The sequence below is a fragment of the Cupressus sempervirens genome, chromosome 6 (assembly GCF_028749045.1).
Source record: "Cupressus sempervirens isolate cs-2001-9-10 chromosome 6, ASM2874904v1, whole genome shotgun sequence".
Taxonomy (NCBI): domain Eukaryota; kingdom Viridiplantae; phylum Streptophyta; class Pinopsida; order Cupressales; family Cupressaceae; genus Cupressus; species Cupressus sempervirens.
In genome coordinates, this window is record NC_143123.1 from 264,492,323 (window position 1) to 264,780,680 (window position 288,358).

At 34.7% G+C, this 288,358-nt stretch overlaps 1 protein-coding gene and 1 long non-coding RNA gene across 7 annotated transcripts; both read left to right on the top strand.

The window, feature by feature from the left end:
• The first annotated feature begins 31,566 nt into the window (after positions 1-31,566).
• Positions 31,567-177,613, top strand: LOC149552249 (uncharacterized). Of its 5 annotated transcripts, none has more exons than XR_016352884.1 (5): positions 31,567-32,062; positions 34,909-35,785; positions 35,894-35,956; positions 36,066-36,210; positions 176,935-177,613. XR_016352884.1 is itself a non-coding variant. In XM_089787772.1 (4 exons), the coding sequence occupies exons 2-4, from the start codon at positions 35,024-35,026 to the stop codon at positions 36,126-36,128; spliced, it is 888 nt and encodes a 295-aa protein (XP_089643898.1). In that variant the 5' UTR covers positions 31,567-32,062; positions 34,909-35,023; the 3' UTR covers positions 36,129-36,854. The 5 variants fall into 5 exon arrangements, 2 of the variants coding, with proteins under 2 accessions (XP_089643898.1, XP_089643899.1); XR_016352883.1 differs by lacking the exon at positions 176,935-177,613 and adding an exon at positions 102,379-102,677; XR_016352882.1 differs by lacking the exon at positions 176,935-177,613 and adding an exon at positions 42,925-43,395.
• Positions 127,646-143,791, top strand: LOC149552250 (uncharacterized). Of its 2 annotated transcripts, XR_016352885.1 has the most exons (7): positions 127,646-127,749; positions 142,614-142,691; positions 142,773-142,828; positions 142,925-143,007; positions 143,108-143,190; positions 143,291-143,368; positions 143,508-143,791. It is a non-coding gene; the product is annotated as an uncharacterized LOC149552250 (long non-coding RNA). The 2 variants fall into 2 exon arrangements; XR_016352886.1 differs by lacking the exon at positions 127,646-127,749 and having other exon boundaries at positions 134,020-142,691; positions 142,773-143,007.
• Positions 177,614-288,358: the final 110,745 nt, after the last annotated feature.

Below are 288,358 nucleotides of genomic sequence, written 5' to 3' on the forward strand. Positions count from 1 at the left end.
CTTTTGGAATTGAAGCAATTCCCCAAGAACTGAATGATAGGGCAGACTCTTTGGTAGTATCAGCTTCTTTGTTAATTCCCCATTCTGATTTCATGAACAAAAAATATTCAGTGGAAATCATTCACAGATCAAGTGTCCCTGATAATAATAACTCTTGGCAAGTATTTAAATATGATTCTTATATTAATGCTTTCTTGCAGAATGTTGAGAAGTTCTTTATGAACTATTTTGAAGGTTCATATGTGGAATGCAAAGAATTTTTTCCTGATCCACCTGATGAAAGTGATGTGTTATAATTAAAAGGGAATGTTATACCTAAAGGTTTAGTCGAACTTGAAAAGCTTTTTGATAGGAAAGATACCTTCGTAGCTCAAGATTTAACATCTAGAGAAGATCCAAATGCTGATTATGAGAAGGTGAATCTAGGTGATAAGCATAATCCCAAAATCATTAATCTGGGAACCTGTTGTGATGAAATGAGAAAGCTAGATTTATAAATCTCCTATCAGAATATATAGATATCTTTGCTTGGTCTTATGATGATTTGAAGACTTTTAGAAATGGTAAATACAAGCACCATATTACTCTAAAACTAGGAACTTCTCCTTTTAGGCAAAAATTCATAACGTATAACCCAAAGGTTTCTGATGCAATATTCAGAGAAATAGACAAGATGCATAAAGATCACATTATTTTCCCAATCCATCATTCCACATGGGTGGCAAACATAGTGCCAGTCAGAAACAAAAATAGAGAAATAAGGAATTGTGTTGATTTCTGAAACCTTAATCAAGCAAGTTTGAAAGATAACTTCGATTTACCAATAATGGATCAAATCCTTCAAACAGTTGCTGGTTCAGAAATGATGTCCTTCCTAGATGTCTTCTCAGGTTACAATCAGATAGAAGTTGCTAAAGAAGATCAACACAAAACAACGTTTACAACACCATGGGGAACCTTTGCTTACAAAAGAATGTCTTTTGGATTAATAAATGCTGGTGCCACTTTCCAACGAGCTATGAGTTCAACCTTTGGTAATTTATTGGACATATGTATCACAATATACCTTGATGATATGACAGTGTTCTCTAGGAGATGGAAGAAACACCTGAAAGACTTGAGGAAAGTGCTCTAGAAATGCAGAGATCATGGAATCTCATTAAACCCCAAGAAATCAATTTTTGTTGTGATTGAAGGAAAGTTACTTGGACACATGGTCTCAAAAGAGGGAATCAGAATTGACCCAGAGAGAGTGAAAGCTATTAAAAAATTATGTCTCCCTTTCAATAGAAATGGTATCAAATCCTTTTTTGGGCATATCAATTTCCTGAGAAAATTCGTGCCGAATTTTGCAGATGTTGTTCAACCTATGGCTAAGTTACTTAGTGAGAAGCAAAGTTTCAAATGGGATGAACCAGCATCAAAAGCATTCAAAGAGGTAAAAGAAGCTATTGCTAAAGCTCCATCCTTATTTCATCCTAATTTCAAAAAGGACTTTATAATGTATTGTTATGCATCTGAGCATACCATGTTTGGCATTTTGCTTCAAAAGAATGACCAAGGGGAAGAGATGCCTATCTCTTTTATGAGTGTACCTCTGAAGAAACATGAGCTCAACTATTCTCTATCTAAAAAACAAGCTTTCGCTGTTGTAAAAGCAGTAAAGTACTTCAGGTACTATATTTTGCACTCTCATTCTATAGTATATGTACCATCCACTGCTCTCAAGAGTATTCTCACACAGCAAGATGTGGTAGTCAACAATCAAGCAACGTGGGTAGCAAAAGTCCAAAAATTTGACTTAGATATCCGATTGACTAAATTGATCTGAGGGTAGGGTTTGTGTAAGCTCATTGTAGAAAGTGAGAAAGAAGAATCGTATCCCACTTGCTTGTTTATAGGTCTTAAAGATGAATGGTATTTGGATATTGCTTATTTCCTAACATACGAAAGATGTCCTGATCATCTGAAAGGGAAAGATTGGCATACCTTGCAACTTAGAGCAACTAAGTTTGTTATAATCGATGATATCTTATACAAAAGAGGCCTAGATGGTATGTTTTTGAGATGTGTTGATACCGATCAGTAGGATAAGTTATTGAGAACCTTCCATGATGGAGCCTGCGGGGGTCATTTTTCATCAACAGTGACAGCATTTAAAATCCTGAGAAGTGGTTACTATTGGCCAGGTATGTTTAAGGCTGCTTACCATTGGGTTAGAAATTGTGAAAAGTGTTAATTGTTTACTGGGAAACCACAGTTAGCTGCCCTACTTTTGAACCAAGTAATCATAGAAGAACCATTTCAACAGTGGGGGTTGGATTTTATAGGACCCATTAATCCAGTTTCAAGTGCGGGACATACACACATACTCACTGCTACAAATTATTTTACTAAGTGGGTAGAAGCAGTTCCTGTTAAAGTAACAACCTCACAAGAAGTGTGCAGATTCTTGACAGAAAACATTTTGCCCCATTTTGGTACTCCAAGTAAGATAGTGACAGATAATGCACATAATTTTTCATCTAGGGAAATTCAATTGTATTGCTACGATCATGGTGTCTAGTTCTCTCACTCTTCAAATTACTTCCCTTAAGGCAATGGGTAGGCAGAATCCACGAATAAAAACTTAGTTAATATTATGAAAAAATTGGTGGATGAAAAAGGAAGGGATTGGCACAAAAGATTGTATGAAGTTGTGTGGGCTGACAGAACTTCTCCCAAAAGAGCCATAGGTATGACACCTTTTGAGTTGGTATATAGAGTTGAAGCACAATTATCTTTGCCTTTAGAATTGGCTACATTGAATTTGCAAAAAGCAATTGAAGATGAAGTGTTTCAATCTTCCATCAAAAAGAGAAGATTGTACCTCCAAAGAATTGAGGAAGAAAGAAGGGAGTTAGTGGATCACATCACCCACCATCATTCAAGAGTTAAAAGGATCTTCGATCAAAAGGCAAGGCCTCAAAAATTCATGAAAGGAGATCAAGTACTGTTATAGGATAAGAGGGGCGAACCAAAAGGAGCTCATTCTAAATTTGAAAGTTTATGGAAAGGCCCATTTGTAATATATGAAGAACTAGGTTCCAATGCCTTCAAGCTGCACTATCTTAATGGAGATAAAGTTCCCTTGTCCTTCAACAGACAGGATCTCAAGCTGTACCATTTTTGACTTTGTTTCTCGCCTCATTGTAAATACCACCCTTTTGGCTTTTCTTTCCTTTCTTGTTTCGTTATGTGTGTTGTGTCATCGTCTTTTGAGTCGGTCTGTGGTCCTAAGTCCATGGGTTCATCCATGATCCTTTTAGTCTCATGCCCCAACAGGAGCTGATTGTTAGAGCTTATAATTTTTGTTGCATCCTAGTATGTTTCGGTCCCAAGTCTTCCCGTTGAAGTTGAACTTGAAGTTATAGTTTACTTCAAATTCAGGTTCAAGGTCTCATTAGCCTGCCATGTGATAAGGCACTTTGTTTTCTCGAGTCGACCTTTGTAAACTTGGAGTCAAAGTTGAAGTTGAAGCCCGATCACGCAAAACTTCAACTTCAAGTTCAGTGTTGGCTTTGCCCGCTAACAATTTTTGTATGCAAATCGAGCCATTCAAAGGTGGGTCCCAACATAATATTTTCCCAAAGTATCTGAAGTCATAAGCGGAGAAATTTAAGGTAGTACGTGTTCGGGTCTGGCAAGATTTGATGGAGCATTAACAATGTCATTTCATGATTACTTGTTATGGGAAAATACGTGTGGATTTAAAAGGGTATTTAAAACAGAACATTCGTGGTGCCTTTTCTAATGAATGTCACACGAACGAGTAATGATGGCATTTACTTGCTAAATCTTTCTTGCGAGCCTCTGTGCAAATCATTCCTTAAATGCATGAATTTTACCCTTTTCCACTCATCTCATCTTCTCCAGAGAAATCTCGGTGCTTTTGGGTAACAAAGGCGAATTTTGGGCTGTGTCTTTGCCAAACTGTCCACTTGAAGTTGAACTTGAAGCAGTTTTGGAAACACTTCAATTTCAAGTTCAAGAAGAAACTCTAAAAGGAAGGAGAGTAACCTGCTCAAGCACGAAGAAGGCATTAGCCGTCAAAAGAAAGAACACCATAACTGTGGACTTGGAGACAGCATAAGACCTATCTATGGTGGATAATGTACCTGAATCCCATAATGTTCCAATGACTACCGAGAATTAGGAAATTAACCTCCCTTTAGTTAAATTTTCCCATGCTACCATAAAGGATTAAACTACTCCTAAATGGCTGGAGACATCAATGGAGAAGAAGAGAAGTGTAGTCCCAATATCTATGCTTATTGACGATCTGGTCAGTAAGTACCTTGCTAAGGCACCCAAAGTAAAAAAAGAAAGGACCGAAGCAAGAATCAATTTTGACAAAAGTTCAGGTCGATGGGCAACAGAGATAACTACACCACTTGATGGAAGCTCTCGTGATTCTGTAGTGCCTCAAGTTTTCCAAATAACAAAAGTTGATTTGGGAAAAGGAAACCGTGAAGTAGATATGAAATTCTTTGAAGTTTCTAACAAAAAGATTGCGCACAAAGTATGGAAAGATGGGCAAGATAAGCAAGAAATGAAGGAAACAATAAATAATATGGCACAATACATTAACGTTATCTTGCATCCTGAAGCAAAGCCAATTCGTGAGATGTTAGCCATTATTGATGTATCCTCCGCGACCAATCAACAATCATTGGAGAATCTGCATAAGTGCAAAGCAGTAGCCAAGGTAGCAGGTGAATCGGTCCAAGATGTTATGCTTAACACTGTAAAACACATTGGACATTTAGATCATGCTTCAAAGAAGATATCAAACATTGTCAAAAAAGTGGAGGTAAGTAATGAAGGATATGAAAAGGAGAGGAATAATTGGGCAAAAGTGGTAATATCGCTAGACGATGTGCAAGAATTCGGTTTGCAAAAATTTCAAGCCGAATGCCTTGTAGCTGGTCTTGATGAAAAAGCCTTGCATGTCATCAAAGATTGCATTGAATGGCAGAATGAAGCACTGACACAAAGGGTATCTGAAATCAAAGAAGCATTACAAGAACTTAAGGTTATACATCAGATTATTCAAAATGACCTTAGGTGGTTTGTAAGACAGTTCATGGAAAGAGAAGATAACTCTGTTGCCCAATCAGACGAGATAATCAAAGAAGTCCAAAAGAAGTTTCAAGAATGGAAGGACAAGAAGACACCATCTAAGCAAGATTTCTCCCACGTGGCGCACAATTAAGCTATGTTGATTATCAATCTGAAGCACTTGGAAATGCACGAGGAAAAGGCTACTAAACTAAAGAAGATGAAAGAAATTTGGAAGCAACGACTCGCCTACATTGGTCTTCCACATCAATCTGTTATTTCTGCCTTTTCAAGTACCTACAAAACATGGAAGATGGCGAAAGGTGTGGTTGGTGGAGACAACGCAACCTAATCAAGAATTGCTTAGCTACAGTTTCTTTGCCATTTTGTTTTCTTGCAATTTTAGTTATCAGATATTTCAAAAAGACAATTAACTCCTGGCAGGGTAATTTTGGCTTGAGTCCAGCCCCATGCCTATAAATTTAATAGTTAGTATTGTTTAAAGGGTTAGAATTTCTCTAGCAGACCAATAGAGAGAACTACTTTTGTTTATGATTTTATTTCTAGTTTAGAAGTAACATTTCAGAATTTCAGCAGATACATGAAACTCTACAGTTTGATTTTGGGTTGAAAGCTTTGTAAGTGGATACTATTATTTGCTTTTTTTTTGGTATTTCTATAGATACTATTTAATCTTTTAGTTACGCATGTTATTGATTTTTTGAAATTGTCAACTCTGAATTTGGAAATTCTATGAGAAATTGGTTTATGAAATTTTCCTGCTCGATGATTTAATTTTCAGTTATGTGGATCATTTTGATAATTAAAATCGAGTGGTTCTTTTGCATTAACGTTTGTTTCATATTGATGAGATGAAATAAGTTGTTTCAATACCTCCAGCAGATTACATTCTTGGAAAGTTATTCTGTTGAATTTATTTGATTAAAACTTTCACTACAATAAAGGTAGTTGCGCTTGTTTCTATTGAAGAATTTTTAAGTAGAGAATTCCTAAGTTCCTCGGATATGAATTCATTTGTTAGTTTAGATTCTTTTCTCTATTTTGATATATGAACATTTATGGGAAAAAATTGTTCACTAACAACAGTGCATCTCAACTAGTTGCTATGATGATGTAATCAGCCATCTATCTCCAGATTATGCAAGTACTTGTTGATTTACAAAATCTAGATAGATACTAAGAGTTCCAAAGCCATAAACCTGAAGATCATCATGTGTACATCTCACTATAGGGAAAAATTGGATGTCATATTCTTGTGCATATATTACAATCACTTCCTTCAAACTCAACTGAGGTTAGGTGAATCCCACTACCCATGGAAGCTGAGGCTTAAATTGTTGAGCATATGTTGTTGCCACTTGTTGTTATTGAAGTGCCTCAAATTTTCATTGCTCCATCACCCTAAGATAGCTTACATTCACTCTAGCCCCATAGTGTTCCACAGTTGTACCCTCTACAACTTGATTTATCATTTCAAGGGCTACATTTAGCTGACTTCTTATCCTCTCATTAGCAAGAAGCTTAGGGAAAAATAGTCCTTTCCACCCTAAAAACCATTTTGTCACTTCATTAAAATAAGGCTAGTGATATAAAACCTACCACCACTTTTGAAAAAATATATCCTCCAACATTGCAACCATATGATAAATGAGAATAGCACATGCTCGAGCCATAACCTAGTTAAATTGGTCTACTTGCTGATTAGCTAGGTATTGAAGTTAATTTGGGCATCACTATAGAGATCTAGTGGATTGTGGATTATGGATTATAAAAAAAAAGAAAAAGAAAACATGACATTGATCATTCCCCATTTGTATGTTAATAAACACAGAGATCTTGGCATAACAAAAAAGAATAAAACTCACTCACCAGGTTGTCGTGCCCTTGTAAACTCTGCATCTCGTTGTTGCGCCCTTGTGATCTTTGTATAATGTATGTATGTGTATATATATATATGTGTGTATGTATGTATGTATGTATGTATATATATATATATATATATATATATATATATATATATATATATATATATATATATATATATATATATATATATATATATATATATATATATATATGTATGTATGTATGTATGTATGTATGTATGTATGTATGTATGTATGTATGTATGTATGTATGTATGTATGTATGTATGTATGTATGTGTGTATATATATATATATGTATGTATGTATGTATATATATATATACATACATATAAATATATATACATATATATATATATATATACATATGTATATGTATATATGTGTATATGTATGCATGTATGTATGTATATAAACAGAGAGATCTCAGCACAACATAAAAACAATAAAAACTCACTCAATAGGTAGCATGGCCACATATGTGATGACAACACCTATTAATAAGTAGATTCCTCTTTCTCTTTCTTATTTTTTATGTATTTATTTCACTTGAACTATTATTTCTTAGGAAGCATTTTCTAATGTTGGATTCATTTTATGTAGGAGGTGATGAGGACATTCCTAGATGTACCTGTGTGATGAATTGCTCATGAGCAATAAAGATGGACTTTCCCTAAGAGTAGCAGGAGGCAATGAGGACATTCCAGGTACTTTAAAGATTGATCCTTTCTTAAAGATTTTAGATGTTAATAGGGAATTGATATGTTAAAGGGGGGGAAAATGAGCTTCCATCTTCACGTGGTCATCCTTGATTAGTAAAGAATATTAAACCATTCTCGAAACCAAGTGAAGCTCAACAATAACCTATGATTTATGAAAACTAATTATGTTAATTTCTTGGTTTGAGGCAATGCAAAAAGACACCAGAGTTGAATATGAAATGTCAATTCATATGCATACAACATTAGGTGGAGTTAAAAAATGCAACAGGTTTTCATTTTCATTAGAGATGTTTAATTAGTTATTTTAAGTTATAAACCATCACAAAAATTGTTCATGATGATGGTCTATAATTTTAAAAACTTAATAGACCTATTAAATAAATGTAATCATGCTGCATTTTTTCAGCTCTGCCTATTGTCCATGCATAAAGAACACAGTTGCATGTGCATTCTCAATTTAAAGTTCCAGAATCTTATTTTGGATGCAATGGAAAACTAACATGCACCAGAAGATGAGAAAGTGATGTCACTTTTGTAGGTTTGGAACATTTTTTTCTACTTTAAACATTAATCATTTCTTAAAGATTTTAGATGTTAGCGGGGAATTTAAATGTTGTTGGGGGGGGGGGGGGGGGGGGGGGGGGGGCGCAAATGAGCTTCCACCTTTACGTGGTTGGCCCTCATTAGTAGACAATATTAAACTATTCTTGAAACCAAGCAAAACTTAATATTAACCTATGATTGCATCATAGCTATTAAATGTTTGTTGCAAACTTTTTTTTTAATTAATATAGCATGACATTGCAATTGTGATGGTTGGCCATTGATCCCACAACAGTCCACCTACATGCCCTTCCCCATTGTGGTGAAAGTTTCCAATGGCTTGTCATTAGACCCATAGCATTTATGTCGCACGAACATCACAATTTTGATAGTGTCTTCGACAGATTTTCATCGCAATGCTTATGGTAAAAATGAACGGTTTACCAAAACAATAGCCCAATTTATGACACCTCTATCTGTCATAATTATGATGGCAACCCTTGTCATCACAACTTGTGATAGAAAAATTCTAACACCTACCCAATGTGAGCCAATTTCGACTAATGTTGGTTGGGTAATGGTTGACTATTGTAATTGCAATGGCTCGCTATTACAATTTGGGCCTAAATGTAGTAGTTCCCATACTTGCATGTGTATGGTGTAAATATATTTTTTACTTTATGTTTAATGTTTCTGATGTGGTTGAGGGAGGGAGACCTAGTCACATGCTAGTTAGGATCTACATGATGCACCACTCTATGCCATTTCCTATTTAGTTTATATTTTTATGTATATGTGTGTGCTCGAATTTTATGCAGATTACAGGTACCGAGCATTGACTTCCTTGAATTGTTAGGATAAGTGTGTTGTATTGTAGTTTCTCAATGATAAAGAGGGGAGATAGATCTTAACTCCAAATCCTAACCCTAAGCCAATTCTCCTAGAAAATAGGACAAGTATCTAAGTTATTCATCCTTCCGAATTTGTCAAAGTGACGTAAATTCGAGATTTTGACCCTTGAGTTTGAATCTGTACTTTGTCTTTAAAATGGTTTTCTTATTATGTTTTGTGGGTCTGTTGTATTTTCAAGTATAATTAAATCAAAATAAGAGAATATTAAATGATTTGATTTAACAAAAAAATTATAAAGAAAAATCAAATTTTAATTATATTTAATTAATTGAGAAATTAATCAAATATAAGAACTAAATTTAAATGATTTAATTAAAGTTCTAATTTTGGCATAATTATATTTATTTAATTTAATAATAATTTATTTAGGAGTTTGATTGTAATAATAAACTCTAATCATTATTATTAGTTAAAATTAATAAATATATTATTAAAAACGTCTTGTGATTTAGTATAAGAGAGAGAGAGAGAGAGAGAGAGAGAGAGAGAGAGAGAGAGAGTAAATTAAATAAAGTTTATTTTAATTAAAATGCAAAAAGTTTGCACATGAAATTAAAATAAATTAAAAATAATAAAGGAAAGGATTTGGGTGTTTATAAAACCAAAACCCTAAAGGAGAAAACTCTTTATTAAGAAATTGGAGCTCATTTCTCCACACATAGGTTTGGAGGAGCAAATTTTGAGAAAGAGGGTTTTTGAGAAGATGGGAATTCTTGAAACTTTTGAGCATTTGTCTAGTTAGCATCAAATTGAGGTAGGATCTTGTTGAGATTTTCATAGTAATTTCCCTTTGAATTTCCTTTGTCTTCTCCATGGTTGTTATGGATTTGTTTTTAGAAATAATTCCGGTTGAAACCCTTTTTAAATTTACTGTTCTTCGTTATTGAAAACATCTATAAATGAAATCAATTTGAAACCCTTGTTTGAGAAAATCTTATTGGAAAAATAATATTAGATTGATTTAGAAAATTATGAATCAAGGTAGGGTTTGGAAAAGAAAATCAGATTTTAGATTAAAAATTTTGATTGGTTGCAATTATTCTCCCTATCAGATCTATATTGAAAATTTTATCTTTATTTTTTTTGTAATAATATATTTACCATAGTAATTAATAATTACCGTAGTAATTACATTATAAAAATGCAATTTTTATGCGTTTGTTTGGGGCAGGGATTTGAATTTAGTATTTTATAAAATAAAAAAATTAATATATAAAAATCAGGAGGCAATCCACCACCCCCCACCTCCCCCTCCTTGTTTCTTTTAATTCTAATTGCTCTATATAGAGTCTATGCACGACAGACCTATTTTGTCAACAGGGTTGTCACGAAAACATGTTTATTCCACAAGCTTTAAAAAATAAAAAGGTAAGGGTGTTAATTTTTTAATTAGTCTTTGTTATACATTTTTAAAAATATATTTATTATTAAAATGGTAATTAATAGTTATTAATAAGGCAAAAGCATACAACACAACAACAAATTGTGAGCCTCTTATTGAAGAGGTCTTGGGTTCGAATCTACTCGCACTTAATAAATAATAATAATCAATCACAACACATAATAAATCTATTTTTTTTTAATTAAGAGAATTTTAATGATATTTGGATTTTGTATAAATGATAGTTCATTTTATTTGAGATAAAAGGTTTTATATTAAGGTGAGTTGAATGAATTATTGAGTTATTTGAGTACTTGTGAAACCAAAAACTCTATCAAATGGGACACTTTGAAAACAAAAACTAGAACCCTTTTTTCTAAATCAAACCAAATAAACTAGGAAACTACATTTTTTGGAAATACTTTATGTGATGTATGGGTTATTTTTACTGGAGTTGGGTTTGACTTAGTAGGTTGGCCAATTTTGGATGTTTACCAGAGGCCAAGGAGTTTTTGTTCTAGGATGTTGTATGAGATGTCATGGTTATGTGATTTGATCTTTGAATTATGGATTAGTGGTTAAATTATGATTTCCAGCTTCTTGTATAGAGCCGATGTGGTCATTGTGACCTTATGTAATTTTTTTGCTATTTTGAGCTTACGGTAGATTATCTTTATGCATGTTGAGAAGTGGCTTGCAATGGAGGTTGAAAACCTAAAGAGGTTGCCTGGGTAACCCATTGTAGGTTGTTTTAATAAGTGATAACATTTTATTTAATGGGTTTAAAATGAATTAATAAGAGTTATTGATTTACCTCACCCATGCCTCAAGTGCTAGTAAAAGCCAGGATGGGAGTAGAGATGATGCTTGATTGTGACCTTGCCTCATTAATGCCTTGTTTGTACAAAAGGATATTGATGCTACATAGAGTCACTAGGTGGCCAAAGTCTAGAGATGCTGCCAAGATAACCTTAGAGTTGACTAATGTGATGACACTTGCCCGCTTACATAGTAGATTTCTTATGTGTCTTTGTTGCCTCTAGGATTAGATGTTATTTGTGTCTTGGTACCCTTTGAGATAGATTTTTATCAGGATTTCCTTGACCTAGATTATGGTTATGAATTTTGGGATTGATATCTATATTTGACTTGAGATTATCTCCTCAGCACAATGGGAGTGGGCCATTTAGGTTCCACAAGGTTGGCTAGTAGTGTTTCTTATACCATTAAGATCCAACAACTGGATGCCATTTCTAGATGCACTTGTGTAGTTGTTCCTTTCACTTTGATCTTGTGTTTATGTTTGATAGTTATATTCTTTTGTAGTTTACTTGATTATCGAAGATCTTATGAGATGTTGTATTTATTCATGATGTATATTATTTGGGATTTTCATTCCCCGTGACTTGTACAATGGTTGATTATGCATTCTAGTTATGTCATGTTGCATCTAATGTAATTATATTTTATTTTATTATATTTGTACTTGTGGTTATTCTATGGTGTGGATTTTGTTATGCATCAGATTTAGTATTGACAAAACTTATGTGTGTGACTCAACATCATGGAACCCTTAGGAGATGTAATTTATTTATGGATTGTTTATATGTATGTGAGTTATTGCTTCTGCTATGTTATCTCTTGATGTTTTAATCTTTAAAAAAATATGTTTAGCAAACTTAGTGACTTATTAGGTTAATTTCTTTTGGGTTCCCTGGCGACACATTAAACAACCTCCTCAATCTAGGCATTCATTCCAATCCATTAGGGAAAAAGATTATAGATATTGAAGTGATGACATAATCCCTTTATATATATTTATTGTTTACATTAACTATTATTTTTTCTTTAGAGAGTGTTGGATATAGGTTTGGTTGAGATGAATTTGTAGGACCCTTTCTGGGTAGAGTTGTAGCTTGGTTATGTTGCCTCATGTAGCTTTAAAAAACCCTAGGGTCAGTTGAAGACTACATTTGATGGGAATCTTGAAAATAATTCCTCCTAGGGTTTGAAAAGGTGGTAATTTTATTGGCATTAGAGGCAAGTTTTAGAGAGCCCTCCACTATTTTTTATACATAATGAAATTGATTGCTGCCAAAAGGGGGTGATTCCAATTTAGGGTTTCCAAGTTGATGGTTTTGCCTACTAAATGCAATTCAGTTAGCTTGAGACACAAAATTAGGAATATTAAATCTTAAAGAAATTTCCCATGATTTGGATGCCTCATTCCTAAATCTTCTTCCTCTAGAAACCATTTTTAAAAATCTTTTTGGTTTTCCTTAACTTCACAAATTCCTATTCCACTTTGGCCTTGTTTGGTGGAGGGTGAGCATAGCCTTTATGATCGTAAGAAAACTAATTTGTATAATAGAATAAATTTGTCATATTTGATTTTGTTGAGCATTATCAGATCCATGTTTTTTCCAATTCTACAAGATTTCTTGATTTTGTAAATAAAACATATATATTTAATTATATTTATGTCTATTTGATAATTATATTTATAAAATATTAATTAAAAATGAAATCTACATGCTAATAGATATGAACCTTGATTTTATACCAATTCAATATAAACCCTAAACTATATTAGTATAAAATTAGGGCTTAGCTTAAATTGGTATAATATTGTAGAATCCTAAACAAAAATGGAACCTAAACTAGACCTTATTTTTATATTATTTTTTGTTACAATCATGGTTTATCTTGAGTTAGCATAATCATATGTTTTATTAAATATCTTATTATAAAGTTTTCTAGAATTGTCTCACCATTTCCTTTCTTTTTTGTTCCATCTCACAACTCATAATGGCATAGAAGGTCACGTGGATGTCTTGTATGAAGTGATTCTACTATACCACTCAAATTTAGGATTAGGATTAGAATGTGATATTTATGATTAGGATTACGATTTAACATTTAAGATTAGGGTTTAGTATTAACTATTATAGTTTATCATTTAGGATTTTGGTTTGAGTAGGATTCATAGTTAGGATTGGCTTTTTAAGGTAGTCAGGTTTAGTATCATGGTTAGCTTTGGTGGATTTTGTGAGATATATTAATTGTTACAATTCTCATGATTAATAAATAAAAAATTAATTCCCAAAAAAAAAAAAATCTCAAATCTAATAAAATCCTAAATATTATATTCTAATCATAAAATAATTACCAAACGTTAATCATAAATGTTAAGTTACCCTAAATCACACACCCCGATACAAACTGTAATCCTTAATGATAAACCATAATCTTGAGTGGTAAAACAAAAATAGCATTTAATGCATTAAATTTTAATTCTTTAAAAAAAAATACAATATCATACCTAATAAACCCTAAATGTTGAACTAAACCTAAATGGAATTAATAATTATAAATGCTAAACTCTAATTTTACAAGCTAAAATATAAGTCTTAATGCCAAACCCAATTCTTGAAGGTGAAATGGTAAATGGTAAAATTAAATCCTAACCCTAATCTTAAATATTCAATGTTTATCCTAAAATATAAATCCTAAATCCTAAATTCTACTCAAAATCATTATTGTAAACTATTAATCTTAATACTAAATGCTAAACCCTAAAACATTACCTTGATACAAGCCCATAATGCTATTTGTAACAATAATTAGGATTATTTTTAGATTATAAAAAAGTTAAAGTGTATGCTTAGGATTAAGTTTTAACATTTATGATCAAGCTTTATTATTTAGTACTAGGGTTTTCTATTTAAGATTATAATTTATTATTTATCATTTACGATTATGGCTTATTATTTATAATTCAAGCATCTATGATTAAGATTACAATTAGGTTTCAACATTTATGATTAGCATTTATAATTTATAATTAAGTTTTACCATTTATGATTATGGTTTAGTATTTACAATTTGGGTTGCTATTAGGGTTTGGTACTTAGGATTTAACCCAATTTAGAGCAAGAATTATGATAACCCATAACTTTTAGCAACTTACAATGCAAATTGCTGGTGTAAATAAGTATTTTCGGCCCTGTCCATAATGATTTCGGCTCCTGTCTACGATCTCTAACGATGTTTCTAAGATCTTCGGCACTGTTCAAAACTCTATGAATGAAAAATTTTCTCTAGCCCCATGCGTTGAACTCTCTGACACATTTTCTGGCCAACTGACAATTCCAACAGATCACGGACACGTGTCGTTGATCTATTTGTGCAGTTATCTTGCTACGCAAATTACTTCAGCACCTTACACATGGACACACATTAGATTGTGTATAGTGCCACATGTTCCAACACCAAACAGAACCTGCCTCGACACATGGACTACTGCCCAGACAACATGTGACATAGCAGACCTGACATGTCAGCACCTGTACTTTTGCCACATCAGCAAATCTGACTTGAATTGCCACATCAACAAACCCATACAACTCGTTTCCCATGTGTATAGTCCATACTGTATAGATGGTCTACTCATCCTAACATGTCAGTAGGGGCCCCAAATTTTTTTGCTGACACCAGGTTTTCACTAGGTTAAAATTTAAGGTCATCTGACCATCAAAACTAGGTCATTTATAACTATTGTGATGGTCATTTAATTGTCAAATTTAAGCATACAATTTTTTTGCTAGACCCCTCTCCAAATTGCTTTTCAATTTGGCAGCCTGACTTTGCAAGCCCATAACTTGGTCATTCAAACTCTAATTCAAGTGCAATTTTTTAAAAATTGGGTAGAATTTCCTAAACTTTCTAGTGGTGGTGGTCTTTTCTAGTTTTGGTGTAAGGGTTTTTTAGAAATTGCATTTTTTGGCGATTGTACCTATATAATCCTACATTTTGCAACTTCAAATGCTTCGTATGGGCACATCTGGTCACTTTTTTAGGTTCCTTTTTTTTGAAAGTGTGTTATTTTTTGTCTACTTTCTAGATCTACAATCATATTCTAGGGTTGTGTGGACAAAATTATCACTTTTAGAACTAGGCCTATTTCTGCATTATAAAGCTTTGATTACTTTTCAAAATTGTTGTACTTCTAAGCTATAGTGCTTAGTAATAGATTTAGGCCTCAAAAAGTAGTTGTAAAAAGCAAAATTAGAATTCCACTTTGTTCATTTTGACAAGTGGCCCATTGTACACACACTACTTATAAAGTGCCAAAGCATCTTTTTAAGGGGGGGTGGTGTTCTTTGATTCTTTGGAGCTTAGATTGGTTAGTCCATCATGGAAGAGGTAGATTTGATTTATTTGTACCCAAAAAACTATCAAGAATGGAGTCAAATTGCTATCAAATTTCTCAATCAGCGCAATGCACTACCATATGTGAGAGGACTTGAATACAATCCTGAAACTTCTTCCCTCATTGGTACTGTTCTCTTTCTATATATGGATTATGAGGTTTCGGATTCACTTATTGACCTTAAGGAATCTGATCATTATGATAATTGGATTTATCTTTGGGAGACATATGGAGATCCACACATTCCTCCATTCCCAAAAGATCTCATACCTCCAGTTGTAGCTGCATCCTCTCCAGATGAGATCACACCTCTAGATAATCCTTTTGCTCCTATTAATCCTATTCCAGCCATAGATGCTTCAAATTTAGTGTAGTAGGAACCTTTATGTCTTCCTACTTTACCTTCATGCGACAACTTCCTTTTTGCCCTTGCAGGCTTGTTTATGGAGTCTCATATTGAAGATGTGGGAAACATCCTAGATGATATTCATCTTCTCTTTGAGGTGAATTCTTCATTCTTTGCCATAGTGATAGATTCATGTACTTCAACACAATAGGGTACACTTTGTCTTCTAGGTGATGACTTCTTGTCCAATATTTCAGCTCTATTCTTGGAGTCACACACAACAAATTTGGAAGACTTCTTTGATGATCTGTCACTTCTCTTTGCTGAGGATGATCCTTCTATAGTTGTTGTGAGGGCCCAATCTGACCCTCATGTCCATTCTCTACATGATCACTCTTTCTGGGCTAATGTGATTGTGGATACTAATGTACAACATCTGCAGGAGGTCTCTTTGTCATTTGAGAAGACTGTTGGTTTTTTGCAACAGGTTCTACATCATTCCTTGTTCGATCTACACTTCTTCTCAATAGTTTTGGGGGAAGCCATCATCAGCATCGACACAGGGACATTTGAACAGGTTTCAGCGATATCATTCATCATAGAGATTCCTTCTCCATACAGGGGATGCATCTCCTTTGTACCCTTACATTTGTTTCTTCCAAAGGGGAGGAACATCATTTAATGGTCATGGATCAGCTTCTATGTCGAAGCATTTCTTGCTAATCAACACACTACTTTTGGGGGGGTGAACTACCTTGTCTCCTTCTTTTCCTTTTTGTGGGGGACTTTTTCCTCTTGGGGGGTTTTGTCCTTCTCCATTTTTCTCTTGAATATACTGGATGTATGTTACGGGGGTCTTGATTACTCCATCCATCCATGCATCCTATTTTCATCTCTCTTTTTAGGGGAGGGTTTTTCCCATGAGGTTTTCTCTCTTTCTCCACTTTATGAGAGATTTCCTTTCATTATGTACATGGGTACCTAACATGGCCTAGTAGCTGGGACCCATTATGCATCTTCATCCTAGTTTTCATAAGCTTAAGGGCATTCCCCCAAGTTGCACTTAAGCGGGGGTGTTGGTGTAACTAAGTATTTACTATTTACACTTACTTAAGTTTATTTAGGTCAATGCATATTTTTATTATTTATTTATTAGCCACCTAGCAGTATGTGTACTCTTGTGAGTTGTCATGTTGACAACACAAGAATCCACACCTCTTTTATGCACATGGTTTCTACAACATAGGAGTTAGCACACTAATTAAGCACATAGTGTCTACAACCTTGTCATTCTTATCCACTCATCTAGAATGATGGATAAGGAATGTGCTTAGTTGTAATGATGCTTATCTTATCTCCTAGTTCCTTCTAGAGACATTCTAGGTGCTTCCTGAGAGGCCTTTATATATAGGCACTCCTAGTGTGTTTGCATATACTAAATAGAGAAATGTATTAAGACATACTTTGATTAATTCATCATATCCATTTTTGGTCTACAGTTGTGCTTGTGTTTGAGTTCTTAGTTCATGGGTGAATTTTTCCCTCAGGCAAATTCTTACACAATTAAATTTTTATCAAGATATTCTATAAGGCTAAACTTCAGATTACAAATATGATACATGGGAATTATATAAACTTAGGCTCGTAAAATAAAGCTCATGCTTCAATTTTGGGTGCTATTTAGTTTATAGTTAACAAAATAAAGTACATGGGGTTCAATTAGGTTGCAAAGAGGGCAAAGTCCTAGTTTTTGTTAAAACTAGGCTTTAGATTGAGTTAGTATAGATAAAAAATTGTTAGATAGTTTTAAATTTAAATAGATGAAATATATAAAAACATTTAAGTAAAGAACACAAAAATAGAAAGCATCTTTATTTCTAAAATCACATTAATTTATTTTAAACTACTAAATAATTAATTTAGTAATATGAAGAACATTGCATCATTAAAAAAACAAAAAAGAAATGATCTTATATTAATATTCATAATATATTGTTATGAACAAAATCCTAAACACAATGAAAACCATAATCCTCAATGGTAAACCCTAGTTTTGAATGACAAACATTAAATGGTACATGCTAACCCTAACCCTAATCTTAGATATTAAACACATAATTCTCATTGAAATCCTAGATAACAATGTAGACTACTATCCTAAATGGTAAGCCCTAATTTTTAATGGTAAATATCAAACATTACATTCTAATCCTAACTCTAAATATTAAACCCTAATTACAATCCTAACACTAACTATAACCATAATGCAAAGTTCTATAATTCTAAATGGTAAACCTTGCATGCTAAATCATAATCCAAATCCTATTCGTAAATATTAAACCCTAATAGTAATCCTATCACTAATTATAACCTTAATGGTAAATGCTAAACCCTAATCCTAAATGTTACTTAAGTAATTGCAAATGCTAAACCTTGATCTTATAAGCTATAATCTAATCCTAAATGCTAAAGCCCAATCTTGAATGTGATACTCTAAATGGTAGAATCAAAACATAAACCCTAATGCTAATTATAAGTATAAAACCCTAATTAAAAATGGTAAACACAATTGTTAACCCTAATCCTAAATGGTAAACTTGACTCCTAATGATAACCCTAAATATAATGTTCCTTTATGAGATTATTATATTTTAGATTGAATAAGAATGGCTATCACAAAAAATGAAGAAGATTGAATGAATTTTTATTGTTCGATCCTCTAAGAGAATGATTTTAATATCCCTTGTATACTTATCATGCTTGAAAGGGTGTGACCTTAGTTTAATTATATTATATTATATTATAATTCAATAATAGTTAAATCCGTTATTAATTTATGTTATATCATTTCCATTATAAAATTATTTATCATTCAATTATATTTTAATATTATTATAACAATTATGTCATTATATATATATATATATATATATATATATATATATATATATATATATATATATATATATATATATATATATATATATATATATATATATATATATATATATATATATATAAACACAAAATACTATTGTTGTATAATATAGTGACATATATATTTCATTATATTAAATTGATATATAGTATCATGTTTAATTATATATTCATTAACTATTATATCAGTAGTCAATAGTAATGTATATTATGTTGTAATTTACAAAGATTTACTTCTAAGAGGGGGGGTGAATCAAAAGTACCAAACTTTAACCTCTAAAATTAAAATCAATCACATGCATCTATTATCTATAATAAACATGAAAGTAAAGACATGCATGAAAATAGATAACACAAGATTTGATCACCCAAAGCCCTCCAAAATGAGAAGGTAAAACTGGGGTGGGGATGACACCCACAACTTATCACTATAGTAATATGTAACTGGTTAAGGTTACAAAGTTTGACCATCATCAATGATCTACCCTATGAAAGGCCTGCCCTATTAAAGGCTCTACAACCTGTAAAAAGTGACCTATTTAAAGGATTTAAAAACACTCACTTAGAATGTCACCCTATTGAAGGATTTAACACCTTGTTTAAGGTTCTACAAAATGACTATTAAACCAACCTATCATAATAGGATTTTCATTCTCCTAATACAATGGCTAGAAAGTATAGTAGAATGTGTTGATTTGATGACTTACAATTTTCAATTGTTGATTCCAGATCCTTGTTCTGTCCAATTTGATCTGATCCTTCTTGATCTGATATAACTATGTTTTTAGTGTTGATACTCTGTTCTGATAACATGATTATGCAATATTGCTCTTCTTCTAAGTCTTCTCACACCTTTTACTTCCTTCAAAACTCCACTAGCATTCTCTCATGTATTCCATACAATCCACACAACATTGAACTATGGGGTTTCATCCTCCTTAAAAAAGTTTTGAGACTTGGCGTTAGGTATGAACCTACGATTGTGAGTCATCCATATTTCTCGCTTAATTCTTTCCATTTTTCTTGATTGGTTGCATGCTCTTTCCATTTTTTTGATTGGTTACATGTTGATTACATAGGGAATGTGATAGATTCGATCTTATCTTTTAGATCCTTTGAGATTCATCTTGAGTCAACTCAAAAATGGTTTACATCTGAGTTTGTGAAGGCATAAACACTTATGTTGATTCTATGTTACTCGACACTTATTGATTGCTGATACTCGACACATATAAGAATTTTGTCTTGCTCAGCTCCTATAGCAACTCTGTCTTGCTTGGCACCTATATTTTTCTTGGCACATATACTTTACTCGGTACATATACTTTTCTTAGCATCAATTATCACTTGGCACTTGAATAACTCGATACCTCTTGAATTTTTGGCTCAGCATATACTGTAGCTCGACATCTATATTATACTTGGCATCAACTTAAATATTTTCTTAAGTGTGTTGACACTCAATTTTCGAAACCAATCTGAGACCAACATATTGAGATAATTTATTATCTTTACTATTTATATAAGATATAGTGTACTATGTTATATGAATATAGTTATATCATTGTTTATATATAATTTATTTATAATTTATTAATTATTAATTATTATGTAATTTTTAATTTTGATGGGGATATTAAACTCCTCCCCTCTTGAGTTTTGTTTGTCCTCAAGAAAAAATTATCTATACACAACTTTTTTTCCAACAAATAAAACATCTAACTGGATGAGGGAAGACATAGGATATGCATGAAAACATGAAGTTTAGACTAAATAAACACATGATTGCATGAAGACACAAAGTAGATACATGAATGCATGAAGACATGAAATAAAAAATGGTAAACTTGACTCATAATGATAATCTTAAATCATAACCCCAACTCTAATCCTAATGATAACCCTGAACCCTATCCTTAACTGTAACCATACAAATTATTGTCTAATACTAACCCTAACTGTGATCATAAAATTTATTTTAAAATCTTCACCATATTAACTTTTTTTTTATCGGTAAACAACCTAAGCCTTATATTATATTAGATAAACAAATGAGATTACAAAATTCTCCATTCTAACGGGCACTGGTAGGAAAGAACAAATTAAGAAAACCTCTAGTCTTGCCCAAGACTAAAGTCCTATATTATAAAAGTAATAAAAGGGGCATTCCCTAGTGAGAATATAAGTTCAAAATAATAATGTGATGCTCAGATGAAAAGTAGAGCAAAGTGAAGCATCCAAGATGAAGGAACCGGTGAGCACCAGAAAAATAGACAGTCAACTAGGAGGAACAAGAAACCTGCCAAAGAAATAATAGAATTGCAACAAAAATTTCTAACAACCAAAGGGGTTAAGTGGCACAAGTTATAGTGAAAAACATAGTTGCCAATACCTAATTTGGAAAAACTTGTCAATAGATAATGTCTCATTCAAGTCCTAAATGTAAAATAAGAAGAAATGCCAAATTATGCCAATGGGTTAATTAAAATGTTCTTCACAAAACGAATGTATAAATAATGGCTCATAACTAATTTTAAGGATTATCTTGCTATGGATTTACTTTGATATAATGGAGCCTGTTAATATTCTTTGCTAATTTTGTAATTAACTTGATTTATTGATTTGCAGTTAATATCTATTTTTAGATAATATGTGTAAGAGTATTAGTAGTGTTTGAGAGACTCATACAAGCCTCAACAACCCTTGTAATTTTAAATGTTATAGATTGAGAAAATAGGGTGAAAGATGAGAATGTTGAAATAGAATCAAACCTTCTAGTGTGTAGTAATATGGTCAAAAATAAAATAAATACAAACAAGTGTTGGTAAAGTAAATATTTTGTAGATTTAATAAAATTTGAGGAAATTTTTTTGAACTGATCTGAGAACCAAATCTAGTATCCATGTACAAACATTAAGGACAATGCCAAACAAAGGGGCTGAGCCCAAAGCCCAAATCGGTTGAAAAATAAACACACATTAGATCAAGGGCATAATATTAACATAAACAATATATTTACATAAGAGAAAGCCATAATCCACCAAGTACTAAGGATTCTCTATTCTTAATATAATCTACTTACTACTTAGGGAAAATGCAACAAGCCTAAACCTAATATTAACTGAAAATTATCATCTAGAGTCACTCGCAAAGCTTCATAGAGAGAGGGAGTAAGGGCCACCATGTAGAGAAAAAAAAAAGAGACCATCATTACCATGCCTAAGATCCCAATTATTCTTTGGGGGACTGCTTACCAAAAACCATGATGATTTCTGTGGCTTTCCTAATGTTTTTTTTCCCTAGAACTAGGGGGAACTTGTAGGCATTTCTCATTCTATTGGATTTGTCAAAGTTAGGGAGGCAGAACTCAATGAGGTCTAGGTTAGAGAAGTCCACATCCAAGTGAATATAAGCATCAAAGGCCTACAAATGAGTCGTGAGCCACTCCATCTAGAATCCTCTTTGATGCATCTCCATTACAACAAAAATTGCATACTAGCTTTCATTCTGGGCCATTCTCGAAAGAAGAAAATATTATCTCTGACAACCAAATAAGGGTGCCTAGGGACAACTACGAATTCAAAATTTCCTAGTTGGTAAGCCATGTAGGCTTGTAGCAATTGGATTTTAAGTTTCTTGTTGATACTAAAGACCATTGGTTCTAAACCTACTAACCAGCCTAGGTCAAATAGGTTATAACTGAGTCTGATTATATACCATTTCTCCACTTTAGCCCTAGCTAGGCATCTAATCCATGTCCCCAGGATGTCACTATTGGTATGCCATGAATAGTCATAGTTAAAGACACCTTCACCCATAACCCTACTGACAACAACCCTACTCATTGTGTCTATGGACCTGAGAAACCGGTTCCATCTCTCAGGTTTAACAATACCACGAAAGGCCATGGTTTGAATTTCAGAGGCATGATGCAAACAAATATTAGTATCCATGAAGGGGACAACTTAAAACCTATACCAAATGTGATGGGAGGAATGTGAAGAGAAATTAACCTAGCTTGTATTTATAGAATTACAGAAGGGAAGCATTTAGAGAATCAAGTGGTGACACCATTTCCATGCAACTGGATGATTATTCATTCACTCGAATTCATAATTAAAATGATGCCTATGATCTTGATATCTCTAGGTAGTAGATTCATATGTGCAAAAATACGTGAACTGATATTTACACCAATAGGGGTAATCATGTATCCAAGTGTCAAGGGAGATTGCAATAGAGGACTAGAGCTTATGATAATTATCCCTTACTAACTATTTTTAAACATTAGTATGTTTTCTTGATCTGTACCTCTATTTGCTAAAATGTCAGCTTCAGTATTGCCTTCTCTAAATATATGTGCAAATCTTACTTCTTCAAAAATTTCCAATAGTATAATGGTTTTTTCTAGTCTAGAGTTTAATATCCAATTAGGAGTTCTTCCATTCCTAAGCGAATTAAACACGATTTGTGAATCTCCTTCAATTATAATTTTCTTGATTTTCAAGCTAATACAAAGTTTGAGTCCTTCATCTACTGCTTCTAGTTCTACCATATTATTAGAGACTATTCCTAGAGGCTTAGCTCTTTTTATGAGCCAATTTCCAGATTCCTCCCTAATTATACACCCTATTCTTGCTTTTCTAGGATTACCTCTAGAAGCTTCATTGAAATTGAGTTTCTTCCAACCTTTCGGTGGAGGTTCCCATTTGCATTCTTTTATGGTTGCACTGTTGCTTCTTTTATAAATGAGGGGTGGATTGATTATATGTTTCCAATTCTTTTTAATTTTGGCATCCCACTTTGACAAGGAGCCTTCTTCATTTGATGTTTCTTGAGATTGCAATTTATGACCTCTACAATGCTAGCCTCAATTTTATTGGAAAGAGATGGTAGATTGAGTTCTTTATTCTTAAATATTCATATATTTCTTTCTTCTATATCTCCCAAACTAGGATTGCTAGAGTGATATTCTAGAGTTTTCCATAAACTTTATTGTTTGCTTTTTTTGGCCACCCTATCAAATGGTCTCGCCATTTTGTCGGCAGAGGAGCTATCTAATTTAGTTTGGATTTGAGCCATAACCAACATTCCTTCGCAAATTTGCATTGGTAAGGAAAATGCTCTTTAGTTTCTGATTCTTCTTTATAGAGAGTACATCTTGATGGACCTTCAAATCCCATTTTCCTAATTTTATCTATTGTTAGGATTCTCTTTTGGGAGGCTGCCCATAGAAAGATACCTACCTTTGGAAGACCTATTGTATCCCAATAGAAGTTTACTGGGATGTTTGTTGCTTCCCATCTTTGTGAATTTATAATTTGGTTGTATCCCTCATTTACTTTATAGATTCCATCTTTAGCAATTGCCCAGATAAGTTTGTCCTCCCTATTTTTGAAGTTAATTGGGTGCTCTCTAAGAATATTTTGTAGGATCTCCTGATCTACATGATTGAGACCACAATTTTCTAAGGAGTTCCATTTCCAAGTCATTTCTTCATTAGACTGGTCTTGTTGAATATAATATTCTATCTTAGTACCCCAAATCGTTTGTAAGTGAATTTTTGCATTGTGGGTTAAATCAGAATGGTCGAGGGGGGATACCCATTCCAAAAATCTTCCCAGGATAGAACTTTATCTCCTTTCCCTATATCACATGTCGTATATTTAGTGATTAGGGGGTGACATTTTAATAAAAAAATTCCATGCTCCAAAACCTTTGGGAGGGTTCCTAGTTCTAAATAGTGATGTACTATCTGATGCATTCAGATATTTGTTATACATAATTCTAGCCCATTTGTTGTCTCTTTCTTGATACATTCTCCATACTTGTTTTGCACCTAATGCTTCATTCTGCCAATCTAGTAGTCCCTCTGCTTCTTTTGGCCTACATATTTTTCCCCATCTTATTAATGTTGCCTTCTTCATATCTTCTATGCATTTCTAGAAAAAGTTTCTTAATTTCTTTTCAATTTTTTGATTGATATTCTTAGGTAGTTGTGAACTTGATAGTTGATAAGTAGGTATGACTGATAGAACAACTTTGATTTTGTTGCTTTCCCAGTTTTGGTTAGCCATTTTCCTTTCCAAGCTTTTTTCTGATTATCCATTTTATCCAATGCATGCTCACAACCTTGATTCTTTTTATTTCCTTTATCTAGATATATTTCCTAGATATTTACAAGGAGAGGTGCCTTTCTTATATCCTATTTCATCACATATATATTCTTCTCTATCTCTTGTTGTATTTAAGAAAATAAATTCAGATTTTTCAGCATTGATTTTTTGAGCTGAAGCTTTTGTATAATTGTTTAGGATTGTTTAAGTATAGTTTGTCTCTTTTTTGGTGCTTGCTCTAGCTAGTATTATATCATCAACGAATTGTTGATGTGTGGTATTAGCCATGTTTTTAGTGACCTTTATACCTTTAAATTTTTTTTTTTGAAGTTTTGTTGTCTTGATTGATCTCCCAAAGGGTTCTGCCATGATGATGAATAGAAAGGGAGAGATAGGATCACCTTGTCAGAGCCCCCTAGGTATAATGAAAAATCCTTTTGGAATTTCATTAATAAGAAGTGAGATTTTAGGGGTAGAGATGCATTCAAAAATGATATTGATCCATTGTTTTGAGAACTTGAAAGCTTAGAGTGTTTTACATAGGAATCTCTAGTCTACTTTATCATATGCTTTTTGTATATGAAGTTTTAATAACATGCATGCTTCTTTATTCTTTGATGCTGAGTGTATTGTTTCTTGAATGATTGATATGCCATATAGAATAGATCTCCCAAGTATAAATCGTGGTTGTTCTTTTGATATTAATTTGGGGAGATGCTTTATAAGTCAATTTGCTAAAGTTTTTAAGAAGATTTTATAGATAGTATTGCAAAGAGTGATAGGTCTAAGGTTACATGGTTCTTCAACCTTATTTTTCTTTGGGATTAGAGTTAGGAATGTGTGATTGATTTTTGCTAAAAGTATTCCCCATTTCTTGATGCTTCAATTGCTTTCCACAAGTCTACTCTTATCATTTCCTAGCATTTTTGGAAGAAGAAAGCTTGGAGTCCATCTAGTCCTAGTGATTTATGTGAGTTAATATTAAAGAGACAAGTTTTGGTTTCTTGTTTCTTGAAATGTGAATGGTTTATTGAGGGATTTATTATCATTTGTTGTAATAACCGTAGGTATTGCTTTCAACATTTCCTCTTGTTCTATTTTGTTAGAAGTTTCATAATTATTAAGGATATATTTGAAATAATCTACAAAAGTTTCTGCTATTTTATATGGATTATCTATTAATCCACCTTGTGAGTTTTTTAATTTTTGTTATATTATTATAGGCTCTATGTTGCAGGGTGCTAGTATGAAAGTATTTGGTATTGCGGTCTCCTTCTGCCAGCCATTTCTCCCTGGATTTTTGTTTCCAATACACCTCTTCTTTAGCTAAAATTTCTTCTTGCTTTAGTAGGTATTCTTTTACTTGTAGATAAGTTTCATTATTCATTCCTTTTTTATAACTTCTTTGTTTAATTTTTCCAATTTTTCTTTTATATCTAACTTCTTTTTAAATATATTTTTGAATTGTACTTCATTCCATTTAAAAATATTTTCTTTTATCGTTTTTAGTTTGGATACAAAATAGAACATTTTTGAACCCTGAGTTTGCTCTTCTTGCCACCAAATTTTTATATTATTCATGAAGTTTTTGTCAATAAACCACATCTTTTCACATTTAAATGGGTTTCTGCTAGGTTTCGAAAGTTCCTTGATTTCAATTTTTACTAAAAAGTTATCCAAGCCTGTCATTGGTAGAATTTCAGCATTGATTTCTCTTTCTAGACTACTTAGCTCTTCTTTAAAAAAGAATCTGTCCAATCTTTCTACTATGTAGCTAAAGTCTTTCCTTCTATTATTCTATGTGTATACTCCAATTTTTATTAGAATATCTATAAGAGAATTTCATTCTGTCCATTTTCTGAAATCTTTTGTCGCTCTTGATATTGTTTGAATCCCTCCATATTTTTCATCTCTTTTTAATATTGCATTAAAATCTCCTCCAATGATAATGTTCTCATTCTGTAGTCTGCTAAAAAATGTGTTGATCTCATTCCATACTACTAATTTTTCTACTATTAGTGTAGGTCCATAGACATTTATTACTATAATTTGGAGATTATTTTTTGTACTTGAGACTCTGCTTCCCATCCAATTAGAATTTGAGGTTATAATTTCTAGGTTGATTTTTCGATGATTTCATATTATTCCCAATCCTCTTGAAGCACCATGGGATGTATTGAATTCAGATTTCCAAATTCCTAGTTTCTGTCCTAACTGAATACCTTCTTCTTTGTTTAATTTTGTTTCTTGAATTAATACAATTTCTTTATCAGATAGTGTTAGATTACACTTCAATAAGTGTTTCTTGCTAGGGGCATTTAGACCCCCTAGCATTCCATGTCATAATTCTCATTAGTCCTTGGGAAGGTTCTTCCCCTTCCTGCCTTGTAGAATTTCTTTAATCTTAGTTTTTTCCTTTGCTTGTCCTCATGCCTCCCTAAGCTCCTTGAGTGATTTTCATCCTTGTTTCTATTTTGTTTTCCACAATTAGATGTCTTCGGCCCTTCTCGATTAATGGATATACCTAATTTTCCAAATTTAGTTGATTTCTTACCCTTTCTACAATTTATGATTCTTTTGTTTCCTAATCATCCTCTGTTAAAAGTTCTTTAACTAGTTGGTTGTTTATTGGATATTCTTCTACTTCTATATTTTTTCCTTCACTCTTCATTCTATCTTTTTTTGGTCCTTCTTCCCAATTGGATTTTTCCACCATGGTTCCAAGTTCTTTCCATGTTGAATTGCCTTCTTTTTGATATTGCTGCTCTTCTCCTTGCTTACTTATTTGTTTATTGTTCTATTCTATTTCTATTCTATTTTTTCTATCTCTATTGGTATCAATAACTTTTTCTCTCCTCTGTCTTCTATCCTCCTTGTCTCTTCCTTGTACAGATCAAACATATCCTTCCCATTGCTCGATGTCTGCTAGAATTTGTAACTTTTCTTCTTTGATTTTTTCCTGATGGTGACATTACTCCATTAGAATGATTCTATTGGCAGGATATTAGGGCTTTGATAAATTTTCTCCAATTATTCTTCTCCTTTCCTTATTTGATTTTGTTCTTGATTCATCTCTTCCTCTAATTCCATTGCTATGTAGGTCTCTATTTCTAACTGTTTATTGCAATTTTCTTCATTTTGTTCCATGTTTGTCTCTTCTTCTAATGGTTTTAACTTTATATTGCCTCCTTTTTCTATTTCCTTTTTTGCATCTGACCTCAAGGTTGCCTTACCTTTATGTTCTGTATGCTTGCCATCTACTATGATAAATTGGTCTTTTAGATCATTCTTTAGGAGTAGTACCTCATGGGAAAACATATTTAATTTTTTAACATTGATCTCTATCTCTTCTAGTGTTTCCTTTTCTATTCTACAATCTTTACAGTTTCTATATTTTTCTATTAAGTGTTGGTAATCTATATTTGTCTTCCATCTGCATTCTGTCTTTTCTTCTCTTCCTGAATTTTCCTTTTGATCCTCTTGAACTACCTCTGTTTCCTTCAGGTCTTGGTTTCTTTTGTTCTTTGATTTTCTTTTCTCCCTGTTTTCTTCTACCTTTTCCTGCCTTATCCTGCTTGTCCTTAATATTTTCTTTAAGTTACTCTTGATGTTTATGCTGTTAAAGTCTGTTCCCATAATTTTATTTTTTTCTCTTGTATATTCAGTAAAGGTTAATTTATATATAGATCTATTTGTTATGATTTTTCTATTTATGGATTCACTTTGTTCTATTTTTACTAAGAATCTTATCTTACTCGTTTTAAATTTATTAACTTTGAATCCTATTAAAGTTCCTAGAGATTGTCTTACTCTTCTTAATGTTGATATCATTTAATTCTGATGGAATGTTTGCACATTCTAGCCATTTAATTGCTTGTTTCTATTTATTATAGTCATCATTAAAATTGGGTTGCCACGCTAAAAGTTTTATATGATGCCCTTTGTAAAAACAATTGGATATTTCTCATAGTTCATTCCTAAATTTATTATCCTAGACATTGTAGATACTAATATTGATTTACATGAGGAGTTATGTTACTTACCTTTGCTCCACAGATTTTTGCTAGAATCCATTCCAGATTGGTTCTGTATTTCGCTAGACTATTCCATATTGCATAGATGCCTAGATCTGAGCATTCTTGCCATTTTGCGTCACTATATTTGTTGCTAATGATAATTGTTTCGATGTTTTCAACATTATTTTTCTTTGATTAGGGTTTGTAACTTCACTTTTTTGTTTAAATTAGATTTCTTTTTTTGATGTGGGGGAATATACATAGGTGATGGGGATGTCTTTGTTACCTTCTTAGTTGATCTATCAATAGGTTTTTTCAGTATAAATACAAATATTTTATGCTTTTCTATTGGGACTTGTGATAGAAATGGACATGGCTTTAAAGATCCTAGAGGTATATTATTAGGTTTTGAGATCTGGATGGGTTGAGATATTTGAATGCTTTGCTCTCTGTGATTCAACGAAGACTTATTATGTTTACCTTCTCCATTGGTATATTTGATTTTTTTGAAAAAAACTTCTTGATTCTTTAATCCTTGATCTAGGCCTTCATTCCTGGTGTAGGGTTTTGAGATCTGTTTTTTTGTCACCATGCTTGTTATTCTTTCTATTTTGAACTATCTTCCACCCATAATCATCATTGCTATTCTAGTTGTTGTGAATGATTGCATTTTTCTCTGCATGAGGCCTGATTAGGGTTTCAAAACCATTCAACTTTTTTGGTATTTTGTAATCTTGTTATTTTTCTTGGATCGTAGAAAGTGCCTCAAATTGATTTTTGACATGCATGGCACTTCCTCCTATTGTCTGATGTTAATTCTCTATATAGTTTAAAGGAGGGTTGTGTTTAGGACTAATCACATTTCCTACTTTCTTCGAGATTTTTGTCATTTTCGCTAAGTAGAGAGTGATTTAGCTTTAGAGATTTCACCATATTAACTTTTTAAATATTATATAAGATGGAGTTTTTAATTGTGATAATGTTGAATTTAATTTAAAATAGTAATATTTAAGAGAGGATTTTAGCTTTTAAGATTAAGGTTTACCAAAGTAATGTTTAATCAATTTATATTTAAAATAACTATATAGAATAATATCTTAATTTATCTAAGAATCAAGATCGATACATTTGATAATAGACTATATTATTATTAATTCCTATATTTTGTAGGTAATTATTGGAATCATTAGATGCATTTTAATTGTAAATGGATCAATCAAATTTATAAATTTTCAAGGTGATTTATGTTTTCTAATGTTTTATAATTTGAATCTATTTTAAAATTTGAATAATACTAAATTTATTAAAAATTCCATTGGTCTTGAATGAAAAAAAAAAAAAAAATTCTTCACAAAAATTAAATAAATTAGACATTAAAAGTACAGAGGCTAGCATAATGCACATTCAATATTTATGAAAGAATTAAATTTAGTGAGTGGACTTTTGAATTTATAGAGTTCTTACTCAAATAGTTAGAGGATGACATTGTATGTTGCAAAAAATTGAAATGGGGCATTGATTTCTACTTAGTTATTCCTTTACTTGTCTCACCTCTTTGTTCTTGCAAAGAAATATGTATACATTATCTTGGAAACCCCTTAAACATGCAGATGTTGTATCACCATCCGGTTCAAATGATATTCTTCTAGATATATAAGTTGTTTGTCTCTTTATAGTATTTGAAATCCTCATAATTTTGGGCTTCATATTCTCTTCTAGAATAATCGAAAAGAGTTTCCCTTATTCTTTGTATAATGCACCTGATATTATGTTTTCAAGATGATGATAGCTAGATGCTCATGTTACTAATGATATAGGATGATGATAATATTTAATGATTAATGATTCATTTTATCAAATACATGTATGAATTATTAGTTATTATTTTTCTTTTATTATGATGATGATGATTTCAAACACTGAATTGGTGACATGTTTTCAAGTGTGTCTGAGTAAATGCTAGGCAGGTTAGATCGTGGTGGCAATTTTGTTATATTATCTATGTATATTCTTGTTGATATCACAACAATTCACATTTTGTTTCTACTAAAACTCGTAGTTATATAAATGTGAAATGATAAAGAACAAAATATTTGTTTTGCTTATGATTATTTCTAATATTATGATACATGTTTGTTTGATAAGAAAAAAGTCAAATAATTAATATAATTGAATTATTATTAAATTTATATAGAAAATATCAATATCTAAAATTTAATTTATTTATTCTTTGAACAAATTTTTATTAATATGTGACACTATATTCTTTATCTTAAACTTCTATATTTTCTAAAAAGCTTATTAATAAATATTTAAAAATAAAAATAATAAAATTTCAATGTTTATTATAACTTCATTTAAGATTCTAATTTCTTCTTTCGCACATTGATTCAAATGATTACTGATCTTGTTTTGAAGAGCGAATTCATCTTATTCTAAAAGATTCAACAGAGAATTGTTCGTAGAAATCATCTTTTTCTGTCTCTCTCTGAAACTCGTTGCTACATTGATTCAAATGAGAACTCATCCTGTTTTGAATAGAGAATTCGTCTTGTTCTAAAAGATTCAACAGAGAATTGTTCGTAGAAATCATCTTTTTCTGTCTCATTCTGGAACTCGTTGTTGCCTGGGTGCCTATCAACCGACCAGCAGACCCGATCTTCATGCAATACTCTTCCTAAGGCTGGTGGCGTGTGAATTCATCTTGTTCTAAAAGATTCAACGGAGAATTGTTCGTAGAAATCATCCTTTTCTGTCTCTCTGAAACTCGTTGTTGCTTGGGTGCCTATCAACCGATCAGCAGACCCGATCTTCATGCAATACTCTTCCTAAGGCTGGTGGCGTGCGTCTGGGGATTTTCTTGACTTATCGGTATGCTCTTTACTTCCTTGTGCGGATCTTGGCTCATCGAATTGTGTCATCCACAATTGTGCTCCGTCCCAACAGTTTCCCTAATTTACGTAACGATTATATCTGAATTTTAGTCATGCAAATGAATAATAGGACTAGACGCTGTTGACACTTTGACTAATCAGGCCACCTTTAGGGCATCTTAAGCTTAAGAACTCTGTCTCATAAACATACAAATGGAGTAACAGCAACACACTCTAAGAGAACCTAAAAAGAAAAAGAAAAACACTCTAAGAGAATTTTGGATACCCAATAATTTAAGTAACGCTTTGGCCCAAATTTTGAAGTGGTCAGTTCTATATATTCATTTACCGTTTCCCATAAATTAGTCCCGATCAGCTGAAAATATTTACCAATTAGAACTTGCCAAAAGCATAAAAAACAACCCTCGTATTAGTTTATCCCTATTCGCTTTACAGGGCATCTTAGTTGCACTATTGCACTATTCTCTTTTGTATGTGATGAAGAGAAAGTCCTAGGTTGCTGGTTTATTTGGTGTCTTAGACAGAGCATTGGCAAACCAACCTTTTCAGAAGCTGCAAACACTCAAGAAAATGTGTTCGATACACAAATTTTAAGATTTAATCACTTGTGAAAACTGAGGACAGTGATAGGAATTTTACTTTAGCCTGTTGCTTCCCGAATTTCTGGTCCTTCAAAGCATAAAACGACTTGTCCTATTAATCTTATATGTTGTAATCACAGTAACAGATAAAATTAGTTGGCATAATATTTATCCTCTTGGTTACAACAACAAAAAAGAGTGACAATTGACTGTGAAAGTAAATAAAGAACTGTTTTCTATATTTTGTTTTAGTAAAGCTGTTCAGGCTTGAAACTGTTTGACTTTGAGCCAATTTCCGGGTACATCAATATGATAATTGCCTGAACATCGATATCTTGGACCACAAGCTGCTTGGTGCACTACATGATCAAAACAAAAATTTGAAAAATGGAATAATGATACTTCTACTATACTTGGAGAGTCTCTGAACATAGCTTAAGTAAGCTCGTAGCATGTATTGATTTGGTAAGATCTCCAGGGTACAAAATCTTCATCTTATATGCCATGCCAAATTCACCTTGGGTCTTCTAGTTAGCCTAGTCTAGTTAATTAGCTATCACTTACAAACCACTATTATTTCTCTCCCCTGTTTTCTATCTCAGTAATTTAAGTTTGTTAGTTTGGTTGATGAAATGAAAATAGAATAAAATAAAATCAGGCTCCGTCCACTTCCAAATGGGTCGTTCCTTAATGAGCAGCCAAACATGATATCAATTATGGATACAACTTTGTGGAACTTATAATGTAAATTCATTTCAAGAACAATACTGATACCCTCCTGTCATAAGATGAAGCTCAACAATATGTAAAGTGAAATGAAGCAACAAATTGTCAGTCACTGTCGCCAAAAGGAAGGGTGCAAAGGGGCCAACTAATGACATCACTAAAGTAGCAAAATATTGTAACCACCTCATAAAAGAAAATTCTGTTATATGCTTCTGGAAATATAACAATATTAAATGAAGAGATTGAAAATAGAGTCTTGAGCTGAACTCTAGCGTATGTTGTGTTGCATCAAATAATTTTTCATAATTTTACAGTTTGCAAGTCCAACAACATAATTGTTGTCACATTCTTATAGAGCTCTCAGTAATTCATAATCTTGACAAATCCACAAGGGTTCTATTTTCTTTCCATTTGATAGACACCATTTTATTCTGTGACAGTTCAAATTTCAAATTACCATTTGTTTATCAAGTAGACTCAGTTGCCTATATTTACGGCCAGGAACTCCAAATAATGGGCTATTTTTCTTTTATACTAGTCTAAAGTGACATTCTGCTGGTTCATCAGATGAACCATGAACAATGGCAAGTATCGATTGTTTGCATCTATGCACAAGCTGGAAAGGAACTACTTCAACAGTGGACATTCCTTGGCCTTTGTTACATTTATAAGATTGTAAGGCGTAGGCGGAGTATTAAAAAAGTATAACTATTAAATAATTTAATTTAAATAATATGTATTTTAAATCCAAGCTAGGACATTGTAAAAATATAATTTGAAACCTGTCTTTGCTTTAGACAATAGAATAACTGATGGATCATAAACATAATTTTCTGATTGTTATTGTGATCAGAAATAATTACAAAATAACGAAGAATTTTCAGAAATAAGCAGCCAGATACTTTCTTTATGTATTCAAGGCCAAGCTTATGCAAAAGTCTTTCAGTTACTTTGCATCTTCCACTTTGCTTGTGAGCAGATGAATGCACTATGTTTTTCTCTAGGTTGAGAGGTCTACTCTGTTCACCATGAAAACATGTTTATAGTAATACTAGTTCACATTTACTTCTGCAGCCATTTGGTTATATTTAAAAAAAAGTTTATTTCCATATATTTGTATTTCATTTTAAAATATTATTTAACTTCTCATCTTTTCTTGTACATTACATTTTATGCATGAGCCGCTTCTCTTCCAACTACCCTTCCTACACAGATTGGAGAGATAGTTCGGTCTGCCATTTAACTTCATCAGTGTGATTCATTTCAAATTGTGAACTACTCTGAGTAAAACTTGTGACACAGGAACACATAAATAGCTATGAAGTCTGCTGCTTTACAATTTTTTAATCTGTTAAATAAACATGAAGAACTTCTCACAATACTCTGTGCTGAAGAATGTGAAGCTTCTTGAAAAGTTGTCTCTTATTTTCGGTAGCTAACCCATCTTTGTTATGTTTCTAGCTAGAATTCTGTACTGTAGCAGTGATTAATTCCAAATTGTCATCCACATTTGCAGTATTCTTATCAATTTCAGACTGTGATCCAGATTCTACTGTTACCCTCGCTGTCGTGGGCTAAAGAGCACTAGATCAGACTTCTAAAAATCAGTAGTTTTGATAATTGGGGCTGTGATGTCTTTTTCTTCTTGGAAGAACGAGAGCAGGGGAGTTTTTAGTTCTGTTCAAGAAAATTCTATTGAAGCAGCTCCAACTGAAATGGAGTATTCTGAATTTCATGAAGCACATGAAAGATCTTTGAAAACGAGCGTGATTAGAGTAGGCATCGTTTGGCTTTTCAGTTCTCTTGTGATCTTTGCAGTCGTATCCCTTGGAATTCCTCTGTATTTTGTCTCTCAAGCTGATCTGAAGTTGCGTGTTCAAATCCTGGGAATTATATGCACAAGCTTGAAGGACCTGAGAATGCAGCTTCAAATTCTGGGAATTGTGTGCACTGTGTGGCAAAGTGTAAACAAAGTCCATTGGGCACTGGGGTCTGCAATAGTTTTTATAAGGGCTATGATGAATTATTCTTCTAAAGAGAAACAAAGCAGGGGAGTTCTTAGTTCTGTTAAGGAAAATTCCATTGGAGAAGCTCCAACTGAAGTGAAGAAAGAAAATAATGTTGTGGTAAACCCATCATTTTTTACACCATTGAACTCCCCCGAGGCTTCTCTGCAATTTTGGAAGCCTATTTCTTTATTGAATGTTAAGCTCGAGCCAGAGTATTCTGTAGGAAAGATGAGCTCTTCGCAATCCACCAGAATTCGCAATAAGGTTATATCAGAAAAAGTAATTTCTGAAGTAAAAGTTAAGCTGGAGATGGTGTTTTCTGTAGAAGAGAGGAGGTTTTCTGAGAAAATGGCACCTGTGGAATCTTTCTCATCTTCAACAGAGGTAAATTATATTTGTTATTTTAGAATTTAAAATCTGATTCATTATTGGTTTTTCAATCACAGATTCTCATATTGACTAGGTATGTATTATATTCTTTGCTACGTTTAGTGTAAAGCAAAAGTGCCTTTGCGAAGATCCATGAGAATTCACAATAAAGTTGTATTAGAAGAGGTAATTCTCTTTCTTTATTAAATTTATTTTTAAATACAAAATCTATTTTTCATTGGTTTCTTCAATTACCTGTTTACATATTATGATAAATATTCTTTATTGTGTTTAGTATAAAGAAAAAGTAGCTATGCGAAGATCAAGGAGAAACACGAAGTCACAACCCAAACACTAAAGGGAAATCTACATGAAGAGGAGTGATGATTAGGCCATACTGTTTTGCAAAGCCTGCAGATGCATCAAAAGCCACTAAATAGGTACTATGTAGTTTGTTCTGATTTTGGGTTTCTTAGGTTTTTCTATACCCAGCTACCTGAATTCATGTTTTACAATTTTAGAAAAGGCAAGACCTTGTATTAGGTTTACTTCTTAAGTATGTAAGCCATAGGAACCCAAAATATCATGTAGAACAATATGTGGTAGGTTGGGATTAAGATGTTTGCATAGCTTTCTGCTTAAGAAAAGTGCCAGCCTGCCAAAAGCAACATAAAAAGAGTCATTAGGACTGAAAGCAATTTTCTCAAACACAAACATAATGCTGTAGCATATATCAAGTACCTAAAATAAGGAACCATCTTCCAGGGACAAGCGTTCAGCAGCCTAACTCTCATTATCTATAGAATTGTGGACCACACTACCACTCTCTAGATGCTCGCCAGCTACAAGTTTACCACTTGAATTATTTTTTGGAAGTTGAGTTGTATGATGAGTAGTAACAATGCGTGTCAAATCATTCTTAGAATATTTGACATTCTCATGACTGTTACCATTAAAATTTAATCAGGTCCATAATTTCTACTAATACAGTTCCCACTAGCATTGCTCACTTCATGGTTCTGAGAATGTATAACAACCAGAAATGTCATTAAAATTATCCATATAATCAGCTTTGTTTATTTCAGATTCCCATTTCTTAATATTTTTACTAGATCCATTATATGTGATTACTTATGTATGACTTGAGAAAATATCATTTGTTTGAATACCATTGATCTGTTAAATTGTAGCTTCAGTTGGATTAATTCGATTTGAGATACATTGTTGTTATTGATAAATCATCATTTCTTATATATACTTATACATTACACACACATGTATGCATGTATATTATAATAATAATTATTTTTAATAGATAAATTAAATGAAGACTAAACCTTTGAGATATGTCTCCTTTCATATTTATATAAAATTCAAATATGCATTTGGAAGACATCAATATGATGGCAATGTTAGTACATTTGTAGAATATGATCTTTAAAAAAAACTTTAACATGGTATTAGAGCACCAGGGTGCAAATGTAGAAAATAGAAAGAGAAAGCACCAGGGTGCAAATGTAGAAAATAGAAAGAGAAAAGATGTTGAACAATTAGACTAATATATTTGAAGGCAATCAAATACCTTCACATCGAATATATATTCACATTGAATGGAGCGGATCCACTACAAACCAGCAGGAAAGAGAAAAATTAAACTGCTCATGTGTAGGAATCAACATCCAACACATATACTCGATACATATACCAAAGGGTATTTGCGACCATCGATTATTACAAAGACACCTTCAACCAATATTCAATTCAGTTCCAAGCAAACATGTGGAGAAACAGAACAAGAAAGATATCGTCAAACAGGCAAAACTGAGAAGAAGTTGCTCACTCAGAACACCGGTCTGTAACCAACCAATAAAAGAAAGGGGTGTTTCAAGATAAGCAAGTTGTAAGGGACTTATATGAAAGAAAAGGTTTTACTTTCACGATAATCGTGCAAAAGATAGGAGAGGTAATGCTCTATTCCTAGCAAGTGGTAGACCTGATAAGGATAAGTAGTCTTGTCTTCAAGAAAAGAAAGTATGCATACAGAAAAAACAAATAGATCTGGGAACAAGTGAACTTTAAAGTGAGACACACAGGTGGCTTGACTCACTCTAGCATCAATGACACAACACCTATCAAGTGCTAGGAAGGATTGACATGGAAAACAGAGACAAAACATCCATGCGACAATTATTAATCTACATGTGCGATGATGGCATGGATATCATACATCGTAGTGGACGATGATCTTGCATGGTTTATTTGTGATCAAACCATAACACATCGAATGAAAAATAGAGAAGGAAATTAATAAGGGGCTAGAGACATTCACATAGCACGAACATAGTGAGACCCACAGTCCAAAACGAAGGTAAAATAGGTAATGAAGTTGCCAACATAGCAGGTATACAGACCATAAACTTGGCCATCAATTTAGATTGGGTTTAAATGGTGACGGGAATCATATTACCGGAAGGAAAACATTAAAACAAAACCATTTCTTAAAGGATGATGCGTGTCCCAAGCCACGTGGTTGGATGCGTGACATCAAACTCAGGGAATAAGAGACTTTAATGTTTGTATACCATAATAAAGAGGAAACTATATGAGGTAAGTACTTTTTGTTATCTTCATAATTATTTTTATTTATTTTTGCGGTCACTTTAGATTATTATGTAGCATTAATAAGGAAATAATATGTTAAACATATTTTTAAAAGTATATATTTCAATTAGATCTTTATCACTTTGAAATGATCTTATATCATTATGCGGAATTATCCTTGAGTATAAGAGTTATGTACTTTGATCTTTTCCTCCGAGAATGTTATTGCAGGAAGAAAGAGGTTGACATTTTAGACAACCTTGAAAAAGAGGGAGAAGATAAAGGATCGGATTCAGTTATCCTTTGGTGATCTCGGTTATATTGATTCAAAGGGAGTAAACCATGTCGAGATGGATTCTCCAGTAATCAATAAATTGTAGCAGTCAAGAGGACTATAATTCATGAGTATGTCTTGTGATTATGTGATGGGCCTACCTCTTGTGTAAATCATGAGGAAATGACAACTTCTAAATGATCATCACTTGAAATTGCAGAAGTTATTGAAAGAGTACTTGGTGAATATCACGACGGAAGGATGGGTTGCATGTAGACATTGGAACAAATAATCTATAGATGGGCCTACAATTATCAGCAAAGATTTCTATGTTCATCATTTTTGTACTTGGCGGGTGTGATTCATTGGAAAGCGCTGAACAGTCATTGTTTCTGTTTTGACATTGAAAGATATATCCTATGTGCATAAAGAGCAAGGTTGGGTCCAACTTGTAGCCATAGTAAAATCTAAGTACACTCTGTGCAACCTTTAGAAACTATTTGCTATTTAGCTGTCGACATTAAAGGATTCTATATAGATTGTATCCTGAGATCTATCATAATCTGGTGCAATCTATTCGTACAGTTTAAGGTCATTCTACATTGTTTACCTCTGCATTAATGCTTGCCATCTGTATTCTTTATTTAAGTAAATAATTATTGCCAAAACTATTTATAACTGCATTAAGAAAACATGTATCCCTCAAACAAAATAGCAACAGCATTGGGGACTTATATTGGTAAAGAAATGGATGGGTCTGCAAAACCAAATACGTCAGCACTAATATAAATATCAAATAAAGGAGGAGTTGAGTAAACAAAATTCAGTTTGGATTATACTTTGGAAACAATTACTCCTTGGCTTCAAATTAAGGACATACAACTCAGAATTGTGGCAAGAGAAATACATACGTTGTATCATTATTATGTCCAGGTCAGACATACAAACACCACCTCTCTAATAAGTAATATTGGAGGTAAATTCTAGATATAAGAAGAAACAATAGGATACAATCATCAACAGTAGTAAATAGGGATCCAGTCAACATATTAGTGTTTTGATGAAGTCTAGAGGTCACAATCTATTTTGGATTCCTATTGGGATGAAGCCTTGTTATGGATTGATCAAGAAACTCCATTCTAGTGCCATGATTGAGAAGTTGGAGCTGGTTTGTTGTATACACCTTGGAGAATAAACAATCAATAATCATCAAGAAAAGCACTTATGTAGATCCATAATATCGCATGGGCTGTTGTTGATCAAACTCCACAAGAAAATCTGGATAGATATTATTACAAGATTTGTTCAGCATATAACATTAAAGAAAACATTCTTATAGCCACTTGGAAATCTAGAGTGGGAACTTCACATTGTGGGGAGGGAAAATGATAGACAACGTTCCATTCCCACTTTCCATCTTTAAAGGTGAGATGTTTCATCCATGTGCACATAAGTATTTCATATCTTTCAGTATTATATTTATCTATTTGTGTTTCAATACATACTATTAAAAGCTATTTGCCTTGATCTATTCCTTTATGTTTGAGGATGTTCTTGTAGGAAAAGAAGGCTGGTACCAAAATATTGTGCAAACTCAATCATATGACAGTAGCTCGAAAGAAGTTGTGATCTAGAATTCATTACTCATCTGATGACTGGACTGGATAAAGTGAGACTCTTCAAGTGAATATTCTTGATGATTGAGATTATGAGTAGTTTTCTACGTTAAGAGAGAGTATGACACTTCTTCAAAGGCAACACAGGAGCTTAGAAAATTGATAGCTAGAGGGGGTTTGCCTAGAAATACATGTGTGTGACTGCTTGAGATTATGAGCCTTATCACCAAACAGTTAGGAAGATCGATATCAGATTCAGAGGGAATTCGACATGCATCCTTAGGCGAAGAGAGCTCCAAGGGAGTAACTAGAGGACTTGACTTCCCAGGATTGTTGTTTAGAGGGAGAAATTTGAAGTGTGATCTCTTCTCTATAAGGGAAAAGTTCAAAGTGAAATTTCTTGTAATGCATTTTTCTCTTTGAGAGAGAATTGAGGTGAAAGCCTTTGTAACACTCTCTGACTTGGTTCATGGGGGTTACTATTTCACAAATGATATGTAATGAAAGGTGGTGATCTTTCATTGACATATATAAGCAGGAGGTAACCATTGAAAGGTGACAATCTTATAAATGGTGGACCTGTTATCATGACATATTTCATTAAGTTGTTGTCCTAGAGTGCTCGAAGTCATCATAACGAACGTATCATGATCATTTTTCATTAAGTTGTTGTCCTGGAGTGCCGGATATCATGATACTTGTCATGATAGAGTTCATGACATAGTGATTTCTAGTTATCTGATCTACTTCATTAAGCTGTTGTCCCAAAGTGTCGGAAATCAAATAACTCATATCCTACTAGGCTATAACATATTCTTTTGGTAGGCATCAAGGATTTGGTGCCAGTGCACATCCCAAAAGAATATAAGTATGACAAACATCACAGAATTGACATTTCTTGTAGAATCATACTTTGAATTATTTTGAAAGATAACATGTAAGTTGATGGATAGATGTTGATAGATCATTCCAAAAACATTATATTGAGATGATATCTCTCCATATGCTTGAGAGGATAATATGTTGTGTAAATCCTCCCTAGCTAAGAGGGAGTGTTAAAGTTGTAGCTTCAGTCGGATTAATTCGATCTGAGATACATTGTTGTTATTGGTAAATCATCATTTCTTATATATACTTATTCATGTTATATAAATATATATTATAGTATATAATATATATATTATATTAAATATAATACATATATATATATATATATATATATATATATATATATATATATATATATATATATATATATCTACACACACACACATGCATATATATTAAACAAATTATTATTTTTAATATATTAATTAAATGATGATTAAACCTTAGAGACATGTCTCTTGTCTCCTCTCATATTTATATGAGATTCAAATCTGCATTTGGTAGACATCAATATGATGACAATGTTAGTACTTTTGCAGAATATGATCTTTAAAAAAAACTTTTACATGAGCCAGGCACCAACTGTAATGTAACATCATGATACACTGCTGCTGACCCAAATTTAATGCATCACTGGCCAGAACTTGTGTTCTTTTCTAGATTTTCTGAAATGAAGTTGACATTTGAAATTTCTACCTGTTGGGATATGTTACTTTTCTTGTTTACACCTACAAAATTAAAAGAGATTGTTGTTGTGTGGATAGAAGGGATGTTTTCTATCTTGGGATCTTTGGAGTTTGGATTTTCTGTAAGTAATTTGGTTCCTCCTCGGTATGAAATAAATAATTCATGAAGGATTGTTTCAGAATCAACTAAGTATATTTTTGTGTTGATATTTCATGCCACACTCAGCTATCTATGATACAGATGTTTTTGTATTGATTTTTGGATCAATCATCACATTGACTGACACACCATGTATTTAGATCATACTCAGTGGTAACTCTGCTCTTCTTCAAAATAGATTTCGGAGTGCGTTTCAACTTATCAATATAAAAATATATACAAAATATAATCTTTTGAAAATACTACATAAACTGTGAAAACTCATGCCAATTAAATATGTTGAACAACCTTGATGAAATGTTCGGAATTACATGAGTTCCATAGTTCTTATCTTTATTTAATAAATGAAATGTCTGTTGTTAAAGACCAGAGCAATTTTCTTTTTAATCATTTACCTAAAGTTTCTTCAACAGCATAGGGTATCCTTACTCCACCTTGAATTCAAACTAGTCTCTCCTCCATTTTAACATGAAGCCCACCATTTGTTATAACTTGGGCAATTTATATGATGGACATGTGTCTACAATGGGATTTGGGGTCCACATGTTATCACCAGAACTAGCAGAATATACTTGACAACCATGTATGATGTAATAGAGAGAATTTTATATAGTTGAATCACAATTTCAAATGAATCCACACGTGGGACTCAAATACTATAAAACCTGACTGAATGTCATGTCCCCTTTTCAAATAATTAAAAATAATAAACTTTGCTAAGGCAGGCAGGCTCCAAAAAGGTGAAGTTTCGGCAAAAGGGGCTAATCTTTGGAAACCAATGGACTAATAAATAAAAATTATTATTAAATTATATTTTATTAACCCCTCTTGGACGTGAGTTAGGGTTATGCCCTCTTTTAAGGGGTTTGGAGGCATTTTGGGCTCATTCCAGAACTTGATTTTTGCTCATTTTCTTTGTTGTTCTTCAGAGGCTGCCAAACCCGTGGAGAAGGAGACCCAAGAACGGGAGTTTGCAGGTTTCCAGGAAGGCTAAGGATGGGAGTTTGAAGCCATTCCATGTGCATGCTCATACAGAGTTTGCCTTTGTGCTGAACAGTGCAGATTTGTGGGTTTTCGGGTGTGTTTTTTGTAAGAGTTTGGTGTTTTCAGTTGAGTATTTCATATCAGTTTGGGGTGCTGCTGTATTTTAGACTTTTAGATGTTAAAATAGAGCTGAATATATGTATTTGGTCGTGATTATACTTCTGTGATAGATTATTAGTGTTTTTGTGGTGTTTTCGGGCTATTCTATGTTGTTTTCGGGAGCCCGATGAGCATTGTTTTTATCCTCCGTTTGGGAGCTGTTGTGTAAACGTTATACAGATCTGAAAATGTCATTTTGTAGGCTGTTATACTACTGAAATTTCTATAAAAATGTCCACTTTCAGATTTACTAATAATATGTGAAGCTGTGAAGTTTTTGGCACTATTTCGGGCATACCTGATTTGGGGTTTATTGAGAAATTGGTGGATCTTTGAAATATTGGTTGTTTGATTTTAAAGATCTGATTAGAGGCTTGAAATATCATACAAAATCAGTAAAGGGACATTTCACTGAATACTCACATATCATTTGCTTATCCTAGTTTACATATAAAAAATTTTAGTACTTAGGAGATATGTAAATGTTACGATAAGTTTAAAGATTGCCCATAATGCCTATAAACAGACCCATTGTCTCTGGATGAAAAGATGATTTTGGATAGAGGCAATTTTGAAACACCATGCATTATATAATGCATTACATGATTACACAGATGTGTAGAGATATAAATTCTTTAGTCTATCATGTTACCCTTATTATCATAGTGTATATGAGCATTTTCAGAGATTTGGATATATATGGATGTCACAATTTATTTAGAGCTTCAAAAATCCATAGGTTCGAAATGAGAGAAGAGCTCTGGTTGGAAGCAATATTGAAACATCATATTCTATGTAATGCATTCTAGCGTTAAATAACTTCACACAGAACTAAATTCAAAGATTAGATTTGTAGTGTTAATTAACTCTTCCAACTAGGTTGGGAAAGGAAGCTAGTGATTGTTGACACTGACATATTGGGTTCACTTAATGGATTTTCATTGTGCATTGATGAAGAAGTGTATCAAATCAGCTCCCGAGTCCCTACATTTTTGTTTTTACGGTGAATACTTTATATTATATGTTGGCAGATTCATTCTTTGATTATACTCCCAAACCAAGAGAATAAATTTATGACATACAAAATGAACCCACAATAAACTTTTGCGAATTAGAGAAAAAGCACTTGTATGGAGATATTACACAGTTTACCATTTTTTTTTGAAGACATTAAAATAAATCTCAACTGTAATTCCCATTTCGAGACTTCATTCTTTAAAATATCAAATGATCTTGTTATTTTCTTTGGTACATATTTGACAATTTTAATTATTTTTCTGAACTTAATAGTTTCTTCACAAAACTCAACATACAGTTTGGATCTTCTTTAATGTAATTGACCATTGGTTGTAGCCTGTAGGTTTCAAGCAAGATTTAACCTAAATGATATATTTCTCTCTAATTCTTGGAAAAAACTTTGCACTAGGTGTGTTTGAATGTAATCTTATTTTTATATTTTAAAGGAGACAATAAATATACACATACAAATTTCTTCATACTGTTTGAAAGTTAAATAACAATAAGGTACATACATGTAACTCCCAAGCAAACTATATAATATATACATACATAAATCAGTTTATAGGATATTGATAAATACATATATTACATTTGGCATAGCATGGAAACCTAAATGACCTCCACCATAGAGAGCTGATGCAAAAAGGATAACCATCATTTTTACAGTTCTAATTGCTTAGACAATCAGAGTGTCGTCAGATGTTAGTGTCTTATCGATTTTTTTATACCCTATCTAAAAGATTTGAAATTCAAAATAGCACCTGCTAAGTGAAATGAAAATATTCTGTCACAAAAATTCCTTTTGCTTGTTGTTGGAACTATACATTACACTATTTCCGAAATTTGTTACTGGCTAGCACGCCTCTAGTTTATATTAATATGTACATTCACAATATACCATCTCCTAGCCTGCACATACTGTTTTGTTGTCTGGACATCATAAAATCCAAATCACTACCTAGTCTGATCCAATAAAGCAAAAACTTTGCCATGGGTATAGAATTTAAATTCATGGATTGATGTATAGACTTGGAGTTTGAAAGAGCTAAGATAACTGCACTTAAGCTTCAAATTTTGTGATAATCTTATCTTCTAAGGCATGCACATTGACTGATAAAGCTGACATTTTCAAATTTCCTTAGCTTCCTTGGCCATCAAACACCAGTTTGGCTGTCATATCAGTGCATATCTGTTGAGCCAATTTCTTCAAGGTAACAACATCATAAGGTTTAAATGTTGCAACTTGCACTTTATAATTAAATGCCTGTGATGGATTTGAAATGTTGAAGTAGAGGACATGGAAGAATTCAAATTGATAGAAGGAATCAAAAGGCTATTATCACAAGAAGCATTTGTACAAATAAAAATGAATGCCATATTTTATTTGAGAAAGGAATCAATTAGTGAAAATGATCTTGGATCCGTAATATAACAAACCACACAGAAAAACAAGATGAACCCTATTGAGAAATATATCACTAAGGAAAATTAACCTAAATCAACAAAACATAAAAACAAGACAGATCACATAATAAGTACAATCCCTTGAAATGATGACTATCTACCAGTACTATTGTAATAAGTTTCTTACTAGATGAGAATTTGAATGATAACTCATTACCAGTTGTATGTGATGTTTAACAGGAATCCAAAAATGAATCCTGGCAGTTCGAGAATCTTCATTGTTGCCATTTTTTTTTGATCTGCCCCCTCCTGACTTGTTTTGAGGTAAATTTCCATACAGATCAGCAAAACATAGTAAAGTAAGGAACTGTACAAGAACAAAGTCTAGAATGTTAGACATTCCACATTTAGTCACTACATTCCATGTGATGACATCTTCTTGAAGAATTCTGTGAAACAATTCAGGTTCTTTGTCTATGAATCTACATTTTTCATACATGTATGATTCTATATATTCCATCCATGCGTACTAGAACATTTCTAAATATAATATCTGAAAAAAATTGGCTTACAGCTATGCTTTGATGGATGTGAACTCCGAGTTCCAAGCCTTCATTTGGGCACAGGAAGGAAGGAAATTGGCAAATCATTTGACTTGAGACTTGCCAATTGCATTTGCTTGAAATTTTTCAAAACCTTTTCAACAAATTCATTCTTTGCATATTCTACATCATCGCATTCCATGGAATGACATCTCTGAGGCATTATGTCAAACAGTCCACATTGTTATGGTAAATTGATTTTGTTGCAGTTGTATATCAGAAAGGAGATGAAAGCTTCTTATATAGAATTACGAAGATAATGTTTATAAAAGAAACAACTATGAACTAAAGAGTGAAATAGAAACTACCTAATAAACTAAAGACTAGCTAAGATGACCATCTAAGAACATTATAATATTCTAACACCCTCCCTTAATGGTCATCGTCTAACTGCTATCTTTTGGTCACAAATTCTTTTGAATATTTTGTTGCTGTTGAGACCCTCCCTGGATCTCCAAAATGTGAATGAACAAAAAGGTGAAATCCATCCAGAAAGGAACATAAAGGGTGCCCACTTCTTCATAAAGCTTTGCAAAAAGAGACAAGAGCATGCCACAGACTCTTCCACTGAGATGAGTATGCCAGCAAAAAATATGACTAGAAGTCATCACAAAACATCCAACCTGATATTGGATAACGGAGTTGTGTAATGGGCACCTACGGTTATAACTTCGTGAAACACTTTGCAAGAAAGCTTTGATACCACTGGAATGGGCACCCACCAGTTATAACTTTGCGAAAGACTTTGCAAGAAAGCTCTGATACCATTGTAATGGGCACCCTAAGAACGGCTCTGATACCACTGTAATGGGCACCCTGACTGTAATGGACACCTACCAGTTATAACTTTGTGAAACACTTTACAAGCAAGCTCTGATACTACTGTAATGGGCACCCTGGAAATGCCCAAGAGCTAAACCAAGTGCTGAAAGCGATTTAAATGTCTGCATGGGTTTCAATCCACACAACATGAGCAAGAAGGAATTTATGCAAATTGAAGACTGAACCGCTGCTGAAATAATATTAGTTCTCACAATGATAAAATCAAATGCATAGCAATGTATTCCAAAGGCCAAACCCCAAGAGAATGATGTCTAGAATGTTACAAGAGAGGATGACCGTCCTCTAGTGCCAAGACCAAATCTCTAACTCATGCCTCCAAGCTTTAATCAAATGCAATTCACAATCATCCCATGCTCAACAATGACTCTCCCACCTCTATTTATACTTTTCCTACACCCTTCTAGAAGGAAATCAAATATTAATTAATTGCAAGTACTAGAAGCTTCCCCCTTCCAATAATTAATGCACTCTCTAGAAACTCCTCCCTTGCAATACAATAATTAATTGTGCTTCTAGAAAATTAAATTACTAGAGGCTTCCCCCTTTCCAATAATTAATACGCACTCTAGAAGCTTCTCCCTTGTAATATAGTAATTAATTCAATTAATTAAATAAAAGATGGGGACATTATAGTCCGCTCTCCTTGAAATTGCTTGTCCTCAAGCAATATCAGTCCTGTTTGTTGTAGCACTTGCTCACTTTTCCAAGTAGTATCGTCCTCTGGCAGATATCTCCATTTGACTAAATATTCTTTAATCACCTTGTTTCGCAGAGTCCTTTCCCTAGTATCCAGAATGGCCTCAGGAATCAATACGAGCTTTCCCTCTTCATCTAATGGTGGCAATTTTGCTGAAGGCACAACTCTTTGATCGATGGCTTTCTTAAGCCTTGACACATGAAACACATTATGTACCCGACTGCCCTCTAGAAGCTCAATCTCATAAGCAACCTCGCCCACCCTGCGAATCACTTTGTAGGGGCCATGAAACCTAGGCTTCAACTTCTCCGCTTTTCTTTTCTTGAGTAATGACTGTCTGTATGGTTGTAGCCTTAGGTAAACCATATCCCCAACCTCGAAACTGCGCTCTATCCGATGCTGGTCAGCATACAATTTTTGCTGATTTTGGGCTTGCTATATATTTTCCTTGAGCACCCTCAAAATATCTTGACTATCCTGGAAGAAGTGTTTTACTTTGGGCACTCTACTATCCCCCAAAACCAAATTCATGAAACTAGGTGCTTCATAATTGTACAGTGTCATGAATGGAGTCATTTTGATGGACATATGATAAGTGGTGTTATAACAGTACTCTCCCATATGTAGCCATTTGACCCAAGCCCCTCTGTTGTGTAGTCACATAGTTCCTCAGATATCCTTCCACCCATTTACACAATCTCTATCTGCCCATCTGTCTGTGGATGATAACTACTGCTAGTTGTAAGATCTGTACCACACAACCTAAACAATTCCTGCCAAAAAGTACTCATAAATTTACTATCTCGATCACTGACAATAAAACTAGGTAGCCCATGTAACCTGAATATCTCTCTGAAGAAAAGATCGGCCACCTGTGTTGCTGTGTAAGTGGATGAAATAGCAAAGAAGTGAGCATACTTCGTCAGCTGGTCAACAATCACATAGATGCAATCTTTCCCCTGTACTTGTGGTAACCTGGTGATGAAGTCCATAGAAATACTTTCCCATTTCCTATCTGGAATGGGCAAAGGTTGTAACAACCCTATAGGATATGTGTGTTCTCCCTTATTCTGCTGAGAAACTACACACTCTCTGACATGCTTTTGAACATCATCCTTAAGCCCTTTCCATGTGAACCGCTCACGAATCTTCCTGTAGGTCTTAAAGATCCCTGGATGTCCAGCTGTAGGTGCATCGTGGAATGCCTTCAGTATTAATTCCCTAAACTGTGATGAAGAAATCAAATATATCCTACCTTGGAACTTAATCAATCCGTCCATCACCACGTAACGATCATCATGTAAGGTGCCTGTAATTACTCTAGAAGCTCAAGTGTCCCTTGCATACTCTTCTATGATCTTATTTCTCCAATCTCTTGTAATCTTAGCTAAAGCACAAATATGAGGTCTCTTGGATAAAGCATTTGCCACCACATTCTTCTTACCTTTGACAAACTCAATGTCAAAGTCATAGGCCTGTAACTTCGTAATCCACTTCTATTGTCTATCATTCAAATCTCGTTGGCTCATGAAGTATTTGATGCTATTGTGATCGATTTTGGTAACAAACTTCCCCCCAACTAGGTAGGACTGAAACTTAGCCAATGCATGCATTATAGCCAACATCTCTCGATCATAGATGGAATAGCTCCTCTCCACTCCACGGAGCTTCCTGGTCTCAAAAACAATGGGATGCTTCTCCTGCATCAAGACCACCTGTTGATGCGAGTTTTGTGTCACTACATAACATATTAGTAATTGGATGCTTGATACAGAATATCAAATACACAATACCTCTCTTGAAAAGTTATCTCTCATGGGACATGAGTATAACTCCAATTTTCCTTACACCGTTGGATACTTGCTCAGTTTTATCAATGTGATTTGCTGGTAATCACGTAGGCGGCCTTACGTTTTCTTGTTTGAGAAAAATTTGGATCTTGGTGAGAAAATGGAGATGGTGGTTCGGTGTGAATGCTAGATGATGTTGATGGCGCGATGATGGCAATGTAGGGTGAATGGCGATGGAAGGTGAGAATGCCGATGTTTTGGTTTACTTCTCTAACTAACCTCTTCTAAGCATGAAATTTGGCTGCTCAACTACTCCTACTCCTAAGAATGGAAGGTTAGCAGATGGACGGGGATCGAATCTAATGAAGGCTAACCAGCGGCCCTACCTCCATAGATGCAACGCTTCAAAGGAAAGTAAACTAGATCACCACACAAAGCCTCCCAACCAGCCGCTAGGATGCTAGTGGCCTAGTGTTGACCCCTATCAAACATCTACCAAAGCTACCATGCAACTATCCATTTTATTTTACTCTTACTCTAACAACTTGAAATGAAATTGCTTCAACTTGAAAAGAAAATTTAACTATGTGGAAGTAGAAAACATGCAATAACACCCAATGTTCTTAGTCAACATGCAATGAAAAAGAGAGCACTTTGGTATTATTCTCGCAACAATTTCTCCAACCCCCCCCCTTTTACAAATGAGAGCCAATGGCCTTATATAGAGGTCCAAAATACAATGGACGGTAGAGATCAAAACAAGATCGACGATCCAGATTGGATCTAAAAACCCTAATTAGGGTTGCCACCCCATCGGCCAATGAGAAGATGCCACCTCATCAATGGACCAATGAAAAAAGTGCAAAAGTGGCAACCAATGAGAAGGCACCAAAATGGTGGCCAATCAGAAACAAACACTTGTCCTATTTTAGAAGAAAGAGAAAGTTGCCACTTGGGCTTACATAAGATGATCTTCTAATATAATTCTTCCTTTCTCTTTTGTTCTTTTAGCTAAGGCAATGAACTTAGCTAGCCTTTCGTTAACTTCTTCCATAGGAGGACAAGGTGTGTGCTTCGCTCGGAGTTCTGCTGACTTTGCCACGCTGTTTGCTGCTTGTAGTATCCTTTCGTGATCCTTCTCATATTCCTTTGCAAACCCAATAAAAGCATTGAGTGAGGAAAGGGTGTTCAGATGTTTCCTTTTGACGGCAGCCTTTCCTAACTCATCCAATCTCGATCCAAATCCTGTCTCACTGACATCCTCCTCTCTAATACCCTCAAAATCAAGCGTCACCCCAACGTCGCTCATCATGGTCGAAATGGAAGTGTCGACGCTTGGGCCGTGTTGTGCAATCTCATCATGAATTTCTTCAAGTGTTCTGAATCTGGTAGTCAATGCGACATACCAAGATTCAACTATGCTCTGTAGCCACTTGATTCCGAATCAGAGCTCACCTCCACTGCGGCCCCTTTATCACTCGAATTGACCTCTTGGCTTCTAGCCTTAGTTATACTCTCCCTTGATGGCGCTGCCCGCTGTCTCTTGGCTGGAGGTTCCGAACGTTCTTGGCTTTTCTCTACCTCCAAAGCCCTCTTCTTGCTATTTCTAACTGTCTCCGATTGCCGGCCACTTCCTTCACCCTTCTGTCCGATTGACTCTACTAGACCTTCCTTTGGTTTCATCATCTCATAAGTAAGGAGAACCTTTTGTCTTTGTAGCTTTCTCAACTTGGCATTATACCACGACTCGGTATGCAAATCTACTGTCCTTGTGACTGCCTCCAAGGAAGGATCCTGATGATCGTCCCAATCCACTGGATTCAACTCTGTTCCAACTACTGTCTCATAGTCTTCTCTCAACACACTACGATCATCCTCCAATTGATCGGGAATATCAAGGCCTCTCCATCTGATATCTCTCATCATGTTCACCGACAATCTCGAGAAAGCTAGCTTTCTCACGTGAAAATCATCCTTTGCATTGGCCCAAAAGTCCTCTATAGTGGGAACATGCTTAAATTCGCTTTCATGAGATGCCTTGATAAGACCAACAGGGTCGAATCCTTGCCTTGCTCTGTACCATCCTAGATGATACCACTCCAATTCCTTTTCCGTAGCCTCAAAGGCGGCCCGATTTGGGCAACTATCATTGCCAATTATAATTGAGAAGGAAACGCCTGTTTTCCCCTCATTCCTCATTACTCTATCATAGTGCTCAAGCTGCCTAGCCAATTCCATCAAAACTACCTTGTCGGGCGGGTATCTTGGAAGCCTCTTGGGACAAACTGTACTTCCTGCCACTCTAATGTATGTGAATTGCGGGAATTGGATGAACCAACTCCCAAACTTCTTAATCCTTGCTTCTACTTCCGATGAAAGTCTCTTAGCAGGCGCCCCTTGTAATACCCTTACTGTCTTCATGGCGAATGCATCGCAAAACATCTTGTAATCCTTGTTATTGTGCAAATGAAGCTGCGGATAGCATTCATGCACCAAATATTGCCCCGGCCCATTACCAATCTCTCCTAAGGCCCTAAGTCCCGGACTCTCATACAATCTAGCAATTAAGTAAAACAGATAGGATCCCATGTAGAATTGCCTTTGGTTTTGAACTGTTCTAAGTTGCAACTCTAAATTTTCACTTATGATCCTAGCCCAATCAAATTTTCCTTTTCCCTTTTCAATTTCATCAATGAAGAAGTACATCCAGTTTTCGAATTGCATAGCTTGAGCTAGGCCCATGATCCGGCTGAGAAGAACAATGAGATCGCCATATTCCGGCTTGAAATCTGCCACTGTAAGCCTCGTTGATTTGTTAACTCCTTTCCTTCCTTCGTGTATCCAATTCCGCTTTAGATGTGAGAAGTAGGCCTCTTGGTTACCTTGAAATGATTTGGCCGCTTGATCCACCATTACAACTGTCATGCCCTTGCTCTGGGGAATATTAAATGTCTCTTCAATTGCTTGTTCGCCAATGTTGGCCAACACTCTCTTCCCTTCGCCAAAAATGATGGATTTACTGTCTAGATCAAATCTGGATGCACACTCCATAATCAATTCCGGACAAGGCAAAGTAGGAGGAAAAGCTGCTGCATGTACAATTCCGATCTTGTATATCCTCTTTGCCAAGGGGGATTGTCCTTCCTTTAGTCTGTCCCTCATCTGTATCATGTCCACTGTAGCGATATTAGTATCGGTTATTTTTTTCATTTTCGAGAAGAAGGAACCTCTATAGAGTCTAACCCAAATTTAGTACAAGTCCTACCATAGACCAACGACTAAACACATCCTTTAATCTCTGAACCTTGTTAAATGCATTCGAGAAATGAACAAGACAGACTCCGTTTTGTCCCAATATAATATAAAATCTACACACCTCGCCCATGAGTGATAACATGGAACCCTCCTTTGCACTTGCAAAGGTCCAAAACCAAAACTACTCTCCGACTGAGGGAAGCAAAAAGATCTCAAGTCAAATGACTTGATGCAAATCAAATTCAAGCTCCCTCAAAACACCTAAACTAAGCAACTAAAAGAAAACTACTCTAAACAATTGAAAGGGAAACTACTCTAACCCTTGGGCCAAATGGTCCAAGATAAACTCTATTCTAAAGAACTGAAAGCAAACCTAAACTAACAACTGAAAGCAAACCTAAACTAACTATGTACAAAGGGCTCCAGACAGAGTCCTAGGCTTGGAAATAATGCTTGAGGAATTGCCCATTGACGGGCAATGGGACATCTCCTCCAGTGAGTGTCTTGAGTCTAAATGCATTATCTCCGATGATCTCAGCAATCTGGAAAGGACCTTTCCAAAGTTTGTCGAATTTATTATGTTGTCCTTTCTTTTCATGGGCTTTGTCCCAATATAAGACCAAGTCAGAAATCCTGAAGGCCTTGTTTTGTGCTTTTCTGTCAAACCAACGTTTTACTACCCCTTGATGTTTTGCAAATTTTTCCAGGGCTTCGTCTCTTTTCTCATCTAACTGCATCAGTTGAGTCAACCTGACTTGGACTCTGTCTTCGTTCTCATCATAGTATTCCTGTATGAACCTTAAAGTTGGAATTTTCAATTGAATTGGGAATACAGGGTCTTGTCCATAAACCATATGAAAAGGAGTGATCCCTATGGACTCTTTAACTCTTGTTCTATCTGCCCACAAAGCGTATCTCAGTTGTGTGTGCCAATCTTTTGGGTTCCTGTCTAAAAGTTTTCCAATCACAGTCAAAAGGTTCTTGTTTGTGGATTCTGCTAGGCCATTTCCCTGGGGATAGTAACCTGATGAAAATTTTAAAATAATCCCGTGATCAAATGCCCATGTATGAAATTTCAAAGAAGTGAAAGCAGAACCATTATCACAAACAAAAGCAGAAGGACACCCAAACCTGGTAGTGATTCTTTCCTCTAAAAATTTGATAACAATCTCAGCAGTGCAATTCTTGAAAGCTTGGGCTTCTGACCACCGAGTACAGTAGTCAGTTGCGGTTAGAATATACCTGTGTTGTGCTGAGGAAGGTGGATTGATAGGACCGATGAAGTCAAGTCCCCACATCGCAAAAGGTCTCACCTCGATGATTGGCCGCAGAGGCATTGCCGGATTCCTTTGTCGTTTTGCCGAAGTTTGGCAAACATGACAAATCTTTACGTGCTCGTGAGTATCCTTGAACAAAGTTGGCCAATAATATCCTGCTCTTAGTATCCAATGTGCTGTGGCCAAGTCTGATCCGTGTCCTGTTCCCCATTTATCATGAAAATGTTCCAAAATATTTCTGGCTTCTTCCTTTCCGACACATCTCAAATATATCCCTTCATGATTTTGCTTGTATAATACTGCTCCTTGTAACATATATCTTCTGCTCTTGAATCTCAATGCTCGCTTCTGTATTGGATTCAAATGTGAAGGGCACCGATGATTTAACAAATAGTTGGTTATGTCCTGGTACCATTCATCGGGATGTACATCCTCCAATTCATAAACTTGTTGCACAAGTCCAGGCCCCTCTGATGCCATGGTCTGTGCCAATTGTTGTCCTCTAACCAATTTCATTGGTAGGATTTCTATGTCATATTCTTGGATAGTGGCGACCCACTTGCCTCTTCTTTCTCCAAGCTCACTCTGCATCAGTAGCGTCTTCACTGCTATATCAGGTACAATTGCACGTACTTTACTTCTCAAGATGTAGTGCCTGAATTTCTTCATTGCCTTTACCAAGGCATAAGCTTGCTTCTCCACATTTGGATAATTCAATTCAGCTTCTCTGAAAGGTGCACTCATAAAGGCTATCGGGTGCTCTTCATCTTCTTCATTCTTCTGTGTTAAAATAGCCGCGCATGCATGATCAGAGGCGAAAGAATATATATTGAATGGCCTCTCATAATCTGGACTCACTAGAACTGGTGCATTGATGATAGCATGTTTTATCTCTTCAAATGCCTTCTTAGCTACTGGAGTCCAATCCACTTTTGCATCCTTTTTCAACATGTCATTCATTGGCTTCACGATCTCAGCAAATGCAGATATGAACTTTCTCACAAAGTTGATCTTTCCAAAGAACGATTTGAGCTCCTTCTTACTTCCTGGCATGCCAAGTTTGGAAATTGCTTCCACCCTCTCTGGATCTATCACGATACCTCTTTCTGAAATTATATGTCCTAGCAATTTACCCTCGGTGACTCCAAACATACATTTCTTCGGGTTCAGAGAAATTCCATACCTACTACATTTCCTGAAAACTTTCCTCAAATCCAGAATGTGATCTTCTCTGTTCTTTGAAAATACGGTTATGTCATCCATGTAGATTATAATGCACTTGTCTTTTAAGTCCTTGAAAGCATAATCCATGGCTCTTTGAAATGTTGCGCCTGCATTGATCAAGCCAAAAGGCATCCTTCTGTATGCAAATGTTCCCCACTTCGTGGTGAAAGCCGTTTTTAACCTATCTTCTTCTTCGACTATCACTTGATTGTATCCCGAGTATCCATCCATAAATGACATCATTTGGGCTCCATTTACAATTTGCAAAACCTCGTCTAGTGATGGCAATGGATAATTGTCTTTTTCTGAGGCTCTGTTCAAATTTCTGAAATCTACACATAGTCTTATCTCTCCGTTCTTCTTCCTTACTGGGACAAGATTGGCGACCCACGTTGAATGTCTCACTGGGAAAATGATCCGCGCATCTAGCAACTTCTTTACTTCTTGATATATCAATGGTTCTAACAAAGGATTGACTGGCCTCTGCCGCTGCCTGAATGAAGAAAATAACCGATACTAATATCGCTACAGTGGACATGATACGGATGAGGGACAGACTAAAGGAAGGACAATCCCCCTTGGCAAAGAGGATATAAAAGAGCGGAATTGTACATGCAACAGCTTTTCCTCCTACTTTGCCTTGTCCGGAATTGATTATGGAGTGTGCATCCAGATTTGATCTAGACAGTAAATCCATCATTTTTGGCGAAGGGAAGAGAGTGTTGGCCAACATTGGCGAACAAGCAATTGAAGAGACATTTAATATTCCCCAGAGCAAGGGCATGACAGTTGTAATGGTGGATCAGGCGGCCAAATCATTTCAAGGTAACCAAGAGGCCTACTTCTCACATCTAAAGCGGAATTGGATACACGAAGGAAGGAAAGGAGTTAACAAATCAACGAGGCTTACAGTGGCAGATTTCAAGCCGGAATATGGCGATCTCATTGTTCTTCTCAGCCAGATCATGGGCCTAGCTCAAGCTATGCAATTCGAAAACTGGATGTACTTCTTCATTGATGAAATTGAAAAGGGAAAAGGAAAATTTGATTGGGCTAGGATCATAAGTGAAAATTTAGAGTTGCAACTTAGAACAGTTCAAAACCAAAGGCAATTCTACATGGGATCCTATCTGTTTTACTTAATTGCTAGATTGTATGAGAGTCCGGGACTTAGGGCCTTAGGAGAGATTGGTAATGGGCCGGGGCAATATTTGGTGCATGAATGCTATCCGCAGCTTCATTTGCACAATAACAAGGATTACAAGATGTTTTGCGATGCATTCGCCATGAAGACAGTAAGGGTATTACAAGGGGCGCCTGCTAAGAGACTTTCATCGGAAGCAGAAGCAAGGATTAAGAAGTTTGGGAGTTGGTTCATCCAATTCTCGCAATTCACATACATTAGAGTGGCAGGAAGTACAGTTTGTCCCAAGAGGCTTCCAAGATACCCGCCCGACAAGGTAGTTTTGATGGAATTGGCTAGGCAGCTTGAGCACTATGATAGAGTAATGAGGAATGAGGGGAAAACAGGCGTTTCCTTCTCAATTATAATTGGCAATGATAGTTGCCCAAATCGGGCCGCCTTTGAGGCTGCGGAAAAGGAATTGGAGTGGTATCATCTAGGATGGTACAGAGCAAGGCAAGGATTCGACCCTGTTGGTCTTATCAAGGCATCTCATGAAAGCGAATTTAAGCATGTTCCCACTATAGAGGACTTTTGGGCCAATGCAAAGGATGATTTTCACGTGAGAAAGCTAGCTTTCTCGAGATTGTCGGTGAACATGATGAGAGATATCAGATGGAGAGGCCTTGATATTCCTGATCAATTGGAGGATGATCGTAGTGTGTTGAGAGAAGACTATGAGACAATAGTTGGAACAGAGTTGAATCCAGTGGATTGGGACGATCATCAGGATCCTTCCTTGGAGGCAGTCACAAGGATAGTAGATTTGCATACCGAGTCGTGGTATAATGCCAAGTTGAGAAAGCTACAAAGACAAAAGGTTCTCCTTACTTATGAGATGATGAAACCAAAGGAAGGTCTAGTAGAATCAATCGAACAGAAGGGTGAAGGAAGTGGCCGGCAATCGGAGACAGTTAGAAATAGCAAGAAGAGGGCTTTGGAGGTAGAGAAAAGCCAAGAACGTTCGGAACCTCCAGCCAAGAGACAGCGGGCAGCGCCGTCAAGGGAGAGTATAACTAAGGCTAGAAGCCAAGAGGTCAATTCGAGTGATAAAGGGGCCGCAGTGGAGGTGAGCTCTGATTCGGAATCAAGTGGCTACAGTGAAAGTACGGAGTACTCCCCTCTCTCGGAGAACCAGCAAGGAAATATGGCAGAAACTAGTAGAGAAGAAGATGGGCCGATTGATATTGAAGAGATAAGTCAGGCGTCTAAGGCCGTTGGTGATGCTTTGTTGGTCGAACCGAATCCGGATTTGGGGAGATGCACTGCACCACTATGGTTAAGGCAAATGCTTATGCCGAGAGGCGAGGTGGTAATGGCTCACGCAGTTGATGATATCCAAGGACTAATAGAAAAGGATGATAGCGAGAACCAAAAACAGATGGCAAATACGGTGGCAAGATTAATCAGAAGCGACAGTGATGGTCACCGAAGGGTTCAGATTGCTATACCAACAGTCAATAAGGCAGCGGATGAGATTGCAACCCAGGAGTACGAAATAGTAGAACATAATTTGGGAAGAAATACAGATGATATGGAATGTGAGGAGGTTCAGGAAGGCATAACATCAATCAGAGAAAGATTGAGGAAGGCAAACGAAAGGATAGTAAAGTTGGAGGCCGAAAACAAATATTGGAGAGATTGCCAGCCAATCCAACAGCTGCATCAGGCAGCCCTTCCTCAAGACAGCGGGAGCAATTCAGAAGAGGTATCAGCTCAGTTACATGAAGTAAGGGGTTGGATCTATGATACAATCCAAGATGGGCAAAATTTCTTGCCCTCCTTCATCTCAACATTCCAGTCATTGGTGACTGTTAGAAACAAATTCAGATTATTTGAAGAGGAATGGAAGAATTTTCTTCCCATCAAGGATTTGGTTATTCCTAGGCTGCAGGCGTTCATTAGGCTATCGGAGGCATATTTGGAAAGAGCCCGGTTGGTTGATGAGAGAGGATTGAGCATAGTTGAATCTTGGTATGTCGCATTGACTACCAGATTCAGAACACTTGAAGAAATTCATGATGAGATTGCACAACACGGCCCAAGCGTCGACACTTCCATTTCGACCATGATGAGCGACGTTGGGGTGGCGCTTGATTTTGAGGGTATTAGAGAGGAGGATGTCAGTGAGACAGGATTTGGATCGAGATTGGATGAGTTAGGAAAGGCTGCCGTCAAAAGGAAACATCTGAACACCCTTTCCTCACTCAATGCTTTTATTGGGTTTGCAAAGGAATATGAGAAGGATCACGAAAGGATACTACAAGCAGCAAACAACGTGGCAAAGTCAGCAGAACTCCGAGCGAAGCACACACCTTGTCCTCCTATGGAAGAAGTTAACGAAAGGCTAGCTAAGTTCATTGCCTTAGCTAAAAGAACAAAAGAAAAAGGAAGAATTATATTAGAAGATCATCTTATGTAAGCCCAAGTGGCAACTTTCTCTTTCTTCTAGAATAGGACAAGTGTTTGTTTCTGATTGGCCACCATTTTGGTGCCTTCTCATTGGTTGCCACTTTTGCACTTTTTTCATTGGTCCATTGATGAGGTGGCATCTTCTCATTGGCCGATGGGGTGGCAACCCTAATTAGGGTTTTTGGATCCAATCTGGATCGTCGATCTTGTTTTGATCTCTACCGTCCATTGTATTTTGGACCTCTATATAAGGCCATTGGCTCTCATTTGTAAAGGGGGGGGAGTTGGAGAAATTGTTGCGAAAATAATACCAAAGTGCTCTCTTTTTCATTGCATGTTGACTAAGAACATTGGGTGTTATTGCATGTTTTCTACTTCCACATAGTTAAATTTTCTTTTCAAGTTGAAGCAATTTCATTTCAAGTTGTTAGAGTAAGAGTAAAATAAAATGAATAGTTGCATGGTAGCTTTGGTAGATGTTTGATAGGGGTCAACACTAGGCCACTAGCATCCTAGCGGCTGGTTGGGAGGCTTTGTGTGGTGATCTAGTTTACTTTCCTTTGAAGCGTTGCATCTATGGAGGTAGGGCCGCTGGTTAGCCTTCATTAGATTTGATCCCCGTCCATCTACTAACCTTCCATTCTTAGGAGTAGGAGTAGTTGAGCAGCCAAATTTCATGCTTAGAAGAGGTTAGTTAGAGAAGTAAACCAAAACATCAGCATTCTCACCTTCCATCGCCATTCACCCTACATTGCCATCATCGCGCCATCAACATCATCTAGCATTCACACCGAACCACCATCTCCATTTTCTCACCAAGATCCAAATTTTTCTCAAACAAGAAAACGTAAGGCCGCCTACGTGATTACCAGCAAATCACATTGATAAAACTGAGCGAGTATCCAACGGTGTAAGGAACATTGGAGTTATACTCATGTCCCATGAGAGATAACTTTTCAAGAGAGGAATTGTGTATTTGATATTCTGTATCAAGCATCCAATTACCAATATGTTATGTAGTGACACAAAACTCGCATCAACACCACCCCAATCCCATCTCTTGATGCATCACAATGAAGCTCAAATGGCTTTGTGAAATTTGGGAGAGCTAGTACTGGACATGATGACATCACCTTCTTGAAATGATTGAAGCTTCTCTGAGTTGCTTCTGTCCATGTGAAGGCCCCTTTCCTGGTAAGTTTCGTCAAGGGTGCAATGATTTGTGAAAATCCCTTAACAAATCTCCTGTAAAATCAACAGAGACCAAGGAATCCCTTAATCTATGTATGATTCGTAGGAGTAGGCCAATCAACAACAGCCCTAATCTTTTCAGGATCTACCCGAACTCCATCTGCGCTGATGATATGCCCAAGGTATAGTAGCTCAGTCATCCCAAACTTGCACTTAGATTCCTTGGCATACAGTGACTCTTTCTCCAAAGTGGATAGCACCATCTCAAGATGTTGTAAATGCTCCTCCCAAGTCTTACTAAAGACTAAAATGTTATCAAACAAAATCAAGACTAAAATGTTTCCAAACAAAATCAAGACAAATATCTTAAGTTGCTCCTTGAATACTTGATTCATGCAACTCTGGAACGTAGCAGGGGCATTGGTTAGCCCAAATGGCATAACCAAAAACTCGAAGTGGCCATAGTGACACTGAAAAGCTGTCTTCTCAATGTCCTCCTCCCTCATCTTGATCTGATGATACCCTGACCGTAGATCAATCTTTGTAAAAAAGCATGCACCATGTAACTCATCAATCAACTCATCTATTTGTGGGATGGGATATCTGTTCTTAATAGTCTTCTTATTTAATGCCCTGTTATCAATGCACATGCACATCGTCCCATCTATTCTTCTTTACCAACACTACTGCTGAAGCAAAGGGGCTCTTACTAGGCCTAATATGCCCTATTTCTAACAACTCCTTAATTGCCTTCTCTATCTCATTCTTATGTTTCTTAGGATGACAATAGGGAGTAATCATGACTGGTTTGGCTCCCTCCTCGAGCTCAATAACATGCTCTATCCCCCTGTCAGGAGGAACACCATGCAAAATCTCGCCAAATACCTTAGTGTGCCTGTCAAGCATCTCCTGGATATCTGGTGGATGACTCTTCACCTGTGGCTCTTGTGAAGTTGGCATAGTGAAACATTCTGCTGCCCACTCTATGTTATTATGCTGAAAAAGTCTCTGGATTCTCCTCAGGGAAACTACTATGCAATTCCCATCTGAAAGTCCTATAAGTACAATAGTTCTTCCCTCATGCTGAAACCTCATCTCCAATTTTGCTAGGTTAAGTGTGAAATCTACTAGCGAGGCCATCCATATCATGCCGAGGATGACATCATAGTCTCCCATGTCTACCACATAGAACTCATCTTCCAAGTCATAGCCATCTCCAAACTTGATGTGAAGATTAGATATCTTCCAAGTGCATAATAGTTTGTCACCATTAGCTACCATGACTCTAAATCCGGTGTGCTCCTCGGTCTGTAGACATCTCTTGGCTACCAATTGTGCATCTATAAAATTATGTATAGCCCCAGTGTCAATGAGTGAGATCACTTTCTGCCTTTGGATAGTACCCCTGACCTTAAATGTGATTGCCTTCTGAGCCCCCGTTAATCGTGCTAATGACTTCTCATCCTCAGGCATGTTGCTCTCCTCTGTAGTGCTATCCTCATCTGAATCAGAGTACCGATCCTCCCTCTTTGACTGTGACTCTTCTGCCGAGAAATACTCCATTTGATTTGCCTTAGCCTTTAGAGGACACTTATGAGATAAATACCAAGGCTCTCTGCAATGAAAACATAACTTCTTTCTTAAATCATTCAAGGTGTCATTATCCAACTTATCTCTTTTTGGTTGAGCATCCTTGTGAAAAGTTTTTTTGTCCTTCTCCTTGTCCTTTTTCATATAAGAATCCCTGTGCTGAAATCTGCTCCTTAATGAAGAAGGTGCTAAGTCACGAGCCTTTTTAGTGGCCTCCTGCAACATAGCTGGGTTATGCCCCTTGACCCAACCTTGCAAGGGTTTTGAGAGTCCATCCATAAACAACACAATCAACCTCCTCTCTGAAATATCTGTGACCAACACAGCTAACCTCTGAAACTCACTGATATACGTCTCTACTGATCCCCACTGCTTGAGTTGTGCCAACTCCTTAAATTGTAATTCGCAATCCCTGGTATCAAATCTCTCTATGAGCTTCTCAGTGAACTCCTCGTAAGAAGTGATCTGATTATGTCCCAAGGTTACCATGCCATGGTGCCACCACTCATGTGCCGGTCACCCAAGTGAATAGCTACATACTTTATAGCCTCCTCTTTAGGCATAGGATTTAGCTGCAAGTATGTATCCATCTTTTGCATCCAAGCTCGTGCGGTCATCTTCCTTGAAGCATCATAATAAGGTAAAGAAAGTTTCCCAACTTTCTTTCTTAGCTCAAGGTTTTGACTTCTTCCTCTTGATCTGGGCATGTGTCTCATCCTCAAGTCCAAGTAATCTCCGAGAGAAATGTCCACTTGAAACTCCGGTCCACTAGCCTCCCAATCTCTCCTGAATTGATTTTGTAACTCCGCAATTTGCAGTTCACTAATCGGCTGAATTGGATCTTTGGGTGGGAAGGTGGGTAGAAGAGGTCTCAAGCTAGCTATTCGAGTTGGGCGTGCAACATGTCTAAAGTTATCAGCCTCATTCCCATTGTTGTCATGTCCATTATTACCATTAATGTTGCCTCGGTCTCCATTATCATTATTATTGTTGTTTCCATTGTTGGCATCACCTAGATTAATATTGATGCCCATCTGTCTAGCCATTAGCTGCAACATCATATCCATTCGCCTATTCTGCTCCTGTTGCATCATATCCATTCGCTTATTCTGCTCCTCTAATGTTTCCAGTAACTTGAACATTACATTTTCTTGATCTAGACCGGTATTCCTATCATCTCGGTCACCCATACTGCTGTCTTGTTCAAAGAATATCTCCTCTGTATTTGTATGACTGGATTGTATGTCCCTTTGCACGGATGAACTACCCTGTTTGTTTTGCAAGTTTGAACTCCTAATTTGTCATGCTCTGGTATTGTGGAAATTATAAAGCCTTTGTTGCATGCTCAAACATAGATGCTGAAGATCTCCACAAGACGGTAGGACTTATAGCTTTGATACCACTGTAATGGGCACCTACGGTTATAACTTCGTGAAACACTTTGCAAGAAAGCTTTGATACCACTGGAATGGGCATCCACCGGTATAACTTTGTGAAAAACTTTGCAAGAACTTATAGCTCTGATACCACTGTAATGGGCACCCTGGAAATGCCCAAGAACTAAACCAATTACTGAAAGTGATTTAAATGTCTCTGCATAGGTTTCAATCCACACAACATGAGCAAGAAGGAATTTATACAAATTGAAGACTGAACCACTGCTGAAATAATATTAGTTCTCACAATGATAAAATCAAGTGCATAGCAATGTATTCCAAAGGCCAAACCCCAAGAGAATGATGTCTAGAATGTTACAAGAGAGGATGAACATCCTCTAGTGCCAAGACCAAATCTCTAACACACACCTCCAAGCTTTAATCAAATGCAATTCACAATCATCCCATGCTCAACAATGACTCTTCCGCCTCTATTTATACTTTTCCTACACCCTTCTAGAAGGAAGTCAAATATTAATTAATTGCAAGTACTAGAAGCTTCCCCCTTCCAATAATTAATGCACTCTCTAGAAACTCCTCCCTTGCAATACAATAATTAATTGTGCTTCTAGAAAATTAAATTACTAGAGGCTTCCCCCTTTCTAATAATTAATACACACTCTAGAAGCTTCTCCGTTGTAATATAGTAATTAATTAAATAAAAGACAGAGAAATTACAAGCTTCCCTTCTCTTGAGACAAAGACATACATTGAGAACAACTAGCACAATTTTGAGAAAAAAATTGCAAACCCTCCAAACTTTGTAGATGAGCATGATGTTTCAAATAGATTGCAAAAAGAACAATTTTTAGGAGAGACTTTGACAAAAATCCAACACGATTTTGAAGTGAAAAATTGATCAAAACCTAACATGATTTTTGAGGTGAAAAATCAATCAAAACAAAACAAATCCAAGACATAGATAAAAGTGTTAATTTTAGGATCACTGCAAATGTAATAGCATTGCCTGTGTTTTTCAAATGCAGTGATCTCTTGTGCATTTATATTAAGGATGAGGCAAGGAGAGATATGTTCCTTCATGAGACATGTCTATTCATTATTTTGTGATTAATATAATGACAATTGATTATGGGACATGTCTATTCATTATTTTGTAATCTCTTCTATCTTTTTAAAGGACTTATGATTTAGTGTCTGCAGTTCTTCTCTAGTTTGTGGGAACAGAAAACAATAATTCATATCTCTAGTGGTCATCATTTGCGTTGAAAGATTAAACATTGTGATATTGCTATCAGGATTCAACTTTGTAGTTTTTGAGTCAAACTCATTGACGCATGTTTCATGAGTAATGATTCACATGAGTCCATCTCTCATGAGAATAAATGGAACACTTAAAACTCATTGGATTTAGGTGATGCTCATAGAGATGAAGCATCGGGACTTCCCAGACTTCTTAGGTCACCCATCCCAACACTACTCTAATTTGAGTGTGCTTAACTACAAAGTTTCCTCCATGGTTAAACCCACTCTTGTTGCAACCTTATTTGCAAAACCTTCACCAAGTGTTGTGCCTAATGAATTATTCATTAGAAAGCCCCTTAAGCCTTATCTCCTACTTGTTAGATTAAACATTGCAAGCTCATGGTGTTGACATGACTTCAACCCATGACTCCTTGGCACTGTTGAGAAAAGATGATATGGTACTATGGGTGAGATGAGTAGTCATCGTGGCCATGCTTCATATTAAATATTGACATGTCATAAGAGATTATCACCGTCTATACATTGATTTACTTCGATTATGACTGTAAGCAGAGACTTTTCATTTTTCTTTGTGAAGACTATTTGTCTCTCATAGAAATCTATGTTTTGATATGAGCTCATGGGAGAAAAGCATATGTCTTTTTGACGACATAAGTGGTACAGGTGTGATTATCAAAAGCTGCTTGTGTGGGTGGGTGTCAAGTGTAGAGCTGCTTGAGTGTGTGTGTATTAAGTGTGGTGTTTGTTAGCAAAAGTTGTTCATACAATTACGTTACAATAGGGTGATTATTGAATAAATATATATTTTGCTTTATATTTTTGATCTGTGTAATATCAATATTTACAAATTTTGAGTCTTCCGAGTGTCTAGAATATACTCATGCTTAATGATTTATTCTAAAGTAATTATTTATGTTCAAAGAGAAATAAAGTTTACCGATTGACACTTAGTGTCTTCAATCATAAGCGAGAAAACATCGTTTTGATTTGAGAACTAAATAATGGAATCATCATTTTTGTGGGCTAGGTTTTTCACCCTCTAGTAGAGGGTTTTCCTAGGATAAGTCTTTTGTGTTCTTTGTCATTTGTGTTTTGTATTCTTGCATTTTGGTTCAAAACTTAACATGGTCTCAGAGCTAGGTTGAAGTAAAGATTCGGAACCAAAATAGGACAAATGTTTATCTGAGAAGTCTTTCTAAGTTTAGTGTGGATAAGTCTTGTTGGTAATTGCTTCTGAATTAGATTGTGTTGAATTTCTTACCATCAATTTTTTTAATCACACTACGTGATTCATCTTTAGGATGAGAGAGCAAGAGCTGCAAAACAAAGTGAGCTGCAGATTGGGACTAACTCCAAAGATATAGGGGACTATAGAGAGAGAGAATGCACACAAACCAAGTGTGGAAACCCTAAAAACTAAAAACTAAGATAAAATAAAGATATAAATAAGACAATGGAGTAAACCACACAAAAAACACAACAAGAAGCCCATGAAGTGACAAAAACTATATATATAAATACATGTGTATGTAATTTTATATATATATAAAAATACATGTGTATGTAATATATATATATATATATATATATATATATATATATATATATATATATATATATATATATATATATATATATATATATATATATATATATATTGGGGAATAAGAAACTAGGGGTATTTTTGAGCTAAATACCCAAGAAATAACCAGCGAATGAAAACTAAACCAAAGAAAATAAGTCTTGTTGAAATTTCTTGTCCGGGTAAAAGGAGATAGTAGGAACCAGAACTATTTAGAAGCTCTTAAGAAAAATTCAATTTTAGAGAAACGATGAAAGAATTTGGATAAAGATTCCTCTCTCAGTGACAATTTTATAGAAGCTGAAGATGTTATTGGTCTCTCAGAATTGGAAGAGAGTGAGACTAAAAGGCGACAGATTCATGCTAAGTTTGGATTTCTTGAGGGGATTCTTTAGAGGGTAAATGAAAAAGAATGTCTATAACTAGCTTTTGTTGTTCCTAATATACATTGATCAAAATTGTACTAGTAGCTCTAATTGGGACAATGATTGAGTCTCTTCAGGCTGTGAATCACATGTTCTAAATGTTGACGCCCCTTCTCAAGAAAGTCTTTCTCCAACAAATTCATTATCAAGTGAGAAGATAAGATAAGATAATAATATTAATGTCCAACAAAAAACCAGGAAGTTTAATGGGACTGATCATACAACAAAATAGCCGACCCCACTAGAAACACCAAAACGGTGTCAGAAAAGAAACAAAACAAGACAAAAGACCAAGAAACACAAGGTAAGGACTATGAATCCTTCCTTGGTACAAAGTAATCAGAAATAGAAGGATATAAGTGAGGCCGATCCAAAGTCCTAGATCTACACTAAGGTCCGCTGGAGGAGTGTCGTTGCTTGAAAAGACTGGTACAATGCCTGATTGATCTAGGAGTAGTGCTGATAATGTTGTTGTATTCATAATATTGTTGTAGTCATAAAAAAGGATTTTGATGGATTTCCACCACTAGAAGAAAAATATTTTTTTTGCAGTGTAATATAAGACAGCTAATGACAAGAAACAAGAGGAGGTTTCCAACATTGGAAACAAGTACATTTCAGACCAACATGTGCATTTGTTCGAGAATGTACAAGTACCGAAATAAATTTGTATTTGATAGTAGTTTTGAGTCACAAGGGGCTAAACAACATCAAGGGAAGGAAAATCCTGTCCACTAGTCAATGGAAGCAGGGAAAAATAAACAGAATGTATTGAGTAATGAATATGCAAGCAATGGGATGAGAGTAGGATAGAGATTGCAGTAACCTAAACCAGAATATGATGAATATGAAGATATAGGTGCTAAGTAGACTGCTGGGAAGACAGTTCATAAACCAAAATAGAGTTTGAAGAGTAGGATGAAGATCTTAGGACATCAAAGACTGCAGGAAACATAATGAGGAAACCTACCAAACGATGCTTTTAATATCTATCAGAAATATAGCCTACTGCTGTGAAAGGTTCGAGTCACGATCCCTCACTATTGATGTCAGGTGTCAAGCCTCCATAATGAAATGGTATAAGGGGAATGCAATTGGTTACTAGGATAATTATAAGAAGAAATATAGGTTTGAAGTAATTGGGTTTGAGATTGTTCCTTGTAGTGTAAAGTGATTTTAAGAGATACAACAAACGAAATGCAGATTTGAAGATAGATGATATCGTCTTAGAAATTGTTGCTGCTAATACAGTTGTTAGAATGTGGACTATTCTAGGGGATTATACCATCACAACATTGGAACCATCCCGATTTACCTAAATGGGTGTTGACGTGGAATCACAAGTCATTTGTTGTTACTGTTCTAAGCATTTGGGAAGACTGAAATCTGGGAGAGCATTGCTAAAATTATCAACAATAAAAAGATAAGTATTTCTGAGTTGTACCTCTAAATATTATTAATGAACTTAATATAGTTAATTCATGCAATTAAATTTTGAAAAGTGAATCATGTATGCTTCTAGCATTGGTTTGTATATTTCTCTTTATGATAAGTTGGTTTTATGAAGTTATGAACTATTACTAATCTCAATTGGATAGCTATAGGATGTATCAGAGGGAAATGAGGGATGCTTGGTGGTGTAATGAACTTGTAAGTACTTGTTAGAGGCCTATAGAGAAGTATGTTCAGGCCAGTGCAAATGTTATGAAGTACAGAAGGGACTACTTGGGTTTAAGAACATTGGGCAACATGTAGCAGGGGAATTCTCACTGGCTGTTGCCCACACTCATAATCTTGTGGAGGATCAGTAAGAGGTGGAGTAAACATGTCCACCCTTGTTTGGCATATTTGTTGGTGGCTATGATGGTCATGGAGGCTCAAAGGTAGCTCTCTTTATCAATGATACTCAATATCATCAATTCCAGAAATTTGTGTTGGAGCAACATGGAATATCAGATGGTCTTGCATCTCATCTCATCACTAGGGATTTTGTTGAATGCGCAAGCCCACCCGTCAACATGGACACCAGTTAGCTTTTCTGCCTTTGGATATGCACTTACATTTTCTATGAGCAAGATGTTTTCTGGCAGTGATGATAATGCTCCTGCCATGTCCTTTTCATCCACCTTCAACGAAAGAATCTTGTATGTTGGATGTTCAACTTTCTTTGAGTTAACCAACTCCACCTTGTTGATTTCTTCAACCATCTTAAATTTAGACTAGTAGATGGTAAGCTAAAGCTTGATCAAGGACAGCTGCTTTTTATTGCTAAAACTGCCCTTTTTGCTCACTCATAATATTGTACGATGCATAGATGATTACACACAAAAAGCTAGGTTTTGCAAATGGAAAACCCAAGAGTTCGGATTCACAAAGTGGTAAATAACTCTTTGATAGCCTATTTATAGCTTGGTAATAGTAACATTTGGGTAACCCTAGCATTGCATTGGTAAACAAAATATTTACCTACCACTTAACATGTAATTAATGTTCATGACTTGTGAACCAATGATCACATTCTTACCATACTCCTGTCTTTATATAGGTGTAATGCATATGCCAATTTAACTTTTACTTTGTCAATCTTGACATCACAAAGCATGAATTACTAGTTTAAACTAGGGGAGCAGTGTAAGATTTGCATTTCGCACATAACCCCTTAAGCTAATTTATCTTAGTTCGTCTTAGAAGTCTCATTGTTGACTGGTGAGCTCACAACCTCAATAGGCTTAGCATCTACAGCCTCATTTCTTTTCTTTGTTCAAGTCTTGTACAAGTCTTTTTTGGCTTACTTTGTGTTCACTATCTTGCTCTTCCCTTTCCTGTTAGGGTGACAGTCATTGGATTGGTTTCTCACCTTGCAATCTTTGGCAAGATGCCTAGTCTTGTTGTAGTTATAACAGGTCAAGCCTATACCTGTCCAAGGTCTTGTATTGTTTCTTTGACCTATTCTTAACTTGTAGAATGTTGCAAGGTGTCTATTATTTACACAGGTTGAGCACACATGTGTAGTCAACCTGTCCCTCCAAGTGGGACTTGCTGACTTAGGGGATGACTGATTTGATCGTGCCCTTGATTTACAGTCTTCATCCTCTTGTCCACACTTGTTACAATAGTGACAATATCCATCAATCCTTTTCTCATTCAAGTGAGATCGACATTCTTGTGCAGTATGGCCATACCGGTGGTAGTTGTGGTAGTATCCATTAAAGGTACATTGGATACTCGAAGATACTTGTTTGTGCCAGCATAAATTTGAAGTATGTTCTACCCTACGACAACAATAGTAGGTAGGTTTCTTGGGTTTCATACCTTTAGGTGACGTCCACCCTTGGTTCTTGTAGCCTAGGGTATTCCTTCTAGATGGCTCAACCTTTTCAGCCTTTCTGTTACCTCCATATCCCAAATTGGTGCTACTCTTGGTCCTTCTGTTACATCCCAAATTTTGTCCTAAGGTTTAAATTGATCATAGCCATTGGTTTAATGAATTATTTCTTTCCTGATCATGTGAAACAAGTTAGTTAATTATAGACATTGTATCAAATTATTTCCTTCTTGATCATGTGAAACAAGTAGGTTAATGATAGACGTATCAATTTATTTCTTTCCTGATCATGTGAAGTGAGTTAGTTAATTATATACGTTGTATCAATTGATAATGAGTTATTTCATTCATGATCATGTGAAATGAGCTAGTTATTATAGACGTTGATGAAATCTATAACTGTCATTGGATGATCGACAATTGTTTTGAATTAACAATTAATATATCTTTGAATTAGTGTCTTGGCAAGAATGTTTTGTTTAGGTGATTGCAGGAAGAAGACTAAAGAGAGGGGAAGCGTTGCTAAACGGGATCATCAGAAGGGGATGGTCGATTGGTCCAGTCATTAGGATCGATAGGTATGACCTAAGACTACTTTGGAAAGGATACGAAAACTTGACAACGTATTACATTATGGGACTGCATGAGCTATTAGGGAAAAAAAAAAAAAAAAAAAACTCAAATAATCTAAATTAAGAATATAAATTCATACCTTTAAAGATTTATGATTGGAATCTCTTATTTAATCATTACTATACATCCTTAGGAATACAAACATATATATAAAAAAATGAAGTGACACCAATAAATTATAACTTTATAACCTAATGATGTCATTTCACCAATCTATATACATGAACATATATAAGAACACATAATAATAATTAAATAAGAATTAAAAACTCTTCAACTTTGTCTTTTTCTTTTTCCCTCTTTATTTTCTTTCTCTTATATTTCGACTTTGGAGGCATTCGAATGGCCTTCTTGATAATTGAAAGAAGTTGAAGAGCCAAGGCTGGCCAATTAATATCATATCATGGATTGTTTTTGGGACAACCTTTCTATATATTGTGTGATCTCTTCCTTACTTTGGCAAAAGCTAAGCAAGGTGAATTAGACTCAGCTCAACCCCATATTCACGACATACCATTCCTTATTGGATCCTTTATTCCTCCTCATCATCCGCCAACTAGATCAGAGCAAGGAAGTTGTGGTAGTTCATCTATTCCAGCTGCGGGAGAAAGGACTACTTTGCTACAGGTTATGCTAAGTTCATCTTGTTATTGATTGTTCTATTTCTTTCCTCTTTATTCGATGAATACCCAAGTCTGATTTGTGTTATTGATCTTCTATTCTTGTTAATGCTATATCTGCTATCGGACCAGAATACTTGGCTGAATGTATTAGAATATAAATTCCTTAGTCAGAGCCTTACAAGAAGCCGATATCATGTCATTTGTTTAGTATCATAAATCATGAGACTGTTTTAGTTATATGGAGGATGGAAAACCATAATGAAACCTATGAGATAAGGATCCTGTCAGTAATATTATTTTCTTTTCTTTTCATATAATTAGTAGAAGTATGAATAATGACATTATGTTCAAGCACTGAGGAATTCACTAGCAAGAAACACCATTAATGTTGAAGAGGTGTAAATCAAGATAGAGTGGATATAATCTCTCATGCACCTAGGAATTACCGGCATGGAAGACATAGATGGTGAAGAGGTGAAGATAACCTGCAAAAATCAAGATTTTGATCAGATAATTAACAAACATATTTAATAGCTCATGCATGTCCTAATAATGAAATGTTGTCAAGTTGGGAGGTGGAGATCGGGTTTACGACCCCAACTTTGAAATCCTTGGCTAGGGTAGAGTTAGGCAGATGTGTTGATCATGTGATCTTTTTTCATTTGTCCAGATGCTTCAGTTATTTAGGAATAACTGATGGGACACTCAAACCACCAGGTTTCTTTGATTGCTGGACTTCAGAACATCCCAGCCCGATCTTGAGGTAGGAAGGGCTGTTCTATTAAGTTAGATTGTGTGGGGATAAGTATGGTTCGTGGTTGGGAGGTTAAGCCTATGTCAATGCTTCTCCTCTCACCAATGCTGAGGCTTGAACAACAAGACAAAGGGAATTCTCCATTATATTTGTATGTTCTTTTGCACTTCTACCTTTGGATTCATGGAAGTATAATTAGATAGTGTAGAATATATGCATGAATATATTAGATGCTTTAAATGGTAGTTACTACTTTATTTTTTTCAGTTGAACATGTTAGATTGATTTCAATGATATCAAAGTAATCATTTATTTATTTCCTTTTACATACGATGAATTTAAAATGCAGTTAGATTAGGTTGTAGTTCTTTCTAGTTATAATTAGTTAATGGAAATCATTTTTATGTGAATGGGATTAGTTGATAGTTAAATAATGTTTTAAATCGGTTAGGAAAAATTTGTATTTTCATATGGTATCAGAGTGCTGGGTTCGACACTGAACCTAGGGCACCCTACCTTCTTTAAACCTGAAAGATTCTAGACTGACTACAAGATACAAGTACGTAAAACACTTCGTAAGAAGACACGACACCCCATCTTTCCCTATCTCATTAAAAATATGACTAAATATGACCACCTGCTGTTCTATTCCCTGAGACAACGAAACTCTGAAATAGGTAGTTTTGTGGATGAAGAAAGAAAGAGTCTAGTGGACTTTTGCTAACAAGGCAACATATAGAAACAAGCTGATTCAAAGCTGGAACGCTCGGCAGAGCAATCCCTTTTTACAGTTTCATAGATCCTAGATGGTGTGGGATATGTACCAAATTGAACCAAAATTTAGAGCTGCAAGGCAAGATTAAATGCTATGTTGATGTAAAAATCCTCAATAGAGGAAATTTTGTAAATAAGGTTGCTCTAATTGAAGCAACGAAATAATAAATTAAATTAAGTTATTTATCATGTGATTGTAAGACTTTTCTTTTGTAAAGATCTCTTTTTTTTTCCACATAATTGACACAATTGTAAATTAACAGGTGGGAACCATAAACATAAAAATGAACAACAATGAGAACATTGTAAATCAAGACATAATACATGAGAACCCTCAATCTTCAAATGAATTGCTACTCCAGATCTTACAGGAAACACAACTAAAGTTAGAAACAATGGAGAAAAGAATGAGTGAAATGGCAGCCCAGATAGGGTAGAATTGTGAGGAAACTCAAACCTCACCACCACCTAGAGCTGAGACAGAAGTTTCAGAGCATAACAAAACTCCCTCTCCCAAGCAATTGGAGAAACAAACGAAGAAAGAGATAGCGACTGATTTATCAGCAGACATTAAGAAAATAAAACCACCTAAGTTTTCCAGTTTTGAGTCCGAGGAGGAGGCAAAAGCATGGTTAACTGAGATGGAACAATATTTTGAGATTAAGAATTTCTCTGAAACCTCAAAAGTAGTTTGGGGAATATATCATTTTATCGGAGAACCTGCAACTTGGTGGGGAAACACCAAGGTTGAACAAAACATTAGAACCATTGAGATCACCTGGGAAAAATTTGTGAACATATTTCAAAAACGTTGGCTACCACAAACCTTTTATGATCAAAAGTTCTTAGACTTCCAAAACTTAAAACAAGGAGACATGTCAGTACATAAGTACTTGGAGAGGTTTACTCGATTGCTAAAATATGTGCCACCTTATCAACAAGACACCAATTTAAAGGTGAGGAAGTTCATTATGGGATTGAGCAATAGGATAGGAGGAGCTATTGATATTCTTGCTCCTCGAACCATGGAAGAGGCCTTCGAGAAAGCTGTTCGGCAAGAGCACAAGATTAGAAAGGATGACTCCATTTGAGAGAACAAAAGGAAGACAACTTGGAATTCAGATGGTGCTGATTTCGGGCCTCAGAAAAAGCAATTTAAGGACTACAAAAACAACAAACCAGAATTAAAGGGCAACGGGGCTAAGGATGCCATTATTATACGAATAAAAACAACAGGAATAATGAAAAGAAAGGACCACCAAGAGGATGTTTTAACTGTGGAGATCATTATGTAAGACAGTGTCCTAGTAAACCCAATGTCAGCCAGCCACAATGACCACCTTTACTGCAACAACAACAAGTCTTTCAGCAGAAGATTCACACAGCTCTGGATAATAGGTAGGTAGAACAATAAATAGGCCCCATTGAAGCTCCGGGTAAGATCTATGGAAACCTTGTGTCTATATTAATTGATACTGGAGCATCTGAATGTTTTATATCACCTAGACTGTTAAGTAGGTTTCCAAAAAGATCTTGTTTTATGGCAAAACCATGGACAGTCGAGCATGCAAACTAGTCAAGGGCTAAGGTAGAGCAATGCCTGTTTGAAGCTTAGTTTGACTTTTCAAATTTTTCAACGGAACTAAACTTATATGTAGCACCCCTTGGGTCATACGACATTATCATAGGAATCAATTGGCTTAGTCAGTATAAGGCCAAAGTAGATTGTCTTGCCAAAACTGTAAACTGTGTGAATGATCAAGGTAGACCAACAAGCATATCAGGGATCAAGCATGAAATTAGATCTAAACAGATTTCTACTATGCAATTTAAAAGATATGGGAGAAAGGGCTGTGAGATTTTTGCAGTTAGGATTGAGGATACAAGGGAACCAAAAACCACCACTTATGGAGATGACTACATTTATGAAGATGGAGAAATTAGACAAAAGTTAAAAGAGTCCTTCAAAGAAAAATACCCTTATTTGAAGAATTATCAAGATGTGTTTCATGAAGAACTTCCTGGACTACCACCTTCCCGAGCATTTGATTTCTCCATAGAATTGATACCAGGAGCAGAACCCATATCCCAGGCACTATATAAAATATCAACTACAGAATTAATGAAATTACAGATCCAACTTTAGGATATGTTAGATAAGAAGTTGATCCGGCCAAGTGTCTCACCATGGGGAGCCTCGGTGCTATTTGTAAGAAAGAAGGATGGAACCATGAGATTATGCATAGATTACAGGATGCTTAATAAAGTCACCATCAAAAACCGGTACCCATTGCCAAGGATAGATGATCTTTTTGATCAAATGAAGGAAGGGTGTGAGAGTATTTTCAAAAATTGACTTAAGGTTAGGTTACCATCAGCTTTGAATAAAGGATGAGGATATACATAAAACCGCATTCAGAACTAGGTATGGACATTACGAGTGACAGTGTTGCCTTTCGGGTTAACCAATGCCCCAACAGCTTTCATGAATTTAATGAACAAAATATTTTAGGATTGTTTGGACAAGTTTGTATTGGTCTTTATAGATGACATCTTAATATATTCTAAGAATGAAGAAGAACATCGGAGGCATTTGGAAATAGTTCTACAGAGATCAAGAGAACACAAACTATATGGGAAAATATCCAAGTGTGCTTTTTACCAAAAGGAAATTTAGTATCTAGGGCATATTATATTAGCTCCGGGTATAGCAGTGGATCCGTCAAAGATAAAAGCAATTAAGGAATTGCCCATACCTAGGAATGTATCTGAAGTTAGGAGTTTTATGGGGTTAGCAGGGTTCTATAGAAAGTTTGTCAAAAATTTCTCAAAGATAGCCTATTCGATCCCTTCACTTCAGAGGAAGGGAAAGAAATTTATCTTGATAGAGAAGTGTCAATCAACCTTCGAGTTTTCGAAAGAAAAACTGACTACTACACCTATTCTAAGGGTACATGATCCACAAAAGCAGTTCGTAGTTATAACAGATGCATTTAGAGCAGGATAAGGGGGTGTGTTAATGCAGGATGAACAGGTTATTGCTTATGAATCTAAGAAACTAAAAAACTATGAACAAAATTACGCACCCCATGATCTTGAATTAGCAGCAATTATGCATGCGTTGCAAATGTGGAGACATTATTTAATCGGAAAACTTTTTGAGCTTAGATCTGATCATCATAGTTTGAAGTATATTTTCACCTAGCCAAATCTTAATGCTAGACAAAGGAGGTAGTTGGAATTCTTAGTAGATTATGAGTTCGACATAAGTTATATTAAAGGTAAGGAAAACAAGCTGGCAGATGCCCTAAGCCAGAGAAGACACATCTCGGCAATACCTACTGTAAACTTTAGGTTAAAGGACTAAATTTTACGACACTTGGAGCTTGATGAGTTTTATACAAAAATCAGCTTAGTTCTTATTAGATTCCCGCAAGATCCCAAGTATTCAAAGTTTAGCTTAGAAGAGGACAAATTATTAAGGTATCACTACAGAATCTATGTACCCAATGACCCTGAACTCCGAAGACTAATTTTAGGAGAATTACATTCAGCCCCATATCCAAGACATCTAGGAGTAACAAAAATGTTATCTGATATAAAAGCTCTATATTTCTGGAAGGGGATGAAAAGGGAGATAATTGAGTTTGTCGTAAGATGTTTGGAATGCCAGAGAGTAAAAGTAGAATATCGGTACCCATAGGCCTGTTGCACCCAAATGAAGTACCTGAGTGGAAATGGTAGGTAATATCCATAGATTTCGTACAAAAGTTACCGATGACATGGAATCGACACAACACTATTTTGTTCGTGGTTGACAGATTGACAAAGGTTGCTCATTTTATACCAGGGAATTTAACTGATGGAGTGCTTGAAATTGCCCATAAGTTCATAAAAGAGATTTTCAGGTTGCATGGAATTCCAGAGAAAATTATTTCAGATAGGGATGCTAGGATAACTTCCAGATTCTGGCAAACATTATTTATAGTCTTGGGTACCAAGTTAAACATTAGTTCAGCCTATAATCATGAGACAGATGGTCAGAAAGAATGGGTAAATCAAATATTAGAAGATCTCCTAAGAGTATATTGTATGGACCAACAGTACCAATGGGAAACATACTTAGCCTTGGTAGAATTTTCCTACAATAACTCCTATCAGCCCAACATTAGGATGACTCCCTTTGAGGCCTTGTATGGTCATAAATGCAGAACTCCAGTGAGTTGGAATCGGTTGGAAGATAGAATCATTGTTGGGCTGGAAATGCTTTAGGAGATGGAAGAATTGGTAATCCAGATTTGTCAAAGTTTAAAGGAAGAAAACGACAGATTGAAGAGTTATGTTGATGCCAAAATAACACCTAGAGAATTCTCAGTAGGGGACAAGGTGTTATTAAGGGTTAAGCCTCAGAAAAATACTATCAAGTTTGGCAAAAATGCTAAGCTAGCCCTGAGATATGTGGGACCCTTTGAAAAACTGGAAGTTGTGAACCCAGTAGCTTACAGGATTGCTTTACCACTAGCTCTTGCCAGGATGCATGATGTCTTCCATGTGTCATATCTTAAAAAGTATATTACCCATCATGAACATATGATTGATTGGGAATTATTGTAGGTGCAAGAACCAGGGGTGGTAGAGGTAAGACCACTTAATTTACTCGAAGCACGTAAGCTACGCTTACGAAATCGGGAAGTGACTTAGTGCAAGGTTCAATTGGACCAATATGCTGAGGATAATGCCACCTGGGAGGATTATCATGACATTTTTCAAAGATGCCCCTATCTTTTCTTTGAAAACTAAAAACTGAATATTTTCTATTCTTCCAGTATAAACTAAGTATTGCTTAAACTTTGTTGTTATATTCATCGATGAGGATGAATATAATAATAATAATAAGAATTCTGCTGGTTGCTGTTCATGTTCGTATTCTTGGTCTGTGTGCGTTTCTTAAATTAACTTATGCGGTAAACATTTGGTGCCGTTGCCCGATGGACCTGGTACATAGGCAGGCGGATATGAATTAAATGCCGAATCAGTTGAACAAAAATAAGAGTAAGCTGAAGGAAAAAGATGACATACGCGTTGCACAGGAAAATTTAATTCTGGCTCAGCAGACAGAGTGCCGAAGGAGATTCCAAAAGATTGCCAACGGAAACAGGAGTGCGGAAGGATTGTTGAAGGAGACTCGACAACGACTTGATTTGGTGGAAGAAGCGAGGGAAGAGTTTTTGAACCTGCATATGCCACGGGAAGAGAATCCTGACGGAAGGAGATCGACTCGCACGGCTCGAAGTGCCGAAGGAGCACGAGCGTGGAGTGACCTCTTCGTCCGAGATATACTTCCAGAACGGACAGCTTCGGTTGACGAACCCTCTTCACCAAACAGCGTAGGAGTCGAAAACAACGCGGAAGCACAGAACAGCGCGGGTGTTGAAAACAGTGCGGAAGCAGAAAACAGCGTGGGGGTTGGAAACAACGCGAGTGTGCAGAACAACAGGGGTGTTCAAAATAGCGCGGGAGCTCTAAACAACGCGGGTGCTCAAAACAGTGCGGGAGTGCAAAACGGTGCAGGTACACAACAAAACCCTCAACATATAGTGATAATGGCAGGTCCAAGAGAAAAGTTGCCTAAATTTGATGGTGATGAAGCAGCTGATCCCATTCGACATTGTAAAACATGTGAAACAATCTGGAGGGCAAATGGCATAATAGATACAAACGAATGGATCTGACAATTTCCTGCTACCCTATGGGGTGTTGCGATTGATTGGTTTACTGATGTTGATCCATAAAAATTAAATAGTTGGGATAACATTAAGGAGGAGTTCATCGCAAAATTTCAACTTTTGCGTGACGATAATGAAATTGTAGCGGAGATATTCAATACCAAGAAAAAGAAGAATGAAACAATATGGGTTTTCGCCAGGAGGTTAAAGGACTTAATCAGTAAAATGGAGAACAAACCGGTAGATGGGCTCCAAAAAAGATGGTTCATTGAAAGCCTTCACCCGAAGCTGTGGAAAAAGATGAAGATCGTGCCACCATCGACATACATTGAAGCGTACAATCGGGCAATGAACCTCGAAAGTGACTAGAAGACAAAGAAGAAGAAGAAGACCAGCTCATCGGATTCAGATGACGATGACCCTTCAGGAGAAGATAGCAGCGACGATGATGAGGGAAGCAACAAGAAGGTCCGTGCTCTCCAGAAGGACATGATTCGGATGATGAAAGAATTCAAAAACATGAACAAGAAGACTAAGGGCAATGACCTATGGTGCACGAAGTGCAAGAAAGAAGGCCATACGAAGGGATCCTGCCCGGAAGATCAATTTTGTCAGATTTGCCAGATTCTGGGACACTCGGTAAAGGAATGCCCTTTCAATTTGAAAACAAGAACACCGCAGCAAGTGTTCCTCACACAGGAGGCATCCTCGTCAGGAGTGAACGAGAACACCAGTACGGAAGGTGCCACATCGGGCGGATACAGAAACAACCGGCTCGGTCAAAATAACAACAATAGTAGCAACAACAATACAGGCGGAAGGAGTCGAATTCAGTATGATGCGAATGGTCGACCAATTGTTCAATGCCGCGCATGCAATTTGTGGGGTCACTTCGCCCGAGAGTGTACAACGGCGAACACACCAAAGTTGTTATGCAGATGGTGTGGACTTGGTGATCATGAAGATGCTAGGTGTCCGAAGTCGGGAGTAAACTTGATCACCGTCGGGACAGACGAAGAAGAGGTTTTGGCCATGACACAGCAGCAAGCGAAAGTGTACCCCGACCCGACGAAAGAAAAGAAGAGACTGGAGGAAGCACGGGTAGAGATCTAGAAAGCAACACAGGCAGAAACTACACACCTGAAGGACACGCTGAGTACTTTCGTACGGAACTACGCAAAACAGAACATTGTACGGCAAATTTTGCAAGCTGAGATACCCGTCAGGATAAGTGATTTGTTGCTCACTATGCCTCAGCTCCGATCGGCACTCAAAAACATCGTTCCCGTTGCCCAACTACCAGGAGAACATGGAAGGAAGCAGGAAAGTGGAGCAAGTGCAGCAGACAAAAAGGAGAAGGAAAGTGGCGCAAGTGCAGAAGATCCGATGCTGTTAGCTCTTTCATCCGGATGCTATCCTGCGGTTGTTGAAATGGGCATTCTCGGGATTGTATTGACGGAAACAATTGTAGATAGAGGGTCCGGTGTCAATGTGTTGCCTGAAGACACTTGGAAAAAGTTAGGACAGTCAACATTATGGCCGCCTACATTCCAGCTGCTAACGGCCGATCAACATGGAATCAAGCCCTTGGGAGTCCTGACAGCACAACCAGTGATGATTGGAACACAGCCATTCCTGTTGGACTTTGTCGTGATCCCACTGAAGCGGAGAGGATATGATGCCATTCTGGGCTGGGGGTGGCTGATACAAGCCAAGGCAAAGCACGATTGGAAGAAAAATACTTTATCACTTGAAAGCAAAGGCCGAAAGTATGTCATCGATCTACACACTCAGAGGGTTGGAGAAGAAGCTTTATCATCGGATTCCGAAGGAGAAGATGATGAGAGGAGGCAGAGTATGGAAACGATTGAGGAGGGAGTCCTACGATTGGAAGGGGATGACGATCTGGATTCAGTAAATGGTCTTTACCACTGGCAGATAGAGGATTACGAGCTCTTTCCAAGTTGTAATATGCTAAGGATCGACAAAGGTAAGAAGGAAGAAGGAAATGAATGTCCGAAGGAACACAGAGAAGCCAAAGGAGGAAATGAATGTCCGAAGGAACACAGAGAAGCCGACGGAGGAAATGAATGTCTGAAGGAACACAGAGAAGCCGAAGGAGGAAATGAATGTCCGAAGGAACACAGAGAAGCAGATGAATGTCCGAAGGAACACAGAGAAGCCGAAGGAGGAAATGAATGTCCGAAGGAACATAGAGAAGCCGAAGGAGGAAATGAATGTCCGAAGGAACATAGAGAAGCCGACGGAGGAAATGAATGTCTGAAGAAACACAGAGGAGCCGAAGGAGGAAATGAATGTTCGAAGCAACACAGAAAAGCCGAAGAAGGAAACGCGGGTATGACTGAACCTGAAGGACAGAACATACAGTACGAATCCAAAAGAAGGAAAGATTCTATTGTACGCTGTGCCGGAAGAAAGTATTACGTCGAACCACAAATATAGCAGAAAGGTACCAGCAGCAAGGAAGACACACAATACGATCTGCACAGGAAACAAAGAGGAAGGGTTCAATAAAAGTTGTAGCAGTACAAAGTGTACATGTTATTGACGGACAAAAGGGGCAGCTGACAGAGTCCATGGTAGCGAGCTTCGAGAACAAACTAGGCGATATGGAGATGACACAGAACAGGCGTAGCAGGTTTCAACTCGGACAGTGGGTGTTGAAGTATGATGACCGGAATGAGATCAAACCAGGGAAGTTCAAAGTTAAGTGGGTCGGGCCGTATCAAATCTGGGAAGTAGGGGACAATGGAGCAATAAAATTATGGACTTTGGATGGACAGGAAGTGCCTCAAGCGGTGAATGGCTCGAAGCTGAAGGTATACCACGGCCGGAAGACTTCTGCGTCAGAGAATGGCCTTCGGGGGACCCCTTCGTTGTTGAAGACCAACGATGCTCGTTGTTGAAGACCAACGATGCGGACGGTCGAAGGGAAAACTGACTTTGCTATTGAAAAATAATAATAATAATTAAAAAAAAAAAAAAATTATAAGAAAAAAAAAATGAAAAAAAAGTACCGTACGGATTTTGTTTGCTCACCATACAGTTTTCACTTGGTCTTTGAGTTGTACGGTTTTTAAGTTGGGAGCTACTGTACGGATTTTGGAAACAAAGCACTGTACGGATTCTTAACTGTTCACCGTACGGTTTTGGAGGAAGTATGGCTTTTGCATATTATAAAGTATGAAATGTACGGCTTTTTATTGTACGGATTTCCAGCAAGTGTACGGTTTTCTTTGTGGTGTACAAGTTTCAATATTTGAAGAAAATAGTACCGTACGGATTTCATAGTTGAAGGGAAGAATACCGTACGATTTTCATATTTGAAAAAAAGTACCGTACAGATTTCATAGTTGAAAGGAAGAATACTGTACGGATTTCATATTTGAAGGGAATAGGTACCGTACGGTTTCCATATTTGAAGGTTGGTGTATGGTTTTTAAGACAATGTACGGTTTTCATACTTGAAGGTTGGTGTACGGTTTTGTTGTAGTACGATTTTTAATACAATTTTTAACTGAAGGCTGGTGTACAGTTTTTTAAAGAGCTACATATTGTAACATTGGGACCACTGTACGGATTTTAATAGAGAAGGTTAGCGTACGGAATTTGGAAGTAAAGATAGCGTACGAAAATTACAATTTGGAATGCGAGGTAATTGTACGGGTTTTTCAAGCATATCATGTGGACGGATTTGGATTGCAAGATTACAAATTCTGAAGAGTGGGGTTTTTGCGTACGGCTTCTACTTGCTATTTGGTAGCACAAAGGGTGATAGGAGGTTTTCTTAAAAAAAAAAAAACGTCGACAAATCAAGAATGCTCAGAATGAGTATTAGATGATGCCACAGGGTAGAGGAAGAACCAACGATTGTCAGAAAGAGTGTAGAATCGGCAGAAAATGACAGAAATGGTGTGTTCTGTGCAGTTTTGTGTGGGTTTCAGAGTGCTAATTTGGTCTTGGCGGTGAGGGGCCCCTCGACCTCACCCTGTACCCAGGACCCCCCCGGTCGTTGCGGATATCAGTCATGGGAGTTTGACCATTTGAGAAGACTTGGAGTTGCTGCAGGCATGGAGTGTCTGTGTACCAGAGGCACTGAGAGTAGGTGTTGGTCGTGAGGCTGTCTTGGTGGATGCGTAGAGAGCTCGGGAGGAGCTAATCATCCAGTTGGAGGCAGTGCAGCGACACTTGGTTCAGTGTACTCGGAATTGGAAGGCAGAAAGTGACACAGGTGGCTATCAGGGTCAAATGTCAGATTGGCTAAGGTGACAGTGTTGAAGACCAGTTAGTCAGTCAATGTATTTTGTAATAGTTGTCAGGAGACGACTTTTCTTTTTGGGGGGGATGATGTCATCGGTAGAAATTGTGTATCAGCCGATGGGTCCGTTCGGAAAGGAAATTGTGTATCAGCCGACGGGTCCCTTTGGAAAGGAAATTGTGTATCAGCCGATGGGTCCCTTCGGAAAGGTTCTTGTTATGTAGCCGATGGGTCCTTTCGGAAAGGTTTTTGTTATGTAGGGACATGTTGTATGTGGCCGACGGACTCCTTCGGGAAACTTCTTCGGAAAGTATTTATAACCCCTTCGGGAAGCATTGTATGGAGGAGAGGATATCATTCAAGCATAATGTAATGTTCTAGCATATGCAAATAATAATAAGAAGATTTCTGCTGTTCGTATGCGTGTTCATTATTTGTGTGCAATTCTTAATTAACCTATGCGGTAAACACAGCCGTTGGTTTAACGAATTATTTCTTTCCTGATCATGTGAAACAAGTTAGTTAATGATAGATGTATCAAATTGTTTCCTTCTTGATCATGTGAAACAAGTTAGTTAATGATAGACGTTGTATCAATTTATTTCTTTCCTGATCATGTGAAGTGAGTTAGTTAATTATATAAGTTGTATCAACTGATAATGAGTTATTTCATTCATGATCATGTGAAATGAGTTAGTTATTATAGACATTGATGAAATTTATAACTGTCATTAGATGATCGAAAATTGTTTTGAATTAACAATTAATATATCTTTGAATTAATGTCTTGGCGAGAATGTTTTGTTTGGGTGATTGTCGGAAGAAGACTGAAGAGAGGGGAAGCATTGCTAAACAGGATCATCAGAAGGGGATGGTCGATTGGTCCAGTCATCAGGTTCGACAAGTATGACCTAAGATTACCTTGGAAAGGATACAAAAACTTGACAACATATTACATTATGGGACTGTATGAGCTATTAGGAAAATAATATAATAATAATAAAAAAAAACTTAAAAGTCAAAATTAAGAATATAAATTCATACCTTTAAAGATTTATGATTGGAATCTCTGACTTAATCATTACTATACATCCTTAAGAATACGTACATATATAAAAAAATGAAATGACACCAATAAATTATAACTTTATAATCTAATGATGTCATTTCATCAATCTATATACATGAACATATGTAAGAACACATAATAATAATTAAATAAGAATTAAAAACTCTTCAACTCTTTCTTTTTCTTTTTCCTTCTTTATTTTGTTTCTCCTATATTTCGAATTTGGAGGCATTCGAATGGCCTTCTTGATAACTGAAAGAAGTCAAAGAGCCAAGGCCGGCCAATTAATATCATATCATGTACTGTTTTTGGGACAACCTTTCTATATACTGTGTGATCTCTTCCTTACATCGGCAAAAGCTAAGCAAGCTGAATTAGACTCAGCTCAACCCGATATTCACAGCATACCATTCCATATTGAATCCTTTATTCCTCCTCATCATCCATCAACCAGATCAGAGCAAGGAAACCATGGTAGTTCATCTATTCCAGCCGCGGGAGAAAGGACTACTTTGCTACAGGTTATGCTAAGTTCATCTTGTTATTTCTTGTTCCTTCTCTTTCTTCTTTATTCGATGGATACCCAAGTCTGAGTTCTATTATTGATCTTCTATTCTTGTTAATGCTATATCTGCTGTCGGACCAGAATACTTCGCTGAATGTATTAGAATATAAATTCCTTAGTCAGAGCCTTACAAGAAGCCAATATCATGTCATTTGTTTAGTATCATAAATCATGAGACTGTTTTAGTTATATGGAGGATGAAAAAATCATAATGAAACCCATGAGATAATGATCCCGTCAGTAATATTATTTTCTTTTCTTTTCATATAATTAGTAGAAGTATGAATGATGACATGTTCAAGCACCGAGGAATTCACTAGCAAGAAACACTATCAATGGTGAAGAGGTGTAAATCAAGATAGAGTGTATATAATCTCTCATGCACCTACGAATCACCGGCATGCAAGCCATAGATGGTGAAGAGGTGAAGATAACCTGCAAAAATCAAGATTTTGATTAGATAATTAAGTAACAAACATATTTAATAGCTCATGCATGTCCTAATAATGAAATGTTGTCAAGTCGAGAGGTGGAGATTGGGTTTACGAACCCAACTTTGAAATCCTTGGCTAGGGTAGAGTTAGGCAGATGTGTCGATCATGTGATCTTTTTTTGTTTGCCCATATGCTTTAGTTATTTAGGAATAACTGATGGGATACTCAAACCACTGGATTTCTCTAATGGCTGGACTTCAAAACATCCCAGCCCGATCCCAAGGTAGCGAGGGCCGTTCTATTAAGTTAGATTGTGTGGGGATAAGTATGGTCTATGGTTGGGAGGTTAAGCCTATGTCAATGCTTCTCCTCTCACCAATGCCGAGGCTTGAACAACAAGACAAAGAGAATTCTCCATTATATCTATATGTTCTTTTGCACTTTTACCTTTGGATTCATGGAAGTATAATTAGATAGTGTAGAATATATGCATTAAAATATTAGATGCTTTAAATGGTAGTTGCTACATTATTTTTTTCAGTTGAATATGTTAGATTGATTTTAATGATATCAAAGTAATCATTTATTTATTTCCTTTTACATATGATGAATTTAAAATGCTATTAGATTAGGTTGTAGTTACTTCTTTCTATTTATAATTAGTTAATGGAAATCATTGTCATGTGAATGGGATTAGTTGATAGCTGAATAATGTTTTAAATTGGTTAGGAAAAATTCGTATGTTTCACTTTCTCTGAGCTTTGAGTTGCTCATTAATCTTCTCTTAGCTCTCATTAAACTTTCTCAATTTTTCATTCCTTTCATTTGTACTCATCTCCTCAGTTAGCTTGAGTACCTGTTTAGTTAGTTGTGTGAACTGCTTCACGTGAGGATGGTAGTTTAGCTTCATCAGCACAATGGTTTGTTTAGCTTCTCATTGTCATCCATGCGATCAGTGGTGGCTTCTTTAGATTCATTGAATCACTTTGATCCTGAAGTTGTTCAATGAGTTTGTGACTCTCATTGAGTTTCTTTCTCTTTTGTAGGGAAACCCTTAACTAGTATGTCAAATCTTCAACGGTGGTGAGAGAATCTTCAGCTACTTCTAAAGTCCATTGGATCTTCCCTCAAGTTAAGTTCATCAATGATACCATTTGTTGTCCCAAACGGGTATTGAGAGGGGAGTGAATCAATACAAACTTTCCAATCTGTTTGCTGAGCTATCACACTAAATATACTAAATACCGGTTGCTTTAAGAACAACACATTGAGAAAGGCAGTTTTATAAAAGCATACAAACTCAAACAAAAATGCATACATCAATGACATGGATTTTTGTATGTGGAAACCGTCAATGAGAGGATGAAAACAATAGTAGAGTAATATACACACTAGGCTTTTACTGCAGATAAAAGGTTGCCTTGTTAGAGGCTACAACTGTTCTTTCTAGGAGCACATCTGGTTATGAATGGTGGTAACCTTCGAGGATTGCAAAAGCTTTTCAAAGCTACCTTGTGAAAGGATTCACAACTCTCGTAGGAGGCAACCGGTTAGAGGATTTACAAAATGCTTGCTAATGAAGCACGCCCGGTCGAGATCTTACAAAATGGTTGCAATGGTAAGAAAGAAATCAAAATGGTTGACCTAAAAGTGGCATACCTTGCCTCGTAGGTCTACTGAATATACCTTGAAGATCTCTTGATCTTCCCTCTTTGTCTTGGCTTGCTTTGTGATCTGTTGTGTATCGCCTTTCTCTCTTCTTGCTTAACTCTATGTGCAAGACTTTGGCTCTTTGCTCTGCAACTGTATTCTTCTTCTCTCTCTTTCGCTCTTAGATCTTGAGCAACAACTTTTGTAATGAAGTCTTTCATGTTATATGTGATCACCAATGTCTGGGCGCCAAAAACTAAAAAAAAATCCTTCTCAAAGTCCATACATTCAAATTTTGAATCGCATACCCAAGTTGTTCATGGGATACTTGTGACACTTACGAGTAGGTGTAGATTGGTAGGCCTATTAGTCACCCTATAAACCTATAATTAGCTTATGTCCTTGCATCCTACAAGCGCTTCAACTTGTATAACTGTCACATCACGATGTAGTATATACACATTTCTCTGTTATGTCACATCAATGGTGACTCACCATGCTAGGTTGTTGCTTATAACTGTTCACGTTACCTATTTGTGTGTTTTGCCTTGTCGTCAACTCTTTCTTGATTTGACCAGTGTAGAAGTTTGCTGGTGGTCGTTTGAGCATTGTATCCTCAAGTTCCTCTATTCATTGCTTGCCAATCAATGACAACACCTTGGTATGCTAAGTGTTAGCATCACCAGTCTACAATCATCATGCCACTGAGACTTGTAAGTCCAACAATTTATAGTTAATTTAATATGTACAAACATATTATATCATCTCCTAGCCTGCACATACTATTTTGGTGTTTGTACATCATAAGATCCAAATCACTACCCAATGGGTTCCAATAAAGAAAACTATTTTCCACGAGTGTAGAATTTCAATTCATGAATTGATGCATAGATTTGGAGTTTGAAAGAGCTAAGATAACTATACTTAAAGCTTCAACTATTGTGATGATCTTACCTCTTAAGATATGCCCATTGACTAATAAATTTGACCTTTTCAAGTTTGGTTAGCTTCCTTGGCCATTAAACACTAGTTTGGCTATCCCACTGTAATGACCCTTACTATAAAGGCCACTGAAACCCTCAATATATGATGCCAATAATGTATGAACAACAATTCCAGATTATAACACTACCAATCTAAGAGATAGATGACAATATGAAACTCAAATATGAAGTCTAATGCAATTCTGATTTTATGACAGCAAATACAACTGATTACAATGAGAGACTGTCACAACTATGCACTTCTAATACATCAAGCTCTTGACAATGCAATGTTATGACATGAACAATAACCCAGTTCAGATTTGGAATGCAAATGACGAAACTTTTACAACAGTTATTAATGACTGGAAATAACTATTTATGCAATGACAGTGCTGACTGTTCTAATCCATAACATGCAATATTTTGGCAATCAAAACTTCAGTTTGTGAACCTGAAATAGCTCCAATTTTGCCGGATATGAATGCTGAATTAATGCCACACGAAGACCTCACAATCTGCCCCAAACCGACTCACAAAATTGCTGCTGCTGCCCAACTGACAGGGCCGTACAGGTACGGCCTGGTACGGCTGCTAGATAAAAATATTGCAGCGTTTTTTGTCACTCCAAAAGCAATAAATCTGGGCGCCTAGGGTTGCTGAATAACCCCCTAAAATATGAAATTCATCCGTCAAGCCAATTAGGAGTTATGAGCAAAAACGTGGGTCCAAACCCTGGACTGGCAATCTGAAAATAATGCACAACTGTGTCTTCAAACCCTGTTAATCAATCCACAAATGCTAGGGCACAACTGAAACCCTTATTCCAACCAAAGTAAACCCTTATAATTGAATCTTAATGAAGTCCAAATGAGATGGCTGAATTACCAACTCCTCAAATGCAACAATTCAGGTGATATTTCACACCCTCAAAGTCGCCAATCCAAGGGAGTGATTCGTTCCCAAAGATCAAATAATAATTTGCAGACCCAAGAGACTACAAATTTGCTCCACAATGGAAGAAGTAGAAGAAATCTCAAATCCAAGCCTATCCCAAAATGAGAGGCCCAGCCCTCTATTTATTCACTTTTCTAAGAAGTTGCTAGAACTTCTAGAACCATCCTTTATAAAATCTCATTATAATGCACTTTTTCTAGAACTTCTAGAAACATCCTTTATAAAATCTCATTATAATGCACTTTTTATAATAAAGTAATTTTATAAAATAAAAAGTGCAACTCAACTTAAAATTATAACATGTAGGCCCCAATAACACATAATAATAAAATATAACCTCTTAACACTTCTTCAAGAGCAAGATATGACCATCTGATCCGCAAAATTGACTCTCTCTCCACACCATTTGCCTACGAGAGTCTGGAATAGGCAAAATCCATGATCAATGTCATGTCGAACTAAAGAGGGGACATTACACCCACCAATGCATATTTGTTGGGTCAATTTCTTCAATGTAACAACATCATAGGTCTTCTAATGTTGCAACTTGCACTTGTAACATAAATACCTTTGATGGATTTGAAATGTTGATGGAGGAGATGGAAGAGTTCAAATTGATAGAAAGGAATCAAAAGACTATTAATACAAGAAGCATTTGTACAAATAAAAATGAATGCCACATGTTATTTGAGAAAGTAATCAATTGATGAAAATGATCTTGAATCCATAATATAACAAACCGAGCTTACTCCTTATGCTCTATTTCATGTTCATCATGACGATGGATCACAGAGTGTGATCCGAAATGTTGATGCAAAAGCTTTTACACAATTGAATCAAGAAACAAGCTAAAATATCTCATGGATTGTGGAAATCTGCTTGTTTTTAGGAGAGACACAATTGAGACAAATAATCAATGAGGAAAATGATCCTAAATCAACCAATAAGAAAAACAAGATAGGTCACATAATAAGTACAATCCTTTTCTTAAAACATAGCTTTTGTAGAAGTGAAATATACATTAACATTATATATAATGATGAATATTATATATATATCCACATATATATACTCAAATGTACTTTCACTATTTTATAAGAGTTACTTCATATATATATATAATGTTCATATTCTATATTTGGCTCTTGTTGTTTATATTGGTAATCTGCCGAAAGCTAATCAAGGATAAATGTTAGTTATAACTAATGAGTAGTCATGATCCTACATGGCCGTCATGTCCCAATGGGGACATGATCTCAAATATTAATACCTAGTCGTGCGGCTGCAGATCGATATTAATCACGAGCCAATATATGATCTCAGCAGCATTCGATATCTTTAGCACTCAAACATATTAATATAGTCAGGTCTATTGTTGGGATAGTATTGTTATTTCTGATCTTTGTTATAAATTTGGAGATTATACACAGCAGTTGCAGACATATAGATATTTCAGTCTGATCCATATTCAAGCATATCAAAGCTGCAATATTATTATATCAGATCTCTATCAGAGATCCTGTTCTTTTACATTATATTAGAGCCATCCTGATAGAGAGAACTCGATCTGAGAATTATTAATCTCAGAATTTTTAATATCATATTTTAATATCTTCAATTCAAAATGGTGAATCACGTAAGGTTAGAGGATAGACTTGAAGGAGGTTCAAATTTTTCATTGTGGAAAATTCGAGTTATGATTATACTACGAGAGATGGAATTAGAAGAATATATATAGTCAAATAAACCAATACTGGAAAATGATCCAAATAAAACATGGAAGAGGCACAACAACAAAGCTATGAAGATTATTAGAGATTCTGTGAAGGATCACATTCTCCCTTCTATATCCAGTCTTAAAACAGCTTTTGAGATGTTCACTACAATTAAGAATACTTTCGGAATTAACAACACCAAAAGATTGCTAAGATTGAAGCAAGATCTATATATCAAAATGAATAGTGGAGACTCAATTATGCCTTATTTCTTAAGAATTCCTGAGTTCAAAGATCAACTTGCAGCTATTGGAAGTCAAGTAGATGACAAAGAACTTATAGCCTTAAAAGGACTACCACTATCTTGGGAAACTTTATTCGTGGTCTAAGCTCTAGACCTGATCTTCCTAAATTTGAACTACTAAAAAATGAATGCACTCAAGAAGAGTCAAGATTAGTTTCCAGAGGAATCAGCTTAAATCAATAGGGAGACATTCAAGCTCTTCAAGCTAATACCAACAATAAAGAAAAGAAAGGTAAATTCAAACGAAATAGAAAGGAATTCAACAAATCATACAGGAAATGAGATTGTTCAGAAGTACAATGTTTCAAATGTGACAAATTTGGTAACACTCATAACTTCTGTCCAGAACAAAAGAAAATTCAAGCAGCTCTAGCAGAAATCAAAGAAGACAAAGAATAAAACTTTGCATTTTATGTAGCACTCTCAAGTGAATTAAACTCCAACAAAAATGCTTGGATTATAGATAGTGGAGCATCACGTCATATCACAAGCTTTAGAGATAAATTTGAAAGCTTCAAAGGATACTCCTCTGAAGAAGTAACCATTTGAGACAACTCTACTCACCCAATTAAAGGTATTAGATCATGTTCAATTCAACTAAATTCAGGTATTACTCTTCAACTTAAGAATGTTTTATTTGTACCTGGTATAAAAAAAAATTTGGTATCTATCTCTGGACTTACTGATTAGGGGTATCGAATTACCTTCCAAGAAGATAAAGTTCTATCTTGGCTAAAGAATTTGAATATCAAGAAAGCTATATCCATTGGATTTAGAGATGGAAGCTTATATAAACTTTGTAACCAACAAAATTTAGCTCTAAATCATGAAACATCAAACACAAATGAAATGTGATATAGAAGACTAGGTCACCTTCATTTTTGTGCTTTATCATTGATAGGAAAAATTGTAAAAGGGTTACCTAGCCTTAAACTTGACCATTTAGGCATTTGCAAAGGATGTGCCCTAGGTAAAAACACAAAAAAATCTTTTTCCAAAAGTGTACACAAATCAAATTTTGTACTTGAACTTATTCATACTGATCTATATGGTCCTATGTCTATACCTTCCTTAAGTGGATGTGTTTATTATGCGATCTTTATAGATGACTATTCTAGGAGAACTTGGATCTACCTCCTTAAACAAAAGGAGTCTATTTAAGTGTTATCTAAATTCAAAGAATTCAAAGCCCTATTTGAAAATTAGTTTGGACAAAAAATCAAAATCCTAAGATCAGATAATGGAGGTAAATACATCTCAGAAATCTTTAAAGATTTTTGCATTACTATTGGGATTAAGAGGGAGTTTTCGGTACCATATAATCCTCAATAGAATGGAGTTGCAGAACAAAAAAAATGGATCCATTATTGAATCAGCCGGAGCTATGATGCATGACCAAAATCTTCATACCACTTTTTGGGCTGAAGCTTCTAATATTGTAGTTTATATTCAAAATAGATTTCCTCACTCAATATTGGAAAATACAACTCCTGAAGAAGTATTTTAAGGCATAAAACCAAACTTAAGCCACCTAAGAATATTGGGGTGTCTTCTTTATATTCATATTCCTAAAGAAAAGAGAACAAAATTAGAACCACCTGGAAAGAAGGGTATACTCATTGGATATAGTGAATCAACCAAAGGTTACAAGATCTATGTCCCTAGTCAAAGGACCTTCGACTTCAGTAGAGATGTAAAATTTGAAGAAGACATTGCCTTTAACGATTCAAAGAACATTGATCAATCATACATAGAACCTATTATTGAACTAGATGAGGATCTTTTAGTAGAGAATGAGAGGGAGAATGATATTGAACATATTGAACCTATTATTCCAAATTCAGAGAATTCTGAAAATTCTAACAATAAAAGGAGACCACGTTAGGTTAAAAAAATGATAGAAGAAAATCATATAGAACCTGGTGAAGTGGTTAGAGAAAGCAAGAGAACAAGAAATCAATCATGCTATGTAGCACTACTCTCTGAACTCATCAAAATAGAACCTTCAAATGTCGAAGAAGCCTTATTAAGCAAATCCTGGAAAGATGCAATGATTGAAAAATATCAATCAATGCTAAAAATGATGTGTGGGATGTTGTACCCAAACCAAAGAATAAATCAATTGTCTCTTCTAAATGGCTATACAAAATCAAACATGCACTTGATGGAAGCATTGAAAAATACAAAGTCAGATTTCTAGCTCATGGATTCTTGCAGTAGGAAGGAATTGATTATGAAGAAACATTTGCACCAGTCGCCTTATACAAAACTGTTAGGACTATCATAGAAATTGCAGCATCCAAAGGGTGGAAGATACATCAAATGGATGTCAAAACAACATTCCTAAATGACGAAATTGAAGAAGTATATATTGAACAACCAGAATGATTCATCACTCATTTCAAAAATTCTCATGTGTGTAAATTAAAGAAAGCACTACATGGCCTTAAACAAGCACCTAGGGCATGGTATGAAAGAATAAACAACTATCTCACAAAATTAGGGTATTCCAAGAATGAAGTTGATCCTAACATATATTTCAAAATAAATGGAGGTGATATGATTATTCTTGTATTATATGTTGATGACTTGCTAATAATAAGTGAAGAACATCTTATAGGTAAATGCAAACAGGAACTAACAACAAAATTTGATACAAAAGACCTAGGACTTCTTCATTGCTTCCTAGGTCTGGAAGTCTGGCAAAAGGAGAACTACATTTTCTTAAATCAAGAAAAATATATTGTTGATATTTGACTAAGTTTGGAATGATGGATTGTAAACTAGTTACTAGTCCTATGGAAGCTAATTTACATAAATTGAAAAATGATGGACTTGGATCTGAACCTACTAATCCTACTTACTACAGGCAAATCATTGGATCACTAATGTACTTGGTGAACACTCGTCCTGACATATGTTATGCAACTAATACATTAAGTCAATCTATGTGTGAACCAAAGAAGATACATTTAAAGGCAGCTAAGTATATCTTACGATATCTAAGAGGATCAGTTGGTATGGGACTCAAATATGATCAAGTTGAAATCAATCTTCATGGATACTCAGATTTTGATTGGGCATGCAACTCTACTGAACATAAGAGTACTATAGGATGTTGCTTCAGTCTTGGATTTACAATGATTTCTTGGTTCAGTAGAAAACAGTCCTCTGTTGCCTTAAGCTCCACTAAAGCAGAATATATAGCCTCGTCCATGGGAGCTAGAGAAGCCATATGGTTGCGGAAAAGAAACCTTTGAAGCCAACTATTATTCATTGCGATTATCAAAGTTTTATCAAGCTTTTTGTAAATCCAGTTTTCCACAATTGATCTAAGCATATTGAGATACCTTATCATTGTATTAGAGATATGGTAGATCGAGATGTTATCAAGTAAGTACAAATGAGCAAACAACGGATGTTCTTACCAAACCTCTTGTTAAGGTTAAATTGGAATATTTTAGAGGAAAACTTGGTATGATCAAATTGTAATTTTGAATATTGAACTTGAGCTTTAATTTTTATGTGTATTTATGCTTCTAATTGAATATTTGCATCAGATATGTAATGAAAGATGATGATCTTTCATAGACATATATATTCAGAAGGTAATCTTTGTAAGGTGACAATCTTTCAAATGATAGGCCTGTTATTATGACAATTTATGTTATTGTTCCAGATACACTGGAAGTCATTGATAACGAATGTATTATGATCACTCTTATTGATCCGGAATGCCGGAGATCACAATACATGTTATGATAGTGTTCATAACATTGTGATTATAGTTATTTGACAAGTCACTGTTTCAGAGTGTTAATGTCAAATAATCTGTTGATTGTATGGATATCATCAATCTTGATATCATGTTAAGAGTTCATGAGAAATTTTTCACTTCTTTGTTGCTAAGAGGGACTGTTAAAATGTAGCTTCTGTAGAAGTGAAATAAAAATTAACATTATATACAATGATATATATATATATATATACACTCAAATATACATTCACTATTTTATAAGAGTTGCTTCATATATATATAATATTTATATTCTTCATCAGGCTCTTGTTGTTTATATCAGTAATCTGCCGAAAGCCAATCAAGGACAAACATTAGTAATAACTAATGAGTAGTCATGTCCACGTAGGGACATGACCCTACATGGCCATCGGCTACGTAGAGTCATGTCCCTACGGGGACATGATCTCAAATATTAATACCTAGTCATGCGGCTGCAGATCGATATCAATCACAAGGCAATATACGATCTCAGCAGCATTTCATATCTTCAGCACTCAAATATATTAATTCAGTCAAGTCTATCGTTTCGATGGTATTGTTATTTCTGACCTTTATTATACTTTTGGAGATTATACACAGCAGTTGCAGACATATATAGATATTTCAGTCTGATCCATATTCAAGCATACCAAAACTGCAATATTATTATATCAGATCTCTATCAGAGATCCTGTTCTTTTACACCTTTGATATGATGACTATCTATGGGTGCCATTCTAACAAGTCTCTTACTACATTAGAATTTGGATGATAACTCAACACTAGCAGTATGCGACCTTTAATAGGAATCCAAAAATGTTTCCTGGCAGCTTGAGAATCTTCATTGTTGCCATTTTTCTTTGATCTGCCCACTCTTGACTTTTTTTTGAGGTAAATTTTCAGACAGATCAACAAATGCTTAGTAACGTAAGGAACTGTACTACAGAAAAACATACAATGTTAGACATTCTACAGTTAATCAGTACATTCCATGTAATATCTCTTTGAGGAATACTGTGAAACAATTAAGATTCTCTGTCTATGAATCCACATTTTTCATACATCTATGATTGTGTATATTACATGCATGTCTACTAGAGCATTTCCAATTATAATAGCTGAAAGAAATTGCCTTACAAGTTCATTTTGATAGAAGTAAATTCCCAGTTCCAAGCCTCCATTTGGGTACAAACAAGAAGGACGTTGGGGAAGGATTTGACAATACACCTGCCAATTGCATTTCCTTGAAAGTTTTCAAAGCCTTTTGAATAAATTCATTCTGTGCATATTCTATATCATTGCATTCCATGGAATGCCATCTCTTTGAGGCATTGTGTCAAATAGTCCACATGCCTTCTCTGTGCTTTTACTTTTTGCATACATGTCTACAAGAACTTCCAGGTATACTTGACAAAATTCACTTTTTGTTTTTCTTTAATCGATATCCTTACACTTTTCCCGAAGCTCCCATTTTTTCACTAGCAGGAATTGGCTTTGTGCCTGCTAATACATTTGCTTGGAAGTTTACAACATTTTCAAAGAATTCATTTTGTGCATATCCTACAATAATTGTAGTCCTTAAGATCACATTGCTTTCAGGGATACTGTTGTGCCTTGTCTGCTTCCATATATTGCGTGCATGTCTACCAGGGCAGTTGAAAACATAATTGGGAAACTCTCACTTGGCAAAAACTTGCCAAGACCCCCCGAAAAAACTCAGGAAACGATTTGGTCAATTTAAAAAAAAAACTTGGGAACCTAAAAAATAGCTTAAATTCTTAGTTATCAGATTTGTGCCCAGAAGGCTGAATTTGGATTTGGATCTAATCCGGATTCAGATTCATGCCAAGATTTGGTTAGGATCTTTGTTTTGGACTGTGATTCTATTTGGATCCGCGAATTGTGAATCTGGACAAATCCACTGTTCAAAACAAGGATCCTGCACAAATCCATCACAAATCCATGAGGATTCACACAAATCCACATGGATCGACACAAATCCAACATGAATCCGTCACAAATCTACACAAATCCATTATGAATCCCCAGGGTCCACAAGCCAACCTCACAAATCCTAACGGGAAAGATAAAAAAATCATGAATCCACGAATCTGATTCATGTGCCCGAATCGGATTCGTAAAGTTAGTTTCTATAAACTTAGAAGTAAATACATCATAGTAAATAGCTTCTTTAAAACTAGAAGTAAATAAATCATAGCAAAACAGTTTGAGCAATTTTGGCCAGTGTCTTGGGTGAGAGCAAGTGCTTGAGCTAAGTCTGTAAGGATTCATAAATAGAATTGAAACCAATGATTTTTGATAAAATGAGTTAGAATCATTAGAAAATCATTGTTCTAGCTTTAATTTGACCTCAAATGGCTTGGACAATTTGTGGGAGATAACATTGCGTAAGGCATACTGAATTCTGAAATTTTGCCGAGCTTAATTTTTTTTGGAAACCCCCAAAATCTAGAGCCTGCATTTTAACTCCTATGAAGCTGAAACTTATCTCAAACATCTTGAAAATATTTATACAAATATAACTTAAAGTATAAGTTGAATGCAACTTATACTTAAATTGTTATATTGGTACAAATCCTCCTGCCCTTGAGCAGCAAAATTGACTAAACAATGCTTTTAATGCAAAGTGTTATAAAAAACTGACATTTTTAGGCGTTTGAACTCTAATTTCGTGCATGGACAAGTGTCTTCACAAAACTCGCCGATTTTTCCACAAATTCTTGGCAATTTTTTTGCCAGCTGTGTAGTGCCTCTCCCATTTGACTTCTATAAGTCATCCTGATGGATGCAACCTTGTTTATCTTTTGTTGTGATGGGATCATGATTGTGACCCTGAGTGGTCTACACCGTCAAGGTGTTTGGATTTATGTTTCTGTATCAGTTGCTTTGTTTATGCTTTTGACTGATCTATGAGATTATGTTGTGATTTTTGGTTCACTGAGGTTTGTGCTAGTGGTTACCAAGATCGATGTGGTATCATGAGGTTGTTCCGTGATTACCCTGAGATGTGTGGAGAGATTGCACTATCTTCTATTACCATGCTACACTGGACTAGGTTCCTGTAGCAGTGGTTAGTCATGTTTATGATTGTGTTTGCTTATGTGTTTTAAGTGTCTTTTTGTTGATTCTGTAATCAATCATTATTAAATGCTTAAGTAATTAGAAATGGATTGTTCATGTGGGATTATTTGGTTATGTGCTGCGGACATTTACCTTGTTATATTTTGATCTGAGAGATATTTGTTCTTATGTGATGCTTTATATTTGAGAGGACGTGAGGGTCAGATGTTACACCTTGATTCCAGTATCATAGATTTTAGACTACTATGCTGCTCAGTTAATCATATTGCATGACGATGCCATTTTGAGATGACAGTGTGTTTTATGATGATATCTGGTTATCTGGTTTTTGGACATACCTCTGATTATGTTATGTGATGGATTTAATGCTATGGTTATTTACTTCATTCCTGCGTTTTTATGCTTTATACGAACGTGAGTGATGTAAATAGATTATTTTAATATAATTAATTAAATGGTTAAATTAGGTGATTTAATGCATTTATTGCTTCAGTTATGTTATTATATGCAATTGCACTTGATCGTGTTGTTTAGTGTGCAGGATTTATATCCCTAGCAGTGGCACATGGAGTTAGTGATTCAGCCATTCATATTTTACCAATGTCGTCCTTATATGGTCGACGTATCCTTTATTTAAATGTTTAAATTAAACCTTTTGGTGATTATTAAATCCGAACTCATTTGCATTATGTGATTAGACCAGTAAGCATGTCTGTGCATTTAGAGGTTCGCATTGTCACGAAAGTTATTAAGGAGATTTATGTGTTTTTGGGTTTTCGGGCTTTTTAATTGATTTATTTTAATTTCTGGCAGCTTTGCCATAGATGAATTCTTATTTATAGGAATACCTTGTTTTCGTTTGGGTCGATTCAGGGTTTAACTAGATTGGCTGGTTAAATGCCCTAATCGATTATTCACCCGAAAAGTGAATAAGTATCCAAAAAGGAATTTAATTCCTCACTTCTCACTTTCGAATTGGAAAGTTGGAGAGTAAAACCCAAAATCCTCTTCATGAGGATTTACTGTTTTGTTCATTGTGGGACCTACGGGCGTGGGATCGTCATGAGGTTTAGCTCGTTGGATCTAGCTCGGGGAAACCTTGGATTGCTGCGATTTTCAGCTATTTTTGTGGGATATTTATTTTATGGTTCAGATTCTCGTTTTTCCCTTTTGGCTGTGAAGTAGGGCTTTCCCGTTTTATTGTTTCGGCTTTGTTTCTGCTTCTATTTTTGGTATCTATTTGTTTGGAGGTCGAGAACTAGTGTTCCCCTCCATTTTTGTATGCTAGTTCTACCCGATTGGGCGGGTATGAACATTTCCCTATTTTTCGGGATGAGGGTTTGGGTTTTTGGGCCGTTATGCTGGCCGTTTTTGCATATGGTGTCCGATTCCTTTTATTTTTTGATTTTTGGGGTTTTTGAACCCAAAGGCCAAATGGGTTTTAATTTTGGAATTTTTCTAAAATTTGGGGTTTTTACCTTGTTTTGCGTGCCACCCTGTTTTCTCGAGTTTTCTTGGCATAATGTGGGTTGTGGACTTGGATGATCCGTTTGGATATCAATCAGACCACTTCTGCACTTTTATGTTGCATTGGGATGTGTGTTGCATCCGTATTCCCAACGTCGTGTTTGGTTGAGTGATTTTATACTTGTTATGGTTTCTTTTGGACCTTTGCTTTGTTTCATGGACACTAGGATTCGTGTAGAATCCATACTCTCGGATTGAGGCCGGTTGAGTAAGTTCATGACTTTTGGTCTTGTAACATCATTGGGATTCGTGTAGAATCCATACTCTTGGATTGAGGCCGGTTGAGTGATTTATGATGTATGATTTTATTGGCTTTGGGATTCATGTAGAATCCGTCCTCTTGAGTTGCTTTCGGTTTGGTGTTTTGTTTTGCATTGTGTTCTCATTCCTGTCCTTGTGTTATGCTCTTCGTGATGGTGGTGTGCCACACACGAGTACGTGCGCGTACATTTTTTGGGTGACTTGCGAGGCTTGATCTTCCATGGATTTGCTGGAAGTTATGATCATTGGGGTTGGGATGGGAGTATGCATGCCCACGGGCACTTGTCGTAGGATGAGCATGGGTAGGGTAGGGTAGCATATTGAGGGGGCTTCTATCTCGCAGCCCGGCGATCATAATGCCATGGGTATGGCTAAGAGGAGCTTGATTAAGTGATAACTAAAGAAAATGTGTGAATGGTAGTAAAACTTAAGATAATAAAACTTCATGTAATGGTTCCAAGGGAGTACCTCGAGAGGGAAGTACCTTGCGAGAGTTTCCACACGTGATCCGAGCTTGGGCTTGTCGATGCCAAGCGACTCTCCATGATGTCAGCCCCTACTTAGTAGCCTTTTGAGTGTCTGACCAGGACCTGTACTCCTTGCATTGTCTTAGGTTCTTCGTTGCAGCCATCATACTATCTGGCGTGAGTGTTAGCCTTGGATGTTGTGCTTTATGTGTGTTTGTGGTTGGATCATTATCTCCATCAGCACGGCGGGTGTGGACCTATGGGTGCCACGTGGTTGGGAGGCGTAGCTACCTTCACCACTGCTAGGGATCGGTGTACAGGCGATCTTTTGTCCTAGTGCGATCGTTGCTGGATATCTTCACTTGATACTTCGGGTTCCGGAGTATGCTTTCTTGTGATTTGTGCTTTCATTGGGATGCTTGTATATCATGTTTAGATGATGTTAGTTTATTTGATGCATTCCCTTATCATGATGTTTAGCATATGATTAGATGATGTTATTTGATTTAGTAGTATATCTGTTGCTTACTGTTGTTTAGCATGTGATAGGTGATGTTATCTATTGTAGGATTATCTTATGCGTTATCATTAGCATGTTAGATTTCTTTATGCTGATATAGTGCATGTTTTTAGTAGTGACGTCCCTATTACGACAGTACTGATGATCTGGTCGGTGGCTTGGGATGTTACGCACAGGGGATGGCTAGGACCCACGATGGTCTTATGATGCTATTGACGGATGGGAGGATCTGCATACTTAGTTTGGTTGTTTTGTTCTTGAGATATATTTCTGTACATTGCGATGTTGCTTTTGTTCTCTTCGATGTTTATTTCAGTATGTTCTTTGCTGCTGTAGTTTAGATGGATAGATGTTCATCGTTTTGTGTTGTTCTTGCACTCAAGTGTTCATTCCTCGAGCCTTTGTGGATTCGGTACTCCCTAGTGTGGAGGTTCTTTGCTCTATTTTGGTCAGTTGTTGGTCTTTTGTGTTTCTTGAAGTGTTTTTCGTGTTCTTTGGGCGACATTTGTTCAGCATGGTGTGACATTAAAAATGTATCGCACGCCCATGCAAACTGTGTCATATGATACTGTAAAGTATCGCACACCTCTTGAGAAATGTCGTACGACACTGGAAGAGTGTTGCACAACTTCTTGAGAAATGTCGTACGAAACTGATAAAGTGTCGCACGCCTTAAGGAGAAGTGTCGCCCTCCCTTAGTAAGAAGTGTTGCACGGGTTTTTGTAAAAACCTGCATGGGCGGACAGCGGGCACTTTTTGTCGTGTTCCAAACTTTTTGAGGGTTGATTTGGCTACCCTTTTGGGTGTTCTTCAACTCTATGCTGTTGCATTTTGAATTCTGTTGGTTTCTCTTGAAATCCAGTTTTCATGTTTCTGTTTTAGTGTCTTGGGGTTTAAAATATATCGTTTAAGTATAAGTTCTTATACTTAAGATATATTTTAATATATGCGACGAATCTTTTGAGATAGGTTTCAGACCTCTTGGAGATAAGTTAAGGATTTTAGGAAATTTCAGGGCTTTAGAAATCCAGACTTAGCCAATTTTCAGGGCTTCAGAATTTCAGGCTTAGCCAAATTTCAAGATTCTGCATTTTACCCCAGCTTGGTGTTTTGTTGATGAGTGGTCGTTTCTTGAGCCCTCATCTTGTTGTGGTGGTTGTTGGCTTTTGTTCGCGTGTGTCAGTTGGTAGTGCCGTTCGGAGATCTGTTGGTTGCCGGGATTGTGGTGAAGTCTTCCGTTGCGATCGTTGTGATCCCTGTATGATGTTGTCATGTGCATTCATACTTGTAAAAAAAAAAGTTCTTGGCTTGTATTTCATCCTTGTTTCCAAGGATCTCCGGGTGGGGCATTACAAACTGAGCTGCGAGTAAACTCGAGAAAAACTCACTGCTCCCAAAAACTAGGCGGAAGTGGAAACTAGCTGATTATGGCAACTATGGTTCCAACTACAACATGCAAAAAGTCTTTACTCTTTATGCTTTATATTAAACCTCCTAATTTGGCACAAATAGGGAGGATGGATGCTAGCAAAGGTTGTGGAATAACTGATCACCTTCAACAGGAGTGGTAATTTCCATGCAAGACTCTTCGCCTTTCTGCTCGAGACATTAAGATACCTAGAATTCTGCCTTGACACCTAAGACTCACAGCCTTGTATATCTGGTCATTGAAGAGGTTGTAGATTTTCCATCTAGGAACTTAAGTACTACAATACTCCCATAAAATGGCCTTAAATTTATCGAAAATAGAGGCTAATAGAGCTAGAGCACTATAATTTTCCCCTTATATATATTATTAAAATAAGATTCATTCCTTGAATCCTTCCTTATCTCTTCCTTGTGAAGAGTAAAAAATCTGTTTATAATCATTCTCATCAACCTTTCTTTTTATTATTATTAACATGATCGCTGATTTAAGACTTATGGTCTCATTTAGGCGTTGATTGGTTATTCATGCAATGACTACCATTTACATCATTTTGATATTTAAGTTGCTGCTATTATATTGCCCAATTAGATGATCGATTCTAAATCGCTACTGCCAATTACCATTAGTTTATATCCTATTATTATTTAATATTGGCTTCCCTTGGACAATGATTATGATGGATGTCAGTCTTCTTTGGTTGACCCTTATTAATTGGGCTTTTCTTTCTTAGGCAGTGCTAATAGTAAATCAATAATAATTTTGTTACTATATATTATATTTATTATAGATCATATTAGTGATATAAGTTTTAATGTCCTAATATATTATTTTATCATTCATTCCTAGTCCGGATAAGGGATATCACACATTTGTTACAGAAACAGTCCTCAACAGACTTGATAGAGGCTAGTGCAAGTGGAACAATGTGCTGCTGAAGCTCAATTGTATCTCATCTCAAGGGATATTTATGCATTGACGCAGGCTTTCATCACCATCAAGATGAGCTTAAACCTTTTATTTTGATCACACTATTCAGAATGTGGCCAGTAAGACAATTATCCACCTGCTCTATAGATTTACAGATAAGATATTGCTGACATTCTTCTATTTTTCAAAAAGTAAATTCATATTTAAAATCGGCATATAACTGTATAGTAGATTTCTGATGGGATGAGCTATAATAGTGTTTGAATAAATGACAACTGGACAGCATGTCAAGGGGCACATGAACGAGCTGCTGTAGACTTTATGCAAAGTGTGGACACACAGATAGGGACGGGATGTTTTTCCAGAAAAACTGAAGGCATACTTTAGTCATGCTTATAATTTTGCAGATGTGGAAGCATAGTTAAGATGTATGATTTATGTAGAAGTGTCGCTCAAGCATTTTATTTATTTATTTACATTGTTTCCATTTAAAAGAAATAACACTGTGTGAGGAAATTTGACATGTCAAATATTATCTGTCTATCTATTTGAATATTGATGGAATTTTAAATTATACTTGAATTTCTGTTATTCAGTATCCGAATAATGTATTAAGTGTTAGGAGAACTCTTCTTTTGAAGATTGCATTTTTCAGTTAAAGTCAAAAACTTTTGGTGCTTGATTCAAACTTCAAACACATAATGTATCATAATAATAGAATTTAGCCATTTCTTAAATAGTATGAACAAATCATAGTATTTGTATGAGAAAACCTCTAGCCGTGCATATTATTAATGTCTGTAACAATGATTCTTTATGGTGATAAGATCACGATGGCATACAATCACATGAACCTTTATGTTGCAAGAAATACACAATTTTTAATGAGGGAAGGATAAAATGCTAAACCAAGGCATGCAAACTATTTGCATAGCAAAGGATAAAACACATCCTTGCTTCCTATTATAATGAAACAGATAAAAATATGAAGACTAATTACCTCTTACAAGCGAAGCTTGTTCCCATATTTTCAACTCCCTCATAATCTAAGATTGAAATAAATTAAATCTTAATAACCATAATCAAAGCAACGTGACAAGAGAATGCATTGTGAAGAAGTTTACCTAACTTAGCCTGCCAAATACACTTTTCTAAACAAATGACTTGGAACTTTAAAAACGAAGATTGGGACCCATTTCCTTATAAACCAATCAATGTTACTTATTATATGACACAACAAACATTATCATTTAAAAAAAATGACTTTCATTCCCTCATAAGATCCTCATTCTTTCCATAATTTGGAAAACTACCAAATGATAAGTGGGAGATATTTGTCACAAAAAATCAACATTTGCTATTGCTATCAAAATTCAACTCTATCTTCACGTCTACTTTTATCTACTCTAAACTATCCACACTACCACTCTATTATAATTCCACATATATCTTTATTGCTCCCTCTCCTTCTCCCTCTGTATATATCTATCTCTTTCTTACTCTATATCATTTCCCAATATACTTAGCTATCACTTTATCTATCTGTATCTTTATCTCTCTCTACCTCTTTGTCTCTATCTATCAAGTCACCCTAGTTAATTCCCTACACCTCCCTCTATTGCTCTATCTATTTTTCTCCTCTTTTCTCAGCCCCTTTAACTTCATCTCTAATTTTATCTACTCTAAACTAACCAAAATTTAGGTAGGAACTTGACACTTTGCATATCTTGTTTAGTCATGAAAATTGTGGTACATGAATAATTCAACATCATTTGTTGTGAGAACAACATTTCCTATTAAAAGAATTTATATTTAGTCGTCATAAATGTTTTAAAATGGTCTAGTAGTTGAACAAAACTATCACTAATTGTGATAAAATTCATGTTATTTAAAAAAACATAACTCTTTTTCACTCTCAAATGATCATATGCCACTTATCAATCTTTTGCACACTATAATAAAATATGATTTTTATTTTTCTCAACTTTAATTGCAAGACATCTTGTAAGCATCTTACTTAATAAATGACACTTATATTAAATAATTATTATTTTTCAATATTCCATACTTGTGACATTTTAGATAAAGAAAAAGACAATAGTATACTTTTTATAATGAATTTTTAATCTCATGTTTGAGTTTTGGATAAGTTTAACATGGATGGCAGAATTCACCATTAATTTACGTGAGGTGGAAACAGTTAACTATGAAATGAAGCATGCTACTTTGCAACACATTACATAGGTAACATTCTATTTTGATTTGATTTAGAATAATTTGAAAATTAAAAAGTTTCATAAGGGAAACTGATAGAAAGATTTGTTCCAAATGTTTATAAAGCTCTCGATTTTGTGCGGATTGTAATGAATTTTTAATCTCATGTTTGAGTTCTGGATAAGTTTAACATCAATGGCAGAATTCACCATTAATTTACGTGAGGTGGAAACAGTTAAGATAACCATGAACTAAAGCGTGCTACTTTGCAACACGTTACATAGGTAACATTCTATTTTGATTTGATTTAGAATAATTTGAAAATTAAAAAGTTTCATAAAGGAAACCGATAGAAAGATTTGTTCCAAATGTTTATAAAGCTCTCGATTTTGTGCAGATTGTAATATCTATAATTTGTGTCCATATCCCTTATTTCAATCCAAGTCCTTTGGAAGGTTTTAACACTTTTGGAATAGTGTTCCACAAGGTTTTCTTGAAAGCTTGAGTATGTTGTCATTTTGATTTTTCTTCCGAGGTTTTCAAATTGCGACATAGTTTTTAGAAACAGAAAATATATTGTGCATCATTGTCAAATCTTCATTAGAACAATCCTATTGTTGCTTTCTTCCAAGAATCAACATGAGTACATATTATTCACTGGTGTGTAAACTATACTTCTTTGTGATGCTTTACAACAGTGCACTTATATCTCTTTGCTTAAAAGAGTAGGTAGTATGTTTCTTCCTTTGTTTTATTTTACAAACTGCTAACATATTTTATTCTACAAGCATTTATTTTGTATTTAGACTCTTTATGTGTAAATAATTCACCATTGGTGTTCATAATATATGCATCTATGAATTTTTTGTGTGCTCTTGAATTATTTTTCTACATGATCTATTATATTTCGTTTTGAGACTTGCTTCTATAGAATGTATGTTGTGTGCGAGTTCATTCATTATTTTTTTCTTAAGGCTACTTTACCTGTAATAATCTCTTAATGTGAACCTATTTAGCAGACAATTTTGTTTTGTTTGTTGATTTTTGAAATTTCTTGTCTATTATTAATTACTTAATCTCGTTTTACTATGTATAGAACTTTCATTGTGTTTTTAGTTACCTCAAAATTATGCAGTGTTATAGAGTTTCACGTTTTCTTGGTTCTAACATTATTGTCAGTTGAAGTTATCATTGTAGAAGGTGGGTTGCCTCCTCGACAAAAATCTTTGCTATCTTTGAAATATGAAATTAAAATGTTGAACTCTATTTATTTTTAAAAATGGGTTTTATGATTTATAATAAATAAATTGTCTATAGACAATTTACTGTTGTTCAATCATATTTGTCCCTAGTTAACTTATTCGGAGACAAATCAGTCTTAGGGTTTACAATATTGTCCATAGACAACATGTCATCTCTAGAAATTATGAAATTTGGATTTGAGAATGCTTTGTATTTTGATAAAATCATTTATTGATAAATATTTATATCTTTTTCCACTGAGGTAAGTTCTTTCTTCATTAAATTTGAGATTTTGAATTTGATTTCTTTTTAGTTTTTTAAATAACCTGGTTTCCATATTTATTAGATATACATTCTTTGTTGAACTTCAGCGTGAAGTGCAAAGATTTATGCATTTTTTTAATAATATCATTTAAGAGGTAAGTTTTAGATTAAGGTAAAAACAAGTTTTGAAGGGACCCAAAACCCTTTACAAAAATCTAAAGATAAACATTAAGCACCACTAGGTTTTACAAGGACTTGAAACCTAAAGTTTTAAACAAAGAAACTAGGTTTTACAGGGACCTGAAACCAAAATTTTAAACCAAATAAAAGAGACCAGGTTTTACAAGGACTTAGAACCTAGAGTTTTAAATAAGCCAGAAAACAAAAAGAAAAACTAGTAAAACCACATGGACCAGCAACCAGCACACTAGCACCCACAACCAACACCTACATCAGCTCTTTGATGATATTTGCCAGGTAAGTTTCTTTACTTATTAATATTTAAAAAAAAATTGCAATTCTTCTATTATTATTTTTTCGAGCATTTGTTTCTATATTTATTAGGTATATTCCTTGCCTTGTTTAATATAAGGTAGAATCACTTCTATAAAGATCCAACAAAATTCATAATTACATTATGTGCCCACTATCAATAGAAACATTACAAATAACATCCAGAGTGGGATTATGCTCTAATGTCTTTCACCTTTTAAAGTTCAATTTAGTCTTAATAGTGTTAACCATTTTTCTAAATGAAGGAAGCCCATTAATGTTTTCAGTTTAATTTAGTCTTAGTAGTCTAAATAATTTCACTTTAATAGCCTTAATATAAATAATTCCAACTATGTAGTGGATGATTTGTTTGGAAGTGATATTAGTCTTAATAGCCTGAATTGAAATAGTCTTAATGAAATTAGTGTGGGATTATGCTCTAATGTTTTGTGGCTTTTTAAGTTTAATTTAGTTTTAATAGTCTAAATAATTTTTTTAAAATAATTTGTATATACATGCTTTATAATTAGTTTGAGGGCCATAAAATGGTATAAAACTTTTGGAATAGGCTTCACACAAGGTTTTCTTCAATGGTTGAGTATGTTGTCTTTTTGTTTTTTACTTGTGGGTTTTCAAATTGCTGCTATAGTTTTATACAAGGAAAATACATTGTTTCATGTGTTATTCAAAAGATAGGTAGATGTAACAAGAGGGAAGTTGAATTAGTACACTCAAGGTGTACACAACCGTGTTCACAATTGCTCTCCAATAGATCTATGCAGTATTGTTTTTGAATCATCAATGTTTTGGCACAATCTATGATTGTTTTGTTTCTTCTTTCTGCAACATCATTCTATTCTGGCGTCTTAGGAGTTGACGTTTGTCTTTTGATTCCATACTCTTGATAGTACATCTCAAATTCTTGTGAGGTGAACTCACTTCCTTGGTCTGATCTCAAGCATTTCAATACTCTACCGGTCTCTCTTTCCATCTTTGCCTTGTAGGCTTTGAACATGTTAAAGACTTCTGATTTTTCCTTCGAGTAAATAGTTCACACCATTTTGGAAAAATGATCAATAAACAACATCAAGTATCTGTTATCAGATACACTTTGAGTCCTCATGAAACCACACATGTTATTATGAACTAGCTCTAAAACCTGTTCCAAGGTGAATGACTTGGTAGTGAAGCTAGAGGTGGCCAACTTACCTAGTTGGCAGTCTTTGCACATCACATTGTTGGGCTTAGTGATAGGAGACAGAACTCTTACACAATTTTTCCTTCCTACCTTAACAATGCATTCAAAATTTACATGACATAATCTCCTATGCCAGAACCAGGTGTTATCATTCTTAGCTTCTAAGCATTTACTCTCAGAAATGTTGAGGTAAAATATTCCTGAAAGGTCCTCCCTGCTATAACTGCCTTGTTTCTTCACATGTTCCTCAGGGGGCCTGAAGAACTAGTGGAGAGCATCATAGTTGGACATTTTACTTGTTTTTGTCAATTTTGGTCCTTCAATGGAAAGGCAAGTCATTTTTGTAATAACTTCCTTGTTTATCTCAAAGCTATTGCTCTACACTGTGATCCTTCACTCATTCCATGAAGAGACAATGTGTTTGGAGACAATTTCATCATGGCGACCAGTCATATACTCCATGAAGGGCAAGATTCCCCCTTCCTCACAAACATCACCTTCAGACCATTTCTGAAGGTGTCATCAATTTTTTTTGGTTCAATTCACAGCTTGGGTCCTCCCATGGTAGTAAAATGCAAAAACAATTGAATAAAGTTGTAGATGAAAAATGCAGGTTTAAAGTTAATAAAACCCAGAAATACCTTTTGATGGTTTCCGTGATCTTCACTTTTTCTTTACTAATGACTGTTGGGATAGTACCACCTCATAATGTGACCCATTTGATTGAATACTAGAGAAATTTTAAATTTTTTGGTACAAGCCCCATTTTTTCTTATTCATTTTTTGCCTTGGGAATGACAACAAACTTATTACTTTCGTAATTCTACTGTAAAGATCCCTGCTGGCTATATCCTTAATAATCATCAATAGTCTGACATTTCGTCAAATATTTGGCAATTTTTACTGTTATTGTGTGAATGCCAACATTAATTCATAATTCTGCCCTACGAATTGTGCAATTATATAATTATAAAAGACAGATGATTTGCTCTAGCTTTAATTTATTACCAACAATGTTTCAAACAAATAGTAGCAACAACCATATTTAAAATGCCAAGAACCTAGAAATATAGATTGGCTTTGACTTTTAATTTGGAGTCCAATGTGAAACTACAATAGCCCCAATAATATTTATCATAGGCCACATAAATTAAACACAGCTCTTGAAAATTGTTTTTCGGCCCCTCATAAATGTCACACAAACCCTCCTTAGGTGAACATGACCCTGCAATTGATAAATTGCTGCCCTATAGTGAAATGGAAGCCCTGTAACATTCAGATTGAACTCCTAGCCAAAACGTAGAAGCATAAAATTAATAATTCAACCTTCAATTCATTATCCAGAATCCAATCTTCAACACTTATTCAATCATCTTCTCAATAACAGTAGATACAGTAGAGAAGCAATCACATTTTGCTTTACCTCAGCAGCAAACTGCAAGATAAACTCAGAATCTAACCCTTATACTTCAGCAAGGACACAAAACCATAGACTCAAAATTGTCACAAAGACAACAAGCAAAAAGATAAACAAATAATCAGATGCTTTTCTCATCAAATATCCTTATATTTATAATCTCCAAATGGCACCGGTTTCCCAAAAGAACTCCACTTAAGAAGCTTACTCTACACAACATTAGAATATAGTAAAGTGCCATTAATATAATTTATTAATTGCTTTTGGCTCCAAAAAATGACCTTTTCCACCATAACTTAAAATTCTGACATGCAAGGCCACTATTTCTTGTTCCCACAATTTAAATTTTTTTGTCCCGGTTCCAACGAGCTATGATACTGAGGTGACCAACAAACAACATCGACAAAAATAGCAATCTTAGTGTATTGAGATAAATAATAATAATAATTCACCCATCTTGCAAAAATAACTGAAGAAGCATTAGAATCAAAATCGGACAACACCAAAGTGATCCTGATGATGAAAAACAATGAATGAACCTGATGGGGTGACTTACTATAAATAGATGCTCCCTCCAAGATTCTTGGAGCCCAAATCAGAAGCTCAAAATAAAAACTGAGAGCATCATCCAACTCCTCTAACTCAACTGAGCTCATCGGAACAAATAGTTTGACTTACTATAAATAGTAAGTCTCTCAAATGGAGCCAAAACACACCATAGGCTATTGGAGAGCCTATAACCACATAACTGAGACACTCAAATCCTACTGCTAGCTCACGAGGGTCGCGATGGTGAATTGACCTAGCCAATTGCAAGAAGTTGCAAAAAAAGGGGACATTATAGTCCTCCCTCCCTAAGATTGCTTGTCCCCAAGCAATCCTAGAGCAAAATGGATATCACAATCCACCTGGATCCCAAAGGTAGAACTGGGTACAATCCTTGCTACATAACTCCTGTAGCACCAACACCCAAATAACGGACATCAACATTAGAATCATCTGAAATCTAACCTGAGGCGCTGATGTAGGCAACAACTCATCGGAACTCAACTCAACTGAAATTCCAACCCTGTCCACACCTGAGTCCCCATCAAACTAATACTCACACCCAACTGCACTGTGGTGATGGTAACAACCATAGGTACTTGAAACACTACCACCAACTCCAACCTCTGCCAAACTGTCCTGGGTGTGTAGATATTGCAAGGGGTCTAATTTGCAACTATCAACCCCATTTGCAAAAGATGGTGCTAACAACCCATCGCATAATGGATGGTATGAAGCTTGAGCCAACCCACATTGACATGAAACCAAATCCTCTACCTGTGGGTTAAAATAAAAGTGATGAGCACTCCTCACAGTGTAATGTCGATAAAAAATTCCAATCTCTATCAAGGGCTCATCAATATCAGTCTGGGAGTCAGAAGATGACTCCAATCTCTGACTCTGAAATACTGGTCGGGCAGGATCCTGGGCCATCCTCTTAGCAAACCTAACCTTGAAATCCTAGTGGGGAAGTGTAGTAGATAGAGTCTCTACAATCTTTCCCACCAACCTCTGAATGACACAAGAGCCTTAGATGAGAGTACCCTCAGACACTTTGTACGAATCCTCCTGCACATCTGAACTCTCCAAAAGATACTCCATGAAAGACTCTGTGTAATAGAAATTATATGTGGAAGCATCAATCTGCTCCCCTGCAACCCACAGCTGATCCCTCTGAAAATGTGGCACTACCATCTGTCCAATGGTACTAGCTATATGAAATGAAGAAAAAGATTCACTTTTGGTAGAAGGAAGAAAATCACCATAAGAGCTCGTCTCCCCTAATGCTCTCACCTCCTCTATACTTATTGCACCCATATGTTGGATAGATGTGTCAACCACATCATCCTGTCCCCTCATCCCCAACCGTGGAAGCAAACTCACCACCAACCACAATATGTAATTGAATAGGGTCTGGGGCTGGTGTTGATTGTATCCGCTCTAACTCCATGGTAACCTCACCCAACTATGACTGTGACTTTTGAACAACCAACTGAGTATACTGAAGAGAGTCCACAATCACCTCAAACTCCTGGGTAAGCTCAGTTTCCTCCTCCTCTTTCCCTAAAAACATCTCATAACAGGTGCTACCCCACTCCAGAAGGTAATCCCTATCAGCAACTAATTGAGAGTAACTATGCTTCAAGACCCTGATAGCCTCTCAAAGTGTATGAACATCTGCTAGGGAAAGACTACTATCACCATGCTCATCTAACATAGGAGCACCCCAACCAAATGTAGCTAGAATCTGACGAATTTAAAGATCCCTGATGGATCTCTTCTGCTAATCTGTTGTAAATTTATATTTTTAAATTTGTTTTCCCTATTTATTAAAATTTTCTTGCAGAGCTAGATAGAAGTTGTAGAAGGGTTTGATTGTTTTGTATTTTTGATGATTTTCAATAAGTAATAACAGAAGTACAATAACATGAACCAATTCTGAAAATGTATTCCGAATATATTTAAAACACAGTCGCTTCAAGCAGATTTTCCTGAATATATGCCTAATAAGTAACCGGATGAAGATTTATAATCATATCTAGATGAATACAACCAAGGACAAAGCCAACCTAAAGGCATGAATGAGAATTATGAGCCCAGAAAGAAGTTATGGCCAGATTCTAGCTCTTCAAGTGTTGCATGTGGGAAAGAATATGGCTGCAAGGCACGGTCGTATAGCTGCAAAGTGTCCACACATGGATAAAATGTTCAAACCACAGCTAAAACTCGGACTCAATACTGCGTTCCCCTGAAGAAACAATGCACAATCTCTAAGATGCTTCTAACTACTACGAATCCAAACCACTGTTTTGGGGGTAAAGCAAGAGGGTTTGGCATCTGAAATGCTGAAAGCTCAATCAGAGCCCAAAACCCAAATCCAAAATGTAATATGTCAATAATATCTTCGAACTTTGTCTTCATCTCCTTATAACCCACCAAACTTAATTCAAACCCTAAAAGTGTCTCCATGTGGCATTGGGTTATGAAATAATATATTTCTCATTTTCAAAGTGGTCAAGTATCCAGAAAATGACCTTTTTCCCAATAAAAAGAAATCCGTTCACCAAAATGCTCTGAGTCAAAAGAGAAATATTTAGAAAAATTCAAGACCTTTCCAACGAGCTATTACACCAAGGGATAAGCAATCCAGATGAGGCCAAAAACCCCTTATTACTCCAAAATGGCTATAACTTAGCCTTATTTAATTATTAAATGCTAACTTAGGAAATATTAAAAATATAAATCAAATAGCCACAAAATGTCCAACTAACATCACAAACCATAAAATCATCTTGTCACCTATCTGTGACTGAAGTTGGAAATCAAAGATCCACTGGCAGTCTCATCCCTAAAATCTAGGGATGCTTCTAAAATTTAGGAAACAAACCCTATCCCTCTGAAATTGAACCAAAAGAGTAATCTCATGGAGACCTAACCCTGGGCAAGATCATACCTCCTAAAAAGTAGGAACTGCCTCCTAAAAACAAGGAACATCTCCCAACTGATCAATAACTGCTAGAACATCAAGTCCCCAATACTGAATAACCATACTGGGTCTCTATCGAACCCTGTAAGTCTACAAGATCCCATAATAAGCTGACTCACATGTCTCTGCTAGACTGAGCTAAAAGAGGGGACATGATAGTCCTCCCCTCTCGGAGATGCTGGCCCACAAGCAATGAACAAATTCCTATTGCGCCACTCTGATATACAGTCTTGGGTGTGTGAAATGAAGCAACACATCAAGGATCGCCCAATCAAATGCACTGCATAGGATAATACGAGGATCCCACACTGGATGAGAGTGTTCCCACAACCAAGGTGGTAACATACTGGAATCCCTGTAAGATAAGGCGTCAAACAAAACAACACCTGAATTCCAACACCATTTGACCCAGCACCCATCCATCAGGTATAAATAGGGATAACTAGAAACCTCTATCATGCCATATCTCTCCATAACCATTGTGATACCACCACGAAAGTAATAATCATCCAAAGCATCATGTTTGGTAATACCCACATCATCTTGTAACCATGATCCTGGATGAAATCTCTGTGATATAGATGTGATAGTCCATGCCGAAAACTGCTTGACATAATGCTGGATCGTTTGCTGGTCCCACCAACCAATCCTCCCAAACTGTTGAGTTAGGTGCCTACAGTCAATAACTGTATCCTTTGAAGATGGGAGTGCACTATCACAACACGGATAGTATAAGTCTTGCTTCAATATCCCCATAGCCTTATGAAGAGGATGGAAATCTGCCATGAAAAATCCTCCACTATCCTACTCATCAGTCATAAGAGCACTCCAACTGAGTGTAGATAACATCTGTTGAGTGACATCAAAGTGCTCAACCACTATGTCTACCCTCCTATCATCAACCCTGAGTTGTCTAGTCAAGCAATGAGGAGTCTGAAAATGATAGTTCTTAGGCATGTGTACTACCTTTGAATCTGTGCTATGGTAGAATACTGTGTTGGAGTCATGTACATCGTTGTAAGGGGTATCCAGTATGCATTCACTAATGCATGTATCCTCATTTATAGTATTGCAACTTTGTACCTTTGAGACCACCTCCTCTGTCAATGATGAAACTACTATCACCACACTATGCTCACTCTCGTCAGCTCCCCATGTGTTTGCACATGCAATTGAATCACAATCTTGGGATTCAGTGTCACTATGAGTATACACTGCTTTGATTTCTAGGGTATGGTCTAAGAGATTAGACTCATCATGACATGAAATCTCATCGCCCAATGCCTCTGAAATGCCTATGTCCAGATTACTCTCTTGTGCAAACTCACCAAAATAATCCTGACCCTCTGTATTACTTGTTGTTCCTTTCTTAAGTTGAATGCCATCATCAACATCATTACCTCCATTTGAAATAAATGTTACCTCATGATTTGAACTACTGTTGCAAATTTCAGAATAGGCCTCACACCTTGGTGTCACATTTCCAACATCTCTAATGGTTTGTCCCCTAATTGTAATCTCTTCCAATTTGTGACCAATGGCTTCTTTATTATCATTTAATATTTCTCTCTTTTTGCTGCTGAAAAGAGCTTGTAGATACCCAATTATCATTTGCTTCAGGTACACCCATAAATTCTGTAAAGGAAAGGAGGTTGCGTATCTCCTTAGGAAGAGAACAATACCAATGGTAGCTTCTCATAACTGCAACATTGAATGTCTTCGCAAGAGGCATCTTACTTGTGCTTGTTAACGAAGATGAAACCTTAGAGCACCCTTTTTTATTTCTAGCCATGGTAGGTTCTTGGTCTATTCCAACCCTTGCCAAAATGAATTATCAAAACTTTCTAGCCAACACTCAGATGTCAAAATGAATTATCAAAACTTTTTATCCAATACCCAGATGCTAAAATGAATTATCAAAACTTTTTAGCTAGTACCCAGACGCTGAAATGAATTATCAAATTTTTTTATCCAATACCTAGATGCCAAAATGAATTATCAAAACTTTTTCGCCAGTACCTAGATGCTGAAATGAATTATCAAGACTTTTGCTGAAATCTGTTGTGACAATTTCTCACAAACCCTACAGGCTGGCAGGATGTAAGTTCTGATACCACAGAAAGATCCTTGATGGATCTCTTCTGCTAATTTGCTATAAATTAATTTTTTAAAATTTGTTTTCCTTGTTTATTAAAATTTTCTTGCAGAGCTAGACAAAAGTTGTAGAAGGGTTTGATTGTTTTGAATTTTTGATGATTTTCAAGAAGTAATAATAGAAGTACAATAACATGAACCAGTTCTGAAAATGTATTTCGAAGATATTTAAAACAAAGTCGCTTCAAGCAGATTTTCTTGAATATACGCCTAATAAGTAATCGGATGAAGATTTATAACCATATCCAGATGAATACAATGAAGGACAAAGCCAACCTGAAGGCGTGAATGAGAAATATGAGCCCAAAAAGAAGTTACAACCAAATTCTAGCTCTTCAAGTGCTGCACGTGGGAAAGAATATGGCTGCCAGGCGCGATCGTACAGGTGCAAAGTGTCCACACGTGGATAAAATGTCCAAACCGTAGCTAAAAATTTGACTCAATACTGCGTTCCCCTGAAGAAACAATGCACAATCTCCAAGATGCTTCTGACTGCTACGAATCCAAACCACTATTTTGGGGGCTACGTCCCAAACAGGCAAAGCAAGAGGGTTTGGCATCCCAAATGCTGAAAGCTCAATCAGAGCCCAAAACCCAAATCCAAAATGTAATATGTCAATAATACCTTCGAACTTTGTCTTCATCTCCTTATAACCCACCAAACTTAACTCAAACCCTAAAAGTGTCTCCATGTGGCGTTGGGTTATGAAATAATGTATTTCTCATTTTCAAAGTGGTCAAGTATCCAGAAAATGACTTTTTTCTCAATAGAAAGAAATCTGTTCACCAAAATGCTCTGAGTCAAAAGAGAAATATTTAGAAAAGTTCAAAACCTTTCCAACAAGCTATTACACCAAGGGATAAGCAATCCAAACGAGGCCAAAAATCCCTTATTACTTCAAAATGGCTATAACTTAGCCTTATTTAATTATTAAACGCTAACTTGGGAAATATTAAAAATATAACCCAAATAGCCACAAAATGCCCAACTGACATCACAAATCATAAAATCATCCTGTCACCTGTTTGTGATTGAAGTCGGAAATCAAAGATCCACTGGCAGTCTCATCCCTAAAATCTAGGGATGCTCTCAAAATTTAAGAAACAAGCCCTATCCCTCTGAAACTAAACCAAAAGAGTAATCTCATGGAGACCCAACCCTAGGCAAGATCATACCTCCTAAAAAGTAGGAACTGCCTCCTAAAAACAAGGAACATCTCCCAACTGATCAATAATTGCCAGAAGATCAAGTCCCCAACACTGAATAACCATACTGGGTCTCTATCGAACACTATTAGCGTAGAAAACCCCATAATAAGCTGACTCACATGTTTCAGCTAGACTGAGCTAAAAGAGGGGACATGATACGAATAGTATCATAATGCTCAAGAGCTGAAGAAATGTCACTATCACTCACCTTTATTTGACAAGTCACATGATGCCTCTATAACCCCTTCCTCCTATGTAAGCTCTTTGTCTCACTAACTACACTGTGATAGGAAGTCGAATTAGAACTACCCATCACAAGATCACTCACTGCATGTGTGCTATCGACCTTGTACCACTTTGCATCCGAGATACAACTATTGTGTACCTCAATCAAGTCCTCATCTGAAGAAATGGAAGCCTTCATAATAACAATATCCCCACATGTCTCAGCTTCCACCTGAAAGGATAGATCTTGTAAACATTGATCCTGGGATCCATCCAAAACCTCCTCGAAGTCATCAGCTGATACCTGGCAAGAATATTATACCCGGTGCAACTCATAGCATCATCAAATGTATTGTCAGATGCGTCCATACTATCTGCATCCACATCTCCTAGTAAAGCCTCAATTGCTAACACCTGACTCTCCACACATGAGTCAACGTCAACTTGTGAATATATAATACTAGAGCATGAACCCACATCTACTGACTCTGTTGTATCACCCAAATCACCAACATTACAGCTGGGTGACTCCATACATACATCGGTCCCACTTGAGGAAGCAACTGCCTCCTGTACTAGAGCATCACCATGATAACTCACATACAAATCTCCAATATTAATCCCCCCTGAGAGAGCCAAAAGTATTAGTGGTAACAATTGCATCAACTGTCTCTGCGCTAACTACAACAACAACTCTGGCAGCCTCAACTTGCTAAAACTCAGTGCCACTATCCTCTGTAGCCACTGACACAACCACATGTCTTTGTGAAATAAGTCCATTAACACTACAGATAGGACTAACAGGTGTCGTACTAAATATAGGTACATCTAAATCATAGACACCCGTCGGAGAAAACTCAAGCTTCCTTCCTTGCAACCTTGATGTTGGCCTTCTAAAGGCAGAAACCATATACCTCGCTACCCTCTCAACTGTCTCTAGATCTGACAAGCTCTCTGCCAACCTCTGTTGATGAAGTTTAAGTTTCTCTATACTCTCTCTCAAGGAATTTAATTTCCTCCTATCTTCCTCACTACTCTGTCAACTCTCGGAACTATTAGGCCTCATTTATCTGTCCATAGATGAAAAAAGCTAGAGTGCTGGTAACTCCACAAACAACAGTAGATCTGAAATTCAAAAAATATTTTCCTACCCCATAGGATGGTAGGAAATCACTCTAATACAACTGTAAAAACCCCCGCTGGCTATATCCTTAACAATCATCAATTGTTCTTTGCTAATCAATAGTCTAACATTTCGTCAAACATTTGGCAATCTTTACTGTTATTGTATGAATGCCAACATTAATTCATAATTCTGCCCTACAAACTGTGCAGTTATATAATTATAAAAGACAAACGATTTGCTCCAACTTTAATTCATTACCAACAATGTTTCAAACAAATAGTAGCAACAATAATATTTAAAATGCCAAGAACCTAGAAATATAGATTGGCTTTGACTTTTAATTTGCAGTCCAATGTGAATCTACAACAGCCCCAATAATATATATTGCAGGCCACATAAATTGAACACAACTCTTAAAATTGTAACATGACCCCTCAGAAATGTCACACAAACCCTCCTTAGGTGAACATGACCCTGCAATTGATAAATTGCTGCTCTATAGTGAAACGACAGCCCTGTAACATTCAGATTGAACTCCCAGCCAGGACATAGAGGCATAAAATTAATAATTCGGCCTTCAATCCACTCTCTAGAATTCAGCCTTCAATCCGCTCTTCAGAAGCAATCACAGTTTGCTTTACCTCAACAGGAAATTTCAAGATAAACTTAGAATCTAACCCTTATACTTCAACAAGGGCACAAAACCACAGAATTAGAATTGTCATAAAGACAACAAGCAAAGAGATAAACAAATAATCAGATGCTTTTCTCATCAAATGTCCTCACATTTATAATCTCCAAATGGCACCGATTTCCCAAAAGAACTCCACTTAAGAAGCTTACTCTACACAACATTAGAATATATTAAAGTGCCATTAATATAATTTATTAATTGCTTTTGGCTCCAGAAAATGACTTTTTCCACCATAACTTAAAATTCTGACACGCAAGGCCATTGTTTCTTGTTCCCATGATTTAATTTTTTTTTCCATGGTTCCAACAAGCTATGATTTCGAGGTGACCAACAAATGACACCAACAAAAATGACAACCTCAGCATATTTAGATGAATAATAATAATAATTCACCCGTCTTGCGAAAACAATTGAAGAAGCATCAGAATCGACATTTGACAACACTAAACTGATCTTGATGATGAAAGACAATGAATGAGCCTAATGGGGTGACTTACTATAAATAGACGCTCCCTCCAAGATTCTTGGAGCCCAAATTGGAAGCTCGAAATAAAAATTGAGAGCATCACCCAACTCCTCTAACTCAACTGAATTCATCAGAACAAACACTCTGACTTACTATAAATAGTAAGTCTCTTAAATGGAGTAAAAACACACCATAGGCTATTGGAAAGCCTATACCCACATAACCGATACCCTTAATTCCTACTACTAGCTCACGAGGGTCGCGATGGTGAATTGACCTAGCCAACTGCAGGAAGCTGCTAAAAAGGGGGACATTACATGTACATAGCTCATGCCTTGTCATTATAACCCAATTCTGATGTAAAATTGACAGAAGATCAATGTATTTAGATATCAAACTCATCATTAAAGCAACCCAAGTGTTGCCATAAAGTTTAGTCATGATCAAAATGATGTGAAAATTATTCCCATGATTATCAGTGTAAGGGGTTGTTGATTCACAAGATGATACTCTAAGGCAATGGGGCTGTGAGGCAAAGTTGGGTACACACAAGTGTGGTGTAGGCGAGGCATGGGCTGAGCTGAGGAGCAAATGGGGCTATGTTGTGTGCTGGGTAGGCATAGTTGTGGCATAGGATCTTGTCATGGACATGATTCGAGGTGTATCCAATGGGGCTATGTTGTGAGATGTTCCCTCCAACATAGTTATGGTGTAGGCATGGTGTGGAACCGAGCCGAGGTGCAATCTTGGGGATGTGCTATGTGATGTTTCCACTAGCATAGTTGTGGTGTAGGTGAGGTGTGGAGCCGAGCTGAGGTGTAACGGGGGAGTGTAAGTGCTGATGTGCATCAAGGGTGGCTTAGGTAGTCGATCTCCCTCAAGAGGGATGAAGAAGAGTAGTCCTTCCCTCTAGTCTCCAGATGAGATAGAGGTGACACATAGTCATCAAAGCGAAGAAGAGTAACTCCACCTTATCATGACATGGTGAGGTATGGTGACAAGACAAGGGTCCCTAAATTAGTGAAGCGAAGTAGTTGAGCCAATGTTGAGGATGACTCCATAGGGTTGTTCGAGGTCTGAAAGCTGGGGAAATAGAGTACCCAATCTTGCGGTAGTAGGCAAATGGTTTCTCTGAGTAAGAGCATTGGGGGCTTATGATAAGCTGTGTGGGGGATGTGTTGTGGAGCCAGATACCTATGCAAAGCGGTATCAAGGGGGTGTGGCATCGGGTGCACATCTAGGGTGCTTGGTTGGTTGGGCTTGCATTGGGATGGGATCTCAAAGGCTGTGGTGGTCCAGGATTGCGATCGAGATGGTGTTTCGGGATAGTGCTCATGGCAAGCCAAGTCATGAAGTAGATCAGTATCAAGTATCCGAAGAGGTAGTTGTTGGACATGGCTCGAGGAGGTAAGTCATGATGGATGACTTGAAATAGTGGCTTGTGGTGCATGACTGAAATGGGTGAAGTAGTTTAGAGGTGAAGCTATGGTGGCGTAGCTGAGTTGGAAATGGAGTTCAACATCCAAGGGATTGGGTGGATCATTGAGCTACGTTGTGGAACTCAAGTAGGTCTTGTATTGGAAAGGGATCCGTGGATTGGGTAAGATTGCATGGATGCATGAAGGAGTTGGTTTGAGCGCATTGGATACACGAGAACAAGATGTTCACCAATGAGGGCATGTAGACATAGACATGGTGTCGAGGCAGTTGGGGCTCAGTGTTTGGATTCAGAGTTTGGTTAAGGCATTCAACAGTTCTGTGGGGAAATATGGTTGGGCTTCACTGTTCGTGGTGCTAGGGGAGACCGACAAGTGAGGGAATGTCATGGAGATAGAGTTGTGTTAAGATAACATGCAGGATTAGATTGGAGGACTCTAGAATGTTCCGAGGTACTTTGGTAGTGCCGAGTATGCTTCGGTGGTATGCGTTGTGAGCAAGGGAGGACTTAGTGGTCTAAGTTGGCCAGTGTGGATGCAACGTTCAACAAGGGGGTTATAGTGATTCTCAATGTAGAGGTGCAGTGCTCAGCTTTGGGTAGTCGACAAAGTTGAACAAGGAGAGCTATGGTAGTTTGGTGCATTCAAGCAGTGACACTATGGAGAGCAAGTATCAAGAGACTCGGGGAGTCGAGATTACACATGGCCGGTATTGGAATAAGGTGGTCTTAAGGGGGACGTTGAGGCGAATATATCATAAGGGCTAAGCAAGGGTTCAGTGGGGGATTGAACAGGGGTAGAGCCTAGAGCTCGTGGATGCGTGCGTGGGGTAGCAAAAGAAGAGAATCGGAGTAAGGAGTGGTTTGGTAGGCACTTCTATTCTGTAGGAGTGTTTGTTTTGGTAGTCAGGTGTTTGGGTACATGATAAAGTTTGGAGGGAGGCATAGTCTGGGTGAACGAAAATGGATGGACCATACGGGGAGTCAGAAGTAGGAATCGCTAGTGCCACGCGTGGTTGGAGATTCTAAGGGAGAAGGCTTAACCTGGGCATGAGCTCAATCTAGCCTCATGACAATCAGAACGATAACCCTAATTCCTGTTAACCGTATTATTGGTGTCCATCATGGTGAACATTAATGTTGTTGTGTTCTTTCCTTCTTAAAAGGTTTTGGGTATCCTTTGGCAGCTGATTGTTCACACTCCAACATTTGAAACCCTCCAATTATAAGGCAACCATAGCCATAGAGTTGACAACAACATTACCCTTCCGCTATATGTGGCCGATGGTGTAGCTTTGGAAGCGTTGTAGGAGGGTGATAGAATCCTTGAGGATCGTGTTAACTTTCTAACCCGCACTACTCCCATTTTGAATAGCCTCAACAATAATTTTAGTCTCCTTCTATCACGATTTTGGTGATTCCCATAGAGGTAGAAAAGTGCAGCCCCCAAAGAAAGGCCATTCCTTCAGCATGGTTGATAGTATGATCCAGAGTAACGAGAATCGCGCTGAAATCGCGTGAATCGCCGATTCAGCGATCAGATTCATGCACCCCAATTTTTTTGGAGTCGAAAATCGTGATCGGCGATTTCATCGGGTGAATCGCATGTATTGGCGATTCACTCAAAAAATTGCCAAAAATCGGATGGCAACAGCATGCATGTTTAGTTGGAAATAATAAAAAAATCACTTATGTTTTTTGCTTTCTTTTTTACCTTTCCTCTTTGTTATAACCCTAAAGGGCCTTCTAATTGTTAAGCATGACTAGAAGAGAGGAGAAGAGAAAAGAAGAACCATAGGTTATTAAAAAAAAAAATGACGACAAATAAAAAATGTTTAGAATGCATAACGGATGATGCCCAAGGGAAGGGAAAGACATAATCAGGTAGTAAAACATCAGCGGTTCCCAAAAAGAGTGTGGGATCAGAAGAAAATCACAAAAACACTGTGTTCCATATAGTTTTGTGTGAGTTTCAGAGTGCAAATTTGGTTTTGGCGACGGGGGCGCTGCCCCTCGACCCCGTCCTATATCGCAGCGCGCCCGGGGCGCTGCCCCAGGACCCCGTGAGGGCGCTGCCCCTTGACCCTGCTGGGGGCGTTGCCCCCTAGACCCCCAGTCGCTGCGGTTATCAGTCTTGGGAAGTCTCACCAGTTGATGAGACCTGAAGCTGTTGCAGGCATGGAGTGTCTGTGGTGGAGAGAACAATAGAGCAAGCCTTTTGAGAGGGGTGATATGCTTTGAAGCACTTGGAGTAGGTGTTGGATGTGAAGCTGTCTTATAAAAACTCTTTACCCCATGTGGTAAACACAAACTTCCATGTTTATATATGTTAAGTTTCAACTTCTATTTGATGATGTTATAGTGTGTTTAAATTATATTCAATAAAGGGTGCATGAAATAAGTCTTAAATTGTTAAAATCTCTACATTTAAAGGGTTTTTTCAAATTTGCCGATTCATCGCCAATTCACCGGCGATTCACCCCCGATTCACGATTCGATTCGGCCGTGCCGATTCCGATACGATTCCAATTCTCGTTACTTTGGTATGATCCTTTAGAGTTCCAACACAAGCAACTTTGAGCTCTCCCTTGTAGTCCCTTAAAATTCCTCCAGCGGCCTGCATATGACTTTTGGCAGCACCATTGAAATTGAGTTTGCACTAGCCTAGGGGGTGGAGACCATTTGACATTAGCTCTTGCCACACCTTTTGAATTGTCATACTTGTCAAATCCCTAGAGGAAGTTTTAGTCTTTAGCTAATCCTTGATCCAAAAGTGTGGAGGGCGAGTTGAGATATTTCAAGTTACAATTAGAAATGTTCTCTGTAGGCATGCACAACCAAAGATAGAGTGTAGTTTGGATTGTGCATTTTTCATTTCTGAAAATCTTGTTATTCCTCTCTTTCCATATGCACTGACAGAGGTGGGGGGTAATTAGTTTCCATAGGATTCTGATAAGAGGGCGACTTGAAGTGTAATTGTAGGTAACATATTGTTTTATGTCTTCATTAATGGCTCAAGTAATTTTTAGTTTGTTGAGGATTTGTTGCCACATGAGAGAGGCAAACTCACAGTGGATAAAAAGGTGGTTGATACTCAACCTTCTTACACATAATGCATCTGTTGGCAAGATTAAAACCTCTTTTAACAAAGTTATCTTGGGTGAGAATTTTTGCAATGTAGGTCTGTCCACCAGAAGAAGTTCACCTTGTGTATCAGATGCAAATCCCAAATATGACCCAGTCTTGATAGTCATTGATGGATGTTATAGTTAGGTCATAGGCTGACTTAGTGGTGAATAGGTTAGAAGTAGTAGGGGACCATATTATCATATCTTCTTGCCCGAATTGAGGGATTCCAGTGTGCTAAAGGTTATCCAAAAGATCATTTGCAATATTATCATGTCATTATTTATTAATATTAATAATATTATTATAATTATACACACTTTAATTTATATATTTTGGATGATACTTTATTATAATATTCAATTATCATTTGGCTTATTTTTATTCTTTAATATTCTTATTGTAATTTATTGTGTAATATTGCAGTCATTATGGATGTTATAGTTAGGTCATAGTCTGTCTTAGTGATGAATAGGTCCGAAATAGTTGGGTACCATATTATCCTATCCTCTTGTCCAAATTGAGGGATTCTAGTGTGCTAAAGGTTATCCAAAAGATCCTTTGTAGTATATTAATAATATTATTATAATTATATACAGTTTAATTTATATATTTTGATTGTTAATTTATTATAATATTTAATTATCATTTGACTCATTTTTATTCTTTAATATTCTTATTGTTATATATTGTGTGATATTATAATATTATTATTATATCATTATTTATATTATATTTTAAAATTAATTATTCATTTACAATTTAATTATATAAGTCTTATATGTTGTTTTTGTCGCTTGTTCTCACAAATCCAATTTTGATTATGTGTGTAGTTTCTCATACCATGTTTTGGGTGCCTGCTTAGTCCATACAAGGCTTTCTCCAATCTGCATACTTGATTCTTGCCTTCTTTCTTCTCAAACCCTTTTGGCTGCTCAATGTATACTTCTTCTAGAACTACATTCAAAAAATGCAAATTTTACATCCATCTAGTATACTTTGAAGTTCTTGTATACCGTAAAGGCTAGACGTTTCTTGACTCCTTCCAATCTGGCCACGCTGCAAAGGTTTTAATATAGTTTATGCCTTCCTCTTGTGCATATCCTTTGCAAACAAGTTTGGCCTTGTATCTGACCACTTCTCTATCCTCCATTCTTGTTTGTCTATTTTCTAAACACCCACTTTGTGCCAATGAAATTTTTGTCTTCTAGCCATGTAGCCAAGGTCAATGTTTCATTCTTTACAATTTGATCAGTCTCTTCCTCCATGGCTTTTCTCCAGTCTCCATCCTTGAGGGCTTCCCTTGTTCCCTTGGACTCCATATGTAAGAGGAGACATACTCTCTCTCTCACCTTTCTCCTTGTCATCACTCCGACATCTTTATCTCCATGATTGGATCAGCTTAGTGGTGTCTTCTTACATACTTCGCTAACACCGGTTTTCCTTCAGGTGCTTTTGCTCTTTGTTCTTCAGGCTGAACAACTTCTACCTATGCAGGTGCAACTTCTTGTACTGCATCTGCTACCACCAATACTACTTCCACTGAGTTAATTATTCGGATGTATTCCAATTGCTTGTAGTCTTCCGGGTCCTTTATGCTTTCTTCTTCATTCTTTTTAGAGAACTCATCTACCTTCACATCGACAGATTCCACAATAATATTTGTTATAAGGTTCTATTAGTATGCTTTGCTCTTAGTTGAGTATCTCGGAAAGATGCCCTTATCACTCTTTTGGTCAAACTTCTATTCATCTAGCTTAATGTAGCACTTGCTTCCAAATACCTTGAAGTAACTCACTGACGGTGAGTGTCCAAATCAGATTCATAGGGAGTTTTCTTTGTTCCCTTCTTCCCCTGTACCCTATTCAAGGTGTACACAATCATGCACACAACTTCTCTACAATGGATCCGTGCAACATTGTTTTGAATCATCAATTTCTAGCACAATCTATGATTATTATTTTTTCTCTTTCTACAAAACCATTCTATTGTGGTGTCCTAGGAGTTGACATTTGTCTTTTGATTTCGTGCTCTTGATAGTAGCTCTCAAATTGTTGTGAGGTGAACTCACCTCCTTGGTCTGATCTCAACAATTTCAATGCTCTACCAGTCTCCCTTTCCATCTTTTCCCTATAGGCTTTGAACATGTAAAAGGCTTTGATTTTTCCTTGATGTAAATAGTCCATTCCATTTTGGAAAAATCATCAATAAACATTATAAAGTATTTGTCACTAGATACACTCCTAGTCCTCATGAGACCACACAAGTCAGTATGAAGTAGCTTTAAAACCTGTTCAAAGGTGAATGACTTGCTAGTGAAGCTAGAGCTAGTCAACTTTCCTAGTTGGTAGTCTTTGCACATCACATTGTCAGGCTTACGAATAGGAGGTAGACCTCTTATACATTTTTTCCTTCCTACCTTAACAATGCATTCAAAATTTACGTGACATAATCTCCTTTGCCACAACCAACTGTTATCATTCTTAGCTACTAAGTATTTACTCTCAGAAATATTGAGGTAAAAGATGCTTGAAAGGTCGTCCTTGCTATAACCACCTTGTTTCTTCACATGTTCCTCAAGGGGCCTAAAGAACTAGTTGAGAGTGTCATAGTTGGGTATTTTACTCGTATTTTTCAATTTTGGTCCTTTAATGGAAATGCAAGTCACCTTTGTAATAAATTCCTTGTTTATCTCAAAGCTAATGCCTTGCACCGTGACCCTTCGCTCATTCCATGAAGAGACAAAGTGTTTGGAAACAATTTCATCTTGGCCACCAATCATATACTCCATGAAGGGCAGGATTACCCCTTCCTCTCTTATAAAAATCACCTTCAAACCATTTCTGAAGGTGTCACCAATTTTGTTTGGTTTCAATGTGCAGCTTGGCTCATCCTATGGTAGTAAAATGTAGAAACAATTGAATGAAGTTGTAGATGAAAAAGGCAGGTTCAAAGTTAATAAAACCCAAAAATGCCTTTTGATGGTTTCCATAATCTTCACTTTTGGTGTAATAATGACCTCTGAGATAGTACCACCTCATAATGTGACCCATTTGATCGTACACATGTGAAATTTTAAATTTTTTGGTACAAGCCCATTATTTCTTTTCATTTTTTGCCTTGGGAATGATAACAAACTTATTGCTTTTGTAATTCTACCATAGCTCATGCCTTGTCATTATAAACCAATGCTGATAAAGAATCAATTGAAGATTAATGTATTTAGATCTCCAACTCATCATTAAATCTACCCAAATATTTCCATAAAGGTTAGTCATCCTCAAAATGACATGGAAACTATTACCATGGTTATCAGAATCATAACCCTAGCTCTCGTTAACCATATTATTGGTGTCCATCATGGTTAACATTAATGCCATTATGCTCTTCCCTCCTTAAAAGGCTCTGGGTATCCTCTGGCTGCTGATTGTCCGCACTCCAACATCGTAAACCCTCCAACTATAAGGCAACTACAATCATAGTCGAAAACAATATTACCCTTCTGGTATATGTGGCCGATGGTGTAGCTTTGGAAGCATTGCAGGAGGGTGATTGAATCCTTGAGGATTGTGTTAACTTTCCAACCTGCACTACTCCCATTTTGAATAGCCTCAATAATAATTTTAGTCTCCTATCACGATTTTGGTGATTCCCATGGAGGTAGAAAAGTTCAGCCCCCAAAGCAAGGCCATTCCTTCAACTTTGTTGACAATAAGATCCTTTAGAGGTCCAACATAAGAAACTTTGAGCTCTCCCTTGGGGTCCCTTAAAATTCCTCCACCTGCTTGCTTATGACTTTTGGCAGCACCATTGAATTGAGTTTGCATCACCCCAAGGGGTGGAGACCATTTGACATTAGCTCTTGTCACACCTTTTTGAATTGTCATATTTGTCAAATTCCTGGAGGAAGTTCCAATCTTTTGTTACTTCTTGATCCATAAGCAAGGGGGGCGAGTTGGGACATTTCCACTTACAAGTAGAAATGTTCTCGGTAAGCATGCACAACCCTAGGTGGAGCATAGTTTGGGTTGTTTTTTTTTCATTCTGAAAATCCGATTATTCCTTTCTTTCCATATGCACGAGCAGATGTGGGTGGCATTCTGTTTCCATAGGATTCTGATAAGAGGGTGACTTGAAGTGCATTGCTAGGTAGCAGATTGCTTAATGTCTTCGTTCATGGCCCAAGTAATTTTTAGTTTGCTAAGGATATGTTTCTAGATGAGAGAGGTAAACTCATAGTGGATTTAAAGATGGTTAATGCTCTCAACCTCCTTACACATAATGCATCTATTGACAAGATTAAAACTTCTTTTAACTAAGTTATCTTGGGTTAGAATTTTCTAGTGTAGGATTGTCCAGTAGAAGTTAACCATGGGTATCAGATGCAGATACAAAATTTGGACCCAATCCTAATAGTCATTGATGGATGTTATAGTTTGGTCATAGGCCTACTTAGTGGTGAACATGTCAGAAGTAGTAGGAACGAAAGATCCTTTGCAGTATTATTATGTCATTATTTATTAATATTAATAATATTATTATAATTATATACACTTTAATTTATATGTTTTTTATTTTTAATTTATTATAATATTTAACATCATTGGGCTCATTTTAATTTTTTAATATTCTTATTGCAATATATTGTGTGATATTAGAATATTATAATTATATCATTATTTATATTATATTTTTTAATTAATTATTTATTTACAATTTAATTATATGTCTTATTTTGGCAGGGATATCATAGTCCTCCGCTCTCAAATTTCACTTGTTCTGGAGAAAAAATCATTTATACATAACTTTTCTTGTAGAGTCAACACACGAAGCATATAATTGGATGCACGAAGACATAAGGTATTCATGGGGTATATATCTTAATTCATGAAAATATGAAGCATACATGAAATGAATGTTTGAGTGTATAAAAACACAATGTAGACACTTGAATGCATGAAGACACAGTAGACACAATGCAAAAACATGATGCACGCATTCTTGATTTCTGCCTTACAACTTCAATTCGTAATGAGCTAGGGTGAAGAAAAAGATTTACAAAATTCACTTGTTTAATAGAATCCTGCAACCACAAGTGATTATTAATACATGCATGTATATACAAGTTTCAAGAAAATGCAAGTCATAATAAATTACTGTAAGCCAATCCCATAGTATGTCCAAGAGTGGAACTTTGACCCCCTTGGCTTCGGTGGCAAGTGTTAAGCATCCACATGAGGTGGCCTGCTTAGTGGGATGCTTGTTTTGTTTTGCTCTTAAAAATTATTCTTAGTTGAGAAGAAACACTTTGGATTTAAAGAAATTGCTTATGCACCAAACTGAATTGTTTCCCTCAAAGATAATAGATCCAAGCCCTTAAGCCTTTTGTGGGACTTGCTTGCAGGGCACTCGGAGTCGCTGATCCCTATCATTGATCTCTACCCTATCTTGGGATAAACTATTGGCTGGATTTACACTAGCCTCTCCCTAAATACACCTATGTTCCCTCTCTTCAGACTACTCCTATAGGTAAATTAGTAATAAAGTATATGTGAATTAAGAAGACCATGCTATCTTGGTTATTATTCACATCCATGAGAATGTTGAGATGCAATAGGTTGCTTAGACACTAAACTCAATGGCTTCCCTCAAGGCTTTATAGATCCAAGCCCTTAAGCCTTTCTTGGATGCATCCACAAGGCGCTCGGGGATGCTGATCCTATCTTGTTTGGGGAATGACCTGTTGGATGGATTTACAGAAGCCTCTCCCTGATTGCAATTCTTCTCTTCTTCTCCAGTTTATAATTAATAGCCAGTATGAGGATGCATTTTTACATAACCACACAGCCCTTTTGAGCTGATTTATTTATTTGGGGCTTCCTCCACATACCTCCTTGATTGCATTTATGTCATCACCACCTTGAAAAAAAAAAGCCTTATTCATTCTTCTATTGATGATGCTCCTGAAGAAAGGCATCTGTCATTGCTCACCTGCAAGATTACATTGTGTCCATGTCTCCTGAGCATTGAAAGATGTGAAGCCATGATATGAGATGAGGACTTCCAAACAGGACTACACATTGGAGAAAAGATGGAGAATTAGGTCATATAATTCCCCCCCGAAGCTGCATGTAGTTTTTTGATTACTGATGATATGTGTTGTATAGATTTTAAAGTGCTTCTGAGTATGATATCCCACAAGCTAACTAAACCAAACCTCTCCTCCAAATGATTGTGAATGGTTTCTTCCTCCTTGTCAATGCGTTGGATAGATAGGTAGTCTGCTACCTAATTTCTTTCTTGTTTCCATGTTGAGAATCGTAGGCATTGGATAGCTATTGAATCTCTTTGTATATCTTTTGAATGTGGAAAAAAGGCTAAAGATAAATCAGATTACAGATCTTATTATCCTCTTCTCCCTGTCTAAACTTTCTGTTTAAAGTAATTTATGGTCCTTTAAAACAAAGTGATAAATAGGTGATTGCTTGAACAGTTACAAACACCATAACATGACAACTTTGCTTAAAGACTTTGTTGCTATATTTGCATGATCTACTAAATAAATGCCAAGCATCTCAAAAGATAAATTGTTATGCACATTATTCTGGAGTTTCTAGTAAAATCTTTTGAAGCTGAAGACACAAAATGTAAGTCGCTGCCATTTGCAAACAATTGACAAGTTTCAAGTAAAATCTGTTGAGAATAAAGATGCAAAATGTAAGTCCCTGCAATTTGCAAACAATTGATTCCTTTATCTTGTTGTACTCATTGTAAAAAATTATAGGTGTCTGTACTCTAGGTTAATTACAGTATTGCTGTTGTTGGAATACTCATTCAAACAGAGCATCTGTGGGGACCTAGGCAGTAGCTTCTCAACTGTAGCATCAGTAGGGGAAAATATAGCTTCTCAACTATAGCATCAGTAGCGGAAAATATAGCTTCTCAATTGTAGCATCATTTTCCTGATTTTTTTTTTGAAAAAAAAATTCATAGGAAAGGCAGCCATAAAGGCATTTTGGCAAAGATTTTTGTTGTTTACTAGGTGCAGGCACAAGATCGGGAGGGTTTTCATTTAAATAAGTGTTAAGAGTCCATCAAATTGCTTCCTACAATATAAAACTTATTAATACCAGTTCACTCTGAAGATCATTTATACTACAATTATTAGAACTAGAAGAAATTAAGAAAATAAAAAGAAGAGTTCACAAAAATCCTTCCTGCAATTTTGCAGAAGAAAATGATGTAAAACATCTATATTTTTAAACTAAAGCAAGATGGATTGAATTTTAGACCACATCTATAAAACTCGACTAAGCTGGCTTCTTTGTGTGCATGCTTGCAAGTTTGCAACATACAATTACATGTCAGTTCATTAATCATTTTTTGTACAATGATTTTAGTTTGAGATTAGGACTGGTGGCAAATGATTGTCATGCAAGAAAAGTTCAGCATTGATCATCCACATATTAAGGGCTTTCAATCATTCCTTTCCACATATGGAGACTGTATTGCTGCTTCTGAGTTCTTGAAGTACAATAACCCTGCCCTCTGCTGTTGGTCTGTCTCCAAAGGATTTGCATCGTCTTTGAGGTAACTTTCAGTAGAAAAAATAGTCCCTGTCGAAATTTTACTCACTTTTGTTAGCCAGACACTATACCTCGAAGAGCACACAAATATACTGAGGGGGGGAGGGGGAATTAGCATATTAACAAAATGGTCCATTTATAACTTTTTATCCAAATTACTTCAAATGCTAGAATCAACAATTATGCACATAACACAATAACACAATGATTTATGTGAAAACCCAGTGCAGGAGAAAACATGACAAATAAATGCTTTCTTATATAAACTATTCTTTTACAATGTTATGTAGGCTATGACTTACGAGAGGCCTCAACCCCTATGTTAATTGAGCACTGACTTACTGGAAGCTCCAACTCCCACACTTTGCAAGCTCTAACCTACAGGAAACACCAACTCCTGCATTTGTGTTCATGAGTACCAACCCATTGAACCTTTTTTCCACCTTGATGATGTTGCTTACTTCAATTGATTATGGATGCTTTTATTGCACAGTTTTCCCTTCTTATCTTTGTATAAATTTATATTCTCCTCTCCTTCTGAAGTTAGCCAATCACTCATATATATATATATATATATATATATATATATATATATATATATATATATATCAGATAAAGGTCTGATTACATAGTATATGTTCAACCTTTCCTCTGTTCTATATATAAATTTCAGAAAAAATCTGAATATAAATATCTTTTATTCCTTTTCTTTTTATCTTGTCCTTTCACCTCACATCCAACTTCTTTTTATCCACTGCAATTACTCTTAACTCTCAAACTGCTGAATTCATTTCATCTCTCACATATGTTTCATTTTTACCCACACACTTATTTCTGACCTCTTCTTCACTGATAACTTCACTTCTTAATTCTTTTGCTCTAAAAGGATTTTGATTTTGATTCTATATATCTTTAAATTCAAAAGACTGTGTCTTTTCATTCTTTTCTTAAAACATAATTTATGTATTTTAATCAATCACATTTATTCCAACGTTTAGTCTCCAAATAGTTTCTTAATTATTTATGGTTAACTTTATTGAAGTTTGTCTTGTAATTCGATGACCCCTTTTGATTGTCTTTATTTGCAATACTCCTGACATGGTATGGTTTATAAATTTGACTACACAGTCTTCCAAAATATCTTGCCCTGGCAATTTGAATGGTATTTTATGTTAGAATATATAAATATTCCTTGTTAGAGGATAGACCTTGTTAGGAGTTTGTTACAACATTCAGTACATATGAGTCCCTGTTAGGAGACTTTGAATCCCTGTTAGGAGTTGTGGAAGACAGCGGGACCCATTGCCCAAACAGCTTCGAGGGCAAGACCAATGAACCCACTGTTCAAATGATTTTTCTATTATTCCTTGTAGAATAATAGAACTGAATTGTACTTCCTTTCTTTGTCTTTGTCCTATCAACCGGACTTTTGCTCCTTTTGATCTTGTAGATCACGAACTGTGCATCCAATAATCCCTTGGATTGCTTAAACGCATTCAATCAACACTCTGCTCCTTTTTCCACTTTGCAAATATAATGCACAATAGATACTTGATACACTTTACAATCAAGGAAAACATCTTTCCTTTATACACTATCTTCAGAATAATTCCTTGAGTCAGCCTTAAGGCTCTCCCAACTAATTAAAATAAGATATATAATTAATTACAATTACAATAGCACTGTCGGCTCACAGTCCATACAAAACTTTACATGTGCATGTAATGTCCCCACTTTCCGATTAGGTTCGAATGCTATGACCTGCAACCATTTGTCAGTACAATATCAACAATTGTATTTAAAACATATTAGCAATATTAAATTTAAGTAAATACTAATCTAAATACTACCCAAGCTACCCTTCCTAATCCTTCAGGAGAGATCCTTTTTCTAGTCACTTAACCCTTTGGTGAGAATGTTATCTTGATTAGGTAACTATCATAGAAAGAGCTTCTCCCTTAGGCCTATTTGGGATCTTTGGTAACACTACTTGGTAGAGATCCCACCTCTACCAAGTCTCTTATCTCTAACATATGCATATGTTTGACCACTACAATATATATTGCCTCTAATGAATCCTCTATAGATCCCTCTTTTGGATCCCAATTTGGAATTTGACATTCGGCTTAGAATGCCCTCTAGTCCCTGAGTTTCCCTTTTGTTGGGAAACTTGACATCCATAATAGATGCTCTCTAATGATTGAATCTCGAACAATCTCTCCTTTCTCTCTGAGAATAAAATAAGAATATTATACCTCTGGATGGTCTCTGAGTTTGTTATGAATCCTGCAAACTTATTTCGTCTCTATGTTCATTGTTTATTATGTTATGAAATTCTATCATTCTCCTTCAATGACTAATATATGATTGTCATTTCTTGTATATGGTCACAGCTTGTGATTTACAATAACTCTACACATTACAGTTTATTGTTCAACGCAATAATTTTGCCCACATTGCTGACTCTAATATTTGTTGATCACTCCTTTTTGATCAGTCTCTCCTCTTGTAATTTGAGAATGTCTATATTGCCTTGACCCTTCAGGTTTGATTATTTATGAATCCTAAATCGGTTACTTTCCACTTATATGTCTGACGATGTCTCTATTATATCTCGGATGAAGGTCAAGTCTTTGTTTGTGTTGAGTAAATCTTGTTTTCTATGGTTCGATGATTCTTGCATCCACGTTGGAAATGGGATTTGTTTGCTATCATGTGTTGGAAGGTGACTGATATATATTTATCATCAAACCTTGTATAACTGCTATGTTCCCAGTGCTAACTCAGATGCTACATGTCCTTTTATTAATACTTTCTTTTTGCAATCGCTTCTATATATTTTTGATGTCGTGCAGATAATGACTTCATCACTTTTGTTAGAGGATGAATATTTTATTATTTCTGTTCGATGCCTTGTTCGCTTGGTAGTTCTCATGGCTATATTCTTCGATGTTTGATTATTTCCTTAGATATGTTTTGATGGATGTCTTCTTATTTTCATCCTTGTCGTGTCCTATTCAATCCTCCACACTGGCATACTATGCCATAGATATTTATATTGGAGTGTTTGTTGTTCTACATTTTTGTCTATATGGTTTCGATGATATGTGATGACTCCTTGTCATAACGGTTTTTAATATAATCTATATGCATTATAATTGCTTCATAGATTTGAAACATGGAACGTATTTAGAAAGTGTCTTAATCTCTTCCATATGTCCTCCCTTCAATATTCTCTTCTTTATGGCTGATTGGACTCTTCTTTTGATTCTGTGTATGCAAGGCGATTAATCAGAGTGTATTGTCTTGAACATATATGTGAACATCTTTATTTATCTTCCTATTCTCTTCTCTGAGTTTTAGCTCTATCTGCTCTTCTTCTGCTCATATTCCTTTCCTGCCTGTATCGTCCTCTCCCTAGTTGTGTTCTGATATTTTCTTTTTTCCTTTCCTCCCCAATCAATATATATCCTCTTTATATATTGTTGATTCTATAGATTGAGCAGTCACAACCTTTAGTGACATAATTAATCAAGTTTGTATTATAATTCAATTTGTTATTAGTATATTTAATATGAATATATATTATAAATGTTTAGGTTTATATAATTCTTTAAATATTGATCTTAAATATATAATGTTTATTTATATATATATATCATATTTCATATTTATTTACATAATTATCCTATCATTATCTTAGTCTCTTAATCAATCAATTTTTTCATAAATATTATTTCTTCTGATTTCAAACTGTTTATAGATTTATATTATAATAAAATTTCATTATGAGGAGGGATATTATAGTGTGACTCTAGGTCTTGCGCACTCGCTGATGTCATCATCTGATTGTCCTCTTTCACTAGCTGACTATGCATCACCTCATTATATCTTGGCTAAAAGATATAATACAAACATCAGAAACTGCCAAACAAATGCTTTGTTTCTGCGCTACTCATAGTAAATCATACACAACTGCCGTACATCTTCAATTCTGACTTTGTCCTCTTAACCATGTCATTAGGACACTCTCAGGAACATGTCCTTAACTGCGCATCACTTAACCCTCACTCAGTTACTGTGCAACATAAGATCTCTGATTGCTATTCTTCTAGTCTCTACAGAAACACTGCTATCTTGACATTAGTGACAAACACAGTCATGAATGCAACATATTAGTACTCTCCAATGCTTAGGATACTCTTTCAATGTAGTATCATTAGCATTCATGCTAACAATCTCCCCATTTGGCATTGATGACAACATAGATGAAAAACTAATTAAATTCTAAGAATACCAACTAAACTCTATGCTGGTGCATATTCCTGTATCTTTACATGAATCTTTCTAAACCTCTCTAAAAAAGATATCTCTCTCCCATTGCTTAGGAGTACTTCTCATGCACACACTCCTCTATGCCTTAGGAGACATTTTTCATGCCTATCTCTCCCCCATTGACATCAATGTCAAAGGTGTCAATCACAATACCAATTGTTAATCAACTGCTTAAATCATAAACTAGCTCGAATGTCCAAAGACACTTTTCAATACCATATACGAAATACCAAAAATCCTCTATGACTCAATACATGCTAGATACTCCCCCATTCAGGAAGCATCAACATATAGTCCAGTCAAATAATAGTGTTCTGCGCACTGGACTGATGCACTCTCTACATCTCCTACTCAGAAGTAAGCAAGGGAATAACCCCAAGCATACCTCTTAGGTACTCAAATGTATCTTTAGGCAAAGGCTTTGTAAAGATATTTGCAATCTGATCTATTTTTTTGCTGCTTTCTCTCTGAACACATGATAATTAACATATGTTGAGTCTTAGAATGCAATACAAGATTTTTAGGCATACTCACTGTACTTGTGTTATCACAGTACATGATAACAGGCTCTTCAATCTCAGTTCTGATATCCTTCAACATTTTCTTCATCCACATAACTTGATTACAGTTATTTGCTACTGCAACATACTCTGCCTCAGCTGTACTTTGTGAAATAATATCTTGCTTGTTGCTTAACCAAGAAACCAATCTTCCTATGAGAAAAAATGCTCCACCACTGGTGCTCTTTCTGTCATCCATACTGCTCGCCCAACCAACATCAGTATATGCACAAATTCTGAAATCATTTGATCTATCATAGCAAATTCCATATTCAGATGCGCCTTTCAGATATCTGAATATTCTCTTTACTGCTGCAAAATGATATTCTTTAGAATTAGCTTGAAATCTACCTACTACCCCAACTACATTTTCTATATCTGGTCTTGTGTGAGTCAAATACTGCAAATCTCCAATCACTGATCTATACTTCTTTTGTTCCACTGCAGGTGTCTCATCTTTGCTAGATAACTTATGACCGGTTATCATGGGTGTACCAACAGGTTTACAACTTTCCAAACCAACCCTTTTCAACAAGTCTTTTAGGTACTTAGTTTGTGAGATGAATATACTATCATTATTCTGTGCAATTTGCAATCCAAAAAAAAACTTCATTTCTCCTATTATGCTCATTTCAAATTTATTCTTCATATCTTCAGCAAATTTGTCAGTGGCTTCATCATTGCCTCCAAAAATGATGTCATCAACAAATATTACAATGATTAATAAAGCATCTTCAATTTCTTTTAGATACAAGTTACTATCAGCCGTACCTTTGGTAAATCCAAGCTGTGCCAAGTAACTGTCCAACCTTGCATACTAGGTTCTTGGTGCTTGCTTCAGACCATTAAGAGATTTCTTCAATCTGCATACCATGTCTTTGTCTTCTGATAAAAGAAAACCTTCAGGTTGCTCAATATAGACTTCTTCTAGTTCTCCATTTAGAAATGCAGTCTTGACATCCATTTTAAACCTTGAATTTCTTGTTTGCTGCATAAGCCAGGAACATCCTTATTGCTTCCGTTCTTGCTACAAGTGCATATATTTCCTCATAATCAATGCCTTCTTGTTGTGAATAACCTTTACAAACAAGTCTGACCTTGTTTCTCACAACTTTTCTTTGCTCGTTCATCTTAATCCTAAAAACCCATTTAGTTCCCATCACATTCTTCTCTTTTGGTCTAGGAACCAATTCCCATGTAACATTCTTTATTATCTGATCCAATTCTTCCTTTATTGCTTGGATCTAGCGATTATCTTGGACTGCTTCATCTGCGTACTTTGGTTCAACTTGCAATATCAAACATATCTCCTCATTTACTCTGTTCCTTGTCATTACTCCTTTGTCCTTACTTCCAATTATCTGTGCAGGAAGGTGATTCATTGTTAGATTTATATTAGGGGTAGAAATTGACATTTCAACTCTCATTTCTTCTCTAGGTTCAGATCTTTATTCTTCTCTTTGTTCAATAATTTGCACATCATTGTGCAAGTCATTGTTAGTCCTAAGGAAAACTTAAGCATTTTGTCTTACAATTCCAGAGTTATCCAATTCTTCATTTGAATTATAATCTATCATCTTTTCTTTGGTTCCAAAATTTTCATCAATCCTTACATTTGCGCACTCAACTATTGTCTTAGTTCTATAGTTAAAGCATTTGTAAGCCTTACTTTTCAAAGAGTAACCAAGAAACATACCTTTATTGCTTCTTGGATCAAACTTACCAATGTCATCATCTCTCTTAATATAACATTTTCTCCCAAATATTCTGAAATATTTGATTGATGGTGAATGTCCAAACCATAGTTCATAAGGTGTCTTGTCCATACCTTTTCTGATCTGTACTCTGTTTAGAGTATACATTGCTATATTCACTACTTCTCTCTAAAATGCCTTAAAAACATCATAATGAAATAGCATCGCTCTAGCTGCTTCTACTATAGATTTATTTCTTCTTTCAGCAATCACATTTTGCTCAGGTGTTCTAAGTGCAGATAACTGTCTTTTGATTCCATTTTCTTCACAAAATATGTTAAATTCTCTAGAGATAAATTTTCCTCCTCTATCAGACATCAAACATTTAATCTTAACACCAAATTCATTCTCAACTTTATTCTTAAATATCTTGAACTTCTCAACAGCTTTTCAGTTTTCTTTAAGAAATGCTATGCTACCCACACCATTCTAGTGAAATCATCAACAAAAATCATTAGATACCATTCACCATAGAATCCTCTGGTTCTTGTACTCAGATCTGTGTGAACAATCTCCAACTTCTCTGTGGTAGTGAACTTCTTACTAGCAAAAGACACTTTACTCTACTTAGCCAAAATACATTCCTTGCATACAACTTTAGTAGGCTTAACAATCTTAGGTAGATCTCCTACTACAAATGTACTACTAACGTTCACAATATTATCAAAGTTTATATGACAAAATCTGCTATACCATAACCAACTATAATCAACTTTTGCTACCAAACATATCATCTCAGTAGGATTCAACTGAAATACATTACTTCTGGATCTAGTGCCAGTTCCAATCATCAAACCATCTTTGTCCTTGATAGTGCAGGTCTTCTTAGTAAACTGCAACTGATAACTTTTTTCCACCAACTGTCCAACACTCAACAAGTTATGCTTTAATCCATCACCAAAATAGACATCATCAGTGTTAGTTTTATACCATCAAGAGTAATGAATCCAATTCCTATAATATGACAAGCTGCATTGTTACCAAATCTAACAATTTCTCCATCATGATTCTTTAACTTAACAAACTTATTCATATCACCAATCATGTGATGTGAACAACCACTGTCAATTACCCAATCAGATTTCTTTTCTACTTGGGTAACTAGAGCTCTTTCTTCTCTAATTTCTTTGTCAAGATCATCTTCCTTGATAGCCACAAATCCTAATTCATCATCACTTTCACTCTAACCTTTTTCATCAGATTCTTCATTCTCATTTGCATATAAACAATTTCTATCTTTGTCTCTTCTAGGATCAAACTTTCCTTTATACTTTTTCTCTCTCTTGGAACATTTATATGCATAATGATCAAATTCATTACAAGTCCAACATTTAAATATTTTCTTACCATCCTTTTCTCTTTTCACCAAAAGGGCTATTCCTTCCTCTATCTTTTTGTCCTCATCATCTTTGCTACTGCTAGCAAAATCTACACGGGTGTTTGCACTCCTTGTCAAATTAGGTTGAATGTTTAGGGCACTAAAGGCTGTTTTGACTCTTGCAAGTTCACCAGACTATCTCAGATTTGCTTCTGCTGATTCCAATCTACCAAGCAAAGTTTCCTTGGTGAAATCCTTAGTGCAGGGCATCACTAGTTGTATCATCTGTGCAATTGGCTTGAAAGGTGGTGACAAGCTTTTCAAAATCTTCCATATGACTTCATCATTGTCTTTGGTTCCACCATGAGATCGAATTCCTGCAACTATTTTTGATATTTTGCCAATATAACTTCTTACTGATTCATCTTCCATCATCTTAGCATCACATATCCAACTTTGTAACCTCATTCTTTTAGCATGATCATCACCTTTAAAAGTAGATTCTAATGCTTTCCAAATTTTATGAGAGGTTTCAAGTGACTTTACTTGATTGTATTCATTCTCTAGAAGGGCAGATAATAGAGCTTCTCTTGCTCTCATGTTACACATGAACAAATCTCTTTCTTCCTCACTGCAATCTTCTAGCTTTGATTCTTCAATGATTTTCTTCTTTTCCTTTGTCAAGATCCGATATCTCAGAACCATGCACAATAAATGAGTCTTCATCTTCTCCTTCCAACTGTCATAGTTGGCTCCATCAAATCTAGGACTACCCTTTCTGAAAAGATTCGCCATCGATCTCCCAAAGCTATTAAGCTTAACCTTCAAGGACCCAAGGCTTTGATACCAATTGTTAGAATATATAGTCCACTGATATAATTGGGGGGGGGGGGGCGGTTGTGAATCAGTTATACGAATAATATCACTATTAATAACTTTAAACAATCTTAGCCATATGAGTAATTTAAATTGAAACCACAACAAGATATTCATATACAATGACACCAAATATGTTAACTAGGGAAACCTTTGATCAGAGGGAAAACTCGTGTGGGGATGGTGCCGACAAGATGATGTACTAATATAAATATTCTTTGTTAGAGGATAGACCTTGTTAGGAGTCTATTACAACATTCAATACATATGAGTCCCTGTTAGGAGACTTTGAATCCTTGTGGAGATTCCAACCTTGTTAGGAGTTGTGGAAGACAATTGGACCCACTGCCCAAACAATTTCGAGGGCAAGACCAATGAACCCACTGTCCAAATGATCTCTGTATTATTCCTTGCAGAATAATAGAACTTAATTCTACTTCCTTCCTCTGTCTTTGTTCTATCAACCAGACTTTTGCTCCCTCTAATCTTGTAACTAGATCACGAACTGTGTATCCAATAATCCCTTGGATCGCTTATATGTATTCAATTAACACTTTGGTCCTTTTCGCACTTCGTAAATATAATGCACAATAGATACTGGAGATACTTTACAATCAAGGAAAACATCTTTCCTTTATACCATATCTTCATAATAATTCCTTGAGTCGACCTTAAGGCTTTCCCAACTAATTAAAACAAGTTATATAATTAATTACAATTATAATAGCATTGTTGGCTCACAGTCTATACAAAACTTTACACATGCGGCTCTAGGTCTTGCGCACTTGTTGAAGTCATCATCTGATTATCCTCTATCACTCGTTGATTGTGCATCACCTCATTATATCTTGGCTAAAAGATATAATGCAAACATCAGAAACTGCCAAACAGATGCTCTATTTCTGTGTTGCGCACCGTAAATCATACACAATTGTCATACATCTTCAATTATGACTTCGTCCTCTTAACCACATCATTAGGACACTCTCAAGAACATGCCCTTAACTGCATATCACTTAACCCTTATTCTGTTATTGTGCAATGTAAGGTCATTGACTGTTATTCTTCTAGTGTCTACAAAAACACTGCTATGTTGAGATCAATGACAAACATAGTCATAAATGCAACATATCAACTCTCTCCAATGCTTAGTATACTCCCCATCAGCTCATTCATGCTAACATTTTAAGACTGATGTCTCTACATATCGTTGTTTAGTTCAAACATCTATGTCTTCGTCTCTATCTTATATTCCCATTTCACTTATATTTTACGGCAATGATTAACTGTATAATTAATCAAACTTGATGGCACTTTGACTATGACTAAAAATCACAATGACTTGGCATTGTTGACTCACATCACTAGCTTGTAAACATATATTTTTATTTTATCTATACGTTTGACATCACATATAATCACTCCAGTCTCCAAGTCTTATCCGTCAATTCTACTTCACCACAATATAATACACATATCGCAGCTTCCCACAAATGAAATGTTGTTTTGTGTATCCTCGATTCTGTCCATTCATCAAATATACTGAACTATATTTCAAAGTTATATTTTTGTCTATATACTACCAATGTTATTTTAATATGATTATATGTCACATAGAATCATTTCTTCATTTATATATATAGACACTTATACACATCTTCCCTTCGGAACTGTCTACGCAGCAACATATTTGGACCTTAATAAAAAAAATTTTGCTAACAAAAATTAGTGTATTAGCAAATATGTTAGCTAATTGTATTAATATGTATTAGTAGTTTGCAAACACTTACAATTAGGGGTATGTGCAGGATTATGGTGTGCCAAAAAGTGGCGATGTGAAAAAAATAAAGTTTAAAAATGTCTAAAAGCATTTCAAAATCTGCGCTGACTTTTTTCCACCCATCCTGATACCAAAGCTAAAAAAGTAGGCCCTAAGCCTTATCGGATATCTGATATCAAAAACAAAACCTGAGGGTTGCTGTTTCGACAGTGTTATTCATGTTTTTAGCTTGGATATTCGATTGTAAAATGGATACGCGATAAGGTAAGTGACTTTAGGTTTTTTTTTAATGTTTTCAATCAATTTTATTATAAATTTGTTAGTTTTAATTGAATTTGTTAAAATTTAGGTTCTTTTAATATAAATTATGTTTTGCGAATTAATAGGTATGGCTAATCAAAATGATGATACTAAGGCGAGGAATACTGTTCCTCATAACCCTCCACCAAACGATCTAGTGCCCCCTCAAAATCATCCACCAAATGATCTTTTACCCCCTCAAAACCCTCCTCGAATCAAGGATTTGATATTTGAAAATCTCACTGAATTGAGGGCTTTGCAAACAACATATAATACTGTACCCGCATTGGCTCCTATGTTATCCACGTTAAACACCATAATGGATAACATTGAAACACTTGTCAAGGAACAAAATGTTGCTATTTGTTGGCGTGACAAAATGCATGAGATGTTTGATGATGGGTTGGAGTATGATGAGGTTTCGGCTCTCAATATAAGTAAAGATGATTTGGTTGCCCTTTTTGCGAACCCAAAAACCGGTTTACCAGTCGACTACAAAAAGACCAAATTATCGATTAAATGGTGCACAAATGACACCATACACGTAAACTTTTGGGATTGTTGGTGGATGGTTTTTGACATCCCTCCACATAGCAATTTAGAGGTACCATTTTATTTCCTTAGAAAATTGTCTGCAGAATTTGTATTGGGCCTCAAGGTGAACTATTGGAGGATGAAGCCCAACATGGGTGTAGGATTAGGAGCTCCTCAGGATAGACCCTCTTCCTAACGAAAAAAAGCTGGCACTTTTGTCCCCCGTACTGATGTTTCCCCCCTCCTCGAGTGCAGCATCCCGATATCATTGCAGAGGCTAGCTCTCAGACTATTAGAGCCATCCATAGATTGAGTAGCCTATTGATATCTCAGGCTAGGTCTGTGTTGCCTCCCTGTGTTGATGATGCTGGCGCAAGTTCGTCATCGGCGGGCTCATCACATGTTTGTGTGCCCCATAATTGCATAACATGCAAGAATATTTGTTTGGATCCCATAGGTGATCATTTGAGTATTAGTTTGTATTTGACGAGGATGCACCAAACGCACGTGCAGAGGCTACAAACCCTGATGCAAGAGAGGAGGGGCATGTAGAGGCATGGACTCTTTCTGTGTCAGTATGCGTATACAGTTTTTTGTTATGACATATGCGATATAATAGAGTAATTTTAATTTTAAAGCCATGCTGACGTATACATGTATGTGATCTTCATTCATGTGTAGTTGATGACTGAGGAGGAGCTGAGACAGGTTGATGATGCCATGCTCTCGGCTATTTCATTTGGTCTTGAGACATCTATGGTACATTATGTTGTGTTCTCATTGTTTTCTCTATTTGATATTGTAGCATATATGGTTTCTAATCTTTCTTTTATCTTGTAGGTACCACTTGTCCCTAGGGGACAAAGTGCAAGGGATGAGCTAGGACCCATTGACAAAGGAAAGTTAATTAGGTGCTTTCTATTTGATTAAATATCGATGTATTCTTGTAAAATGTTTGTGATAATGAATTTTAATTACATTCTTTATTGTATAGGGTGTGGCTACTGGCGATGGGCCCATGCAGATTCTGCGTCGTACATGCTCAGGCATTTCCATTCGCACTGAGAGCCCCATTGTATGTATAAGTATCATTTATTTTTTGTTTTCCTTATTTTCATAAATAAATTCAAAACTAATTTCTGTGATATTAACAACTAGTATTTTGTATCTCATAGGAAACTCCTAGTGCACACAAAGTTGGACGAGAGAGTTTTGTATCATTATGATGCAGCCACTATATCTTGAGGAGCCTACACTAGTAAGTTGTAGTTCGAATTCTTGATTATATTTTATATATTTTGCATGCTATGAATTATAATGTTGTAGATTAATTTGGCAAATATATTTGAACATACCAGGCCACAATTAGCGAGGTACAAGCATTGTCGAGGGCATACGAGATGACTCCTAACCGGCACAGGAGGTTGACAAGAGAGGTATTTATGATGAAAGTTTAATAGTATAAATCTTCATTAAAAAAAAGATCCTTATGCATTTGAGTAATTCAATGTTAGATACAAAGAATCATATAAATTTAGTAGTCTAACTTTGGGTTTTCCTTTTTTGTTTATGTAGGAGGCATCCAATCTACCTAGTCCAGCTAAGAGGTTGCATTTTGATCATCCACCAGCAGCCTAGGATAGTATAGTTGTCATAGGATGCGTCATGAGACATTTTGAGATGGCATATGCCACATTATTTATATATGCCGCATTATTTATAGAAACATTGATATTATACACATTCTGATGGCATGATTAGCCACATTTTGTATATGGATCTATGTATTTTGATATATATTTGTGTAATTTGTCTATGGATACATGAACTTTGATATATATATTTGTGTAATTTGTCTATGGATATATGTATTTTGATATATATTTTTGTCATTTATGGAATATCATTAATTTTGATCATGTTTGTTATATTCAATTCAAATGCAATAATTTGTGAATAACATTTTAACAACCTTTATTATCAAATTTAGATGCAATGTTTAAGTTGAAGTGCTATCATGACATAAACACACTTGTTAACCTTCTACACAAGGTTCACATAATCCCAAATCTGATTTTAAACTCCACCTTCAACCTTGAAACTAACTCTTGGCTTCGAATCTAATCTCAACACACTTAAGGACTCCACTTCTCAACCTTGGATTCTATTCCCAACCATGAACTCATTCCTAGACTCATAATCTTTGATAATTAGCCCTTCACTTTGTTACTATCCTCATACTACAACTTTTCAATTTCAACATAACCTCAAAATATCCCAACTTAAGAGACTTGATTGGATCAAACCTTTTTAACACGGTTCCCCAATACCATATCCATATGAATAACCTCTATACATTTCTCACATTGATCAAATTACCCATACTGATCCACTTAACAAAACTTAGGAACCAAATCATCCAAAACATACCTTCTTGCTGTCCTTTGTATAGACCCAAACACAATCATTCATAACTTTTGAACCATACTTCATTTCCTTAATCCAACCATCGAGTAATGCATTCTATCATTATGTAAACTGGCTTCATTAATGCATTCTATTGTTTTACACCTTATATAGGTGTTTCCAACGTTGTATGGTCGTGATCAAACGCCTAACTCTTTGTACTCATTTTCACTTTGTAAGAAAAAGTTGCAAGTTTTGCAATTTTGAGCAATTTTTGCTATAACTTTAAATTCTTAATTAGACGAGTTCACCAAACTTGGTAAGAGATTATCGATAGCCTGCATGAGCTTCGAGTTAAGACCCTCGAAAGATCGACCTCGAAATGCACTTAGAGCACCTTAGAGACTCCTCAGTATGGGGTGGCCACAAACGATGGAGGCTCTCCGCAGCCAAAACAAGGGTGTCACTAGGGTTCACCCACCCATCCGAAGCTAATGGTGCTAATGATTTGATGCCAAGATCAACGGTTTCAAAGTTACGATGTGGTGCACCTCTGAACTGAGGTTGTGAGTTTTGGCATTGAGCAAGATCGCTATGCCGAATCCAAATGAAATGTGATCTCTCAAAAATGAGATAGGTTATTTTAGGCCTTAGCATGACCGTCCTGTAGCATTCGACATTTCATCGATAGCCCTCACAAGCTCTGAGTTACGACGCTCGGAAGATCGACCTCAAAACGCACTTAAGAGCACCTTGGAGACTCCTCGGTACGGGATGGCCACAGATGAAGGAGGCTCTTCACAGCCAGAATAAGGGTTTCATTAGGATTTACTTGCCCATCTAGAGCTAATGGCACTAACGATTTGATGCCAATATCAGTGGTTTCAAAGTTACATTATGGTGCACCTATGAATTGAGGCACATTGCGAGTTTTGGCATCGAGCGAGATTGCTATGCCGAATCCAAATGGAATGTGATCTCTTGAAAATTAGATAAGTTATTTTAGGCCTCGGCATAATCGTCATGTAGCATTCGACGTTTCATCAATAGCCCTCATGAGCTCCGAGTTACGACCCTCAAAAAATCAACCTCGAAACGCACTTAGAGCACCTTGGAGACTCTTTGGTACGGGGTGGCTGTAGACGATGGAGGTTCTCTGCGGCCGAAACAAGGGTGTCACCAGGGTTCACCTGCCCATCTGGAACTAATGGTGCTGACGATTCGATGCCAAGATCAGTGATTTCAAAGTTACGTTGTGGTGCACCTATGAACTGAGGCACACTGCGAGTTTTGGCATTGAGCAAGATCGCTATGCTGAATCCAAACGAAATGTGATCTCTCAAAAATGAGATAGGTTATTTTAGGCTTCAACATGACTGTCGTGTACCATTCGACATTTCATCGATAGCCCTCATGAGCTCCGAGTTACGACCCTCAGAAGATCGACCTTGAAATGCACTTAGAGAACCTTGGAGACTCCTCGGTACGAGGTGGTTTCGGATGATGGAGGCTCTTTGCGGCCAAAACAAGGGTGTCACTAGCGTTCACCCACCCATCCGGAGCTAATGGTGTTGACAATCCGATGGTAAGATCAGTGGTTTCAAAGTTACGCCGTGGTGCACCTATGAACTGAGGTGCACTGTGAGTTTTGGCATCGAGCGAGATCGCTATGCCGAATCCAAACGGAATGTGATCTCTCGAAAATAAGATAGGTTAGTTTAGGCCTCGGCATGACTGTCCTGTACTATTCAACTTTTCATTGATAGCCCTCACGAGCTCCGAGTTACGACCCTCGGAAGATCAACTTCAAAACACACTTAGAGCACCTTAGAGACTCCTTAGTACGGGGTGGCCGCGGACGATGGAGGCTCTTCGTGGCCAGAACAAAGGTGTCATTAGGGTTCACCTGCCCATCTAGAGCTAATGGCATGGACGATTCAATGCCAAGATCAGCGGTTTCAAAGTTACATTGTGGTGCACTTATGAATTGAGGCACATTGTGGGTTTTGGCATCGAGCGAGATTGTTGTACTGAATCCAAATGGAATGTGATCTCTCAAAAATGAGATAGGTTATTTTAGGTCTCAGCATGACTGTCCTGTAGCATTTGACATTCCATTGATAGCCCCCACGAGCTCCAAGTTACAACCCTTGGAAGATTGACCTTGAAACGCACTTAGAGCACCTTGGAGACTCCTCGGTATGGGGTGGCCCCGAACGATGGAGGCTCTTTGCGGCTGAAACAAGGGTGTAACTTGGGTTCACTCGCCCATTCGGAGCTAATGGAATTGATGATTCGATGCCAAGATTGGTGGTTTCAAAGTTACGTTGTGGTGCACCTATGAATTGAGACACATTGTGAGTTTTGGCATCGAGCAAGATCGTTGTGCCGAATCCAAACGGAATGTGATCTCTCAAAAATGAGATAGGTTATCTCGGCATGACCATCCTATAGTATTCGGAGTTAATGGCGCTAACAATTCAATGCCAAAATCAATGGTTTCAAAGTTACACTGTGGTGCACCTATGAACTGAGGCACACTGCGAGTTTTGGCATCGAGCGAGATCGCTATGCCGAATCCAAACAGAATGTGATCTCTCAAAAATGAGATAGGTTATTTTAGGCATTGGCATGACCGTCATGTAGCATTTGACGTTTCATCGATAGCCCTCATGAGCTTCAAGTTATGACCCTCGAAAGATCGACCTCGAAACGCACTTAGAGCACCTTGGAGACTCCTCGGTACGGGGTGGCCGTGGACGATGTAAGCTCTTCGCAACCAGAACAAGGGTGTCACTAGCTTTCACCCGCCCATCCAGAGCTAATGGTGTTGATGATTCGATGCCAAGATCAGCAGCTTTAAAGTTACGTTGTGGTGCACCTATGAATTGAGGCACACTGCGAGTTTTGGCATCGAGCAAAATTGCTATGCCGAATCCAAACAAAATGCGATCTCTCGAAAATGTAATAGGTTATTTTAGGCCTCGGTATGACCATCTTCTATAGTATTTAACGTTTCATCTATAGCCTTCACGAGCTTTGAGTTACGACCCTCGAAAGATTGATTTCGAAATGCACTTAGAGCACCTTGGAGACTCCTCGGTATGGGGTGGCCGCGGACGATGGAGGCTCTTTACAACTGGAACAAGAGTGTTACTAGGGTTCACCCACCCATTCAGAGCTAATGGTGTTGACGATTCAATGCCAAGATCAGTGGTTTCAAAGTTACGTTGTGGTGCACCTATGAACTGAGACACACTGTGAGTTTTGGCATTGAGCGAGATTGCTGTGCCAAATCCAAACGAAATGTGATCTCTCAAAAATTAGATAGGTTATTTTAGGCCTCGGCATGACTATCTTGTAGCATTCAACATTTCATCAATAGCCCTCATGAGCTCCGAGTTATGACCCTCGGAAGATCAACTTTGAAATGCACTCAGAGCACCTTGGAGACTCCTCGGTATGGGGTGGGCGCGGACAATGGAGGCTCTCTATGGCTGGAACAAGGGTGTCACTAAGGTTCACCCGCCCATCCAAAGCTAATGGCGCTGACGATTCGATGCCAAGACCAGTGGTTTCAAAGTTACGTTGTGGTGCACCTATGAACTGAGGCACACTGTGAGTTTTGGTATCGAGTGAGATTGCTATGCCAAATCCAAATGGAATTTGATCTCTCGAAAATGAGATAGGTTATTTTAGGCCTCGACATGACTGTCCTGTAGCATTCGACTTTTCATTGATAGCCCTCACAAGCTCCGAGTTACGACCCTCGAAAGATCGACCTCGAAATGCACTTAGAGCACCTTGGAGACTCCTCGGTACGGGGTGGCCTCGGACGATGGAGACTCTTTGTGGCCGGATACTGGAGATAGTATTAAAAGCAAAAACATTATTTTTTACCCCTCTCAAGTTTTTGGCATTTAGCATAATGCAAGTTTGGTGTTAGTATGTATTAAAATCATCATTTTTTAGGTCCCACCGCATAAATTGCATCAAGTAAAATCATTTTTGTTTCTTACATTAAATCAACAAGTTTACATTTACAATATGTCAAGTGTTTCATCATTATTACATCAATACACAACTACCAAAAATCGTAATGTCAAAAATCATAGTGTCAATAAAAGTATTGTCAAAAATTGTAGTGTAAAAAATAGAATAGATTTTTCTTCATTCTGCTCCTTATTTAGTTTTTTATCTTCATGCATGGCTACTCTTCATGATGTACCTACATTCCAATATTATAAAAAATATTAGTAACTTATTGTATCAAACAAGATAATTATCGGTTCACTAAATCATTATGAAGAAAATAACATAAGAAGTAAATATACCTAGTCGAGTGTTCCAGTAGGGTCCCCTCTCTATTTTAGGGTCTCCAACAGGGCTTCATAATCAGCATTAGTAATAGTAAAAAGTTCTCTTACTTTTGGTCTTCCTTGATGCTTCAAAAACTTTACATTTGTTGCTATAATAAGATGCAAATATACGAGAATTATTTTGTGCTTCTGATAGTCTTCGAATGCAGGAATTCCATTCCTTCTAAGCATGTATGTCCACAGCCATGTTCCAGTGACAACCATTGAACCAGTAGGATATGTGAATCCATCATCATCTGTGATCGGTTGTGCAAGCTTTTGTTTACCTCTTACACAAGGTGCTAACCAATAATCTGATTTCTTATCATTCCCCTATGGTGCAACCAATGCAAAGACATGTCTTGGTTGAAGAAGACCTGATAGATGGTTATGCTCAAGTGAACTTTTTATGTCATCATTTCTGATAGAGGGTATGATAGACAATGGAGTAAGATAATGTGGAGCCCATATGTCCACCCACTCACTTGACTCACAGTGATCTCAATCATACTGAAAACAATCAGGACAAAAGCAAGCTAGCTGTCATGTCCAAATGGTCCATGTACTAGAATTAGAGCTCCGAAATGAATGGATTTTTGATGAGTCTCTCACTGTAGCACAATCTGATCTATCACCTATGAACCCTTCCTCAACCAATCAAAAGAACTTGCATACTATTGAATCAAGAGTCCCCCCTGTGATAATGTTGAACTACACCAATCAACAATGCTATGAACATTAAGAAGCTCTACTCTTGAAATCTTCAATTGCTCCTTAACTAGAGCTCTCTTCACACGTCCTTGCTCCATCATGTTCCCCTTTCCCATGGCCGGACTCAAAAAACTCCAAATATGAGGCACCCCCCTCTCTACATGCATCCTACACAACCAATAAAACATGTGAGCATTCTTGAATTGACCTGTACAATTATCTGACCAAATGATATGTCTATCCATAACAATTGCATGCTCCTATAAGAAATCAAAATAATTCTCAAAACAATGTTGCAGAAACTCGTGAGAGTGAGATCATCATCACTCATATAAAAATGATACTCTAATAATCTTCCGATTATCTTTTGCACTATTATGGGCATGTCTATATGTTATGTGGACGAAAATAGCAATCTGAATGGAGTTGTAATACTGAGATTGTGTCTCATTTTGAGGTTGCAATGTGTAGTTTTCAGCAAAGTCAACAACTGATATAATAGTGCCAATGGGAAAAGTCTCCTTACACATTCTAAATTGTTGATCCAACCAGTAAGACCTATGATTATGTCTTGCATACTTGTAGAAAAGATTTGTCTTGAAATCTTAAATAAAACTAGTCACACTGATTTCTTTTGCAACCAATTCACATCTAGAGCCCTCACCCCCACTCTTCAATGTGTATTTCACCGTTTCATATACCTTTTTTTATTATTATTGTCTTTCCAAGATCTTGTTCTCACCCATGGAAAAATGTGTCAAACTTGGATAAGCCACCACATTCTAAACACTTCTCATTTAAGCAAGCATTTCTATAAAAGAAACAACCATCAACTCTACGATATAAAAATTGATCTAGCAAGTCTCTTGATGATTTTGGAAGCCCACTAGCACCACATTTCTCCAACATTTCTTTACTATGCAAAGTAGAATGGATGGAGCGTAATAGTTCATGGTGCATAGAAAACTCGACATGATATTTGCAACATGTATTTCGAATTTTAATTGGCACAGTAAAATGACTTCAAAGATTCAAAAGCCCTTTGTGATATATGAAGACTTGGATGACTCTCTAAATTGTTTGAACAACATAGTTTGACTTACCTCCAAATAATGTTTAGGATGTGGTGTGTGGTCTCTAATGCCAATTCTCAACTTTAACATGTCTTTAGCATTGGGTGATACTCTTGAGCTAGAGTGCCAAAATTGTGTAATTTCTTCCTTCACATCATCGGATAGCTTCTTATCAAAATGTGAAAGTCTCCCACCAAAAACCCATGTTTCATTTTGAAGAGGATCATCAATTCTCTCTCGTCTACTAAGTGCTCTTCTCAAAGTAGTACGATTTAGGTTCAAGTCAATACATGTTCATCTTATATATCTACCCTTTCTCAAATGATGACTTACCAAAGAGAGGAATAACCCTTCGAGCAACTCTCTTATCCTTCTCCCTGCTATTTTTTCCAATGCTATTGAGAGCACTGAAAAGATTCTTCACAATAATGGCATTTTTTTCCAATTTTTTATTGACACGAATCTTCAATTTGGAAAGCATAGGTCTAATCTTTTGCATCTTTAATAAGTGCATAAAAAGCTGACATTGCTCCACCACTGTCTTATCGCTGGAAAATATCTTATATAGTCTTGAAGCCCATAACCGAATGGTTCTTTCTAATTTTTTCCCTTCCAAATTGGCAATAATCATTTCATCAATTTCAATTATCCACTTTGGTGTTTTAGAACCTTCATGTTGATTATAATTAGGAGATATGTAAAGTTCTTGTGCATTGTCATGTTTGGCATGGTCAATCATGCAATTTACATTATGACCTGGTAGCATTTCACCCTTCAAATTTTTATTCTCTAAATTTTCAATCCCGACATTATCATTATCAATTGGTACATTTTCATTCCCCAACTGCATATTCATTAGCTGATTCTATGATTTCACCTTCGACCAATACATCATCAACATGACTCACATTTAACATACCTTGTCTTTTCCTTCGGTGATTTACCTTGTCCTTTTCCCTATATGCCACAATGTCTTCATTGGATACCTTCCTTTTGCATTTAGCCTTTCGACAACTACTGCTCCCTATTTAGATGACAATATCGGACACCTAATGATATATTATCCAACTTTTCCCGCTCGTTTGGGCCCCAAAAGTCAGTTTTCCCAAAACCCGTGAAAATGGCCCACAAAAAGCGATGATGTTGGGTTTGCAGTGACAGGGAATATGTTGGGAAAATCATGCTAGTTTAATCAGGTATCTGATCTAAGATCGGATATCCGATATTGATGCCCAAATTTTGGTGGGAATTATGAGCAATATATGATGATTAATATATATAGGATTATATATATATATATATATATAGGATTATTATTATATATGATTTATTTACGATTATTATTATATATGATTATTATATTATATTAAATTATGATTATTATATTATATTATTATTCAATATAATAATATATGCTATTATTATTATTATTTATAAATTTAATATTTATAATGTATATGATATTTATATTATATTATTATTATTTTTACTATTATTATTAAATATAATAACGTAATATATGTTATTATTATTATTATTATTATGACCTATGATCCATTTGGTTGGTGACCTATGACCCCTCGACGCATTTCATGACAACGTATGTCCTTAGGGGTTCTAGGGCCCCTAGGGATGCATTTGGTTGGTTCAAATGCGTCCTCGATGCATTTCATGACAACGTATGTCCCTTGGGGTCCTCGGCCCCCTGAGGATGCATTTGGTTGGTTCCAATGCATCGAGTGGGGTCATATGTTAACCTATGACCCCTATCAATGCATTTCATGACAACGTATGTGCCTAGGGGCCCTAGGACCCCTAGGGACACATTTGGTTGGTTCCAATGCGTTGATAGGGGTCATAGGTTATCCTATGACCTCTCTCGACGCATTTCATGAAAACTTATGTCCCTAGGGGTCCAAGGGCCCCTAGGGACGCATTTAGTTGGTTTGAATGTATCGAGAACCTATGACCCTTCTCGACGCATTTTATGACAATCTATGTCCCTAGGGGCCCTAGGCCTCCTAGGGACGCATTTGGTTGGTTCCAATACGCCGAGAGGGGTCATAGGTTAACCTATGACCCCTCTCGATGAATTTCATGACAATGTATGTCCCTAGGGGCCCTAGGCCCCCTAGGGACGCATTGGAATCAAACAAATGACTCGCTAGGGGGCTTAGGGTCCCTAGGGACATACGTTGTCATGAAATGCATCGATAAGGGTCATAGGCCCCTATCAATGCATTTCATGACAACGTACGCATTTGGTTGGTTCCAATGCGTTGAGAGGGGTCATAGGTTAACTTATGACCCCTCTTGACGCATTTCACGATAACGTATGTCCCTAGGGGCCACGCATTTCACGAAAACGTATGTCTCTAGGGGCCCTAGGCCTCCTAGGGACGCATTTGGTTGGTTCCAATGCGTCAAGACCTATGACCCCTATCGACGTATTTCATGACAACGTATGTCTCTAGGGGCCCTAGGCCCCCTAGGGATGCATTTGGTTGGTTCCAATGCGTCGAGAGGTGTTATAGATTAACTTGTGACCCTTCTCGACGCATTTCATGACATCCTATGTCCCTAGGGGTCCTAGGGCCCCTAAGGACGCATTTGGTTGGTTCCAATGCGTTGAGAGGGGTCATAGGTTAACCTATGACCCCTATTGACGCATTTCATAACAACGTATATCCCTAGGGGCCCTAGGACCCCTAGGGACGCATTTGGTTGGTTCTAATGCATCAAGAGGGGTCATAGGTTCGACGCATTTCATGACAACATATGTCATTAGGGGCTCTAGGGTCCCTAGGGATGCATTTGGTTGGTTCCAATGTGTCGAGAGGGGTCATAGGCTATTGATGCATTTCACGACAATGTATGTCCCTAGGGGCCCTAAGACCCCTAGGGACGCATTTGGTTGGTTCCAATGGGTCGAGAGGAGTCATAGGTTAACCTATGACCCCTATCGATGCATTTCATGACAATGTATGCCCCTAGGGGCCCTAGGACCCCTAGGGATGCATTAGCTAGTTCCAATGGGTTGAGAGGGGTCATAGGTAAACCAATGACCCCTATCAATGCATTTAATGACAACGTATGTCCCTAGGGGCCCTAGGACCTCTAGGGACGTATTTGGTTGGCTCCAATGCATTGAGAGAGGTCGTAGCCTATGACCTCTCTCAACGCATTTTATGACAACATATGTCTCTAGGGGTCTAGGGATGAATTTGGTTGGTTCTAATGCGTCGAGAGGGATCATAGCTTAACATATGACCCCTATCAACGCATTTTATGACAACGTATGTTCAGACACATTTGGTTGGTTCCAATGTATCGAGAGGGGTCATAGGTTATCGACGCATTTCACAACAACGTATGTCCCTAGGGGTCCTAGGGCCCCTAGGGATGCATTTGGTTGGTTCAAATGTGTTGAAAGGGGTCATAGGTCCTCTCGACACATTTCATGACAACATGCCCCTAGGGGCGCTAGGACCCCTAGGGACCCATTTGGTTGGTTCCAATGCGTCGAGAGGTGTCATAGGTTAACCTATGACCCCTCTTGACGCATTCCATGACAACATATGTCCTTAGGGGCCCTAGGACCCCTAGGGACCCATTGGGAATGCTTTGAAAAGGGTCACTATGGGCCCTATGGACATATGTTGTCATGAAATGCATTGAGAGGGGTCATAGGTTAACTTATGATCCATTTTGATGCATTTCATGACAATATTATATTTAACAATAATATAATACTATATATTTTAATATAATAATAATATATTATTAGATTATATAACAATAATAATCATATATATTACTAGATTATATATTTAATAATAATAATATTTATCATATATATTACTATATTATATTTAGTTATAATAATAATTATATTTATAACTATATTATATTTAACAATAATAATTATACATATTACTATATATAATAATATTTATAATCATATATAATAATAATAGTTAATAATAATAATCATAATCATATGTAATAATAATATTAATGCCCATACTTCCTGAAAATAAATTTCCCTCTAAAACCTTTTAAAGTTTCCCTTTAAAACTTTCCTCTCAAATTTCCCTCCAAAATTTTCAATTGAAAATTCACAGTACTCGGATACCTGATTTCATATCAGTTCAAATTGCATACCTGATTTGACTTCGGGTATTCGATTAGGCTCGGTATTTACCAAGCCTATTTGGTCAACCTAAAAAATGTGTTTGAGAAGGGTTTCACCGAAACTCAGACTTTGGGTAGCCATCTGACAATGTTATTTTCATCAAAATTGAATGAAACGAAAAGGGTTTTTTTATAACACTCTCGAGATTCCATCAATATAATTCTTGTCAAATTCTGAGTTCGATAAGTATTTATTAGTTAATTTTCAATAAAGATGATTGTAAAGTGTTGATTGACATACTGATTGAAAAATAGCTATAACTTTCAAATGGTATAACATTTTTTAAATCCAAAAGTTGCGTCACATTCTATGCTTCGCCTAGTATAAGGAAAAAAAATAAAATTAATTTGGTAAGGTTTTCAGTTAGTTAAGGTGGTCAGACATGGGATTTTTTTTTTTGAAATTTTTTTAGTAGAAAATTTATATTTAATTATTTATTTGGAATAAAAATATCGAAAAATATGAGTCACATTCGGGCATGAATCTACTTTTTATATTTATAATTATATTAAAAAGTATTATCATTTGATTTTGATTAAGGTGATCAGACATAAACCTACTTTTTATTTTTGCCCTAAAATTTTCGTAGTACTGCATTAAAATCCAAACTTTTGACCAATCAAATATTTTTTTCTCCAGATAAGGCCTAGGAGTTTATAAACTAAATTCAATTTCCTAGAGATTATTTTCTTATAACTTTTTGATATAAAGTCCAGAACCACTTTAAAATTGTGTGTCAAGTTGACATAACCCTGATTTGCTAGTTTTTCACTACCACTGGAGGCCATAGTTTGGTTGACCATGATCCTACACATACCCTTAGCTAAGATATTTTTGAACACACTAATTTTTGTTAGCAGCTTTTTAAAAAAAAAATGTGCAAATATTTTGCTGCGTAGACAGTGCCATCATTAATCCGAGTATTTAATCGAATATCTCTTTTGCAATTGATTTAATGTTTTCTGGTATGGAATGAATATTGTCTTTGCCGGGCTCCTTTTTTTAATATGATCTTTTGTGATTTTCTTCCTTTTTGTGTGACTCCTTATGACTTTCCTAACAATGTTATTGATGTTTTTGAATTTATTTCAAACTCCGCTATGACATTGCTATCTTGAAAACCATTATTGCTACCATATGTATTGCTTAGCAACTCATTTTGCTACCCTTGTTATTATAAGGCTTAGATATTTTTGTTGAGTGATAGTGCATATTATTTTGGCATATGTGCTTCTTCAAGCCAGCAGTATATACACTTTGTATATTTGCTAATACTCCACTCATAGGTTCTTCATTCTCACTTCACAACTGCTTACATCTGTGTTTTCTCATTTATATTTGTTAAAATAGGATCGAATAATCTGTTTTGTAACTTGTAATAGCACTTGTAGATCTTTTATGTATTTTCCAAGTTACTATTCAAATGAATATATATGTGATGTAAAGAGGCATGTCTCTTTAATATATTAACTTACATTAGCTATAGTTATATACAAGTAATATACTCACAATATATTATAATGGTTTTATAACAAGACTATATATATATGTACTCTACAGAAGTTAATTATATCATATATAATATTTTTCATATGTTATCTATATATCTCATATATAATTTAATTTATCCAACATAATTATAACATTAACACTCCCTCTTAATGAAGAAGGATAAAACACAAATATTACACCATAGGTAATATTTCAAGAATAATACATTCAGGAAATCTTTGATAAGAAGATTCCTAATATATGATATCATATATGTATTGGCCTATCAGAACATCAACACATGATATTCACCAATTACTATTTGATATCATATTAGGCAACATGAGTATTAGCCTATCAGAACATCAATCAAATGATATTCACCAAGTACTCTGAGTAATGGCCTATCATAACATCAGCTAAATGATATTCACCCATATATTATCTATATATCTCATATATCTAGTATAATTTATTTGACAGAATTATAACATTAACATTTTCTCTTAATGAAGAAGGATAAAATGCAAATATTACACCATAGGTAATATTTCAAGAATAATACAATCAGGAAATCTTTGATCAAAAAATTTTCAGTATATATTCTATCATATTAGTAGTATCCTATCATAATATCAACACATGATATTCACCAATTACTATTTGATATCATATTAGGTAACATGAGCATTGGCCCATCAAAACATCAATCAAATGATATTCACCAAGTACTCAATGCGGTAATGGCCTATCAAAATATCAAGGCAATATATTCACCAAGTACCTATCATATATCTATACAAAGTTACAAACAACTTATAGACAATCAACTTAATGACATCTAACACTTAGTTGTTGATTTACAAGATAAAGCCTTTCATGATCTATTTCAACATTTACATCAAATGTATATCATAATTTAAGTTCTTGTAAGATCATCACCTTCAAATAACTTCTCTAATACAAGTGATAATCATTTCGAAGTCGTCACTTCCTCATGATGTATATAGGGTAGGCCCATACACACATGACATGAAAAGTTCAATACTGTCATGCGGTGTTCTCATGACATCTACCATGAAACATATCAAAGAGTAAGGTTTTCACCTCAAGCTTATCTCTCATAAATAAGAATGTATTACAAGGGATTGCACTTGAAACTTCTTCTTCACAAAGAAACATTTACCTTATGACCTCTGATATCAACTTTTCTGACCTCTTAGAACAAAATTCTCTCCGATGAAGCATCAAACTCCCTTTGAATATGTTATCATCCTTCTAACTGTTGTTTTTCTAAGATCATTTTTTGCAAATGTACTAACATGGCCGTTGTAATTGATGATTTCCAAATGCAGATTTGGATCTCATATAAATATGAGAGGAGACATGCCTCTTCAAGAGACATGTCCCTATAGTTAATCATCTTTAATTAACTATATGTATAACTCACCTTTAAGCATATATGTAATATTGATACATTAACTACATATTATATATATTATACATTATATATTATTATATAATATAATAATATATAATGTATAATATGTATTATCTTACATATATAATATATAATATATATATTATTCTTATCAATAATATAAGACATAAAATAATATTCATATAAATCATGAATACAAATACTCAATGTAATGAGTATATCAGTTCGATGGATGTTATATTTCAACACTCCCTCTTAGCAAGGGAGAAGTGACAAAAATATTTTATGAGATATTAGTATCAAGGATATCTATACATAACATATTCTCTAACTTTAACACTCCGAAATAGTGACTTGTCAAATAACTACAATCACAATGTTATGAACACTATCATAACATATGTTATGATCTCTAATTGTTCGAAACAACATCTAGAGTAATCATAATGCTTTCGTTATCAATGACTTCCAATGTATCTAGAACAAAAACTGTCATAATAACAGGCCTTTCATTTGCAAGATTGTCATCTTACAAAGATTACCTTCTGTTTGTTCATTATCATGGTGTTCGGCAAAATCTGGCCCAAAGAACCATGATTAACAAGTGTACCATTTATAAGATCGTCATCTTATAATGGTTACCTTTTGTTTATATATGTCAATGAAAGATCGTCACCTTTCATTACATATCATATGTGAAATAGTAACTACCATGAACCTAGTCAGAGGGTGGTACAAAGGGTTTTCACCTCATACTTCTCTCTCATAGAGGAGAGCGCATTATAAAGAATTTCTCTTAGAACTTCTCCTCAAAGAGAAGATATCATCCACAAAGGATTGCATCTCAAAATTTCTTCGCCTGAACATCGATCTTGGGAAGTCAGGTCCTCTAGTTACTTCCTCATAAACTCTCTTTACCCAAGGATGCCTATAGAACTAATCACTCCCTCATGATATACGTAGGAGTAGGCCCATCAACATTATGCAGTCACCCACATGTATTTCTAGACTCCCTCTAAGTATCAATCTTCTAAGCTCCTGCATTGCCTTTTGAAGAAGTATCATACTCCCTCTTAATGTAGAAGAATTTCATTAATTCAATCATCAAAGATGAGAGCCTTGTTTTATCCATCTTGATCATCAAGGTCTCTGGAACTGCTATCATTAGATTGAGTTGGCACAATATTTTGTAGCATATGTGAAGTACCGACCTCCTTTTCTTGTAAGAATATCCTCAAACATAAAGGAAAAGATCAAAGAAAATAACCCTTATAGTATGTATAGAATTAGAAATAAATAAATAGATAAATGTAAAACATAGAGTACTTATCTGCCCATGACGGTCATGGAATATCTCCTTTTCTAAGAATGGTTCATGTGGGAATGAAACATTTGCCTATTATTACCCCCCACAATGTAAAATTCCCACTCTTATATCATATATTGTTGAAAAATATGACAACTCCTTTCTAAGTTCCAACTTTCTTTTTCATCCATTGAAGCTCCAAACATTCATTAAGCTTAATAGTAGAAGCAAACATGTCCTTCCATTTTATCAAACTCGTCCACAATACGCCGCCATCTTGATTAAGTATGATTGTGCCACATGAATGACTTTACAACTCATACGTCAAGTTTCATTCATCAAGGAGAGACTCGTAGATGGTTCAAATGAATTCTTAAAAAAACTTTATTAATGTCTCACAACAAGTCAAATTTCCTTACACTAACCTCATTGTTTACTCCCTCTGAATCAATAAGACCGAGATCATGAAAGGTTAACTGAATAATATCCTCAGTCTTCTCCCTTTATTCCAAGATTACCTCTAATAACATGTCAGGCTTCCGCTAAATTTCAAACTTGATTTTCTTGTCATAACATTCTCAGAGGAAAAAGATCAAGGCACATAGCTTTTATAAAAAATATTGAAATACAAATAAGAGAGAGATTTATGTAATTCTCAAAATAAGATTTGTTTTTTTTTCAATAAAACATAGATAAAATCTATATTTTTTAACATATATTCATAAATTCCATTTAAATAGATTAAAATTGTCTTTTCAATAATAATAATTTATTAATTTTCCTTTGATTACATCAATTATCCTAAAAAATGTTACCATAATAAGAAATAATCTAATTAATTATTAATCATAAATGATTTTAAGTTAATCCATATCTCAAATATATATAAATATTCATTTATATATATGCAACTATACCACATCTTTCTTAGTACCTTTAAATTAAATGTTAGGATTTTGGAAACTCATTTGGTTATATATCTATTCAATTATACAATAATTAAATTATGCTATTAATATTATTTCATATTGATATTGTATATGCCAATATTAAAATTTCTATTTCTAGAATATTCCATAATAATAATATATGAAAAAATATTTAACCTCATTGCCTTTAATACCTAATTGGTTGGCAGTGTACTTGTGACCTGTACTTAGCTCTCCCAAGTGGCATTTAGTGGGATAAACGTCATCCTTGAGTTGGACTTCACGGCTTTTAACTGGTTCTCATGAGAGGCTTTGGGTTTATCTTTCTGTCCTTGAGTCCATATGGGAGCATTAGTATATATGTGGGACTTCCCACCTTTGATGTGTTGGTGTAAATACTCAGGATGGGATCTTCTTGATTTTGATTTCTTTTCAATATCTTCTTTGTTCCTTTCACATACCTCCATTTTTATAATTACAAGATTTTGTTTCGCTTCCTTAATGTATGCAGCAACTATATTAGCAAATATATGAAGTCGCTAATGTTAGTGGCTATTTTATTGATCATTTAACAATAAAATCTCTCAACACAAGTCCTTATTTCTACTGCCCAAATGTTGTGATTGAAGATATCTATAGATGTCATTCCAAGCAACGTGATGTTTTGCAGGTAATGTATAGTCATGATTTTTGCTGAATATTTACATGCCATTAACAATATTATCCTTCTTATGAACAACCACGACTTTCATCATGATAATGTTTATATTGCTTTTGTAAACAATTAGTCATACTTGTCATTAGTCCATGAAGACTTAGGTGAATAACTTTCTAGCCATTAATATTATCACCCAAATATTATTTTGTTTGGGATGCTAATTATTTTCCAACTTGACAGCCCTTGACGCCATTGCTTATTCATATCTTCCTTCATGCCGATATTATTCCATTCGTATCTTCCAACCACTATGATATGTGTTCACTATCTTACAAATACTTTGTCTTGCCACTGCTCTTCCAAATTACAAATATTGCTTTAAGCTTTATTGCTTTTGTTCATCATGGCTACTCTATGTATAAAATAGTCGCTCTGTATGAACATATTATTGCATCGTGGCTTTTTTTTCTTTTATTATGAATGAAACTTTCAAGATTCCAAACAACATCTCCAAGTGTAGGCAAAATATGATTTTTGGTGCAAAAACTTCTGAACTTACCCAAACGATATCTTTGTGCCTTCTTTATTACTCCCTTAGAAACAATCATCGGATTTGTCTTCCAAATTCTCAATGGTTCCTTACAATCCATCGTAGCATCTATAGTTCTATTTGAAGAAAGAGTTCTTGCTATATGAACAAGGATTCCTGATAATAATTCTGCAAATGCCACGGTTATCTGAAGAGTCCTTCAATACTTTGTAGATTCTCATTCACTGATGCTTCCATTGTTTGTGTGACCAAGAGCAACGTGTCATTCCACATAGCCACCCTTCTCTCTCTTTACATCCCTTCAAACACGAGATCCCTTGTAAGGTGGGTTTAGCACTAGTTGACTTGGATGTTGCAGTATAGTTCTGTATTGCCAAGTCGGTGTGCTTCCTGTATATATATGTTTGACTACGACTTTCTCGTGCATGATTGACACCTCTTTTCTTTTCTCTTCTTCTTCTTCTTTTATTCTTCCTTTTTTTTCAATCAATTTCATTTGTGATTGTTGTCATCTCACTAGAGAAATATTATCTACTGCTGATCTCCTTGTCTTCATTCGTTCTTTATGATATTCAAATTATTCTTAAGATGTTTACACAAATTTGAATTGTAATGAAGAGTTCTTTAGGAACAAGTTGCTTCTTGACATTTGCAGTTTGACTCTGATACCACGTTGTTTTTCTAAGATCGCTTTCTGCAAATGTACTAACATGGCCATTGTAATTGATAATTTCCAAATGCAGATTTGGATTTCATATAAATATGAGAGGAGACATGTCTCTTCAAAAGACATGTCCCTATAGTTAATCATCTTAACTATATGTATAGCTCACCTTTAAGCATATATGTAATATTAATATATTAACCATATATGTAATATATTATTATATTATGATATAATAATATATAATGTATAATATATATAATATATATTATTCTTATCAATAATATAAGACATATGATAATGCTCATGTAAATTATGAATATAAATACTCAATGTAATGAGTATATCACTTTGACTGATGCTATACTTCAACACTAACCACCTACATCATGCTTCCCTAGTTTAAGAGGTATCCTGATAGCATATAAGGTCTTCTGACTGAAGCATATTTTTTATTTTCTCCCTCTCTTTGTCCAAGGTTGCCTCTAATGACCTGTTGGACTCTCTCATAATCTCAACAATCAAGGATATTCCCTTCAAGAGCCTCACATTATCTAACCCAATCATCAAATGATTAATAAGTCCTAAATCACATCTTCTTTGGAGCTACTATCATAAGATTGAGGCTGCACAATATTTGGTAGCATGCCTAATGGTCCAATCTTCTTCCCTACAAGAACATCCTAGAGAAAACAGAAAAAGATCAAGGGAAATAGCTTCTTATAGTACATATAGAAATAAAAATAAGATAGAGACTAAAGTAATACTCAAGGATATAAATACTTATCTATACACCAACTTCCTTGATACAAGTTTCTTTATCTACACACCAACTTTCTTGATATAAGTTTCTCCAATCAGAAAATGCCTTCATATAAGCATTTGTCAAACAATGGGAATGGTACATTAATATTCCCCCCTACAATGTAAAATTTCCACTTTCTCCATTTCATGGAGTTGCCAGCCACTATCAAGTTCAATGAGAGACAATCATGTATGAATGATATCACATTCTAATTTTGTTAGTCATCCACTCAAGTTTCATGGTAGAAATTATCAAGTTCTTGCTTTAAGGCAATCTTTTATGCTTCTTGATCCATCTTGAAGGCATTTTAGAGAGATTTCTAATAGTTCATAAAACTAACTATCCCAAAGAGAAATACCACTGATACACATACAAGGTTTTCTATCCATCCTTCTAGGATGATTGTAGCTTGATTACTTGATATGGAGTGACTTTACATAATTGTCAACTTAAGCCTTTCACTCTTTTAAATGCATCCCCTCGGTTTGATTACATTTAAAATTAGACTTGATTATATATCACTTGCAGTCATGTTATATCTATCATGATATCCACTCTACCCAAATACACCATATTTCAATGGTTGTTTAAAAGATAAAATCTAAGCTTTGAGGTTTCAATTTCCTCACATCTACATGTTAATGTATAGATGAGGCATGTACCTTCTAGAGTGTTCAATGTTTCATATCACAGAGGAACCAAAACTTCTTTAGGCCATGAGATTGCTGTGATCATCATTTGCACTCTCACATGGCTTTTGGGCCTCTTCCCCCATGTTATGACTGCATAGCACATATCTGGTAAAATTTTCCATTACTGGGTGATCTTTCATTGAGAGATTTTGATCACTGACTTTATGTGAAGACAGTTGTTTATGACCTTCTGCAAATGGATCTTTTCTCTAGAGAGGTTGAGCAACATTAAGTGAGAGCATGTAGTTTTTAAGTTGTCTAAACAAGTTTGTTTTGAATACGTCTTGCACATCCCGATTTGAAAAACAATTTTTGATGCTTGTGATGAATCACTCAACACTTGCTAGGTTGCTCCTCATTGTGCTGCTATCTTGAATGCTTTCTAGTTGTTCATCAACAATCCGTTTTGAGCATATATTCAGCTATCCATGCCGCCTTTTATAAAACCAATCAAATTCATCAGTTGGCAATTGATTATTTCTTCAACCTCTCTTATTATGAATTTAATTTTGGTGATCGTTTTCTCAAACAGTTTGCATGCGCTTTCCACCCATTTGTAATTTGATCTAACTCTTATATATAAGATGTGCTTCTGAATTCAGCATCAATGATGCCTCCAACTTCTTAGCACAAAATGTTTTAGTCCGCATAGAGCGACCAAGCTATGAAAAATACTGTGTAAAAACCCCTAGCCTGGCTATAACTCCAGCAATTTCATTTTTCCAATTCTTCCTCATGAATCAGATGTTTGGCATTTTGTCAAACATTTGGCACATAGCTGGTCAATACCGTATTTATGGTATGTGGAATGTACTTTTTTGGGGTTTCAGCATGTATGATTAGCAAATTAAATACATTCAAATGTAAATACTGAAACTGAATTGTTACTCGTGTAATAGCTATTAAAGCATCAAATTCCCATGAGTTAATGTTGAGACTAACTCTTTAAAATCATGACAGCTAGTATTGACAACAACTTGCAATTTCTCACCACCATGAAACATGTATATAATTCTGATTGCTCAACTGTAAAATAATGACAAATGGGAACCTGAATTATGATTCACTTTGCACAATGCTTAGGCTCCGCTATCCCTCCAAGTCGCAATGCCTGCAGCCGCAGAATGCCTTTGGAGAGGATATACGACAGGTAACCAGTAGTGTAGACCTCCAAATGATGAATATTTCCCTCCTTAAATGCCCAATTCATGCCTCAGTTCACTGATGTAGATCCTAATTGCAGATTGCCAACCTCAAAGGAATCACAGACCAATTTGGAAGTGAGGGTTTGCCCACAAACTCAGCCACTAGTTCTCCAGATTGCTTGATTTCTCTCTGATTGGTGTTTTCTGACTCTCACCAATTTATTTCTGCCTTCCACTGATTTCCGACTGACCCTTGAACCAATTCCCTAAATGATATGGGGGTCTCTCTAAAATCACAGACTGAATAATAATTGGCAGACTGTAAATATCAATACGTCCAGCAAGATTCAATGTAAACTCTCAGCCAAAAACGTAACCCTTCAATCAGAAATTATTTATTATCAGAATCTCCAAGCCACAGTAGACACAGTAGAAGACAATTGTAAACTGTATACAGCAGCACAACTTTGCAATGAAATTTCCAGAACAAATTCCAAGACTCGGAATTCTTAGAATTATAAATCCAATCTTCTAGACACAGATAATCATAGATAGAAGATTTAATCAATGAAGCCACTATACATCAGCAGTGACTTCAGACAATCTTCAGAAACTCAGAAACCCTTATACTTCAAGAAGGGCTTATATATTTAGAACTCAGGAAAAAACCACAAAGGCAACCAAAACAAATAAATATTCAAGCATGTTTTTCCCAATGAGATGAACTCTCATTTATAACCTTTCGTTGGCCAAAGTTTTGTAAAAAAATCCACTTCAGAAATTGTGAAAGTTTCCCAAAAGAACTCAACACTAGAAACTTTCCAATACGCTTTTTAGAAATATCTTTTAAAGTCATTATTATAATAATCTAAACATTATTATAATAAAGCAACTCAATAAAAAATAACTAAATGAGAGCTCATGTAATTATTAACCCGATCAATTGTAGGTGATGACCAATTGCCAAAGCCACTCATTGCACTGCCAAAAATAGCAATTGCTAAAAATAAACTTACTAAAAATAGTAAGTTCACAATTGGGATCCCCAAAACACCCTGTTAGCTCATGAGGGTCGCTATGATGAGCTAACTCCATCAACTGCATAAACTCGCCAAAAACTGGGACATGACATACTGTGTGTCAGAACACATTGATTTTGACACCTAATTCAATACCAATTGTTTCACTTGCAAGCATTGGACCAAGATCTCCAAACATCCACTTGACACAAAACATGAGACATTGAGTGAGCCCTTCCTTATTTCAATTCAACCATTGTCATTTACAGGGGACACATATATCTTGGGAAAGTGTTTTAAGCATTGGAAGTCAAGAAACATTGTTGAGCGTAGCATACAAACATATGAAATGAGTATTGACATTACCGACCTTTTGTCACTCAACAAATATACTTTGCAACACCACTTCAATAGTTTGTCCCTTAATGATCAAACAAAATTTGATAGTTTGATGTGCCATCTTTCATTCTTAGCCTGCCACAATGATTCAAGCTTCGATAAAAACTCCTTTCTTGATGTCCTAACAATATATTGATAACCTTACGCAATAACTCTCCAGTGATCCAAACACGAGCTAGATCTGCACATCCACCGAGTGCACGAGATCTAGTCTTTCAAATAAGATGTAGTACCCAAATCAACTATCAACTTGATTTGATTTCCTTATTCATAATCCATCCACTACATTCTCTGCAAACATTTTCATTGGTGATCCCATGTAAGAGACAAGGCCTCAAGCACCAGCGAAGTATGCAGTTTAAATTGGATTAGACATTCTATGCAGGTACCAACTTGACACCCTTTATCTCCCAACACCAGTCTCAATGTAAAAATACAACATGGCCATTAATACAACTAGCCACGAGATCCAAAGATCCTAAACCATATATTCCGATCGTATTCGAGAAACTTGGCTTTGATACCATGTTAAAATAGGATCTAATAATCTGTTTTGTAACTTGTAATAGCACTTGTAGATTTTTTATGTATTTTCCAAGTTACTATTTGAATGAATATATATGTGATATAAAGAGGTATGTCTCTTGGAGAGACATGTCTCTTTAATATATTAACTTACATTAGTTATAGTTATATCACAAGTAATATACTCACAATATATTATAATGGTTACATAACAAGATTATATATATATATATATATATATATATATATATATATGTTAATTATTCCATAAATAATATTTGTCATATATTATCTATATATCTCATATATATAATATAATTTATCCGACAGAATTATAACATTAACAATATTTCATCATCTTTGTAAAATAGTTATTGGCTGTTTTAGGAAGAACATTGGCTCATATTGTTTATATCTGTCGTTCAACTTATTACATCTATTCATTCTAGCATGCTTTAAATGTAGTCACAGCCACCAAATACTGATATCGTATGTTGTTATAATAGTCTCTGTTTATATTTGTATCAAAATACCACATATATTTCAGTATCCTCTTTTATTGAACTTTATTTATATGATTGATATTAAGTCAATCTATTTATAGATTGGCTTCCTCTTTATATCTTCATAACTTATGCATCTGAACACACAGTTTTGACATCAATGACAATTCTTTTCATCATACCTTGGACATCAATGACAATAAGTGTCAATGTCCATCAAATTGCTTCCTACATGTTAATGTATAGATTAGTTAGAGAGTTATACATAACTCTTATAATTATACTTATGTCATTTTATATATGTGATATTTGATAAACATATATATATATATATATATATACTGTTATTTTAAATATAAACTAAAGACATAAATTATATATATATATATATATAAAAGTAGAGGCTCATCTGTATATGAATGTAAACCTGACTTACAAATTATTGGGTGTCGGTTTATTAGACTCGATATATGTTATCGAGCGCTTGCATGTGTTTTATTATATGTTGTCCGCCATTTGTTTAAAACTGCGCTTAGTCAAGAATAGCCACGACTAATAGACGTGACTCAAATATGAGTCACGGCTATTAGTCATGACTCCTCTGCTTTTACATACACTGCCGCATATATATATAACCATCGTGACTCCTCTGCTTTCATAAACAACGAACACATAAATATTAAAGTCTTCAAGTTATTGAAAGCAGGGAAATTCTGAATATCGACTGCAGGATTAAAGTGCTGGAAACATTTCTCACCACATTCAGTTATTCATTATATTCTGATCTTGAACCAGTGATACAGTAAAATATAAGGATTAAGTCTGATACATTAACATGGTATTAGAGCAGGCTTAGAAGAAGTATCCTAATATCAGACTATAAATTTTCTAGGTTATAGAAACATCAGATATTGTTAATAAAATGGTGAATAGCATGAGACTTGAAGATAGGCTAGAAGGTGATTTAGATTTTGTAGGCTGGAAGCTACGTCTGAAACTTATACTTAAAGAACATGGTTTAAATAAGTTTATTGAAAAATCTAACCCGTCACCTAAAGGAAATGAGGAAATAGAAAAATGGGAAAGTGATAACAATAAAGCTATGAAAATTATTGTGGATAGTGTTAAAACTCATCTACTTCCTGTAATCTCAGAACTAGACACTGCACATGAGATGTACAATGCTCTTGAAAATATGTTTGAGATAAACATTATTGTTCGGATCATTACATTAAAGGATAGAATGTCAAATATTAAAATGAATAAAGGAGAGAAAATTTCCTCTTACTTCATGAGAATAACTGATCTTCGAAATCAACTTTCTTTTGTAGGACATATATGTGATGGAAAGGAGTTAAGAATAATGGCTCTAAAAGGTCTTCCATCATCATGGGATACCTATAGAAAAGGGGTATGCTCTTGGTCTAAGTTACCTAAATTTGAAAGACTAAAAGCTGACTGTATACAAGAAGAGTGTATGCAAGTAGCTCGAGGTCAAAATCTTTCCTCCTCAAAAGAAGAAGTACATGCCCTATCTACTCAAGTAAATAAGAAGAAAAGAAAATTCAAACGAAGGAAAAAGCACACTGACTTCTCCAAAATGCAATGTTATAGGTGTGATAAATTTGGACATCCAACATCTAGATGTCCTGATAGAGTTAAGACTCAAGCCTCATTTGCGACCACTCAAAACTCTAATGGGAATTCTGAACATAATGCCTTCTATTCAGCACTCTCCAGTGAAGCATCAACCAGATCAAGCACTTGGGTAATTGATAGTGCAGCCTCTCGACATATCACAGGCTTCAAAGGGTAGTTAGACTCTCTACAAGAAGACTATGTGGATGAAAAGTAACCATTGGAGATGATTCAAGCTACCCTATAATGGGAATAGGAACATGTACCATTCATCTGAAATCAAGGAAAACTGTTGAACTTACTAAGGTACTATATGTACCCGGCATAAAAAGAAACCTGCTTTCTATCTCTGCTCTTGAAGATGAAGGACTCAGGATTACATTTATGGAAGGAAAGGTCTTAGCTTGGCCTAAGAACTCTAACATAAAAAATGCATACAAAATTGGCTCAAGACATGAAAGTCTCTATCAGGTTAACTTTGTCTCTCATTCAGCTCTAATTTATGATTCCTTCAAAGAAAATGAAATCTGGCACAGGAGATTAAGTCATCTTCACTTTCGAGGATTATCCTCTATAGGAAAAATGGTAACAGGTATATCTAAGCTTAATCCATATCATTAAGGAACTTGTAAAGGTTGTGCCCTAGGGAAGAATGTTAAAACTACATTCCATAATAGTCAAACCAAATCCAAAGAAATGTTAAAACTACATTCCATAATAGTCAAACCAAATCCAAAGAAATTCTAGAACTTATTCATTCAGACTTATGTGGTCATATGTCAGTTCCATCTCTAGGAGGGTCTCTATACTACATATTTGTGGATGATTTTTCTAGAAAGACATGGATCTATTTTCTTAAAAGTAAAGAATCTGAGGAAATCCTTTCTAAATTTAAAGAGTTTAAAGCCATTGTAGAAAACCTTTCTAGAAAGAAAATAAAAGTATTAAGAACAGACAATGGTAAAGAGTACATTTCTGATATCTTTATAGACTATTGTAAAACTGTTGGGATCAAGAGGGAGTGTTCTGTTCCTTACAATCCACAACAAAATGGAATAGCTGAGAGGAAAAATAGATCTATAGTTCATTATGCCAAAGCAATGCTTCATGATCAAAGTCTTGAGACTTTTCTTTGGGGTGAAGCTTCAAATACTGCTGTTTACCTTCAAAGTAGATGTCCCCTCTTATCTTGAATTTAAAACTCCTGAAGAAGTATTTACTGGGAAGAAACTTGATCTTAAGCACCTAAGAATTTTTGGTTGTCTTGTCTATGTTCATATTCCTAAAGAAAAGAGAACCAAATTAGAGCCCTTAGGAAAGAAAGGAATCTTTGTAGGTTATAGTGAAACCTCAAAAGCATATTGCATCTATATCCCTGGACAAAGGAATATTGAACTAAGTCGAGATGTAATATTTGATGAAGATTTGGCCTACAAAAGATCTAAAGATGAATCAAATTCAAAAGAAACTCTAGAAGAACAAAACCTTGATAATGAGAGGGAGTCTCTAATGGAGGAAGATAAACAAATTGAACCTATGGACATTACTCACACCTCCGAGGAAAGGAAAAGACCTTTATGGGCTAGAAAGCTAATTGAAGAAAACTATTCCATTCCTTCAGATTTCATTAGGGAGAGGAAACGTCCTAATATATACTCAAGTTACATTGCATTAATGAGTGAAATTTCCAAATCTAAACCATCTGATGTAAAAGAAGCCATAAAACATCAACACTGGAAAGATGCCATGACAGAAGAATATAACTCTATACTTAAGAATGATGTTTGGGATATTGTTCCTAGACCGAAAAATAAATCAATTGTCTCCTCGAAATGGCTATTCAAAATAAAACATGCTGCAGATGGAAGTATTGACAAATACAAAGCTAGGTTTGTTGCTAGAGGATTCTCCCAAAAGGAAGGAATAGACTATGATGAAACTTTTGCTCCAGTAGCCAAATATACCTCAGTCAGAACTGTTTTAGCCATTGCTGCATCCAAGGGATGGAAAATTCATCAAATGGATGGAAAAATTGCATTTTTGAATGGTGTTATAGAAGAGGAAGTTTATCTTGAACGACCAGAAAGATTTGAAGTGTACAATAAACAAACTCATGTATGCAAATTGAAAAAGGCTTTATATGGATTGAAACAAGCTCCCCGAGCTTGGTATGAACGGATAGATCAGCATCTAACCAAACTAGACTTCTCTAAAAGCATTGCAGATCCAAATTTATATTACAAAGTAATACAAGCGGATATGTTAATTATGGTTTTATATGTTGATGATCTTTTGATTACAGGAGAAGATCATTTAATTGAAAAATGTAAACAAGCTCTCATATCTGAATTTAAAATGAAAGATCTAAGAATACTACACTACTTCTTAGGACTAGAAGTATGGCAGCATTCTGAAGGAATCTTTCTAAATCAAGGCAAGTACACTCTGGATCTACTTAAAAAATTTGGCATGTTGGATAGCAAGGCAATGAAAACTCCTATGGAAACAAATCTCCTGAAACTAAAAGAAACAATTGAAGATTCTGAAAGTGTTGATCCTACTCTATATCAACAGATAATTGGTTCTTTAATGTATTTGGTGAACACAAGACCTGATATTTGTTATGCTGTAAATGTTTTCAGTCAGTTCATGTGCAAACCTAAACAAACTCATTTGGTGGTAGCAAGGCACATTCTCAGATATCTCAGTGGTACTATTGGATATGGTCTCAAATACTCTAAAACTGAATTAAATTTGAAGGGATATATAGATTCTGATTGGGCAGGAAATTCACAGAATCGTAAGAGCACTTCAGGATGTTGTTTCACATTGGGCTCAGCAATGATATCTTGGTTTAGTCGGAAGCATTCTTCAGTAGCATAGAGTTCTACAGAAGCCGAGTACATAGTTGCATCTATGGGAGCAAGAGAAGCTGTATGGTTGAGGAAACTTCTATTTGGATTATTTGGGAAGCCTCTTCCACCTACTACTATTTATTGTGACAACCAGAGCTGCATCAAGCTATCTCTTAATCCTGTGTTTCATAACAAGTCAAAACACATCGAGATACCTTACCATTATGTTCGAGACATGGTTGAGAAGGATGTAATCAAGCTGGAATATATTAGTACAGAGGATCAAATTGCAGACATTCTTACCAAACCACTTGCTAAGAAAAAGGTGGAACTTTTCCGTAAAGAACTTGGTATGATTGTAAAATTCGAGGACATGTCTTAGAAAAATTGATTATTGTACTTTATTTATTTTTTACATATATAATAAATAAAACTTGTGTTAAATTCTTAAGAAGTGACGACTTCAAAAGGTTTTTCACTTGTATCAAGAGAAGTTGTTGTAACGTGATGTCCTTACAATAACTTGTAGCATGATTCATTTTTGTGAAAGTGTTTCATGTAAGGGCTTTGTCTTGTAAATCAAACAACTAGGCGGTCGATATCATTAATTTGATTATCTACAAGTTGTTTGTATAGATATATTTTCGGTACTTGGTGTATATCATGCCCTGATATTTTGATAGGCCATTACCACACTGAGCATTTGGTGATCATCATTAAGTTGATGTTTCTGATAGGCCATTGCTTTTGAGAGATTGGTGAATATCATGAAATTGATATTCTTGTAGGCCAAACTCTCACGTGTTACAATGTTTTATATTTGACATTGGATAAAAGATGTCTTCTAATCAAAGACCTCTTATACGTGTTTACCCTACTAATCTAAGAGGGAGTGTTAATGTATAGATTAGTTAGAGAGTTATACATAACTCTTATAATTATACTTATTTCATTTTATATATGTGATATTTGATAAACACACACACACACACACACACACACACATATATATATATATATAAACTAAAGACATAAATTATAATTATATATATATATATATATATATATATATATATATATATATATATATATATATATATATATATATATATATATATATCTATTTACATTAAAGTAGAGGTTCATCCATATATGAATGTAAACCTGACTTACAAATTATTGGGTGTCGGTTTATTAGACTCGATATATGTTATCGAGCGCTTGCATGTGTCTTATTATATGTTGTCGGGCATTTGTTTAAAACTGCGCTTAGTCAAGAATAGCCATGACTAATAGATGTGACTCAAATATGAGTCACGGCTATTAGTCATGACTCCTCTGCTTTTACATACACTGCCGCATATATATATATATATATATATATATATATATATATATATATAACCATTGTGACTCCTCTGCTTTCATATACAACGAACACAGAAATATTAAAGTCTTCAAGTTATTGAAAGCAGGGAGATTCTGAATATCGACTCCAGGATTAAAGTGCTGGAAACATTTCTCACCACATTCAGTTATTTATTATATTCTGATCTTGAACCAGTGATAACAGTAAAATATAAGGATTAAGTCTGATACATTAACACTACAATATAAAACTTATTAATGCCAGTTCACTACGAAGGTCATTTATACTAAACCAATCATTAGAAGGATTGAAGAAAATAAAAAGAAGAGTTCACAAAAATGCTTCCTGCAATTTTGTAGAAGAAAATGACGTAAAACCTCTATATTTTTAAACTGAAGCAAGATGGATTGGATTTTAGACCACATCTATAAAACTCGACTAATCCACCTTCTTTGCATGGATGCTTGCAACATACAATTACATGTCACTTCATTAATCATGTTGTGTACCAATGACTTTAGTTTTGTTAGAAGTTGTAATCTTTCCTTGGTGTATTTATAAACCAAGGTTAGAACTCCTTCCTTTATTGTTGTAATATATTAGGATATAAGCCAAGGTATCCTAATATATTTCTTTTTTGTCCTTTTTCCACTACATCTTATTTTTTCATCTAGTGGAATATGTGAGGACAAATATTTATTGTAATTTCTAATTTTAGATTACTCCTCCTTAAGAGGAATCTCACACTTGGCCTCACACACTTATGAATGGTGGCATTCATAGACATTGGAGTTACATTCTAACTCCTCTCTCTCATCTCTATTTAAGAGATGACCCTCTTCTTTCATTTAACAATGAGGTTTCTTCCTCTTCTCAATTATTGTATGAGCGATTGCTCTCTCTCTCTCTCTTCCTTCTTAGGCTTTTCATGCCTCATTCATAATGTCACAAGGGGTTTTCTTTGCTTTCTCCTTTCCAAATATCTTGTCTCATGGTGTTGGAGCTTGAAGCTTTCTCTCTCCTATTTTATGGTAATATCTTATCATGTATTTACTCACTTAGATTCTTTCTTGGTTTTGCTTATTTACATATTTCTTTTTCCATTTCTAACAAGTTTGAGATCAGGATTGGTGGCAAATGATTGTCATGCAAGAAAAGTTCAGCATTGACCATCCACATATTAAGGGCATCCAATCATTCCTTTCCACATATGGAGACTATATTGCTGCTTCCGAGCTCTTCAAGTACAATAATCCTGCCCTCTGCTGTTGGTCTGTCTCCAAAAGAATTGCATTATTCTTGAGCTAACTTTCAGTAGAAAAAATAGTCTCTGTTGGAATTATACTCACTTTTGTTAGCCAGATGCTGTACCTGAGTAGGAGTGATTTCTTTATTATCTGTGCATAAATCAGAGCCTCCCCAAAATCTGGAACTTGGGAAAATTTATTATCCACAGCAGTTGATCTGCATCTATGGTTGCATATCTCCTACTAGCGATTCATCTAACAAATTTGTGGCTTCTCCCAGAAGAATATAATTTTGGATGCCTAACTTCTTGAACTGAGACAAAAGACTCCTCACAATAGCCTCTGGTATTCTAACCAAAATACCAAGGATTGCCCTCTTTTTCTCATGAACAGATGATAGAACTGTTTCTAATTCATCAAGCCTTTTCACAGGTCTATGTACAAGCACCATCTAAAAGAAGAAATCATACCAGTTGATAAGTAGGTGAATGTCCAGTATTTTGCTCGAATTAATTAACTGAGAATCAAGCCCAACCTTTTTACCATAGTTTACACCAGTCCAAAAATCTGCCAATGCTAATACTATAGCATTATGGAGCACACCTCCCTCCTACTATAGAAGTTAATTTTTCAAATTGTGGGTCTCCTGCTGCATGCAACTCTTGTTCTCCAGGCATTCACTTTGCATGCCAGACTTTGCACATATACATGATTCACCACAGATTTATGATATATGAATCTATGACGTATGTGTGTTCTCGAATTATTTTTCTGCAAATTCTATTGTATTTTGTGTTCACATCTGCTTCAAGAGATCTGCAATTTTCTTGCAAGTTGATTCTTTGTTTTCTTCTTAAGGCTGGTTTACCTATTAATTAAGGTTTTACGTGAACCTATTTACCAGCCCTTTTCTGTATGTTGATTTTTAAATTTTCTTTTTAATTCAAATTACTTAATTTAACTTTGTTATGTTCAGAAATTTGATTTAGTTACTTGAAAGTTTAGCAGTGTTGTAGAGTACCATGTCAACTGGTTCTAACCTTTTTCTGGCTTGAATTGAATGTTTACGTCATCCACAAAAAACTCCTAAAATGATATGAAAATGCTAAACCCAAAATCTTGTTGTGCACTTTCAAATTGGAATGGCAACCACTTGATACTGTGAGAAATCAGTTTTATGGTTTACAAAACTGTCCATAGATGAAATGCTGTCTATACCGATTCTGCAATTTGAACATTGACTCTGATAAATTCATTTACTGGCATTGGTAGTGGATGCTCTGTGTTGATTAGGTTCAAAAATCTCTGCTTTTACTCTTTTATAAATTTCAATATTGTGTTCCAAATCTCCCATTTGGGCACAAGCAGATAGGGACTTTAACTCCATAGATACTGGTTGCATTTGCTTAAATTTTTGTGAGCCTTTTGAGAAGTCTATTTGTGGATATTCTGCAGGGCACGACATTCCAGGAGGTCACATTTCTTTGAGACACTGTGTTAAATAGTTCACTGCAACTAATATATGAAACTCACATATAGGGGAGGCACACTTGATTGAACTTTTTCCATTGTCTCTAGATTTGACATTGGATTGTTCTACCCATGCACAAAAGAATCTGATAAGTGTTGTTCTAAGACTGTTAAAGATCTTGATTGGCGTGAATTTGTGACCCTTAATACCCTGTTTGGTGCAAGATGCGGGTTATCTGTGCTCCAGAGGATCTCAATCCTTTGGAAGTAAATCTGGTAAAACCATGAGCAGATCGACCTTTAGATGGGAGGTTGAGAACTTGTAGCTTCCTGAGACATAATGGAGACAAGGAAAATATTTCACGAATTCTTTCAGGGTGGTGGGTCCGAGGTATGCACAGGTGCATAGTTGTGTGTTTGTATAAAATACCTGGTCTTTGTTTGTAATTATAAAACTCTAGTATTTGGCTTCTCGTTACTTATTGTTATTCTTCTGTCGTTCTGTTTGTAAATAATTTTTCCCCGTATGCTAAATTGTTAAAATCCTCTAGTGCCATGTACAGTGTTTGCTGCAGTATACATTTTTCATTTATTTTCAATCCTTATTAGGTAGTGAAGGGGTTTGTTTTGACACTTTTCCAGGTTGATTGTGTAATAACTTTTTAATCAACATTTCAGATCACACTCCATGATCCATCATCAGGATGATAAAGAGAGTAAAGGAGATCATAAAAAATAAGAGTTGCAGACCCAACACTAGCTATAAAAAGGAGGAGGAAGAGGTTGGGTCTGCAACTCTTATTTTTTATGCTCTTCTTAAGCTCTCTTTATCATTCTGATGATGGATCATGGAGTGTGATCCAATACGTTGATGAAAGAACTATTACACAATCTATCCAGAAAAGTGTCACATTATCTATGGATTGTGGAAATCTATTCTCTTTAAGTGAAGGGTTTGTCAGACTCAAGCGAGCATCCATCATTGCCTGTGGTGCATTCTACTTGCACAGAGAAGAATCGGTGGCAGAGGTTAGAGAAGAAGAGCAACATCATTCTTTATGTCCACATGCAACCTTATGGTCAAGTTCCATTCCTCCTCCTGTATTTGAGTCTAACAATGACACATCTTCCACTGATAGTTCTCAAAGATCTATTGCTGGGAGTCTCGGACATCTTTGTGGACAGCAACAGTAAGGAGAGCAGTTGCTAGTCTATGAGGTGACTGCCGGAGTGCATTGTGGGGTCCTGCTTGACAGGTTCCTCTGCATCTGCTAGTGCAATTTGGCTTCTAGGGACATGCTATAAGATTTTACATGATGAATCTTCCAGTGATTCCTCGTAGTTTTATGGATGATTTCTCATCAAGGGTTTGGATTACTTACAGAAGGTCAGTTTGCATTCAAAGTGTGGTTTTGAAAAATTATTTAAGGCTGCCAGTTCAAGCAATTTTGATGGAATAATGGGCATCTAATAAAACTGTGTGGACACATGCACTGAAGTTATTGAGGTTCTGCTGCATTTTCTTACAGTTTTACTTATTTTATTTTGTACAGGTTCTGAACCAATATTGTTAGTGATGTTGGCTGGGGATGTATGCTTCGAAGTGGGCAGACGTTGTTAGCTCAAGGCACGTTTGAGTTATGTTGGCCTTGAATTTTAGTGGTGTCTGAAACACAGTGTTCTTGAATTTTTAAAGCTCGATCACACAGCTAGTCGAGGCTATGGAATCAATGACTTTTTCTGAATGCTTGAGCAAGTTTCAAATCATTGCAAAGTCTGCAACACGACAGGGATTTCTATTTTATCATGAAGTTGACATTATCAAAGAATTTTTTATATATTTATAAGGTTTGATAGAAATTTGTTATGACATTTGTCAATTGAGCAGATTTTTGAATTTAATTTGCATGCTATGCTTTCTCATCATTTAGGAAGGTCTTTGTGAAAGCAAAGGGACAAGGTGACGAAGAATATTTTTTGAACTACTTCATATTAGCAGATAGCAGAGTAGACAAAGGCTAGGATCAAATTTTAGGTATAGTAAACATCATATAGAGTGTGATGGGGTTCTTGCCATTGCGTTGCAAGGTAGCTCGTAAGAGTGATCCTATGTTGGTGATGCAGCCATTTGATTGCAAGATCTACATCGAGATCTTGCAATGTTTTGGAGATTTCCTGTTATGAATTTGATTTTGAATGGTTATCTTTAATTGATATTTTAGTATCTAATAATGTGTATTGTGTGACTACTTGAGATGTCTGTAGAAAATAATTTACATATTTTTTTTATAATCTTATATTGTTTGATATTTTTCTAAACTTATATTTTATATATTAGATTTATTGATAATCTATAAAATTACTGATGAATTTGTTAAATTTTATTAATTTTAGTACTATTTTATAACCTATAAAAATTTTCAACTATTTAAAGAAGATGATCTCTAAATTCTTGCTATATTAGTATTCAATTCTATAAATAAGACTCTAGAATTTGTACAAATTAACCTTAAAAAGTTTATTTTCTGCCCTAATCTACGCATAGTATAAATATTACCATCATTCAAATATGTTTTGCATATGACTTGCGTGTAGTTTTGAGATGCTTCCTCTTCCAACTTGTTAGATATATGAAATAGGTTGGCCTTGCTTCAATTATACATAGTTTTAAACACTCTAATTTCTTCTTTTATATGATTACTAATTTTACAACTTTATTTAGACAATCATTTCTATAAATACAATTGCAAAGAAATTGGGTGTGGGTGTAGACTAAAATGAGCATGAAAGATGGTACAGATTTAAGAGTTATATTTTATTTTTAATCAGTTTCATTATTTATTATAAAGAATTAATTATTTTACAAAAATGTCTAGATAAAATTTGAATCTTAATATTGATTAATTAGTTTAGTTTTACTTTTAGTATTTTTGTATATATGGTCGTTGTTCAATGTTAGATCTCAAATATTTATATAAAAATTTAATAGTAATAATTTAATACAATTATATTAGATTTATTTTATTTATAATATTTGTTAACTTTTATTGAAAAATATTAGTTTTTTCAAAATTTAAGCAAAATTACATTGCCTCTTTCTCATGACCAGAATAAATGACAATTGATAACAAATACTTTGATTTAGTCAATCAATTGCAAAATTGACTAAAATTAATTTTAAACTCATCGTAGTTGTTTCTCACCATTTTCTTATCCCTTACTATCTTCAACTATACTTCATATGGTGGGAACTCTAATGCTTGCATCTCTTTTTAATGAGCATGAGCTTGTTGTTCACTCCCTTACCTAGCATAAATACAATTGTTCAATATTTTCATAAGATGAATCAATTTTGATTAGATTTTAGGTAAATATATAAAAATCAAAAAATGCTAGTATTAAATTTATTCCTCAAAAAATTCCAAACTCATATATATATATATATATATATATATATATATATATAGAGAGAGAGAGAGAGAGAGAGAGAGAGAGAGAGAGAGAGAGAGATCAACTTCAACAAATGGTAATAAAAACCATAACAATATATAAAAATGATAACTTTTAAAAATAATAAACACTCATGACATTTATTTTGTGATGAAGTTAAAATGTTATCTGAAGACAATATTAGAAATTTATTAAAACATGCATAATCATTCATCTAAGTGTGAATGCCATATTCTATTATTCCTATCACTACTAAAGCCTTAACTTCTTCTATTTGGGCCTCATTGTCACCTTCTAACCTATCCAAAACTTATAACATTCAAATTTTCTGTAGTTTGTATTGAAACCCACAATTCACAATCAATAATCAAATGACATCTTAATCCTTTTCATTTTATGATCAACCATTCATAAGTTATATAATTACAATGTCTAATGTAATGAAAAATACAATTATAATATACATAAAATATGATAATCAAACATATATTTACATAAAAACACTATAGTCTATAAATCATTAATATGGTCAATAAAAATCCACAAACTCTATAGTATCTTTTAAAAAATTAGGATGCAAAAAGTTGAGAAGTGACATGCTTGTAATCGTTTGAATGTTGTAGAATGTAGTTGTTGGATCTTGGAATTTAGAGAAGAATGTCTTACAAATGCATAGATTTGCAAATGTTTCTCAAAGATCTTCAACTTTGTTATGCTCGATTGATTTGGTCTTAAAGAGTAGATCAATTAATGTGGATGGATAAATGATCCTTTCTTGATTGAGGTCTACTATATTGGGCCTTCATGAAGGAGAGAAGCTTACTAGAATAGAGAAGATTGTCTTCAAAAATATTTACATAAAAGCACTATAGTCTATAAATCATTAATACGGTCAATAAAACTCCACAAACTCTATAGTATCTTTTAAAAAAATAGGATGCAAAAAGTTGAGAAGTGATATGCTTTTAATCGTTTGAATGTTGTTGAATCTAGTTGTTGGATCTTGGAATTTAGAGAAGAATTGAGGATGTCTTACAAATGCATAGATTTGCAAATATTTCTCAAAGATCTTCAACTTTGTTATGCTTGATTGATTTGGTCTTAAAGAGTAGATCAATTAATGTGGATGGATAAATGATCTTTTCTTGATTGAGGTCTACTATATTGGGCCTTCATGAAGGAGAGAAGCTTACTAGAATAGAGAAGATTGTCTTCAAAAATGTCTTGGATGCTTAAAATCTTTCTTGAGAGCACTTGGACGCTTGAATAATTCTTAAATCTTAGGAGTGATTTGAAATCTTGATGATGTTAATCAAAATGAGGACACACGGGTTGTTTATACATCTTTAACAACATTTTAGAGATAAAAAATTGAAGGAATATGACAAGACTTTGGATTTCTCGCTTAACTAATGAGAAAACCCCTTGATTTTCTCTTCAGGGAAAACTAGGGGGAATAGATTAGTTGGCATGATGTATTCCCCCAAAATACATTGAAATTTAGTCCATGGGCCAGAATGGTAGACAATGTTGGATCGATTAAATATCCAACAAGGTATGCAAATTCTAGTTTAAATAATAGAGTACCATGACAATTAGTGCATGGATTTTTTAATACATTGACTTCGCATTAGTTGATTCATATATGATGAATAGGACTGGCTTGGGGCTCATTTAGGTGAGTAGTGCATGTCATTTGACATATTGACCTAGGCTTGAACATAAGACAAGTGATACTAGACTTTAGAACTTATTGGAACATTATTTCAAGCATTTTTTTCTTCTTCTTCATTTTAAGCCTACCTCCTAGAATTTGTTGCAAGTGTAGGCATGATGCTTTATTTTCCAATAAGAAAGAATCGTATAATTTTTGGTCATAACTTTCATAAGTGTCCAAAAAAATGGATCATAAGATTGTAAATGTTTGCCAAGTTTTTGAAGTCCCCATTTTTCCTATTCTTCGATGTAGTTGAACTCCTTTCTATTTCTCTCAATCAATCATGAATATTTTTACTATGTAATATAGTGTCTAATAGTCCTTTTGATTTAATTTTTTAAAACCATGCCCCTTATCAATCAAAATGAAATTTGCACTCTTCCTTAGTGAATTTACTCCCAATCTTCTTGTTAAGATAACATTTTATAAAAGGAAACATCTAAAGGAATTATTGAACCAAATAAATATTGAAAATAAGGGAAAGAGTATTGATCTTTGATGTAATAATAAAGGAAATGAATATGGCATGGGTTAGAAAAGAGCAAATAAATTCAAACGAATATGTTACACTAGCTTTTGGTATGGACATCTCATCATCAAACTAATTAGGTCTTAAAATCTAAAGGCTATACCTCAAAAGATGTAGAATAGAGGTTACAATGGTAAAATGAGTTAGAGAATGGGATTTAAAATCTATATTTGGAATCGTAGGGGATTTTGTGATGATTTTGAGTATCACATGCATAATGTAGTTCACTAGTAATATAAGTTTTTATTTATTGGTAGTAATATAAGCTTTTTGAGAGCTAGGGTACGTGTGACTTTAAAGGATGAAATCTTGTAGGAATTCAAGAACAAAAGGTGTTCTATTACTTCATTTCACATCTTAATATTTGGAGAATACACGCTTACCTAAGTAGAACAAGATGTTGGAATCAATTATTTAATTGTTTATTGTCATTGATATTTACAAAAATGTCAATATTAACTAAGCAATATAGAGTTTGCAATATTGACCAAGTGGTCGAGCATTCAAAGAGTTTAGTATTGACCTAGTCGACTGGCAATAAAGAAATCATAGTGTCAATCAAGTGTTCAGTTTCAGTATTGATTGAGTAACAACAGATTGAAAGTGTAAAATGTCTTATTATTTGAAGCCGACCATTTGGATGTTTATTGATGTTTTGAAAGGGTATTCAAGCCAACTTTTCCTAGCTTATGATATATAAGAAAAGTCAAGTTGTGAGGATAATGTGTATCAAGATGAATATGAAATAGATGGGTATGTGAGCGAAGGAAAGGTAGAGCAGGAATGTGTGAAAGTTAAGCTACAAAGAAACATTTGATCATGAAGGATCCAAAGGTCAAGCCAAAACAAAGATTTGAATCAACAAAGAAAGTTGCTTCTTAAATCAAGTCAAATTGCTACTACTTTCTAACCATTGTAATAGTAAAGAAATCTCTTAACAGAGTTTATTTCAAAATTATTTTGTAAATCCTCTAACAAGGTGACATTTCAAGATTGAAGTGTTTGAAAACCTCTAACTAGGACACTTCTAACAGTGTGAACAAAATCCTCTAACAAGGTCATACTTAATAGTATGTTTTGTAACCTTTAATAGGGTTGGCTCTTAATAGGACTCACCCTAGAAGAGTGAAAATTATTGTGACTAGTTGCAAGGTAGTTTTTCCCAAATTAGGTTTCCATGTTAAATCTTGGTGTCATTTGTGTTCATGTTATTTACTTATGCATTATACTTCTATAACTAAGTAACTAAAGGATAAAATAGATTAATACATCTTAAAATTGTTTTGTTAACTGAGCATTAATTATATTCTAGTGTTAACCAAGCTTTTCTATATTGTATGATAAGTGAAAGTTTGTATTCACATCAAAGGGACAATGATTTTATTTTGTGGTAACTGATTCACCCCTCCACTCTTAGTTACTCCTCTTACTCCAACAATTGGTATAAGAGAAATTGATGCTTACAAGAAAAGGTTTGAAGGACCTACGCTAAAGATCAAGATGCCTTATAGAAGGGAGATTCCTAAACTTAATAGAGAAAACTTTTCAGCATGGCATAAGTTTATGCAGGTTCATCTATCTACCTAGACAACAAATATGTGCCACCACATATGCCTATGATTGTGAAGCAAATAAAAGAAGCAAAGGATCACGATATTATGATGATTGATAATGCATCCTCTTTGAACTATTCTAAATTTGATGAAGTCAAGGATTGTCCTACTGCATTTGAAATGTGGGAAAAGTTGAAGAAAGTCTTTGGAGGTGACAAAAATGTGCTAAGAGCTAAGGCATAAATTTTAAAAGAGAAGTTTGATCGATTGAAAATGAAAGGTGAGAACATCACCCAGTACAAGGAAAGGGTCAAAGGAAGTGTTAGTGCAATCAGAGCTGCATGAGGTAAAATTGATGATGAAACAATAATCAACAAGGTACTAAGAAATCTTCTTCCTATTTATGCAATTATAGTTTTAGCTATTCAAGAGACAAGGTGCAATCCTGCACATGATCTAACCCTAGATACTCTCGTGGGAAGATTGAATGCTTTTGAGTTGGATCATTGAAGCTCTCCTAGCAAAAAGGGCAACAAAAGGAAAAGGAAAATCTAGAGGAAAGATCCCATTGATTTGTTTCTCATGTGAAGAAGTTGGCCACATTGTTGCAAGGTGTCCAAACAAAGAAGACAAAGATGAGAAGAAATTCAATAAATGCAAAAGCAAGAAAAACTTCAAAAACTACAAAGACTTCAAAGGTAAAGGTAAGAAATCATGTTACATTGCAAAAGATTCTGATACTGATGATGATGAGGATGATGTAGTTTATATTGCTATTAAAGATGAATCTTATAGTGAGAAAAAAGAAAAGATGACACTTATCTCTCATGTTTGCAAAAATGATACATGGATTATAGATAGTGGTTGTGCGCATCACATGACTAGTGATAAAACAAAAGTTAAATGTTTAGAACTCTATGATGGTGGAAGTGTTAGATTTGGAAACAATGAACCATGTTATCTAAAAGGAAAAGGAATCGTATCATTAATTGATGGAATCAAATGTGAGAATGCCTATTGGGTTGAAGGATTAAGACATAATCTACTCAGTGTAGCTCAGCTGAATAATATAGGATACAAAGTTGAATTCATGAATGGAAAAGACAAACTACTAGATGGAAAAGGAAAACTAGTTGGAACTGGTAATTAGACAAAATGTAATTTGTTTTACCTAGATCTCAATGAAATCTCTTGTTTATTAGCTAAATCTGAAGAAAGTTGGCTATGTCATAAAATAATGTGTCATGTTAACTTTGATAACTTGGTCAACATAAGCAAGAACAATAGAGTAAGAGACATACCTTATCTAAAGAAACTTGAGGTGGGAATGTGCAAACAATGTCAAATTGGAAAAATAAGTAAAATAAGTTTCCAAAGTAAGTCTTGTTAGAGTGGGGTTGTTGTTGCAGCAAAAGATCGATCTATCAATGCCTGATGCAACTACTCAACTTATAGTACATAGGAGGCAGTTAAGCCCTTTTCACAAATCTTGAGGGGAGTGATGACCAAATGTCCAACAATCTCTTTCTTAGCGTTACTTGAGGGTCTAAGGATTCAAACCTATGACCAAGCTTTGATACCACTTCTTAGAGTGGGGTTGTTGTTGCACCAAAAGATTGATTGATCAATGCTCGATACAACCACTCAACTTATAGTACACAAGAGGCGGTTAAGCCCTTATCACAAATCCCAAAGTGAGTGTTGACCAAATTTCCAACAAGTCCTATAACTTTGAAGAAGCTTTGGAGCTAGTTCACACAGATCTTTGTGGTCTAATTGGTGTAGAAAGCTACTATATATATATATATTTCATTCTATTTGTTGATGATTATTCTAGAATGATGACTGTAATGTTTCTAAAAGATAAATATGATGCTTTCCAAAAGTTTAAATGGTATTTGGCTAGAGTTAATAAAGAAATAGGGAAAAGTCTAAAATTCGTAAGATTAGATAGAGGAGGAGAATTCATTTCAAATGAATTAAATGAGTTCTGCAATGAAAGATGAATCAAAAGATAGGTTTCATCACCTAGAACTCTAGAGAAGAATGAAATAGTAGAGAGGAGGAATAGCTCCATCATGGAATGTGAAAGAACATTATTATTAGAGAAGAATGTTGCACCAAAATACTAGAGAGAAGCAATCAACACAATAGTTCACACACTGAATCAGGTTCAATTGAAGAAAGGTACAAACAAAACACCTTATGAATTATGTTATGGGTATAAGCCTAATGTTTGTTATCTTAGAACATTTGGAAGAAAATGTTATATCTTAAAAGATATAAGAAAAATAAAGCTTAATGCAAAAAGTGATGGAGGAGTACTACTAGGGTACTCAAATAAAAGAAATGCATACAAATGTTTAAATATTTCTACTCACAAAGTCATAGAAAGTGCACATGTGACAGTTGACAAGTTTGTAGAAAGAAGTGAACAATAGTGTAGCAAAGAGCCTAAAGATTAGAGAAGGTTTGTATACTATGAAGGACCTAAAACCTTACCTCAAAAGGTTGAAGCCAATTAGAAATTGGGTTCCCCTAGAAATTCACTGATAGTTTAGCCCGAGTCATAGAAAAAGGCAGTTGAGTCATAGTTAGTTCAACCCAAGTTGTAACCCCGAGTAGTACAACCTGAGTCGCAAATAGTACTACCTGAGCTACATTTAGTTCAACTAGATGATCCCAAGCATCAAGATGAAGATCTTCAAGAACCAAGAGAACCAAGTTTTGAGAAAAGAAAGAAAGATCCAAGGCTTTCCAAATATGTTAGAAGACATCATGCACCTGATCAAATAATTGGAGGAGAGTCATAAGACATATTGAAAAGGAACAATTTAAAAGGTACATGTCTACTTAGTGAAGTCGAACCTAGACTTGTAATAGATTCTTTAGAAAATGAAAGCTAGATAGAAATAATGAATGAAGAAATTGAGAAAATTGAAAAGAATAAAATCTAGTCTCTTGTTCCTAGATCCAAGGATAAAAATGTGATTCGTACAAAATGGATATTCATAAATAAAATGAATGAGAAAGATGTAGTGATGAGAAACAAGGAAAGAATTGTCTGCAAAGGTTATGCTCAAGAAGAAGGTATTGATTATGGGGAAACATTTGACCCTATTACAAGACTTGAAGGAGTTAGAACACTTCTAGCATATGCAACACAAAGGATTCAAAACATATCAAATGGATGTCAAATTAGCCTTCTCCAAAGGCTAAGTGGAGAAATAAGGAGAAATTGATTATATTAATTTCTTATAAAGTCATTAAATAAATTAAAATTAAAATTTGACTTTATATTTAATTAATTTAATTTTTTAGAATACAATAAATTATTGTATTGCAAGGGAGAAGCTTTTAGAGAGTGCATTTTTTAGAAATACAACTAATTATTGTATTGGAAAGGGGAAGCTTCTAGAGAATGCAATTAAATAATTTTTATTTCCTTCTTGAAGGGTGAAGGAAAAGAATAAATAGAGATGAGAGCTTCATTAATAATCATCCAATTATTGTGAATTGCATTTGATATAAACTTGGGAGAAGAAACTAAGGTTTTTGATTTTAGTTAGCCATTGGAGAATGTCAACTCTTCACTATTGCAACCATTTAAGGTGGTGAAATATCCACTGAATTTGGCATTTGGGAGAGCTTCATTCTGGAGTTCTATTTGTGCTTAAATTGGAGAATACATTTTGGCTGCTATAGTACACATGCATGATGTCACACTACAGTATTTATGTTTGATTCATTTCCTTTTTGGGTATCACTATTATCAAGTTCCTCTTGCAACTATTAGTAGTTAGCATTGTAATTTTTAGGCATATGATGCCGTGATAATTTAGAATCAGATTTTGGCATTACTATAGTCATTATTGTAAGCCCATTTGTCTTGGCAAACTCATAGCAACATTGCACATCAAAATGAATTTAATAAAGGAGAGACATGTTGCATACCATTTGTTTGACGAAATGTCCATCTAATAGCATATATGATCAACATAATAGTTGTATGTCAATTATTTTTCAAAATGTCAGTTGTATTTAGGTATGTATTCCATATCTAGTTTTCATATATATATATATATATGTATTGAAAATACCAAAAAAAAATGCACTTGTATATTAGTTCATTGTAAGAGGATTGTAATATAATTTGCCAACATTATAAATACCCTAGCATTGAGAGGCAACATACAAGTGTTTGAAAATATTCCTTGAGCTAAAATTAGTTAGTTTGGGCAAGGGATACTACATTGGCATCAGAGCTAAATCTTTCCACCTTGAGTGTTTAGCAATCACAAGCCACTTGGGGTTGGCTCTCACAGATTTTTCACTATGAGGCGAGTTTTGTTTGATAGGGAACAAGATTTTGACAAGTAGCCAGACACCATGGGTGACAGGAAAGAGTGTAGCCCACCAAGAGACAATAGGTATGAGGATCAGGAAACAAGAGAATTTTTTAAAGAAATGGTTACAGGACAAGAGCGGATGGCTCAAGCTTTACAAACATGCACTACCATGGTTGAGCACATGAACCCACAAGATAGACATAATTAGGAACAAGGGGATAATAGGAGTGTAGTGGGATCACCTAGAGCTCATAGAACTCTTTATAGAATAGCAAAAAATCCCACACATCCTACCTTTTTCAGAGAACCAATACAAGAACCAACATAGGAAGTTGGCGATAAGACATTTGCAGATATCCTTATGGCTACAAATGATGAATGAAAATTATTAGTTCCTCAAGTTCAGGAGAGGACACTTTGTAAATAAGAGGAGAGAACATTATAGGTCACTCACACTAGATAGGAGGCCTAGGGGTCAAAATAGTGAGCTGAAGAGGGCTACAGGAAAGCTTACTATGCCTACATTTGATGGGAGTGGTAAGATGACAGCTCAAGCTTGGATTCATAATCTTGACACATTTTTGGCACTGAGGCCAATGAAAAGGATTGAAGCTATCAAATATACCACTTTACATTTGGAGGGAGTAGTACATGATTGGTGGCACCATGTTATGGTAATACTTCAACATAATTAGGTGACAAAGTACCAGGAGTATTTGGATAGGTTGGTTGAAATATTTTACAAGAAAGATCCAAAGGTTTACTTTTGGGAATTATCATAGCTAAAATAAATAGGCAACTTGGAGCATTTCATTGGTGAATTTCAATGGTTAGCAGTCATGGTGCCAAGCATTTCAGAGCGTAGATTGATAGTTTTTTTTCATTGAGGGCCTATTCAAACCACTGAGAGGTTGGATAAAGTCATTTGATCCCACTTCTTTACAAGAAGCTATAAAAAGGCAAGAAGTATGGAACATGCAGTCCCAACAAACAAATTTCAGTCCAAAGGAGCATCTTCTAGTAAGGATAAAAAACCATTTTATAAAAAACTAGAGAGGACTAATTTTAAAAATGATACTAAAGATAAAACACCAGCAACTTTTGACAGGAAAATATTAAATGATTTGAGGAAGAAAAAATTATGTTTCTACTATAAGGGACCCTATGATGCAAACCATGACTATCCTCTTAGACGAAAGGGCAAAGCTAACAGAGTTATGTGGGCATACTATGAGGAATTAGAATCAGATAATTTAGACCAACAATCTAATATAGAGGAAATAAATGGTGAAACAAAGAAAGACAAGGCTGAAATCTTGTCTAAAATGGAGTCCAAGGATGGGGAAGGTGATGGAAAACTTAGGGAAGCTTGTCTCACTAGTATTAAGAAAGAAGGATCATTTCAAATGAGTGGAGTACTTGCTAGACAATGAGTTATAACTTTGGTTGATACTAGTGCCACCCATAATTTCATTGATGCTAGGTTAGTGGAGAAGTGTGGCATATAAACAAAGGAATTTGGGGGAATTAGAGTGAGGGTAGTTGATGGCTATGTCCTTAATTGTAATCGTAAGATCACTGGACTCCTATTGGAAGTTAATAATTATGCCTTTAAGGAATATTTCTATGTTGTGCCTATGGGAGATATAGATATAGTCCTTGGGATAAGTTGGTTGTACGATATTGATAAGTTCACTCATAATCTCAAGGAGATGGACATTAGGTTTAAAGTGAATGGGAAGACACAAATTCTTAAGACAATTAGGGACAATGATTTTAGAATGGTCTCTTTCTAGAAGATGGCTAGATTGATTCGACATGATCAAGTAGAGTGGGCAGTAGAGTGCATGTTAATACCATCATAGGAGGGACAACAGAAGACTGAATATCCTCCTAATATTCATAAGCTTAGAATTAAAAACTCTAAGGTGTTCAATGACATTCCACCAGGTAGACCACTAGATAGGGGTATTGGGCACATCACTGAGTTAAAGGAGGAGGCTAAGCCCATCATGATTACACCTTATAGGCATTTGAAGAGGTTGAAGGACAAAATTGAAAAAAACCATAAAGGAGTTTCTATGGGCCACATTAGACCAAGCAAGTCTTCTTTGGCTTCTTCAGTGGTGTTGGTCAAGAAGAAGGATGAGACATTGAGGATGTGCATTGATTACAAGGTGCTTAATAGGAAGACAAGTAAAAACAAGTATCCCATTCCTAGGATCAATGAGTTGATAGATGAGCTTCATGGAGCTTGCTTCTTCTCAAAAATAGATATAAGATCAGGTTATCACTAGATCAGAGTTAGAGAGTAGGACATTGAGAAGACAACCTTTAGATGTCATTGTGGCCATTTTGAGTTTGTAGTTATGCCATTTGGGCTAACTAGCACACCTACTACTTTTTAGGAAACAATGAATAGGGTTTTCCATCCTTAGTTGAGGAAATTTGTATTTGTCTTCTTCGATGATAACTTGGTGTACAGTAGATCTTAGGAGGAGCACTTGGTTCACCTTGACATGGTGTTGGATATATTGGGTAGAGAGTCCTTGTATGCAAAGGAGTCAAAATGTGATTTGGGTATGATAGAGTTATTATATTTGGGTCACATCATTAGTGTAGAAGGTGTAAACATGGATTCTAAAAAGATTCGTGCCATTGTGGAGTGGCCTTCACTAGTGAAGCTTACACAATTGAGGGGCCTTATGGGATTATGTGGTTTCTATAGGAGGTTTATGGATGGACATTCCAAGATGCAACACCCTTGATAGATTTGATGAGAAAGGGAGCTTTTTTGTGGACTCTTGAGGTGCAAGAGTGTTTTGAGAAATTTAAGGAGTTGATGACTTCTTGTCCAGTGTTAGTGTTACCAGATTTCAAAAAACCTTTTGAGCTACACTATGATTCTTTTGGAGAGGGCATTGGAGTGGTGCTTATGTAGGAGAAGAACCTTATAGCTTATGAGAGTAGGAAATTAAGAGGCCCAGAGTGAAGCTTCAACATATATGATAAGGAGATGTTAGCCATTATGCATGCTTTGGCTAAATTTAGGCAATATTTAGTAGGTAGCAAATTTTGTATCAAAACTGACCGTAATAGCCTAAATTTTTTTTGGGGCAGTGAGATCTTAATGATAGGAAGCAGAAGTGGATGAGCAAGTTACAATCCTGTGACTTTGATATTACATATTTTAAGGGGACACAAAATGTAGTTGTTGATGCTTTATCATGTAGGCTCCATTTGAGCTTATTGACAGATATATCAGAGGATTGGAGACACTTGATCCTTGTAGAGGATGCAAAGGATGCGTGGACAATTGGATTCATAGATGGAACTATTTAGGACAATAGATACAACCTTGTGAATGAGCTCATCATTTACAAAGGGAAAATATTTTTTGTTCCAGGCTCAACAATGAGGAGGATGGTTTTGAAATCTTTTCATGATTCACCTATGACAGAACATCCTGGTTTCTACAAGACATATTAGTAGATTAGAGAGCGCTTCTCATAGAAAGGGCTCAAAGTAGAGGTACTTCAATATGTTAGGGAGTGTCCCACCTGCCAATAGAATAAGCAAGAATACTCCTACCCAGCCAATTTACTTTAGCCAATTCTGATTCCTAATAAGAAGTGGGAGTGTTTATCTATGGAATTTTTCACAAGACTGCCTAGAGCCCAAAGCATAGACTACATATATGTGGTTGTGGATCACCTTAGATAGTTTACACACTTCTTTCTAATCACTGCTACATACACTACTACACAAGTGGTAGAGTTGTTCTTCAAGGAGATACTCAGATTACATGGCTTAGCTCGAAGCATTGTGAGTGATATAGATAATAGGTTTATGAGTCACTTTTGGCAAGAGCTATTCAAGTTGTGTGCGGCAGAGCTCACTCCGAGTACTAGCTACCACCCTCAAATAGATGGTCAGACATAGATAGTGAATAAATTGGTGGAGAGATATCTCAAAAATTATATAGTAGGGAAACAAAAGATATTAGTAAAGTGGATTTATCTCTATGAGTATTGCTACAATAACATTTATCACATGTCTATTTAGATATCACCCTTTATGGCCCTATATGGGTATGAGGCACCCAATTTTATGGATATGCTTTTGAGTGATAGTAGAGTGCCCAGTGTAGGTGATTTGTTACAGGAGAGTCAAGACATTGTTAAGAATCTCAAGGATATTATAACCAAGGCATAGAATTAGTAGAAGCAATATGCAGACCATAAGAGGACTGAGCAAACTTTTGAGGTTGGAAATATGGTGTATCTTATGTTGCAACCTTACCGTCAATCCACTCTCAAGAAGAGTGGTGCCAAGAAACTTAAGCCATGATACTATGGTCCATTCAGGATTATCATGCAAGTGGGAGAGGTGGCTTATGAGTTAGATTTGTTAGTGGAGAGAAAGGTGCACAATATTTTTCTCGTGTTACGCCTCAAGAAGGTGCTAGGACATCATATTGCTCCTTCTATAGTGCTTCCACCCTTGGATGATGAGGGAAAGTTGGTATTGGTGCTAGAGGCTATCACTGATTTCAAGGAAAGGAACTTGAGGCAGCATACTATAAGGGAGTATTTGGTGAAATGGAAGGACCTGCCAATAGAGGATGCAACATGGGAGGGTGAGGAGATTTTGCAGCATCTAGACTTGAAGTTGCTTGAGGACAAGGAATTTCAAGGAGAGCAGACTATAATGTCCCCATCCTTTTAGCATCTCAGTGGAGTTCTTAGCCATTACATTCTTCGAAGGCTAAGTGGAGAAATAAGAAAAAATTTATTAAATTAATTTCTTATAATGTCATTAAATAAATTAAAATTAAAAGGTAACTTTATATTTAATTAATTTAATTTTCTAGAAGCACAATTAATTATTGTATTGCAAGGGAGAAGCTTATAGAGAGTGCATTTTCTAGAAATACAACTAATTATTGTAAAGGGGGAAGCTTCTAGAGAATGTAATCAAATAATATTTTATTTCCTTCTAGAAGGGTGAATGAAAAGAATAAATAGAGATGAGAGATTCATAATTAATCATCTGATTATTGTGGATTGCATTTGATATAAACTTGGGAGAAGAAACTAAGGTTTCTAATTTTAGTCAACCATTGGAGAACATCAACTCTTCAGTGTTGCAACCATTTGAGGTGGTGAAATATCCATTAAATTTGACATTTGGGAGAGCTTAATTCTAGAGTTCTATTTGTGCTTAATTCGGAGAATACATTTTGGCTGCTATAGTATGCATGCACGATGCCACACTACAATATTTATGTTTGATTCATTTCCATTCTTGGGAATCACTATTATTAGGTTCCTCTCGCAACTATTAGTAGTTAGCATTGTAATTTTTAGGCATATGATTTTGCTGTGATAATTTAGAATTAGATTTTTGCATTATTGTAGTCATTATTGTAAGCCCATTTGTTTTGGAAAACTCATAGCAACATTGTACATGAGAATGAATTCAATAAAGGAGACACATGTTGCATACCATTTGTTTGACAAAATTTCCATCTAATAACATTTATGATCAGCATAATAGTTGTATGTCAATTGTTTGTCAAAATGTCAGTTGGTTGTAGGTATGCATTCCATATCTAGTTTCCATGTATATGAATTGAAAATACCAAAAGAACTGTAATTGAATATTAGTTCATTGTAAGAGGTATTGTAATATCATTTGTGAACATTATAAATTTTTTAGCATTGAGAGACAACATACAAGTGTTTGACAATATTCCTTGAGCTAAAATCAATCAGTTTGGGGAAGGGATGTTACAGAAATAAATTGAGGGTTATTACCCTCTCTGATGCTCACTGAAGAAAAAGACAATGAGGCATCAACCAAGATCTATTAAAGATCAATCAAGTTGATGCAGTGAAATGTAGAGCATATTGCATATGAATCAATACATAAAGTAGATTGTAATTTTGGATGTTTGTATACTTTGCCAATTGATGTTAAAGAGGGAGATTTTAGTATCAACATGGAAAAGTAATATGGAAATTTGTGAAAAGCTAAGTATTAATAAGATTGAGGGAAAGTCTTGATGATGGAGTCTACAACTAAGAGGGAGAAAATGACAAAAGTGTAATGACAAGAAAGCCATATAGAAAAATCCAAGAAAAATCTTAGGGGGAGCTAGTATGGATGAGAATCAGAATGAAAATAAGGATATTATATAATTTCTCATACTTTTATCAGTTTATTTGACATATTGTGTTGCCATTAATGCCAAAGAAAAATATTGTTGGAATCATTTATTCTATTATATATTATCATTGATGTTAACAAAAATGTCAGTATTAATTGAGCAATATAGAGCTTAAAATATTGACGGAGTGGTCAGACATTGAAAGAGTTTAGTATTGACCAAGTGGTCAGGCAATGCAAAAGTCATAGTGTCAACCGAGTATTCAATTTTAGTATTTACCAAGTGCCATCACATTGAAAGTGTAAAATGTCTTATTATTTGAGTCTGACTATTTAGATGTATATTGATGTTTTTAAAGGGTATTCAAGTTGAATTTTCCTAGCTTATGGTATATAAGAAAGGTCAAGTTGTGATGATAATTTGTACCAAGATGAATATGAAATAGATGGATATGTGAGCGAAGGAAAGGTAAAGAAGGAAAATGTGAAAGTTAAGTTGCAAAGAAACATCTGACTAGGAAGGATCTAGAGGTCAAGCTAGAATAGAGATCTGAATCAACAAAAAAAGTGCTTCTTAAATCACGTTAAATTGCTTTTGCTTTCTAACCATTGTAACAAAAAAGAAATCTCTTAACAGAGTTGACTTAATAGTAATTTTAAAAATCCTCTAACAAGGTGAAATTTCAAGATTGAAATGTGTAAAGACCTCCAACTAGGTGACTCCCAACTTGGTAAACTAAATCCTCTAAGAAGGTTATACTTAATAGTATGTTTTGTAACCTTTAATAGGGTTGGCTCTTAACATGGCTCACTTCAGAAGAGTGAAAATTATTGTGACTAGTTGCAAGGTGGTTTTTCCTTAATTGGGTTTCCATGTTAAATCTTGGTGTCATCTGTGTTCATGTTATTTACTAATGCTTTATACTTTTGCAACTAAGTCACTAAAGGATACAACATATTAATACATCTTAAGATTGCTTTGTTAATTGAGCATGAGTTATATTCTAGTATTAATTGAGATGTTTAGTATTGTGTGATAGGTGAAAGTTTTTATTGACATTTAAGGGACAAGGATTTATTTTTGAGGTAACTAATTCACCCTTCCCCTCTCAATTAGTCTCTTACATTTTCAACAGAAGAGCTATGGAACAAATCAAACAAATCAAATTTTGCATGCAATCTATAAAATGACATAAATAAATATTTAACTCTTTGAAATCTTGTTAAATTTATCGTAGGAGAATGGCTACACCATAGATCGTTGATATCATTGATAAACGTCGATATGAATTTAAGGAACATTTGTTTAAGTCCACGAAAGTTGTTCCAAAAGGTAATTTTCATACATGCCTCATACAATTTTGCACGTAGAGAAAATAAGGGCTTATATTCATTACAAACTTAAGGAATTGGGTGATTTTGATATCTATGACCATTATGTATCATCGTGTGAGGATGGAGAGATCAAGAGTGAATTCCAAAAGGTTGAGGAGATTAACCTTGCATAGTATAAGGACTTTTATGTTTTGGTGAATCGAAGTGGGTGAGAAGTACTTTTAGAAGAATCTATGATCAACTCTTTTGAATTGGCAATAGACTTTGAAAATCCCTAGGAAAATGATTCATGTAGCTAGAAGCTTTAGTGCCACCAATGAGATCACAATCCTAAAAAATTGAAAGAATTCCATTATAGAATGGCTAAAAAATTCTATGCGAGATAAGACAATGAGTGATATCATACAACATGATGTCAAATTTGTAACCATGATTTTAGGCTACAAGGTTTAACATATACATAGAAAAATAAATCTATCTCTTCAACTACCATTCATAGTACCTATAGAATGCTAAATGAAGATGCACAAATTGATGTCTATGAAGCAAGGATAGGGGCCATAAGGTTTTGTGGAGAAGGTGATTGCTAAGGTTAAGGCATATGGTTACCAATGTTTGTGGGTTTGTGTTACCTTGACAAGATCCTAGCACCTTGTTGGTATGATTTTTGTGATGTTGTCATTATTGGCAAAAATTGTATTTATATTATACTATGTTATATTGGGTTGTTATGTTTAAGTAAGAAGATTGGTATTAGAGAATAATTTGTTATTGGGGATACTATAAATCTTAGCTTATCATAGATGTTAATGTTTATCAGTGTCACAAATGAGAAGGTCAAAAGAAGAGTATGGGAGAATCCAAAAACCCTAGTTAGGTCAAGAAGTAAAAAATAGTAAGTAAACATGAAAATAATATAAGGAGACAAGAAGGAGATTATGAGGAAAAGCTATTGGGAGCATTATTGTAGTAAAGAGCTAGCGGTGAAGTAATAAAACAACAAGCTATTGGTGAAGCAATATAACAACAAGATATCATAAGGAAAATAGTTAGTGTTAGAAGCAACAAACCTATCAAGCAAGGGAAATAAAAACATGAGTCAATCTCTTTTTTTAACCTAACTAATTAATCAACATGACTGTAAAATATTTTTACAAGTTGATCTTTAACAAGACTTAATAATACTTATTTTCAACTCATTTGTAAATGCCTTAATTGAGAAAACATTGTAAGAGTAGGATTAAATCTCTTAACATAGTAGTCTTTAATATGGCTATTGATACTCTTAGTAGAGTAGCAAAAACTTTCAATAGAGTATAGTCATTCAAAACATGACAGTATTGAAAGATTTTAACAAAGCACCTTGCTATTGTAGTGATAAATTGTGGGTATCATCCCCACTGTAGTTTTTCTCTCTGAGAAAGGGTTTTTTGTCATACCAAAATTAGTGTGTTGTATGTTTCAAGTTTATGATTTGGATATTTGTTTTATTTTACTATTGAAGATACATTAACTATTGATATACTTTGTATTTACAAAGGACATTATCAGGTGAATATTTAAGCTAACTATTGGTTAAGGTGAAGTAAGTGTTTAACATTGAATTATTTAAGGTATTGATTCACCACCACTCAATAAATTATCCTACTTATAGCTACCAACATTTTGTATCAGAGGTTATGGTTCTCAATTATTTTTTTGACAACTTGAGTGAATTTGGGACTATGTCTAGCAGGATGCAATGAACAATCTTTTGAATTAAAAGACAAATAGAGAGCCTCATTTGTGAAATGAACAAAACTCATTGAGAAATTACAAATGAATTTGAATGATGTGGAAAAACTATCAGAAGGAAGTGTCAATTTTGTGTAAGTTGATGCCACAATAAAATAAATACTAGAGAAGAATGAGGAACTACTCGAAAAGAACAATGAATTGAAAGAAAGGTTAAATCTAATAAAAAGTGAACAAGAGAGTCAAGAAGTCAGAATAGCTAAGTTATTAGACAGAGTGGGAAATCCTGAAAGTGATAAATATGACACTAAATTGAGATATCAAGATGCTCTAGAGACAATGACTAGAAAGGACTTAGTAATAGAAAGACAACAAAATGATAGTCATGCATGAGATGATTTGATAAAAAAAATTAGTGAAATAGGTTAGAATCTTGAGAATGAAAACCAAAAGTTGAAGAAGGAAAAAAATGATTTGAGTGATGAACTGAAAGTTAAAAAGGAGGTAAATGCTAGAGTTACCAAATTTGAAGAGAGTGTGTTGGAATTGGATAAACTATTAGTAAAGAAAAATGAGAAACTATTTGATATTGATATGATCCCTATTGGAAACATTTCAACAAAGAAAGGTGAGACATTCAATTTTAAGCAATCAATGATAAAAGAAGAAGATATTGGAAGACTAAACTATTATTTCATCTATTATTGTTGTGGATAATATAATCAAATAGAAGATGCCCATGGATACAAACAAGAAATTAGGAAAAAAGAAAACCATTCAATGATTATTGCTACAATTGCAATGCATATGGTTATAAAGCTTAAGAATGTAGAACATAAGAAAATGATAGGACAAATGAAAAGAACTTTAATGGTTGCTGTTACAAATACAATTAGTATGGTCACAAGGTAGATACATATAAAATGAGATCATCCACAAACAAGGAAACTATGTACTATCTAGAATACTAAAAAATTAAACTTGTAAAATGCCATCACTGTGGAGGATAGGGACATATAACTTTAGAATACATATCTATTGGATACAATTGATTAATTGTGTGTCATCTTTGATGTTACACAAATGTCATAATCATTATTAGTCAGTATATGCTAAGCTCACTCGAGCAGTGAAGACAGTTCTTAGTGTCTACCAAGCATTCTTATGTTTTCCTAGTTTAGAAGGTAGTGTCTACCAAGTTCACTCAGGTGTTGAAAGAAAAGTTGTAGAAAGTGAGCATTAATCGAACTCACTTGGGCATCGAAGGAAAGTTGGATGGAACCAGTGCTATCTAAGCTCACTCAGTTGCCAAAACACTTTTGTAGGTTTACAGTGTTAACCAAGCTAATGTTGGTTAACAAAGAAAATCATTTTAGAGTTAGTTTCTACTGAGTAGGGTTGGCTAACAAAGTATTTTCTTATTTTGTTTATTAAGCTTAATTGACTGATCTATTGATTCCAACTAACTAAAGTGATGAATATTGATTATTGTAAGTTATATTTGAGCTAACCTGATTAAATGGAAGGTATAAGTGTAAGGTCAACTTGTGATTTCAAGTGTGTGAAAAAGTGTAAGAGAATGTGTGAATTATGATGTGACTGAAGATCTATTGATGAGAAGAGGAAGAAAATTTGAAGGTTAAGTAGAATAACCTTTTGGTGCAGCAAAGCCATATTCGATCAGGAAGGATCAAGTACAAGCCAGAATAAAGATCTAAAATTAGTAATTTAGTTGCATTCAAATCAGGTCATCTCATTGTTACTCTCTAACCATTGTACCAGTGATCTAAATCTCCTAACAGAGTTAGCTTAACAACTATTTGCAAATCCTCTAACAAGGTGGCAATTCCATTGAATCATTCTCAAGACCTCTAACTAGGCTACTCCTAATAGGGTGATTAAATCCTTTAACAGGGTCACACCCAATAGTGTGTTTTGTAACCTTTAATAGGCCTGGCTCCTAACAGGACTCACTTCAGAATAGTGAAAAATCAGTAACTAGTTGCTATAAGTGGTTTTTTGCCATATTGGGTTTCCACATTAAATATTGGTGTCAAATATGCTCATGCTATTTTGTTTATGTGTTTGTAACTAAGTTAAAGTAATGATAATCACAAATAACATCTAATGGTTTATATGTTAATCTTTTACCAAGCTAATCCAGTTATTACCGAGTTATAGCATTCTATGTATTTACCGAGCTTCACTAGTATTCAATTATTTGTTTGCATTTTGTACTGACATCTAAGGGATTTGGAATTTATTTTTGTAGTAACTAATTCACCCCTTCCCTCTCAATTACTCCTCTTATATTTCCAACAATTGGTATTAGAGCATTTGGTGCTTGCAAAAAAGGTTTCAAAGACTTAAGCTAAAGATTAGGATGTCTTACAAAAGAGAGATTCCCAAGTTGAACAGAGATAATTTTGCACATGGCAAGGACTTATGAGATTACATCTAGCTACCATTAGTGATTTAGGTTGCAAGTATCTTGATGTTGAATATAAGACTCCCACTAGAACATTATCAGTTGAAGACATTGCTGAAAAGAAGAATCATAATATCATGATGATTGATATTGCATCTGCTCTCAGTTATGCTAAATTTTATGAGGTAAAAGATTGCAAAATTGATTTTTCAATGTGGAACAAACTAAAAGATATCTATGGAGGAGATGACAATGTGAGAACAGCCAAAGTAGAAAGCCTCATAGGACAATTTAATCAAATAAAAATGAGAGAAGATGAAAATATTGAAAAATATGTGGAAAGAATCAAGGCCAGTATAAGTGTAATCAAAACATTAGGAGGAGATATCAAGGAAGAAACTATTGTAGTAAAGGACTCATAACTCTTCTTCCCATTTATGTAATTAGAGTATCTACTACTCAAGAAATGAGATGTGATCCAAATAACAAAATTGGTTTGGATGCTCTAGTTGGAAGATTAACAACTTTTGAGTTAGACAATTATGATAACTATATTCCTACTTCAAAGAATATTGAATTTTCATTTAAATCTAACCTTTCACTCAAAAAAAAGGGTAAAAAGTCAAAATCTAGTCAATCAATAAGTGAAGAAGATGGATCATTAGAAGAAAGTTTAGACAATGATCTTGAAATAGTTGAAGCCCTACTTTCAAGGAAGTATTCCAAAGGAAGAGGGAAGTACAAAGATAAAGTTCCTCTGATCTACTTTTCCTCTAAAGAAATTGGTCACATTGATGCTAGGTGTCCAAACAAGGAAATTAAGGATGAGAAGAAAAATAATAAGCATAAAAGGAAGAAGGACTCCAAGAACTACAAGAACTTCAAGGACAAAGGTAAAAAATATTATTTCATAGCTAAAGATTCTGATAATTGTGAAGATGAAATTGTTTATATTGGTATGAAAGATGAATCTAATGATGAAGGAGACAAGATGACACTTAATTCTCATGTTAGCAAAAATGATATATGGATTATTGACAGTGGCTGCTTACATCATAGGACTAGTGACAAAACAAAATTTGAGCATATGGAATATTATGATGGAGGTAGTGTAAGATTTAGAAACAATGAACCTTGTAACATAAAAGGAAAAGGATGTATCTTGTTGACTAAAGAACTTGTGTGTGATAATTCTTAGTGGGTTTAAAAACTAAAGCATACTTTACTAAGTGTGGCACAACTGAATAACATTGGATTCAAAGTAGAATTCATGAATGGATAGGCCAAACTACTGGATGGGAAAGAAAATTTGGTTGGTTCTGGCAAGCAAACAAAAGGTAATCTATTTTATCTTGATCTTAGTGATTGTTCATGTTTTATTGCTCAAGTAGAGGAAAGATAGTTATTTCACAAAAGGCTATGTCATGTGAACTTTGATAATTTGGTTAAGATAAGCAAACACAAAAGAGTAAGAGGTATTCCTAGTTTGGAGAAGCCTAACATGGGTCTATGCAAGAATTGCCAAATTGGTAAGACGGGAAAGACAAGCTTCAAAAGTAAAGACTATCAGTTAGAAGAAGTTTTGGAAATTATTCATACAGACTTATGTGTACCTATTGGAATAGAAAGTTATAGTAGAGAAAAGTTTTTCATTCTATTTGTTGATGACTACTCTAGAATGATGATAGTAATGTACCTAAAAGAAAAATAAGAAGCCTTTAAAAAATTCAAGTGGTATCTAGCAAGAGTAGAAAAAGAAACTCTAAAAAAGTTGAGATGCCTAAGATCAGATAGAGGTGGTGAATTCATCTCCCATGAATTCAAAAATTTCTACATTGAAAAAGGAATCAAAAGACAAGTATCTACCCCTGGTACACCACAACAGAATGATATAGTAGAAAGAAGAAATAGATCTATCATGGATTGCACAAGAACCCTAATGATTGAAAAGCATGTTTCTCTCAAGTACTAGAAGGAAGCTATTAGCACTATAGTTCATACCTTGAACATAGTTTAGTTGAAGAAAGATTCAAACAAAACACCTTATTAGCTATGGTATGGCTACAAACCTAATGTAAGTTACTTGAAAGTATTTGGTAGAAAATGTTACATATTGAAAGAATCTAGAAAAGAAAAATTTGATGTAAAAGGTGATGAAGGCATATTTCTAGGATACTCCTACATAAGTAAAGCATATAGATATTTGAATTTATCTACTCACAAAATTATAGAAAGTGCGCATGTTAGAATTGATGAATATGCAAAAAAGAGTGAAGAAGAAAGAAATAAGGAACCTAAAGACTATAGAAGATTCTTTTACTACAAACCTAATACTCTGCCAAATCTATCTGAGAAGAAAGAAGCTTTAACTCTCGAGTCCCCAAAAAATCCAATATTTACCGAGTTGGAGATAGTGCAACCCAAGCTACAAGGACTCGAGTCACAATCAGAGGCTACCAAGCTAGTTTACACTAAGCCTGATGGACCCAAGTCATAGACAAAAGGACTTGAGCTTAAAACTAAAATTCAAGAAGAATATGGTGGAACTCATTCAAAGACTAAGGAGCTAGTGTTAGCAAGATATGTCAAAAGACATCATGCACTCAATCAGATCATTGGAGATAAATCAGATGGAACAATGATAAGAAGAAAATTAAAAGGCACATGTTTACTTGTTGAATTTGAACCTAGAAGTGTTCAAGATGCTCTAGGAAATGAAAGTTGGATTGAAGCAATGAATGAAGAGATAGAATAGATGGAAAAGAACAAAACTTGGACTCTTGTTCCTAGATCCAAGGATAAAAATGTAATTAGTACAAATGGGTATTTAGAAATAAGCTGAATGAAGATGGAAAGGTATCAAGAAACAAAGCAAGATTGGTATGCAAAGGTTACTCTCAAGAAGAAGGTATTGACTATGGTGAGACTTTTGCTCCTGTAGCAAGACTTGAAGGTGTTAGAAATTTACTAGCATTTGCGGCACATGGAGGATTTAAAGTATATCAAATGGATGTTAAATCTACATTCTTGAATGGAATTTTTGATGAAGAAGTTTACATTGAGAAACCAAAAGGTTTTGTAGATCCTAGCAAAGGAGACATGCTTTGAAAACTACACAAAGAATTATATGGTCTCAAGCAAGCTCCGAGAGCTTGGTATTGAAGACTCCATAATTACTTGGTATAGATTTCAAAGGACTAATGATAATAGTAGTCTATATATCAAGGAAGGACAAGATAAGAAGACTGTGTTAGCAAAAATATTTGTTGATGATACTCTATTTATAGGAAATGATGATTTATGCAAAGCATTCTCAAAAGAAACGAGTAAAGAATTCGAGATGTGCATGTTTGGTGAAATAAAATTCTTTATTGGATTGCAAATACAATTCAATCTAAGTATATCAAGGAGATTCTAAAGAAATTTGGAATAGAAGATTCAAGATCAGTTGGAACACCTATGTCTACTAGACATAAGCTTTCCAAAAATGATGATTCCAAAGAAGTAGATAAGACTACTTACATATAAATGATTGGAAAATTGTAGTATGTAGTACACACAAGGCCTAATATTGCTCTAGCAGTTGGAATAGTGGCAAGATTCTTAACAAATCCCAAGAAAAATCACATGATGGCAATCAAAAAAATCATGAGGTATCTGAAAGGTACTGAAGACTATGGTTTATGGTACAATCTTGGAGGAAATTTGGACTTGAAAGTATTTACTGATGCTGATTGGGCAGGAAGTCTTGATGAAAGAAAAAGCACTAGTGGTGGAGCATTCTTTCTTGGCAAAAGACTAGTATCTGGGACAAGAAAGAAGCAAAATTTGTACATCTCAATCCATAGTCGAGGTAGAATATGTAGCAGCATAAGTCAATTATCCTAACATTGTTTGGTTCAAATAACTATTGGAAGGAATGAAGGTAGAGATTGCAGATCTAGTTGTCATATATTTTGATAACATTGACACAATCAACATATCAAAGAATCTAGTAAAGCATTCCAAAACAAAGCATATTGCTATAAAATATCACTTCTTAAGAGAGTTGGTACAAGATAAAGAATTTAGATTGGAATATGTCAATACAAAGGAATAGATTGTAGACATATTCACCAAGCCATTACTTAAGGATGTATTTCTATATCTAAGAGGTAAGCTAGGGGTCATTCCCCTATCTAAAATTCACTAAATGAAGTTTAGTGAATGCATCAACTAAAATATGTTAAAGATCAATCAGTTGGTGCAGATTTGGCAAGTATATATTGCAGATGAATCAGTACTTAAGGTACATTGGAATTTACAGAGTTATTGTCTTTGGCATGTGTTGTCAAAGAGGGAGAAGTTTACTGTCATATCTCTAAGAAATTTTTGGAACCAGAATAAAGTTAGAAACTAGAGAGGGAGAAGTCTCCTAAAGATGAAGTATGTTGAAAGAGGGAGGATGTTTTGAATGAACTTGGTAACAACTATTGCAAAAAAAAATTAGTAAAAGGAAGAGCTCATAGTAATAGAGAGAGTTCTCAAATCAAATATCTAAAAGTTTCATTATGCTATGACATGTTGTGTTGCCATAAATTCCAAAGAGGGAGATTGCTGGATACAATTGAATAATTGTGTGTTGTCTTTGATGTTACACAAATGTCATAATCATTATTAGTTAGTATATGCCGAGCTCACTTAGGCAGTGAAGACAGTTCTCAATGTCTACTGAGCATTCCTGTGTTTGCCTAGTTTAGAAGGAAGTGTCTATAGAGTTCACTTGGGAATTGAAGGAATTTTTTTTTGGGATTTACAAGTGAGAAGTATACTTCAAGGGAGGGGGGGGGGGGGGGGGGGGGTGGGGGGGGGCGTGAATCAAAAGTACTAAACTTTAACCAATAAAACTTTTAACTTTAAAATGTTGCATGCATAAACATATGGAAATAACATGTAAAGTAAATGCATTCACATACACACTTAACACTAGATATGATTACCTAGAAACCCTCCAATGAGAAGGTAAAACTTGGGTGGGGATGACACCCACAACTCTTCATTATTGTAGCAATAAAGTTCACCTATTAAGGTTACATATTTTGACCCTTCTCATGATTTGTCTTGTGAAATGCTTGCCCTATTAAAAGCTTACAAGGATTGTTAGATCCCACCTTGTTAAAGGATTTTAACACTCTATCAAAAGTGTGCTTGGCTAAAGGATTTACAAAAAATTCACTTGGAATGTCACCCTATTAAAGGCTTGATACAATGGTTTTTAAACCAACCTATCTCCATAGGATTTCATTTTGCTAATAAAATTGTTAGAAAAGTATAGTAGAATGTTTGAACCTAATTACTTGCAATCTGCTATTGCTGATTTTAGTTCCTTATTCTGTCCAATCTGATCCTCACTGACCTAATATGAAAATATTTTAACCTTGATCCTTTTTCCTGATAACTGATTTTGCAATTTTGTCCTTCTAAGTCACCTTCAACTTGATCAATTCACCCCTTTCACTTCCTTCAAATCTTTGCTAGCATTATCTCCTCACATGCAATCTCTTTTGCACACTCTGTAAATTATGGGGTTTCATCTCCTTAAAAAGATTTTGTGACTCAGGGTTAGGTATGAATCTATGATTGAGATTCATCCGATTTTCTCACTCAAATCTTTCCATTTTTCTCATTGGTTGCATGTTGATTGCATAAGGAATACAAATAGATTTGACCTTATCTCTAAGCTTCAAGATCTATTCATATGTCAGCTTAAAAATGATTTACATCTAAGTTTGTGAAGGCACAAACTCTTATGCTAATTCTGTATTGCTTGACACTTGCTAATTACTAATGCTTATTTTGTCTTGCTCAACACTTGAACTTGCTAGGCATTATCTGTTTACTCAACATCTAATAGACTCAACACTTGTTAAATTTCTAGCTCAATACATATTGCAACTCAATATCTATATTATACTCGGCATCAACTTAGAAAATTTCTTAAGTGCGTTGACACTCAATTGTCAAAACCAATTTGAGATCAATAATCTCCCCCTTTGACATGAGTATCAAAACCACTTAACTATACATGATGAAACTAATCTCCTTGAGTATAATATACATTCTTTTTGACATATATACAAAACTTCAAAATTGTTCAAAATTTTGTGAAGGACTATATACCTCAAAATTTTGTATCTCCCCTTAAGTTGATGTGCCATATCCTTGTATCCAAAATCTTTCTGGGTAGATTGATTTGCCTCTATTGATTCTTCTTGTCTTTATTCTGAATTTTGATACTCTTTGTCTGATGTATCCTATTATGCCCTATTTCCTATTTTTCTCTTCTCCTTTCTTTTCTCTATTTATTTTATCACTCCCCCTTTCATTTTAGCTGCCCCTTTCACATATTCCCCTTGTAGATTAAGTGTGCTTCTGGCTATTTGATTTTTCTCCCCCCTTTTTTCAATTTCTCCCCCTTTTTGACACTTATTCCAAAGGGTCTATACACTAACTAAATATATGGCCACGAAGGTCTTGTTCACTTCCATTACAATTCTCAGAGCAACATCTCAATTTTGTATTGCAACTTCTAGGGATTTGATTTGTATAGCTATCTCAGCTGCAAGGTGAACTAATACATCTAATGTAGAAAAATTTGGATCTTTCTTTATCACATTTTCTACGTAGGCTAGTTCTTTTTGTAAAATTTCCATGTGAGGGGTTAGGGTGGATTAAATATGAACTAATTTGGCTCTTGTGTTAACCTCGTCTACTGTTAATACAGCTAGATCCTTTTGTCTGTGAAGTATTGTGTAAATGTCATGCCCAGACTACAAGGGCAAAACACACACAAAATTAATATTATTATTATTATTTTTTGATTAATAATTAATAATTAAACATGCTCTAAGTTTGAAATGATTGAGATAACATTTTACGTACAGGTTCTCTACATTATGTCTTAAGATTATAACATGAAGACGATTACCTCGTTAAGATATTAAAACTTTTGTGATAAGATTGATATCGATCATTAATTTAAATAGATTGTTAATTAGTCTACTAAAATATGATACATGGGACTAACCATCTTAATTAAACCCATTAATACTTACATTTGATACTAACTATCTTTTACAAAGTTAATTTAATAAATCACTTTATATAAAAAACAAATTAACAAGATTCTATTTAATACTAACATCTCTAAAATCTAAGATTTAACTTAAATTTAAACCGAATTTAACTTAAATTAAATGCCATATTCGGTTTTACATATATCTAAATGGAAACTAAAACTATTACAAAACTAAATAAATTAACATTAATATATAAATAACTAAATTAATCTAAAAATAAAGCTAACTAAATCTAATATAATTGACTAGTCATAGTTCTAAACTAAATTTCATTTTAAAAAAAAAAAGTCAAGCTAACTTAGTTCTAAAACTAATAACAAAGGAATCTTTATTAACTTTTAAATCTAGCATTATAAAATATCCCAACTCTATACTTGCCTAATTTAAAACAATATACAAATAAAAAAAAACTAAACTAACTTAATTTAAAAACTAACCAAACACTAAAACTAACATACAAATCTGCTTTTAACAAACAACTTAACTTATCAAAAAAAAACAATTAAACCTAATAACATCTAACCTACCTACTAACTCAAGCAACCCTACACCCTCCTACATGCCACATCAACCCACCCCCTGGTCTAAAACTCCAACTAAACGCTTTCCCAACGCTCCAAAAGGGACTACACGTAGTACGAGAGAGAGAGAGAGAGAGGATAGGTACATACCGTCCCATCCCCATCTTCCATGAAAAGTGGCGATGGGAAAGGAGTAAGGTGCTAGCATAATTTAAAAAAAAAATAAAATTAAATGTAACCCCTACAAAGACTCCATCGCTTCCCAAGGAGGGTAAGGTAATCAAGCTCAAATTCTGAGTAGTGCAGGGTGACATCATCCTCAATGACTAGCAAAAGAAATAGTCAAGTTGACGTGCATGAAGGAAGAGGGAAAGTAATGGTAAGATGGGATGTTTAAAAAAAAGTTATTGCAAAAAGTTTTATGGGTATAAAAAGATATTTTATTTTTGAATTTCTTTTAAAACTTTAACATGTATATTATGCTTGATCTAGATTTCGTTTTATCACAAAATTTAAATAGAAAGAATATTTAAAAGAATATTCTCTGTTGCTCCCATTCAAAATAAAATTAAAAAATTCTCTCATACAATTTCTAGAGTGATATATGTGCTACTAAAGGTCTTATTTCTCTCTCTTTTTTTTTTTTCTCATGCATTCGAAACTTGCTTGTAGGTTTAAGTCTTGCTATGGAATTTATAAGGTTGGTGTTTTTGATACACAATGATATTAACTTATCACCTACTATGTATCATGTTCAACAAAAACACTATTGCAAGATCATCAAAACTTACGTAAAACTCTTATGAATTCCAGGTTGATAATTTCTATGATCCCTAAATACTATGTATTTCAATGATACCCTCATTACATGAAATAATCATCTACATATTCATTTAACTATCTATTTTAACTAAAGGAGCAAAATTGGAATAACATAGTGACTAGATTAGTCTTGAGGCAATTGAGACAATAAAGAGATCAAAATGATAATGCTCTATTCATTTTGATGGGAGTATCAAAACACACCAAGTTCTTTCCTCTATCGTGTTTTTAGATTTAAGTTCAGATATCATGACATAATTCTTTCCTACATGTTCTTGAAAATTCACTTTCAACACAACCATCCATAAACTAACTCATACCAAACTCAAAGGAAATACCATACATTTACAATTCGAATCTTGCATAATTGAACATCCTTGTTTCATCTTATCTTTGATACACATTCATATGACAACATAGAATACAAAAATTTTAAGAGAAGCAAAATTTACTCAATCACTTATTTTATTATCAACCTGATTCAAGGGTTCAACCAGGAAAGAACCAGGAAGAAAACTCGGCGTTGTGGCCAATTCACAATCAAAATTGAAATTACAAGTTACATAGGGTTTCCATCCTAATTTCAACAATTTAATCAAATTTTCTTCATGACCCTAATCAAGGGATTTATAATGTTTTCTGCAACTCACTTCTAGAACCATGGAGGAAACCAATATCTGATCGGGTGACAACCAAGCAGAACCAAAAGAAAATCAAACATGCATAATCATACATGGTTTTCACAAAAAAGATCCACAATGAATCAATACTAGGGAAAGGTGGATTCTTCCAACTAGGAGAAGTCAAGCACAACACCAAATCAGATGCCCAATCGGGGCTATTAACCAAGAACTTTCGTTCTGTCATTTAAACATGCCATACTCATACTAGGTTAGTGCTGACGGGTAGGGGCCCATAACACCCTACACTTTCTCCCTCTTCTCATCCTAAGAAGAGACTCTACACTAGTTGGAGTCCAACTAAACAGACCTTTCCCAAAATTGGTCACTTCTGCCCTCTCCAAGGGTGAGTAATACCAAAACACCCATGCAAGAAAAACTCAAAATTGCAAACATAAACAAGAAAGGAAACCAACCAAAATGAAATGGTTTTCAAATCTTCCCAACATACCCACAACCATACAACAGTGGAACAACAACAAGGTAACATAAACATGAAACAAAACTTAAAACTAAATAAGGGAGATGAGAATTTCCTACCTTCACAAAGAGGTAATGGCAATGAACCAGTTTGAGTAGAGTATATCTTTCCTTCCTTCAACCTTCAAGAATTCCTCTCTAAATGTAGAGATTGGGTAGCAACCAACTAGTCCAAGGAGGGCCTCTAAATAAGCCTTCAACTCAACCACCCAAAAGGAGCAATAACTATCTCCACCTACTAACAAATATAGAAACTCCTAACTCAACCTACACCATGGTTAAACCCTAAGTGGAGATGAGGTAAGGTAACTCAAGATAGCCATGGTAAATTTTCGCACAAAGGCAAAAAGGGACTTTTTGAGTGACCTCAAAAGTCAAAAAAAGGGGCTTAGGGGTTGGAAAAGACCCCTAACCCATACCCATACCCTTTGGTTAGAATAATAGCATGTTTTAAAGCCTTAGGAAAGAGGTTTAGAGTCAAATAAAATATAGAAATAAAATAGATCCAACTCACTACTCTAACTTGCAAATAAGCACTAATCCAGATTAAGGGATGACTAACCTTGATTAAGAACCTAATAGAAAACTGACACTAACTTAAACCAACTTGGTCCAAAGGTTGAACAATCAAACCTAAACAGCACACCGAAGCACATAATCATTTTACGAGTGTCAAGCGACACTGAAAGAACATAATTAGGAACATAAGCATTCATTGAACAAAGAAGATACATACATATATCTCACAATACAGTACGTGAATTACGAATAACAAGGCTTCCAAAAATTAGCACAAAGAGATCAGTTCTGTTCCTCCGTAGGGTTTCTCGGCTAAATATTTGTACACTCATTGTACACATCAGTAGTCCCGTAAAATCACATGTACATAAATGTATACGTATTTAGAAATTCACATAAGTTAAAATATACATCAATAAGGGTTTCTTTATCCTACTTAATTCTTAATCATTTAAAATCTCTTAAATCAAAGTCTCAATCCTACATTTACTGATTTCATCAACATACATATACATGAAACATTGAATGACAATCATCAAATATATCTAAAAATAACATCACACAACATGAAATAATAAAATATGTTCTAAGCATTAGATAATGTCTTGACATCTCGAGTCATGAATATCAAAAAATAATAGTAATGCATCGCTATGCTACGATGGGTCGGGGCGAGGCCTCACATCCTCCCCCACTAGGCATGAACTTCCTCCTGGAGTTTATAAGAAAGGTATGGATACTGAGATCGCATCTGCGCTGCATCCTCCCATGAATCCATGACCTCATCGTAACAATCCCATTGGATCCTAACCTGGTCCAGCCCTCAGCCTCAAAGTGCTAGGGTCCGTCGGGCAATAATGCGTATAGGCTCTAGTGCTAGCTGTCCGTCTGACTCCACCTGTAAAGCATCTCAATCTATAATATGAGACTCATCATAAATGTATCCTCTAAGTACTGAAATATGAAACACATCGTGGATGCATGACAGGCTAGGTGGCAAAGCTAAATGGTATGCAACAGGTCCTATCCTCTCAAGGATCTCGAACGGCCCAACAAACTGGGGTGCCAACTTAGAGCCCTTTCCGAAATGAATCGGACTCTTGTGTGGTCGCACCCTCAGGAACACTCTATCTCCAACCTGATACTCTCGATCTGTCCTCTTCGCATCTGCATACTTCTTCTACCTATCCTGTGCCTCTCTTAGGCACTATCTAATCAGGGTCACCTGCTGTTCCATCTCCTTTACTAATTGGGGACCAATAGATACTCGATCCTTGATCCTATCCCAACTCAAGGGTGTCCTGCACGGTCTCCTATATAAGGCACCATAAGGTGGCATACCTATGGAAGAATTATGCCCATTGTTATAGGAAAACTCAACAAGGTGAAGGTATTCCTCCCATTTGACCTGATGATCCATCACGTACATTCGCAATATGTCCTCCAGAACCTGATTCACTCGCTCGGTCTGGCCATTAGTCTGAGGATGGTATGCCGTACTAAAATTGAGCCTGGTGCCCAAAGCCAACTGCAACTCTCTCCAAAATGAAGAAGTGAACAAAGAGTCTTTGTCAGATATGATCTTACGGGGAACACCATGAAGTCTAACAATGTCTCGCAAGAACACCTGAGCTATGTCACGTACTGTGAATGTAGTACACATGGGTGAGAAATGGGAAACCTTGGTCAATGTGTCAACTATCACCAAAATGGAATCATGGTGATGAGATGACATAGGAAGACCGACAATAAAATCCATAGATATAGTGTCCCATTTCCATACTACAATCTCATGTGGTTGGAGAAGCCCGTCACGATGACGGTGCTCCGCCTTCACCCTCTGGCACTCAAGACATCTCACAACTATGCTAGTAATCTGCACTCTCATGCCTTGCCAATGATACAACTACCTCAAATATGCATGTAACTTCTTAACACCGAGGTGCGCTGCATAAGGTGCTCTGTGAGCCTCAAGTATAATGAGCTTGCGCAAACCCCCATTGGAAGGTACATACATAAGTCCCCTATGATGCAAAAGTCCATCGGACTCCAAGGAATACTCTGCAAACTTCCCTTCCAAAGGTCTCTGAGAATGTACTAATTGACTAACTTCTGCATAAAGCTCATCAGCTGGTAAGTGCTACAAAATTTGCTCTCTCAAGTCAGTGCAAGTAGTCATAGATGAAAGCTCATGGCACCTTCTACTTAAGGCATCTGCAACCACATTCTCCTTTCCCTTGATGTAATGTACATCAAAATCATACTCACACAGAAACTCCATCCACCTTATTTGCCTAGCATTAAGGTTCGACTGAGAAAATATGTACTGCAAGCTCTGGTGATCAGAATGAAGCTCGAATCTATGACCCAGAAGGAAATGTCGCCATCTCACCAAGGCATGAACCACTACTGCTAGTTCTAAGTCATGAGTAGGATAATTGAGTTCATGAGTCTTCAACTTCCTAGACTCAAAGGAAATAGGTCGTCCTTCCTGTATAAGGACTGCTCCTAAACCATCTAAAGATGCATCGGTGCACACCAAAAAATTTGCAACAGGATTTGGTACTGCAAGAATCGGTGCACTCGTGAGAGCTCTCTTGAGCTCTTCAAAAGCTCTACCACACTTCTCTGTCCACTCGTACTTCTTCCCCTTCCTTTGAAGAGAAGTGATGGGGTGTGCCAATCTAGAGAATCCTGAAATGAAGTGTCGGTAATAACCTGCTAGCCGCATAAAGCTCCTCACTTCAGTAACACTGGTGGGTGCTGGCCAATCCATGATAGCCCTAATCTTGGATGGGTCTACTGAGACACCATCACCTGATATGACATGACCCAAATAATGTATCTTGGGTCTGAAGAATGCACACTTCGACAAGCTACCAAATAACTGATTCTCTCTCAGCCTCTACAATACCTGTCTCAGGTGCTCTTCATGCTCTCTCTCATCATGAGAATAAATCAGAATGTCATCAAGAAACACAACCACAAACTTATCCAAAAAAGTACAAAATACTCCATTCATGAGGCTCATGAATACAACTAGAGCATTTGTAAGGCCAAAAGGTACCACAGTGAACTTGTAGTGGCCATACCTAGTACGAAAAGCTGTTTTGGGGATATCACTATCCACAATCCTCAATTGATGGTAACCCGACTTTAGGTCAATATTTGAAAATACTCGGGCACCCTACAACTGATCAAAGAGATCATCGATTTTGGGAAGAGGATATCAGTTCTTGATGGTTACCTTGTTCAATTGCCAATAATTAATACACAACCTAAGTGATCCATCCTTCTTCTTGACGAAGATCACCGGTGCACCCCAAGGTGACACACTAGGTCGAATATGCCCCTTCTCCAAGAGTTCCTCCAATTGAGCCTTTAGCTCACTAAGCTCATGAGTAGTCATCCTGTATGGTGCTCTCGAAACTGGCTCAGCTCCTAGGACTAGGTCTATATGAAAATCCACTGCTCGAGGTGGAGGCATACCAGGAAGCTTTGAAGGAAACACATCTGCAAATTCCTGAAGGATTGGAAAATCATCAAGGGATGGTTCCCTTTTTGAATCTTCCTCCTTGTCACTAATAGTGATATCAAACAACTGACAACCCTTTCACATGCACCGTCTAAGCTGCATAGCGAAAATCATACGAAGGGACACTGGCCTCTTCACTCCAAAGATCTTCCTAGAGATACCATCATCATCCACACATTCCACCCTCTTCTGTCGACAATCCATCTTGGCGCTGTGGGCATAAAGCCAATCCATGCCAAGAACAACATCATAAGAACCTAGAGGGGTAATGCGTAGATCAGTCCTAGTGGACATGTCTCCAATCTGCATCTGACAACTCCGTACCATGGAACTAACTGACACTCTAGCTCCTGAGGCTAACTCTACCTCCCAACTAACATCCTGTCTAACTGCCACTAGCCCGCAACGCTCCACCACAAATGGAGATATAAAAGAGTTAGTAGCCCCAGAATCAAATGAAATTGCAACCATATGGCCCTATATAATACCTGTAGCCTCTATAACTATGGCCTGATGCTCAACCTGGCAGTTGTCAATCGCTGCAAAAGCTCTATGGGATCTACCCATGTCACCAACTGTCGGCTCTGAAAAAGCCCTGCTTTGACCATTGGATGCCTGTCCCTACAGACACTCCCTAGCTATATGACCCATGCTGCCACAAGTTTAGCATTATCCGCGAGTATAAGATTGTGCACCTTGTGACCCAGACTGCTGTGGGCCTCCTGACCTACTAGATCTGCTGAATCCTCCCCTAGAAGACTGCTGAGTCTTCACTGACTGTGACTGAGGGGCTTGTACTTTCTAATCTTGCCTACGACCCTGTGACTACCACTGCTTGGGCTTGGAGCCCTGATAACCATGAGAAGGTTTTTGCTGCTGCTACTAGGGTTTTGGCTACTGAGACTGCTAGCCCCTAGAGGACCCTGCTGTATAGTTCTGATTCCCTTTCCAAGGGGGTTTCTGCTGGGAGGAGTTTTGGTTCTGAGACCGATCCTATGACTCCTACCTACATTGAGTATCCTTAGCAACTAGTGCTATCTCCACTGCCTGTTTGAAGGTGGTAGGGAATGCCATCCTAACTGGGCCCTGAAGAGAGAAATTCAGACCCATGATAAAGCGATGCACTCATAGTTTCTCATCCTTCATATATTCCACATAAGGAAGGAGCTCGAGAAACCTGCTCTCATACTGAGCCATTGTAAGGCTTCTCTAATAAAGAGAATGGAACTCCTCTATCTATTTTTGCCAGAAATGCTCTGACAAGTACCTCTCTCAGAATATTTCTAAGAAAGATTCCCATGTGAGGGTGTCCATCCTCACTCCACCAATGATCTCCTCCTGATGCCACCAGTTGGAGGCATCCCCTCTCAACTGATGGACTGCTAGGCATGCTTTTAGATTACTCCCATAAGGGCGTAATCCAAAGCACCGCTGTAAGCTCTGCAACCATGCCTCTACTACTAAACCCTCAATGGTACCGGTAAACAATGGTGGTTTGAGTCGAATCAATTCCCTGATGTCATCTCGTACATGTCTAGGAGGTCTATCAAAAGGAGGTCCTCTCTGGTGTATGGACTTCCTTATGTTCACCCTGACCCTCTAACTGTCTCGGTGGGGGACTCCCAGTCCTCTCTCTGACTTTGGGCCTGCCTCCTCCAGGTCCCTCTGCTTCCACTACTGGAATCTACTGAACTGGCTAAACTACAGGTACTACTCTCTACTGAACTACACCGATCAAAGTCTGAAGTGCATCTATAATGTCCTGGTTCAGGTTCGGTGGTGGTGGAGGTGGAGGTGGTCCATCCTCCTGTCCTGCTCTACCACCCCTAGTCCTACGACCTCTGCCTTTCCGGTTACGAGTAACAGGCGACATCTACACAATTAAAAGTTTGAGTTAAGTTTAGGAAGAACAATGGTTTAAGGTTCCTAGTGTTGAAACACGAGCTCTGATACCAAAATTTCATGCCCAGACTACAAGGAAAAAAACACACAATTTTTTTTTTTTTTTTTGATTAATAATTAATAATTAAACATGCTCTAAGTTTGAAATGATTGAGATAACATTTTACGTACAGGTTCTCTACATTATGTCTTAAGATTATAACATGAAGATGATTACCTCGTTAAGATATTAAAACTTTTGTGATAAGATTGATATCGATCATTAATTTAAACAAATTGTTAATTAGTCTACTAAAATATGATACATGGGACTAACCATCTTAATTAAACCCATTAATACTTACATCTAATACTAACTATCTTTTACAAAGTTAATTTAATAAATCACTTTATATAAAAAACAAATTAACAAGATTTTATTTAATACTAACATCTCTAAAATCTAAGATTTAACTTAAATTAAATGCCATATTCAGTTTTACATATATCTAAATCGAAACTAAAACTATTACAAAACTACATAAATTAACATTAATATATAAATAACTAAATTAATCTAAAAATAAATCTAACTAAATCTAATATAATTGACTAGTCATAGTTCTAAACTAAATTTCATTTAAAAAAAAAAAGTCAAGCTAACTTAGTTCTAAAACTAATAACAAAGGAATCTTTATTAAATTTTAAATCTAGCATTATAAAATATCACAACTCTATACTTGCCTAATTTAAAACAATATACAAATAAAAAAAAACTAAACTAACTTAATTTAAAAACTAACCAAACACTAAAACTAACATACAAATCTGCTTTTAACAAACAACTTAACTTATCAAAAAAAAAAATTAAACCTAATAACATCTAACCTACCTACTAACTCAAGCAACCCTACACCCTCCTACATGCCACGTCAACCCACCCCCTGGTCTAAAACTCCAACTAAACGCTTTCCCAATCCTCCAAAAGGGATTGCACACAGTACGAGAGAGAGAGAGGATAGGTACGTACCGTCCCATCCCCATCTGCCATAAAAAGTGGCGATGGGAAAGGAGTAAGGTGCTAGCATAATTTTTAAAACAAATAAAATTAAATGTAACCCCTGCAAAGACTCCATCGCTTCCCAAGGAGGGTAAGGTAATCAAGCTCAAATTCCGAGTAGTGTAGGGTGACGTCATCCTCAATGACTAGCAAAAGAAATAGTCAAGTTGACGTGCATGAAGGAAGAGGGAAAGTAATGGTAAGATGGGATGTTTAAAAAAAAGTTATTGTAAAAAGTTTTATGGGTAGAAAAAGATATTTTATTTTTGAATTTCTTTTAAAACTTTAACATGTATATTATGCTTGATCTAGATTTTGTTTTATCACAAAATTTAAATAGAAAGAATATTTAAAAGAATATTCTCTGTTGCTCCCATTCAAAATAAAATAAAAAAAATCTCTCATACAATTTAAAAGAATATTCTTTGTTGCTCCCATTCAAAATAAAATAAAAAAAATCTCTCATACAATTTCCAGAGTGATATATGTGCTGCTACAGGTCTTATTTCTCTCTCTCTTTTTTTTTTTTCTCATGCATTTGAAACTTGCTTGTAGGTTTACGTCTTGCTATGGAATTTATAAGGTTGGTGTTTTTGATACACAATGATATTAACTTATCACCTACTATGTATCATGTTCAACAAAAACACTATTGCAAGATCATCAAAACTTACGTAAAACTCTTATGAATTCTGGGTTGATAATTTCTATGATCCCTAAATACTATGTATTTCAATGATACCCTCATTACATGAAATAATCATCTACATATTCATTTAACTATCTATTTTAACTAAAGGAGCAAAATTGGAATAACATAGTGACTAGATTAGTCTTGAGGCAATTGAGACAATAAAGAGATCAAAATGATAATGCTCTATTCATTTTGATGGGAGTATCAAAACACACCAAGTTCTTTCCTCTATCGTGTTTTCAGATTTAAGTTTGGATATCATGACATAATTCTTTCCTACATGTTCTTGCAAATTCACTTTCGACACAATCATCCATAAACTAAATCATACCAAACTCAAAGGAAATACCATACATTTACAATTCGAATCTTGCATAATTGAACATCCTTGTTTCATCTTATCTTTGATACACATTCATATGACAACATAGAATATGAAATTTTAAGAGAAGCAAAATTTACTCAATCACTTATTTTATTATCAACCTGATTCAAGGGCTCAGCCGGGAAAGAACTAGGAAGAAAACCCGGTGTCGTGGCCACTTCACAATCAAAATTGAAATTACAAGTTACATAGGGTTTCCATCCTAATTTCAACAATTTAATCAAATTTTCTTCATGACCCTAATCAAGGGATTTATAATGTTTTCTGCAAATCACTTCTAGAACCATGGAGGAAACTAATATCTGATCGGGTGACAACTAAGCAAAAACAAAAGAAAATCAAACATGCATAATCATACATGGTTTTCACAAAAAAGATCCACAATGAATCAATACTAGGGAAAGGTGGATTCTTCCAACCAGGAGAAGTCAAGCACAACACCAAATCAGATGCCCAATCGGGGCTATTAACCAAGAACTTCCATTTTGTCATTTAAACATGCCATACTCATACCAGGTTTGTGCTGACGGGTAGGGGCCCATAACACCCTACCCTTTCTCCCTCTTCTCATCTTGAGAAGAGACTCTACACTAGCTGGAGTCCAACTAAATAGACCTTTCCCAAAATTGGTCACTTCTACCCTCTCCAAGGGTGAGTAATACCAAAACACCCATGGAAGGAAAACTCAAAATTGCAAACATAAACAAGAAAGGAAACCAACCAAAATGACATGGTTTTCAAATCTTCCCAACATACCCACAACCATACAATAGTGGAACAACAACAAGGTAACATGAACATGAAACAAAACATAAAAACTGAATAAGGGATATGAGAATTTCCTACCTTCACAAAGAGGTAATGGCAATGAACCAGTTTGAGTAGAGTATCCCTTTCCTTCCTTCAACCTTCAAGAATTCCTCTCTAAATGTAGAGATTGGGTAACAACCAACTAGTCCAAGGAGGACCTCTAAATAAGCCTTCAACTCAACCACCCAAAAGGAGCAATAACTATCTCCACCTACTAACAAATCTAGAAACTCCTAACTCAACCTACACCATGGTTAAACCCTAAGTGGAGATGAGGTGAGGTAACTCAAGATAGCCATGGTAAATTTTCGCACAAAGGCAAAAAGGGACTTTTTGAGTGACCTCAAAAGTCAAAAAAAGGGGCTTAGGGGTTGGAAAAGACCGCTAACCCATACCCATACCCTTTGGTTAGAATAATAACATGTTTTAAAGCCTTAGGAAAGAGGTTTAGAGTCAAATAAAATCTAGGAATAAAATAGGTCCAACTCATTACTCTAACTTGCAAATAAGCACTAATCCAGATTAAGGGATGACTAACCTTGATTAAGAACCTAATAGAAAACTGACACTAACTTAAACCAACTTGGTCCAAAGGTTAAACAATCAACCCTAAACAACACATGAAAGCACATAATCATTTTACGATTGTCAAGCGACACTGAAAGAACATAATTACGAACATAAACATTCACTGAACAAAGAAGATACATACATATATCTCACAATATAGTTTGTGAATTATGAACAACAAGGCTTCCAAAAATTAGCACAAAGAGATCAGTTCTGTTCCTCCGTAAGGTTTCTCGGCTAAATATCTGCCCACTCATTGCACACATCAGTAGTCCTGTAAAATCACATGTACATAAATGTATACGTATTTAGAAATTCACATAATTAAAACATACATCAATAAGGGTTTCTTTATCCTACTTAATTCTTAATCATTTAAAATCTCTTAAATCAAAGTCTCAATCCTACATTTACTGATTTCATCAACATACATATACATGAAACATTAAATGACAATCATCAAATATATCTGAAAATAACATCACACAACATGAAATAATAAAATATGTTCTAAGCATAAGATAATTTCTCGACATCTCGAGTCATGAATATCAAAAAATAATAGTAATGCATCGCTATGCTATGATGGGTCAGGGCGAGGCCTCACAGTTAAAGTGCTTTTCACTTTGAGCTAGATCTTTTGGTAGTTGCGTGCTAGATATCTTCAAGTTCCTTTCCAAGCTCATTATTCTCTGGCTATTTTCTTGTGTGAAGATGGAAGGATCACACAATTTTGAGTACAATGAGAAGATATTCTCAAGTACTATCTTCACCTTTTCAATTTTCTTAGCTAGCTCTACTTGTGATAGTGCTATCTTGCTAGATATTCTTTCATTAACCTTTGCTTAAAACTTATTTTCTGACCATTCCATGAGTTTTACATTTGTCTCCTGGTCTTCAATGGTCACCTACTCAACTATTTCTAATAGTTGTTCCAATATTGGCTTCATTTCATTAGGTGCCTGCAAGCTGAATGCATCTAAAAAGAGGTCTTTGATCTTAATGAGTGCTTGCATTTGCTTATACTCATTTATGAGTATCTCCTACGTCTTCTTCCTCTCTAGTGCCTCTTGCACTTCATTGATATGATCAATGTTCATGGTTGCATAGTCATACTTTGGAATGACTATTTCTTCATCTAATGCAGGGTCTCCATAGTGAAGTACCCTTACAACCTTTGTAGAGCTCGAGCCTGGTGTTGAAATTTGAAGTGGTATTGATTTAGTGCTTAGCTTTTGAGGTATTCTTGTAGGAGTCCTAGTGGTTGGTAGATTAACCAAAGTTTGAACTACTTCTTGCTTCTTTTCCTTTAGGGTCTCCTTCTCCTCCTCTAATATTCCTTAGTCAATTACTATTATCTGTGGTGGTGCACCTTGTACTTGTGTAGTAGGAACATAAGTATCCACCTATCCTGTGTGGTCCTTTGTTGGCTCCTTGACAATTGTAGTGACTTTATTTGTGGAATCAACCTTAGCTAATGTATCTTGTGAAGCTTGCTCTTTAGGTTGTCCACTTGTAGCATGTTTCTTGTGTTGCCATCTTATCCCTAGTCAAGTCAGCTATTGCTTCTTGCAACTCATCTACACTAACCAATACTAGATTACTACATAATTGAGCTTGTAGTGTTGATTGGTCAAAGATCTTTTAAAAATATTTTACAGTCAATGGATTGATGTTCTAACTAGAGTTTTTAGGAAAATCCTTCACTTTTACTATATCTACAGGTGTGGATGTGTCATGTGGAGGACTTGGAGGTGGCAATTGTGTGTCTTGCACACTTTGTTCTATTTATTACTCTTCAGTAGTTTCCATATCATCTTTTTGAGTTTCCTTCTTGACTATATCATCTGCCTTTTCTTTTTCACCTTTACCTTCCTTTTCATTGTCATCCTCTTCTCTATTGTTTCTCCCCTCAAAGGGATCTTCCTCTCCTTCTTTGATAGTTGTTAGGCCATAAATTAAAATCCACATTTGAGTGGACTTTATGACAACATCTTTGATCTTATTTTGAAGAATGCTAAAGGCTCTATACTTGGGTGCAAATTTCTCCCATGCCTCTTATTGTCCTTAGTTATTTTCCCTTTTGTGAGCTTAGGCATTACTTGAGCCAATGTAGACTCTCTTATTTCTTTTTCCATATTAAGGAAATAATGCCATTTATTTTCAATAAAAAAATACAAATCTTTGGGCATTGAATTGTCAAGTTCAAGTGGAGTGTTCTTGAATTTGGACATTATGGTGTAGACTAATTCTTCAACCATGTTTTGTTCTTCTCTACTCAATTTATTAAAATCAATGCTCTTTAAGCTAGTTAAGTTTGCATTATCTTTAATATTGTCACATATATTTTCTAGATTATATTTTAATGCATGACTTACCTTTCTAAATTGGCTTGTGTCTTTTGACTCCGATCTCTCTTCATCTGAGTCAAGTTGAGCAACATATTTTCTTCTTAACTTTTTATTGGTTGGACCTTGCTACTCAGTAGCCTTCTTCTTCTTCTCTTGCTCCTTAGCCTCTTTAGTTGTGGCTCTTGTACTTTCCCTTGTAGTAGGCTTAGCTAGACTTGGCATGGTAATTTTCTTACCCTTGGGTTGTACTGTAGGCTATTTCTAAGGTTTTCTCTTTTTGGGCTCTAGTTTGGTTGGTGATTCCTTAGCTTGCTCTTCCTCCTTGACACCTTCTTTCTCTTTAGTATCTTCTCCCATGCCTAGTGTCAAGGCAAGTCACTCTTGGCCCTGCTCTTCTTCTTCTTCATCTTTATCATCTTCTTCTTCTACTTCTGTTGTCCCTTCACCAAATTTGGCATTAACCTTCTTGACTGATTTGTCCTTTTTCTTTAGAGTTGAAGCAAATTTCAACTCCATTTCCACTTTAGATTTTACAACATCAAAAGTTCCAAAAGGTTTTGCAGTTTTATCAATCTCTTTTGTAAGCAATACTGTGATTGCTACTGAGGCCTCATCTATGTTTATCTCATTTCCAAGTGGCCTTAGCCATCTCACCCTTGGTACTGCTGCTTGGATATAAGTGTAGTCAATATCAACTAAGAAACAAATGCCATTGATATGTTGATCCACTAGGGAGACTGGAATCCTTAGTCTTTGCTTCATGGAATTCTTAAAGTCCTCAAAGTAGCTTGTCATTAAGGTTTCAAAATTAGCTCTCATCTGCTCTATGTACTCATTTACTCGTACTGCTATAGACCCATTGGTCTTCTAACTTATCCTACTAAAATAGAGAAATTCATTTTGAACATAGAAAAATATGCATATCAAAATGGATCCAAACTTACACTGAGCACTCTTGGATCTCCTTAATGCTCCCAAATTCTCCATAATTTTTTGTAGTTGTAGTTCTACTAGATCATATGTATGATCCTTCTTGACAAGTTTGTATCCCAAATCAACTGCAATGCAAGGTACCATGTTTAGTTAGCTTGACTGGTATAATTTATGAGATATAACTCTAATAGAAACTTCTACAAGTGGATCTCTGATTGTGTCAATTGTCATGCCTCTTTTATTCCACTTTGCCCTAGTGTTATTTTTAATGGATTCTTTTGAATCCCTCCTTAGGGTCTTTTGTTGTTCTAGGGTTGGGTATCCTATCACCCTATGTATAATTCTCTTTGACAACTTAAAAGGTACACCTTCCAACCATAGGCATCCATTGTGAATTCTACTCAAAACTATTCTTATCCACTCCATCTTGAAAACTGTAGGGAAATCTAGGGCACGGGTTAAGCCCTTCCTTTCAACATTCTAAAATTCCTCCTTTAACACTCTATTCTCACATAGTTTGTTGTAGGCTTTCCGAATCTCCATATCACCAATTGCTCCAACTTTACAATTATAGCACTTTCTAACATCTTGCACCATTATGACTTTAGGTGGAATTATGGATGGTGTACTAATAGGGTTGTTCTTGTATGTGACTTTAGGAATAAGTCTAAAATCTAGTTGTTTAACTTCATTACTGACCAACTGAACCTCAAATGGTTCCTTTTGCTTTGGATTCCTAGAGCTAGATGCCATTTCTAAAAACTAGTGTTTCAAGATGTAAAAATTGTGTAATTATGTAGCTCAACACTTGTGTAAATACCTTGAATCAATGATATCACTTTGAATCACTATTGGAATTTGCTTGAATTCTTTATCCTTGCTTGAAACTACTTCTATGCTCTTCTCGCTCTTGCTTTGTGTTTACAATGATGAAAATTGATCAAAAAATTGACCTTATACCCTTCAATACACAACATTTAATTCTTAGTGCATATACAACTATCCACTTGACTCCTTATACAATTCTATTTCACTCGGCTTCCATTGATTTTCCAACACTCAACATCCATAGGACTTTCTCTTACTCAGCTTCAATAAGAATTTCCTTTTACTCAACATCCACTACTAACTTGGGTCTAATTGACTTTGGTAGACAACTTGGCATATACTAGAATTTTACTTAGCATCTGAAGGCAACTTTCCTTATTCAGAAACAATGTGAAAACCTTGAAGATTTAATCTTGCATCTTTATTCATGTTGATTTATCCTTTTCAGTACTGACTTATTGTAGGAACTGATGTATGGAAAACCATTTAAATATCAGTCCCACATACCTTCTTTTGCTTAGTTTGATGAAGTATGACCACTTGAACCTTTAGGTGAAGTGATCCCTTCATTTGATGTGCTCCATCCATCTTTCTTCTTCCATGCCTTATTCATCTCTCCTCTAATGTGCTCAACATCTACCTTGCCTTTTCGCTTGTTTGATTTTGAGTTAGGTGCCTTTGTCATTTTTGGGTAATGCTTGCTAATATGACCAGTCTTCAAACAACTAAAGCATGTAGTTTGGATCAACCATCTACTGTAGCTTCCACTAAAATGTGTTCTTATGCAATTTTTAGGGATGTGTCCATACTCTTGACAATAATGATAGCTATGTCTTGTATTATAGTCCTAGTTATAGGAATTTTCATGGCTTCTTCCCTTGTTTGATGACCATGTGGTCTTGGATCTACAATCAAAGGCTTTGTGTCCAAAATTCTGACAATTGTAGTAGTGTCCTTCAAATCTTGGTGCATGCATGGTCCTTGTCCTACATTCATGTGCCTGATGACCTTGTTTGTTGCATTTGTAACAATGTGTCATATTCTTTGGCTTGGCATTCTTACTGCCATTCTTGTTCCTATAAACATTAGCTATATGTCCTTTCTTACCACAAAAATGACAAGTGGGTTTGGAGTTCTTACCTTTTTCATTCATTTGTTCAGTAGTCTTGGATGACTCTCCTTTAGTGCTTGTGTAGCCCAAGACTGATGTGTCTTTACTTGATCTAATGGATTTTAGTAGTTTCTCAAAGTACTTGATGGCTTTATTTGGCTTGTTGAAGCTTTCAAAAAACTCCTTCTCTCTTTTTGGGTCATTTTGCAACTTCAATGTAGTTATCTCAATATCCTTAACATTCAACTCATGATGGGCATTCATCATTTGACTTAGGGTATCCAACTACATGTTTGGGATCCTAGACAACTCTGCTAATTTTTCTTCCAATCTCTTTGACAAGATTCTTTTGTCTTCTTCAATCATGACCTTATCCTCAATGGCTTTCTTCTTTTGTTTAATAACTTCACATAGCAGTATTGCTTGTGATTCTTGCTCCAATTTGAGATTTTTGATCTCTTCAGCTTATGCTTTATTCTTGTCCATGAGATCTACAATTACTACATCAAACTCACATGAGCTACCATCTACAAATAACTTTGTGGTGTCAATCTCCTTGTATTGGATGTCATTCTTAGCTATGGCAATCTCTTTCCTTCTCTTTAGGGAACTCCTCAAAGCATTTCTAGCTTCATCCAATTGTTGTAGTAAGAGGTGTATCTCAATCTCCTGATTCTCAATGGTCTTTCCCAACTTGTAGACTTCTATCTCAAGATCTTTTCTCCAAGCTATAAGGCTTCTCTTGATGCAAACCTATCTCTGTTACCAATTGTTGGAATTTACAAGTGGGAAGTATACTTCTGATAGGGTGGGAGGGGGGGGGGGGGGGGGGGTGTGGTGTGGTGAATTAGAAGTACTAAAATTTAACCAATAAAACTTTTAACTTTAAAACATTGCATGCATAAACATATGGAAATAACATGTAAAGCAAATGCATTCACATACACACTTAACACTAGATGTGATTACCTAGAAATCCTCCAATGAGAAGGTAAAACTGGGGTGGGGATGACACTCACAACTCTTCACTATTGCAGCAATATAGTTTATCTATTAAGGTTACATATTTTGACCATTCTCATGATATGTCTTGTGAAAGGCCTGCCCTATTAAAAGCTTACAAGGATTGTTAGATCTCACCCTATTAAAGGATTTTAACACTCTATCTAAAGTGTACTTGGCTAAAGGATTTAAAAAAAATTCACTTGGAATGTCACCCTATTAAAGGCTTTATACAATGGCTATTAAACCAACCTATCTCCATAGGATTTCATTCTACTAATACAATTGTTAGAAAGTATAGTAGAATGTTTGACCTAATTACTTGCAATTTTCTATTGTTGATTTTAGATCCTTGTTCCTGTCCAATTTGATGCTCACTGATCTAGTATGAAAATGCTATAACCTTGATCCTTTGTTCTAATAACTAATTATGCAATTCTATCCTTCTTCTAAGTCACCTTCAACTTGATCAATTCACCCCTTTCACTTCCTTGAAATCTTTGCTAGCATTATCTCCTCACATGCATTCTTGTTCACACACTCTATAAATTATGGGGTTTTGTCTCCTTGAAAGGATTTTGTGACTTAGGGTTGGGTATCCCGCTCAAATCTTCCATTTTTCTCATTGGTTGTATGTTGATTGCATAGGAAATACAAATAGATTTGATCTCATCTCTAAGCTTTAAGATCTATTCATATTTCGGCACAAAAGTGATTTACATCTAATTTTGTGAAGGCACAAACTCTTATGCTAATTCTGTATTTCTCAGTGCTTGCTAATTATTGATGCTTGGCACATACTAAATTCTACCTTGCTTAGTACTTGAACTTGCTCAACACTATCTATTTTCTTGGCATCTAAATTATTTGACACTTGTTGAATTTTTGGCTTGACACATATTGCAACTCGACGTCTATATTATACTCAACATCAACTTAGAAATTTTTTAAAGTGTGTTGACACTCAATTGTCAAAACCAATTTGAGATCAACAAAAGTTGTAGAAAGTGAGTGTTAATCAAGCTCACTCATGTGTCAAAGGAAAGTTGGATGGAACTAGTGCTAACTAAGCTCATTTGGTTGCCAAAGCATTTTTGTAAGTTTGTAGTGTTAACCAAGCTTCTATTGGTTAATAAAGGAAATCGTTTCAGAGTTTGTTTCTACAAAGCAGGGTTGGCTAACGAAGGATTTTCTTATTTTTTTGTATTAAGCTTAATTGACTAATCTATTGATTCTAGCTGAGTAAAGTGATTAATATTGATTATTTTAAGCTGTATTTGAGCTGACTTGACAAAATGGAAGGTATAAGTATAAGGTCAAGTTGTGTTTTTAAGTGTGTGAAAAAGTGCAAGAGAATGTGCAAATTATGATGTGATTAAAGATCTATTGATGAGTAGAGGAAGCAAATTTGGAGGATAAGAAGAATATCTTTGTGGTGCAACAAAGCCATATTTGATTAGGAAGGATCAAGTACAAGCCAGAATAGAGAATTGAAAATAGCAATTTAGTTGCATTCAAATAAGGTCATCTCATTGTTAGTCTCTAACCATTGTAGTAGTGATCTAAATCTGTTAATAGAGTTAGCTTAATAGCTATTTGCAAATCCTCTAACAAGGTAGTAATTCCATTGAATTTTTCTCAATACCTCTAACCAAGCCACTCCTAGTAGGGTGATTAAATCCTTTAATAGGGTCACACCTAACAGTGTGTTTTGTAACCTTTAACAGGGTTGGCTCCTAATAGGGCTCACTTTAAAAGAGTGAAAACCAAGAACTAGTTGCTATTGGTGGTTTTTCTTATATTGGGTTTCCACATTAAATCTTGGTGTCAAATGTGTTCATGCCATTTTCTTTATGTGTTTGCAACTAAGTTAAAGTAATGGTAATCATAGATAACATCTAATGATTTATATATTACTCTTTTACTGAGCTAATCCAATTATTACCAAATTACAACATTCTATCTATTTATTGAGTTTCAACAATATTTAGTTATTTGTTTGCATTTTATACTAACATCTAAGGGATCTAGGATTTCTTTTTCAAGTAATTGATTCACCCCTCCCCTCTTTGTTACTCCTCTTATATTTCAAACAATATCAAGATTAACACACCAATCGAGAGCACTTAAGATGACATGTTACTTTTTTTCAAGATTTGGACACCCCACCTACAGTTGTTGGTGTTAGTGTAATGCTGGAAATGATCAAGATAGAAAAGGAAGAGGAATTATAGATAGAGAAAAATTAAAAAGTGAAATGCAAAGAATATGGGTAAGGAAAGGAGATGAAATTGCCACAACTGAGGAACCCTTCTCGGATGACATGAGAATTTCATTTGCAAACTAAATGGGTAAGTGCATAATTGGGACACAAAACTATATTGATTATTTATAAGGTCCCAGAAGTAAAAAGATTATTATAGAAATAGGTTAGTGATTGGTAAAAGAAAAGACAAATATTTTGTGTTATCATTAAAATGGATAATTAGTTACCATTGGCTGAAATTTAATGCTTTTAGTACAATGGTCATTGGATATGTATACTATAAATAAAAGAAAATATTTCTCAATATTTTCATATCTATGAAAAAGAAAGTGTGTAAAAGAAAAGAGTCAAAGTGCATTACAAACCAAGACAAAATATAGTCAAGAGTTTGAAATTGAACCTCAACAATATGGAAGGTAGAAATATGTTGATACAAATATACGATGAAGATGGGCATTTGTATAGTATATGTTCACTAAAATTCAAAGAACTAATTAGAACAAGATCCCTATCAAGGATAAAAAATGAAGTACTAATAGTAGAGGATGTAAGCATATATCTTCAAGGAAAGGATATCAAGTTTGGAAATGAGGAAATTAAGTTAGCATATGAAGAACTACTAAAGATGAAGGTACCATATAATGGTAAGTTTTGACTAGCACATATTGTTCATCTACCTATAAATCTTAATGGAGAATGGATCAAAACTATACTTATTAGAATGTATGGAGAATACTTATGGATAAGAAATAGAAAAGTGGAAATTACAAAGGAGATCATTAGTGTTGTCACAAGACTACCAAGAAATAGTTGCAAGTGTATGAAAGGAATGAATCCCAAAATTAAGATTGGTGGATAAATAATAATAAAAAAAGACAAAATCAAAATGTGTTTAATGGAAGGACAATAAAAAATAGAGTCATAAGGTTTGCATCTTTGGTAATCAGATACAAGATCTATCAGGCCAAGAAAATTGATAAGATACCTGGAGGAACCATACAAGTGGCTTACAAAATAATTGTTGAAGGCAAATATTTTTAGCTTGAGTGAATTGTTGAGAGATCGTCTAATGATGAATTTAAAAAAAGTTAGAAGACAAGAATTCAGGTATGAATGTTTATTGATATGTATATATTTCTATGTACAAAATTATTTTCCTAGAATAGGAGGTATAAATTGGTTAACTAGTAAACCGATTACACATCAAATGAATAGATTTACTAAAATATTAAGGATAAATTACAATAGCTTTATGTGGTTTTATTTTAAGGAAGTTCAAGAGAAAATGAACAAAAAAAAAAAAATTCCATCCCAAATACTTAATAAATACAAAAAAGACATATGTTCCCCAACAAGTACACACTCTTGTGTAGTAAAAGCTGTAGAACCTAGACTATCATGGGTAACACTATTTTGACATAAAGTGACTAAGAATGAACTTATATCAATAATTGAGCAACCACTGGATGAAGTGAAGGATGAAGGAGTTTAAATATTTAGAATGTATGAGGAGAACTATAGGAAAATCATTATGGAAGAAAATAAGTCTAAAAGAGAAGGAAGTACTAGGAAGAAGAATATCGATATGCCATCTACATACACCAAGATAAAGAATACAAAATTGGCTGTTGAATGCAAGCAAAGATGGAAAACAAGGTCTACAAAAACACAAGCATCGAGAAGAATAAGGAATCAAACTTCAAGAAAGATACAATCTAGTGCATAGTGGAAGAAGGTAGAACCACAATTAGTTGTGAAACAACTACCAAATAAATCATAAAGAACTATTGAAGAAATGACACAAGGGATGAATATAATATGGAAGTATTGGAAGCATATTAGACTATAAAGTTAGCAAATGGAGTAGAGAAGAGAAGTTAGTTATAAAAGAAGTTTTGATATACACTATGAAAAAGTTTTCATATTTTCTAAGTAATTTAAAGGATAGAATTCCAACAAAATTGTATGAAAAAATCCTAGTAAAGTGGAAAAACATAGATCAACTAGAAAGAGATAGTCAAGAGAGAACCTTGCATATGGTGCAACCAAACACATTAGTTAACAAGATAGAAAAATTGTTGAAGGAACATGAAAGGAAATTTTCTATAAATTAAAGGAAAGCCAAGATTCTTGTAGGAATGATTGAAGATGTTGTAAATGTAGTGTGAGAATGTGGAATATAACTTTTATATTAAGGATGCTACTCTAGAAGAATCACCATTGATAGGAACTATTTATGATCTAAATGAACAATTAAGTGAGCATATTGATCTAACATGTGATGAAATTCAAGACGAACTAGAGAATGAATAATTACAAGTACATAATCAAAAGAAGAAGCCAAAAATAGTGAAGGAACATGCAAGAAAATTGAAGAACATTAGATAGACATATCTAAAGAAAAGCTTGAAGAACAAACAAATGAGTCAAGTATGGATGTAATTGAAGAAGGATAAAAATATGTCAATAAATCTATTGTTATTAGAGAAATACAAGGAGAAAATTTGAGTATGACCACTGAGAAGGAACAAGAAATCCAAATGAAAGTTGTGAAAGATAAAAATAAGTATTTGTAAGTGTAGCTTTCTAGAACATTGAAAGAAATGATACATAGAAAAAGGAAAGATGAAGATGAAAAAGAGGAAATTAATAAGAATCCAATTTTAAATATTGAAGAAGCCTTATGAAGAATTGAGTCATGAAGAAATGAATTATATGAAAGGAAGTTATAGGAAAGGGAAAACTCATTGAGTAATAATATAAGTGGAGAATGCAAATAGTTAAGAGAACTCTGAGCACATTATCTTGTTTATTACCTAAAGTAAATATTGATAAGAGTATAGAGAGTGGAAAAAAATTACAAACATTTCTAGATGCAACAGATAATGATTTGAATATTTAGGAGGAATCACATACAAAACTACAACATGGAACCAATAAGGAAAGGTTAGTTGAAGTTATAGAACTACTATCAAATAAATATAATAATTTGAAGAATGTAATAGTAGAAGGACTAAAAGACATTTAGAAAATTCTATTAGTGATTGATGCTACCAATTTCAATTCTTACCATTTATCACCCTACATGAGTCTCATGCAGAAGAAAATGGAAATGACATATATTTTCTTACAAACATTATCAACAAAAATAAGTGCAGATATTTTTGGAAAAATTCTATAGGTCAAAGGTTACAATTCAAGTATTTCAAGTTTGCAAGATAGTTGGACTAACATAATGATGAGTATAGAAAGAAAAATGAAGTATAAAGAGACAACTAAGTAAGGACATGACTTCATTTTGTTGTCTTTGGAATTTTTGTTAGAGGGGGGAGAAGTTGTGAAGAAAGACAAAATAATAATAACAGATATGAAGACAGAGAGTTTGTGTGAAATATTGGTATGCAAAAAGGGGGAGAGTTTATGTTTGAGAATTAAGTAAAAAATTAATATCGTTATTGTTGTTATAACCATAAAATACTGTAAGAAACCAAACAACAATCCTTTCTACTATGGTGTTTGGCTAAGGACTGATAGTTCAAGAGTAGTACTTGATTGGCAAGTGGTAATATTTTTTCCTTAAGATGCCTCTACAATTCAACTCTTGCTTTCTCCTAGCTGATTCTTTCTAATGAATGGTTCATAAGGCACAACACTTGGTTAAGGTTTTGCAAATGGGGTTGCAAGAAGACTAGGTTTAACCATGGAGGCAACTCTGTAGTTAAACGCACTTGAACTGGAGTAGTATTAGGATGGTGACCTCTCGGGAAGCCCCAATGCTTCACCTTTGTGAGCATCACCTAGATCCAATAAGTGATAATTGGTCCATTTATTCTCATGAGAGATGGATTCATGTGTGAATCACTACTCATGATATATGGGTCAATGAGTTTGACTCAAAAACTACTCAATTAAATCTTGATAGTAATATCACAATTTGACTTGCTATGGAAAATATCTCCTACTTATCAATGGATGAGCTTAAGGGGCTTTCTAATAAATGGCTCATAAGGCACACCACTTGGTGAATATTTTACAAATGGGCTTGCAAGAAGAGTGGGTTTAACCATGGAGGGAATTTTGTAGTTAAGTATATTGGAGCTAGAGTAGTACTGGGATGAGTGATCTCCTAGGAAGTCTTGGTGCTTCACCTTTGTGAGCATCACCTAGATCTAATGAGTGCTAAGTGTTCCATTCATTCTCATTAGAGATGGATTCATTTGTGAATTGTTAGAAATAGGGATTACTAGGGTGGGGGGGTGAATCAGTAATCTACAAACTTTAATCACCAACTGGATATTATTTCTTACTTTAAACCATACATACCAAAATAATTATAGTAACTATGCACAAAGATAACTCATACCACCATATTTTGTTAACTAGGGGAACCCCAGCCAAGGGAAATCCCCAGTGGGGATGATATCCACTAGATAATATACTGATATATAAGTTTCTTATTAGAAGATGGATCCTATTAGGAGTCAATGAGAAAATTTAGTATAAGGAGTCCCTATTAGGAGACTTTGAATCCCTGTTATGAGATTCCAACCCTATTAGGAGTTGTAGTATAGTGGATGCAAGATGAGCCCACTACCCAAACATGCACTTCTAATTACAAGAAGAGCTCACTATACAAACAAGTAGTCAGACTTCTAGAGTATAGGTACTATAACTTCTTTCTCGACTAATTTTTGATCTTCATCTTGATCTCGGATCACAAAATAACTTTCACAAAACTTCACATACAATTGCTTAACATCACAATTAGCACATATGATCATCACTTTTCATCGCAAGATGTCCTTTGCATAAATACCATGCCTTTACAAAATTTTTGCTAGGTTGGCTAAGACCACAATATACTTTTCCAACTTAGAGTAAACATCTAGGATGTCAGCCCTAATTTGACAAGCAATTATTTTGTAAACAAAATAATCCTTCCTTCAATTCTATTGTCCTATTTTGCTAAAATATAAATATTTTTGTTCTGTATAGTCCATACTAAAATTTGAGGTTATACACATCATCACCAACATGTATACTATCTCCATCTAATTTTTCTAGTCATAATATGGTGTCAACAACAAGTTATAAACAAAACAATACACTGTTGTATACAAAATTCCATACTTAGACAATTTTCTAATCACCAAACACTAAGTATCTTTATTTCTAAGGCTTCTTGTAAGCAAGTACATCATGTGTTGCCATAAATTAAAAAAAATACATAGCTCCATTAGCCAATTGTCAACAATCTCCCCCTTTGGCATTGATGGAAATAAAATAGGAAAAATTGGCTAAGTAACAAAAACTTTAACAAAAAATATATACATACTACATCTATTACAATTTGTCCATCTTTACACATGCTCCCCCTTACAATATAATTTATAATCCCTTTTTAACCTATTATATCTCTCCCCTTAAATATAATTCTCCCCTTAATAATCTTAACAATTTTCATGTATACTTCTCCCCATTTGACATCAATTGCAAAGGTCAAAATGTCAAAATCTATCTAGAATTGTCCATTTGTTGTAAAAAATGTTGTGCTTAAGTTGGTAGAATCTTCATGCAATCATCAAAATTCTCCTTAAGATTATCCATACCTTTTTTCCATGTCTCCTTTATTGATTCAACAGAGGCGAGAATTGCACATAAAACATATGATGCAATCTCAACTACATTAAGATCCGAATACAAAAGTTTAGAATAGGTATCCTTGGCCTTGACACATTCCTCCAACTATTTCTCAACAAAAGATATTTTTAGAGCAATAGACTATTTAAAATCTAATAACCTCTTCAAAATTTGTTCCTTCCAAAGTTCTAGTTTCTTGATATCATTGTGAATATTGGCCACTTCTACTTCAAAATCATCAACTTTACGAAATGGATGTTGTATCTAGCTAGATAGAGCCTCTAGTTCAGTCATCTTACCTCCAATCTAACTATCAATGTCTTTAGTCAGTTTATATGATAAGGTACACTTAATGTACAATATCTTCCCATATTGTTGTCAAGACTTACCAAATCATTCTTAATATTTTGGAAAATGGTGCTAAACAAGTTAGCATCATGTGAAATCTGTACCTTTACTTTTGGAACATTCAACAAGTTAGTAAATTCTTCATCAAATGACTTTAGCATTGCCTCTGCCCTCTAGTTTTGATTTTCTTTTTTGTGCTACACTGCTAGATGACTATCTAGTCTATTAGTAACCCCCATCATGGTTTTCTGTAGGCTCTTTACTATTCTATTCTTCTAAATAAGCTTTGATAAGGATGAGATCAAATTAGTTTGATCGTCATCATCAGTTGCTAAGCTGACAAGTGAAAGTAGAGTAGATGAACTAGAAGGTTTAGTTTCATCCTCCTTTTGCTTCTTCGGTGCTTCTTTTATTCTTCTCTCTTCTTCTTCTTTATTTTCTTTCACTTTCTCTCTTCTCTTCCTCTATTTTCTTTCTTATTTCTTCTTTTGCTATTCTTTTCTTTTTCCCTTCTTCCTTTCTTTCCTTCTCATCGTCTAGCAATTTTTGCTTGGCCTCTTCCACTTTCTTTTCTTCTTCTTCAAGTAACCTCTTTTCCTCTTCAATTTGTCTTCAATATCCTTGGTATTAGGTTCATTAAGTTTGGAACCTTCAAATGGATTAGTATCATCAATTGTTAATGGTAATATTGGTCTAATCTATCTGCATCTGCCACCACTCATTGATACTTTTGAGGTTCTGGGTGTTGGTAGAGATGTATTCTTCAACATCTAACTTATTGTTGTTGCACTCTCACTTCTTAATTTATCTTTCTCACCCACCATTAAAAAAATGGTCTTAATTTTTTTCTCAAGAGAGGTGCAAGATTATTCAACAGTCTCTTAATCTCTTCTTCATTATTAGTCTTGCAAATAGTTCTTTGCATAGAATTCTGAAGTTCTAAATCTTCTTCTCTTGTTGGTGCCTTCTTCTGAATAAAATTTTCATAGACTTTTTGGTTCACTATGCCCTCAATATATTTTAATTTAAGATTATTTTCTATAATGTATCTCACAATAAAGATATCAATTTAATCTTTCTCAAAAGTGTTATACAAATCATAAAATTTGTTCATCTGAACAAAGTTACCTTTAATAGCAATAGCTAAGTTTATCTTTTCTATCTTTGGCTTCTAGGGTTGTTGAGCTTTCCTATTGATTTCTTTTATGTTGTCACCTTATCTACTTGCTGGACTTCTTGTTCTTCTTCTTCATTGCTAGATTCAACAATTGTCAAAAATGAATTTTGCCTCTTGCCTGGTCTAGTGGCTTGTTGCTTGACCCTTTTTGTCTTTGTGGTCATGGCTTCCACTAATCTCTCAGATTTTCTCTTCAGATCACGAGATTGCACATCTAACACTACTGCATTTAGAATTCTCTATTCTGAAGATGTCCCTACAATGGACACTGATAAAGGTTGCACATTTAGTATTCCTTGTTTCATGGTTTTCTTGACTACCTTAGACTCACTCTTAGTCATACCAACCTCTACTAAAGCTTTCTTAATAATAGACTCTATCTTCTTGTCTGATGTCTTCTCCAAGGTTTCTTGATGAACTGACTGGGTAATCTCATCATAGGTTCCAAATCTGTATTTATCTTTATGCTTATCTAATTTCAACAATAAATCAATATAACCAACTACTATATCATCATTCAATTCATAACCCAAGGGATAAAGAAATGTTTCCTGAGGTTCTACTACTTGAATATAAGTATAATCTATATCAACCATAATGCAAATGTCTTTTATAAATCTATCTACAATTATAGGTGCAATTCTAAATCTTTGTCTCATTTCATTCTGAAACATCTTCATTATTAGCTTCCCACTATCCAATATCTTGTTTGCAGGATGTCTTTTGCATACTTCCATCATCTTTTCCATTGTACATCTATCACTACTCATTATATCTATGATTGATAGATATGGAAATCTTTTAAGCACATGAAAGAATATGTGATTTATTAGTGACTAAAATCTAAACACACTATTCTTAGTCCTCTTAATCTTTTCTAGGTTCTTAAGCAATTGCATTCTCAAAATTCCACTGAGGTTTTCTTGTTCCTTCTCTACACATATCTTATATGTTGCATAGATGAATCCAGCTAATAATTCATCAATCTTTGAGCTTGCACATATAGAGTAGGCAATGATTCTACTTAGGAATCTTACATCATCTTTCTTAATGGTGCTAATCACCATAGCCTTTCCATTATACACTTCTTTGGTATAACTTTCAACTTTCTTCTTGACCATTTTCTCACCTATAGGTACACTTCCTTGTTTACTAAGACCACTTACCTCATGAATAAGATCGAAAGAAATATCAATTACACTATCTTGCATCCATAGTTTTCCATCATGTATCCTACTTAATATGATTTATGTCCACTCATCTATGTCCAATTCACAGTATAAATACTATTTGAATAGGTCTAGTTCCTTTAAATATTCAACTATGGGCTTCACAATCATGTCATAATTGAAAACTAATTCCATATCCTTGTTCATGTATTCACTCCCAATAGATTCAAATTTACTATTAAGATAACTTCCTACATCTTCCAAATATACTACATTTTTTAGAGTAATGGATAACGCTGAGTTAGGGTTTCCTTCTATAGGATAACATGAAAAAAACACATTATCTTGTTTATTACCTAAAGTAAATATTGATAAGAGTATAGAGAGTGGAAAAAAATTACAAACATTTCTAGATGCAACAGATAATGATTTGAATATTTAGGAGGAATCACATACAAAACTACAACATGGAACCAATAAGGAAAGGTTAGTTGAAGTTATAGAACTACTATCAAATAAATATAATAATTTGAAGAATGCAATAGTAGAAGGACTAAAAGACATTTAGAAAATTCTATTAGTGATTGATGCTACCAATTTCAATTCTTACCATTTATCACCCTACATGAGTCTCATGCAGAAGAAAATGGAAATGACATATATTTTCTTACAAACATTATCAACAAAAATAAGTGCAGATATTTTTGGAAAAATTCTATAGGTCAAAGGTTACAATTCAAGTATTTCAAGTTTGCAAGATAGTTGGACTAACATAATGATGAGTATAGAAAGAAAAATGAAGTATAAAGAGACAACTAAGTAAGGACATGACTTCATTTTGATGTCTTTGGAATTTTTGTTAGAGGGGGGAGAAGTTGTGAAGAAAGACAAAATAATAATAACAGATATGAAGACAGAGAGTTTGTGTGAAATATTGGTATGCAAAAAGGGGGAGAGTTTATGTTTGAGAATTGCAAATATATTAGAGTTTTTCTACCAATTCCAAAGGAGGAGATATTTACCTTGATGAAATCCTAATACCTTGTCAGTATGATTTTTATGATGTCATTGCTAACCAATATTTTACTATAGTATACTATGTTATATTAGGTTGTTATGTTTGAGTAAGAAGATTACTATCAGAGACTAATATGTGACCAAGGACATGATAAGGCTTAGCTTATTAGAGATGTTAAGGTTTATTGGTGTCACAAGGGAGAAGATAAAAATAAGCTTATGGAAGAATCCAAAAACCCTAATTAGGTCAAGAAATAGAAAATAGTAAGTAAGCATGAAAGGAAAAAGGATACCGAAGGAGATGATGAGGAAAATCTACCGAGAGTAGTATTGTAGTAAGAATCTATCAGTGAAGTAACATAACACCAAGCTATCAAAAGAAAAACAATTAGTGTTTTAAGAAACAAACCTATAAAGTAAAGGAAAGACAAACACATTGTAATCTCTTGTTGTTTTTTTACCCAACCATTTAATCAACAAGATTATAAAATCCTTTGATAAGGAGGTCTTTAACAAGACTTAACAGTTCTTGTTTTGGACTCATTTGTAAATCCCATGATCGGATGAACACTGTAAGAGTGGGATTAAATATATTAATAAGTTACTCTTTAATAAGACTATTGATACTATTAGTATGGTATTAGAAACTTTTAATAGAGTGTATTCATTTAGAAGATGACATACTATAAGCTTTTAATTGAGCAACTTGTTACTGCAATGATGAATTGTGGGTATCACCCCCACCAGAGTTTTTCCCTCTAACCAAGGGTTTTTGTGATACCAAAATCAATGTTGTATGTGTTTTAAATTTATAGTTTTGATGTTTATTTTATTTTATTGTTGAAGAGAGATTAACTATCATTATACTTGGGAGTTACAAAGAACACTATTGGGTAAATATTTAAGCTAACTATAGGTTAAGGTGAAGTAAGTGTTTAATTCTAAATTATTTAAGGTACTAATTCAATCCTCCCTCATTACCTTATCCTACCTATAGCTATAAAAAATTGGATCTTGTAAATTGAGATATAGGTGATGAATGGTTAGAAGATAATCTCCTTCATCTATAAGAATCTAGGTGACTAGTTTCAATGATGTTTTTGTAAATATTGAAAAATTTGTCAACCTTAGGTAATTTTGGTACATAGTGTTGTAAGAGGAAGTTACAATAGGGATACTTATTTTGAAGTGAAGAATTTTGATAATTGATTTAGTAAGTGTTATGGTCCAATTTAGCATAGGGCTAAGACTAAGGTTTAATTTTTTAAATGTTAATTTTATAGATTAATTTGTTTAATGTTAGATTTATAGTTTTATTTTTTTACTCTTCAATTTGATGTAGGCAAAAGTTTCAGTTTTGTGCTCTTGGTGGTTTGCTATATTATTATATTTTTAATAGTTAAATTTGAGTTGAGATTTAATAAGGGTTAGGGTTGAATTTTGCATACTATTTTATCAAATACATGAAATATGTTTCAAAGTCCCTGCTAATAGGTTGAAAGGATGAGAAGTAGGGATATGTAGATGAGAATCGATATAAAAGGCAAGAAGAGATATAAGGAGACAATTAAATTTCATCAAAAGATATGCAATGTATAAATATATAGAGAGAAGACAATATTAAAGTGGGATAAAGAAATATAAAGATGATAAATGAAGTGATTTATAGAGATGGGCAATGAGAGTTAGAGACAAAAGGATTCTAATGGGTTTCCTATTTCAATTTAAAAATGATTGGAGATAACACTTACTAGTGGGCATTTTTTTTTCCAAGTTTTTGGGTTTTTACATGGTTTTTGTTGTAAGATTCTAGCTACTAATTCATTTTTGTAAAAATTATCTTTTACTTATCACCCTACCCTTATTCAAGATAAAATTTCCCATCTATCAATCTTAAGCCGATCTTTGTAGATTTGTCATAATACAATAAGCATAAATGAAGATTTTGGCAGACCACACAAAATAGGTTTTCATTAGTGCTATGATATAGAATTACATAATTACAATGATCTTGTACATTTATGATCATAATAATAGATTCAATTCTCTCATACCTAAAAATATGAATACATTTTGTGCAACAATGGACCTAAAAGAATGATTGATTAACAATAACAAGAGTTATCACCGCAACTAAAGTCTTGCCTAATGGAATAAAACCAAAGGTTGTCTTGAATGTGAGAGTAACATGTTATTGAAATGTGTGTTTCATATTAGTCTTTGAACATCATCTATTGTGTGGTTAAAATAAGTTAACTTATCAAAAATTCCATTGATATGAGTATGATAATAATGTTGCACAATTTGAAGAACTTAACTCAAACCAAGTTTCATGAGATCTTATAACAAGGAATTTATATAGTACTAGACATAATATTTTGAAATTCTTATTATAGACTCTAAAAGTAGCTTGGTTTTACCTTCCTAACTCTCTTAAAAGATAATTTAAGGCATGAAAATATAAATGAAAAGATACATAAGTATTCACCAAGACCATATGATAAATGCTAATTAACAATGGTTGGAAACAATTTCTAGTGAAATGGTTTTCTCAAGATATAGGAAACCAACCTTACTAATAAAGTCTAGATGCAATAGTTATGCTACATAGATCCAAATCTAGTGAATTGGACTACTACATAATAGAGCAAGCTTAAAAACTAAATCACAATGCTCTATTTTAAAATAAGTGTCAAGTTTATTATTTATCATTCGTTTTTATTATTATTGTTAGATTAATTATTATTATGTGTTAATCTTGAGTAGATTTGAACCCAAGACCTCCCCGATGAGAGGCTCACAATTTATCAATGTGTTGTAGGCTCTTGCCTATGAAAGATTATTTCTTATCACATAGTTATAGAATTAATTATGGATTAAGTTGTTCAATTATAAAATCAAATGAATAGGGAATTATTACTTGTAATTTTTAGTAATAATATTCATTTATTAAAGATTTTGAAATGGTGATTTAATCATTATTATTATTAAAAAACTTGAACCCTTCATTAAAAGAAATGGATAGAGGAAATAATTAATTTGAGGCCACAAAATAGCTGACACATGACCCCTCATACCCCACAGCTCTTCATACCATATAAATAGAAGGGAACACATTAGATAAAAATAGACCAAACAAGAAGTGGATCGAGAAGACAAGAAGAAGGACATGTAATCAGGTTTACAATAATAAGTGACATCACTGTGATGACTCTGCTACATAAAGTTGATCAAGTACAAAGGCCATAAGATAAGGTTAAGGCTTATACATTGTTTGACCCTAGAACATAAGTAAGGTGTGAGTTATAATATTTATGATTTATAAATTATGTTTAGTCAATTAAGGCATTTTTTAAGGTTATTAAATAAATAAGCTATGATTTATGTTGTTGAAAAATATGAAAATATAGATAAATTAAGTTATTAATTGAAAATATATGAGAAATAAATATTTGGGAGATATTTAAGATCTCCATATCATAGTATGGAGCGTCTGAGATATTTAAGATCTCCATAGTCTGCCATGGCTGATAATTGACATGCCATAATATTATGAAGTTGTCAACATATGTATATGTGAGTAGCCTTGGATAGAGGATGCCCATCCAAGAAGAATCTTAAGGGGTAAACTCCTGGGAAGACGATGAGGTAGCTATGAGCTAGGAAGCCTGACTTGGAGATGTCCTTATGATTGGGGTTATTTAGAGGGTAGAAATATAGGAATATATTATTATTATTATTTTTAACAAATTTTAATGTGTAGGCCAAGCAAAAAAATCAACACTACTAAACAAGAAAATTATGGTGGTATTAAAGCATAGTCTTGCTACCTGTGCGAAGTTGACTACAGAAGAAATGACCAAGAAAATAGCTCAAGAACTAAGAAACTTCATAGAACAAACTAAAAAAAGATTTGAAAGGACTACAAATTCGAATAGAATTATTATTGAAACAATACAAAAATTAAGTAATAGTAATAATCAAAATGAAAAGCCCAACCTCCATAGAGATCATTATTCTTCCCATGATGAGTATGAGCCTTCATAAAAAAGTTTAGTTCTACGAGAAACTTTCCCATCATTCATTCCTAGAGAAGAAACTATCAAGGAAGAGGAAGTTTCCACATATAGCATGGAAGAAATTAGACAAATGTATGCTAACTTGGACCTTAACCTATGACAACTAATCTCTTTTAAGGAATAGCATGAAAATAAACACTTGTAAATGAGTAAGAAACACCATGTAGATAAAAACCTTCAAGGAAATATAAATAAGCTTAAACTCCCATTTTTTGATGGTTTAGGGGAAGAAACTACACAATCTTGGGTCCAAAAATTAGACACATACCTATCTTATAGTCCAATGAGAAAAAAAGATGCCATTAAATTTGCTATACTACATTTGAAGGGATCAACCCAGAAATGGTGGTACTATGGCCAAAAATCTTTAGGTCTCAAACAAATCACTTAATATAGTGAATTTACCCAAAAATTAATGAATAGATTTAATTTGAGAGACCTTGAATGATATTACCAAGGACTTACCCATCTCAAACAAACCAAAACAATAGAAGAATTTGCTAATAAATTTTAGGATTTGAACATAATGATCCCTAACTTATCTCAAGGGAAACACACATACATATTTATAGAAGGACTAAAGGACTTCATTAAAGCCCAAGTTGAACCTTTTGAACCTCAAACCCTTGAAGAGGCTATTCAAAAAGCTAAGAAAATTGAATCTAATACACCCAAGGAGAGACCCAAGAATTTTCCCCCAAAATCACCCTATCAAAATTATGGAACTAAGAGATATAATAGAGAAAATTTATGTTTTACTTGCAATAAACCATGGAGCAAAGAACACAAATTCCCAAAAAAAGACAAATTGCATCAGAAAGGTATGTACTTTAAGTGTAAAGAACCTTGGGATAGGGATCATCATTGTAAAAGAGGAAGATTAAACCAAATAGATAAAGTATGTGAAGATGAGAAGACAAACAAGAGAATAAAGGCTAATGAAGATGAACAAGGGATATTAGCAATTATCTCAAAAGGTAATGAGAATAGAACATTTCAGATCAAAGGTGAAATTAAAGGACAAAGAATAATTTCCTTAGTGGATATAGGGGCCTCACATGACTTCATTAGTAAACACCTTGTATCTAGAAGAAAATTATGGAGATAAGACTTCAATAGATTTAAAGTAGCTTTCAGGATGGAACTATTGAATGATGCATTGGGATTGTACCTAATCTAGAGGTCATTCTTGGAGGACACACCATCAAGAGAAACTTTTATGTGGCCAATATTCATAACTATATTATCCTAGGAATGCCTTGGATAAATTTATTAGGAAGATTCATCATGGATGGTCCTAAGTCAAGAAAAAAATTTATTCATGAAGGGCATGAAATCACACTTTAAGGATTACCTGATGGCTCCCTAAAAGTAGTCACTTGTAAAAAATGGAAAAAATACTCAGTCGTAACCAGGATGAATGGATAACACAATGCATGATTTTAGATAAATTATTAAAACAAGAAAATATTACTCACATAGATATCCAACCTATATTAAATAAGTGTCAAAAGGTTTTTGAAGAAATCAATCTAGGGCTACCGTCCAAAAGGGGTTTTGAACATCCCATAAAATTAGAAGAAGGGGCTAAACTAGTGATAAGAACTCCCTACATACACCCTCAAAAATATAAGGAGGAAATAAAAAGGACAATTAAGGAAATCCTAAACATGGAACATATCCAACCAAGTAGTAGCCCCTTTGCATCTTCAGTGGTATTAGTAAAAAAGGATGAAACTATGAGAATGTGCATAGATTATCGTGCTTTAAATAAGAAAAAAATTAAGAATAGGTATCCCATTGCAAGAATTGATGAATTAATGGATGAACTATAGGGCACATGTTATTTTTCAAAAGTTGAGTTGTGCTCTGGCTACCATCAAATAAGGATGAGGAAATAAGATGTATTGAAGAAATTTTTTAGATGCCATTAAGGATACTATGAATTTCTTGTCCTTCCTTTTGGACTCACTATTGCTCCAACAACCTTCCAATCATGTATGAATCACATTTTTAGGCAAAAATTGAGGAAATTCTTACTCATATTCTTTGATGATATACTCATATACAATAGAACTTGGGAGGAACACCTTCACCATATAGAGTAAGTTTTGAAGTTTTTGGAAGAAGAGTCTCTATATACTAAAATTTCAAAATATGAATTTGGACTAGAAGAAATCCTATATTTGGGACATAAAATTAGTGTCAAAGGTGTCACTGTAGATGAAGAAAACATTAGTGCTATTAGAGATTGGCCAAAGCCAAAATCCCTAATGCATCTCTAAGGATTTGTAGTGTTATGTAGCTACTACAGAAGATTTGTAAAAGGTTTTTCCAAACTAGCATCCTGCTTACAGATTTAACAAAAAAAGGAACTTTCACATGGAACAAGGAAGCATAAAAAGCCTTCAATAAACTTAAAGAGATTATGAGTTCACATATAATATTAGCCATCCTAGATTCTACTGAACCATTTGAATTACAATATGATGCCTTTGGAGAAGGGATAGGAGCATGTATAGGAAAAGACCAATAGCTTTTGAAAGTCAAAAGCTCACTAACTTAGAGAAGCTCTATCCTATATATGATAAAGAAATGTTAGCAATAATGCATGCTCTAGCTAAATTCCAACAATACTTAGTCTATGGAAGATTCATTTTTAAGATAGATCATAGTAGCTTGTACTTCTTTTTAAGCCAAAAAGATCTTAATGATAGGCAACAGAAATGGGTGAGCAAGATTCAAGCCTATAACTTTGATATTGAATATGTTAAATGTATTAATAATGGAGTTTTTGATGCACTCTCCTAAAAACCTCATATCAATAACATTACTAATATATCATAAGATTGGAAATGGGAAATTTTATCATAATATTCCAAAAATTCTCAAACAAAAGAAATATTAGATGTGAACCTACCGAAGAAAGACTTCAAAGTTTGTAATGACTTTATTTTCTACAAAGGATAGGTATACATAATTTCTCAATCAAAAAATGAAGAAAAAAATTCTTAAAGAATATCATGAAAGTCCACTAGTAGGTCATCAAGCATACTATAAAAGATACAAACATATTAGAGAAAAATACTCTTAGAAAGGGTTAAAAAAAGATGTAAGAAAATATGTACAAGAATGCATGACATGTTAGTGGAACAAAGTTGAATTAACACATCCTACAAGACTACTACAACCTTTTCCAATTCTAGCTCATAAATGGGAAAGTATATTCATGGATTTCACAATAGGATTTCCCAATGTATATGGGAAAGATGACATTTTTCTGGTGGTGGATAGACTTACCAAATATGCTCATTTCTTTGCTATTTCTATAGGATACAAAGCACTTCAAGTAGCTAAACTATTTTTCAAAGAAATTTATAGACTCCACGAACTTCCTCAAAATATAATTAGTGATAGAGATGGCAAATTCTTGAGTAAATTTTGGCAAGACCTCTTTTGTCTTGCAAGAACAACACCTACCCTTAGCACCAGTTATCATCCCCAAACTGATGGACAAAATGAGGTTGTGAAAAAATGGTTAGAAGGATACTTAAGGAATTATGTTACAGAACAACATAACACATGGATCAAATGGTTACACCTAGGAAAATATTGCTACAACACAACTTATCATATGATTATTAGAATGAGCCCCATTAAAGAATTATATGATTATGATGCTACATCATTTGGAGAATTGATATCCCAAGAGAGTTGAGTTCCCGATGTGCAATATTACATTAAGTAGAGTGCCAACATTATAAAAAATCTTAAAGAAAGTTTACAACAAGCTTAGAATCAACAAATATGTATGCAGATAAAAGGCATATTAAAAGATCTTTCATAGTGGGAGACATAGTATTCTTGCAACTACAATCATACAAGCAATCATCAATCAAGATAAATGGGATGGCAAAACTCAAACCCCAATTTTACAGACCTTACAAAGTTACAATGAGAGTGGGAGAAGTAGCCTATGAACTTGAACTTAGTAAAATTCATAATGTATTCCATGTTTCATGATTGAAGAAGGTTTTGGGTCTGCACATAACTCCATGCACATAGCTACCTTCCCTAGATGATGAAGGACAACTTACATTAATACCAAAATGTATCCTTGAAACTTGAGAATGTAAATTAAGGAACATAAAAATCATCAAGTTCTTGATTAAATGGAGAAATCTACCAAATATAGATGTCACATGGGAAAAAGAGGAAGTTTTAAAATTGCTTGGGGACAAGAAAATTTGGGATTGAAGGACTGCAATGGACCTAAGCTAAAAATAATAATAATATGTTTTAATGAAAGATTAATTCTTATCACATAATAATAAAATTATATTATTATTTATTAAAGATTATTTCTTATCACATAGTTATAGAATTAATTATGGATTAAGTTGTTCAATTATAAAATCAAATGATTAGGGAATTGTTCTTATAATTTTTAATAACAATATTCATTTATTAAAGATTGTGAAATGGTGATTTAGTCATTATTATTATAAAAAAATTGAATCCTTTGTTAAAAGGGATCTATGGAGGAAATAATTAATGTGGACCCACAAAATAACTGACACACAACCTCCCATACCCCATAGCTCTTCATACCATATAAATAGTTATGCATCACTAACAAAAAGGGAATACATCAGACAAAAATAAACCAAACAAGAAGTAGATTAGGTAGAAATGAAGAAGGATGCATAATTAGGTGTACAACAATAAGTGACATCATTGTGATGGCTCTGCTACATAGGGTTGATCATGTATGAAGGCCATAAGATAAGGTTAAGGCTTATACATCAATTTGACCCCCGAACATAAGTAAGGTATGAGTTATAATATTTATGATTTATAAATTGTGTTTAGTCAATTAAGGCATTTTTTAGGTTTAATGATATAAATACTTATTCAAAGTATTAAATGCATAAGCTATGATTTATGTTGTTGACAAAGATGAAAATAAAGATAAATTAAGTTATTAATTGAAAATATATGATATTTGAATATTTGGGTGTTGATCTATGAACCCCATAGTTACCAATGATACTCGAAGCATGGAGCATGCAAGATATTTAAGATCTCCATTGTCTGCCATGGTCAAGTGTTGATATCAGAGTATGGAGCATGCAAGATATTTAAGATCTCCATTGTCTGCCATGGTCAAGTGTTGATATCAGATTATGGAGCATGCAAGATATTTAAGATCTCCATAGTTCACCATGGCTGATAATTGACATACCAAAATATTCTAAAGTTATGAAAATATGCATATGTGAGTAGCCTTGGATAGAGGATGCCCATTCAAGAAGAATCTTAAGGGGTGTGCTCCTAGGAAGATAACAAAGTAGCTATGAATTAGGAATCTTGACTTGGAGATGTCCTTATGATTGGGGTTAATTTAGAGGGTAGAAATATAGGATTATATTATTATTATTATTATTTTTAACAAATTTCTATGTGCAAGTCAAGAAAAAAAATCAACACTACTAAACAAGAACATTGCAGATCACTAGGTGCATGACAATTTTGAGAAATGTGTCCAAAATTGTCACACTTATAACACATGATCTATCTTTTCTCTTCATTAGATCTTCCTTCTCTTGATGTCCTTTCATTAGATCTTCTTCTATCTATAGGGTTAGTATTTCTAGACATTCTACTATTCCTTCTATCATTATCATACTTAGGTTGCCCTCTACTATTTTATGGTTCTATAGCCCCTACTATTCTAATATTCCTACAATAAATTTCTTTATGACCCATACCATGAAAATTATGACAAAAAAAGTCTGTAACATTATTAAATGACTTATTTGTACTATCTCTTTTCATACGACCTATTTCATTACATGAAAAACACTTACCTCTAAATTCATACCTAGTTTCCATAGGAGATTCCACTTTCTTTGGTTTATCCAAAATTTCAACTTCCTTGTCTTGTCCAACTTCTTTAGGTTTATCAAAAGATTGACTAGATTCAATCTTATCATCAATTTTACCTTTTTCCTTCATATCTAATCTAATCTTAGGTTTCTTCATAAACATGTTAATTAGATAACCAAGACCAGTCTTATCATAGGTAAGTCTCTATATTGACATTAAATCATCAAGATTTTCTATACTAGAATAAAGTTTCTCAAGCTACTGCTTCCACTAAGTTAATTCACCTTTCATAATAGTATTTTACTTATGAAGTTCTTCATGATCTTTCAATGTTTCAAATTCCAATATTTTCTTTTCTAGACTTGCTCTAAGATCTTCATTCTTAGTCTTCAAATCAGAATCAACTTTGCTAGGATCATTTCTCAAAGTCAACTTTAGATTTGTAATCTTCAATTCATGCTTCAAGATCTTGTATTCTATCTTTAGCTTTTAATAGTCATCATCACTAGTTCTAGATTTAGTAGATTTAGGCTTAGATTTGAGTTGTTCAATCTTTTCCTTCAATTGACCAATGTATACTTTAGAGTCTTCATATCTATCCTTTAGCTTATCTCTTTCTTCAGTAAGGAAATCAATTTGTTCAAGTGCCTCTTCAAGGTTCTTCATCAACATTTGCTCCGTATCTATAGAGCTCTTACTCAAGCTATTAAGCCTCTTCAAAGTAACTGCACTCTGATACCAATTGTTAGAAATAGGGATTACTAGGGGGTGTGAATCCATAATCTACAAAATTTAGTAACCAACTGGATACTATTTCTTACTTTAAACCATACATAAAAAAGTAATAAAGTAATGTTGAATGGTAACAATAACCATGCAAAAAGATAACTCATATCACAATATTTTTTTAAATAGGGAAACCCTGGCCAAAGGAAAACCCAATTGGGGACGATACCCACTAGATAGTATACTAATATATAAGTTCTTTGTTAGAGGATGGACCTAGTTAGGAGTCAATGAGCATATTTAGTATAAGGAGTCCTTGTTATAAGACTTTGAATCCTTGTTAGGAGATTCCAACCTTGTTAAGAGTTTTAGTACAATAGATTCAAGATGAGCCCACTACCCAAACATGCACTTCCAATTACAAGAAGAGTTCACTATCTAAACAAGTAATCTAAATTCTAGTGTATAGGTACTATAAATTCTTTCTTGACTAATCTCTAATCTTTAGCTTGATCTCAGATCACAAAATAACTTTCACAAAACTTTGCAAATATCACTCTTACAAAAGTTTGCATACAATTCCTTAACATCACAATTAGCACATATGATCACCACTTCTCATTGCAAGATGTCCTTTGTATAAATACCATGCCTTTAAAAAAATTTCTTCTAGGTTGGGTAAGACCACAATATACTTTTCCAACTTAGAGTAAAAACATTTAGGATGTCGGTCCTAATTGGATAAATAATTATTTTGTAAACAAAATAATCCTTTCCTTGAATTCCGCTATCCTATTTCGCTAAAACATGAATATATTTGTTTTGTATAGTTTGTACTAACTTCTGAGGTTATACACATCATCACCAAATGTATACTGTCTCTATCTAACTTTGCTAGTCATAATATGATGTCAGCAACAAGTTATAAACAAAAAAATACATTGTTGTATACTGAATTCCATACTTAGATAATTTTTTGAATACCAAATACTAAGTATCTCTAATTTAGAGCTTTCTTGTATGCATGTACATCATGTTGTGCCATGAATGACAATAATTACATACCTCCATTAGCCGATTGTCAACATGAATCAATATTCATGATACATAGGTCAATGAGTTTGACTCAAAAAGTACATAGTTAAATCTTGATAGCAATATCACAAGCTTTCTATCACTACCACTCTATTGGACTTTATCCACATCGGTCCTAGTTGGCCAATATAAAGAGGGGTAATTTAAATCAATATGTAACTTAAAATATATACATGTCAAACAAAGATATGCAAAAGAATATGATTTTCTATTTCTTTGTATTGTTACATTGACCACCAAACCCGATTCAACCATTCTATATTAGGTTCCTATAATGACAAACCACTACTTGAATTACATCTAAATCACCCACACACTTTTTTAAGATTAGTTTTAACAATTCTTCCCTCTCCATCAGCTTTAATGGAATATATCACACTCCACCATCTCCCTTGTTGAGAAGAAATTACAAGAATTGAAATATTTATGAGAATTAAAATTAAATAGTAAGAGGATATATCTAATTTCATTGGTATGCTTAAGATTCTAATGTTTAAATCAAAGCCATGCATGAAAGTAGTGAATACATAAATATAAAATGTTAGGATTTTCATTACTTCATAACCACCACATCCTTGTTCATCAAAGTAGGTATCATGTATGCAACAATCCACTCTACAAAATTTTCCATAATTATCCTTTTAAATAAGTCAATTGATAAATTAGAAACACTGGAAAGTAAAAATAAGTATGCATGCAAAATACAAGACATGTGAACTATCATAAGAATCCTACCTACCCAAAGTGACCACAACCTATCAAATGTTTCCTACTAAGTGTAATGTTCAACAAATGTCCAAATGTTCTTCAATTAAATTTCCAATTTATCTCAACATAAAAACAAAAAGACCACTAGGAAAATTAACAATGATTGATCAAAAAATGTGAATTAAATAACAAAATCTCACTTTAATAAAATATTTTTACAAAACATAGGATAAAATGACTACACATGGTTTTGTAGAAATGAATTAATAGGCAAGAGTTAGTCTTAACTTATTTATAGGTGGGAATAAAAACTATAAGTTCTTAATTATATTTTTAATGAAAAAAAGATACAAAACTTATATATTTATTATAGTAATAACTAGTTTAGGGGTGCCTCAAAGAAAAAACTAATAAGAAAAATCTAATTCCTATCTCAAGTACATATCATAATATTTGAATAGGAAAAAATCCATCTAAAGTGAAGTGTACATATGAATCCCAAGATCATGAAAATCACCCCATGCAAATACAATCAATAATAAAATTACCATACAAACATTTAATAGGAATTTTAAAAATATCGATCCTATCATGCTAAAAATACCATCATGACCAAAGGATAAATACAAATACTAATAAAAAATTCATCATCAAACCACCTCCAAACTTCATCATCTTGCACATGGGATATCAACTATAGATACAAAAAATTTCATCAAAGTAAAGGCATTAAACTACATTTGAAATAAAATCCTGACACCAAATTTGTGTTAAGACATCACCATATGTTATCTATATCAGCTACAAATGACCACTAAGTCCCAAATAGAGTATGCATAGAAGAAAGATAATAACGAATGCCATATAGTCTACTAAATCCAATAGCTAATAATGTAAAAACCATCAAAATTTTGGAGAGATAATATTAAAAAATTCCTTCCAAAAAACTCCTCTCCATCACAAAAAACTTAGGGCAACTTTGAATTCATTCTTGCATATACATAGAGATGTGATACCCTACACATCCAAAAATAGTAGACAAACCTACTCCAAGTCCACAATTCTAAATTGATTCCAAAAAATGCTAAGTATTCAAGTCTAAATGAAGTTTAACACCATGCTTTTCAATGCAAACACAAAGCTTCTTGGTGGAATTTTATTCTAAAGCCCGCAAACTTTAGATATGCCAAAATTAAAATAGTGCTTTGGGATAGTGTTCATATGCTCAAATTCCACTAGGAAGTGTTAATATCTCCCCTTCTTGTATGAAATATTAAAAAAAATGTGCGATTTGATTTGTAAAAAACCCAAACATGCTAGGATCAAATGACAATGTGCATACCATGCCCACTTCACCTTTGCAAAATATAATAACGTACCCTAATGTCATGTGTACTCATACTATCTAGATGCTATTCCATTAAAATAACCCAAAATAACTAATATTCAATTATCATAACCACTACTAAATGGGGAAATTATCTTGTTTAAATTGAAGGTCTCTAGCACTTAGAAAAATCCCCAATTACATAATGATTTAGAAGGGGAGTCAGTATTAATCAACCCACACAACTAAGGATAACTTGAATGAAGTCATTTAGATGTAAAGATTAAATAAAATCACCATTGCATTACCAATTTTCCAAAGTGTTGGTCACTTTATTAACTTCCTGGAGAATATGAGATATATGAAAATCCTCAAATAGGTACATTAACTATCATATGTGGCTCAAAATATATGTTATCTTCCAATTAGTTGAAGTCATTTTGATACATGAATTGATAATTACTAAGGAAGCCCCTTCAATATGTATTTTTGAAAAACCCTCATTTTTAGCTAACACCAGCCCTTGAAGAAGTGCATTTGCCTCCACTAGATTATTAGTTCTAGAAGGAATAAGACATTCTTTGATTTCAAGAATATGCCCAAGATGGTCACATAAAAAAATACCAATAATTGATTCCTCAGATTACCACTAGAGGAGTCGTCAAAATTTATTTGAATAAAACCCTGTATAGGTGACAACCATTGAATCTTATTTCTATCCTTTAATTGACCAATATTCCATTATGAAATGAAGCCAAAGGTAATGATAATCCCCTTCAATTAATTAAGAATTTTACAATCTCAACATGATAGGGAAACATACCTTTATATTCTCATCAAGCTAGCATTAATAACCTCAACCACTACTCATTCTATCTAATTGAGAATCACTTGCAATTGATTACATTCTTTACAAAAAAATACACTTATCCCTCTCCCTCCAAATAGCCCACACCACAAGAGCATGTATACATCTCCAAAGACACAAGAATAATAATGAATAATGTAAGACAATCCAAGATTGAAATATATCCCATACCTTTTATGGAAATGGAATAGAATATCCCAACTTCCCAAGAGAAAAGGACCAACATTCTTGTGAAAAATCACACTTCAATAATGGATAATTTGTTAATTCATTAACTTTATTACACAGAACACAATTGAAATCTAGAGAAATAAAAAGCCTTATTAATCTACAACTTGTTAGAATTCTATCTTATAAGGCTAACCATGCAAAACATTCAACTTTAGGGGTTAGTTTCCCAACAAAAGGAGAAATCTCAACATGGATTCTTTAGATTGTATAATTGCATCAACACTCTATATCCATCTTTTATAGTATAAATTCTAGCTTTGGAAAGATTCTAGAAGAGTCTATCCTCTTTACAAGAAATATAAATAGTTTTATCCTTAAAAATGTTTGAAACATATCCCTTTGTGTCTCACTAATTAGTAATTCAACAAGATCTTTCCAATGGACTATGCTTGGAGAATAACACAACAAAATCTAAGAGACTAACATAATGATGAAGAGAGGAAGCTTTAAAAGCCTCATCCAATTGATAAGAATTGATTAAAGGAGGAAGACCACTCCATGAGTCATTATAAAAGTTCTCTTTCTCACCCTTATGCACTTCTTAAGAGACATACTTCTAAATAACCTCTCTAGTCAACATCATGAAATTCCAAATTATAGATCTATTGGGAGGATCCATCACAATAAGACCACATTTTGGATCAGCACCATCTAGGTATTCTTGCTACAAAATATGACACCATTTCTTATTAGGTTTCATATACATATTCCATATTAGTTGATGCATGAGCATCCTGGGTTGCCTTTCTATCCTGCTCATTTTTTGTGCATTCTACTAGTTGCAGTTGCTATTGAGTTCTTAAAATTTTGGCTGAGTTCGTAGTTTGGCCAAGTAGTTGTTATCAAGTTCCTTCATATGACAAGTGAACTCATTAGTTTTTTAATGCTTGGTTCCTTCTTTTTCCAAGTTTTTCTATAATTAGTTCTTAGTATGAGCCAACTTGTTTATTTACTTAGAATCATAAAATTTAATGTAAGAATCATGTATTTGGATATGTGTAAACCATTATGAGGTTGAACTTCTTTTATGTAATGATCTATAATCTTTTGTATGCTATTTTGGAAAGTTTAAGTAGATGTGTCTAGGCTTAGGTTAAGCATGATTTATAGAAGTTGGAAAGAGATGTGAATGATCATAGAGGAGCAAGTCTAGAGTTAGAATTGGTAGAGATCATGGATCTTGAAGTTGTAATCTTCCTGTATTGGCCATAACCTAGAAGGCCTTATAATAGGGCATGTTTTTTTCTTCTCTCCTTGACAATGTTCTCTATTATTTTCTTCTATCATGTTTACACTATAGGGTGTTTGGATTGTTAGGCATGCCTTTTGCTCTAACTTTCCCATCCATACCTATGTTAGGTGGTATCAATGCTTTAGGTTTATCCTTGAAAATATTGGATCATGTAGAACCCTAATTGATTTTGGTTATAGAGTGACAGATCTATAGATTTGACCTATAACTTGCAAAGTGTTATGATCTTGCAAGAACCTATTGGTCAAGATTGTTTAAGGTAGAGGAAATGCTGATAATACCATATTGGACATTTTGAGGCATATTGTAGCTAGATTAGATGTTGTAGAGATAGCCTAGATGAGAGAAGCATGTTAATGATGATGAAGTAATGACACAAGACCCTAATATAGAGCCTTAATAAGATCAAGATGAGGAAATATTATTGAGAGTTTTGTCTAGGAAATATTCAAAACATGTTGTGGACATTGTTCCTTATGATGGAAAGTTATATACCAATGTTGTGTTAGATTGGATCTCTGATATGGAAAAATTCTAAGTTTGAAAACACTCCTAATAATAGAAAGGTGAAGATTGTAGTCACTAGTTGAAAAGTCATGCCTCATTGTGGTGGAAGCATTTTCAAACTAATAGATAGAGAAGGGGAAAAGAGAAGATGAGAACATGGGTCAAAATGGTGAACAAGGTGAAGAAGAAATTCCTTCCTACTAATTACCAAGTTAACTTGTTGAGAAAGATGCAAAATTTGAGAAAAAAAATATGATTGTGAAGGAGTACACTAACGAATTCTATAGATTGGACATCAAATCTGGGCATGTGGATGATGAGGTTGAGAAAGTTGCAAGGTACCTAAATGGATTGAGATCTAGAATTAAAGATGACATATTTTTTGTGAAATTGGATATTGTGGAAGAAGTATATCAATATGCCTTAAGAGTTGAGGAGACGTTGACAAAGAAGCATGAATAAAGACAAAGAGGTAGAGGTAGACCTTATGGAGATAGTGGAAAATCTGACAATTCTATGCAAGATAAAGGAGAATCTGAGTGGAAAAGTGATGAGAAAGGAAAGACTGAGTGGAAAGGTAGTAATTGTTACCAATGAGGTACTAGTTCTTACTGAGGAAGAGGTAATTCTTATTCTATAGGTAGTTTTAATGGTAATTATTTTAGATGTGGTAAAGAAGGACATAGATCTTTTGATTGTAGATACTCTGGTGAGAATGGACAAGGTAGCATAAATGTTGTGATTCAAGGAAATCTTGAGGGTAGGCTAGAGAAAACTTGATGGTAAGGAAAACTTTTTTTAATAAAAGAGTTGATGAGGAACTTGTCACAAGGAAAATTCTTTTCAAGACAAGATGTAAGATGGCAGGATAATGTTGCAAAGTGATTGTTGATAGTGGTAGTTCATCAAATTTGGCATTATGATAGACATGATGTGCATGATGGTAGATTGAGTCAATATACTCTTTGGCTAAATGGAGTAAAGAAAAAATTATTGCCTTTAATTGAAGTTCTAGATGAGATAAATTGTACTACTATTAGATTTTTTATGGTCAATGGGAAATAATTTGAGGAGTTGAAGAAGAACCAAGTTTATTTTTCTATAATTCCTAGGGGGCCGAGTTGTGATAGTAATGGTTGAGTGATAGAAAATAGTGATGGATGAGCAATATGGGACAATAGAGGTCGACTAACAAAAAAATTTGATAGTATTAGCCTACACCTAACATAAATTAAAAACTTATTGCATGAGTAGAAGGAAGTTATTGTAGAGGATATACTTGATGGTTTACCACTAGTAAGAAGTATAAGTCATTGTATGGGTTTGATTCCTATAGCTAGTTTTCTGAATAAAACAACATATAGATTGACACCTATAGAGAATGAAAAACTAAACAAATATGTGCATGAGTTGTTGTAGAAAGGTTTGATTAGAGAAATCTTTAGTCCATGTGTTGTACCCATTGTATTGGAACCTAAGAAGAATGGATAATGGATAATGTGTACTAATTCTAGAGCTATTAACAAGATAACAATAATATATAGGTTTCCTATGCTGACAATGGATGACATAATAGATTTTTTGACTCAAGCAATTTATTTTACCAAGATTGACTTGAAGAGTAGTTATCATCAGATCAAAATTAGAAGGTGATGAGTAGAAGACACCTTTCAAGAAAAAAGATGGTTTGTATGAGTGGGTGGTAATGCCTTTTGGTTTGACTAATGCATTGAGTACTTTCATGAGGTTGATGAATGAAGTTCTAAAGATATTTTTGGTTAAGTTTATGATTGTTTACTTGGATGATATTTTGATATTTAGTAAGTATAAGGAAGAATATTGTGAGCATATTAGGAAAGTAATGTAGAGGCTAAAAGAGGAGAAGTTTCTTATTAATTTGAAGATTTGTTCCTTTATGCAAGAGGAGATTATGTATTTGGGGTTTGTGATTTGAGTTGATGGTTTGAAAATGGACCCTGAGAAGGTTAAAACAATTCAGGGTCGGCACACTTGAGAATATTGGTGAAGTAAGATTATTTCATGGTTTGGCTAGTTTCTACAAGAAGTTTATAAATAATCTTAGTTCTATTTGTAATGCTATGCTTGAGACTATAAGAGGAGATAAAAATGATTTCAAGTGGAGACATGGAGTTGACAAGAGTTTTGAGACTTTGAAACAAAAGGTTATTGAGTTACCTATATTAGCTTTGCTTGATTTTAATAAGGTATTTAAAGTTGAATATGGTTCGAGTGTTAGTACAATAGGAGTTGTGTTGAGTCAAGAAGGTAAACCTATTGCTTTCTTTAGTGAGAAATTGATTGATGCTAAAATGAAGTATTCTATGCATGATGGAGAATTCAATGCTATTGTTCAAGCCTTGAAGAAATGGAGACATTATTTGATTGCTAAAGAGTTTGTGTTCTATACTAATCATAAAGATTTATAGTATTTGGGAAATCAACATAAGTTAAATTAGGGACATATGAAGTGGGTTGAGTATTTTTAGAGTATCACATTTATGATAAAATTAAAAAGTGGAGCTACTAACTGAGTTGCAAATGCATTGAACAAAGGATGTTCTTTATTGACCAAGATAAAGGTTGAAGTTCTTAGTTTTGATGAGATGGAGTTGTATAATATTGACCCTAATTTTTATGAGGCTTAGAGAGAGTGAAGAGTACCAAATCTATCAGATCAACCAAGTATGATAAGTATTTCATTCAAGAAGGTATGTTATTCAAATGAATTCATTTTTGTACACCAAGAAATTTTATGAGAGTTAATTTGATTAAGCGAAAATACTATGGTGGATTAGCTAGATATTTTGGAATTGATAAGACATTGAGTTTTTTTGACAATAAGTATTATTGGTCACATATGTATAAGAATGTTTAGAATTTTGCAAGGAGTTGTGAAATTTTTCAAGTTTGAAAAGGAGCACATTAGAATATTGGATTGTATAAACCTATTTAAGAATACATTAGATGCAGTGCATGTTCCAAGTCTTTCGTCAAAGAGGTTGTTAGATTTCATGTATTACCAAGAAGTATTATATTCAATAGAGATAGAAATTTTGTTGGTTACTTTTGGAGTACTTTATGGAAGAAGATGGATACAAAGTTGAAGTTTAGTTCCACATTCCATCCACATGTAGATGGATAGGAAGAGGTTGTGAATAAAAGCTTAGGTAATTTGTTGAGATGTTTAGTTGGAGATAAGCTAAGTAATTGGGATATGGTATTAGCACAAGTTGAGTTTATATATAATAATTTACTAAATGTAGCCTAGAGTACATGACAAATACCTTTTGAGATTATTACTAGAATGCATCTTGAAGTATATCAGATTTGAGGGATGTTTTTGGTGAAGAGAAGAGAAGTGTTGAAGGGGAAGTATTTGTTGATTTTATGAATTATGTACATGAAGATGTGAAGTTGAGTTTGGAGAAAATTAATAAGAAGTATAAGGAGAATGTAGATAAGTCTAAGAGACATAATCTTTTAGAAGTTGGTGATGAGGTAATGGTTCATTTGAAGAAGGGAGGTTTCCTATTAGAACATATAGTAAGCTAAAAATGAAGGAGTTTGGTATTTATAGAATCTTGAGTAAGTTTCCTATTGGTTATAACTAAGATATCACAAGGTAATTACCTAAAATTTAGTGATAGATGGTAATACAAATAATAAATTGATAACAATTTGGAAATATGTGGATGCATGAGTTAAGTTACAAGTTGGATATGTCTACTAAGTGATCAGATGTATTCAAGTTATTTTTTTTAATGTTTGTAATCCTTTGATGGTGATGAAATCTTTGAAACAATTATGAGATATCAAGACATAATTAATTCACTCCCACCTTGCTTCTTAGTTATCTAACAAATTTGTATCATATTTGAGTACTTGGAGAAGGAGGTTTAAAGGAATTTGAGCTAAAGATCAAGCTATATAAGAGAGAGTCACCAAAGCTAAACAATGAGAAATTTTACACATAGAAAGACCAAATGAAGCTACACCTTTTAGGTATTGGAGACAATTTCACACACTAGTTGGAGAATGAATATGCCACACTTGCTAGTCCCCTGACTATGGAGCAAATGAATGAAAAGAGGAATCACAATAATATGATGATAGATATTGTATCGTCTCTCTATGATGTTGAATTTGATTATGTCCAGAACTATACCAATGCAAAGAAAATGTGGGATATAAACTAAAGCTTGTCTTTGGTAGAGATGAAATTGTATGGAGATCTAAAGCTAGGAGATTGAGAGGTTAGTATGATGACATGAGAATGAAAGAAGGTGAAAATTCTACACAATATGTGAACCAAATCAATGATGTTGTGATTTACATTAGAGCTACTAGAGGTTCTATCTTGGATTTTGAATTTGTAAGTAAAGTATTGAGAACCCTTTTTCCTATTTCTACTATTCAAGAAGTAAGAGCTATGCCTAAAAAATATTCGACACTTGATGGTCTAGTTGATTAGTTGAATGCATTTTATTTGAGTAATTATGATAAAAATATGACTACAATTAGAAATGCTTCAAAGTCTTCACTAACCATCACCAATAAAAAGAAAGAAACAAAAAAAAGAAGAAGAAAATAAATTTGAAATTGAAGATAACTAAGTAAAATTTGATAGAAATGATAAGAAAGATTACAAGTACATGAAGAACAAAGATTAAAAAGAGAAATATCAGAACTTATGCTACAGTTCTAAAGAAGAGAATACTGAGATAAGTTCTAATGATGAAAAGGATGTAGTTGAAATGGTCTATGTTACAAGAAAGGAAGAGCCAAATGGTGAAAGGTATGAGAATGAAACTGCTCTTATTTCACTTGTTACAAAGAATAATTCATGGATTATTGATAGTGGTTGTTCATGTCATATGACTGGCGATCTAGGTAAATTTGAAGAATTTGAAGAAATTGATGATGGTGGAACTATTAAGTTTGGTAGTGATGTTCCATACTTAGTAAAAGGAAAGGATCACTAATGTCAAATGATAAGATTAGATGTGATGATGCATATTAGGTTCAAGGACTTAAATATAATATTTTGAGTGTTCCTCAATTGAATAAGTCAAGTCATAAGATTGATTTTGAGAAAAGGAAGGTCATAATCTTTAATGAAGAAGAGAATCTAATTGGAATAGGAGTGAAAAATAGAGGTAACTTATTCTACCTTAATCCTATAGTTCATACATGTTTATTTTTTAGAATTGAGGATGTGAGATTATAGCATAAAAGGTCGTATCACATAAAATTTGAAAATATGGTGAAAATAAATAGAAATAAAAGAGTAAGAGGATTATTGAATTTGCAAAAACCTAAAAATTCTATGTAAAAAGAAGCTTCTTCAGTCAACTTTCTAAGGTAGTTCATTCTAGACATCTCTGAAATTACTAAGTGCATAGTGGATATGATAAAGGGAAACTAAAGTTTCAAGTGAAATGAGTTTGGCAAGAAAAAGTTCAAAAACATAAAAAGGTACCATTTCCAAGGCCCTTATTCTAGTACACCTAGATTACAAGGAGTTCATTATCTATTGTTATGCTTCAGAGCATACTTTGTTGGTGATTCTGATGCATGAGAATGTAAAAGGAATCCAAGATCCCATATATTCTACGAGCATTCTCCTAAAGGATCACGAGCTTAATTATTCACATATGAAGAAACACATGTATGCAATAGTGTGAGCTCTTAAGAGTTTTTGATTCTACATCCTTCATTCCTATGTTGTGGTGCACATTCCTAAATCTATAGTAAAAATAATTCTCATGTAACAAGAATTCAGATGCAACACTAGAGGCCCATGAATTTTCAAATTCTAGGAGTATGAAATAGAGATCAAGATGATGAAGCTAGTTCAAGGAAATGGCCTCTATAGGGTGATTGCAAAAAATCAAGCAGAGAAGTGTGACACCAAACCTAAGGTTTTAATGGTGAGTTTGCATTGCAAGATTCATTATTCTCAAATATTGATTATTTCAAAACATATGGAGTGTCCCAGTGGTCTTACCTATAAACAAAAAATATATTGAGGAAAAGATCAAATAAGTATGTGATATGGGAAGATCAACTGTATAAGAAGGAAATTGATATCACATTCTTAAGGTGTTTAGATAAACCTCAAGAGGAGAAGTTTCTCGATACTTTTTATGATGAATCTTTATGGTGGCCAATACTCCTCTTCAATCATAGAATTCAAAATTATAAGGAAATGTTACTATTGTCTTGGTATGTTCAAGGATGCATACAAATGGGTTGCTGAATGGAGAAATGTAAGATGTTCTCTAGGAATTTGTAGCTGGCCACCTTACCATTGAAGCCAATGGTGATTGAAGGTCCATTCCAACAATGGGGGTTAGAATTAATAGGTCTAATCAATCCTCCTTCTAATATAGGTGATACATACATCATCACTATAATAGATTACATCACACAGTGTGTGGAACTAAAGCCTACAAAGAGGAAAATATTTGAGGTAGTTTGTGAGGTTTTAAAAGTAAATATTTTTGTAAGGTTTGGAGTTTCCTTGAAGTTAGTAATGGAGAAAAAATCATATTTCTTATGAGTGGAGATCATGGAATTCTTCTACAATAATGACATCCACTTGAGTCACTTATTAGCTTATTTTCCACAAGGGAATGGGCAAGAAGAATCAACAAACAAAAACTTAGTGAGCATCATGAAGAAGCTCATTTTGAACAATTAGAGGAACTGACACAAAACATTTCACAAGTCTCTATGGGCAGATAGGGTAACTCCAAAGTGAGCCATCAAGATAACCATTTTAGATGGTATATGGAATATAAGAAAACCTTTTACTCCCCTAGAAATTATCATTGTTTAAGTTGTGGAATCTGCTAGAAGATAATGCTTTCTAGGATAGCTTGGAGAAGAGAATTTTGTAGGTGACAAAGATAGAGGAAGAATGAGAGAAAATGGCTGACAAGATCATATAACATAAATTTACCATGAAGAAAATATTAAAAAAGAAGGCACAACCTCATAATTTCATGGATGGTGATCTTGTTCTATTATGGAAGAAGAGGCAAAGCTAAAGGGCATGCATTCAAAGTTTAAAAATCTTTGGAAAGAGTTATTCAAGATGATTCAGGTGAGCAATCACAACTCTTTCAAGTTGGCATACCCATCCAGATAAGTCTTTCCATTTTCCTATAATGTCCAAGACTTGAAGCTCTATTAGATATGGAATTGAAAGTAGGTAACCCTGTATTTTATATAGTCATCTTAGGTTTTCTTTCTACTTTTGTTTGCATTATTTGTTTCCCCCTTTTTTTTTTTTTTTTTGTGTATATCTTGTTGTCCTTTTCCAAAACCAAAGATGCTAGGTCCCTTGCCTAGGTACTTGTGTGCCTAAGTCTCTTGTTAGAGCCAACTATTGCCCCATTTTTAGTCACTCTATCTTTCAATATTTCCCCTTAGTTTCCAAACCCATTCTCAAAGTCCATAGGCTGGATTTGGCTAGGATTTTCTTTTCATCCCCATAGTTGAGTTTTTGGGAATCTGAGTGCACATGTGATCCATCTGCTTGCTTTATAAGTAAATAAATTAGTTAAGTATACTTGTGGGTTGTTGGGTTTTAATAGTTTTCCCTCCTTTAGATTTGTCTATGATCCCCTCTGATGAGAAGAATTTTCCTAAGCCCAGAATGTCCTCTAAAAGAAATTGGAGTTTGGGTTTTCCTCTATTCCACTACTCCCCACCTAGAGGTGAAGTATTTTTAAGGAGTTCATGAAAAATGATGGAAGGTGCTCACACAAAAAGTAGCTAGACAAAGAATTAGAGAAACTGGTGGATAAGATCACACAACATTAGTTGCATGTGAAGAATATCTTTGAAAAGAAGGCACAACCCAGTAAATTTACCGAAGTTGATATTTTTCTATTATGGAAGAAGAGGCAAGAGACAAAGGGAATGCATTAAAAGTTTGAATTATTTTGGAAAGGGTCATTCAAGATAATTTAGGTGAGCATGCACAACTCTTTCAAGTTGTAATACCCATCCATAGAAGTCTTTTCATTGTCCTATAATGGCTAGGTCTTGAAGCTCTATCAGGTTTGGAAGTGAAAGGAGGTAGCCCTGCATTATTTATAGTTAGCTTTGGTTTTCTTTCTTCTTTTATTTCTATCACTTTTCTTTGCATTGTATGCTTCCCCTTTCTTATTTTTCTATGTGTCTTACTATCCTTTTGTGAAACTAGAGACACTAGGTCCCTTGCCTAGGTACTTGCAGGCCCTAAGTCCCTTGTCAGAGTGAGATATTGCCCCATTTTTAGTCACCCTATTTTTCAAGCTTTCCCCTTAGTTTCCAAACTCATGCTCAAATTAAATAGGTTGGGTTTGGCTAGGAGTTTCCTTGTAGTTGGGTTTTTGGGAATCTTAGTGAATATGTGCTCCATCTAATTGCTTTATGAAAAAAATCAATTAGTTAAGTGTGCTTTCAAGTTGTTGGGTTTTAACAGTATTTGTCCCCTTTTATATGTGTCTAGGCTCCCCTCCAATGAGAATTTTTTTCCTAAGACCCGAATGTCCTCTAAAAAAAATTAAAGTTTGGGGTTTCCTCTATTTCACTACTCCCCATTTGGAGGTAAAGTATCTTCAAGGAGTTCACAAACAATGATGGAAGGTGCTCACTTGTTAAAGTAGTTGGAGGAAGAATGAGAGAAAATGGTGGATGAAAATGACACAACATTAGTTGTGTGTGAATAACATCTTTGACAAGAAGGCATGGCCCCATAAACTCATGGACAACGATCTTGTTCTATTATGGGAGAAGAGGTGGGAGAAAAAGGGCATATATTAAAAGATTGAAAACCTTTGGAAATGGTCATTCAAGATAATTCAGGTGAGCAAGTGCAACTCTTTCAAGTTGGCATACCCATCTGAAGAAGTCTTAGCATTGTCCTACAATGACAAAGATTTGAAGTGAAAGTAGGTAACCCCACATTGTATAAAGTTATCTTAGGTTTTCTTTCTACTTTTCTTTACATTGTGTGTTTCCCCTTTCTTATTTTTTTGTGTGTGTCTTACTATCCTTTTGTAAAACTAGAGATGCTAGGTCCTTTGCCTAGGTACTTGTAAGCTAGTCCCTTATCAGAGCCAATTGTTGCCCCATTTTTAGTCTCCCTATTTTTAAACCTTTCCCCTTAGTTTCCAAAACCATGCTCAAAGTCCATATGTTAGATTTGGATAGGAGTTTCTTCTCATCAAAAGTTTCCTTTTCTATTGTAGTCAGATTATTGGGAATCTCAATGCACATGTGCTCCAACCACTTTCTTTATGTGAAAAATCAAGTAGTTAAGAGTGATTTTAGGTTTTTGGGTTTTAATAGTGTTTTTACCCACTTTATATGTGTCTAGGATCCCTCCCTAATGAGAAGAATTTTCCTAAGATCATTATGTCTTCTAAAAGAAATTAGATTTTAGGTTTTTCTCTATTCTGCTACTCCCCACTTGGAGATAAAGCATTTTCAAGGAGTTCACAAATAATGATGAAAGGTTCTCACATGATAAAGTAGTTGGAGAAAGAATGACAAAAAATGGTGGACAAAATCGCACAACATCAGTTGCATGTGAAGAACATCTTCAACAAGAAGGTACAACCCTATAAATTCATGGAAGGTGATCTTGTTCTATTATGGGAGAATAGGTGAGAGATGAAGGGCATACTATCAAAGTTTGTAAACCTTTGGAAAGGGTCATTCAAGATAATTTAGGTCAGCAAGTGCAAATTTTTCATATCCATCTAGAGAAGTCTTTCCATTATCTTATAATGGCCAAGACCTAAAGCTCTATTAGATTTGGATGTTAAATAAAGTAAACCTACATTGTATAAGTTAGCTTAGATTTTCTCTCTTCTTTTCTTTCTATTCATTTTCTTTTCATTGTGTGTTTCCCCTCTATTATTTGATTGTGTGTGTCTTGCCATCCTTTTTTGAAACTAGAGACGCTAGTCCCTTGCCTAAGTAATTACATGCCTAAGTCCCTTGTTAGATCCAACTATTTGTTAGCATGAATGCTAATTATATTCATTTGGAGGAGTATTCTAAGTGCTAAAGAGTGTGTACATGATTGAAATGTTGCATTCATGATTATATTTATTATTGATGTCAACACAACATTGTTTCTATGAAAATTGGTAGAGTAGAAGACATAGAACAAGGTCATATGAACCGTGTATTGATGATCAAGTCAAATCCAATTGAGGATGTATTCTATATTATGTACTGATGAAGTGGAAAAGAGTACAGATAGAGCGCCAAATATATGAAGGAGATATTCCAAATTTATAGAGGATAATATACAGATAAAGCACCTAAGAACCAATTTTTGATGTTTATATTATATCTCTTAACATGGATAGAAGCTTGATGTGCAAAGTTGGATAGTGATATTAGATAGCTTGATGGTGATATAAGAAAGTGCACAAGGATAGAGACCACACGTGTGAGAAATTATAAAGACTGTGAGCCCAGAGTAATTGTAAAATGATTGTACAATCTTAAGGAGGCCCTATTATAATTAATTGGAAAAGCCTCAATGCCAAATCAAGGAATTATATTGAGGATATGTTATGAAGGAAGGTTAATTTTCTTGTTGTGATGTATGCAATAAAGTGTGTTATTATGAAGTATTTGGTAAATAAAAGTAAGAGATCCAAGGGATTATTGAATACAAAGTTGGTGATTTGGTATGGAGATTAAAAAAGGTTTGGTCTAAATAAGAGGATAGAGAAGGAGATGAGATTATTTTATTTCTATTATTCTATAAGAAATAATATACAGACCTATTGGACAACAAGTTCGATGGTCTTTCCCCTAAAGTTGTTTGGACAGTGGGTCCTTCTACCTTCTACAACTCCTAACAAGGTTAGAATCTCCTAATAGGGACTCAAAATCTCCTAATAGGGACTGATATGTATTGAATCTATTTCATTAGATCTTAATAGAGTTCATCCTCTTATAACGAATATTTATATTAGTACAAAATTTTGTGGTTATCATCCCCACTAGGGTTTTCCCTTTGATAAAGGGTTTCCCTAGTTAACATATATGGTGTTATTGTGTATGAGTATCTTCTAATGGTTGCTGATTATATTGCTTACAAGGTTAAGAATTAATAACATTAATAAAAAAATTTAGTGTTGGATAACTGATTCACTCCCCTTCTTAGTTATCTTAGTGGATTGTACTTTCTAACAATTGGTATCAAAGCATCATGCCCTTGAAAAAAAATATTAACAACTTTGGGAGATCAATGACAAGTCACTTTAGAAAATAAAGTCCTAAATTTGATGGTGTTAACTATGATAGTTGGAAGGAGATGATGAAGACTCATTTTCTATGTATGGGTCCAAGGTTTTGGTTGACGACAAAGACTAGAAATAAGATTGTGGAAGAAAGAAAATTTGAGGAATGCAATGAAGTTGAAAGAGATCTATTTATGTGCAATATTCTTGCCAAAGAAGAATTATTGTTAGCTCTTCTCAAGAATGAATAAAGTCAAGTAAAATCCTTAGAAACATCCCATGAAATTTGGAAATCTTTAGGAACTACATTTGAAGTTGATGCACATGCTAAAAGAATTAGATTACCAAATTGGATATGTTTGTTTCCCAATGCTGGAATGATGGAAGATGAATCTATAAGAAGTTATATTGGTAGAACATCAAAAAATATCACAGGTATAAATTCTTGCAATGGATCCAAAATAGAAGATAAAGTTATCTAGAAGATCTTGAAAACTTTGACACCACTATTAAAGAAACATCATAGATGATTGAGTTAGTGATATCGTGCATTGAGAAATTTACTAGAAAGACACTTATTGTAAGACTGGAAGTAGCAAAAGAAAGCTTAAAGTAATTTGGAGATTTTTCTTTGAGAAAAGATAGTCTTTAGTGCATTAAGTGTTAACCCTTCTTTATCTAGAAGTTCAACTACTAGTGGAGACTATGCTAGTAATAGAAGATCTAGATTTGAGGAAGATAGAAGAATTGAAGAAGGAATTTCTCTACTTTTAAGAAGAGAACTAGATGGTAAGAGAACTTTTAAATGTTGGACTTGCAATGAATTTGGTCATTATGCTTCTAAGTTTAGTAAAAAAGAGAAAAAAGGATAAGAAGAATGTCAAGTCTAGAAGACCTAGAGATTGTCTGTATGAAGATGAAGATGATGAATTTGAAGAAAGAGTTCAGAGTAAAAGTGATGATGAATTAGGATTTGTGGCTATAAAAGAAGAAACCCCAAAATAGAAATCAAAGAATAAAAAGATCTAGTTTCTCAAGTTAAAAAGAAATCTAATTGGATTATAGATAGTGGGTGTTCACATCACATGATTGGAGACATGATTAAGTTTATTCAATTTAGAAATCATGATAGAGGAATTGTTAGAGTTTGCAACAATGAAACCTGTCATATCAAGGGAATATGATCTTTTAGTCTTTATGGAAAGACTGACACTGATGATGTTTATTTTGTTGATTAATTAAAGCATAATTATTGAGTGTTGGATAATTGGTTGATATAGGTTATCAATTGCAATTCATAGAGAAGACATGCATTATCAAGGATAAAGATCATAAGTTGATTGGAACTAGTACAATATCCAAAGATAATGTGTTTCAATTGAATTACACATAGATGAATTTTTTGGTTATGAAAGTGGATAAAATTTGGTTATGGAATAGATGATTTTTTCATATAAAATTTGACAATATTGTGAAGGCTAGTAGTACATTTTGTTGAGATAATGGGTGTTACACACATTGCATAATATTGTTACATTGTATTATTTTATTTTATTATATAATGTTGCACCTAGATGGATGTGCAATATGGAAAGATTCTAATGGGATATACGTGATGCATTGTATTGTAACATTGTGGTAATATTTCATGTAATTATTTAATATTGGAGAAAAGAATTAAAATTCCAATGTTAAATGTGGGGTCAATGAGTTAGGTAGCACATGATTTATGTAATACCACTTGGTGGTTTTGTGAGACTTGCTACTATATAAGTAGCCACAAGGGTAGTTGTAGAGATAGTGAGGAGAAGAAGGCAAAAAGGAAAGAGTCGAACAAGACAAGACTTGACAAGTTAGCCAAGGGAGCATTTGCAAAGGTTGGAAGGATGGCATGAGATGTGTGGATTCATGCTTATTCACATTGATTGCTTGGTTGTGGCTATGTCTTCGAAGGTTTTTGTAGTTGTATTACAATGGTGTTTTTGCTGAATAATACATAGTGATAAATTCTTTTGGAGGCTTGGTTTTTTCCTCAATGAGGGTTTCCTAGGATATATCTTGTGTGACATTTTTGTGGGTATGTTGTCTATTCTTTTGCGTGTGGATTTCAATTGTATATTTATCTCAAATATTATTATGGGTTATGTGGAAATAGTTATATTCTTTGTTGCAAGTTTCCTTTCAAGTGGTATCAGAGCTATGTTTTTATTATTGTAATCCTAGATTGAATCCATGAGAATGCATGAGAGGATAAAAGAAATGACAAGATATATGATGGTTTTGGGTTTGCTATTATGATGGAATGTTGGTAGATTTTGGGCATGTGAAATTGTTGGTCAAATGGAGTTTCAAATGTATCATTTAAAATGAGGGTTTTAGGGGGGAGCTTGCATAAATGACCTCTTGGGTAAAAAAAAAAGCCTCACCATTGGATTTGGGTTAATTTTTCCAAAATTTTTGATATAGAATATGCCCTAGTTTGACCATGTTTAGAGGAAATGAAATAGGTTTAGCCTGTGATGGCCATCAAATTTAATCTTGTTAGAATTTTTGTCACAAAAAAAAATCGTAGTGAAAATGGTAAAAAGACTATCTTAGTATAATGACCATAACTTTCTCTTAGGATATCAGATTTAAGACTTCTTATAGATGTTGGAAAGCTAATTTAGAGCACTAAAATTTGATGTAGGTTTGGTTCTATGATTTTGACATTTTGTTAGGTTTTAAAAGCCCAAAATTTAGATGTTATTTATTTTGAGCATAAATTAGAGCATAACTTGGGCATTCAGAGTCAGATTTTGGACTTCAAGTACCAACAGAAAGCTCTTGGTGAGCTCTACACATTGGTTCAGATTTGGTATAGGTTTGCTATGGTTTATTTGGTGATATTTTAATTTGAATAATTTATGGTATATATTGACTATGGTAACATTGTGAGTTTATGACATTGTATGTTTGGAGATTTGGATTTGATGTCATTGTATACTTAGTTCATATTTTAGATTCATCTCATGATGATATGATTATCAGTGTTTGGTTTGGATATGTATGATGAATTATTGGATCTACAAGTTGTGCAGTGTTGTAAGTAGTCTATACTTACATGTTGCATTTATAGCTTGGATATGGGTTGTCTTTGCCCATTGATCTTTCATTATTGATGCATATTTAGATTGGTGACTTAGATTTTGGTTATCTGTGCCCTAAGTCACATGATTTGCTGATTTTTCTCCATGTAGAAGGGATGAGATGTTGTTACCAAGTATAGTCATGGTGGAAGATTGTGGTTGACTATTTTATGCTGACAGGTTAGACATATTAAGTGTCAGATACTCGGTTCATGGATCTGATTATGGTGCCATAGATTTTAACATGATATGATTGGATATACAGGTACATCCTTGATGTTCATTGGTTTGGATTTTTGATTTGGTTATAGTGGTATATCTTCTTCGTTGAGGATCATGGTTATTTGATTTCTTTTAAGGAGCTCATGATATACACTTTGAGGATAGTTTTTTATCATGATGTCATGGATAGTTTGGATACATGATTTAGTGGGAGCTTGTAGCATTGATGAGGTAACATTACATGATTAGTTCCTAGTTTGGTTTCTATCTTCTTGGTTTTGAGATCTTGGTTTCACTTGGTATTGAGACTTTGGTGTGAGTGTAGACCTAGAGGATCTTCATGTTGGAGATGGATTTTATGATGCTTTGATGCCACAATTGAGTGGGAGTTATTGGCATTAATATATTTATTGAGTGTTTGTAGATGTTAGAGGTTTGTCTTAGATCCTATTGCTATAGAAGTGTCTTTGACATTTGCATGGTGCACTTATTATCTTCAGAGTGTTTGAAGATGGTTAGATTTTGATGACTCATGGGATTCTTGGTTATCTTCATGGTTTGTGGAGATGGTTCTTCATGGTATGTGGAGATGGTTTTCTTTATGGTGTGTGGAGATGGTTGTTTCTTGAGGACACATGGGGTTCTTGGTAAAGGTGTGGTTTATGCTTTCATTTTACATGTTATCCTTGGTGTGAGGATGGTTTCATTATTATTTCATGGTATACTCTTGATATGTGTTTAGAATTTTGACATGTTATAGTATGTTCATATGGATCATGATGTCTCTTTGGTTGAGATGTTTAGATCATGTTGTCATGTTTATGTTCTTGAGGACATGGTTGGAACTTTGACATTGATCTTGGTTTAGTTTCTTACTATTGAGTACATTGATCATAAGCTATATACTTCATGATATTTCTATGTTGCATTTGGAGTTGGCATAGATTGAATGGTTACAGGTGCTTATGAATACTTAGAGATGGTGGCGATGCTGATTTCTCTTAGATTAGAGAAGTATTTGTTGGGATAGTTGATGGTTTCAATAGGAAGCCTGAGGGGCATTCACCTGATATGGACTTGAGAGGAGATTGTTCTTAGTTGAGTCTTAGTTGGAGACTTGGATATCTTGATAAAAATTCTCATTCCCCACTTTTGGTCTACTCGGCAGTTTATTACTTGAGAGGTATAACCCATTGTTTCTCTTAGGTGCATTATATTTATGCTTTTCTTTCATGGATATGGATCCTGAGCTATGGTACATGAGTTAGCTCTAGAGTGTTCATTTGAGATATGGTTTAGCATTGGTTGTCTCCATTTTCATATATTGTTATGTTGGTTAGGTTTGGGAGATGATTTTATATTGGGTGTATTCCTTGGATTAGGAAGGGTTAATTCTTGGTTTAGGAATGGTTTATGAGTTAGATCTTCTTGTGAGAGGCTTACATCCAAGATTAGTTATATGGTATGGTTTGGGTATTGTTGTGGCTTCTTGTTAGGGTTTTATGGAGATCATACTTGCACAGTTTACATCTAGAGGTGTGTGTAGAAGGACATGATATAGGTTATGATTTGCATGGTTTCTCTTTGGTCTTGGTTATCTTCCTAGATGTTTGGTTTTGCTTACATTGGATTTGAGATTGGTTGAAAATTGTGATCACTGATTTGTGCTCATGTATGTCATGTGAGAGATGACACATGGTTATTCCTGTATCTCTTTCCTTTGGTGGTTGTGGAGAGCTTGAGAGAGTGTTGGAGCCATGTTATGAGAGTTGCTCTTGTAGTTTATTGGTTTATGTATTGTGGTTGTCTTTGAGACTACATTTTTGAGATGTTGTGAGTGGATTGGTTATGGATTTGATATTATCTTTTACAGTGGGAGCTTCTTGGTATATATGTGGTAGGTATTTCTCTTGAGGCTTGTGATTGTAGGTTATATATTGGATATACTAATGATGTTAGATTCACTTGGTATACCTTTGGAGGGATAGATAGTTGGATGGGTTTGACACTTTTTTTGGGTGCTATTTCAATTATGGAAATTTTGAAAACTATGGATACATGTGATTAACTTTGGATTGGGTGTTTGTGCTTTGCATTATAGTTGGTACAAGATTTTATGATCTTCTAGTGCAACAGGTTGGGTGGCTTTTTCTTTGGATGGCTACTATGTATGTTTTGTGGTAGTGGCATAATATGAGGTGTGATCATTCATATTTGAGATGCTAGATACTTTGATTTTGTTGTGGGTACTAGGATGGAGCACATGGTGTACCTTGATCATTAATGGTGGATGTGCTAGGAGGGATTATTCTCTTGCTCATTTATGTGGCTACAGATTGACCTTATGCAATGTATACACCAAGTGGGAGATTGTTGAGATAATGAGTGTTGCACACATTGCATAATATTATTTTATTGTATTATTTTATTCTTTTATGCAATGTTGCACCTAGATGGATGTGCAATATGGAAAGATTCCCATGAGATATAATTGATGAGTTGTATTGTAACATCATGACAATATTTCATGTAATTATTTAATATTGGGGAAAAGAATTAAAATTCTAATACTAAATGTGGGGTCAATGGGTTAGGTAGCACATGGTTTATGTAATAAAACTTGGTGGTTTTGTGGGACTTGCTATTATATAAGCAACCACAAGGGTAGTTGTAGAGATAGTGAGAAGAAGAAGGAAAAATGGAAAGAGTTGAGTGGGACAAGGCTTGACAGGTTAGCCAAGGGAGTATTTGTGAAAGTTGGAAGCATGGTATGGGATGTGTGGATTCATGCATGTTCACATGAATTTCTTGATTGTGGCTATGTCTTTGAAGGCTTCCATGGTTGTATTACAATAGTGTTTTTGCTGAATAATACATAGTGATGGATGCTTTTGGAGACTAGGTTTTTTCCTCAATGAGGGTTTCCCAAGGTATATCTTGTGTCACATTTTTGTGGGTATGTTATCTATTCTCTTGCATGTGGATTTCAATTAAATGTTTATTTTAGATCTATTATGGGTTATGTGGAAACAATTATATTCTTTGTTGCAAGTTTCCTTTCACATTTTCTAGTTAGATATGTACCTAGAATTATGAAACCTACTATTGTTGTTTGCAAAGAGTGTACTATGGCTAAGAAGAAGAAAGTTTCTTTTCCTAGCAAGAAGTTTACTACCACTACAAAATTTAAGATTGCTTATAAAAATTTGAGTGGTCCTACCAGAACAAGAGGATTCTATGGTGAGAAACACTTTATGATTTTTGTTGATGATATAGTCTTTGGAGGTAATAATGAAGTAAGTGATAAATTTATTGATGAAATGAAGAATGAGTTTGAGATGGGTATGATTGGTGAGATGAAATTTTTCTTGGGTCTATAGATTGTGTAGAATAGTGATGCTATTTTCTTATCACAAGCTAAGTATTTGAAAGACTTGTTGAAGATATTTGGCTTGGAAAGTTAGCCTATTGGTACACCTATGATAACTAGTCACAAGTTATCTAGAAAAGATGATACAACTAAAATTAAGAAAAATAATTATAGATCTATGATTAGAGGTGTACAATATCTGATTCACACCAAACAAGATATAGAAAAATTAGTTGGGATATTAGCAAGATTTCAAGGTGAACCTATGGAATCACATTATGCAATAGTAAAAAGAATATCTAATTTGAAGGGTGCACCTAAATTTGGATTATGGTATGACATATCAAGTGATTTTATTTTATGTAAATATACTGATGTGGATTGGGTAGGCAGTATGGATGAAAAGAAAAAAACTAGTCGTAAAGCATTTTTCCTTGGAGGAAGATTGATTTCTTGGTTAATCAAGAAAGATGATTTTATTTCACGAAGTAAACTAGAAGTAGAGTATGTAGCACCAAAAAAAATTTCAATTAGATCATGTGGATGAAGAAGATGTTGAAGGACATTAGGATAGAGTTTTTAGAACCTATTATCATACATTGTGATAATATAAGTACAATAAGTATGTGTAAGAATCTTGTGTTGCATTCTAAGACTAAGTATATAATTATTAAGTATCATCTTTTGAGAGAGAAAGTTTCATAGAAATAAATCATATTAGAGTATGTAAGTACAAAAATGTTGATTGTAGATATCTTTACAAAGCCTTTTCCTAAAGATACATTTGAGTATTTGCAAGGTATGTTTGGGGTTATGCCCCTACCTACTTCTAAGTAGATGATGCAGAGAATGTATCAAGCTAGAGGTACATAACATTGTTGTTTTTCTAGACTAAATGTTGATGCTTCTTGTATGGAGGTATCTATAATGAGAAGAATCATCAAGGACTCTTGATAGTTGATATTGAACAATGTCTTTGGGCACTTGAGCTGATTGAAGATCTAATGCCCCGCTTGGAGATCCTTGGAACAAGGATTCAATAAAAGCTGAGATATTTTTTTAAAAACAAGTATGGATGCACATGAAAACCAACATACAAGGAGCACTAAGATTGTAATGAAAGACTTAACCAAACATCCAAACACTAATAGATCTCCAAATGCCACTACTAAACTAACATGACTAAACTAAAGAACAAAAAACCAAAGATGACATCAAGACACAAAATCTCCAATTTGTTGAAGCAAGGAAACACTAGCATTCCTAAAGGGTACTCAAAATTCCAAATTGTATTCTCCAAAAAATAACATAGATGCCCCTTGTTTTTCACATGAGAGAAATTACAGCTGATAGTATCGCATGAGGAAATACCTCTTTTCATAAGAAAGTACACCAAGACACATGAGGAAATACCATCTTATGTGAGGAAATGTTATTACCAAAAGTCAAAAAACACTAGACTAGTGTTGAGGTTTGTGTGAGGAAGTTCCATGAGCCATGCAAGTAAATGAAAGGTCCTATGCAAAACATTCATAATCTCACATGAGGAAGTAAAATATCATGCAAGGAACCATAACAACACACTAGAAAAAAGAGGATAAAAAGCTAGAAAAGACAATTTCTCCACACTAGGGAGTACTAGATCCACAAATTGAGGCCTGGACACTCAAACACAAGAAATATACAACACCATGCAATATGGAGGAGAATAAAACTATCCATCTAATCTATAACAACATATGAAGGAACATGTGGAAATGAACATTGCAATGTACAAACATGGTTCATAAACCAAACATCATAAGAGGGAAAACATAAACAATAAAGCACCAACACAACCAAAACTTGTGGGTGGTTCCTCCCAACCATAATGGCATCATGAGACCTCAGAGGTACTATCCATCCTTCACACATAACATCCCAAATGACCAACTAGATAGTTAGAGCTATCTTATGAGGGCATCACTACTCTAGCGTAATAACATCATAAGAATAATAAATTTAACATGTTAATCCAATAAGAAAAAGATTCTTCAACTAAGAAAAACACATCATAATAAGGGAATGTGTCAAATAAACTAACATCATCTAAACATGATATCCAAGCATTCCATTAATGAAAGCTAAATCACAAGAAAGCATACTCTAGAACCTGAAGTACTAAGTGAAAACATCTAACAACAGTTGCACAAGGATAATGGACTATCTCTATACACCAATCCCTAGTAGTGGTATAGGTAGCTACTCCTCCTAACCATATGAAACCCATAGGTCCACTCCCACCATGCTGATGTAGATAATGATCCAACCAAAAACACACATAAAGAAAATTACCATGGCTAACACTCACACATAATAGTAATGATGACTAAAACCAAGAACATGAGACAATTCAAGTACTATAGGTCCTAGTCAGACATATAATGAATAACTAGGTAGGGATTCATTGCATGGAGAGTCGCTTGGCATTAGAAAGCCAAAGATCAGTACCATGTGGACTTAACTTCCCAATGGAAGGCTCTCACATTGAAATAATTTTATTATTTTAATTTTTTTTCCACCCAATGTTTTATTTAGTTATCACTTAATTAAAACTTCCTCTGCCAACCCACTAGGCACAATGATCACTAGGCTGCAAGATAGAAGCCCCCTCCATGACACTACTATATCCTACCCATACTCATCCAATGATGAGTTCTCATAGGCATGCATACTCCCAACCCAACCCCAAATGATCATAACTCCACCAAAATACAAATGAGAGATCAAACCTCACAAGTCACCTGACAAATGCACACACATGTTTTTGTGTTTGATGCACCACCATCACAAAGATCATACACAAGGACTAGATGAGAACACAATACAAAACAACACTCAACCAAAAACAAAATTAGGAGGATAGATTCTAAATGAATCCAAAGAAACAATAAAACCACACATCATGAACTCACTCAACTAACTTTAATTTGAAAATATGGATTCAACACAAATCCCAATGATGAAAAAATACCAAACATCATGAACTCACTTAACTAACCTGAATCTAGGAGTATGGATTCTACACAAATCCTATTGTCCATGAAATAATAAGGATCCAAAAAAAATAATAACACTAGGTAAAAATTACTCAACTAAACACAACACCAGGAGTATGGATGTGGCATGCATCCCAATACAAATATAAAAGTGAAATAATGGTTTGATTGACATCCTAAAAATAATCCAAGTCCATGACCAACATCATGCCAAGAAAATTTGAGAAAATTAGGTAGCACATAAATTGAGGCGAAAAACCTCAAAACTAAAAAACTTCAAAATTAAAATCCATTTGGTCTTAGGGAAAAAAAGTTACAAATATCCAATAAAATTTGAGTTTGGAGTTTGTATGCAAAAATTACCAACATAATAGTGCAAAACCCCAAACCCTCATCTTAGAAAATAGGGAAATGCTCATACCTGCCCAACTGGGTAGAGCCAACATACAAAAATGAAGGGGAAAACTAGTTCTCAGCCTCCTAAAAAATGACTACTAAAAAGAGAAGTAGAAAGAAAGCTAAAATAATAAAACAAGAGAGTCCTACCTCACAACCAAAAGGAAAAAATAAGAATCTAAACCATAAAATAAAAATCCCATGGAAGTAGCCAAAAATCACAACAATCCAAGGTCTCCCAAAGCTGGATCCAACAAGACCAATTTAATGATAGTCCCATGCCCATAGCTCCCACAATGAATAGTATAGTAATTCCTCATGAAGAATTTTTTTGGTTTTACTCTCAAACTTTCTAATTCAAAAGTGAGAAGTAAGGAATTAAATTCCTTGTTAGATACTTATTCACTTTTTGAGTGAATAATGGATTAGAGAAAATAACTAGGAGAACTAGTTAAATCTTGAATCAACCCAAACAAAAATAGGATATTCCAAGTAATTAGAATTCATCTATTTCAAAGCTACCAAAAATTAAAATTAATTAAAACAAAGTCCAAAAATCCAAAATCATAGAATTTTTCTTAGCAACTTTCATGATAATACAAACCTCTAAATGCACAAACATGTTCATAGGTCTAATCACATAATGCAAATGAGTTTGGATTTAATTAAACCACCAAGAGGATTAATTTAAAAATTTAAATAAAATACATCGATCATACAAGGATGAAATTGATAAATATGAATGGCTAAATCACTAACTCCATGTGCCACTGCTAGGGATATAAATCCTGCACACTAAAACACATGATCAAGTGTAATTGCATATAATAACATAGCCAAAGCAATAAACTCATTAAATACCTAATTTAACCATTTATTAAAATATACTAAAATTATTATATTTAGATCAATCATGTTCACATAAACCATAACAAAAGAATGAAGTAAATAACCATAGAATTAAATCTAGTTCTAACATAATCAGAGATACATCCAAATACCAAATAACCAAATTTCATCATAAAACATAGTGTCATCTCAAAAGAGAGCATCATCATGTATATATGATCAACTGAAAAACATAGTAATCTAACATGGAAAATTCACTTCTAATTATTTAAGCATTCAATAATGGTTGTTTAAATAACATAAAAAGGTACTTAAAACACATAAGAAAACACAGTCATAAACATGACTAACCATTGCTACAAGAACCTAGTCCAGTGTAGCAGGATAATAATACACAGTGCAATCTCTACACACATCTTAGGGTAATCACATAACAACATCATGATACCACATTGATCTTGGTAACCACTTGCACAAACTTCAGTAAACCATCTAATACATCATAGTCTCATAAATTAGCCATAAGCATAATCAAAGCAATTGATATAGTAACATAAAACCAATCACCTCAAGGGTGTTGACCACATGGTGCCAATCATGATCACTCACCAAGAAAGATCATCAAGGTTGCATCCATCAAGATGAATTACAGAGATAAAATGAGAGAGGCACTATAGAAGACTTTGAGAAAATCATAGACATAATAAAACCTTTCTTATTAATGTAAATGGGGGAGAAGTATTCATGAAAAAGCCTCTAGCACAATGGGGAGAGAGAGTATAAGATAACATCTTCTAGTAGTAAGTGGGAGATGTATGTATGTGGGAGAATTTTTCATGTATTTATTAATGTCAATGGGGAGAAATGTTGAATGAGGGAGAAGTGTAAAAATTGATGACTATCCTATTAGAATATATAGTCCACTGATATAACTAAGAGCAGGGGGCGGGGTGAATCAATTATTCAACTCTAATAATAATTATCATCTTTAAATAAAATCAACCTATGAGAAATATAAAATGAAACCACAACAAGATAATCATACACAATAATACTAGAGATGTTAACTAGGGAAACCCTTGATTAGAGGGAAAACCCTAGTGGGGATGGTACCCACAAGATGATGTACTATTATAAATATTATTTATTAGAGGATGGACCCTATTAGGAGTCTATGAATACATTCTGTATATACAAGTCCCTATTAGGAGACTCTAAATCCCTGTTAGGAGATTCTAACCCTGTTAGGTGTTGTGCCAACCCTGTTAGGAGTTATGGAAGATAGTTGGGTCCATTGACCAAACAACTTCAAGGGTAAGACCAATAAACCCACTATCCAAATGATCTTTATATTATTCCTTACAGAATAATCAAATTGTACTATATTGTTCCTTCCTCTTTCTTTATCATGTCAACTGGACCTTTGCTTCTTCTGATATTGTAACCAAATCACAAATCTCACATCCAATAATCCCTTTGATTGCTTACTTATATTTACCGAACACTCTTCCCCTTTTTGCACTTCGCACTCCAATAAATTTTTCACACACACTTTTACATACAAGAAAAATATCTTTCCTTTATACCATATCTTCATAATAATTCTGTGAGTCAACCTTGAGGATTTTCCATTTAATTATAATAAGATAATTAATTAATTACAATTACAATAGAATTTTTGCCTCACAGTCTATACAAAGCTTCACACATGCAATACTAGGGCTTGTGCACTTGTTGACATCACCATCTAACTATCCTCTATCACTACTTGACTGCATATCTCTTCATTACATCTCATATGTAAGATAGACAACATACATCAAAAAATACTTTCCCAATACTCTATCTTTGAATTGCACTCTTTAAATTAGGCACAACTTCTGTATGTCTTTGACTTAGACTCTGCACACTTAACCACATCATCAGGATACTATGTCAAACATGTTCATAACTTTGCATCACCAAAAAATGAAACTATTGTCTGTACTATCAATATTTTTATTTGTTACTCAACCAATCTTTACAAAAACTATGCCATGTTGACATCAATGAAAAACATTGTCATGAATGCAACATGTTAATACTCTCAAATGCTTAGAATATTCCCCTAATGTAGTAGCTAACACTATCCATGAAAGAATAATAATTATTCTTAATGGTTAGAGTGTGAACAACTTATGTTGATCCTAAGAGTGAGAAAGCACAAACAAAGAAGTTCTCTTGTGAGTTTTAGATCTGATTGTTGAAGAGGATTTGAAAAGAAGAAGAAAACAACAACAACAACATAGTTTGATTTGGTATTCTTGGAACTCAAATTTTTTTTTTATCTATGTTCCCATCAGTGTAAAAATGGAATATTGTTAGCATGAATGCGAATGATATTCATTTGGGAGAGTATCTTATGTATTAGAGAGTGTATACATGATTGACATATTGCATTCACAACTATGTTTGTCATTGATATCAACACAACATTATTTTTGTGAGAATTGACAGAGTAGCTGATAGAGAATGAGGTTGTATAGATTGTGTATTGATGATAATGTCAAGAATAGTTGAGAAATTATTCTACATTAAATCTTGATGAAGTGGACAAGAGTGCATATAGATAGTCAAAGACATGAAGGAGATATTCCTAATCTACAAAGGACAATATATAGATATAGTGTTGGAAATAAAAATGGGAAAGTAAACTCTAAGAGAAAGGGGGTGAGTTAGTACTTAAAAAATTTAACCATAAAACATTCACCACACATCCATCTCACGATTTAGCATGTAAACTTAAATAGCTAACTATACATGTCCATCCATAGCATAAAACAAATAACACATAACACAATAAATTTGTTACCCAGAAACCCTCCAATGAGAAGGTAAAATTGGGGTGGAGATGGCACCCACAAATCTTCACTACTATAGCTATTAAGTGTAGCCAATTAAGGTTACAAGAATTTTGATCATAAACTATAATTTACCCTATGAAAGGTCTACCCTATTAAAAGATTACAAAGACTATTAAATCTCACCCTGTTAAAAGTGTGCCTTGTTAGAGGACTTTAACTCACAATAAAGTAAGCACTTAATTAAAAGATTTACACAAGTTTGTTAGGACTAATTTTTTAGGATATTTTCTTATTATTTCTTGTTAGAATAATTCAACACCATGATCTATTAGTTAGCACTCAATTTCTACATGTCAGATTTCCTCTTTCCTAGCATGTACTTGATCCTTTTGATCAAATATGTCTCCTTTGTCCTCTCTCTACTTTCCTCTATTCTCCTTTAATTAGTTTTTCAATTCATAACATTATCACATCCTCCATAGCCACAATGAATGCTCTCTTCACTTAGTGTTCATCTCTCTTGTGTGTCTTTCTCTTCCTTCATGCATCTCCAAATTGTTAGGGTTTATCTCCTTAAGTATACACAAGTTGGCTAGGGTTAGGTTAGAATCAATGACTCATACTGATCCATTTTTCCACTTAGAACATCCCTCAATTTGGTTGGTTGCATGTATTTCATAGGGATTCATAATATACACTTATATACTATGTAATTAAATTGTGAGCACACTTCTATGAGTTATTATATCTAAGATTGCTCAAGAATGAGGCCTCGAATGGTAGCTCACAATTCTCTATTCATAGAGTGCAAGAGTTTTTATGAAGGTCCTCAATTTTGACCTAGTTTGTGTCCATGCAAGTACACCATAAAATGAGAGATTCAAAGATCCAATATGCATGCAAATGGAGATGAAAGCTAATCTATATGATAACAATGCAAAATAATGCAAGATCTGATCTATTAATGCAAGATCTAATCTATAAAAGAAATATCAAAGCTAATATGAAAATCCATGGATGAGATATGATAATGGAAGCCATGGATGCATGTGAGAAGAAGACTAGAAGATAAAAGTTCTCCACAAAAAGTTTTAATATTCAAACTCTTTCAAAAATCACACTCCAAACCTGCAACATAACAATAGCATAGAGTGTGTGTATAAAATGAGGGGAGGGCTTTCCCTTATAAAAAATATTGGATAATCAAGATCAAGATGCAAAAAGATTTAATCAAGTGTGGAGAGATAATGATCCGTGTGAAATAAAGATCCACCAATGAGAAAATAGGAAAATAATTAAATGGGATCCCTCTTAGAAATATGTGTATTTAAGTGTAGAGAAATTTTTAATTTTTGTTTATTTTATTTCCTCTTTAAGTAGGGATTTGTTTAATTAAAAGGGATCAAGTTCTTTTAATTAAATAGGAAATATTTAATTAAATTAAAATAGGGGTTTTTTCTCTTAATTAATTAAATGTGGAGTAATTATGTAATTAAAAGAGAGGTTTTCTTTTAATTAAATAAGACATAGGATAAAATGATCAAATCTTTAGGAAATATTGAAATAATTAAATTAATTACAATTTGATCAAAGAAATTGATTTGAATTGATTTAATAAAATATTGTAAACCATTGATTCAGGAAATTGATAAATTGAATAATGGGTGCCCATAGTCTAGGCGACCATTTTAGGGTGCATACAAGTGCGAGCTGAGTGATCAAAGCAAGCTAAAAAATTAGTGTGAGTTGAGTGATCAAATCATGTCAAGCATAAGGTTCTAGATAATACATGTCAAGTAATATACATAGTCAGTGCTGAGCACCAATATGTGTTGAGTAACTCATGAGCCAAGTAAACAAAATATTCTAATTCATTTAGAAGATGAGTTGTAGCATTGAAGATATAGTGAATGTTGAGCACTAGAGACTTCAATTATCGAGTGAACAATTTTTGACATATGTCATGCCCAAAAATTTGGGGCTATAATCACACTAACAAAATTTATTTTATTAAAGCAATAATAGGATTAAATGTAATAAATTAGTATTCGAATAGAATCACTAAATTCTTCATACACATGTATAATTTCAAAAATTAAGTACAACTCAAATGCAATTTCTCTTAACATATTTTAAAACTAAATTGCATAACTTAATATATATCACAATGTTATCTAATTAACCTCAATCAAAAGAATATGATTTTGAATCAAAAGAATGTTGTAGGAAGGTGAAACATCATTTTGTCCATTTAACATTAATCAATTAACCATATGCAAAAACTGAAATGCATAAGATCCAATTCAAGAAAGTTACTTAATCTTTTCTCTTCTATTAATCAACCTGGTTCAAGGGCTCCGTCGGGAAAGAACCAGTAAGAAAAATCGATATCATTGCCACTACAATAAAAGTTTAATTTATATTTCTAGACAGGATTTTAATTCTGAACATAATTGAATTTCAACAATCAATATAAATTTCCATCATGGTCCTTAACAAGGGATCCATTTCATTTTCTGCAATGCATCACTAAGATTGAGGAGGGAACGAAAACTGACCAGGTGAGAAACAAACATAACAAGGAACAAAATCAGACATTCATTTCCATATTGGGTTTTCACAACAGGATTCAACATTGAATCAAAACTAGGGGGAAGGTGGATTTTTCTAATTGGAGATGTCAGACACAACACCAAAACAGGTGCTCAATTGGGGCTATAACTCAAGAACTTCTATTCTTTCATTCTTACATGCCAAAACTCATACATGGTTTGTGCTGATAGGTAGGGGCCCATAACATCGTACCCTCTCTCCCTCTTCTCGTCTTGAGAAGAGACTACACTGTTGGAGTCCAATTGAAGACCTTTCCCAAAATTGGCCACTTCTGCCCTATCCAAGGGTGAGTAATGCCAAAATACCCATACAAAAAAACTTCAAAATTTAAACAAAACATGAAAGAAAAGCATTAAAGGAAACATGGTTTCAATCCTTCTCAAGCATACCCAACATACATACAAGCATACTAATAACAACACAATAGCATAAGCATGAACCAAACATGAAACAACATGAACAAAGGAGATGAAGAACTCCTACCTTCACAAAGAGGTTATGGTAAAATGAACAAATTGAGAAGAGCTTTTCCTTCTTTGCCTTCAATCTTCCAAGACTTCTCTTTAAAAATAGAGATTGGGTAATAACCAAAACTACTCAAAAAAGGGCCTCTAAATAAGGCCCAAACTCAACCACCAAAAAGGGAAATAACTCCCCCCAACTTGCCTAAAATCTAGAAGTTTCTAACTCAACCAAACCTAAGGTTAACCTCTAAGTGGAGTTGTGGTTATTCAACTCATGGTAACAACTTTCAATTTTCGCACTAAGGGAAAAATAGACTTTTTGAGTGACCTCAAAAGTCAACAAAAGGGTCTAGGGGGTGGAAAATGCCCCCAACCCATACCCATACCCCTTGGGTATAAATATTTCATGATTTAAGGCATTAGAAATTGATTTTGGGACCAAACAAATGCTAGGAATATTTAGGACCATCTAACAACTCCAAAATGCAGATTAAGCACTAATCTGGATTAGGGGTGACTAAACTCAATTAAAAACAAATTAGCAAAAATAACACTAAGTTTGACTTAGGTCCAAAGGTTACACAGATAACCCTAACTAGCATGTTGGAATGCATATGCAATTCATGAGTGTCAAGTGACACTATAAGAACACAATTATGAAACATTAACATTTACTAATCACAGAAAGATACATTCATACATCTCACAATACAATTAAGTTATGAACAAAAAGGTTTCCACAAGTGGGACATAGGGTTTAGTTTCGTTTCTTCGTTAGATTCTCCAACTAATAAATATCCTGCACACTCATTGCACACGTTAGTAGCTCAATAAAAAATCTCGTACATATATATATAAATAACTTATTAGGGAAATCACATGACTTAGAACATAATGCTTCAATTAATTAACTATTTAATTCATTTCTACTCACATTTAATCATTAGTAATCACATAATAAAAATAACATAACTTATTTATTAATTCAAATTAAGTACTAGTATAATCATCGTTAGGTATGCATATACTTAAACATCATAACATCACCAATTAAAGAATACTAAATTATCTGAAGCATAAAACTTAATCATCGAGGTATCAAAATCAACATCCTTATCATCAGGTGAAAATGCCTTGTATCATTGTTAGTGAAACTTTAATGTTTAATTAGTCAAGATAATATAGTAGTTCTTGAATCACTAAGTAATAAAACATGGATATATCAACTACTCTAAATTTTATTATGACATTCACAATATAAGCATTACTTCGTATCAATTTCAATCTCCTATAACGGTTTTAACATAGAGTTACATATTTAATAAGTACATGTGAGGGGAGTCCTTACAACATAGTTGTTTTTAATGGCACAAACTTCTATGTAAACCATTTTTGGGTTGACTAAACAATTATTTTACAATTATAGAAGATGCATATGTATGCACCCTAAAATGGTCACTTAGACTATGGGCCCCCATTAGTCAATTTATTCAATTTTCTAAATCAATGGTTTGCAATATTATATTAAATCAATTCAAATCAATTTTCTTGATCAAATTCAATTATTTTAATATTTTCTAAGGTTGATCATTTTATCCTAAGTCTTATTTAATTAAAAGAAAATCTCTTAGAATTTTATTTAATTCTTTTTCCATTTTCTCATTGGTGGATCTTTATTTCACATAGATCATTCTTTCTCCACCCTTGATTAAATCTTTTTGCCTCTTAATCTTGATCATTCAATCTTCTTTATAAGGGAGAGCCCTCTCCTCATATTACATACACCCACTCTATGCTATTGTTATCCTGCAGGTTTGGAGAGCAATTTTTGAAGGAGTTTGAATACTAAAGCTTTTTGTGGAGAACTTCTATCTTTTTGTCTTCTTCTCTCATGCATCCATGGCTTCCATCATCATGATCCATACTTGCATTTTCTTATTAGCTTAGATCTTGCTTTCATAGATTATATCTTGCATTGATAGATTAGATCTTGCATTATTATCATATAGATTAGCTTTCATCTCCATTTGCATGCATATTGGATCTTTGAATCTTTCATTTTATGGTGTACTTGCATGGGCACAAACTAGGTCAAAACTGAGCATCTTCATTACAAACCTTTGTACTCCATGAATAGAGAGCTATGAGCCACCATTTGAAACCTCATTCTTGAGCAATCTTAGATATAATGACTCATAGAAGTGTGCTCATATTTTAAGCACACATTTTTGGTGCCCACAATGGGGCAATCCACCTTTACTTTCTAGTTTTGGATATTTTTAGATCTGACCCCCTTGTATGGATTTTTTTAGAGATGAAAAACCCTAGATCTTAAGATTTGATCATATCTCCCAAATGACTTGGTGTTGTGGTCTGAATTTTTTATGCAAGTTGGAGACACATTAGAGAAGTTTTAGTGAAATTTTTAGATTTTTCCAAGGTATTTTCTATTTTTATAATTTTTTCTTATTTTTTATGAAAAATTATTTTAGGGCACAAATTAGCACATTTGTCAAAAAATTTTATATTTTTGGAAAGGTCTATGAATTATAAATATGGTTGGTTCTTTGTATTTTGATTTTAGAGATCATATTATGGCTCAATAATTCAATTTGTAAAAAATGGTATATTTTAACAAAATGGCTCCCTAAGGAACAAATAAAAAGATATTTTCAAAATTTTAACATTTTTGAAAAGATCTCTAATTTTTGATAGGGGTCTCTTTTCTACATTTAGGGTTTTGGATCCAAATTTATATCATATAGATTCAACCTTGATGACTAGGTCAAAAATCAATATTAGAAAAGGGCATTTAATAAATAGCTTGCATTTAATTTGCACAATGGATCAATACATGATGTGAGCTTTCATTTGGGTTATTTTCTGATTATTATCACTCCTTAAAATCAAATTTTTAGATCTAACCCTAGTTTTGCATAAGTTGGATATATATTGCATATCTTGTGTTTGTTTGTTTTGCTTGTTGCTTTGTTCGTTGTAAGTGAGAATTCAAGCATAAACAAAAGGTACAACAGAGAAAAGATGCATTGCAATGATTATAAGGTATTTTGTTAGATCTCTATAATATTTGGATTTGGAATTAAAATGAACATCTTATGTGTTTGGCTTAAGTTGTTTTACATACTTTCATAGATTCACACTTCATTTGGTGCTCTAAAATTAGATCTAGATTTTCTATTATGCATCTATGTTTCACATAGTAATTAGGTCCTATGAACACTATTTGGGAGATCTTGAGAGATTGAGCTTCATTTGGTTGGTTTACATACAAAGCTCCTCTTAATGATGGATCCCCTTGTAGGTAGAGAAGGATATTTGTTATTATCTCACTATTCCGCTTGGATTTGTCCTCAACATCCAATAGTACTTTCTCTTTTGAGATTGGTGGTGTTTTTTGTTTAATTTTTCAAAAAGTTGGTGAGGTGATTTCAAATTAGCATGTCAAAGAATCTTGTTTTCTATGTTTGGGTAAGGTGAAGAGGCTAGAGAAGTATGCTCTGTTTCTTTTTGGGCACATTTGAAACTTAGAACCCTTGAATCCAAACTAAGTCCCTATTTGGTACAACTTTCTGAGTCTTTCTTGATTAGAGAGGGTTAACTGTAGTGGACATTCCCTTTATTAGATCAACCACATGGATGGAATCTCAAGCGATAATAGCCATTTTTGATGCGATAGTAGAAACTGCTATATAAATGCCCTTGTGGGGGAAATTTTCACAGGTGTGATCTTTTGTTGGGCTATCAAATTTTCTCAGTATCTCTAATTGTAAAATTCTTGGAATATGTCAAAACCCTAGTGCATCGGGATTGGATTTCACCCACTCTAGATTGCAAATGCTACAAATTTGAAAATTACTAAGAACAATAGTGCTACTAAATTTTCTTTTCTAGTACTACGCATTTGATTGGAAAAAATTTTGAGAACATACATAGTAGTGGTTCTAGGGATTAGATTTGCACAATGACAATATTCTTGTTCATGTGCAAGGTTGCTTTGTTTGTTGCTCATTATTTGAAGACATTTTCTTGAAATCCCTAATTGTTGTCTTGCATGCTTAGTTCATGATTAAAAATCTATTGATAGACCTAGTTGGATATTTAAAATGAACAAAATCTAAGTTCTTGAGTCAAGATTTTATGATCAAACTGCTTTTTTGTCTTATTATTTCCAATCTCACTAGGTTGATCTAGTTTAGATTAGGCTACTTACCCCATTGTTAGAAGCTTGTTTTCACCTTGGGTTATTTTTATTTGACCTCTTGAATTAGTAATCATTGATTTCACAAGTGACCTTGTTTGGAGTTGGTGAGCTAGAGACTGTCCTTGTTGAGAAAGATATATCTTGGATTCTTTGATATTACACTTGGAGAGTCTTAGTAATATCTTGTCCATCCACTTTCATCAAAATTTAACTTCAATTAAATAAAATTTGGGTAAATCATACCCTTGGTCCATATGTGCTAGGGTATTCACCCAAAGTTGTGGGCACCTCTATGGTAGTGTTGGTTTATGCCTATTGCAATATTTTATCTTATCATTTCTCTTTTGAACAAGTGAGTACTTTTTCTATCCTAGTTTGGTACTAACGTTTCTTAGGGTTATCCTATCAATTAGTACTTTTTGTTTCATGCTGGTTACAAGTGCTATTACATATTTATCAACATTCAAATGAACAAAAATGGTATCAAATTTCACAAAATGACTCTTGATCTTCTTTCTTCTTTATCTTCCATGTCTTTCTAGTCTCTCTTTTCTATTCTTCCTCTTCTTCATGTCTTCTTGATTCTTTTCCTCATATTATCATATAGTCTACCTTCTTCTACTCATCATTTCTAGGATCATATGCAAGATCATATCACGATATAACTCTTTCAAATATTCCTTATCTTCCAAGTCTCACCATGATTCTTCTAGATATCCTTCACATTTCTAATATTCTAAGTCTTATCATGATTCTTCTAAATATCATTCGCATTCTTCATCTTTAAAGTCTTAACATGATTCTTCTAAATACCATTCACATTCTTCATATTCCAAGTCTTACCATGATTCTTCTAAATATCATTCATGTAGGTCTTCACCTACCTCTTCTTCATGATATCATTCTTCTTCTACTTCTACCAAGAGTTTTATTCCTCTTATTGAGACATATCATAATGAACAACATGAAAAGTCTTGTGATATGCCTATCTATAATGTCTATAGTGACAATGATTATGATGATGATGACTATTATATTCCTATGAGTCCTAAAAGTCTTCGTAGTCCTACACTTGTGCTTAAAGGGGATGAGTCATAGATAGACATTGATGGTAATCCATATGAGTCAAATTTTGAAAACAACATTGATAAATTTTGTGAACAATACCTAAATGATAAATCTACATTTTTTGAGGAAGAGAAAGAATTTTTTTCATTGAAAAAAAAAATCAATGCCATAAGAGTTCCTCTTCTAAGAACCCTCATCCTAAAAATAAAGATTACGCTCTTGAGAAATATCATGTTAATGTTGAACCTTTGTCTTCTAATGTTCCCTTTCCATCTTCTACTTCCTCCACTATCCATACATCCCCTAAAGATTCTAAGTCTCTCAAATCTTCTACCAATCCTTCATCCAACAAAGATCCTAATGCTTTTCATGTGGTTCCTTATAGTTATCCTCAAAGGCTACCTCTTAAAGAAACTCAAGCTAACCTTCACTTGGCTACAAATACTTTTGATAATGCTAAACCTAAAGAGCCTAAGCCTTCATACACTATAATGCCTACTTCAGCTAGTCTTTCATCATCTATTCCAAAGTCTTCCATACAAATCCAACATGCTTCCTTCTCCTTAGGAGTGGCTTCATGTCAAGAGGATTCTAAAAATGATAAAGAAAAGAATATAAAGAAAGATCAAGATCAAGAACCCTCCACGTAATCCAATTATTTTCATGATATCTCTGATCCATTTTATGATCCTTTTGATCCTCCATGCCCTTCTCATTCATTCCATCATGTCTTAAGTCTTCTCTTAAGCAAGATCAAGCTACTACTTACACCACTAAGCTTATTGACAATCAAAATGACCTTAATATAGTTGTGCCTTCCAAAGATGATACTTCCATTAAGGTTATTGAAAATAGTGTTGTTCCTTTCAATGTTGAGCCTATTGAAAATCAAGAGAAAAACTCTACACTTATTCTATCCAAAGATCCTTGTCAAGATCAAAGTCTTCCATATTCTTGTTCTACCACTCCATGTTCCCTTCCACTTTCTACTCTTCCTAAGTCTTCTCAAGCTTCAAGTACTCTCATCAAAGAAGTTGCTCCTATTCAAGATGTTCATGATCCTATTGAAAATCCCAATGCTCACTCTAAAGATGCTAATGTCCTTGATTGTCATATAGATGTTGATGAATTTATGATGATAGTTCATATGATAGTTCATCCATCCTTGGAACTCCCCCACCAATACTAAATGCTTCAACTCTTCCTTCCATCTTGGGTCCTTATGTCACTTCACTTTTCCCTCCTAACTCTCCTAATTCATCATTCATTTTGGGTCCTTACATCCCTCCCTCTTCTATCTTTCCTCAAGATCAACATAGATACATATCCTTGAATCCTTTTCTCCGCCCACTCACCTAAACCAGTCATATCATCCTTCTTCTTCCACAAGTCCCAAGTTTTTTTGAAGTAACCTAAATTTTCAATACATTAAAAAGAGGCAATTCAAGAATCCATATAAAAAAGAAGACCACCATGTCTCCTCTAATTGATATGGGGGCATAAATCCAAAAGAGATATCTAAGAAACAAATTATAAGACAAGTATGGGTTCAAAAATCCATCATTGAACATATTATCTCTAAATAATCAAAAAAGAAATGAAAACAAGCCTATGGATATATAGATGCTAAAGTCTCTCTTGAGAGAGTCTAATGTTGAACAACAATTCAAGTTGGTATTCAAGCTTCCAAAGAATTCCACTTCATCTTCTTCCAAAAGTATTCTTCCATTCCATGTGCCTAAACCACAACCTCTTCTATCCACTCACCATTTCCTTCATGTATTTCTTCATTCACATTTTCTCCATCCTCTCACCACTCTTCAAGTTGTATGTTGACATTGATCTTGCCTTCATTTCCATCTTCCAATCTCACTCACTTTGTATAAAGCCATATCTTCCATTTTTGTTTTCCATCTTCCTTTCCCTATCAACAACTTTGAACATATAATTTCAAGTCCTTTGCATGTCATGGTTTAAAATTTCAAGGAGTAGTATCTAAAAATCTTGACTTCTTCCAAAAAAATTCAAAAGAATTGAAAAAAATTGAAAAAAAGAAAGAAAATAATGAAAAATTAAAAAATGTGCCTTGGTGAAAACCTGGTAACCAGGCACCTTGGTAGCAAAAGTAAAGAGAAATAAATTCATCCTATGGTGAAAAACACTCCCTTGTGATACCTTGGATAAGTACTATGATGAAAACCTAACAATCAGGTATCATGCATAGTTCTTCTACATCCTTCATCCATTCCATCTTCTCTCTTTGATCTTGACAATGTTGACCTATACACAAACATTTGGCTATCTTGTGATCTATCTTATGATGATCTTGTTTTCATTCCTTTCATGGTTAGCCTTCATATCTATTTTCTTCCATTCATTCTAGTCTTTTGCTATCCTTTTCTGATTTATCTATTTGGTCTTGATCTAATAAAAAAGAGTAAAATATGATACTATGAAGCCTCTTGACACATCTACTCCTTTGGAATGCATCTTTCCCACTTTTACATTATGCTTTCATGAATTATCTTGTGTTGGCCTTTCGTTTCTTGTCCAAATGTGCTTTACATGATAATTTTTCCCTAGCTTGGGTACTATTGAAAATTTTTCTCCTGAGGAT

Coding starts and splice junctions, on each gene's coding strand:
- LOC149552249 (XM_089787772.1), top strand. CDS start 35,024: ATGTCTTTTTCTTCTTGGAAGAACGAGAGCAGGGGAGTTTTTAGTTCT. Junction 35,786..35,893: donor CTTTCTCATCTTCAACAGAG/GTAAATTATATT, acceptor TGCTACGTTTAG/TGTAAAGCAAAAGTGCCTTT. Junction 35,957..36,065: donor ATAAAGTTGTATTAGAAGAG/GTAATTCTCTTT, acceptor TATTGTGTTTAG/TATAAAGAAAAAGTAGCTAT.